Raw genomic sequence first — 288358 nt, forward strand, 5'->3', positions numbered from 1 at the left:
CTCAGGAAATGTTACCCAGGTTTAGGGGAGTGGGATATAGCTCAGTGGTAGAGGGCATGCTTAGCGTGCACGAGGTCCTGGGTTCAATCCCTAGTACCTCCGTTAAAAACAATTAATTTAAAAATAAATAAATAAACCTAATTACCACCCCCACCAAAAAAACAAACAAACAAAAAAGTTACCCAGGTTTTATCAACTTCATATACACAGAAATTCTTTCTATTATAAAGTATTTAAAAGTTGATGTCTTATAATACAGCCCTCAGTGAGGTTTCAGGTGATGGTACTTACGTGAAGGCAAAAATTTGGGTTTTGAGAAAGACAAATAATGTATGATACCACTTATATGTGGAGTCTAAAAAAGGCAAACTCAGAGAAACAGAGTGGTGGTTACCAGGTTATAAACTACCAGTTATGAGGTTAACAAGTCTGGGGATCTAATGTGTAGCATGGTGATTATAGCTAAAAATATTGTCTCATATACTGCTAAGAGAGTAGATCTTAAGTGTTCTCACCACAAAAAAGAAATGGTAACATGTAATGCAATGGAGGTGGCAATCATTTTGCAATTTTTAAATGTATCAAATCAATACATCGTAAACCTTAAACTTATACAATCACATCTCAATAAAGTTGGAGGGAAAAAAAAACCCACAGAAAATAGCTAACGCAAGAGGGAAAAAAAATCTGGGTTTAAAGGGAGCAGGTAATGTTTTAAGACACTGACATGTCAATAATATTAGGTGGCTTTTGTGCTATCACCCTTGTTAAGCAAATCAGATGACTGTTTATGTCCCTGCCAGTGCTTTGATACTGTAATTGCAGTAATTATATGCTCAAAAAAAGTAACAGAGAACAACTGACAGGCAACCATGAGCACATGGATGACCCAGAACAAAGTTGTCAGACTCTGCATGTTAGGTAATAATTACAGGACCGGAGCAGAATTCACCATGATTGGAAGTCTAATTTTGTCTCAGTACCATTACTGGGAAAACTAGAGAAGTAGTTCCAAATCATTACTGCCATGTATTTTATAAGGTCAGGCTAACAATTTATCATACCTACATGGACCGCAGTAATAGCAGATGGTAAATATTTTCTCTTATCTTTAAAATTGCATCATTTTTTCTCCACCAGGAATATATATATACACACACATACGTACAATAGAGCTATACATTTATAAATTTACACACTGTTATTAATTCACTTTTTTAAAGCCTACAAGGATAATACCCACAAACCTGATAATGGTGTCATTTCTGAGGACATTATATTGAGAGAAGAAAAGTTAAGGCCCCACGCAGAAATTTATACTTTACATGTCTCTGTATTTTTTAAAGTTTTTAATAAAAAAAAAATCACAAGTTGTATTAAGGATTAGTCTTGCCAGTTTAAAAACCAAAAACTAAAAACCTCATGAATTGGTAGAGCACAACTTGACACAGACTTGATAGAATTTCCCATGCCCTTAATAGCTCTATCATCATAACACAATTAAATTATAAGCATATTTACATAAAACATTCAGAAATAATTTTAGTGTATTTGGCATTTTATTATATAGATGTAATGTAATTTTATTCATAAGTTTCTCATTTTGTCTCCAACTCTCTAAGACAAATTTTAGAACTTTCTGTTATGGAGTTTTCCAAACACAAACAAAAGTGGAGGGAATATATGTAAGGAACCCTCAAGTACACATAACCCAGCTTCAATGATTATCAATTTTTGGCCCAATTTGTTGGCCTAAAATGAAAACTTTATACTTTCTCTACTCATATAACTTCTTCTCTTTGTAGTCATCTTTATCTAAAGATAAAGAAGAGGTTTTATAAATACCTGGATTCTGATCCACTCACTATTCTCAAGAACTTTAATTAGCCTTTCAAATCATCCTTCATTAATAACAAAGTCATTTATCAGAGTTTCACAACTGCCTGGGCAAACTTATTTAAAATCTAGATCCCTAAGATTTTCTCCACCCTTAGGACAAAAATAAAATAAAAAATTATAAAAATCCTGTACAAAGAACTACAATGATAATTATGTATATAAAGCTATCAGTGTGCAATGACAGACAGTTAAAAAGTTGAGTAAAATAGAGGGATCGGAAGAGAAAATAACTTGGAAGATCTAAGAGTTGTACCCACACTTAACATTTTCTTTCAATCCATAGTCTTTGGTTTTAAATATCTTTTGATCAAATGAAAATAAACTCAGGTGGCAGATGGAGGCCAAGTTCACTATTTCAGTGTCTCCACATAGCATCCTCCCGGAGGTGCTTTGTGACTTAAAATAGTGTTCATGCCCAATGCTTGGCAGTGTACAACTCAGAGGCCAAGACCTTGAACCAGGCTGGAGAGCAAGATAAATGGAGTATAGGCAGATCAAAGAACACCATGGTGTTTCAGCAGAGTGTTGATTCAGGACCATGGACAGTGATGTGTGTGTACCCTCACCTTCTGTATCCCTCTACTTTGGGTGGTTTGCTTTTACAGAAAAACATACTGTGTATAAAAAGCGGCGGGGGTGAAAGTACAGACACAGTGCAGAAGCCAATTGCAAAGGCAAATCTGGCAACAACAGAGTCCAGGCAGAGACAAGGCAAAGGTCTTAATATCCAAAAACAGACATCCAGGAGTCAAAGTAAAGGAAGTCAAATCTGAGGACAAAAGGAAGGATTGAGGCTGAATAAAATAGAAAAGGGAAGGCATTCAGACTTGAGAAATAGAAACAGCACTTTCAAGTGAAGAAGCAAGCAAGCAGATGCCAACAACAGTACACGTAGAATAAGGTCTTCCTTCCTTTTAATCTGATTCAATTCAATTCAAGTGGATGCAAATCCACAAGTACTCAAAGCATGCCAATAATAGTGAAATGGTGGTTTTGAACAATAATGCTCTGTGGACAGATAAGAGCTAACAGATTTGCATTGCTCACAGGTGTGAACAGCATTAACTGGAGGCCATTGATTACACCTGTGACCTAGGTCCTCTGGAGCCCTCATGGTCTGGACATTTTAGAAGCAGATACCATAATTCACTACTGATTGTTTTGCTCTAACTCAGAGAAGATTTAAAAAACAAAGCAAAAACAGAATGAAATAAGGAGTGAGGTAGTTGGGGAAGGGAAAATTGATGAGTACTGACATAATTATCCCCATTCTTATGTGAGATATTTCATTTTAGCATTTTTTTAATCTCTCATGACAAAAAATGACTTTATGAACCTGCTTTAGGAAGAAAACCACAGGCATGTGTGTGTGTGTGTGTGTGTGTGTGTGTGTGTGTGTGTACATATGCATGTAAGTTGAGAAGCCCTTTTGTTTTGATTTTATCCAAAATAGAAAAAGGGGTGCCAACACAATTGGGAAAAATAGACAAGTAAGCAGAGTATATAGAGAAAAGTCTTTTCCATTCAAGAAGTAAATCACCTCTTACTTAAAGTACACATAAGGTACCTTACACTTAACATGTAAGAACAGAATCCTTATAATCTCTTCTTACATATTTTAAATAAAGGGAAGTCTTACTAGAAGAAACAAATCAAGAGTACGGAGGTAAGATTCTTAACATCAGAGACTTCCTTCTCAGAGATTGACAATGCTGACCAACTTAGTGGGAAGAAACTGTTAACAGAAGTTCAAGAGTTTGTCAAATAGGCAAGCAGAAGTAGTAAAAAACAATATACCTACTTTATTTTGCTACATCAACAGCATAATTATCATGCATGCAAATGTAATCTGGCATTAACATAAGTTTGCTGAGCTCTACAATGGATTTGGTATGATATGACTGACTTCCGGGATGTCCTCAAATTTCTTCAATGCTCCATGTGTACTTATCCCAAATTTGCACTTTGCTGGTTATAGAATAACTTTCTAGATAAGAGACTCATTCTCTGGTCAGAGGTAAACAGGAAACTATATTTCTGCCTAAGATATTCAGGTCTTGCCTAACAACTAGGAACACCAAGGGTCATGCCTGGACCATAACAATTTTTATTCTGGACATGCTATGATTAGGGCCTCTGAGCCAACTCCTAGAATAGGAGACAAATGTTTCTATAAAGGGCCAGATAGTAAATATTTTTAGGCCTTTGAGGGCCACATATTCTTCTCCATCACACAAACTTCATTTAAAAAAATTTTAAACAACTCAAAAATATTTTTAAAAATTTCTTAAACAGACCACAAACCAGATTTGACCCATAGGACATAGTTTGCCAACTCTTGCAAGAAAAAAAGGTGAGTAGATCAGAATTACTTGCCTAAAGAAAGTAGTGGGATGAGGGCATATCAATGAAACCAGGGAAATACAAATAACTTTCTAAAGAAGATATACTAATCTCTTTTCCAAAGCAATGATATGGCCATGCTATGTATGTTTTGGGTTTTTTGATAGCTAACATGAGTTTGTCCCTTGGAAAAGGATACGATGTGCCCATTCTATATGAGTAGTGATGTTTATGAGAGCAAATTAGTAAGAAAGACTGCTGACAAACTCAAGTGGAGTATTCACTATCCTCCTTGATTTTCTTCCTCAAAGCAGAGTTGTGTAAGCAACAATTTGATTGAAGAAAACTTTCCTTCTAAATTATGTGGAGAAAATCTGTATGTGTGTAGGTGTGTGTATTTATACATAGGAAATAGATAAGATGCATATTATTTATACATATATAATAATGAATATGGTGGGAGGAAAATAGCTCAGTGGTCGAGTGCATGCTTAGCATGCATGAGGTCCTGGGTTCAATCCCCAGTACCTCCATTAAAAATAACAATAATAATGACTATATAAAATATGTGTACATATAATAAATATATAAACACATATTTACATGTTTTCTCTAGTTCACAGTTCCTGCTCTTGTAGAACACAGTTTTCATATTTAATTTCAAAAGATAGAGGAGCTAATAGAGTATGTTTGGATGAGTAGAATGGTCATTGCATGGCCATCTACTTAACTAGTTTTGTCCAATCATTGCCTCCCACCCCTACAAGGTACTGGACATACCCACTCATGCAGCAAAGAGGTCTCCAGTGTCACATTATAGAGCAGTGTTCATGTCTGGAGTGAAGAGTTCTGGGCTTGCCTGATAACCATTGCCAAGGTACACCTTACCTGTTTCCAATTAATCAATCTGCTGCTCCTCTCAGGAGAGGAAGTTTTTCATAAATGTGTGTATTTAGATCAAACTTATTGTCAAGGAGGTGACACTGCCTGCTACAAATGGACCCCATATGTGCTAATTACCTTACAGAACACAGAAGCTATGGAAAGATTAGGGTAATGACTTGGATGGCTGAACAAATAGGTCAGCATGAGATGAGTGAACTGATTTGTCTAATATTAGAACCAAGCCTTACAAACCCCCTGCCTGAACTAAATCATTCAACTGCTTCTGCAGCTTTAGAACTTAGAGTACGGTTTTAAACCTTCAGTTTTTGATTTTCATGTATTTGCAGGTCTTCTGCCTCTGGAGAATTATAGGAGGTGTAAAAATACACTATCTAACACAACTACATTCCTAGAGGTTAATAGTTTGTCAGAAGATTCTCTACCATTCTGTAAGGTTTTCATAATCTCCCTAATACCCATCAGAAAATCCTCAGGAACTGCATGGGATGTACGAACAAATATCAAAATATAACAGAAAGATGATCCTCTATAACATGTATCAGTAGACTGGACTTCATGATTTGAGTAGATAATATAAGGCGATAAGTGAAGCAGCCAACACAGACTTGGCTGCTGTTCTAAGAGTCAAGAGACACAGACTCTTAGTTCATTTCTGCCTTAAGGGGCTTTGTGAAGTTAAGATATTTAATCCCTCAGTGCCTTTTTTTTTTTTTAATGAAGCTGATTTCATGTGCTAGGATCTATACCTCAGTTAATGCTAAAGTTATCTGAAAGAAGGAAAAGGTGAGGGTTCTTTATTTTGCACTTTTCCCTGCCTTTCAAATGCACCCCCTCAATTTTTATCCCACATTAATAAAAATACTGGATTCGCTGATAAGATGAGAAGGAGCATTGGTTAAAAAAAACAAAGCTAAGCTATAGCTAAGGTTTTGGGCAATATGATTTGATTTAACACTTGTTTTAATTTCCTTAGGCAACCAAAGACCATCTCCATATGTGCTGCTCAGACATCTCACCTCTATGGTAAGAATCAGGTCAGGGAGTTTAAATAAGACCAGTTTTTAACCACCATAGGAAAAGCTGAAGGTTACTCACATGATTGGATGTAGTGGGGCCCTAGAGAGCCAAACCAGCATGTAGACATGTCTGGACCAGACTTTTATCTTGTTTTCCGATTTTTCTCCCCTGCCATCTCCCACACCTGCACACTCCCCTCAACCACGCACCTGAGGCCAGAGATGATCTGTGTCTTGGATACTCGCCCCCTAGCTGTCTTTCATTTATTCCTATTGGAACCCTCCAGAAAGAGGGTTATAAAAAATTACAAGGAATTTTTATATGGCACTCTAGGAGCTAAGGGAACACAGCTTGATATAAGTGAGGAAGTGGCTATTCTCCACCTGTCTTTTCACAGCACAGCATGACTTGGCAACACCAACAGTAGCTTCAGAAAATGCAAGGCTGCGTCAGCACCTCCCAGTTTGGTAGCTCTGAAAGCAATGAAAGATGGCACCTTCAATAAATTCAATATTATATTGGACATGGGCAACAAAGCCAGCACCAATTCCAGGGGCTTTCTATTCTTGGGCAGCACATTAACCAGGTGACTAGAATTCCAAAGCACGTGAGAGGGCTTCCTAAGCTGATGGGAAAGATGCCCTAAAGACTTAGAGGGACCTTGGAAGTCCTGTAATAGTAGGTGAGGATGGGAATGTGAAATCTGATTGATCACTTATTTAACTCCATTTGTACCCAACAGGCTGGTGAAGACTAAGGAATTCAGCATATGTGGATTTTCTCGTAAGATCCAGATTTCAAATAAGCCATGGAAATACGTAAACTTCATCTTTAAATTATATGTCCCATTTTGGGGCAGAAATGAAGTTACTATACTCATATGTTGTAGTCCGAGAGGTGTTGGGAAGAACTCTTGCCAAAAGAAAAATCATTTCCATTGATTCCTGAAATTCCACGACAAATAATGTATTCCTTTTTATTAATAAGCACTGATCTCTGAGTGCAGATCTGTTTATTTATCAGACGAAAAAAGGGAAAAGGAGTTAAGAGGCTAGGAAAGAAGTGAAAATGAGAGGAAACAATGAAGAAAATATTTGGTGCCTCAAAGTCTTCCTCTGGCTGGAAGGCAGAAGGAAAGGGGCCTTTCAGTCTCTGCTTCAGTCTCCCCCTCCCCAGTGTGTCTCTGAGCAGTTTCTAGTTATGCTGGTGAGAAGAATGGCATGGTTTGGTGAAAGGATCACCGGACTTAGAACAGGACACCTGGTTTTAGACCTGTATCTCTAACTAGCTAACAAGAGGTGCTTAAAATAGGGAGTGGTGGGAGATGAGTGGTCACGATTTGCCGTACTTGGCAACTTCCGTGATGTGAATGTTCCCACCACGACCTATTTCAGGGCTACCAGCATGATGTCAGTGAAGGTGGAGTTATGAAGAGATGCCAAGTGGCAGAACATCATATAGTACTGCCACCATACAGGTACAATAGGTGTAACTAGTAACCCCAAGGACATAGACGACGATAGAAAGTAGCACCCTAATTAGGAAATGATGAGTTCTGAGTGTGTCTTACCTGTGTGTGTGTTCATAATAGCTAAATTTTATCGAGTTACTACTGTGGATCAGAGTTTGTTTTCTTTTAACTGAGGTATATTTAGTATAAAATAAACAGCACATTTAAATTGTACAATTTGATAACTTTTGATATGTGTATACACCCATGAAACTATCAACAAAATATCCATCACCCCCAAAAGTTCCCTTCTACACTTTTGTAATCCCTTCCCTTTGCTCCTCCCACTCTCACTCTATTCCCTAGGTAACCACTGCTCTGCTTTCTGTCACTATAATTATATAAATAGAATCATACAGTGTGTACCCTTTTGTTATCTTGCTTCTCCCACAGACTAATTAATTTGAGATTCACCCATGTTGTATATATCAATAATTTATCCTTTCTATTGCTGACCTATATTCCACTGTATAAATATACATTTGTTCATCCATCTACCTACTGACAGATGTTTGGATTGTTTCTATCTCAAAGTTTAGCGATGCTCATTTCATTAAAAAGATTATTTTTACTCTTTGGGTTTTATTGTAAACAGTTTCTACTGCTATGTATTCAAGTTCACCAATCTTCTGCAATCAGCTATTAATCCAATCTAGCGTATCTTTCAATCTCCGACTTTGTAGATTTCATCTCTAGAAGTTTTATATAGGTCTTTATTTTTTCTATCCTCTGTGTTTCTATTTAAATGTTGAGCACATGGACTATAGCTAAAATAAGTAACTTTTTCTAAGTGAAGTAAGCCAGAAAGAGAGAGAAAAATACCATATGAGATCGCTCATATGTGGAATCTAAAAAACAAAAACAAAAACAAACAAACAAAAAAGCATAAATACAAAACAGAAATAGACTCATAGACATAGAATACAAACTTGTGGTTGCCAAGGGGGCGGAGGGTGGGAAAGGATAGACGGGATTTCAAAATTGTAGAATAGATAAACAAGATTATACTGTATAGCACAGGGAAATATACACAAGATCTTATGGTAGCCCATGGAGAAAAAAATGTGACGATGAATATGTGCATGTATAACTAAAAATTGTGCTGAACACTGGAATTTGACACAACATTGTAAAATAATTATAAATCAATAAAAAATGCTAAAAAAAAAAGTAACTTTTACTGTTTTCCTGCTAATGATGGTCTATCTCCTCTGAGTTGGTTTTAATTGATTAGTTTTTTTATGGCTCCTATTTTCCTGCTTCTTTGCATTTCCTGCAATCTTGGATGAGAAATTGTGAATTTCACTTTGTTGAGTGTTGCCTATTTGTGTATTCCTCTAAATTTTCTTTAGCTTTTTCTGATATAGTTAAGTTACTTGAAAACAGTTCATCCCTTTTGGGTCTCAATTTTCAGGTTTTTCAAGGGGAGGCCAGAGCAGTATTTGGTCTAGAGAGAGTTGTTCCCCACTACTGGGGCCAGACCTTTCTGAGTATTTTATCCAAATTATGAGTTTTTCCAGCTGGTGGGAACAGGCACTATTTCAGATCAGGTGTGAGCACAGAATACTCTTTTCCTGTAATCCTTCCAGGTAATCATTTAGCCAGGATCAAGTGATTTCCTTATATGCATGTGCTGATTAGTACCCTACGGAATATTCCAGAGGGATCCTTTCAGAGCTCTGAGATGCTCTTGCCCTGCAGCTGTCTCCTCCGGCAGTTCGTCCTGAGGACTGCAGCCGCCTTGGTCTCCCAGGACTCACAGCTCTGTTTCCTCAGCTCAGGGATTCTGGGCTCTGCCTGCGAGCTCCCTCTCTGCTCCGTGGCCTGGAACCTTTCTTAAGGCAGTAAGCTGGGGCCACTTGCAGGCTTCTTTTCGTTTGTTTCTCATCTCTCAGGGATCATTGTATTTTGTTACCAGATGTCCAGTGTCTAGAAAACTGTGGTTTCATGTATTTTGTCTAAGTTAAAAAAATAGTTTTCAGGTGGATAAGCCAATCCATTTCCTTAATCTCGGCTGGAAGCAGAAGTGATTTCCCCTATTTTTAGTATAATTTATTTCATTGTAAGTTTATACACTTTAATTTTTAATAATGGCCGTGTAAATCACCTGGCTCACAAAATTTCTGAAAATTTAGCAATTGGCTCTCACAAGCCAGTATAAGCTGCCCCCAGCATACCCCTCCATACTTTCTTCATCCACTGGACAAAGAGATCATTTTATGCAATTTAAGATTACTTCTAGTTTATCAAGTCTAAATTTCATGGTCTTAAGAAGAATGCTACGGTCAAAGTTATTCAATAATTTTTAAATGAAACAAAATAAAACTAGTAAGTTCTTCAAAATTCAGACTCAAGACTACTCTCTTCTCTTTATTCAGCAGGGTCTCCTGTCTCTTTGCAGGCCAAGGCACATTTCTAGCTCAAGTCTTTGTCATCTCTAGATTAAGAAATTTCTACAACTGGTATTTCTGCTCTTAGTTATGTTCCTTTTCAATTCTCCCCTCCGAGGCATCAGGAGAACCAGCATTCTCAAATCACAGACTTGATCAGGTCTTTTCCCATCACCTGCAGGATGAAGTCCAAGCTCCTCAGGATGGCATACAAGGCCCTTGCAATAAAAAAAATATAACAAAATAAATCACTGCCAAATCATGTTCTCCTCGATAGTATTATACATCCACATCCATGTCATGGCTCCATGGAGGCACAGAGTGCTCTCTGGCCCTTCAACTTTGGACTTGGCCATGTGACTGCTTTGACCAATGGTATGTTAGGAATGTGACATGAACAGAGGCTGGCAGAAGCATGCATGGGTGGGCTTGTGCTTCTGCCATCACTAAAGGAAGAACAGACCCTGATAGCCTTTGTCCCTGTAGCCTGAGCCCAGCATAAGATATGTGAGCTGGACCCACAACCTGAAGCAGAGCTTTCCAGCCAACCGCAGCCTAGATGTGCTGATCGGTAGCTGACCTGCAGACCAATGAGCATGAAAATAAATGCTAATTATTGTAGGCACAAAAATTTTTGTGGTTGTTTATTATTCAGCAAAAATGATGGGTACAATAACTAACAGCTTAGTCCTTATTCAATGCTAGGAATTCACATTTATTCCTCATTTAACTTTCCCAATAACCTATGAAACAGTCTTTCTTGCACTGCATGGATAGGAGAACTGATATTTAGTGAGCTTATGTTACTTGCTAAAGTTTATAGGCTAAGTAAGTGTGGTGGATATTGGATCTGAACTCAGATTTGTCTTTCCCCACCACACACCTTCACTTTTCACTGCTCTCTCAATTTCTTCTATTTTCTGCCTTAGCAATAGCATACTCTAAAATATCACTTATATCCAGCCCTTGCACATGCTGTACCCCATTAGACACCTACTATATGGTAGCTACTCAATACTTACTGAATGGCTAATGAATAAATGGTTGCCTAGAATGCCTCTTTTCTGTCGCCTAGATAATTCATAAATAACCTTCAAAACCTGGTTTAGAAATCACTCCTATGTGAAGTGTTTCCATCTCTCCAATCATTTCCTCCATGGTGCTTTTCAATCTCTACTGCAGTCAAATGGTCTACCTACTATACTGAACTGCAATTATTTCATGACATGTGTGTTTTCCTTACCTTAAAATTTCTCAGCGGTTAAGGGTCACAATAATTCATTTTGTATCCCTAAGACTAGTCTGGGCACATGCCCAGTAAAGTATATTTTTATTCTAAGTGGTCTTTGTGATCACCAAAATAGCACTAGATCTAAGATTCCAGGAAATTCCAATGAATTTAAGCATCATGACCATACAGCAATGCTATACACATTCATAAGCAGACATTGAAGAAAAACTTTAAACTAGTAAATTTCAAGAGGTTTAGGAAACTCCTTACCCATATCCTAGGACTTCCCACCTCTCTTCCATGCCCCTCCTGAAAATCATTGCATGTAGTAGGATGTTATGGTGGGAAAGCACTGCACCTGTGAAGGGGTCAGCATACTTGCAGGGGGAAAAGGGTTTAAAAATCCTGTGTTTAATTTCAAGATCTCAGAATGATTTTTCTTAACCAATAGTTTTTATAGTTTTATAAGGAGAAATAAAATTACCTAAGTTTTGAAGAAGGTACTTTTAAAATCACTTATTATGATAGAACCCACAGAAAAGCCTCCCCAGATAACACTTTATCAAAGAACAGCAACAACCACTAGCTGCCAGCACTTATGACCTGCAATCCTGCCAAGGGTTCTGACGTTGGTTTCATTCTTCCTTTTATTTTTCAGATTATGATTTAAGATAAAATATGAAAACATATGAAATGTTTGCTTGAAATACAGAAAATAACACATATAGAAAATAATGGGGTAAATTCAATTACGGTGACAATTCTTAAAATAGGGATAGAAATCTCACTTTAAGTGACCGTTTTGCAAGCCCCGGAGGTTCATGAACCGGCACTTTGCCAAAACAGGACTAGGACAAAATCCCACGTGCAAGGATTCTCCACAGGCAATAGCTATCACCTCAAGAACCAAATAAATGAACTTTGAATCTATGCATTTGGGATTTTCTTCTGGTCGTGAGAGCATTATGTTCTTCACAAAAGAAACACACTAGTTACGGTCCTGCCCGAGTGATCTTCATGTTGCTTCCCAACAACTGTCTCCAGTCTCTCTTTTTAGATGTAAGCCATGGAATCACTAAGTTCCCTAGTGTACCTCTTCTGAAGCATAGTCAACAAAACAAATCAAAATCAGTGTACTGACAGGCTGCTTCAAATATGAAAGTTGTTTGTTTGTTTGTTTTTTCCTAGAACATAAAAAAATCCCTCTTAGGCTGCTTCTGTACAGCAAAACAAAGTAAGATGTACCGAGAGAAAGAAGCATGGTAAAGGTGCGCCCACTGGGCGGGGTCTGGGAGTCTGCGGCTGAAAGTAATGCAGGTCTAATTAGCTGCTTAATGAACCATTATTAAGCTGTCTGGGGTTGAGTGAGGAATGCACACACTTGGCTCAGCTGACTGGCATCCTTTTGCTCAGAGTCTGAAATGAAACAATAGAATTTGTTAGGCCATTAGATATTTTCAGAGGTAGCTTCAGAGATCTCATCCATAAATAATGTTCCGTAATACCTGAGGCTAATTAAATCGCCCCTGTCTCTTGCACCACCTGAACTTAGTTTTACGAAAATGAAAATGTTTTTTTTTCCTTATTTAAAAACAAACACATGGTAAAATCGCAACGCAGAATTAACTTTTCTACTGAGCAGGCTTTATGATGGAGAAGTAAAATAAGGCACTAATCTCGCTTTCCATTTTCCCCAACTTCACATTTTTGTTTCCTTGCTCTGAGAATTTTGGCCCCGACTATTAAAAATTATTATTACACATTAAGATTTTCTTTCAGTGATTATATAATTTATATTCTGCTTTCTAACTGTAGCTACTAGAATTATTTAAACTTAATTCTGTGTTTAAGTGGGTTCAGCGTGTATCAATAGTTCTTTCCTACACAACTTGATCATATATTTTTATTTACATTTTAAAGATGAAGAAAAAACATTTAAGTGCTCTTTGCTTGTTTTAGTAAAGACTATATGGAGGGCTAGGGATAGAATTAAGGTTATCTGGCACTGTCTTTTCTTGTTTCGTAGAGTCCATGTTTTCTTTAATCTCCTTGAGAACCAAAGAAATTATGTGAAGTTTTGTTCTTCCGAAGTGTGCTCTACATCTATCATTTACATCCTCTAGTCCATTCTGGTTTTGTTCTAGCATTTCTGCACAGGTTTCATGGGGGTGTTTCTTGCTATTTGCCAAAAAATAGTGTGGTAGAATCACCTAATGCCCTTCCTTATTCATTTGGGAACACTTTGAATCCTTACCTTAGAATATGGGGTGGTTTCATCTTGATGCTTTTTATTTTATCAGCCTCCTAGTTGCCTCCTAAGGGTGGGTCCGAGGGTTAAAAGCCTGGGGCTGACAGAAGCCATAACATTAGGGCTTTATTAAAAACTCCACCACTGTCTAGTTATGCCAAATTATGAAAAGTATTTTTTATCTTTCTTATTCAGTGGGATGTCCTTGGGTGTTGGTTTATTCTCTAGTTTAAGGATAAATCGAAAGAATTTGGTTAAAAAATCAGTCGTGTGACATCCCATGATTTGTTAACCATTTTTTTCTTTTTTCTTTCTTTTTTTTACTTAAACCGTTTTATTTTTATTTATGAGGGGGAGGTAATTAGGTTTACCTATTTATTTAAATGGAGGTACTGGGGATTGAACTCAGGACCTCGTGCATGCTAAGCATGCACTCTACCACTTAGCTACATACTCCCCTACTCTTTTTTCTTTTTTTGGGGGGGTGTGAGTCAACTTATCCTTTCCATCCAATCATTTTTGTTCCTCTGCAGCAAATTTGGTTGCTAATATAGAATACCTTCTCTCTTACCCTTCAGAGCCTTCTCGCCCTGATTAAGAAGCTAGATTAGAGAATTTTTTAAACGGTAGCTAGGGGCCACTAGTTACCGTTTAAAAAAATCACCACTGACCATTGGACTGGGGGAATGGGCTCCAGGCAGCTTGGTCTCTGCTATTCTCGTCGCCTCTCATGCATCCTCAAAATGGGGGTACAGTAGCCACCTTATTAACTTGACTTACTTCTGATAATACTATAAATGAGCTCAAGTAAGGGAATGTTGTGTTGATGCTATGGAAAAGTATATACCAAACTCTTAACTCAGAGAATTCTACTTCTTACATTATGTACTCTATCATGTACTAATTTTTTCAATAAACTTGTTTCATTTCAATAGTTGTAAGATTAAAGTTTAAAAAAGATCAGCTTTAATATTGCAGCAAATAAAATTTTAGTACTGTAAATTTAAATGTGGAATGGTTATATGTGAATAATAAGAAAATACTTTGTAGGAAAAATGGGTAGAATTATGATTAAAGTAGTAATAATAAAATTTTTTTTCCAAATGAAGATAAATACACTAGAAGAAGTATACGGTCTGAGAAAGGGCACTGATCTTATTGAAATGCAATGAAAATTGCATTCAATATAATCTAAATATCAATTTGAAGAAAATACTGAAGGAAAAGGGGTCTAGAGCCTCTTATTGAATTAACCAACTTCAGAAATGCTCAGATCTTTGAGGATGCTGGAACTGCTTTTGAATTTACAGATATGCTCAAACTGATTTTCCTAATTATCATGAAAACTATTCCTGTTCAACAGACCACAGATATCAATCATAAACCCTTGCAACAACCTCCCAGGTGTTTCTCTGAGATGGATTACATTTCAGATGCTCATACACACAGATATTATAACTTGAACCAGACAATTCCCTCATATTACACTAATTACTACCCATACCCCTTCCAAGCCACCTGTTCAGCTAAGCAGGGCTCCCTGTGTTCCAAGCCCTTAGGGAACTCTGCAGAAACCCGAAAGTCTCAGGAATTTGAGCATCTCCCCACCACTCTGACCCCACAGGTTTATTTTGAAGACAGGAGCATCACCACAGCAAAGCAAGCTGTTAGATGGAAAAAACACTGTTCTGTGAATCAATATCATAGACAGTATTTTAGTCCCAGTTCTGCTCCTTAATAATTGTGTGAAACACAGCCCCAGTTGTCTCATATTCATACTTCCTATTATTGTCCGAACAGCCCTTGGAATAATCATATCATCCTCTACACCTCTGCCCACTGTGGTTCTGGGAGGCAATGAGAATTGGCTTAAGCCTCTACTTCCTTTCAGGACTGGGACTTCCAAGTCCGTTCCTTTGACTAGCCCACACAGCTCATGCTCTTCTTTGGTAAACATTTCACGATTCTCTCTTCCTTGGCAGTGCTTCCTGGGCTACCATTTTCACGGTTATTCTGAAGTGGGCACACTTCTCTCCACCTCCAGCCATAATGGGCTCCTGGTCTTCGTTGTAATGTCCCCACAGTGGAAGACAGAGAGGTGATAAAGTGTTCTTTCTAAATGATATCCTTTGGGCCTCCAAACACAACTCTTACAATGAAACAATTCCTCATTCTACTGAAGAGCCCCCTCTGTGAGGGAAGTCACCAACTCTCTCCTGTTCATTTCCATATCTCCAGGACACTTCCTGGCACGTAGTAAGTGCTCAATAATATTTGTTCAATAAATGCTCCAATCCCTCAAGGACTGGCTAGAGAATACTTAAATGAAAACATTGCCTTGTGAGATAGACTTTCCGATAGGCTTTTGGTTCAGACATCATGGTACTACAGATTTGTCTGTCTAAGTACAACTATAAACTCTGGAAATAACAAAAGAGGCAACTACAGAGGACTCTGAAAGGTGAAAAGGAAAAGGCAGCCTGGCTAGGGACCAAAGACTGGAGGAACAACACAGTAACTGAGTATCTTATGATGCACCCCACCCAGCAATAGAAGGGAATCCACAACCCCATGTCTCCCAAACCCCAACCGAGTGGCAGAAGACGGCCCAGGCTCATTCCTTCCCTGGATCAAACAGCAGGCAGGCATTGGCAAGGGGGACAGAGCGGAAGTGCCTCTGAAAACAAGTGACCCAGGGAAAACTCGTCACCCCTGTGGGTTGAAGACTTCCTTTTCTCACCTACAGACCAGGTGGCTTGGACTGGGGAAGTGTCTTTCATCCCCACAGGTGGCAACAGCAGGGATCAGTGGGAACCCTAGCGGCACTAGAGGAGTCAAGCAGACCAAAATAGCACAGCAAACACTCTGAAAATTAAATTGTCATTGAAACCACAGGCTACATGTAGACGAGGTCCTGCAAGCTAAACCTGAACAGAGTGACTGCTTGTTAAAATAGAAGATTTAAATAGGACCTATGTTTTCCTAAGACAACAGCCCAAATGTCCAGGATACAACAGAAAATCACTTGTTGTACTAAGAGCCAGGAAAACCACAACTTGAAAGAGAAAAGACAAAGTGAAACAACACCAACACTGAGATGAATCAGTTGTTGAAATTATGTGACATGGATTGTAGGGAAGTCAACATAAAAACGCTTCAACAAGCAATTACGATTTCTCCTGAAACAAATGAAAATACAGAAAATTGCAGCAAAGAAACAGAAGTTAAAAAAGAGGAACCAAGTGGAAAATAGAAAACTGAAAAATACATTGACCGATATTAAAAAAAAAATCACTGGATGGGCTTACTAGTAGAGTGATGACAGAAGTAGTGAACTTGAGGACAGACAAGTGAAATTCACTGAATCTGAACAACAGAAAAAAAAATAGATTGAAAAGAATATCCTTTTCCTGATGATCAACAAGAACCTCTCTTTTGCTACGTGGTGACTTATTTCCCTTCCTGATGTATTAATCCCAACCCCCATCCTTCACAGAGGCTGGGTAGATTTCACCTCCCCCTTTTCCTGGTTTCATTGTCACAGGGACCTAGCTATCAGGCTCAAAGCTTTCTCCAAGGGCTCCTGTGCTTCTAAGCAAAAAAGGAAATTCTGTAACCTGCTTTGAGGTTCGTGTTGGGTAGATTAATAATCAACGTTACTTTCTGTAAACTTCCATCTCCCATCCATCAGATACTTCTTACGACTCCCCATATAAGATAGCACTGGGCTGCCCCACTAGGATTCAGAAGCACACACAGTCTTAGCTGGAATTTGTTTATGACAATCCTTTGAGCTTCAGAAATACGCTTTGTAAACTTGAGAAGTAAATGTTTAATGTAAACGCAAACTTTTATTAACAGAATAGTACAAATTAGTTAGCTATTCATTATACAATATAGAAAAAATATACAAAGAATGATATAAAAGCAATATATCTCTAGACACAAGGCACATTCGTTTCAGAGTAAGTCTTAATTTGTATCTCTGACCGTTTGATCAAACAAAGGTTTCCTTGCACTTTCAAGAAAAATAGAAATCTTCCACTTCTGGTATTTTGGACCTGTTCACAATTATGCTGGCTGCTTCAATTTGTATGTTCTACTTTGGGAACAAGAAAAAAGCCTTACTGTAGCTGTTTCAGCTGCTTTGCAACATTATGTTGTCAATGCTTAGGCTGAAAGTCTGTTGTTAACTACTTAGCTCTGGCTAATTACCTGCATATTCTAATTGCCTTAGCTATCTACAACCGAATCCACCATAATCTCTGGGACCTGATTTCTCGGCACTTCCCTCACTTGTCAGATTTGGCTTCCGTCTGTTCTAAATCTTGCCTGCTAAACCCTCTCCTTGCCGTCTCTCTCTTCAAACCGGGAGCAAAACAGAGGGAAACACGGGCTCAAATCACCAATGACAAAATGTGATTCCTGCCACTTCCTTCCCCCAAACTCACATTAAGCTCATCATGGTTATTTACACACAAAAAATTCAACAAGAGTTTATAGTGTTCTAGGTGAGGTGCTGGTCTGTTGAGAAAAACAATCACACTTAGGCATCTTCAAGTTAAGTCTCTCTTCCCAACTACCTACTGAGTTTTTTGTTCACAATACTTTGCGTATTATTTTTCCTGAGTTTAAATCTTAGGTTAGAGACCTATTATTCCATGTGTTCATGAGCAAACTATTTAACACCTACCCCCCCAACTAAGTCTCAGTTTATCTGTTCATAAAATAAGAATAAGATAATTCTTATTTTTTTATTGGCTACTAAAGGTGATTCTGTGGTAAGGATCAACTGTTATGATCACTTGGAATATAGTAAGCACATGATAAATGTTGGCTGTTGTCACTCACATTGTCATAATATTTCTATTATGGAAATAAGGTGTTCCATCTCCTTTATTTGCGAAATTATAAATTCTGTGATTGCAGGATAGTCTTATTCATCTTCATATAAAACCATTTAGAAACCATTGACCCTGTTTTACAGTTGCTAGTGCCACCAATACCAATACCATCACCATTGCCACAGACTGTCACACTCTTCCAACCAGAACTCTTTGCTACATGGCTACAATATACACACATATATATATCCTCAATACGTCTTAATACAAATGTACTAATACCCACACCCAACTTAAAACTGTCATCTAGAAACATGGTTAGGGGCTACTTCCTGCCTGTTACCACCCTCTGGGCTTGACAATTGAAGCAGTGGTTCTGTTAGGCAGTTAGATACAACTGAGCATCAGGCAAGGGGAGAGAAAGGGAGAGGGAGCAACCCAGAAAGTAACAGTACACCTGCACTCAGGACAAGAGGCTCCAAAACTTTCATTTTCTCTAAATGAAGGTCAGCAAAGAAGCCAGCTAGAATTGAATGCTGCAGTTGCACAGTAGAGAGGATCCAGCTTAACTTGACCCAATGCTCATTATAACGTAATTAACATTACAGTTTGAGCCCCCTTCCATAGGTTTCTCTGTGCGCATCTTGGGTAAGAACAGGTGCAAAAGAGATGGGCGTGCCTGAGCACCAGGAAGGTGAGCTGTCAGACAACCTGAGCACAAGGAATATGAGCTGTCAATCACTCAATCACAAAAAAACACCCCCTAAGCCAGGATATGAAAACAAGAAAAACAAAAGAGCGGCCATTTTTCCTCTTTTGGATTGGCCCGCCCCCAGTTCTCTGGGGTGTACTATATTTTACTACCTTTTCACTTCGCTAATAAAATCTTTATATCATGCTCTCTGCCCCCCATAGAAAATTCACTTTTGGGGGTGACTAAGAACCAAGGTAACTTTTATTCCCCTCCTCCCGCTAACAGTTCCAGGTAAGTGGGTCATTCCAGGGTCTAGACAGTGAGAAGTATTAGAAAGCTTGATTGGTTGTTGATCTAAGCCCTAGTTTTCAATCTAGCTTTTTTTCTTTTAATCTCCATCTGTCTTGCTTCTTTGTATATAGCTTAATTGGTTCAGAACTGGGGAAGGAGAATGGAGTATTATTTAATGCCTCATCAAGTCAGCAGAAACTAGTGCCAAACTCAAGGCATAGCAAGGGAAGAAGAAAAATCCGTGTACAATAAAAAAAAAAAAAAAGAAAGAAAAACTGAAATAAAGAAAGCAAAATAAAAAGAAAAGAAAGATATATTTTGAAAATAACTACCAGTAATAATGGCACCAAATATTGCTTTCGATGCTATTTCTGACAGTCAATTGAGGAAGAGACCAGGTAGGTACTAAAGTCTTTAGAATGCTGATCTCTTTCCTTTCTACTATGCTGTCTTTATTTGCAGATTAAAAAAATTAGTAATTGATCATTTACAACACAGAAGTGTAATTAAAGATACAGATACTGGTCACTAAGGAATTTTATCATGAACAGTGGTAGATTGACTGAGGACTTTATGATGCACCCACCAAAAGATAAAACTTTCACATATTTCATACATTTTATATAATTTAGTTCATTGGTTTTCCTGAAAATGTTCCAGAAATTATGATTCAGGGGAATTTGATTTGAGTCCAGGAATTTAAACTTCTATGAAGCTCTCTAGATGATTTTGGTGTAGGTGATCTCTGGATCATCCTTTGAGAAACATGAACTGAGTAGTTGCAGAATCCTCCTCTGTAAAGGGAGAAGATTGTGCTTCCTTCACAGGTTTCTTATGAGATATGAATGAGATAATGCATATAAATGCTTAGAACAGAGTCTGGCACTTAGTAAGGATCCAACACATGTTAATTCTTCATCCACACCCCTTCCTTTCTATTTTAGAAGTTATTTTCTACTATACAGAAAAGAAAAAATGGTGAATTACAATATAATTGCCCCCTATGCAATCAGCTCACAATAAATACATTCTGGTGTTCTGCTTGGTGTCATTCTGAATAGCTTCACTGACTGCTTAACACTAGGCTACCACCTGCCTCAGGTTAACATCCATTATGCTGTGTTTCTAATAAATGAAAATCAAGATGGCTAGAAGAATATTTTAATTCTGTCCCATAGGTTGAGCTAACCTGTCCATGCCTACCTTAAATACCAAATACAATTTGTACTTTGCCACTATCTTCCCACAGCTTGATCTGCAGGGCTGAAAGCACTGCAATTCCAGTTACTAAGGTAAGACTAATGGAGGGAATGACCCTGGTTCAATGGATCATCAGCTGATAACTCTTCACTCATCAACTCTACAATGATTTTTAAAAATCAGGTGTTTAATATAATCTATGTTAAAACTAAATAATGAGACAGGCTGTAGACAAATCTGCAAAGTTTTAAGGAGTCTTTCCTTTTTGGTCTTTGACATTTCAAAATACCTTGCAATGGAATAAATCCAATGTCTTTCTTTCCTCCATAGATCTATTCTTATGGACAATCCTTGACCCCTCTGTGAATACTTCCTGTGGGAGAATCTAGAATCTAAAACTTGAAAATGGGCTCTGAAAGTTAGTAGAAATGTCTTCTCTGTGTCTATCACCACCTACAATCCTGAGGGGTACTCCTAGTTTAAAAAAAAAAAGAGAGAAAGAAAGAAAAACAAGTGGAGGGTATAGCTCAAGTGGTAGAGCACATGCTTAGCATGCACAAAGTCCTAGATTCAATCCCCAGTACCTCCTCTAAAAATAAATAAACCTAATTACCTCCCTCCCCTCCTCCACCAAACTAAGAGTGATAATTAAATAATACAATAATAAATAAAATAAGAAAACCATTTAAAAGTTTTTTAAAATACATAGTTTTACGTGTTGTACTTCTTTTTTTTAAAAAATATGACTTTTCTTTTTTCTTTTTGGGGGAAGGTAATTAGGTTTATGTATTTGTTTATTTTTAATGGAGATCCTGGGGGTTGAGCCCACAACCTTGTGCATGCTAAGCATGCTCTCTACCACTAAGCTGTACCCTCCCCCTCATATGTTGTGCTTCTGACAACACTAAAAGCAGATGACTCCAGACACTCTTTTCTGCATTAAACAATGATTACACAACAGAACCTTGAATTATACTGCCTTAATACCTCTTATAACTTATATTTAGAAAAAGTTCTGAGTATCATTACTGAAGGAAAAACTGTAGAAAGATGGAAGTTCCTGAATTTATTTTTATTTGTATGCCATTCTTTAGCCTTTTTATTCACTGGCTAGTGAGTCAGTAATTATTTCATGTAAAAAAGATGGACATGATTTGAAGATTAACAGTGTTTTCCATCTATGATCCCCAAATACCACTTCCTATTCTCCCCACCCTGCAAACAACTCAGAACAAATATGCCTATTCTGGAAATCCTTCTGCAAGGGTCCTGGTTAGAAAGCCAAGATGGGAAAAATTGTGTGAGAATCCTGATAAAAAATACTAACCTATGATTGCATGTGCACAAAGAGTTTATTTACCAGGTTAGTTCTCACCAGAGAGAAGATGGGTCTGGATAAAAACGGAAGGGTAACAAAGAGGCCATGGGAAAATGCCCTGACACACTTCTCCAGAAGATAGGAATGGGTTGCCATACACTGGACAGAAGCTGGAAATGGTTCTAGGGGTCAGAATCCATACTAATTAACTTTAACAGTGTAACAACTACCCAAAAATGTAGTGGCTAAAACTTCAAACACTTATTATTTCTCATATATCTTCGGGTTGGCTGGGTGACTCTTCTGGCCTGGACTGGCTTGACTTGTGGCAGGATGGCCTTACTCACTTGAGTGGCAGTTGGCCTGATGGTTGATCTAGAGGGGACCTCACTTGGAAACTTCATCTTTGCTTCCCACGTTCTCTTCTCCTCCAAAGGTCCGAACTTCTTCCCATTGTGGTCTTGGTTCCAAAGAGCAGCAGGAGAGCAAGCCCCAGTGCATGAGGGCTTTTCAAGCCTGTGTTTGGATCTCGTCTGTTCCACTGTTCAAAACAAGTCACAGACAAGCTGAGAGTCAGCGTGCGAGTAGGCTTCCCAAGAACACAGACACGGGGAGAGGAGTTATTGCGGCCAGCTTTGCAAAGAGTCTATCACAGAATTGGAAGATGCATTCTTTACACTTTTATCTAGGGCGGGCTCCCATGACCAGCTTTGCCACATTTTGTACTTTATTCCTTCAAACTTCAACTTCTATTAAAGTTCCATCTAAGATCACTGAAAAGTTGGTTTCTCTTAGAAGTATTTCAATTTTTGATATTCCTGTTAATTTCAGAAATAGAAATCTTACCATTTTTTCTTAAATCTAAGATCTATTAATAAAGACTGCAAATATTTCAGGTAGACATCACTAATAAACATACTGACACTACCAACTGCCATATTGAATACTGCATAAGTATTCATTTATTGAATCTATTCTACAACTGTTTATTGTGTACCTACTTCAAAGAATAAAAGCAAGCAAACACATCCATACTCATGTAGCTAGATTATTACTACATTGTAAGAGGAAAATGATGCTAGTGATGCACCATCATTAAATCCTGGATCTTAGTTTTCCAGAAGTAAGGAAATGGGGATAAATTTCCTATTAATCTGTATTTTTTCTGTTTTCATTGTGCCCTTAAGCAATAGCAGAGCAGGATTAGGACTGTGCACTGTCCCTGGCATCCAGCATGGATGCTCCAATTCAGTTGTCTCCAAGTGGAATAAGCACAGAAGACAAACCAATGAGAAATGGGAAATACACAATTACAATTTGATTTTTATCTCATTATCTTAAAGTTCTACTTTGTATATGTTTTACAATGTACATAATGTATTAATACACAAGTGTATGCATATAATCTATAAGTAAATAAATGTACATATATTGGAGGTGTGTGCTCATTGATGAGGCACAACATAAAATTTTTTACCCCATGGCTCTAACAATTTACAAATTTAAAATATAAATTTTTAAAATTTAAAAAGAACTATAATGATTCTTTCAGAAGTTGGAGCTAGGTGAGGAAGTTTGATTTTTAAAAGTTAGGGTCTATAGTTTTATGTATGACTATGATACTTACTGTTGGCAAGGCTGTGGGCTACATACAGTATGATATTGTAATAATAAGTAGACTTTCTGCTGAGCTTCCTTGTCTCCTGGCTGGCTTACTTGACCAGACTATCCATTCCAAGGACGCTTTACGGATTATTTCTAGCCAACTGCCTTAAAATGTTGAATTATGTAGACTCCCCCAAAGCCATGCATTTTCAACATTAACAATTTTTAAGTGACACCTAATTTCTCAAACTTTGTAGAAATTTATCCAATTTTTAGATAACTCATGAGACTTTATAAATTCTAACGATGGAGAGAACAGAAAGGGGAGGGATAAATTAGGAGTTTGGGATACGCAGATCCAAACTACTATATATGAAACAGATAAACAACAAGATCCTAATGTATAGCACAGGAACCTACATTCAATATCTTGTAATAATGTATAATGAAAAAGATTATGAAAAAGAATATATACATAACTGAATCACTATGCTGTATACCAGAAACTAACACAACATTGTAAATCAACTATACTTCAATAAAAATTTTTAAATTTTTCAAAAAGAGAACGTTAGAAATATGAGAATGTTTAAACACATAAAATTAAAGAGACTAGTATGAACCACCATATACCTATACCAAGATTTAAGTTATTAAGATTTTGCCACATTTGCTTCATTGAACCATTCTTTCATTTTTTGAGTTCTTTTTAAAAACTGAGTTTTCAAAAAACAGGTTTTAAAGAGTGTTCTCCACAGCATTAATAAACTTCTCATACTTTACACTTTAACCAAATTTTTTTCAAATAAGTAATACACTCACATGGTTCAAATATCAAAACTATGTAATAAGCATATACTAAGTCTTGCTCCCACCACTAGTCCATCCACTGTCATCTCACTATCTGTCCCCAATAGGCAAACGTTTCATGTCTTAATGTAACTTTCTAGTGTTTCCATATGCAAATAACACATATAAATAGTACATTCCTATTATCTCCTCCCTTTCTCACAGAAAAGGCAGCATATGTGGTGTCTCTGGCATGCAGCTTTTTATATTCAACTATGTATCCTGGAGTCCTTTCCACATAAGTATATAGAGATTTTCCTTCTGTTGTATCAGTGTACCATTGCTTCGTATTTACTCAGCCCCTGTTGATGGATACAGGTTATTTCCATTCTTTTGCTATGATAAAAATGTTCAATCCACATACACACATAATTTGCGGTGTGTGCACTTGTATCTGTAGGATAATTTCCCAGAAGAGGTATTGGTAGGTCATAGAGTATACTTACAATTTTAATAGATTTCACCAAATTGCCCTCTCTAAATGTTGTGCGACTTCTGCACTCCCACAACAGTGTATGAAAGTAGTGGTTTACCCACAGACTTGCCACAGAGTGTGCTGTTAAACTAGGACTTTTGCCAGTTCTATAGGAAGCACAAGTGTGTTATAACTTTTATGAATGTTAAGATTTCTGCCCATTTAAGTTTTCTCTTCTATATGTGAGTGAGGTTTCAATAGATACCTTATAATTTGGGCAATAGTGCTTCCTTTATCAACTTTTAATTTTGAAAATGAGATAAATTATGCTTGTGATTGGCATATAGAAGTCTAAAACAAGCATTTGTTACTGGAGTTATTTTTCTTTTTACCATAATAAATGGGGGGGAAAACCCTAAGTTGATCTAGTCAGTTTTCTGCAGAAAGATGATATTTTTTCAATGAAGAAGCAAAATCATCTAGTTCTAACAATGAAATGTCAGGTTGAATTGTGCCCTCTCCAAAAGATGTTGAAGTCCTAACCTCCAGTACCTGTGAATGTGACTTTATTTGTAAATAGAGTCTTTGCAGATGATCAAGTTAAAATGAGGTTATTACCGTGGGATCCAGCAAGCAAATACAATACTAGTCCTTCCTTATTCTTAAACTCTAATTTAAACAATGTTTTGGAGCAGGAGAATAAAGATGTAAAGAGGCTAGTTTTTCAATATTTCAACACTCAATATTTGTAATTCATAAGTAAAATGATACACTATCTGAGATTTACTTTTATAAACTACAGTCATTAAAAAAAGGGGAGGGTGAGATATAACACACTGCATTCTGTTTTCTAAATGTCTGGTTAATTATTTGCTTGAAAATGTAATTGGGGTGCATTCTCATGCACTAATTAAAAAATGACATGTCTTTCAAATCCACTATGTGCCAGGCATTGTTGCAGGCATTGGGGGTATTAAAAAGAGTAAGACAGAGCTTGTGCTCTCAGGGAGTGATGCTCAGATGTAATTTTAAGAGTAAAGTAAACTACCATCATAGCATCAGGTAAAAAGATAACATTTTTATAAAGTAATTGCCAAGAGCCACACATAAATGAGAAATTCAGTTGTATTTAACTTTTTCTTATGGCTTTTCATCCATTTCTCATCGTGCTAAAATATTCTTTAGTAAGTGCTTAGTCTATCAAAGTTCATTATCTCCCCTTCCTGGCATCTGATATGAAATAATAAATAAAGTATTATAATGTCCCATTTTTCACTTTTGTGATAGCAGCATGATGCTATGATGATAATTAGTTTGAAATCAAAAAGAAAGATGACCTCATGATTGTTCGGAATACTAACTTAGGTTATATTTCAATGTTTTAGTTTTTGTTTTCTGATTACAATTCTCAGGACTATAAATATACTTAAAGTCTTATAAAGCACCTAAAAGACAGAGTACTGGGAAAAAATAACTAGTTAATTCTGTAAGTGTATTATTTGTAAGCTCCACTCATAAATTGAAAATTACTATAATGCTTTTAAGTCAAAGCGTATCATATTTCAGATGGTGATATATAATTAATTGCTATTTTTATTTCTAGTGATCAATGTCTGCATCCTTTTCTACTAAATTATATTTGAAATAATTATGTAAAGTATGTAGCATTATAACAAATCAATTGCAATTGACTGATACAATAGTTTTAATTGAGAATTGTATCTAAAAGAATCCTCAGTACTACCCAATGAGTGACGTGAAGTACTTGCAAATGAAAAGGCATCTTTAAAGTCAGTCACATTCTACACATGCTCAATGGAAAGTTGGACTGCCTTTTAGGAAATGTGTCAAAGGTAGCCAATCTGGAAACTTCTTACAGAGTCAAATGGGATTTTGCTTCTGATCAGTATGTCTGCATTAATCACAACCCCAGGTCGGAAGTGTTTTTTCTAGACCGTGGTTATCCCTGACCGATGAACCGGTTTCCTGACCCTAATCCAGAAACTGGAAGGGAGAATATGATTAACATTACATAGCAATGGTTTAGATGCCTTTCAGTCATCCAGCTAACTGGCCTTTACTAGTCATGTTCAAAGTTTTCCACTTTTAATAATTTGCGCTCTAACACATCTGATTTTTGGTTTGCTGAAATATTTAATGCCTTTCATCAGTTCCACAAAATAGTCTGTATTTGATCAGATCAATCAATTCACAGATCACAAGGCTGTGTTCAGTTTTGCAGCTGGTCAGACAATGACTGACCAAGACTACATATTTGGTTCTGAGAAAACAAAGGGAAACTCCGAGTGACAAGAAGACACTACGAAGTTGTTAGAAAATAATAGGGGGAAAGGCAGTGGTATTTAGGAATTCACTAACTCCTAGTACCTCCTGAGCGTTTGTTAGTTAAGGAGCAGACACCGGGACTGAGGATACGATTTGGTACCTTCTTACAGTGTGGCTCCCGCCTCCCTCCGGGCACAACCCTGGCACCGCCTGCTGAGGCTCCTCCAGGATCCGTGCAGCGCGCGGCGGCACCGGAGTGACAGGCCCCGACGCTAACAGCAGCCAAGAGAACAGCCCGCGGCGACGGCGACCGTGCGCGCCCACAGACCGCACGGGGACGCGCCTTCGGGTCGGGGCAGGAGGCGCGGGTCCCCGGGAGCCCGCGAGGAAAAGCTCCGCCGCCGCCGCCGCGCGCGCCCGTCCGGCCCAAGAATGAATGGAAAGTTCAATCTCGCGCGCTTGGCGCGGGCAGCCAATGGTGCGGCCCCGAGCGGCGGCGGGCAGGTGTGCGCGTGCCGCCGCCTGACGCAGGGCTCGAGTCGAGCAGCCTGGTGTCGCCGCCGCCGCCGCGCCCCGCAGCCCCCCCACCCCGGCCCGGCCCCCTCCTCCCCGCCGGGCTGTGGCGGCGGAGCGGCGGCGACAGCGGATTCCGCGTCCGGCAGCCGAGCGCCGCCCTCGCTCCCCGGCCCCTGTGCGCCGCGTCCCCTCGCCGGCTCACAATGTGCTGACCCGCCCAGCCCGGCCGGCGCATCCCGGGTCTCCGGCCACCGCGCTCCCTCAGGAAGTGACAGACTCCAGGCCCCTTCCTCTGCCCCGTCCCCCCGACTGAACGCCACACACGTACTCACACCCTCTCCCCCGCTCACACCCGGGCGAACGACGCGACCATGAGGCCCCGGAGGTAAGCAGTGCGCCCCGCGGCCCGGCGAGCGCGAGTGTGGCCGGGTGTGCGCGCGGGTGCGGACGCCGCTCGCGGCCCCGGGTCTGGCACGTGAGCAACGTCGAGGGGAGCTCCGTGGCGCGGAGCAGGAAGAAAGGAGGAGGCGCGAGCGCCAGGGAGGGGGAAGGACGGGGCCAGGTGGGGAAGTGACAGGTCTCGCAGCAAGTTGCCGCTCGGGAGCCGGAGCGGCGCCCTGCCTTCGCCGGCCCTGATTTATTGCCCCCGTGTTCCTACCGAGATGCGGACGGGCGATGTACTTCCGGGTTCACACCTTTCTCTCCCCGCGCCGCGCCGCTGGGTCGGCGCTCCGTGCGGGCGCGGCGTTGCCAGCGCGGCCGCCGGGTCTCGCCGCGGCGGTTCCCGGCCGGCCGCCGAGCAGGCGGAGAGCAGGACAGCCGGACGGGGACGGGCGCGGACGACTTGGGCGCGATGGTGCGACGCGGGCTGGGGTCTCGGCTGCGGGTCCGCGCGGCCAGGGTGGGCGCCTCGGGCCAGCGGGGCTGCGCCGCCAGGGGGCGTCCGCTCCTGCCCTTCGCGCACTCCGCCGCGGAGCTGCTTTGTAGCCGGCAGGCGTCGGGGATCCTTTTTGCTTCGGGATTGGTAATGTAAATTCGTGAATTAAAATTAAAGATTTGAGGAGAACGGAGAAAAACGCACTTGGATTTAGGTTGCTTTTGAAAAGAGAAAAACCAAAGAAGAATCGATACCTTCTCAGAAGCAGTAACTGACTACTGACTGGAACACTGAATGCGGGTGCCTTAACGAGGATTTGTACTCCAAAAACTTTTTTTTTTTAATTACACGTTGGTAAATATTGAGTGTTTTCGAGTAACATCTTACAGTATGTATTTAGTGTCCTCATTGCGGAAATTTCTTAAATGTAAGTAATAGTCCGCCATTTTGAATTGTTTCATGTAACAGACTGAAATCTTAGGTTCCTGTGTTTCCTTGAGTTCCTTTCTGTGGATTTTTTTTCATCCATAGGATTTTGAGGTTACCAGGTATTATTACTGTTTATAGAACTAAAATCTTCACTGAGGATTTTTATACTTAACAGTTCTTAATGCGTGGGAAAATATTCTGGTGTTGTAATTTTTATTTCTTGGTCAAAATATTGTGGAAGTTAAAATTACACATGACAACTGGTATTGGAATGAATTTAAAACATTTTACAACATCCTTGGAAAAGTATGACTTAAAATGATTTTTACTCATATCAAAAAAATCCTCGTTTCATTTTTTGTGCATATTATTACCATGTTTAGCTAGGTGATAATGCAATAATGCTTTTTAAAAAATGCATCTGTTAGTAAAACAGATTTTTTAAAGTCCAACAATAAGTTATGGAACATCACAATTTAATTTTATAAGGATTTCAGGGAAGCTTTAAAATTTTAAATTGAACTGTTGGGAATTTATGCCGGTTTATGTGATTTTCAAAATATAAATTGAATTTGTTATGAAATATATGCCATTTTTTTCTGCTATGGATATGCACAGATGTAATAGAGGAATCATATTATAAATTAACCATACAATATCTAATAGTTAGTGGTCCATTAGGATAATGATTAGACCCTTGTCCATTTTGGGCACAACTCTTGTTTCTCATATTCTTTATCTCTACATGTATGAAAGAGGACAATCCAGTGTCCCTAAATTTCCTAAAGAGCTTTAGTAATTAAACTGACATAGGCCTCTTTCTAGTGCTTGGTGGGGAGGGGAAGGTACTACAGATGAATAAAATGCTTTATTTGACTTTTTCCATTTTACAAATAGGATCAGCTTGATAGTAAAATGTCAAAAGAATGTAAGGATCTGCGTCAATTTGTAGTACATATTGGTTATTAGAACTGTTTATAGGTGCTTCTCAATAGATCTAGAACCAAATGATTCAACGATCAATTATCATTAATCCTTGTCAAATTGTGGAGTGTCTTATATGTCTGTGCCTGATTTCTTTCAGAAACAGTGAAAAATTTGTTGTGAAATTAATCAGGATTTAAATTAAAAATTGACTGTATGATGGGGAAAAATGCAGTTAACTGTACCTCTTTGTAAGTGAAGCAGATTGAGCTTTAATATGGTAGTGCTCAAAGTTAGTTTTTAGGATGACTTATTTTAGAGTATGTTGTCCATGTAAATTTAAAAGAACCACAAGAATTTTAGTAAATATAGTGGATTTAAGGGGGTTTTTTCCTGTGTATTCTGAACAAAGAAGATTAAACAGATCTTAACCTAACAGTTTGATGTTTGGTATCTGATCATGTAACTTTTTTTTATAACATATTGCTAACATAATGACACAAAATGACACAAATCATGATTAAGAGAAAAATAAGTTATTAAATAAAACATATATACATGTTTTTCGATAACAGTCTTTAAGTATAGGACTGTTGTCTCTTTAAAATAACTGAAGTACTCTTCCAAACTACCAAATTTGGGGACTATGTTAGAAAGCTCAGGTAAGGAAATTATCTGTAAACATACATCTTAATCTCTAGTGGAGCTGACTGAAAAAAAAGGAAAATAGAGATGCAGAGATTAATCAGTTCAGAAGTAATTAAAGCTATTGATTATGAAAGGGACTTTACAAAATTTTGATCAGCTTAAGAGTTTTCTTATGTGGTAATTTTTAGTAGAATATTATTTTCTTTTAAAATTCTGTAGTCTATAAGTGCCCCAAAGTGCTTATGTTTAATTGCTTTAGAACCTGTGCTTGATTTTCTTCCCTTTTAAAGGGATTGTATTTTCTTTACGATTAAGTACCTTTTTTGATGATCCAGAAGGTAAAGAATTTCTAGTTTGCTAAGCAGAATAATGAAAATTCTTTACATTGCAAAACTTAAAATTGATTTATATGAAAATATCTACAAATATATGAAGTGCAGAATCACATCGGTTTGAGAAACTTGCCCAATATGTACATGTACACTGTGTTAGATTTCTCTGACACAATGACGAGCTATGAAGTCGCTGACCATAGTGCTGAACCAAGACAGCCATATTGGTCACTGTTAAATCTGACTGAAAATTGTACACAGAAACTGTAGATGTTCAAGTAGCATCATCACTGTAGGAAATGTATACATATATTTCATATATACTTTTTATGTATCCTTTTTATCCAAATGTATTGAAGTCAACCAAAAATTGTGATAGAGAAATTTTATCTGTGAAGTATATTAATATAACATTGATTTTGAGTAATGTCAGTAAAATCAATGGGATCAATGCTAGAGGTTTTCTCTCTTTTTGAAAGCTGCCACTTGCAGATGAAGACAAAATTTTTAAACCAATTTAAGCAACTAACGAGTTCTCTTAAAAACTGTACAATTTTAGGTGATACCACTATAAGCTTGAGTGTGAACTTGATGTTTGCAATTTTTGATTCAGGTTTATATCACTGTCAGACTGGCACTGTCAAAACCAACATCAAAACATGTGGTTATCAAAAATAAAACTAATTCATGAAATAAATTCCACTTAGAAGCAATAGTAAGATAGTTGTTTTCTTAATAAAGAGAAAAGTATAAATTTTTAAATTATAATGATCTTAACTTAGCACTTTAGGGAAATTTTCTATTGTTTGAAGCAGGACAAACACCAGGCTATCACTCCTAACAATACTATTGTATTCTGCATTGTATGAAATGAACACTGGTATGAAACTATTATAGAAATTACCTGAAAAGGAATGTTGTAATATGTTTAATATTTCAGTAAAAAGTACTATTTTAGGCATAGAAGTTTGACATTATTTTCCTAAAAATAGAATGGGTTGACATAAAGGATCATCAAATTAAGGGTCAAAGGTGACAAACCAGGACAAAGGGCATGCAGCTCATTTTCAAGCAATCAGTTTCTAGTTTTTTCATGGCTGAACAAAAGCTTAATTATATAGAAAAAAGGACTTAGTATTGAATGACTAGTTCTAATGGTGGAAAACATGTTTTAAATTTTTTAGATATTTTCAAATCAGTATTTCTTATTTGGGAATGGAAGATCCAAAAGCTTTTATATTTTTCAAACAATTCTTTTACATAACATTTTTTTCAGACTCTACAAAAATGTTTCAGTTAAAATATTCTGTACTGTATTGGTTAAAAACAGACTTTACTTTTTTATAGATATAAAATTTTAGGGAAAAATCTGCAAATTATGTTTTATCTTTTTTTCATTAATTTCTTGGTTAAAATCTTGATTTTTTAAAAAAAATTTATTACACCATTAGATCACTGGTAGTCATGTAAAAGTGAGCAGCCTCTAAAATATCTCGATCTTTATAAAATGTTTATTGAAACTATTTCATATGCACTAAAAGTTCTCATTTAGTTGTTAATCTCTTGTGATATCAATGTTAGCCATTAATATTGTATATTAAAACTTAGAGTGTATATTAATATATTTTTTTGTTAACATTGTGAATATATAGTAATATTCGGGCTAAATTAGAATTAGTTTTGTTTATCATACCAAGAAGATACTTTAAACTTTTGAAGTTATAGTGGGCCTTCAAAGTATATATGATTAGGTTCTTTAAAACAGGACTTTTGCCATTATTTTGACTCTTTTTAATCTAGAACTGCTATTGTTTTTTTCTTTTCCTTCTATTCAATATGACCTCACCAATGAGTCAGGTATGAGCTTTATTATATAAAATTGTTGTTTAATATGGTGGAAAATACAAACTATTTGCATTAGCAAAACCAACTGTGCCATGACTCAATTGTGTTACAACATTCACGTTGAAGCTAAAGAATTGTGCTTAACAATTAACATTGTTGCCTTTAAACAACCTTGACAATATGCCAGTTGACTTAAATTATTTTTCATTGAAATTTTTTATTATCTGGAATAAATTATCTTTTGCTACAGCATGTGAAGAGAATGCTAAAGCTGCCCATATCTTCTATGAAACCAATAAAATTTCAATTTGTAAAATGAGGAAGTTAAAGTCATCTCTGTGATTCAGTATTACAAATACTAGCCTCCAATTTAAGGTTAACTGTTTACATGATATAAACAATAATTTTTGTTTCATAAATATAAAAAACAATGTAATTTTGAAATGTTTTCCCTCAATAATACAAATTTTTCCATTCTCCAAAGATAATGTTCGAAATATTTCAGTGAAGTTTCCTGTTTTAACACTGCATTTTAACACCTGCGTGAAAATCACATGTAACTATTTGTCTTAACTTTAAAGTAGATTATTTTCTTTCATTTTCTGTATCTGTATATAATTGAAGTTACAGCATTTTCAATTTTATATAAAATTACAGTAGGATGTTCAGTTAAATTACATAGTAATTTATCCTGGTTTTGCTTAGGCAACACTAGAATTTAGTCTATTGACTGATTTGCAAAAAAATAATTAAAATGAAGATTTTTACTACATATTAAACATTCCTTTAGGGGACAGTGAAAAAAACCATTTTCATAAAGCAACTTCAATACTGAGCTTCCACATCTGATGTTTTATTTCATCTGTATATATGTTATCTTTATAGTAAATGTAAATAAATACTGTGCTTTAGGTTTTACTCTGGTGTTTGTAGTATGTTTGCTCTATAATTTTAAGTAGAATCAGTTAAAAACTTTTCCCTCAACTATTCTTCTAAGAAAGGAAAGTGACGTTACTGCCTACTTTGCTTTCCAAAAAATATATTTAATTCAATTATGGCTGAAACATTGTAAACAGACTAATTTTTGTTACAAACCGTAAAATGAATATTTAGTAAACTATAATGTGCTTTACACTTACATTATTTTAGATAATACTGATAACAAGAGAAACAAAAATCTGTTACCTTAAACATTTTTTAAATGTTGAGAAATTGTTTTGGTGAGAATACATAATGAAATAATTTTCCTTTTATTACGGTGAATATTTTTGATTGCCAGATCATTTTTGCCAACCTAAAGTAACTTTTGCACTTTATTAATATTAGAACTAAAAGCTAACACGATGTAAATTGAATTGAAATAAAGTTCTCAGTAATATGTTATGTAGTAGTATTTTATTTTTATTTATTACTACTCAATTCTCTGGGTTGACAGCTTGGCAGTTTTTAAATAAATTACAATGTTTAATGCATAGTAGTAATCATTTTCCTTTATATGGAATTGTTACAGTAGTGGATTAACAGTATGTAATGTACTTGAGAAGAATATTGTTACATATTTTGATAGGAGGAAATATGAAATTAAGTGTTTAAGTTAGGCAGTTATATAACAGTAAGTCTACCTTATATTTAAAATAAAATTATTGAAGTCACTTTATATGTACATATTTTACATTTACAATGATCAAATGATTAATTGCTTATCACACTCTCTTTTGGTGAAATGATGATTTTTAGGAAAAATTTGTATACAAATCCATTTAATTCACAAAAGGTATCCTAGAGATATTTAACCCAGGTTCTGAAATTCAGTAAGTCACTGATTCATTAAAAAAATGTGTATTGAACTCAAAAGAATGCTAAGATTACAATGACGAGATAAATATACATACTTCCTCCCACCACAGAGCATAGAATCAAGTTGGGAGAGAACATCTTCATGGGTTATTACAGTCAATTACAGTACAGTATTACATGGTAGAGGCATTGTACTCAGTATGAAACAATAAGAAAAAGATCTAAGTGGAGACTTAAATGATGATCTTGTGAAGGGGCCAATAAATGAATTTTAGGATATCACAGTTGTGATTAAATGTTTGTTTTTTTAACATTTACAAAAAGTATAATACTTAATAAAAATATCTGTGAATAAATTTACAAATAGCTGTTTTTTGGAGTATTCATGTATTTAAAGAATTATTTTCATTCTTTATTGTTACTATTTCATTTCAAAAAATAGTCACCTATAGTAAGAACGTGAATATTTAATATTGTGAATATTTTATTTAACAGCTTGTCTCATTCCTATCATAGTTCAGTAAACATTGGATGGATGGATTTTAATATCTGTACTTAAACCTAATTCTATTTTCTCTTCCAACTCTTTTGTTTTTGAAATTTTTAAAATCTTTACTTAACATCTGTGAAATATATTAATGTCTGTAAAATAACTCCACCTTACTTTTCTTTTGAAAAGGATGATAATACTAAAACTATCAATGACCAAAAAACATCATGTGTAAGTTTGGATAGTGAAAAATCTGAACATTTTTATCATTCAAATCGACTGGCTTTCTTTAAACTCAGAAAGCTCATAGTTACAGCTCTTCAAATTAAATAATGTTATTTAGCTAACTTCCTTACACCATTTGATTTTCACTTTATTAAATCACCATTCATACTATTTGTAATAATTTACCTGAATTATTTGAAAAAAATTTTGCAGACACTTTCGAGTTTTTTTTTCCCCCACATCTTTAGAATATGTTGTTTGGAACTTTTCTATAAATATAAGCAGATAAGATTAAGCCTGGATTGTGGGCTGTTAAAATAGAAAAACATGAGCTAGTTTTTGCTGCACTTTATGAGTAATATTTAAATACACCCTCACATAAACCAAATGTGCAAAATAAGACTTAGGCTCAATGTAAAGTAAAACTATTTCAATAAATTTTAATAATGAATTTCGTTAACATTAGGGTCTATCATTATCTTCTGCCTTTTGGTTGTAAACACAGGGTAACTGAAGGATTTAATGTACAGAGGTTCACGTGCCTTTTGTTCACATTCTTCCTCTATTCTTTTCAAATCTTATTCAGTGGGATTGTCATCCTTTGTAAGAAGAATCTTGGGTTAACATTCAGTAGAACTCTGCACAGAAAAGCCTCCATTTCGTTTTGAGAAGAAAATTAGGGTTGCAACTTAAGGAATTTACACATAATAGTTCGGTTTTTTGTGAGTTGACATAGTAGATATAGTTTGTAAAACTTAGTTAAGGAAGGAAGGAACCCTGTGTGATAGCAGGTGAGTGGATGCATGTGCAAACCAGTCCATTTTCCAAACCCTAATAACTCTGACCTGAGGATAAAAATTATAATTCAGTGGTCATCAGGCGCTTCTCTTCCAATTGCTCTACTTCATGACTGGGTGACCTCTTCATTGCAAGTTATATTGTGTTGTGACATCTGTCAGTGGATGTATTAGAAACATCAGTACTTACTCACTTCATCAAGAAACACAATATTGTAGGTTAGGTTCATTTTTAACTGTGGTTTAAAAAAATGAATGGGATTCTTAAATTACAATGTAAAATTAAATATTAAAAAATTTAAAACTGCATTTTGAAATCTGAATCTTTTGATGGCATCTTAATAGTCTTTAAGATGTTTTCTTAAACTACTGTCCTTTAGTTAGAATGAAGGCAAGTTTATGCCAACTGGTTATCTAATTTTGCTAGGTGAGTCTAAAATTGTAAAAAAAAGTTTACAGGTCACTTCACAGAGTCAAAACCTAAGCATTTTATTGCTTTCTAATGAGCCATTAAGCTGAAGAAGAGGCAATTAAATAAGCAATTAATGTAGTACTGACTTGAGCTCTCTGATTTTAGGTTCTTCAGAAGACAATGAGGTCATTCAACCAGGTTTCATCAGCCCCAGGTTAGTCTTTTTTAATTAAATATTTTACTTATCTGATATTTATTTAAAAAGATCACTGTAGGCATATGAGAAAACTTGACAGCCCTCAGGAATTCTCCACTTTGGCAAAATGGGTACCATATCCCACTGTGCTCCAGATTACTTCATGTATAAACTGATACTCCTACCAGAATTGCATGGATGAAATCTTCTAATTAACTCCTTTTCCTCTTGATTTTAGTAGTATTGGATTTTGTGATTCCCTTTTCCATAACTCATGCAAGATACATAATAGGTATTTAAATATTTATGGAGCTAAATAAAAAGTATTTGTGGTTTGTATATTTTTATAAAACCTGTAGCAAAATAGGCACTCACAAATATTTGTTGAATTAATTCAAAGATAGAGACTTGGCTACTGTTTTCGAATAATTTACTATAACATAAGTAGCACAACATATTAGACATTTTCCAGGAAACTATATAATTTTCCTAATCTAGGGAAGCTCCATTTAGTTTGCTTTTCATGAACATGTATCAGATTTGTTCCTTATACTGCAAAAATGAGTCATGTGAACTTATAATATCTTAAACCTACACTTTAAAAAAATATATATCCTTTTATTTATTTAGGTATATTGTAAAACCTAGACTTTTGTGTATAAATATTTTCTTATATTACTGAAATTAACTGAAAACTGACAACACTTTTCAGTAACAGTTTTATTTAGTAATAATGTGTTACTTTGGCTTCTGGTCATGAATTTGAAGTCTTGGCTCTTGACTACTACTTTTAAAACACACTTAAGAGCTATGAGATGAGAAAATTTATGAGCATTTATAAGTACAAGTAAAAAGATGTTATTTTCTTGTTAAGCTTATCAAATACAGGATTGTAGACAGCAAGAGGAAAGCAGTAGGGATCAAAAGGTGTAATGAGGAAACCACTGATAGGCATTGCCTTTTGACAAATACTTGACTTTTTCCTAGAGTGAATCCTTTGACATAGAGATGATGCTCTAGAGAATGTCATGAAAAAGAGGATTCTGAATAGTTACTACAATATTTTAATGTAGCAGCTAGTTTCCCCTTACTATTGATTGTGGTTTTTCTCTGGGTGCAAATTGGAGGCGGTCCAGAGGCCCTTTTCTTTTCTGTTGGGAAATAATGTTAACACCAATGTGTTAAGTGACTGCAATAAAGTTTCATGTTCGTGTTTCCTTGTTGATTAAAAAGGGGTTGGTCCGGAGAGATTCCACTTTCACCAAAAGAAAGGCTGGTTCCAGAGATGACATTTACACTACAGACATGAACATCTAATGCTCCAGTCTCCTCATTTTGCAGATGAGGAAACTCAAGGCCCAGAGAAGCTTATTGATCTGAGGTCACAAGGTCGCTAAATGGGACCAGAACTCTGGGCTCCAGTTTCTAGCTGGATACTTTTTCTCCACGGATCTGCCTTCCACACAGACATCTTTTAAAGCCTAAAAATTTCTTCTCATTTGCCTCCTCTTTTACTCCTGTGCTGTTTTTTCCCTTCCCATTTTCCATCAACCTGTCCTCTTCCCTCAAATGAACCCAAAGTGAAAATATTAAAGGAAATACCTGGGAAACAGTCCAGACTCTTATTTTAGTTATCTGTTTTAATAAGATTAAGATTTAAAGAATAAACTTTGATTCATTGCTTTGAGAGAGGGGGAAAATTGTATGTTAACATTATTTAGTGTAATTTCTACACTCAGAATATTTATTCCAAAAAGAACTTTAAATGATGAGGCATACGTGTTCAAGTAGTACAGGTGAAAAATATGGATTCATTTTTCAAATAAAACACTAAGAATCTTGCTTTTGTGCTATTCTGGGCAAGTCATGTAATGCGTATTAAATGATTTCTCTAAACCTATTGTTATAATTAAAGTCACTTAGGAAAGTATTTGTTAATCCTAGTTCAGAAAATATTTGAGAGGAGTAATAATAAAAATTTTATTTTTCCTTTTAATTGAAGAAGTATGTTAATAGAGTAGGATTTTTTGCTATTCCAGTTTTTAAAAAATAAGCTTTCTACAAAATGGTGGTATTAAAATAATGCCCCTCTTGTGAATTAATTTTGTTGCTCTACTTTGCTGAAACTTAACAGACCAAGATGAAGGACACATTTGCAAATGCTTGTTTTTTGAAATATAAAGGCATTTTGTCTGGCAAACTTTAATTTATGCTAATCGGTTCCTATATTTCCATAATTTATTTAATTACACCTGGGGAAATGTGTTAAGATATTTAAGGAAAAATTTCAAGAGATTTTTACAGCCATGCAAAAATTTTCAAATTGAATCAGTTGTGCTCAGGGAGAGCATTTTGCTTCCAGACAAGAAAATTAACTGAGAACGGAATTTTGCTCTTTGGAAACAAAAATCAATAGTCCCCATATTTTGCAGTGCCTCTCCTATAAGACCAACACACCCAGCTGAGTACTCCTTTCATTTAACTCAGTATTGTAAAAATTTCAAGGAAGTTATTTGCCAGGGAAGAAGTTTAATGAAACGCAGTGGGAGGGATCAGCAGTTTGCCCGACGTGAGGGTCCGCCGCTTTGGGGCGGGAAACCTCACGCCGCGGCCGGAGAGGGGGTTCCTTAAAATCGCCTCCCAGCCGCCCCCACCCCCCACCCGCTTCCCCGCCGACGGCTTTTCCTGATTCTCCAAAGGCGCGCGGCGGCATTTTCGCGGCTTCCCGAAAGGACGGCGCCAGGGGTCTGTCTGAAGACAGCTCCATTTTAGGCATGGCCTGGGGAAGGGGGAGTGTGTGGACATTTTCTCGGGTTCTCCTGCTCCCCCCTTCCCCTTGACTTGACTTTTCTGATTGCAGAGACTCTGACATCTCACAGATAAAGGGGTCAGATTATAAATAATAGATTATCTGGAAATGCAGTAGAAGTAGTAGATTGTGCCAAGTGTTGCCTTCATCCTGGTGAAGGCAGAGGTTTCTTTTGTTTGGTGTTCTTCGGGACAAAATGACAAACGTGAAAGTCCCCTAATTAGTGAGAAATCATCAACCTTCTTTGGACTGGCTGGACTTCTAGGGAGGAGGTGGTGATGTGAATAGAGGGAAAGGTGACTGGAGAGAGAAAGGGGAATGGAAGTGGTAGGGGCGGGCGGTGGAGGGAAAGGGCAAATCCGCTGGCCGGGGGTCTCGGCGACCCCGGGGCCAGAGCTGCGCGTGAAGGTCCGCGGTCACGAGAGCGGCGCGGGGCTGCAGACCCCGGCCTTATTTGCCAGGAGGAGAGCACGGGTGGAGTCGCTCGGCGCAGCCCCTCCTCCTAGTTTTAAGAAGAACCGAAGCATTGTTTCTGCTTTAGTACAAGTCACTCATTGCTTATAGTTGAAAACAACGACGGTGTGCTCTGGCACCTCTTTCGACTCCTTGCATTGTACTGTTGGAATTAAAACAAAAAAAAAGGAGGGAAGATAGAGAAAGAAAATGTGCACTTCGTTTTTTAAATGTAGAAACCTTAGATTGTGATAACCAGTGGGCGTATGATAGGTTATTTCCTTGATCCCCCCACCCCCGCCCTAGTGGTTTGACGATTCTTTGTACCTACTTGAACTCATTTTAAAGACATTTTTAAAGAAGTATGATAAATGAAGCTACTGAAACATTTGGCTTCCACAAGTACAAAACATGCGTTTTGAGTCAAGCATGGGTCTTTCTGGCACTAAAAACAAGTAGGAAATGAGAAAAAAATTAAAACCAGAAGACTTCAGGAAGGTGACAAATTGGAAAACGTTCTAGGAAATTCATGGGACCATTTTAAGTGAAAGAAGCACTCTATGAGCTTAAAGAGATTATGGTCAGTTTTATAAAAGGATCTTAGGCTCAAAAGATTGAGGGGGGGGAGCAGAAAAGACGAATCTATTTTAAAAAAAACTGTGCCATATCCCTGAAATGGGGACTGATATTTTCTGTCACTTCACTTTTCTTCCCTCTTTTCCCAGTTCGCTTCCCTGTTTCTCCCACCCTCTTCTCTTCCCTACTGTTACCCTTTTTTTCCCCTCCCCCCTTCCCCCAGGTATGTAAATGCATTTGCCTTAAATTCTTTGTGAATGAATGTTAGAGGATTTCTCAAAGTTCCCAGTTGGAAAAAGCCTTCTACCTGACTTGAAAGGCCGATGTCCCTCTCAGGAAATGAATGAGTCGATAACCTCTGACACCAGTGACCAGTCCAGTGAACCCTACCTTAATTCCACTAATACTGGAGGCCCCCAATCAGGCAAGACGAATCTCATAACCATACCATTCAATGTGGTTCACTTATAGTATTTCACACTTTTCCTCTGTGTATTTATAGGTTGGAATTTAATCACATTTAAGGAAGACAGATTCAGAAACCACCTACACATCTCTGATTTTTATGGTTAAACAATTTTCTAATTAAAAATAAACAGATAAAATATTGTTTACCATGAATGTGTCAATAACAAAAATAGATTATACTGGCCTGTGAATTTTATGATAATTTTACATAAATAGTAACATTTCCCTCAATTTGCATGAATACTTTTTCAGATTATTTTTCCATTACAAGATGATTTTAAAAGTAATTCTTTCATTTAAAATAAGAAAACATACACAAGTTATTAAAAGTCATTTTTCTGTTTCATATTATTCAAAATATTTAACCTAGAATACCATCATTCGTTACTTCATTAAGGTCGGTGTAATCAGTTGATTTCTGCTCTTAAAATAATGCCTAATAAATATTTTGTTAGCAAATAAATTTTTGAGAGCTTCAAGCTTTTGGGACTCTAGCAAAATTATTTGGATTTTTAGTTTTTCTTTCCTCTGTACCAGTTGGCACATGGTTATCCCTCCCCCTGCAAATAAATAAAATGAGAAGGCTTTGCCCTCTTTCTTGAGAAACAACAAAAGAAATAAACAGATTAAATATCTTTCCAATTCATCAATCTCGATTGACGCCTTTTACCACAAACAGTTGAAAATAACATTTATATAAATGCATTTATTTCAGATCTGAACATAAATTTACATTTCGTTTTTAATATGGAGAGGAGGTGCAAAGGAGTGCATTATGTGGGTTTTCAAAAGCTTTTCCATTCAAAATCCCTGTGTTTTAGTTTGTGTGAAACAATGTTAAGAGTTAGGAGTGTGTACATGTTTGGCGAGACCGGGAGGGGGATTGCGGGTATGGTGGGGGAGGGTCAACTTGGTAGCTTTGCTGAAGGGAAGTGGTATCTGTACAGTTTCTACGTAAACTGCTTGTTTAAGAAAGTGGGGGGTGGGGTGGGGGAAGAGTGGTGGTGCGTTTTACTGTTTCAAAAATAGGTGGTATTTCATATTCTAAAGGAAATCAAGCATTTCGGGTGGTATTTCATATTCTAAAGGAAATCAAGCATTTCTAGTTGACCTATAGTATTTACTGTAATAGTCGATGAGGGAGGCAATATTGGTGTCAGCATCTAGTAATCAACAATCGTTTGAACCAATTTTAAAGGTAGAGGGTAAGCATTTTCAAACTGGGGGCGGGCCGGGTAAGGGAAGGTGGGAGCCTAATCTATTATTAAATTTTCGTTTATATGACTCTTCCATCCCCTGGTAGTGGACTTTTTAAATGTCAGAGTCCAGTCTATACGATAGGAAGTTACCCTTTTTCTCCCACTTGCCCCTCTTTTACACCCTCTCCCCCTGCCCGCGCCTGCCGTTTTCTCCCCCACCTCTTTCTCCGGCTTTGCAGCCGCCAGTGCTGGCGGCTCCTCTTCACCTCCCCTGCCTGGCGCTCCCCTCCCCCTCCCTGCCCTACGTCGCCTTGCTCTTGGGGAACAATCGCCACTGATTGAGGTTCACTCTATGTTAGGCTGGAAAACTGGGCTGTTATTTAGGAAGTCATTAATCACATCTCCTCCCCCGGAAAGAGATGGCGGAGAAACCTGTGAAGTACAATTCCTTACCAACCCCCTCCAAAATGTTCCGAAATGGTAAACCTAAACACAATTTGACTACATGAAGGTGATAAGCGATTTTTCCGGTAGGATTTTATTTTAAAGTTGAAAAAAATTTCAGAGCACAGTCAGGTAATTTTGTGCTTTTGTCTTATTGTAGCTATAGGTTACCATTATCTAAAGTTTCATGAATATGTAATTAAGTTTAATTAGATCTTTTGTAAATTATGTATTTCCTATAAGAATTGAATTAAATATGAAATTTGCGTCCCAAGCAGGTTTACTGTTACCGAGCAGCTGAATTCTTAGAGGAAAAAAAGCGTAACATCGGTTGCTTTATTTAATGGCTTTTTCCCCCTAAATGAGATTATTTAGACAGGCTTGTGTGTAAGGCACGCGTGTGCACATATATGACTGCCGTTTTTCTAAATCGACGATTCACAAGGGCTCTCCATTGTGTTTAAGTAAAAGCACGAAATCAGCATTCTGATTTATCGTAAAGAAGCGTCCCAAATTGTCTTAAAGATAACATGTTTGAGGTTTTCGTGTTCATTCATAAATTATTTTGATGTCAGCATAGATGAAATGGCGATTGGTTATCTCTTCCTCTTGCCAGCCCCTTAAGGATCCGAGGTGAAATTAGTAGCAAGAAAGCATGTAATTGACAAAGTCACGTGTGCTCAGGGGGCCAGAAACTGGAGAGAGAAGAGAAAAAAATCAAAAGAGGGAAAGCACATTAGACCATGCGAGCTAAATTTGTGATCGCACAAAATCAAGATGTTAGATTGATGCAGAAGATCACTCCGTTCCAAAGGGAAAGTTTTCATCTCACGAGTTTGGAGCAGAGGGCCCGTGGGGCAACATGGCCGAAGGTTAATTTTCTTTTCTATTGTTTTACTGTGATTTTCTCTCTTGCTTTCTCCCCCCATCCCCCTCTCCCACCCTTCTTTGCCCGTCCCTCTCTTCCCCTTTTACCCCAATACTGGGCAATACCCCCACCCCCCATCGCGCAGTGGGGCTTTCTGCAACCTATTGTTATAGATCTCCAAAAATGTTTTGTACCGCCCACACTGATTCACAACTTGAAAAGCTTTCAGGGGGCTATTGTTTGAATTGTTTGAGTGTGATTAAGCGCAGTTTCAGTTAGTGAGCCCAAGAAAACTTTTGTACACCTGCCCCCTCCCCCATTCCACCCCAACTTTAATTGAAAGTTATTGGGGGGGAGGGGAATGCACATTGCAAATAACCCTGGATTCACTGCAGCCGCATGTGCATTAACTCGTTCTAACCATCTTCACGGTTTCTTTCCTCCTCGTGCCCGCGGGAGAGTACTTTCGCTGAAAATTTTTTCTTTGTAAATGGGATCAGTGTTAAATCAGCAATATGCAAGTAAAGTATTGCATGCTGTACTGTAATATGTGGCTGAAAAACGGAGTTAAATGAAAAAGTACACGTATGTACAGAAACGTGGAAGTTGTAATCGATAGAACAGTGTGGCTCCCTCCCTCCCCCACTTCCCCTTTAACCCTTTCATTTTAAATATTTTCTGCAGGAAAAAAGAAGGAATCAACCATTTAATAGCTTTTTTCCCATTTCCCATCCCCTACCCTCATCCCAAGCTGTTTTTTCCCCCCCTTTCAGTGAACAGTGCGGGAATACAGACTAACTGACTTTTTTTGTCCTGTTCTACTCAGGCGGGGCAACCAAAGGTGGTGGAGAAGAGCCCGGGAAGCTGCCGGAGCAGGCAGAGGAGGAATCCCAGGTTTTGCACGGAACCGGCCACTGTAAATGGTTCAATGTGCGGATGGGATTTGGATTCATCTCCATGGTAAACCGAGAGGGAAGCCCCTTGGATATTCCTGTCGATGTATTTGTACACCAAGTAAGCCAAACTTTTCATTTGTTCCGTCTTCACCTTTCTCCATCTGGAGGAGTTGATTGGTAGTTTTGCCAGTGGACTTATGATAAGGTGCCCTTCAAAATCTTCCTTACAGTCACGAGTGAATCCAGTTCTTAGCGTATGTGCATGGGCTCCTTCCTGGGTGTCTTCTCCTGAACAGAAAATGAATTCTTTGAAATTTCACTGCTGGGTGCTGGCTGACTTTAGCAAGTTCCCCTCTTCATTCGACAGAGAAATTGCCGTGGTGTAGCTTCCGGTGTTATTGGTTACAATACATTCTCTGGTGTATGCCTGGGCAGTGAGGGAGAGATGAATGAAGAAACAGTGATCATTTTAAGTTAAAAGAAAAAGCCAAATTGCTGTTATAAGTAACCTACATGTCCCCTTAATTTAGGCACCTCTAATCACAGTAGCTTCCCCTATTATTTCATCACTGCCTGCCTGGTAGTCATTTGTAGATTCAAATTAAAATAATTTGATTTCACAGTAAAATAACGTAGAACATTGTTGGCCTAGTAGGGACTTGAAATGCAAGAGAGGATTCTTGCTAATCAAACGTTTTAGAAATGTGCTCCCTGTAGGGCATAGGTCCAAGGACACTGTCTCTTTAAGAGACTGCACTCAAAAAAACATGTGGCCAGAGGCGGCTCTAGTTTGTGTGTTTAAAATGTGCTAGTCGGCTACTTGGGGTAAATTTCCACCACTGCTTATAGTGTGCTGTAATTTTTTAAGATACTTAAATACCAAATTGAATGTCATTGCTTCTCATTTTTGAAATTTTGCCCAGAAACAAGTAAATTAATACCTCTCCCCTTTCACTTCTCTCTCGCTTAATCTCTTCTTACTGAAAAAGGTATTTACAGTTTGCAAACTTGATTATTTCATCAAAAGAAGTTAAATAAATATAAAATAACTGTAATGAATTTTTAAATAGGAGTAAAAGGATTTAGGACTAAAGAGGTTTATTTTAGCTTGACATCTAAAGTAAAAAGAATTGAATGAATGGATATCGGTACTACTGGTTGCCTGACGTAGATACATGCAGGAAATACTTGGTATATTTGCATGAAAATTATGTGTTTTGTTTGATAGTGTGTTGCATGTTCCCAGCAATAATTTACAACCTCCTTTCCCCCATAAGGAATATCATCTTCAAATTAAGTATATAAACAATAGAAACATATGAAACCATTCTGTTTTGATCTGTTGTCCTGTGTACTTGGTAGCTTCCTGACCTTGCTGTGTGGTGTGTGTTTTCCTTTCCTAAAGGCCTGGCCATCATTATTGGTTGTTTACATGTGGTAGGATCAGCATAATCTGTGAATTGAAACAGGGTTTAAATACATAAATAGAGGTCCACAGACAGGCTACTGGATTTTATGCCTCCTACTTTATAGGGCAAAATGAAGCCACATTTTCTGCTTTTTTCCCTCCCTAACCTGAATGGCTGAAATCATTGACAAATCCATTTTCTCTCAGCCTCTGGCTTTCCCTCCTTTGAACCTTCTTTGGGTTGTTAAATTGTTTTTTACAGTCTCATAAATTTGTTTTATAGATGAATGAAAAAAATAGCCCTTTTCTTCTTTGAGTTCACCTTGTTATAATTTGATTTTCTCTGTTTACCTTTTAATATATTCAAATATTAGACATTTTACTAACTGACTTTAATGATTAGAAGCATGAGACATCCAAATTTAAGCTATTTAATGGTTACATGTTGATGAAACATTCCTATATCGTCTGAATTAAATGCTATATTGCTGGAAAATTTTTCTTTGTATAGATAGGGAACAGTTTCTAGAGAACAAACAGTGATTATTTGTATTAGATTTACTTAAACATGATGTATTTACTAATAGAACAATATTAAAATCATGTATGTGATAAAAATTCTCTCAAAATATGTATATTTGTATTGTTCATAAGAATATACCTGGATACATCATTAGGAAGAAGTATGTAAAAAGTCAGTAAAACTTAGGTATTAGCAATTTTGTGATTAAAAAACTACTGCAGTAATAATCTTTAAATTTAAAATTAGAAAGTGGCATTCTAGGACATTTTTTTTTTGATGATTACAGTATTTGTTTTTTGAAATGTATTTCAGTTTTTTCCTAGGGAAAATTGTTTAGAATCAGTTGCTTTGTGTTTGTTTGTTTTTTTCCTTCTCGACTTTGATGCCTAGGTGAAAGGGTTTCTGGAAACTTATCTAAGTTACATATAAATCATAAGAATAATTGTTTTGAAGAAGGCAGGATCCTACTAACTTTAGCCAAATAACTACAAGTAACAGTTAGATGGCCATCATTGATGTGTGCGGGTATCATGTGAGCATCACTTACCACCATCAGGTTGCAATTCAGGACCATTTTATGAAAGTTTTTAAAACATTTTAAAAGTTACTATGTTAGCTGCCATATCTACTGTATGAACGTTTCTGAAAGTATAGTAGGTTTTATGTATAATTATAAATTAGATTTTTTCTCCATTATGTGTCTATGCTATTTTGTTATGAAAGAATAGGCATCATAGATAATTAGAAATTTTAAATTTATTTAAAAAAATTATGAAATGTTCAACTGGAACAGTATCTAGTCATTATTTTAAATATATGAAATAGTCTTTTTTGGCTGTTTAAAAGTACATGTGTCTGGATTTTTAAAAAGTGTTTTGAAACATGTTTTTAATAATATGTATTTGGGGAAATTAAAAAATGATTTTAGTTTCTTTAAGGTAATATTTAAAAATTCATGCCAGGGTACTGAGGATGTCTTTTCCTCCTTTAAAAATTTTGACTGCAAAAAGCTGCACATCAGAAACAATTCTGTTGCTATGAAATGAAGAGTTTATGTGTGAGTGCATTCTTAAAATAGAGCTGTACATTTACAGTTACGTAATTCTATTTAAAATTTGTTGGCAGTAGTACAATCAAACTTTCTTTCAGTTTCTGTGATGTTGCCAACTCCTCAAAAATAAACGCAAGACCTAGGTGCTGTACTTTCTCTATCTTCAGACTTGTTGGTAAATGTAGTGAGGCTCTGCTATTTGAGGATGGTGTGGGACCACTGGTTTAAAATGACAGTCTCCACTGGGCTTCCTAATGTTCACTTGTGATTTAAATGATCGTATTTTTATGGATTTGTAATGAAGAGATGTATTATTACACATTTTAATACTGAAACATTGATAGCATTCAATATTTTAAAGCAAGTTAACAAAAGGTATAAATAACATTTGTGAATTTTGTCACAGCTCACTGTTTTTGAAGTGTTCCTCAAAATTTTTAATATTTAAAATTTTTCATGATGATTTAGTTTGTAAATAAATTTGTAGGAATTTCTTACTTAAACATCTAATGCAAAACAGTTTTGTTTCTCAATTGAAGTAAGAATATGCATGATTAATACAGATTTGTAAGTCTTAAGTTCTTACTAAGGTGATTTCATCAATTAGAATTAATTATTTTGTAAGTGCTAATAATTAATACTCATCAGTTTATTGTTATTAGTAAGTTTTTAAAAATTTGCATCCACTGTTATTTTCAAAGTCATTATCTTAACTAATTAGATAAAACGATCATTTGAACTTTATTTGTTCATGGGAGGGCTGGAATCCATTCTCCTTATTACCCTCTCTTTAGCTCATTTATATAATAGTATTTTCTTGTTGGGTTATATATTTGAGATTCTTTGCCATCAAATATGGTACAAAGTATTTTTGACATAAATATACTTCATTTATTTCACAGTTTATGTAATAATTTTTTTCCAAAGAGAAAGAGTAATTTCAAAATGACTGCAATTTAGTTACCATTACTCAGTAAGCTTAAATATTTATTTTAATTTGGTTTTGAATTCTTCATTTACTTTTCAAGTATTGATGTTTTCTTCTTATGCTCTTTATTTCCGGTTTATATCTTGGTTTTTATAGAGAATACAAATCTCTATTACAAAGATTTTATATATTTTATGTTTCTTTGATTACTTTGCTCAGAAAACATTTCAAAGAGTAATGGAAATAGAAGAAATAAGAATTATTGTAAATGAGATAAGTTGAAAGCATTTTTTACTGACTGTATAGGATATGAAAATATTTAGCGATGACTAATATTTAAATATTTGAAAGTTGAAGTATTTTACATAGTTCAATTAGTGTGACATAGAGTTCATGTCTCAGTGTTTTGAACACTAATTGGTTACACAGTTATGAAAATAAATTTACTCCAATATGCTCATGCTTATGTTTTTTTTCAATATGTTCATGTTTAAGGGCTTTTCATAATTATTTAATTACCATTTTGTTAGCTACCTTTTGTCATAGTTTAACATGAAAACACTTTTCACATGCAGACTAGATGTGATTTTTATTATTCTTGGGACCGTTGAAAATGTCAGTATCAAAAATATATTTAGATACAGAAATCTTGGGAATTAAAAAAATTTGATCATATAACAGTTACAGCTCATTTGTTAGTGAGTTTAATATTTTGAAAATGTTTCCTAAAGCTACCACATTTTCAAGATTATTTGCTCTGTTGACAGTTCAGGAGAATCCCAAATGAAATGCTCTAAAGCTATTTAATCATCAAATCACATTTAAAAGCATTTAAGTAAAAATTTTATAAGACTTTAATTGTCTTAAAAGATACTGGGTACTTTCCTTCTGATTTTCAAATGTTGGTCCATTTTCAAGACCTTTTTTGTATACTTCTAAAAAGATATTCTCATTCATTTTAAATATGAAATGTGAATTGGGTGAATAATTAAGACATAGTCTTCCCACTTCATTTTAAAGATTATCGATGTAACTCTTAAATATTTTCCTCTTATTTTTGATTCTTCTTTTTTAAAGACCATTCATAGCAAATGAAGGCAGTTGATCCAAGAATTGTTCTTTAAACAAATATGTAAGTGGCAAGTATTTAGCATAATATCTTTAACTTATCTTTAACTCATCTCAGAGTTCTTGGGTTTTTAAAAGTTAAAAACCTAGGTTACCTACACTCAACATTTTAGTCCTTTGTTATGAATTTTGTTGCTTTTGGGCAGCAAGAAATCTTTATTATTTGAATTTGGTTGAATTCTTATTCCTGTTCAGAAATTACATAAATATTACAGATAGTTTTGTTTATCTTAACTGAGCAGTTTTGTTGGTATTGTAAATGAGATAGGTTTAAACTTATTTGTGGTAAATATAAAAGTTACTAGTTACAAATATGGTTACTTTATTTTTATTTCTAAACCAAGTATAACTTAAACAAATATTTCTGTTTAATTAAACTGGAAATTTATTACTTTCAATATGATGTTCTATAGACTTGATTTGGAACTAAATATTGAGATATTTCCCACTGAATTTTAAGTAACTGAAAGTTCAGCTTGTTCAATATGTAGTTGCTAAAGGTTATGGCATTTTAACATATATTGTCCATAAGAAACTTAAGTGATTTATATTCTTCTCTAAAATAATTTCATTATAACATCTGCTAATACCAGAAAAAAACTGATAATAGTGATATATCCAAGAAAATACACTGTAGGTCAGTGGGGTACATTTAGAAATAATCTTTTAAGGAGTACTTTTATCAAATGATTAACCAGAGTGTTTGTTATATTGCATTTAGATACATCAGGATTAATCTTCTATCTAGCAACAAGTTGGAAGATTATCTGATGATTGACCTCCCATATCTAAATATTTGACAATTTGGAAATACTGCCTCAAATAAGATTTACATATAGTTGATAGCTTTAGTCTTTTTTCTGTCTATAATCAGCTGCAAACTGGAATAACAATACCTAACTTCAGTTGTTATGAAGAGAAGAGATACTGTTATACAAATAGCCTAGCAAGTATGTGTTGAATAAATGTAAACTAGTCTTTGCCACAGTAGAATCATGGATAAGTTATGTTTAGTGGCATATATTCATAGGGAAAAATTAAATTGGTATCTTCTTTTATATAGTATCTTTAAAATTGGGCAAAATGTGTTCCATAATATTAATAGCGTAATTTCTGTTACAGGGAACTGCAAGCCTTTTTATTATAATTTTATGGTAAACTGTTGTTTAAAACATCACGATATAAACTGAGGCTTGGAAATAATTTTGTTATGCAGATATTTTTGTTTTAATAATTTGTTGTGTTGTGAGATTTTACTTGTGTATTCAGGTATACGTATCCATATATATGTGTATTCTTCAGTATAGCCTAAGGAAAAAAATGTTGTCTTAGACAGACCGGCTGTGATAATTTAATACCTGTTGCTCTATTAATATTTAATCCTTGTGGGATACCATACAATGGTATAGAGTCTGGTCAAATAGATCAGGGTTGAAATCCCAGTTTGTTATATGTCTGTAGGAGAAGTTACCTTGTTGGTGTATGAGTATGTTACAAAGGAAGTGACCAAAAAAAGTAACCACTTTGTACAGGGTTATTATGAGGATTAAATGTTATTACACATGTAAAGCATTTAACACAGAGTTTGGCAGATAGTAAGATCTCAGCAATGTTTGTCCATAGTTATTACTACAAAGGAGATGTCATGTGGTAGAGTGAGGTGAGAATGTACCAGAAATGAAGGTTTGAATCTGACTGTACCACTTAGTGGGTTTCTTACTTTTGGCTAGTCATTTCTGAGGAGCTTCAGTGTTACCAACGTTAAAATGTGGTCAGTAATATCTTATGGACAATTGAAGCATATGTGAAAATAATTTAAGAATTGCAACCATCCCAGGTTTAGTTTTAATCTTTATGTCAAGGACTGTATTTTTATTAATACTCTCACTATATAAATCATTGTCAGAATTTTTAGAAGATTGTAAGCTCGTATCATTTTTTTTGCCCTGTCAACTTAATTGAGGTATAATTTACATAGAATAAAATTCACCAAATTTAAGATACAATGAGATGAGTTTGACAAATTGTGTAACCACCACCACAATCATGATACAGAACATTTCATCACCCCAAAAATGTTCCCTTGTGCCCATTTGTAGTCACCTTTGAAAGAGAGGCTCAGTTGTCCTAGTCAATATTGATATGTCATATTAACTGCTTAACTAACCTGGTTCCATTTAACTTTGCCTCTTTTGATATAAGCTACAATTCAGTATCCCTTATCAAGAACAATCCACACTTCTTTTCTTTTTTTTCTTTTTTTGTTTCTCTTTATTTCTGCTTGGCAATGATCTTTTTACGAGTAGTTTCTGTGTTTGTGAAAGTGAGATTAATTAGCATACATTTAACTAAACTTCAATTTTATTTCATTTATCCTTATGGTATTTTTTCATACAATATAAATTCACTTAAGGGCATAATTAGGGTTATTGATACTCATATTTCTTGTTAGAAACTTAGTGAACTTCTGTGTCACCTGAGTTTTGTACAAGTATTCATAGAGGTGTAACCCAGCAAGATGGCTTATTGTTATATAAAAGTATTTAGAAAAATTTCTGATTGAATAATTTATCTAGTCAATTACTCTTATTGATCACATACTAAGTATAAAGCACTGTTCAATGATAGATTTAAGAATTCTTCCCTCCAGATTGCTATGTGTTCTTTCTGGTTTCTTCCTTTTAGCAAACTTTTAAATAAGATTTTTCCAATTCTCATTCTTTTCATACAAGGTATGAAGCAAAGGCTCATTTTTCCCGTGTACTATTTACTTTCTTTTTACAAAGTTTAATTATGCATCCTCCAGCCATCATTTGGGGATTATTATAATGAAACAATAAATGTTTTTAAACTTTTGAGCTAAATACAGTGATTTTTCATCAGTCATAAAATATACAGTTTTCAGATTTTGTGCATAGAAAGTATGTTTACTATTGCTGAGAATTATTTTATGATGCTATTAAAAATATACTTAATTTTTACCAGCTGCTCTAACTTTTTGTTATAAGACATGTTTTAAAATCAAACCCTACTGAAATGTATTACTTTTGTTAAAGTTAGCTTCTGTTTCAAAATATTGTAAGTTTAATTTGCTAATAACTGTAAGATTTTTGTTCAGTTTTATTCTACATTATATAAAAACTCTGTGTAAATTTCAAAATAATTTTACTTTGGCCATGATTTGTTCATGATCATTTCTTAAGCTTTATAAGCAATTACCTAAGCCATTACTGCTAGTAGCTAGAATGTTCCTAGATTCTATAATTCCTAAATTCTTTTAACATGTTTTCATTCAAATGAATTATCTTTATCCTTATTTCAGTCTGTAACAGAAATCTGCCAACACCAGTTATATCTATCACTTTAAATACTTAATAGATCATTGATGTGTTTTAAAACTTGGAATGAATTAATTCTATCAACTTTTTTCCTCAGCTAGGATTTTAATAATACATCATTTTGCTTACAGTATGGAAACACTGGTGCTTGGAAACTAATTCCACTTTTCAGCAACTCCTTTAAATAGATTAAAAGATACTAGAGACACATACCTAACACAGTTCAGCATAAGCCAAACATTTAAAATGATAAATGAATGAATCTTTTTTCAAATCTAACAAGAAGAGACAAAAAGCTTCTCTTTATAGGACTGGTTAAACTGTGAGTCAGAAATTTAATCACAGTTTTGACCTCATTTTTTTTTTTTTAGCTCACTAATTACAAATTTTAGCTGAATACTAAATCTAAGGACAGTTGGATTTGCATGTTTGCCCCTTTCACTGTTTCCTCCCCCATGCCATTGAAGAATTTTGAATGGTGAGGAATTTGCGCCCTTTGGCTCAGGTTGCAGACCCACTTGATCAAACCAGAGAAACTGGGGTCAGAACTATTCATCGCTTATCTTTTCCTTGGGCCACTTGTAAATCCTGCCTTTCTGCTTTGCAAAAAAATCTCTTTATAGTAGACTAATAATAAAGCCTGGAGAATAAAAATGGGCATAATAGTTGATGCTTGATTGTGACTCCACATGGGTTAATTTCACTATTTGTAGAAGTTTTTCATGGCATTGCCGCTTATTTGATGTAAGTAATTTTGTTTAAATACATATTTCATCAGATATTAGAAAAACATCCTTTTGGTAGTGAAAGTGTGGCAATATGATATTCTGTCTCGGGTTGAGATTTCACACCTTAGAAATGTCGTGATTACTTTTAAGTAAATTGAATTAGTTAATTTGAATCAGATCAATAAAAGTGCCAAAGTACTTTGGTTTTATGTGCTTAATTTCTAGCATTTATGCCAACACTTAAAATTTGCCTGAATCAATTATAGCACAAGTTTATGAACTGTATCAATAATGGTGTAAAGACTTTAAATATAGACCCAGGTTTAAACAAACACAAAACACTTTGTTCTTATCTCAGCATCCCTTAAAAGTATACAGCTCTGGTTCAGGACCTCAGGACCACCCATCACCCTGGACATTGGATACTCCTATTTATTCAAGAAGCTTGTGAAGTATCTGTGTGCCAGTGGGGGATGGTGTGTGTATCTGTGTAGCGAATCACAGTTAGGTGATTTTACCCCCAACAAGAGCAGCAATAGTGTTTATAAACTGAATTATGTCCCTGTAGAATTTTCTAGTTGTAAAACCTAATTTACATTAAATGCTTGTTATTTCTTGCCAGCGCTGGTTGCATTTTTCACATTTTTGATGCTTCCAGAAGGTTAACGGGCCCCCATTAAGATTAACCTCAATCCATTTCAGCTTTTTGGCTTGCAGGCCCCACCCATTGGCCTTGGATAGCTAATACCCAGCTTTTGTTTCTTCCTGTAGAAAGGAAAGGAAAGAAAACTGTTCTTTCTCTTTCATTTGTAAGTCATGTGACTTCCCTTTGAGTTAGTTACGATGGGGTTGAAGTGAATCTCAAAATACATAAGATATCAAAGTTTTACATTTACATGAAATATGTATTCTAGTGTGCCTCTTATTTAATTTATGTGTTTTATGCATTACAATATTTGTTTTGAACAACTACACCTTATTTTACACCCATGCAGTTTTTTAGGAAGCCAAAAAAGGTTACTAAATTAGGCTTAAAAAACAGTACTGATCTTTTTATCTGCACCATGTGTACTTATTTTTCTCTCAGTTATCTTGTAGCATCATTTGAGGTTTCTAAACTGAAGCGTATTTCTCAGAACTCAGTTTAGAGAAAGTAGGGGTGGTGTTTGGGATGATTTTATCAAGGAAAAAAATTGCTGAGATGAAAAAAAGAAATATGTTCCAGAATTCATGTAAATATGAAAAGGAACTAGTTAGATATATATGTTTTTTTCTCCTCTTTTGCCTCCTCTCTCTGTAATAATAAGCAGTGTAACTAGCTGGTAGGGAGAAAATGCACTCCACCTCTTAGAATATTTACATCAGACTAATATTTTACTGTGAAGTTAGATAACATGAGGATAAATGTTGATGTTTAGTCCCAGTTCGGTGATTTAGTCATGATGTTATAATTTACCATTAAATACTTAAAAGTTATTTTGATTTGTTGTTAATCTACTTTTCCAAGCATTTAAGTTCTATTTTAGTAAACAGTATAGCTGTCTAAAATATTTTTTAAAACAGTAGTTCTAAAAGAAGTGTCCTCTTAGTGATTTTTAAAATATAACGTTCTCTGACACATGATATTTTCATGGAAGTACTTTCAATGGACTTTTAAGAAGAATCCTATAGTATTTTACAATCCTGTATGCATTTTTATTCAAAACGTTGTGTTGTAATAAAATGTTAGACTATTTTTAGAGAAAAAAAAATTGTTCCTTACATTTTCATAGTCTTGTAGATCTTAAAAGGCAATAATAATCTGATTTTTACTATTATCCAAGATAAATTGGTTAGTAAACATTTTTTAATATGAAAAATTTGTTGAGATATAAAGAAAAGCTGCTTAAGTTTAACAACACTGGGTTATCAGTTTCTCAAAAACTGGGATCTGATATAACTTCTGTATTGTGCTGGTCCATGCTTTCATTGACATTGAAATGTATAGTAAATGATTTACTTTGCATGTGCTTTACAGGTGAATATTTGAACTTCAGTTTATTTCATTTATTAACTTTTAAATATTTATTGATTTTTTTTTTTAACTTTTAAATTGTCAGTAGTAGTTGCTTTGGGGAAAGTTTAGGATACTGACTCTTTCAAATCTGTGATACTCCTTCATTTATTATGTGAATAGCAAAGTATTCATAAAACACCCACTATCTATTAAGTATTCAAATTAGTACCGATATTTTTTGTTGAAATAAGCCAGTTAGTATCTTAGTGTCACTGTGAGTTTAAAATAAAAGGATTAAGAAACAAAGTCTAATTTTAAAAAATTACTACTAGGTTTTTTTGTATGCCACATGCTTTTTTTTACCCCCTAACAAAGTGTGACGTTAGAAACTGTAAAGTTGAGTGCTTTCCCCTTTATAACTTTATAACTCTGTTTTCCTCCTGCAAAAGTTTTCTTTAACTTGTGTGGAGAAAAGTAGTTTTTAAAATGAGTTCAAATGGCTTGAAGTGCCTTCATGTTTAATCAGAAGTACTAGGCTCATGTACTTGTGGGGCTATTGCTGCTTGTTTTCATGGGGGTTATTGTAAATACATGGTTGATGAATGATTTGCTTTCTGGGTTTTCTTTCTCCTAAAATAAACTTTCTAATAAATGGGAAATAATTTTTCAAATTGTTGAAATATGTGAAAGGCCAAGTAAATAAGGACATTTGTTTCAGTACATATTCTTTAGTTTAGGGTTGGGTATTTAGTTTTTAAAAGATACTCTAAAATTTAAAAATCTTAACAAATAACGTTTGGGAAATTGTCTTAGGTATAAACTACTTTTCCACATTTTCTGCCTTTACTTTTTAAAGTATCTGGTCACTATTAAATTATTAATATCCCTAGAGGTAATCTAGAATTGTCTATGAGATTTAGCATTCAACATGTATTCAATTACCCGAATTTACAAAATCCAAAGGATTTTTGGAAAATCTCATAAGACATGGGATAATGTTTTCAGAGTAAGATTTTAATAGGATAAAATTCATCATTTTGATATATAAACATACATACACATATATATTTCAATTTTTAGCTATAAGTTGAGAAAAGAAATTATCTAATTATTAAAGCATTACGTTGTCCCCAAATTATTCCCTGCCCTAACATTGTTTGGTTGCCACCAGGAATTATTAAGGCCCTAAGTGGTCTCTCTTTAGTGTCCTTCTCTCCTCTTTCCCCTCCCCCACTCCCCTTCGGGAAGGAAGCCTGGGGCCCTAGCTCTAGAGATACCAGGAAAAAGCAATCACTCAGCAGAAAGTGTCTGTCTTTAGCAGAAGTATCATCCCTTGGAGAAGAGTGTAGTTGAGAAGAGGTTAATAACAGATATTAGAGTTTATCTAATATATTTTAAATTAATTTAGAATTTATTTTTGGTAGAGCTGGATATTGTGGTGTTATGTAAAAAAAGAAGTCTACTTTGTCTGTTTTAGGCATTAGCAAAGTCAGATCTAGTCCATCACCACTTTTCTCTCTTAGCTTTGGTTAAACCTTTTATACTTTTTCTAAAGGCTGTTGCCAGTGATTTTCCTAACATTGAAGGGAAGAATTGAGTTCTGAACAAATCAATGGATGATTAGATAATTTTAACATTTCTAAACACTTTGTAATATTTTCCTAAATTTCCAAAGAAAGTATATATGAAATGTTTTACTCTGTGTCATTTGTCATCTAAAGATAGTGTTTGTGTATCTAGCACATTTTTGCCTAGAGAGTTTTTTTTAAACCATGAACTGACTCATAAAATACAGGCTAACAATGAAAATAAATTGATATTGATAGATCTGGAAATGTTGTAATTCTTTGCTTCCTTAGAGAGATTGTTCATGAATTCCTTTTTTTGTTGTTTCAAGGTGAGCAAGAAAATGCAGGTTCAGGAATGTAAACATTATAAACTGTAGTGTAAGATTGCTGAAGGGCCCACTTTTTTTTTTATTGTGCTGTAGGTATTTCTGCTAGTATTTCTTCATCTTAAAGGGCAATCCTTTTATGTGGCTCCAGTGTGCATGTAAGTCTCTCGTACTTGTTGATCCTAGTTTGACAAAAGTAAGCAGAAAGGTCATGGAATCTCACAATTAGCTTAAAGAGGATTTTAGAAGATATTATTTATACCTGAAAGATAAAAGTGAATATTGCATAAAACTTATCTTTTATGGAATGAACCAAAGATACTTTGAAACTTTCAAATGGTATTTACTAAAAGGACAAATACAAAACTATAACATAATTGCAAGCATACCGAAGGTAATATAAAAATGGTAAGTATAAGCAATCTTTTGATAGAATATCCTTAAAAATGCAGCTAGATATAATCATGTACTCCTTTCCATTAGTCTAGCCCCTCTCCAGATCAGCAAACATTTGTTTGTTTTGTTTTAACTACTGGCTAATACTAAGTTCTTACTACGACCATTCCCTGGGAGTAGACCCCAGTTTGCCATCATTTGATCTTGTCTCCCGATCATCCAGAGAGTCTGGTGTAACTCCCCTCAATCAAGGTTTCTGTTCTGCCAGCACAACAGAACCCTTCAGCTACAGCCAATCAGTACTGTAGCAATGATAGTGATCGTGGCATCAGTAACAATAACAGAATGATAAGGATAGTATCCTGTAAGTTTTATGGAGTGTATGTGCAAAGTATTATGCTAAGCGTTTACCAGCCATTAAATTTCACAACTCTAAAAGATAATTACTATTATTGTCTCATTTTTATGGATGAAAAAAAATGATCTTAGACTGGCTAGTTTCCTAATTTCACACAATTGAGCCAGCAGTGTGACTCCAGAGCAGTGCTCTTGAATCTCTGGGTTCCAGCCACATTTTCAGCTGTTTTAATTTTGTATTAACGTGCTTATCTTATGCTCAGTGCTGGAGATTCAATTGTGAGCTGAAAGCGGGGAGGGATTCTGACATCATGGAGTTTATAGAACATAGGAGAGACAGACAATCAGATCACACAAATGAAAGTAAAATAAAAACCACTATGAGTGCTATGAAGAAAAGGTACCTGATGCTGTGAGTACATAACCGTGAGGGTCCTGACCTAGTCTCCAGATCAGGAAGGCTTCTCTGGGGCAGTAAATTTGTGATGAGGGTTGAAAAATGAGTAGCAAAGAACAAGGAAAAGAATATTCCAACAGAGCAAAGTAGGGGTGTACGGAGGCAGGAGGGAGAATGAGCATTAGCTTTACAATGTATTAGGATTACAAATATCAGTAATATCCAGTCCTAGTCTTTAAGAAGCTTGCAGTTTGGGGGGTGTGAATATGTGACCAGCAGTTAGCACAGAGTGATAAGTGCTAGGATAAGAGCATTCAGGTAGGAATTGCCCGTGCTTTTAGTACTGAGGAAGGCATTACAAAGGAAGAGACCATTTGAGGTGGGCCTTAGAAATACCTAGGTACTTGGCAGCCCCAGAGGGCATTCCATATTGTAATTCTGCAAAGATGAGGAAAGATGAAAGAGCCAGTGCATAGGTAGGATGCCAGGTGCTTTATGGGTGGAAGGAGCTGGCAAAGGGCATGGTAGAAGGTGAAACTCAAACCAAGCCAGGGCCAGCTTAAGATCTGATAGGTTTATCCTTTGGTCCTCACCATGAACATTGTTATTTGTAAATTCTTTAAAGTATTCACTCCCAGAAAAGCTTTGTTGGCTATTTGCTTTCAAACAGGATTTAGACTTTTTAGCCAGGCATCCCAGCTCTTCAGGATCTGATTGAATCTACGTTTCCAGTCTTCCTTCTCATACTTAAATTGTTTGCTTTGTCAAGTCACTTTGTAAATGAACGCTACATTTCTTTGCTCTTCCTCTTTGCACAAATAATACTTTGTCTTTCCCCTAAATTCCTTCCTACATTCACTTTTGGAAATCACTGCCATTTTATAGAATCCAGCCCCAAATTCAGGTCCTTCTTTCCTTGAGGCCTGTCCTCATCATTCTAGCTAGACTTGCTTGCTTATGAACTCCAAAACTCTATCATAGTTACTTGCCTTCTGTTAACATTTTGTTTCCTTTCATCTCCTATTAAATTATAAACTCTAAGTAGAATTGTTTTGACCAAAATTTGCAATATATAGGTGCATGCTTTTCATAATTTCTACTCAAAAACATTTCTTGAGTATTAAAAAAAATTGGGAATATTTCCCCCTGTCTTCTATTGGATAAAAAGCTACAGATATTATCCAAGAGAGCATATCTAAACTCTTCTTGTTTAAGAAACAGTGTTCAACTTAGGTTCAATTCCCTTTTATGTGTTTGCTAGATATTGAGCTATACATGGTAAATACTGCTTTTTTGAGCCCAGAACATGTTGGGGCTTCTGCCCTTTCTTTCTTTTTTTTTTTTTTTCTTTTTTTAGCAGAAAAGCTCATGGCTTCTTTGCTTTTTTATTGCTATAATCTGTTGATAAGTCTAAAGTGTCCGCAGTTTATTGGAGGAGAAGGATCTATATGTCTAATTCTCTTTTAAATCCAGAGAACTTGACATGGATGTTTAATAAATGTTTTAAGTGGCAATATCATTAGAGAAGTGAGGTGATATTAAATATAAATAGAAATTAAATATAAATAGAGATGTTGGAGTGAGAAAGCCCTGGGTGTGAATTCTAGCTCTAGTGCTTACTAGTTTGAATTTTGCCACACTACCTTTCCTCACCTCAGATTTCCCATCTTTAGAAATCAGATAACAATGTTAATTTTATAAGGCTGTGAAGATTCAAGTTAATGTATTTTGTGTCTAGCCTAGTGCCTAAAGGGGGAATAAAGGGTATTCTGTCTGTCCTTCTCTTTTTGTTTCTCTTTTTAAATTAAAAAAAAATGTAGATATGCTACAACTGACATAATACAGAGAAGGATATCTGGTATGAGATATGACAGGACCAAGACTTAGAAGATAAATGAGTCTAACCACAGAATGTGAAACTTAATGGAGAAAATATAAATATTAGCATCTCAGTTAAATACAAAAGTAAAGAGCATGATAGATGGATGTCAGTTCCACAAGTACAGGAGGGAGCTAGTCTGTCTTGATATCTGCTTGTGTGAAAATGAGCTAAGGTTTTAATATTGAACAATATTGGTTGCATGCCCAGCATCCAGTTCTTCCTGTCTTTCTTCTGATCAAAAGGATCAGTTCTTTTGTTCATGTATCCACCTCCGTCTCCCTATGTCCCTGGGAAAGTTGACTTCACCTCCAACATATGGGATAGCTCCTGTCAGTCTAAGCACATAGCATTCTCCTGGCAACCCTTGTAAATCCAGGAGCAGGGATGAGACTTAAATTGGCTTATTCGGTTTTGAGGGAGCGGTTGTTTACATTTTACTCTTAACAGACTTAACAGACTTCTACTTCTGTGATTTTTACCTTCTCTCTGCTTTATTCTAGTTTCTTGGGTAGAAATTCTAACAGTAACAATTCCTTTCAAATATACTGTTTTCCAGTCTGGAGGACATGCCTCTCACTTATATCAAGTTTTCCACCAAATTGGTTTACTCACATATGAAAAGTTAGTGTCATTTCTGACTCATGACTCTTCATTATCCCTCATGTTCAATCAGTAAGTAAGTTGTTGTTGTTTTTATAATCTCAAAATGCCACACAACTTCTGTCATCTGTACTTGAGATCTTAGTGATCAGAACAGAGTCCTGATTAGCTGCTTGGGGTCCATACCTAAAAGAACGAGGACCTGAAAGTCAGACAAACCAGATAAAGAAGCTTTGGCATTAAAGGCAGGTGTATGATATGTATGATTTGGTGTTGGGATCTTCCTGTGGTGAACTTCTGTGGGTAGATCACTTTCCAGTGGGAATCTGGTGATACGCGATCTCTGTCAGGACTTAGCTCAATCAGTTCAGTCAACAAATAATTATTGGATACCTAATATGAGGTATAGCAATGAACAAAAAGAAAATGAGTGAAAATACGTGCCTCATGCACTAACTCCCATTCCACCATCTTTTTTAAATCTTAGACCTCCACTATAAAAAAATAAGAACATAGACTAACAAAATTCAGTACAAACTATAGCATCTTGAATTTTTAAAAAATCTCATAGTAATATTTGAAATCAGGAAATCAGTATCAGGAGAACTGGCACATATGCATAAAAAAAGAAAGCATTTTATTTTGAGGAAAAGGAAAAAATGAGAATAATATTATGAGATGATGACTGTAAGTCCGAATTCTAGAGCATCCTAAAATTTTCTAAATTCATTTTAAAAATTGAGATACATACAGTAGTAGTGTTATTAAAGAGAAGTAGAGGTTAATGATTCACAGCAGAATTTCTCAATCTCAGTACTTTGGGTCAGGTTGGAGCTTTGGAGCCAGATAATTCTTTGTTGTGAGGGGCCATACTGTGCTTTGTAGAAAATGTAGCAGTATCTCTGACCTCTACCCACTAGATGCCAGGAGCTCACCTCTCCAGTTGTGAAAACTAAAAATATCCCCCAACATTACTGAATGTCCCCTGGAAGACAAAATTGCCCCTATTTGAGACCCTCTGATTTAATGACTTTGGTAAGTGATTTACCAAATATATAATGCTTCATAATTAATACCTATAATCTTTTGTTTTGACAGAAATACAGTCTAAAATGATTTTAGAGGGCCTGAAAATTTGGGATAAGAAACAAGTTCATATTTAAGTAACAATATGGACTAAAAGCTAACTATGAAACATTTTAACATTTTTATTTTCAGAATGTTATATATTGTATTATTCTGATGGTAAATATAGTACATGTTGATTATGGGAAATTTAGACAGAGTATAAATACAGTAAAAAAAAAATCACCCATTGTCTCGCCATCCAGAGTTAACTCCTGCTTACCTTTTAGTGTATTTTTTATTTACTCTTTTTCTCATGTTTATAATTTAAAAACAAATGCTATGTTTGAATCATTTACTTTTTCATATTATTTGCCTAAAAGTTTTTTGTTTTACAAATGGGGAAAATAACTTTCAATTCCCTTTGTCAAATTACTGCTGATTATAAATTAGAGAAGTTTAGAGCTTATTAAATTATAATAGGAGAAATGGGTTCATAAATTAATTTGGAAAATTTTGTCATCTGGGAAAATTTGTGGGAAAAACCAACAATTATATTAATATGTCTTTATTTTTCAGATGTTAAATATAGGAGGGATTTGTATGTTGCATTTATTTTATATAAAAATTTAGGAGGTCATCACTAAATCTTTGGCTAGTTTTCAGTTTTAGGCAAGTTAATATTTTTTTCTGCTAGCTGTTGTGGAATTTAATTCTGCCGACAATATTTAGATATGACCTTCCCTTCTAAAATATATCATTTAAAATTCTATAATACAGTTTTCTTAAATTTAATGAAATGCTATGAAATAATTGTTACTAAATTTTATTGGTTTACTCAAGTGTTGATGAATCAGTATATATAACCAAAGCATGATGAGTACCTTGTTGGTATTATTTGCAATTGAGAGAAAGTTAATTTTTATTTCTTTGAGAAAGGAAGAGGTTTGACCACAGAATAGAGTAAAAGCATTCTGGGCAGGGAAAATGATGCAGATATTTATTAAAAGGTAGAAACAGTCCTTCTTTTGAGTGTGAAAATTTTATATGACATAGGGAGTTCCCAAGAGCCCCTCTCAACTTGAAATTCCCAAATCGGTTTCAGAGATACACAAAAAATAAATATTCCTTTTTATGCCCAGAAGATTATATGCTGACCTAATTTTAAGTGGTGAATATACTTCAAGTGAATATACTTCAGGTCTGTCTTGCATTATAGGAATTAAAAGCCTATGTTAAAGGAACAATTTTTATTTGCTGTGAAAGGAAACAGCCTTTATTATACCCTCTTTAAGTGTTCCTTTCTCAGGAGTGATTGATTTATTATCTGTTCATCCACATATTTATTAGCTGTCACTCATGTATCTTCTTTAAACACTGAGATTCCCCCTCTACACTCAAACTGAATTAACCTTTTCATATGATATCTACTTAAATTGTTGGCCATCCTACTCATTTTCTCAGCCACTAGGAACAGACTGTCCCTAATCTAATGTTACTAATTTTATTCCTACCATATATTAAAAGGTATGCCTATTGCTGTCATTTTCTGCTATATATATCATGCTATAAATTTTCTCTTGTCTCCTGGGTACTTGGCCCATTCTTAAGATAATGCTAAACAAAATTGTAGTTGGACACCACCAGAGGTTCCAGAACATCTTATTTTAGCTAGCAAAAATAAAGCATCACAAAGGATGCAGGACATATTCTTCCACATTATAAATTTGCCTTAGCCTTTGTTGCCTTTGTGCTGTTATTTTCCCATCTTTCCTAAAACACTGCAATTTTAAAATCTTTTACTCATTTTTGCTCCTTTTACCACTTTGTGTGTGTATGAGTGTGTGTGTTTTTCTCTTCTTTCTCAGCTTCCACCCCCACTCCCTCTTCCTGGTGCAGAGAGCTTCTGTAGGAAATTGATAATCCGTGTCTTTCTGCTTCAAAGTCTTTTAACACATGGAGCTGGCTGCTAAGAGAAATTGACCAGGTTCCTGTGATCCTTGTCAGTTTCTCTGATTAATCAATTTTTCTTTACCCGTGAAGCTGCTTTTAACAAAAGAAAACTAGCTTGAAATTTCAATCATTTGCCCATTTCTGCCTAGCTTGTATCTGCTCTTCTTCTGTTCCTATAACTTTACCTTTTTATTATAAACTTTTAATTCTTGGCTTTCAGTTACCTCATTTGAACTGGAGAGTGAGGAACCAATTTCATTTAGTTCAAATAACCTCCATGATTACAGCTAATTCTTATACTTGCACATTTAATTTATAAAGCTGCTTCCTATTCAGAAGGGAATGACTGCAAATTAAAATAAACACATCTTTCCTAATACTTGTTGACTTTCCTACAAAAACGAAGGCAAAGCAGTTCCAAAGCACTTCAAAGGAAACCATGCTATCTTAGAAACTAATGCAATGAGATCAAGAAAAAACAGGGAGAGTTATTGTATTGCTATTTTTTTATAGGGATACTTCTTTAAACATGTCAAGTACTGTTATTCTTAGATACAGAGTTAAAAGAATTTGTCTCTAGATCATGGACAAGTTTGAATAGTCTGTTAGTCTGATAATAAGGTTATAAGATCTGAAGATAAAATTTACAAAATGACCAAACTATATTTGGAATATTCCTTAGGCATTATATAAAGGTGTTTGCACACAGTGATACTGAATATAGACAGGATTATTATGGAAGAAGTGGATTTAGATGGCCTTAGGCTCAGTGGTGAGATTGAATGATGGCCAGTCTCTGAAGCATGTTTTGCATACAAGTTGTTCTGTGGTATTTTAGTAAGCGTTCCCTGAAAGGGAAAAAAAAAAGTCCTATTCAGTAAGTTTGGGAAATTCTTGTTTGCACAAAGTTCAGTCTCTTTCTTCATTTAATGTATGATTTCTCAACGCCTTATTGTACTAAAGTATGCTATCAGTCTCCAAGATAAAGATGTAGAATATGGTATTTTCCATACTTATTGAACATTAACACATTGGTACTGCTTTTTTTCGTAAGAATTGTCTCATGGTACATGGCTCCATGGGAACAAACACTGGAAATTCTTGGGTGACAGCCAAGAATTAATCAATATTAATTAACCAATTAATTATTATAAAATTATTATTGTGTAATGATACGGTTTCAATCAATATTAACATCTTAACCCTTTAGCTCATAATTTGTCCTTAAGTTAAAAGAAATTAAAGGCCATTTAAACATCTAAACATTTTTAGTGGTATACTTTTGTTTTATAAAACCAGAGACAGTATTCAAGAAATCCAGAAAAGTTGGGAGAAAGGGGCGGTTCATTATATACAGACTAATAGATGAACTAAAATCAGATAAGTATTTAGAAAACTCAACCATGCATCTGGGCATTTAAAGGAGAGCAAAGATAGCTCAAGTTTGGTAAATGGTGGTGATGGTATAGGGAAGCTGAAATTTGTTTGGCCTGGGTGGTTTCTATGTCAGGTGGAGTAAAAAGAAAAACAGTAAGTGATACACTTTCATCCTTCACTAGCTGCTTCTGGGAATGGCCTCTAGCCTGTGACACCTGGCTGCCTTGTTTTTGTTTTTGTTTTTGTTTCACTTTTTTAACTGAGATATAGTTGATGTGAAATATATAAATTACAGGTGTTCCACCTAGTGATTCATAATTTTTAAAGATTAGACTCCATTTCTAGCTATTATAAAATATTGGCTATATTCCCTTGGTTGTACAATAAATCTTTGGTAAGTCATTTATTTTATACATAATAGTTTGTACCTCTTAATTCCCTACCCCTGTCTTGCCTGGCCCTCATCCCTTCCTGCTCCCCATAGTAACTACTAGTTAGTTTTCTATATCTGTGAGTCTTTTTCCTTTTTGTTATATTCACTAGTTTGTTTTCTTTTTTAGATTCTACATATAAGTGATATCATACAGTATTTCTCGTTCTCTGTCTGACTTACTACATTTAGCATAACACCCTCCAAGTCCATCTGCGTTGCTGCAAAGGGCAAAATTTTATTTTACTTTTTTATGGCTAGTTGCCTTTTTTGAGAAGCAGCAGGGTTTGCTTGAAGGCAGCTACCCCAGTTACTCAACAGGACAATATCAACTGCACTGTCCTGGCAAACTTTGGTATCTTACAGCAGTGATTCCAGATTTTTAAAAAATTTTTAAAATTTCTGATCTCTGGCAGACCAAATACTTTTGTACGAATGCTTTTCTCAGTTTGTATACTTGTCATGGTCCAGTAACGAATAGTTTCCTTACCAGCACGTATCCTCAGACCACACCTGCAAGTTACTAGATTATCTATCGCTAGTTTAACCCTGCTCTCAACTAGAAAAACATCTCACCACATACAACTGTACAGATACAAGAGGTATAAATAACCTCACCATAAAGGTAATAGTAAAATGTAATAAAATATTAGAAAGTCAGAACTTTTGAATCTTTTTTAATATAATTAATTTTATCTTTATAATTTAATTTTTATTAATGGCTGTATTTAACAACTATCTCATGGAATTCCTGCAAATTTAACAATCAGCTGTCTTAAAAAGCTGGTACATGCCAGTTCCAGCATGCTGCTGCATTGCCTGTTTCCTGTTTTGCCATGTCAGGACATTTGTAATTATTGTCATTTCATGAGAGGGATGTCATCTCTGAATAAAGGGAAGATCCTCAGAAAGACAACTTGCAAGGGTAAATATTGTTCTTATGTTTTACATTTTTGCAGTGGAGTATTTTAAATGTCTTCTGAGTTCCTACACAGCTAATGAGACCCACTGTCCTGGAGAGTGTAGTAACATTCAAATGAAGCAAATTTTTATTTAAGTCTAGTGAATACGTACCAATGATCACCCAGATGCTTTTTTGTTTTGGTAGAGATAGTGAGTTACTGTTGGTTTTAAGAACTTCGTAATCTGAGTGGGTGGAGAGAGGTACTCGTAGATAAGAAAGAATGTGGAGAACAAACGCCAGTGACTTAACATTCTGTGTAGGCTTTTATTTGTTTTTAGCCTTCCACATTGCATTGGTAGGTAGATGCTACGTAAGAGATGTTATCACCCTGGGACTATTCTTTTTGAGCTGTAGGATAGTCCTTGAGTGCTACTTTGGGCACTACTTCCTACAGTTTATGACCTATACATTTTTTTACCCTTCTCTTCCCCCTCTTTTCCTTCCTCCCACTTCGATCCTGAATTAGCTTTCTATTACCACAAACCTTGTGACTTAAAACAATACTCATGTTCTGTAGGTCCGAAGTCTGGCACAGTGTGGCTGGGTTCCCTGGTGCTGGGTGCTCAGAATATCACAAGGCTGAAATCAAGGTGTCAGCCAGCTTGTTGTCATCTCTAGTTCAGGGCTCTCTCTCTAGCTCACTCCTGTTGTTGGTACAAATCAGTTCCTTGTGATTATAGAACTGAAGTCTCCATTTTCTCATCAGCCATCAGACAGGTTCCACTCTCAGCTCCTGGAGGCCATATTTACACCCTCGCCTCCTCCATCTTCATGTCAGCATTGGTGGGTCACATTCTTCTCCTGCTTCCGATCTCTCAGACTTCTGCTTCTGTCACCAGCCAGAGAAAACTTTCTGCTTTTTAAACACTCATGTGATTATATGGAGCCCAAGACACACCCCCTAATCTCCCTTTTGATTAATTCAGTTGGTTGTTAACTGTGATTGTATGTGATATGTAACATAATCACAAGAGTGACAGCCCATCAACTTTATAAAGGGGGGAGTTATATAAGGGTTGGGGGTAGTTAGGAGTGATAGAATCCTGCCTACCACAAAGACTAAATATATCTCATTTAAACATAATGATGGCTATGTTAAAACTTTCTATATAGTGATAAAACTTTAGAAATTATATCTGAGCCCAATAGCTAGCTATTTCCTTAAGAATAGAAATTAATTTTTAGTTTACATAAAAATTTAATTTCTTGAATTAGCAACTTAAAATAATGGGGTGAAGATATTAACATTTAGAGAATAGTGAAATAAAATAGTGAAGACAAGATTGTGTTGCATTTAATTTTAAGTTTATGTAGTGATTATTTACTTAAAATACATTAATTTAAGAGACAACTTATTTTGAACATTTTTTAAATATTTGTTCAGAAAAATCAGTTTAAAGATATCTGAACATTATCTAAAAATGAAATACCTAATACGAATGTATAAAATACAGAGCTTGGGCCCGAACAGTAGTCCAACTAATATCCTTACTCAAGTAGAGGGAGTTTCACCAAGGTAGAGGGAAAAATGTTGAGATTCAATAGTAAATAAAAATTATTCTTTATTGAAAAACCTGGCTTATAAAGAAATAGTTAAGCAAAGATTTATGACAAAATTTATTGCATTCTTGATAATAATGCAAATATTGGCATGAAGAAAGATGTACAAAAATCAGCCTGTGATTGAATTATTATGTTATGTCCATATAATGGAAAAACTTTAAACTAGTCATTCATCAAATATTTACTGAACACTTACTATGTGCCAAACATTTTAGTTAACTCTAAAATATTATATTAGCCATCAAAAATAATTTGAAGAATACCTATTGACTGAAAATATGTTCATTATGTAACGTTAAGTGCTATAAAGCTAAATTTATTAAATACAGTCCTAGTTCCATTATTGAAATGTATAGAAAAAATAGAAAATAAATGCATTTTAACAAGATAAATTTTGATTGGTCCTTCCTTTTTATTTTTTTCTTAATCGTGATTATAAAGAAGTTGAACACCTTTCTTTTTTAGGTTTGTCCAACATTGCACTCTTTACAACATTTCTGAGTTCATATAACAGCTATATTAATGTCTGCTATGATTTTTTGGCATATAAATTACTTTGACAAAATTTTTTAATGTGATAAACTGCTGTATATTAAAACTGTGTAATTTATAGCATGGAATACTCTTCTGATGCCACAGTGCTTAATATTATGTTTTTTCTAAGTTATTCAGAAAGCAAATCTCGGAATTAAAAAAATGAAGAAAAGTAAGAGAAATGGCATGGTTTGGTTATAGCGGAGAGAGCAAAAGCCTTCTATTCAGGTGGAAGGAGAAAGGGAGGGAGTGGGAAAGGCAAATCCCATTTAGGAAGTTTCTAATAAGGGTCAGACACTATATCATGCAAGTTAATTTCATTTCATTTAATCTTGGTATTCATCTCAGATATTATTTCATTTTAAAATGAGAAGATTGAAGCTCAGAAGTTTGAATAAACTTGACTGAAGTCATAGAATCAGTAAGTGCTAGAGCCAGTATTCTCATCTGTGACAACAGAACCTTTCCTATTATATTTCCAATATATTAATTGTATGTTTTCAGTAGTTATATGGTTTCAGTGGAGATTTTAGATGTGAAAGGACCTAGAATAATACATAAAATGTCTTTTCTTATAACCAAAGCACTTTTCCATCCAACATCTGAGGTTTTATTTAATGATGAGAGTTAAAAAGCAAAGAATGTTATAAATTAATATAGCCTAATTATTAAAGAAAATCAATTTATTAAGATATCAAAACTAGATATTTTAGACTATGCATTGCATACCTATTCTTCTAGGTTATGTTTCTACGAAGGAAATATTTAGGGTTCTGCTGTCCAATGTGATAATCACTTATGAGAGATAGCTCTTTACATTTAACTTTATTTATTTATTAAAAATTTTTTTTAAATTGAGGTATAGTCAATTCACAATATTGTGTCAATTTCTGGTGTACAGCACAATTCTTCAGTCATACATGAATATACATATATTCATTTTCATATTCTTTTTCACTGTAAGCTACTACAAGATATTGAATATATTTCCCTGTGCTATACCGTATAAACTTGTTTATCTGTTTTATATATACCAGTCAGTATCTGCAAATCTCGAACTCCCAGTTTATCCATTCCCATCCCCCTCCCCCAACTGTAATAAAGTTGCAAATTTAGTTTCTCTGTTGCAGCAGCTACATTTCAAGCACTCAGTAGCTATATGTGACCAGTAGCTGTTGTATTGCACAGTACAAATGTGGAACATTTCCATCTTAGCAAGTTCTGTGGGATGGTGCTGACTTAGATTCTTCATTTTTATCTTATAGAAAATAATTTGTTTAGTAGTTGTCAGCTTAATTTTTAATTTTAAGAATTATTTGCCTACCTGTCTAATAAAGGTAATCATACCATAGTTTTCCCACTTATGTTTCTTTGGGATTAGAAGAAAATTAGAAATTAATTAAGTCATTATTTATTTTTTTTACTATTTTAAAATTGGTTTCTTATGCTTAGTATTTTAAGACTTATTATATATATAGCTGTAGTTAATCCATACTTATATATGGATATTCATATACTCATAATTGATGTTATGGTATTTTCTTATTGATTATATCATAATTATTCTATTATCATTATTATTAATTGATTTTTAGATGTTTTTGCTATTATAAACAAATAGATTAAGAAATGCTAACTTGAGGAATTTCCATACTGTTTTCCATAATGGCCACACCAAATTACATTCCCACCAATAGTGTAGGAGGGTTCTCTTTTCTCCACACTCTCTCCAGCATTTATCATATGTGAACTTTTTAATGATGGCCATTCTAACTGATGTGAGATGATACCTCATTGTAGTTTTGATTTGCATTTCTCTGATAATTAGTGATATTGAGCATTTTTTCATGTGCCTATTGGCCATTTGTGTATCTTCATTGGAGAATTACTTGTTTAGGTTTTCTGCCCATTTTTGGATTGGGTTGTTTGCTTTTTTACTATTAAGTTGTATGAGCTGTTTATATATTCTGGCTAAAAATAGACTTACCATATGATCCAGCAATCCCACTCCTGGGCATATATCCAGAGGGAACCTTAATTCAAAAAGATACGCACACCTCAGTGTTCGTAGCAGCACTATTTGCAACAGCCAAGACATGTCCATCAACACATGACTAGATAAAGAAGCTGTGGTATATTTACACAATGGAATACTACTCAGCCATGAAAAAGAATTAAATACTGACACCAGCAGCAAAATGGATGGACCTGGAGATTGTCATTTTAAGTGAAGTAAGCCAGAAAGAGAAAGAAAAATACCATATGATATCACTTATATGTGGAATCTAAAAAAAGAGAGAGAGAGAGACAAACTCATTTAGAAAACCGAAACAGGCTCACAGACATAGAAAACAAACTTATGGTTACTCGGTGGGAGGAAGTGGGTGGGAAGGGATAAATTGGGAGTTTGAGATTTGCAGATACTAACCAATATATATAAAATAGGTAAACAAGTTTATACTTTATAGCACAGGGAACTATATTCAATATCTTGTAGTAACTTAAGGTGAAAAAGAATATGAAAATGAAAACATGTATGTTCAAAAAAGCCCTTATTTGGGCTATATGTAATACACTATTAAATAAATTTATCAAGTTTTTAATTAAAAAAAGAAATGCTAAATTGTTTTCTACTGTGGTTATAACAATTTCAACTCTGAGATAAAGTTGTTTTCCTTTGTTTTGTTTTTAAAGCTTTAAAATAGTTTCTTTCACATTTAAGTGCCTGATTTTGTGTTTGTATTAATTAGCATTATTAAGATTATTTTTACTATTGAATGAATAGCCATCATTTAATTTGTTCATTTCAAGATTTAAAAGGTAGGATCTTAAATCTTGTTTATTTTTTTGAGCATCAATATAAGTAGCAATTCTGAAAGCAATAAACTGATCATCTGGTAAAGTTTCTTTTTCTTTTAGCGTTTTGCAAAAAAGTTATTCATTTCTAAAGATGTCATTAAAGAACACCAGTGCATGATAGAACATCCTTTAATTTAACCTTACTCTTAAGATTAATGCAAAAAAATATTTTGTCTTCTGCTATGAATTAGCAAGTCAGTTATTTAACTTACTTAGTTCTGTTTTGTGCCAGGCATTGTGTTAAATATTCAGGATACAAAGATGAATTTAGTCATGTCCTGGGCTTTGTCTTCAGGAAGCTTGCAATTCAGAATAGGAGAAAAAGCTAACAATATAGAAGTGCACAGAAGTGATGCAAATGCTGTTTGGAATTCAAAAGAGGAATATATGCTTGATTTGCCAGAGTGTTAAAATATTTTTTGTGAGGTGATTATTAAGCTGAGTCTTGTAAGAGGAGAGTATCTGTCAGTCAGACATTTAAGGCAGTGAGTCTCAGCAGCGGGTGCTTATACCCAAAGCCTTGCATTTTTAGGACACTTCAAATAGTTGAGTGTCGCCGTAGGGTGAGGGTCAGTGTGAAAGAGTCAATTGAAGATGTGGGAGAGGTGGAAGGTTTGGCCTTTCACTTAATGACACTAGGGAATCATTGAAGGATTTTAAGCAGAGAACTAATTTGAACAGGTTTTCAGGCTAGATGGTTTCTGTGCAGTATTATATTGAGGATGGATTTGAGGGAGGTAAGAGAACTCTAGGGAAGGTAGTTTAAGGGGGAGGGTGGTGAGGACCTTAACTAAGGTAGTTAACACTGGATAAAAACAGGAAAAAAATAGATGTTAAGGAAAACATCAAAAATACATCAAAAAGATTTCGTAAACTGTTGGTTTTGAAGGAAGTATATGAATTACTACTAGATTTTTGACTTGAGTGATTGAGTGAACAGGAGAGACACAGGTTTGGGGGGGCCACATGCTGAGTTCTGTGGAGCGTTTTAAATGATCAACTTAGAATATAGTTCAGGTAGACTCCTAAATTGAGTTATGGTGTGATGAAATGAGTATCTGTGGATGATACAACTGCTTTTAAAATTATTAAATATCTAAACATAATTTTAATGAACATTTTATCTTACCTATACCTTATACTAACTCTATTTTTCTTAAAAATTCTTGTCCATATCCTTTCTTACATTATTGTGATTTAATATTCTGATAACAAAAAGGTTTTCTCAGTGTGCCATTATACACGTTATTCAGTGTTTTTGCCTAGTTTGAATAAGTTCATTCAGGTAGTTGTATGTGAAGCTATCAGTTTTCTCAGAAGGGGAAAGACAGTAGAAGCAGTGAAATAAAGGAAATGGCAAACATTTTGGAGGAAGAATTAACAAGCCCCTATTACTGATCAATGGAGTAAAGGAAGAGAAGAGTAAAAATTCTGGACCCTTGACAGTGACAAAATTGAACTATGCCTATGTACATAGTTTCTTTGTTGGATAATAGAGGAGCAACAAAAGTATGTGACACCCACCAACACTATTTTTATATGATACTATGAAAGTTGAAAGGTATTCCTGATTATTAGAATGATAATGTGTTTTTAGGTTGAAAGTTTTGACATTTGGTGACAATGGTAGAAAACAGAAACGGCAGTAGAACTTGCTAGTGGTAAGAAGTTCATACTTATACTGAACTCAGAATTTATAATCTGCATATTACTGGGTTCACTTCCCATACAAATTAGCCTGAGAGCATTAGTGACACTTCTGGGGTTAGCTGCCTGGCATCCCCATTAGTGTTGGTGGTAGTCATCGGAAGCAGCACTAACCTTTCATCCTTAATTTATTCCCTGGTGCCTTTTTGATAGGTTGTCTTTTCTAGAAGCCTTTGAAAAAAAACTCTTATTTCTACACAGTAATAAACTGAGGGGAGAAAGATTCCATTATTGGATAAGTCTGATTGTTCAAAGATTGTATTAAACATTTTTATACTGTAAAACATAACTACTTGTTATCCATCTAATTTGTTTTAATCATATATAGAGTAGTTTTAGATACAATGTGTAATGCAAATCAAACCATATTATAAGAGAATATTAAAGTTAACATGCCTAATTCCTGGCCCGCTTAAGAAATGTTTCATGTTGTAAAACTTCATAAAGAAAAAATTTAGAAATGATTGAAGTTCATTGCAGTAGAATTTGACCTATCATATAATTCAAGTCCTGGGTCTACATTTGATTCATAAAGCTAAAGTTCAAGAAAGGATGTAAAAGTAATTAATATTTTATTTTATTTATATTTTTTCACTGTTACACTTTAACAAGAAATGTATTTAACAATGAATGTACCCTAAAATAATTTAGGATTAGGTGATTTACTTCATCTAATTTTATTCTTGGTAAAATAGTTTAATTTATTGTTAAAATATAGACAATAATAATCAAGTAAGTATTTGTGATTTAAAACTTTTTTGACCTTTACCATTTATACTTAACTGCTTTTTTCTCTCCAGATGTGCCAGCTGTGTCATGTTACAACTACATGTATGAAAAATTCATTTCTTCTTGCTCATTCATTTCCTCTTAGGGTCTGATATCATTAATCATTCACTGACATTGACACTTAAAGTCAATTTTATATTTAGATGATCTATTGTTTATGAAAGTAACAATGGCTGTTTATTTAATGAGTGAAATCTTTTATTTCAAATAAATTTTAATTTCATAAAGCACAGTTTAGTTATACATTGGAGTCTTTTACGCTTAAGTAAAGTGAGTAAATTATGTATAAAATTAATATGTATGTATCTGAAGGGTAGGGTAATCCAGATTTATTTTATATTGTGCTTGACCATGGGTCTTTTTCATGTTAACTCTATTTTTATTTTTTAATTAGATTTAAATACCTTATAGAAACTTGTTAGGAAATTAAAAGGCAAATTAGAAAGTAAGAAAATACAATGCAGAGGCGCAAAGGGTTAATATCTTTGCAGTATAAAGAAGCCTTGTGACTTAGAAAAGACAAGCAGCCTTGTAGAAAATGAGCAAAGGACAGAAATATAGAAATCATAAACCTATAAATAGAAAGGAAAGAAATGTAAGTTTAAAATAGCATTTAATAGATTAAAGTTTGGTTATTATTCTTTTAATGATCATACTGGTGTTAGTAAAGTTGCAGAGAAATGGTCAGTCTCATATACCTCTGGCAAAGATATATACCAATACAAGTTTCCAGAGTATAATTTGGAAGTGCATGTCAAAATCCTGTGAATAAGAATAGATGTACACAAAGGTTTTTATCATGGTATTTTTCATAATAAATAATTGAAAGCAAGTAAATGTTTATCATTAGATGATTAGTTACATTGTGAACATCCATGTAGTGTAATACTGTGTAACCAATTTTTTAAATGATGTTTTAAAACTTAGATTGTTAAACTATTCAGAAGTGCCCTTGATTTCCTTGGAGGAAGTTGGAGGACCCTGGGAGAGGGGGAAGCTGAGCCCAACTTCATTCTGCTTCAACCAGAGGAGCTTTGTTTCTATTTGTTTTTGTTTTGTTTTTATTAAAGTATAATTGACTTACAATATTGTATTTGTTTCAGGTGTACAACATAGTGATGTGATATTTTTATACACTATAAAATAATCACCTTAATAAGTCTAGTAACCATCTATTCCCAAAGTTATTACAGTATTGTTAACTGTTTTCCCTGTATTGTACATTATATCCCATGGCTTATTTATTTTATAACTGAAAGTTTATACCTCTTTATCTTCCTCTTTTATTTCACTCATCCCCCTACCTCACTCCCTTCTGACAACCATCAGTTTGTTCTCTGTATTTATGAGTCTGTTGCTGTTTTGTTATCTTTGTTTTATTTTTTAGGTTCTACATATAAGTGTGATGATACTGTATTTGTCTTTCAGTGTCTGACTTACTTCATCAAGCATAAGAATTCTAGGTCTACTTATGTTGTCACAAATGGCAAGATTTTTTTATGGTTGAGTAATATTCCGTGTGTGTGTGTGTGTGTGTGTGTACACCACATTTTCTTTATCCACTCATCTGTTAATGGACACTTAGGTTGCTTCCATATCTTGGCAATTGTAAATAATGCTGCAGTGAATATAGGGGTGCATATATCTTTACAAATTAGTGTTTTTATTTTCTTAGGAAAAATATCCTAAAGTGAAATCTCTGGGTCATATGATTGTCTTTTTGTTTTTTTATACAGAAGTTTCAAATAAGAGTCTGCCTGGAAAAAGGGTGCACTTGCACCCTTAAATGTTTCAGTGCAATGGAAAGTTCCTCATTACTTTGCTAAATGAAAAATATTAGAGTATAAAACATTGGGTATCATAAGATCTCAATGTTTTAAAAAAAGACCTCTATCTGTCAATGCATATGAAAAAAATGGAAGTTTAATGTTAATAGGGGTAACAGATGATTTAAAAAATGGTAATGGTAGTATGATGGGATTTCAGGTAATTTTTACCCTCTGTTTTTCTTATCTGTGGATTTTATATTTTATAATTTTATAAAATTAGCAGGAAATATTTGTGATAAGAAAAAAAAACAAGTGATTACTTATAAATACCTTAAAAATGTTACCAAATTTACATACAAAATCCCCTTTTATTTTTAAATTTTTCTTTGTTTGTTTGTTTGTAGGGGAGGTAATTAGGTTATTTATTTACTTATTTATTTTAATGGAGATACTGGGGATTGAACCCAGGACCTTGTGCATGCTAAGCATGTGCTATACCACTGAGCTATACCCTCCCTGCTCAAATCCCATTTTAATGCAGACGTGGTCAGAACTAGTTTTGGCCTTATTGGCTAACTGTTGAAGAGACCTTTGTTTATATAATAGAAGGTATGTTGTAACTGAGTTTCTATTGCACTCATATTTTTAATTTAACTGGTAAAATCACTTAAGTTTAAAATAATATGTAAAGAAAAAAGCAGAACTTGGGATTTAAAATATTTATTAAATTTAAAAAGAATAGAAAAGGCTTCTTTACCCTAGAATAATAACAGCTAACTTTAGGATTTACTACATGCCAGGTACTATTCTAAGCAGTTGAGATACGTTAACTCATCTAATTCTTAGCACAACGCAACTTAGGTACTGTTATTTTCTACAGAGCTTAAGTGATGTGACCAAGGCCGTATTCAGACTACCTGGGTATATCTCCTCTTGTTTTCAAAGAATTCCATTTCCTTAAACCCCAGTTCATATTACGAATTGCCTTAAATTTCAGAAATAGTTCACAGATGGTTGACATGAAAACATAAATAGATTGACATCTTAGTGTATATTTTACTGTATTTTCAGTGTTTTGTCTCATCTTGTTAGAAGCCTTTGACCTGCTGCTGCCATTGCTTCACTCATTGCCACCATCTTATGCAGAAAGGAAACAAGAGGATCTTCTAAGTCAATCAGATGCCCATTGCTATGAAAACATTCTAGACGCCTGTCTGTGGTAGCCTTGGCCCCGAGTTACTATGTTTGTTTTAAAGTAAGCTGAACACCACACTTATGTGGATATGCACAGTGTCTACATGCTGTGCTCTGAAACAAATATAAATCATTTGCCCTTGGAACATACACAAATCACAGTTTTTTTGTGCTTGAAGATGGCATTTCTTTTGGTATTATTTCCTGGTCCAGACTTCCCACTGTCAGCAAGATTTATGCTTGACTTATTTGTGGTAGTAACTGATTGTACTGAGCCATCCACATACTCTCTTATCTCTGATCCTGTGGGCCTTAACAGACCTAGGTAAAAAAACTGGGAGAGGTCTGAGTGCATTTAGAGACCGATAATTTCTGTGAATATGCCTTTTTTTTTCAACAGGAGATAGTTCATTTCCAAAATGCTGTTTAGGTTTTATGAGTTTCAGGGGAAAAAAAATTACCAAGATTCCAAGGGAAAAAGGGACATGTGTTAAGAGAACAGAAGAATTGTTAGCAAGGGCAATGAAATATTCAGAGTGAATGGATAAAGAAGACAGGAGAATGTAAATATAGGGTAAACATGCTAGTGAAAATATCATACAAATTGAAACAGTATTACTGGAAGATGATAAGCTAATAAAAGAAATATTATGATAGAGCTATGAATAAAATGAGCCCTTTTCCAAGATTTTCTTGATATTAAAAAAAATATCCAGGAGGGTTGAGGGGTATGTATAGCTCAGTGGCAGAATCCACGCTTGACTTGCATGAGGCCCTGGGTTCAATCCCCAGTTCCTCTGTTGGGGTTAAAGAAAGAGAGAGAGAGACTTAAAAAAAAAATCCATATGCCTAGCTGAAAGTTAGTGTTTTTTAGCAAGTATTTAAACATTAGAGAAAGGGGAGGAGGGATAAAATACATAGAATAGTCATAAATTAATGAAGCCCTTGCTTAAAATTACATCGTTTTCTTTTCTGTCTGGTTCTTTGGGACAATTTGTAATAATACAGAAATTGTGATGTGGCATAGCGGAGACATTGCCTTACATGTATCCAGTGATTTATCCAGTGAAAGAATTAGAGCAGAGTTGTGGAACTTGTTTCATGCCTGGAAAGATCCCCTGGGGCTTTGTGACCCTTCTGTGATCACTGGAGCAGGCTGGCCACTTGAAGAGATCCTCTGGTTTTTTTAGGGGATGAGGGTTTGTTCATTTTTTTGCCCAACCTTGCATCAGCCATAAAGATTTTCTCCATTGACACATAATATCCTGCTCTCTGATGCATAGGTGGAAAAATGAATGTGGTCAGGTGGTCATGCAGTTAATTAAAAAATTTCAGAATAACGTATCTCATGGTCATTACCTATGTTAATTCCTTTACATTAATAGGACTGAATAGTATAGAGATGTGATCCATTTTCAAGCTTCCTTTGCAAAGTACCTCTCAGATCTCTATGACGTAACTCTAAAACCACACCATCCAAGACGGTAGTCACTAGCCTGAATGGCTATTTAAATGTAAGTTAATAAAAATTGTGAAATATTAGGTACCCTAGGTGTACTAACCGTATGTCAAGTGCTCAGTAGCCACATGTGGCTGGTTAGCAGCTACCATCTTGGACAGCTCAAATGCAGAGCATTTCTATCATTGGCATAAAACTCTATGGGTCAGCACTCCTCTGGAGGATATAGCTTTTGAGGCAGTCATTGATTTTCCCTTATCCATAGCTTTTAAAGTGTAGGTTTATTGAAGAGAAATCATTGTTTTTTTCAGGTTGGACAGATGTTGTGACTTTGACAGCATATTATAATGACAGTAGATTGTGGGGTTAGCTAACTTCACTGTGAGGGAGTTTCATTCAAGTTAATCAGTAATAGAGATATACTGTGTTAAGCTGTAAAATACTATAAAGTTGGGCTTGTGGGAAACAGCATTATGTAGGTAGCGAAAAAGAACACTAACTCCAAAGACAGGAAACGTGATCTTGTCCCAGCTTTGCCACTAACTAGTTATAAGACTTTAGGCTTTTAATTTTTCCAAAGTTAATTTGAGATTTAACTTCTTTATCTCTAAATTGTAGCTTTAAATAAAATATTTTTAAAAGTCTCTTCCGTTACAACATTTCATTCTGGGCACTTTGTTCCCTCAGATACAACTGTTATAAAAGACCTGTGGTTCTGAATGGAAGAGGTTGTACAGAGAGAATGAGAAAGTGCCAGTGAGGCTGCCAAGGGAGCCCTGCCCTTACTCAGAGTCATTCTAAGATAACCAGTTAGCTGTAGCTAAACCACTGCCCAGGAATAGAAGGACTCTGTTGGTCTTAAATTGTAGCAGCTTATCCGAAAGTGTTGCTTTCATTGTGTTCACTCCTTCTGCCTAAAAACCTTCATTAGCTTTGGACTTTTGCAGGTGTGGATTTAAGTAGCATTTCCCCTGATCACTAGCTGTGGGACCTTGAGCAAATTGCATAACCTGCTCGTCTCCATTTCCTGTGGGATGGGTGAAATGAATTGATACCAATATCTCTTGGAGTTTACAGTCAGTTCGGAGGAAAGACACATAGATGGGAAAGTCTGTCATAGAAGTGTTCCAGGTGTTACAAAAACAGAAAGGTCTCTACCTGAGACCAAGGTAGACAAGAAGAGTGTAGTGGAAGGATAGACCAGGCAGAGTGAGTGGTGTGTGCACAGACACTGGGACATGAAATAAATAGGTAAAGGATTGAGAAGAAATAGTAGAGTATGGTAAGCGTTAAGCCTGGAAGATGAGCAGAGGCCAGAAAATAAAGGACTAACAGGTTTAAACTTCATGCTGAACAGTGCAGGGATACACTGCAAAGTTGTAAGCCTGTATATATGAGCAGAGTAGCGTGAAGGTATGGAGAGAGATGGAGCAAACCTGTGCCTTGGGATGTTCACTCCAGAAGCAGCAGGGAGAATGGGTTAAAAGCAAAGAGAAGCTATTATTCCAGTTAAAATGAGATATGATGAAGACTTGCAGTAGGAAAATGTGAGGAAGGGGGTAAAGGGGTGACGTAAAATCAGTATGAATTGAACTTGGTGACCCGTTGATGTGGGGGTGAGGGAGATGGAGGTTTCTGTCTAAAGCAACTAGATGGATGATGGTCACTTTTCATTGGGTAAGGAAACCATTGCCTTGACGGGTGACGTAATATAGTGTGTATCTAAGAGGCTATACCTTGGAGCTAGACTGCCTGGTCTAAAACCCTAGCTTTGCCATTTATTAACTTTGTGGTCCTGGGCTTGTTACTTTAGTGTCTTTGTGCCTTCGTTTCCTTCATTAGATTCGTTTACACATGCGTTAATGTGTGTAAAATGCTTAGAATAGTTCCTGGCAAGTAAGCACTATGTGTGTTTGCTGTTATTATTAGTGGAGGATATGAGTTAGTTACGTTTTAGGCATAAAAAGGGAGAGTCATGTGGAAATACATAGTAAGCAGTTGGGTATTTGAAGCTGGAGCTCAGTCGAGTAGTCTGTGCTAGGGATACTGAAATGGAAGTTATTATCTAAGTAGCAGTTGAGATTAAGGGAATACAGAAAGTATCCCACGGAAACCAGATACAGTGGTTAGAAGGCCAAGATGGAATTCGAGGAACAATGATAACTTAGAAGTCAAGGAAGATGGGCTTCTGGATGTTACTAAGGGAGAGTGACCAGAGGCATAAGGAAGAAAATTAGGCCTTATGGTCTTGGATACCAAGGGCAGTGAGGGAATGATTCATGCCAAATGCTATAAAGCTGACAAATATGATAAAAACTGAAGATTGAAAAGTCCACTGGATTTGCAGTGAGAGCATTTCTGTAGAGTTTGGGGCAGAGGTCACTTTACCAAGGACTGGAGAATGGAGGAGGAGGCATTGGACTTGGGAGTTAAGATCTTTCTTTCTCCCCCACTTTATCATTGATTTTTAAGAAATTTAACTTTATCAAAATAATAGTTAAAAACCAATTAGTTAGAAAAATCAAATAGTTCTATAAGGCTTGGAAGGAAAAAAGGAAAAGCACTTTCTTTTTTTATGGAGGAAATAAAAATAAAATTGTCTAGCTGTTTCTTCTGGAATTTACTGCCATGTTTCATACTGCTATTTCTTTTTCTCTCCAGATATTATCTGTAGACTTCCTATTGCAGAATATGAACTTTTAGCTTTTTTACCTCCCACATTCTTCTAAAAAAGAAAAAGAATTTGGTACAATTTTTGACTAAAGAAATATTTAGTATTAATTTATTATAGCTACATTAAAGTTACTCACAGAGGATCATAGTATATTGTGATTTTTTTCTCTTTTTAAACTTTTTAGAGTTAATAATTGCTTTTTTTGCTTAATTTTCTATATATGTATCACTACCATGTCTACAAAATCTTCAACAGAACTGGAAACCTACCCTATAGCTTCATACATCTCAGGTCATCTGCCAGTATCATTTTTTTTCCTTGGAGCATCTGCTCTTGAATTTACCTTCAATCTAAAAACTGTTGCTCTGTTCAGGCCTGCTGGATAGCTGTTGTCCCCATGTTTTTGCTGGTGGATTTTTTTTTTTTTAACTCTCATCTTGGGAATTTCTTTTGCCTCTTTACTATTTCTGGATCTCATGTCTTCATCTTTCTTAGTTTTATCCCATGACTGGATAGAACAAATATTTAAACTGTTTCCTAAGAAAGAGTACTAAGGAGGTGGAGTTTTCAAGACTCCATGTGTCTGATAGTTTGGCTAGGTATAGAATTCATATGGAACTACTTTTCCCTCATATTTGCAAATATTCTATTATCATCTAGTGTCTGTGTTGCTGCTGAAAATCAGATGCCATTCTGATTCTTACTCCTTTTTTATAATACTCCACCTTCTTTATCTTTCTCCCTAGAAACTTTTAGGTCCCTTGCTTCCTGCCACTCTGGGTTATTCTGAGATTTCACAGTGATATGCTGGGTTTTTTAATTCATCTTTTTCATGAATTGATCCTTTCAATATGAAAACTCATTTTTGTTCTTGGAACTATTCTCGAAGTCCTCAGCTTTCTTAGTTCTGTTTTTCTGTAACTCCCATGGGTGGATGCAGATTTTAAGCTTTCCACTCTTACTGTTCATCATTTTTATCTTTGTTCCCTTTTGGGGTATTTAATCAATTTTCTAATACTTCTGTTGAACTTTTAGTGTCTCTAATGATATATTCAATTTTATAAGAGCTCTTTCTTGTTTTCAGGAAAATCCTGACTTGTTTTATCATGTTGTATGATCTTTTACCTACCTGAGGATGTTAACTGCAGTGTTTTTTGGCTTTCTTCTCCCTGCTTGTCCTAATTCCTCCAGACTCTTTTTATGCTTGCTTGTGTTGGCTCCTTTCTTCCTTGTTGAAGCGTCTTGTGATTCTTGATCATCCATTTATAAGAGTGACCAAGATGTTCTGTTATGGGACAGTTTTACTAAATGCTTTGACACCACATCACATGGATTGCCATCCAGTATAATTTTCCTTGTCTCCCACTTACCAACCTGTAACATAATTCATGAGGACATATTTTGGGTTTGGGGTATGATCACAACTCACTTAAAAAATTTTTTTTTGTATATATATTTTTTAATTGGAGTATAGTCAGTTTACAATGTTGCATCAATTTCTGGTATACAGCATAGTGTTTTAGTCATCCATACACATACATATATTCCTTTTCATATTCTTTTTCATTATAGATTACTACAAGGTATTGAATATAGTTCCCTGTGCTATACAATAGGAACTTACTGTTTATCTACAATTGGGAGGTTTTAAATGACTAGATCTCTCAGCTAACCTAAACAGTCTTTATTGGTTGAAAATAAATATGTGTATTTTTAAATATATCTTTTTAAAAATTGTAAGTTATTCTATGTTGTCACTTTAAAAATACCTCAAATATGTTAGTACCCTTCAGTCAGTTTAAAATTTCACTCACATTTATTGTATTTGGGGCTTTATGTTCAAACTGTGCTTTAATTTTATTACTGATGTTATCTTTGTAAGCCCAGTAACATTGTAATAATGCATCGCTAAATCAGTAAGTTTTAACTGCTTGGTTTCATTATTTGAAATCCATGTGTGTTTGGACAAGTTTTATTTTCAAAAAGAAGTAACCCCAACATCAAATAATGTTATAATTTGCTTGCCTTTTTTTTTTAAACTTTTTTTATTGAGTAATGGTCGTTTTACAATATTGTATCAAATTCCAGTGTAGAGCACAATTTTTCAGTTACACATGAACATACATATATTCACTGTCACTTTTTTTTTCACTATGAGCTAATTTGCTTGGCTTTGAATGATAATTTTATGGGAAAGTTTTGGGCGCTGTTCACATAGTGAAAACAACTGAACAGTTTGTTGTTGTTAGGATAATGGAAACTGCTTTGCCTAATGTCTAAAGACTAGACACATTTTTTTTTAAATATCCTGCTTTTAGACAAGAAATAGATCATTCTTTTAGCTTTAAAAGTCGTTTATTTTCTTATCATACACATGTTGATATTCAGCTAAGAAGAACTCTTACTGTGGGTATAACAAAGCATGTTATGTGTTCACTTGTTAAAAAATAGCTGACAATCTCATTGTATGTCCAGGTCTTGACACAATTGTGTGTATCCGTGTGTTCTAGTAGTAAGTGCTCTTGCTTGATTTTTCTGTTCTATCATGAGCAAGCCAGAAACTTTAATAAAAGAGCAATACAGAGCTGTACTATTTTAAATCAAGAGCACAAGCTTTTTAATATATGCACTGAAAGATAACAGTAGACACTTCTGAAATATTCACACTCCCCCGCACCCCAAAAATACGTAAACCTAGTGTACCAAGTAACATGTTAGGCATTCCACTGATTTAATTATGAGTATATAATATGATTGTTGTATGTTATAGAACTTAAGATACTTAAAAATATATTGAAAAACAGAAATTCACATTAATTATCAGAAAATCACTGAAGCATTTCTCGAAACTCCAGAGTTTTTTACGTAGCAAGGTTGAAAAAAAAATCACTCTTAAAAATCACTCTTTCCAATAGCCTCAGATGGGGGTGAGTAGAGGTAGTTGTGGAAAGCTGAGTTGATTTTTTTCTGCATTGGATAAAGCCAAAAAGATAAGTTTGGAGTTTTTGTTAATATCTGTGCAGCTTGAGAAGTTTCTAATTCTTTCCTCAGTTCTAAGGGGAAAGTGGAGGCACCTCTCATTGATTCATCTTCTCTGCTACGCATCCCTGTCAACCATCATTGTAATAAAGGGTAAATATCAAACTGTTCTCAAAGCCAAATCAGCTCCATGCAGAGGGCAGAAACTGCCTTGGAGGAAAGGGTCAAGTGTAATTCCCCTCAGAAAGTATGCTCAAAAGGAGAGCAGGGTCTCTATAGTATTGTTCTCTTTAGTTTCAAGATCTTTGCTCTCCTGTGTTGTCTAAATCATCTTCCTGCTGCCTTTCAAATTCATGCATCAGCCCAGCTGCACAGATTGTAGAGTCTGAAAATAATTCTGCGAATTCATTCCAAAGTCCTTATATTCATTTATTCTCAGCTCCATTCATGTTTATATTCATTACTTCTTACTCATCTCTGGCTCTGTATCTCGCTCTACCTCCTCCAGCGTCTCTCCTTTTCCAGTCATACAAATGATACAAAATGTCAGATTGTAAGTCACTAGAAGATTTAATTTTCTAAAATTTGTTGGTAATGTCCAGTATAGAGCCATATCCATGTTGGTCTTACTAAATACTTTATAAATATAATAATGATAACTTCAATTTCAACTTAATACCTTTTTAAAAATTTAATTATGCCAACATACCTCTCACTCATGGAGTATCTCTTTATCAAAGGTGTATTTTTACAATATTTTTAAGTGAGAATTTGATACGTAGAAAGAAACTGAATTTTAACAGTGAATCATTTTTTTAATTTTGTATTTTTTCATTAATAGACTTTTTTTTTAGAGCAGTTTCAGGTTCAGAGCAGAATTGAGCAGAAAATAAAGAGTTTGCACATAGCCCTCCCCACCGGCACATATACACTCCTGAACCCTCAACATCCCTCATCAGTGTGGCATATTTGGTACAATCACTGGGCCAACATAGACACATTATTATCAACTAAAGTCCACAGTTTACATTAGGCCAACGGTGAACCATTATATCCATCCTCTAGATTGTATAATTAACATTTTCCTATACTTGGTTTTTCACGTAACTATACATCTATCAACGTGGATCAGTAATCTGTCTTTTTGATGCATTTCAAAAGAAGTTACAAGCATCAGTACACTCCCCCCTAAATCCTTCAGCGTGCATATCATTAAGTAGAGTTCAATATCTTTTTTGAGGTAAAATTGATAAACAGTGAAATGCACAATCTGTAAGTGCACCATTCAATAACTTTGACAAATGACTAGACTTTTGTAGCCTGAACCACTCTGAAGACATTGAACATTATCATCACTCCACAAAGATTTCTCTTGTCCTTCCTAGTCAGGCTTCCTAGTCAGTCACCCATCCATCCACAGGCAACAAGTATTCTAGCTTTTTCCTATCATAGGTTAGTTTTGTTTATCCTAGAAAATTCATACAAATGGAATTGCAATCTGTACTCTTTGTATAAAGCCGCTTTCACTCGGTATTGGTGGGAGACAGTTTTCCCTGGATCTCCCAGTTGGCTGCCCGTTTTGTGCATGAGAAACTGACACTCCTTTATATGTTTATATAACAAACAGCCTTGGAACATAGAGCTAGTGTTTCCTTCTAGAGTACAGGATGGTGCTTACTGCCCATTATAAAAATTCAGGTTCCCTAAACTCAGTGTTCCTCTCTTATAATCCAAACCACTGTATGTAAGTTGTATTTGACTTTTCCTTGTGGGACTAGGGGCTTGTAGAACCAGCATAAAAGTGCTGATACTCTGGTTACTGCTATTGCTCCGAATAACAAACTTTTCTTTATCTCTGAATCTGTGCCTTCAACCAGCATCTGTGAAATTCTAGCAGGCTAATTTTTTGACTTGTGTTTGAGGTAAAATCAGAGACCCTTTATAGTTTTTTATAGTTCAGAGTAGTTCATTTGTTACAATTGTTGAACCTACAGCAATGCATCATAATCACCCGAGGTCCATAATTTATGTTAGGATTCACTCTTGGTATTGTACATTCTGTGAGTTTGGTCAAATGAATAATGATATATATCCATTGTTAAAGTATCATGCAGAATATTTTCACTCCCCTAAAAATCCCTATGCTCTACCTATTCATCCCTCTTCTTCCCTAGACCCTTGGAAACCACTCATCTTTTTACTGTCTTCATAGTATGCTTTTTCCACAAAGTCATATAATTGGAATCATACAGTATGTAACCTTTTCATATTGCCTTCTTTCACTTAGTAATATGCATCAAGGTTTTTCCATATCTCCATGGCTTAAAAGCTCATTTCTTTTCAGTGATAAATAGGATTCCATTGTCTGGATGTACCACAGTTTATTTATCCATTCACCTATTGAAGAACATCTTGATTGCTTCCTAATTTTATCAGTTATGAGTAAAATTGCTATGCATGTTTTTATGTGGACATAAGTTTTCAACTTCTTTGAGTAGATACCAAGGTGTGAATGCAGTTACTGGATTGTATGATAGGAGTATGCTTAGGTTTGTTAAGAAATTGCCAAACTATCTTCCAAAGTCACTGCATCATTTTGTGTTCCCATCAGCAATGAATAAAATTTCCTATTGCTTCATATCTACAACAGCATTTGGTGTTGTCACTGTTCCAGATTTTGGCCATTCTAATAGGTGTATAATCATATCTCATTTTAATTTACATTTCCCCCATGACATATGATGTGGAACATCTTTTCATATGTGTATTTGCCACCTATACATCTTCTTTAGTGAGATGTTTATTGAGATCTTTGGCCCATTTTTAAATCGAGTTGTTCATTTTCTTATTGTTGAGTTTTAAGACTTATTTGTATATTTGAATAACAGTCCTTTATCAGATGTGTCTTTTACAGATATTTTTCTCAGCCTATGACTTATCCACTCATTTTCTTGACTTTATTTTCTGCAGAGCAGAAGTTTTTAATTTTAATGAAGTCCAGGTTATCAATTATTTTCTTCATGGGGTCATGCCTTTGGTGTTGTAGTTGAAAAGTCGTCATCATACCCAAGGTTATTAGGTTTTCTTCTATAGTGTCTTCTAGGAGTTTTATAGTTTTGCATTTTCAATTTAAGTCTTTGATTCATGTTGAGTTAATTTTTGTAAAAGTATAAGAGCTATGTAGAATTTTTTTGCATGTGTATATTTATCTGTACTTAATTTAAATATATTATAATATATTATGTATAATTATTCATTAATATGTAAGAGAAATTTATAATTTTTTCAATTTGATGAAACATGAATATCACTGAAGCTTAGATTTGATAGGAATTTTTTGTAATTTCTTTATTTAGCCATCATGTATTAAGTACCTCTTGTTTTCAAAGGGAGGCAATAAAAATAAAATGTCCTACAATAAAAGGACCTAATTCTTACAATTCAATATATCATCTAAGAAGTTTCACAGAAATATTTTAAAAAGTCAAACAAAACAAACAGCAGCTAAAGCTTCAATATTCTAAACCTGATGTTGTGACTGTGGTGTTGAGCGCCAACTGAAACATCCTATAGAATGTTACACTAGGCTTTACAGTATACAAGGGCTTTTGGTGTAAAAGATCTGGCTTTCAGTCCTGACGCTACCATTCCTCAGGTTTGACCTTGGGTCTCTCGTGTCCTCATCTAAAAGAGAAAATCACAGCTACTTTGTCCTTCCTCCCTCCCTGTTGCCTTTACTCCCCACCACCCTGACTCTCCTCCGCTGCCTTGAATATATATTGAGCACCTGCTGTGTTTTAGGGTGGTTTTAGGTGTAGGGATGGAAATGAAAAATTGTGATATTTTCTTTTGGGAAGTTTGTAGCCTTAGAAGAAAACAAGACACATGGCAAGGCAGACTGGTAAGTGTTATAATGGTGATCTATACCACGTATAGTTAAAAAGAAGTACCTGTGTTTGCTCAAGAATGACATGAAAAGGTTTGAAGATGAGATAATGTTTAAACTGAAAGTCAGTAATGTGCAGACATTTGCCAAGTTAGGGTCAGAAGTAAGGGTAGTTTGGATCAAATGAAAGCATTCAGACAGTACTTGTTTTTGAGTAGGTTCTTGAACCTGTTTTGTTTCCTCTCACCTCCCCCATACCTGTGTTAGCAGAGAGAGGAGCAGACTGGATTCTTACAGAAATAGTGTAAGCCGTGTATTGAGCTGCTCTTCAGTCTGCTAAGCATTGTCCTAGGCATTTTACATTAATTTTTTACAATCTAACAATAACTAGTAGATATTTTTTGTTCCTTGAAGATGTTATTTTCCCCAGTTGGATAGATAAGGAAACTGGGGCACAGGCCTTTCTTTGTTTTTTTAACATGTCTCTGGTCATGCAGTTTGAGATTGTAAATAGTAGGATTAGGACTCAAACCAGTATTCAAATCCAGCTTTCATCCCTGCATGCTTTCCGTTGCACCTTTTTAAATACCATTCCAGTAGTGTTGTCAGTTTTAGTGTGTTCTTCTCAGTGTTGAAGTACAGGCCAGATGATGGGATTTGGTTAAGATTGACTTTAACATCAAGAACAGTAGAAATAAAAATCTCGTTATTTTAAATCCTGTTTATGTGAAATTTAGTGATTTGACTGGGGCTAAACTGGATTTTCTCTATTTAGATAAAGCTTGGTAAACATTGGCTTCTACAGTGCCACCAGATTTCCTTTAGCGTCTAGTTTTTTAAGGGATTTTAGTTATGTAAGAACTAAAATCTAGCTCCTCTTTAGTAAATTGGGAAATAATAAGTAAGAATACATAAAGGGAAATTTCAGCGTTGTCAAAAAATAGTTACTCATTCATTTCGATATATGTCTACATAGAGTGAAGTCATAGAATTTAAAAAGTATATTTTAACAAAGGATAGACAGCTGTGTTTTCTAACAGAAAGAAAAGAGGGAGACCCACCCAATGGTATGCAATTTGTCCATGGTTGTGCAACACATTAGTTGCTGGAGCCAAGGCTAGATCCCAGAGCTCCTAATACTTAGTCTAGTGACATTTCTCTTGTGTTCTTGTAGGTACCTCAGGCTTAATGATTCCCAGAGTATCTTGGCATGTATTTCAAAAGCATATAGTCCTTAAGTAATGGCCAAGACTTATGCATATTATATAAAGGTTAATTGCCCTGTACTAATTGTATATTTTTCCACTGATACCTTAGAAAAAAGTCTTTGCCTCATAGAACTATTTAAAAGAAATGAATATATCTGAATTTTTAACTCTTCAGCCTACTAATATTATCTGTTATTCCAGACATCTTTTTTTTCTAGCATACCTTTATCACCCAGCTTTATTGAACTATAATTCTTCTACAACTTAATTTTTATTTAAATTCTTATTATACTGCTTAACAATGAAGTGAATCACTTAAATCTGTTGTTATAATTAGAGAAAGTCAAGAGCTGTCATCTTCCAGCCAATTAGTGTTAGATCTTTTCTGGAGTGAAGCACTTGGAAGAGACTTGCAAAGATGCTTGTATTACTAGTACAACATCACTACCCATTTACCAATAAATTGTCACATGGGGCAAGCAATGTTTTATAGCAGGTAATATGTATGACTTAGAATGTGTTTTGCAAAACCAGTTCCTCCTTCCATTTTTTAGTTTAGTTGTAACCACCTCTTACTAAGACTTCATGATAGTTACCTTGTAACGGGCATCCCTGCCCACACACTCCTCCTGTCTCCAGACATCTAGGGTATTGCCAAACAAATTAGATATTTTTAAAACACAGATTTGATCTTGCTGCTTGTGAAAGCAAAAAAGTATCAATAGGTGTTTATTTTATACAGAAGACAATGCTTAGTGTGTCAATCAAAAATTTCCATTTTCCAGCCTCATTTATGGTCACCCACTAATACACTTAAAGTAAGTTTCTTGCCTTGCCCAAACATGTATTAACTGTCCTGCTCTACAAGCATATGGTTAAACCATTAGCTCAGTTTGAATTAATGTCTTCAACCTCCATTGAAATCTCTTTCTTCATGCGCTCAAAAATGTACCTCATGTGTAAAAGCTTCCATACATAATATATATTCCATTAAATATAGTCCATTCAGTATAGACCTCTCCTTGGTATTCCCTTTAGCTCTGGGAAATTTTCTCACACTATTCATTTCATAATTTATCTTCCTTCATCTTCTGTATTCTCTTTCTCAGGAGCTCTGGTCCAGGTTTTGCTGTTTGTCCTTTTGGATTCATACTCTGTTCTTCTCTTTTCTCTCATATATTTCCTTTTGGGAAGTCTGTTTACCCTGTGTCCCAAGAGGTTTTCTAAACTTTTGTTTCTAACCCACTTAATTTCAATGATCACTATTAACTTTCTGAGAGGATTTTTTAAATTCTCTGGTTGTTTTTGTTTTTGTTTTATTGATGTTATCTCAGATATCTGTAGAGATACTCTAATTAGATTGTGTATAAAGTTTCTTTTGTTCCCTCATTTATCTTGGCCTTTCTTCATTATGCTGCATGTTTTGTGATTCTTGGTTGACCCTTCAGATATATGAATGAGGGGTAAGAACGAAGGGTAGGAATGATTTAAGGCTGAGTGGGTAGGGAAACAGTGCTTGCACTTGCGGGCTCCTAATGGTCAGCATGAGTAGAAGTTTGTGTGCAGGATCCAATATTTCACAAGTTGCCCAGATATTTCCTTCAGTCTCTTAAGAGAAGGGCCTCATGTTATTTGTGTTGGGGTATTGTTTGCCTGTTTTCACATCTATGGAAAATGAGATGGGTATCTAGTCCACATGCAAACTTCCCATTAATCCTTCTGTTTTCAGGCCCACTGCTCTCCCTTGCTTTCATCGCACATGTAGTGTCTCAGCACAGTCTGTGAGTTCTGTTAGGAATGCTGGTTCCTGCTTGTGCTGCAGCTCCTTTTATTAGTTTTGCTAACATATGGCTCCTTCAACTCAGTTAATCAGCCAGCAGTCTCTCTAACTTCCAGAAACTTCTTTAATTCTGCTTCCCAATGATGGCACCCCTCTTATGCTCTTTCTTATTGTGAATCTATTCATTTTAACTATCTTACTATCATTTTGATATCTTTTAAAGAGTATCATGAAACACATTTATTCAGCCTGCCATCTTGAATTGGAAGTCAGCTTCTGCTTCCTAGAGAAGAAAATACACTCTTACTTCTAAGGAGAATCAAGAATAAAACTGTAGGAACACTTTACTGTCTTCTCAGTCCAGCTGGAGAGAAAAAACAGGTGCCAAAGGAGATAAGTGATCCTCTTACTAAGTGCAACCTTGGGTAGAAATACTTGACAAATAAAATATAGTGTTTGAACACTCCTATTTGACTCCATGTACATGTCATTCTTTGAAAGTCATTTTTAAATGACCGGAGGGGAGGAAAGGGAGGTATAGCAAGGAAACTGAGAGCGAGTATTTTTATAATTCTGAAATAAACTTGTGCCAAAATGAATTTTAAAATTTGGAATAAAAGGAAGTGGGTGAAAGGGGAACCTTCTTTGGTTGGAGGAAGAGGAACACAAATTAAAGTGTTAGATAAGTTAACTGAATATGTGCACATTCAAAATTGGCCTGTCCCCTTTGTAAGTGCCTGATATCTCAGCAGGCATGTCAGCAGCTTCTTCTAAATGATTCTTCATTCATTTGTTTATTTAATCACTCAATAACTGTGATTCTGTCCAATAGAAAATAAACGTCTATTTTGTCCAAACAGATGTCACAGATGACAGTGTAAGCCCAAACACCAAAAAGTCTTGCCTTATGCAGGTCTTGCATGTAGATTGAACAAAAATCTACATAAACCTGCATTCTTGGTTCACAGAGGCAGAACATCATTTTGTGAGCCACATCAATGAGAATGATTAGAGAATATGGGAAGAAGGAAGAACAAGAAAAACAGATCCATATTAACTTCTGAATGGAGTCAGAGAACAACCTTATTACCATGAGCCATTATAATACTATCAGCATTTTATTCCAGAGGTACCATGCGCAGTGTCACCTTGACACTAAAGATAAGAGAAGTTATTTTATGTAGCAGCAGTAGGAGCGGGAAGTGTGACTTTGCATGAGCAATTCACTTAACCCCTTAGAATTCAGTCCACCTTTTTTCAAGTGGGAGTTGGACCAAATAACCATTAAGGTTCTTACTGGTGCAAAACCTTGAATTCTTTTAAACACTTACTGAATGATGGTAGTTTGCAGGCATTAGTTTAATCCTTTAGGAAATTCTAAGATATATGTCACAGTGCCTGGCCTTCAGGAGAAGATAAACCCAAAAAAGCAAATAGAAGTAGGGCATGCACAGATGTCTGCATTACACAGGGGTGTACTGTAAAAACTGTGTAGGAGAATCACTTAAATGAACAGGAGAGAATTTCCAACTTGGGCAATTGAGGGTGATTGCATAAAGGGTTATATGAATTATGGCTTGAATCTTCAGTAAGATTTTGATAGACAGCTGTGCCTAAAAGAGAGCATCCCCACCAGCATAAGCTGGAGTGCAGAGATGAGAAAACGTGAAGTGTGTTCAGGGAAGTACAAGTCAGCCAGCCTTATTAGTGGAGGAGTTGTGTTTTAGGGTGTTGGAAAAGGAAGTGGAAAATATGAGTAGAGGTAACATTATGAGTGGGTCTCACCTACAATTTAAGAGAAGTATTGTAGCTTTTTTAGACAGGAGACTAACAGGCAGAGATTTATTCAGAGAAAATACGCAGGTGTGGAAGATGCTATGGAGTAGGGAGGAGACTTGATGCTGAAACAGCAGTGAAGAAACTTATACTCATCCAGGAGGGAGATAGCTGGCACCAGAAGTAGGGCAGTGGCAGTCCAATGAAATGGTTGGAGCAAATGAAAGAGATTATGAAGTAAGAATGCACACACTTCAATACATGGTTTGGGTAAAACTAAGGATTAGAACCAGTGTAACTGGGAAAATGGAGGCACCTTTAATAAAAAATGACAAGGCAAGGGAAGAAGTTGATTTTTGTGAAGAAATAAAATTAGCCAATTCCTCATCTTTCAACAAATCTTTCCCATTTATGTAACAGCAATTTCAGTGTAATAGCAAAGATAGAACAGTCTCTGTGAATTCTTGTCTTTCTTTCAAAGCCACTATAGTTTCTTAGGGATATTACTATTATTTTTTGTCAATTATTATGACTCTGAATTGCCTTATGTACTCATTTGGAGGAGAATGTAGGATAGAATGAAAAAAAAAAAAGTATTCTTTCAGAATATCTTGAAGAATAGCCAAAACTCAGTGGTCCTTAGGAAGAGCAGAATTTTACTTTAGATATGGAGAAACAGCTCACTTATAAATGATACCCATCAACAATTATAATAATAGAAAATGAAATCAAATTATGTATACCCATACACTAAAAGCTATCAGGAAGTAAGTGATAGAATTTTGATTATAGAAAATAACATGAGCATATGATAGCTCTAATTAAAGCTGCTATCCCTTCCTTCTCTTAATTACAGTAGTTGACCTCTGCTCCACTTCATCTGGTTTGATCATCTGCACTTTCTTGAGTGGGAAGTGAGAAAGGAAATGAAAGTAAAAGACTATTTATAATTAGTGAGGGGAAAGCTTGGGAAAAAAAATAGATTTGGAAATATATAAAGCTTTAAAAACTATATTTTTTTAATTTTAAAGAATGTAAGCAGTTGTGTTTTTTCTTTTTTTTTCTGATTTCTACATAGCATCAGAGAGCAGAAAAGTTGCTGCCAAATTACACTTCCACATGAAGTCACAGTGTGAGATAAGCTGCACTAGGAACTGGTTAAAAACCCTGTCTTCATGTGTTGTATTGCTTTCACAAGGAATAGCTTCCTTTTGCATTGAAATTTGAAGTGTTGTTTTTATCTGTTCCATATAACTGTTTGGTTATCTGTAATTATTTAGCTGCCTTCAGAGTCATGGACTTGGGGGGAGTGAAGATTTCCTGGTCCAGCATTTCCAGAAGTATGCTAGTCATCTGTAGTTTAAAGAAAGGGCTCTGGGATCAATTAGATTGGGAAATTGCTGGGTTAAGCACAGTTAAACAAGATTTTTATTTCTGTGGAGGTGGGGGAGGGTATGGAAACTCAGAGACTTTAATATGTTAATGCAAATCAACTAAGGGGAAACTACGTATAGCAATTTACAACCTTATCTGACCCCCAGATCCTTTTTTCATGGAATCTTTTTCAGAACCATTGTTTCTCAGAACACATGGGGGGAAACTCAAATCCCTTAAATTGACAGATAAACAGAAAAGAGAGTAATGGCTCATTCAAAACTGCATAGCTATTTACTTAAAGAACTAGACTTGAACCAAGGTCTCGACCTACCATATTCCGATGTGTTTCCTTTTGCCCCCAAATTCAGAAAAATCTTTAAAAGCTACATGGAACTTAAAATTAGATCTGTAAAATGTACACAGAGGGATTTGAAGAAATAAATAAAATGAATGATTTAGTGATTTTAGTATATTTTTGAATTGGTACATTCACTTTGATGAAAAGAGTTAGATCAAAAGGGCCAATTAATGTTTGTAACCAAAGTTAGATTTTTCCAATCAGGAAACTTTTTTTGGTCATTATTAAGTACCTTTCAAATTATAAAAATCTGTTTCCTTTCAAATTATAAGAAGTTCAAACAATACAATAATGTGTGTATCCAAAAGCCTCCCATTTTCCCTGGAGAAAATGACTATTTATGATATGCTGTCTATTGTTCCAGACTGCATGCCTCTATAAGTAAACGTGTGTCTTTTAAAAACTTATCTACATAGATGATGTTATGATAGACACACTGTTCTTTACTCTTCAGTTTTTTACTCAACCGTATTACGTTTATCTTCCCCATGCTAATACATATAGATCTTTTAATAGCTCAATAATGCTACATTTTATAACTACTATAATTTAATCACTTTCCCATTGATAGACATTAGGGTAGCTGTAATTTTTCTATCAGACAGCAGTGCTGTAGTGAATTTTGATACAGGTTTTGGGTGGGGGTAGGGGGGAAATTGTGTGAGTATGTCCATAGGAGAGTCCTTGAAGTAGAGTTGCTGGATCAAAAAATAAACACATTTAAATTTTTATAAGTGTTGCCAAATTGCCTTAAAATATGTTATTAGTTTATTCTCCCACTGCCACTATTACAACAGGAAACTTTTAAATAGTATGCCTTTTGCTGAACTTAAAAAAAAATTATACTTAGTAAATGAATATGTTTCTATGTTAATCTTAAATCATAGAGATAATTTATAATATATTAATAATGATGATCTTTCTTTCTCTCTCCCTCCCTCCCCTGCTCTTCTCAGAGCAAATTATTCATGGAAGGATTCAGAAGCCTAAAAGAAGGAGAACCAGTGGAATTCACATTTAAAAAATCTTCCAAAGGCCTTGAATCAATACGGGTAACAGGACCTGGTGGGAGCCCCTGTTTAGGAAGTGAAAGAAGACCCAAAGGGAAGACACTACAAAAAAGAAAACCAAAGGGAGACAGGTAATTATTTCACTTTGTTAGTTTTGTGAGTTTATTATATTTGGAAAACATTTCTGAAAGTTTAATGTACATTTTTATTATGTTAGTGGACTTTAGATAGTGTAGCCAAAATAAAATAAAATGCTACTACTAAGTATTTGAATAGAATTAATCAGAAATATAGTCTATCTTGCAATTTGAATTCTCTGCAGAATATACTTAACTGAGCCTTCAGCACTGAGCACTGGAAAGTCCCCGACTACCACTTCCACCGGACAGGTCAGAGACCAAAAATGGGGAGTTGAAGTTCCCAGCAGAGGTGCCCCTCTGTACATCTTAACACCCCTACCTATTTTTCAAATGAAAACACATTTATTGTTTTGTCTGTTTTTAAAAGATGACTCATATACATAAAATTCAAGTATTAAAAAAAAAATCACTGGAAATACTAACTATAAATGGGAATCGTAATATATATGCAAAATTTTTGAAACTTGCACTTTTTTCTCACTTAAGGGTAAATCATGGAATATTTCATGTCCGTCTTTAGCATTGCATAAATTCCCACTGTGGGAATGTACCAAAATTTAAACAAGCTATATTAAATTAACTTAATTGTTAAATTTAGGCTATTTCCAATATTTTAAATTTATCAATAGCACCATGGTAAGAATCCTTACATGTACATTTTTGAAAAATTGAGTATATCCTGAAGGATAAATACCTAATAGTCAAAAGATCTGGTTCAAAAACAATGCACTTTGAAAATTTTGATATCTATTTTTAAATTGCTCTTCAGAAATGATTAGGGCCAATATACAACCCTTTAAAAGTAAAACTGTTTGTTGAAAAATGTCATCTTTTAATCTTTTCCAATTACAGAGGTTAAGAAATGCAGTTCATTTTTTTTTCTTTGCATCCTTTGATTAGAGGTTAAATTTATTTTTATATGTTTTAATTTTAATTTTTTTCTTCTATGAATTGCATGTTTCTTGCCCTTTGCTTATTTTTCTACTGAGATGTTCATTTGCTATTACTGATTTCTAAGTTCTCTCTTTAGAAGAACATCTCAGTTTTCCTCTTTCCTATGCTGGGAAAAACTCAGTTCTGCCATATTATATTTCTTACCTTTGTGTCTCCATTGCTTTTACACAGAGCACTTCATTTCTGGTCACCAAATGTGTGGAGTTTTTTCCCCACACAAAGCAGTTCTCCACAGTGCCAGCTGGGTGTCCTATAATTTAACTCAATTCTGACACTATCTACCTGGAGATAGTGTCTGGTCCTACAGGTTAAGGGCTCAGTCCCACAAGACTGCTCCCACCACACTTTAAATGCCAATTGCAAGTCCCCTGCAACTTCTAAGTTGGCTACAAATCAGTAGTGTCCACAACCCCCTCCTCAGGTTTGCTAGAGTGGCTCACAGAACTCAAGGAAACACTGCACTTACCAGCTTATTAAAGGATATAATAGCCAGATAAAGGATACAGATGAACAGCCAGAGGAAGAGATACATAGGGCAAGGTCTGGGAGGGTCCTGAAACACAGGAGCTTCTGTACTGATGGGAGTGGGGTACTTCACCCTCCCAGGGTGGATGTGTTTGCCAACCTGGAACTCTCTGGACCTCGTACTTCTGGGATTTTAAGGAGGCTTCATCACATAGGCTTGATTTTCAGCCCCTTTCCTTCTCTCTAGAAAATTGGGGGTGGGGCTGATAAATCCAAGCTTCTAATGGCATGGTCTTTTTAGTGACCAGACCTCATGCAGGAGCCATCCAGGAACCCACCCAGAGACACCTCATTAGGACAGAAGACCCTCCTATCACCCAGGAAATTACAAGGGTTTCAGGATCCCTGTCTCAGGAACAGGTCAAAGACCAATGTTAGAGAAAGAGGTGTTCCTAGTGTTCTTATCACTTAGGAAATTACATGGGTTTTAGGAGCTCTGTGCCAGGAACTGGGAGCAGACCAACATATATTCCCTATTACTGCACATTCTCTTTGTATATTTACCATGTTAATCTTTGTCTCAAATAGACGAGAAAGATATTTTTCAGCTTGTGAAGTATATTTTAGCTTTAATTATAGTGAGTTTTAAAAATAGAAGTTTTGAATTTTTATACGGATAAATCTGTTACTCTCTCCTTAATGCTATCTGACTTGACTGCTATCTGCCTTTTCAAACTGCCAAATTAAAAATATACTGTATTCATCTATATTTTTCTTGTATAATTTTTACTAATTTATCTTTTACATTTAACTGTCTCTTCTCTTTGTATGTAATTTATTTTTGAAGAGAGGAATCTAAGGATCGAGCTTTTCTTTCCTCTCCAGATTGTTAAGTAGCTACCTCTGCAGCATTTAATGCTTAGTACATGTTTTAACACTGATTTGACAAGCCAGTAGTAAGAGAATAAATTCAGTTTTCATCTAGATTTTTAAGAGCTCATTTTGTATAAAGGAAAGTCCATGAAAATGTGTGAAAGTATAATGATATTCTTACCTATTAAAGTGATTTTTTTGCTCCCAAAGAGAGAGCATACACACACACACACACACTCAAGTAAAGCAGAGTAAAATAAAAGAAAACAAAACCCTTTATTTTTTCATGTCTTTTATATAAAATCTTTAACTCTAGTTCTGGCATGTTTTACACATGTGCTGTACTAGGCTCAGCAGAGGAAGGGTAGTGGAGGCTGAGAGTAGGAAAGTAAGATAGCAGGACATTCCTTCATGTAGGGTCTTGTCGACCATTGTAAGGACTTTGATTTGGGGAAAAATGGGACGTCATTGGAAAATCTTATATTGAAAAGTAACATGAGCTGATTTATCTCCTTAAAGTATCATTCTGGCAGCTGTGAAGACAACACAAAGTGGAGAGGCAAGGATGGAACCTGAGAGACCGCTAAGGATGCAGTTCCGGTAATGCGGGAAAGAGATTATGGTGGTTCCCATTGGGATGGTAGCAGTAGAGGTGGTGAACAAAAGCCCTGCAGTGTTTTGAAGGTAGAGACAACAGCACTTACTATTGGATCAGATGTAGACTGTAGAAAGTCAAGTGTTCAGGATGACTCCAAGATTTGTTTGGCCTGAGCAACCAGGAAGATGGAGAGACCATTTACCAAGATGAAGAAGACTAGGGAAGGAGCAGAAAATCAGATAGACATCCAAGTGGAAATGTAGCTTAATGGGATAGATGCATGAGTATGGAGTTCTAGGACTGGAGATGAGAATTTGGCAGGATTCAGCAAAAAGATGATATTTACAGCCAGAAGACTGAATGAGATCACCATCAGAGTGAGTATTCATAGAAAGGGCAAGAGGACTGCGCCCTGGGCCATTCCAGCATTTAGGGATCAAAAAGATTAGGAGGATTATAAGAGGCACTACCAAGTAAGGAGGAAATGAGAGGAGAGCCAAGAGTGGGTTTTGTTTCAAAAGTGAAGCAAAGAAGTATTTCAAGAAAGAGAGAATATCCAATGTGTTAAATGGTGCTTGTGGTGAAAATGATCCAGTAACAGGTCTTGACCATTTAGCAACAAGGAAGTTGTTGGTGAGGTTGGCAAGATCAGAATCAGTGCACTGGTGGGGGTAAAAGCCCAAGTGGATTTGTGCTTAACAGAGAAGGAAAAGAGAGGAAGTGCAGATAGTGAGTATAGACAATTTTTTGTTTTCCTATGAATGGAAGCAGAAAAATGAAGCAGTAGCTAAGGGGAAGAAACTACAGCATGTATATGTGTTAACAGGAAAAGTGTAGCAGAAAAAGAAAGATTGAACATGCAGGAAAGGAGGACAATTGCTGGAGTGATTTCTTTGAGTGGGAGAGAGAATTGGGATTTAAAGAGCAACCGAGAGAGCTAGCCGCATGAGTACAGATGGTTCATGCTTCAAAACTGGAGGTAAGGCACAGCATACAGGTACAGATACCGACGGGCAGGTAAATGTGAAGGTGGGATAAGTAAGATTTCTCACCTTTTTATGATGTTTTCTTAGTGAAATTTGAAGCAAGGCCATCAACTGAGTGGTGGTAGAAGAGGAGGCTTGGGGATTTAAAAAGAAAGGAAAAGATATAAAATAGGAAAATAGCAGAGTGAATGCATTAAGGAGGAAAAGGTAGAATTTCAGGCTATCTTAAAAACCCACTTCAGGTTAGTGGGCGAGAATTTAAAGTCAAGTTAGTCAGTATGATTGTGTGTTTTCTCCAGCCTTTGTTGACTTCATGGCTGTAGACAGAAAGATGGATCTAACCTGAGTTAGGGCTTTCCTAGTTGAGAATGACAAAGGGAGAGAAGCAAGAGTACTGAGCATGTATGCAGACATAGCATGTAAACTAGGTAAGGGGTAAAGACATGAATAAGTGGCAGGCTCATGGTGTGTGGGTTGCAAATGCAGTCAAAGAACTGCTGTAGTTGGGGTGGGTACCAGAAGGAATGATCTGATAAGGTAGAAGATAGTGGTGGTGAGTAACTGCTCCAACTGCTTACGTTTGTTGTGTGTCTTTTGTGATAGAAAGCCTTTACACATTTGGTATCTGATTTTCAAGTAAGTTCAGGATGTCTATAATTTTTGTCACTAGGGTTAGCAGTTCCTGTTTTACATATGCCATTTATTTTCATAAAATGAAAGAGACACTGTAATAAAATACTGAAATAAGCATAGAGACACCTGTATAGAAACTGAAACAATGAGAAAACAAGATGTGAGTGTTAACTGATGGCTGAAACAGTTACCAAGGCATTGATTTGCTCCCTAAGTATTTAAAAGGCTTCAGAGATCTTTGGTAACTTCCTGGATTTATTCCATAGTTATTAACCATGTGTACTTCCTGATAGTTTTAAGAATGAAAATAAAATTATACTTTGATCCAGATTTTCATGTTTATTAGCATGATTATATAAAGTAGCCTCAAAATTTTTTTAATACTCTGGATTTTCCAGTTATTTTTCATTGCCAATTTTTTCTTACATTTCTTTTTGATTAGAAATTGTATTGTATTTCAAAGAACCAGCTCTTGGATTTATTTCTGTTGTACTTTTTTTTTTCCTAATGCTTTTTATGATTATGCTTATTAATTCCTTCCATTTTATTTTATTTTATTTTTACTTTTTATTGTGAGAATTTTCAAAATAAAAAAAGTGGGAAAAATAGTATGATCAATACCTGTGTATACTCACATCTTATATTTCAATAATTACAGACATTTTTGTGGAAACTATTTAAAGCTTTAAAGTATATTACAGATGCATAGCACTGTAATATCACCCATACCAAAATAAACAATACTTCCTTATAGGAATCTAATGCTACTCTATGTTAAAGTTTCCACCAGTTTCCTGTGACAACACCCAATCTGTTCTCTGTATATAAGAGCTTGATTTTTGTTTTTGTTTTCAGATTCTACATATAAGGGAGATCATATAGTATTTGTCTTTATTTGTCTGACCTATTTTACTTCTAACGATGCCCTCAAAGTCGATCCATGTTGTAATAAAGGGCTAGATTTCATTCTTTTTTATGGCTGAATAATAGTCTATCATAAATACATGGGACATTTTCTTTATCCATTCATCCATTGATGAACACTTAGGTTGTTTACGTATCTTGGCTGTTGTAAATAATGTTGCAGTGAGCATGGGGGTGCATGTATCTTTTCAAGTTACTGTTTTCATTTTCTTCAAATAAATAACTAGAAGTTAAATTACTGGATAATATGGTGGCCCTATTTTTAATATTTTGAGGAACCTCTATGGTATTTTCCATAGTGGCTGCATCAATTTACTTGTTTACCAAAAATGCACAAGATTTCCCTTTTCTCGACATCATTGCCAACACTTGTTATTTATGGTCTTATTGATAATAGCCATTCTAACAGGTATGAGGTAATCTCTTGCTATGATTTTTGTTTGCGTTTCCTTGATGATTAGTGATGTTGAGCAACGTTTCATGTTTGTGTTGGTGTTTTATATGTCCTCTTTGGAAAAATGCCTACTTAGTTTCTCTGCCCATCTTAAATTATTTTTCCTTTTGTTAAAATTGAGGCATAGTTGATCTACAATATTATTTTCAGGTATGCAATATAGAGATTCAAATTTTTTATAGATTTACTCCACTTAAAGTTATTATAAAATATTGGCTGTATTCCCTGTGCTGTTTATTTTATAAATAGTAATTTGTAACTCTTAATTCCCTACACCTATCTTTTTCCTCCCCCTTCCCTCTCCCCACTGGTAACCACTGGTTAGTTTTCCAGGTCTGTGAATCTATTTCTATTTTGTTATATTTATTCATTTGTTTTAATTTTTTAGATTCCATGTATACATGATAACATACAGTATTTGACTTTCTCTGTCTGAATTATTTCACTAAGCATGATATTCTTCAAGTCTATCCATGTTGCTGCAAATGGCAAACTTTTAATCCTTTTTATGGCTGAGTAGTATTTCATTGTGTATGTGTATGTATTTTTATATATCACACCTTCTTTATCCATTCTTCCATTGGTGAACACTTAGGTTGCTTCCATATCTTAGCTGTTGTAAATAATGCTGCTGTGAACACTGTGGTGCATGTATCTCTTTGAATTAGTGTTTTTGTTTTCTTCAGATACACACCCAGGAGTGAAATTGCTGGATCATATGGTAGTTTTATTTTTAGTTTTTTGAGGCCCCTCCATACTGTTTTCCACAGTGGTGGCAGCAATTTACACTTCTGCCAACAGTGTACAAGGATTCTCTTTTCTCCACATTCTCACCAACATTTGTTATTTATGGTCTTTTTGATGATAGCCATTCTGACAGGTGTGGGGTGGTAACTCGTGGTTTTTATTTGCATATTTCTGAAGATTATCAGTGTTGAGCATCTTTTCATGTGCCTTTTGGTCATCTGTATGTCTTTGGGAAAATGTCTATTCAGGTCTGTTGCCCAGTTTTTGTTTTTGTTTTTTAAATATTGAGTTTTCTGAATTATTTATATATTTTGGATATTAACCCCTATTGTTCATATCATTTGCAAATATTTTTGTCTTGTTCAGTAGATTGTCTTTTTGTTTTGTTGTGGTTTCTCTTATTGTGCAAAAGCTTATAAGTTTAATTAGGTCCCATTTGTTTATTTTTGCTTTTGTTTCCTTTGCCTTAGGAGACAGATCCAGAAATATGTCAAAGAGCGTTCTGCCCATGAAGCTTTGTGGTTTCCAGTCTTACATTTGGATCTTTAATCCATTTGAGTTTACTTTTGTACATGGTGTGAGAAAATGTTCTAATTTCATTTTTTTACGTGTAACTGTCCAGTTTTCCCAGCACCACTTATTGAAGAGATTGTCTTTCCCCTATTTGTATTGTTACGTTCTTTGTCGTAGATTAATTGACCATAAGTGCGTAGGTTTATTCCTGGACTTTCTGTTCTGTTCCATTGATGTATGTGCCTGTTTTGTGCCATTACTATACTATTTTGATTACTCTAGCTTTGTAGTATTGTCTGAGGTCTAGGAAGCATAACTCCAGCTCTGTTCTTCTTTCTCAAGATTGTGTTGAGTAATCAGGGTCTTTGTGTTTCCATACAAAATTTAAAATTATTTGTTCTAGTTCTGTGAAAAATGCCAGTGGTATTTTGGTAGAGATTGCATTGAATTAATCTGTAGATTGCCTTGAATCTGTAGATTGTCTTGGTTAGTGTGATCATTTTAACAATGTTAATTCTTCCAGTTCATGAACAGAGTATATCTTTCCATCTGTTTTTGTCTTCTTCAGTTTCTTTGATTAGTGTCTCACAGTTTTACAAGTGCAGTTCTTTTACCTCTTTAGTTAGATTTATTCCTAGGTACTTCATTCTTTTTGATAAGATTGTAAATGGCCTCTAACCATTTTTTAATTGGATTGTTTATTTGTTTGCTATTGACTGGTATAAGTCCTTTATATACTTTGGATATTAACCCCTTCTCAGATAGATAATTTGTAAATATTTTCTACTCTTCTATAGGTTGCCTTTTCTATTAATGTTTCCTTTTGCTGTGCAGAAGCTTTTTAGTTTGATGTAGTTCCATTTATTTATTTTTGCTCTTGTTGCCTTTGCTTTTGGTGTCAAATCCAAGAAGTCATTGCCAAAACTTTTGTCAAAGAGCTTAAGCCTTATGTTTTCTACTAGGAGTTTTATATTTCAGGTCGATGTTCAAGTTTTCAATCCATTTTGAATTGGTTTTCATGTATGGGGTAAGGCAGTGGTCCAGCCTTATTCTTTTGCATGTGGCTCTCCAGTTTTTGCAACATTATTTATTGAAGAGACTATCCTTTACCCATTGTATATTCTTGGTTCTTTGGTTGTAAAATAATTGACTATCTATGTATGGGTTTATCTCTGAGCACTCTGTTTTAATTCATTGGTCCATATATTTGCTTTTATGCCAAATACCATAGTTGCTTTAGCAATATTAGTTTGTAATGCAGTTTGAAATCAGGGAGTGTGATGCCTCCAGATTTTGTGCTTTCTCAAGATTGGGCTATTCAGGGTATTTTGTGGTTCCATACAAATTTTAGGATTGTTTGTACTGTTTCCGTGAAAAATACTGTTGGAACTTTGATAAGGATTGCATTGAGTCTGTAGCTCACTTTGGGTGATATGGACATTTTAATAGTATTAATTCTTTCAATCCATAAGCACAGAATATCTTTCTATTTATTTGTGTTTTCTTCAATTTCATTTGTCTTATAGTTTTTAGTGTATTGATCTTTAACCTCCTTGGATAAATTTATTCCTAGGTATCTTTATTCTTTTTCATGTAGTTGTAAATGTGGTTGTTTTCTTAATTTTCCTTTCTGATAATTCATTGTTAGTGCATAGAAAACAACTGATTTTTGTATATTGATTTTTTTATCCTGCAAATTTATTGAATTCATTTATTAGTTCTGCATTTTGGTGGGGTCGTTGGAGGTTTCTATGGGTGATATCATGTTATGTGCAGGTAGAGACAATTTTACTTTTTCCTTTCCAACTTGGAATGCTTTTTTTTTTTTTTTTTCTTACTCAACTGCTCCATCTAGGACTTCCAGAATTTTGTGTGAATCAAAATGGCAGGAATGGTGTCTTGTCTTGTTCTTGATCTTAGAGGAAAGCTTTTGGCTTTTCACCATTGTATAATGTTAGCTGTGCTTGTCAGGTATGACCTTTATTATGTTGGGATACATTCCCTCAATGCCTATTTTATTTATTGAGAGTTTTTACCATGAATAGATGTTGAATTCTGTCAGATGCTTTTTCTGCATCTGTTAAGATAATCATATGATTTTTATGCTTTATTTTGTTAATGTGGTATATCACATTGATTTATTCACAGACATTGAACCATTCTTATATTTCTGGAATAAATCCTACTTGATTGTAATGTATCATCCTTTTAATTTCTCATTGAATTTGGTTTTCTAATATTTTGTTGAGGATTTTGCATCTATGTTCATCAAGGATATTGACTTATAATTTTATTTTCATAATAGTATTCCTGTCTGGTTTTGGAATCAAGTTAATGTTGGCCTCATGAGTTTAGAAGTGTTCCCTCTTCTGTTTTTGGGATGAGTTTAAGAAGGATTGGTATTCATTCTTCTATAAGTGTTCGGTAGAATTCACCTGTGAAGCCATGTCGTCCAGGACTTTTTTTCTTGCGATGTCTTTGATTAATGGTTTAGTCTCATTACTAGTAATTGGTGGTGTGCTCTGATTTTCCATTTCTGCATGATTCAGTCTTGGTCGGTTACATGTTTCTAGGAATTTATCTGTTTGGTTTAGATTGTTCAATTTGTTGTTGTGTAGTTGCTCACAGTAGCCTGTTATGATCCTTTGTATTTCTGTTTTATCAGTTGTAATGTCTTCTCTCATTTTCAGTTTAGCTAAAGTTTTATCTATTTTGTTTCTTTTCAAAATACTGGTTCTTAGTTTCATTGATCTTTTCTATTGCCTTATTAGTCTCTATTTCACTTATTTCCACTCTGGTCTTTGTTTTCTTCCTTCTAATTTGGGCTCAGTTTGGTTTTGTTTGTTTTGTTTTGTTTTGTTTTCCCCTTCTGTCCACTTTGCATTTTCCTATTTGTCTTTGGCAAGCGTATTTATTTATTTATTTATTTAAATTTAATGAAAAATTTTTGCTTTTTATTGAAGTGTAGTTGATGTATGATGTTAGTATGAGGTGTACAGCAGAGTGATTCAGTTATATATATATACAGACATAAATTTTTTTCAGATTCTCTTCCATTATATGTTATTACAAGAAATTGAATATATTTCCCTGTGCTATATAGTCGGTTCTAAGCGTATTTAAATGTCCAAAAAAAAAAAATCCTCGAGCTTGAAAGAAGGGGCATGGCTCAGGGGTCTCACCCAAGGGCGGCCGGCAGGGGGCGCCCGGCGGCGGCCCCGCCCCCGCCGCCTCCCCGCCCCCGCCGCCTCCCTGCCCACCTCGTGCTCAGAGGCGCTCGCTGAGAGTTCTCACGGGGTCCCTGACGCCTCAGGCAGAGCCAAGAGCAGGGCGGCGCAGCCGGCTGAGGGCCAAGGGTGAGAGCGGCCTGGGCAGCCTCACAGCAGGTAGGACTGAGGATGGAGCGAGGAGGGCGCAGCCCCGGGGCCCTCCAGACGGCCGGCGCCGACCCTCCGTGGTTGAGGGCTCCGCGCCCCAGAGACCTGGGCCTGGCTGCCCTTGGCCATCATCGTGGGCCGATGGGCGCCGAGCTGGAGACGCCAGAAACAGGTGAGGCCTGCCTGCCCGGAGAAAAGCCGCCTCTGGCCGTTTACCCAAAGGCGCGGAGGTGGTGGCTGGAGGTGGTGGAGGCAGGTGCTGAGCCGCCAGAACCACCATAGCCGGTTCAGACACAAACCTGGAGGGAATTACTGGCCAGCTCAGTGCCCGCCGTCTGTTGAGGGTGTGCCCCTGTTTCCCAAGAAAGAGTGGAGGGGAGCGGACCACACCGCTTACTACTCCCGGGCTCGGTTTGTTTGTAACCTTTTGAAATTGGCTTTTTTCACTCAGCATAATGGCTTTGAAAATTCACCCAAGCTTTTGAGTATATCAATACAGTATTCCTCCCTTATCCACAACTTTGCTTTCTGGGGTATCAGTTACCCATGGTCAACAGCTGTTTGAAGTTATTTAAGGGAAAATTCTAGAAATAAACAATTCATAAGTTTTAAATTGTGCACTGTTCTGAGTAGCTTGATGAAATCTTGCACCATTTACTTTGTCTCACCTGGGAGGTGAATCATGCCTTTGTCCAGCATATACCGCCCATTAGTCACTTAGTAACCACCTGGGTTATCAGATTGACTTTGTGATATCGCAGTGCTTGTGTTGAAATAACCCTTATTTTACTTAATAATGGCCTCAAAGCACAAGAGTAGTGATGCGGCAATTTGGATATGCCAAAGAGTTGCCGCGAAGTGCTTTCTTACAGTGAAAAGGAGAAAGTTCTTGACTTAATAATGAAAGAAAAAAATCATAGGCTGAGGTTGCTAAGATCTGTGATATGAAGGAATCTTCTGTCTGTGAAATTGGGAAGAAGGTAAAAGAAATTCATGGTAGTTCTGCTGTTGCTCCCCAAACTGTATGAAAAGTGCATGGTTAGGATGGACAAGCTATTAAATTTATACAATAAGATATTTTGAGCGACATTCACATAACTTTATTATAGTATATTATTATGTTTCTATTTTATTATTGTTGTTATTAACCTCTTCTTGTGCCTAATTTATAAATTAAACTTTATCATAGGTTTGTATGTATAGGAAAAAAAATGTATTAAGTATATATAGGGTTTGATACAGTCCAGGGTTTCAGGCATTCATTTGGGGTCTTGCAACATATCCTCTACAGATAAGGGGGGACTACAGTAGGTTATTCCTTTTTATTGCTTAGTAGTATTCCATTGTGTGGATACAGCAGTGTTATTTCATTCATCTGTGAAGGGCATTTAGGTAGTTTCCAGTTTGGCAATTATGAAAAGAGCTGCTGCAAGCATCTGTGCACAGGTTTTTTGTGAACATGAGTTTTCATTTATCTAGGAGTTAGATTGCTGGATAATGTGGTTATAGATGTATGTTAACTTTATAAGAGACTGCCAATTTTTTTTTTTTTAGATTTATTGTACTGTTTTGCATTCCCATAAACAACATAGGAGAGTTCTAATTGCTCTGCATCTTGGTCATCATTTGGTATTGTCAATAGTTTTTAAAAAATTTTAAGTATTCTAATCATGCAGTGATATCTCATAATGGTTTTAGTTTCCACTTCCCTAGTAGCTACTGATACTTAGCTGCTTTTTAATGTTTTTATGTCAGCCTCATATCCTCACTGATGATGTGTCTGTTCATACCTTTTGCCCGCTTTTTACTAGATTGTTTTCTTACTGTTGCATTTTAAGAGCTCTTTATATAAATTGTGGGTACAAATCCTGAGATACATGATTTGCAAATATTTTCTCTGACTTTGTGGTTTATCTTTCCAGTCCCTTAAACATATCTCACAGAGCAAAAGTTTTAACTTTTGATTCAGACATTTACCAATCTTCTGTGTCCTGTTTTAAAAAATCTTTGATTAACTCCACATTTGATTAATCACAAAGTTGTTTTCCTCCTTTGTGAGGTGTGTGGTTGAAGTCTAGGTTCACTTTTTTGCCTGTGAATAATATGAGTTGTTCAAACACTGTCTGCTGAAAAGAGTTATCTTTTCTCTTGAAATGTTTTTAAATTAGAAAGCTTAATTTCTGTCATTTCAAGTTAAAAATGTTAAAACTTTAAAGTTTTTGTTACACAGAATTAATATATTTAACAAATTCAAAATTTGGTTTCACCACGTGAGAACTTATTTGTTCTCTCTATATACAAATATGTATATATGGAACCATATTGTGTGAAGATTTATGTTTCTGTGGCAAAATTCTATCTTAAAATTCTGTCTTAATTTTAAGTAAACTATTTATAAAAGAAAGTGGGTTTAGTTTTTCATTTTGTCTTAATTCTGCTGAATTTAGTGTGCAGTTACCAGTGTCCGATTACTCCATAGTAGTCAATATTACCTTATTTTATTTTGAATCCTCCATGTTTAAAATGTTTTCTAAAAATTTTAAATGATATAACTTTTGGTTTTTATTTCCTGTTTACTTTTTTTATGTTTATTCTCAAAAGAGTAAAGGGATTTAATGACCCTTATTAAAAGTTTTCTTTATACTAAAATGAAAGTTGTTGTTAAGAGAAAATTTTAAAACTTTATTCTTATTCTCAAAAACTGGCTTATACTTGATACCTTATTATTTAGAGACACAATATACTCTGAGGAAAAAGAAACAAATTCAAACACAATGAAATTGTGGGGGAAGATAGTAGAATGATGATTTTGTTTGTCACTATTGATTTTTCCTATTTATATGAAATAATCATATCAACCTATAATATAGAGTTAAATATTTTACATAATAAAATTTTGGTTTATATTAATGAATGTGTTACATTAGTAAAAAGGATGTGGACTGAAACAACTAGTCTGGAAATCTTTGTGTAGTTTAAATGATTTTAATTCTGAATAATTACAGGATTAAAATATGGATAATTTTTAAAAACATTTGAAGTATATGTATACATTATAGATATATACAGTGGGTATATACATATCTTTTTTTTTTAATTGTCTATGGTTTTCTTTTTTCCCCGCTTTTTTATTCTAATATTTTTCTAGGCATAGTGACTGTCTTCTTTGTTCTCCTTAACCTTCCACATCTTTTACCCAACCACACAGTCCAAGAAGTGCTATTCATAATAATGCAAGTTCCTTTCAACAATGTTGACTAAAGATTTTTAAAATAACTTAGAAAATAGTACCAATATTCTCTTTCTTTCATTCCATTTCAGGCAATAATTCATTTGCATCACTGCTTTAGCACATGAGTAAGCTTGATTTTCTACATGAGTTGAAGTTTTAATGTATTTTGTTTAGAAAGAAGGTTAATTGTTGTGATGTTCAGTATTACTGCTTTTAGCATGGAAGTGTAGGAAGTTCTTTTCATTTGTTCACATTACAAAGACTTGTTAATTTATTATTTTTAAGATGCTCTTCATTTACCCTTAAAAACTGATTATGAAATCTGTCATTCCTTATAGTCCAGTATTAAAATGGTGTTAGAATGGTACATTGTTATATTTACCATCTATTTTCAGAAAGACCAAGGTGAACATAAATAGAAAGTCATTGTGTCTGTCCAAATTATTCTCAGCTCAGAAGAGCTATCTTACCTTTTTTTCTTTTCAAATTAATTGAAGATATATGATAGAAAAGTTATTTTATAAGGCCATAGTTTTGTGATTTCAAATTCTTCAAATCTTCAGGAAGGTTTTGAAGCCGTAAGATTTTTTTCATTTTGTTTTTATCTATTTAGGCTGTCCTTGTTGACAGACTGTATATTTTTACTTGTTTATTAAAAGAAAAAAAAATTTGTTTAATGCACCGATTCACCTTTAAAGCAAGTGAGCCCAAAATTGACTACTAGGAACCCTCCTCCACCCACCTCCTAACCCACCACTATGGCAGTATAACCTCTTCTGCTCATTATCTCTGTGGTATAATATGAAGTTTTCCAGGTGCTTTATAGTTAGAACTTCTAGTGCTGTGGTTTCTGAAATCCACATAGCATTCCTGAAAATAACAAATCCATACTTAGGTTTATGGTGCCATTTTATTAAGGATATCTGTTTTATATTAAAAGTTCTTTTAATGATTTTATTTTCTTATTTATTATATCCCAGAATCTGCTCCCAAAAGAAAAAGAAAAATGCTCCTTAGGTGCTGGAGATGTTTGAAAAATGTAAATCAAGAAATTCCAATAAATAACTGTTTCACCCTGATACTTGTGTGATTAGATTTAGGAATTTGCTGTTTAGTGGGTTCCTATTGTGGAAGAGAAATCTCTCAGGCATGAATTGATAGTCCAGATCCTTTGAGGTCTGTCTAGTCTGACCTATGACCCCTATTCTTACAGGGTCAACATCTGAGGGCAGGAGATTAAGGCAGTTTAAAGACCGGAATGGTAAATGGAATGGAAAAATTAGCCAGCACATTTTGGGTGCAAAACATCAAAGTCATCAAATAGTTTGCTTATTTTAAACCTGGCTTATGGTTGTAACAAGCTAATTTTACTGTGGTTTTTGGAATCAGAAAAATTTAGTAATCATAATTCACTTCAGGATTCTATTTATACAGTATTAACTGTATAATACAAATTAAGTTCATTAAGCTTAATCTCAAAATATCAGGAAAGGCAAAAATAATTTGTCAGCATTTCAATACATTTTAGTGTTTTCTCCAGTTTAAATGCTTAATTTAAAGTGGGATGATATTTACCTTAGCTTTTACTATGAAATAATTTTAATTTATCAACAATGTTGAATAAGAAAATACATATTTTATTCAACACTGTTGATATAGTATATATATAAGCTGATAATTTGAAGTGACTGAGGATTTGGTTGTAACTATATACTTTTAAGAAAAAAAATCTGTTTTTAAAAGGAAGAGATAGAAAGCAGAAGAAAGTAAATTGGTCAAGCAGAGACAATTTCCTTTTTCCCCCTTTATCTTTCTTAGAGTTGGCTCTTTTATATTTTACCTCTTTCCCTTTTAAAATATTCCTTATGACTTTAATTGTATATTCTTCATTGTAATTTCAAAATACAGACTTTAAATCTTAGTTCCTTTTGTTGTGCATCAGAAACTAACACAGTATTGTAAATTAACTATACTTCAATAAAATAATTTTTTTTAATCTTAGTTGCTAAGTTTTGGTCCCTTGTAAGGAATTCCCCACCACCCTTTATTTTACATTTGTTTGTATCCTGGACAGCTGTGAATTTGCATCTTCTGCTTCCTACTAATGACTGGCAAGGGCTGGAGTTGAATAACTGAACTGTTGCATCCAAGTTTCCATTTATTTATATAGTTACTAAGGACATTAGTAAAATTAGTAGAACACCGAAGTCTCCTTAATTCTCCTGCATTTTTAAAATTCTACCCCAAATTTGTCTTATTATAGACTTAATTTTAGGGTGGTTTTCCAAGCTTTTCTTCTTGTGATTATTTGGCCAGAGATCTCTTAATGAGGCAATTATGGTTGTTTCCTTCATTCACATTATCTTAGCAGATGCTCTCCCTGCTGTGACCTCTGTTCAGACTAGGCAGACAATGTGCCATTCTCATCACCCTCCACAAGACATTGTGTGGGGTGAGCTTCATTTGGCGCTGCATAGGTCTCCCAAGATGCCTGATGAGAATGGTCAGAAGCCAAGTGGCAAATAATCACAGTTTGGGGTTGATTTTCTGATTGCTGTTTTATTCTAAGCAAAATAAATAGTAAAATAATACCTAAAGAAAAAAAATGGTCTAGAAGCAACTCTACTAATATTATAAGTAGAAATTGTGGGTTTAAGAAGTAATTTTACATAGCTTCCTTCCTCTAGACTGTGGTCTTGGTGAAAATGAGATTATTGAAAATGAAAATATTTATTGTATGGTTTTAATACAAAGGATGATAGAAAATGAGTAATGTTTTTAAACTTGGAGGTCCTTTCACAAAAGGAAATAAATTAAGCCTTTAATACTAAGTTTGTATATTTTTAATGAACATATAACCATTCACAGTGTTACTTTTAAACTTTAGAAAACATAAATTCTTAAGTTTATATCTGTTATGAGGTCCAGTCTGTTCCTGTATGAACAGTAAGGGCTGATTAGATAAAGACTGATCAACAGAAAATTTCCATACTTTGCTAAATCCCTCCACTGAGATACTAGTCCTGTGTCTCAAGCCCAGGTAACTATCCAGAGAATTACAAAGTTTTTAGCCTTTCTTCAGTCTCCGCTAATAAGGAGGTACAAGTCAAATTCTGTCCATATGAATTTGAAGAGCCTTTTGCAAAGCTTCTTATAAATTTACATTGGAATTTTTTTTTTTTGAAATTTGGTTCAACAGATTAAAGGGGTGACAACTTGAATTATCCTGATATTATAAAGAGATTGTTCTTTCTGTTGGTGTAAATAGGGTCACCAAATTTTAATAAGTGGATTTTAATCCACTTGCACCTATCTGTAAGAAGTAGTAATTTAGTAAAGCATGTTCCGTTTTTCTAAAATCAGATTCCTAATAAACTTCCATATAAAGTAAAATTTTTAACATATGCATTTTCACATAATGAAGGGCTAACATGTAAAGTGTAGGTCCTTTGGATATATGCAGAGAACAAATATTAAGTTTAGAAAATGTTTTATTAAAAAGGGGTGAATTTTCTCTTAAAAGAAAATCTAGAACAAGTCAAGTAAGAATTCAAGAATTTTGATGTCTAAAAATTTTCTTTAAGCTTTAAATTGTTCTTTAAGTCTTGTCTATTGTATGATTGTTTTAAATATATGGGTAATAAGGATCAAAATCAAATATTTCACTTCCTTTTGGGACAGAGTTACTTGTTTACTCTTATTGACTATAGAAAATGTTCATAATCTCTAGAAGTGCTAAAAATGTACTCATCCATGAAGGCTAAAAATATTATCTATACTTTAAATAATTATTTTTAAAACTCAGTTTTTCAAGAATCTTCTACTAAGGACAACTGAATTTTATAGTTGTCCTCATTAATTGGGAAAGCAGGTGTATGATCATAGTTAGAAGAGCTCAATTGCCTGTGCTAAATTTGAACCAGGGTCTCTTTATACCTAGCTGTCTTCTTCATTACTCATTGTATACTGTCACAAATGAATGCCTCTGGGGACAGTGATTTCTTTTTTTATAGAACCATTGTATGGAACTGCTATTAAGACAGTTCTTTCTTTTTCCTAGTGGCTGACTTGAGATTCTGTTCTCTGATTTAAGCATTTGCTTTTCGTCCTCTCAGCTTTAATACCCCATCTTGAGGGTTCCCTCTTGATTTATTATTGATAGTACTGGGGGTGCTACCAGTGCAATAAGAGAAGAAAACTAAATAAAAGATCTAAGGATTGGAAAAGAAGAAAAACAAATGCTTTGTTATTTGTATCAATATGATTTTATATCCATGGTTATCTACAGATGAATTATTGGAGTAATTGGAATAAACAAAAGAATTTAACATGATTGCTGGTTGCAAGTTCAATACACAAAAGTCAAACTAAGATCAACTGAATATCTGGAATGTAAGGACAGTTCTAAACCCCAGGAACTCACAATTAGAAACTGTAATTTCAAAAAAAGGGGTTTGATCCACATTTGGAACATAAACCATAATATACTGTATCTAGGAATAAATCTAACAAAACTATGAAAGACTTACGTAGAGAAAATGATAAACTTATACTGAGAGATATAAAAGCATACCTAAATAAATGGAGAAAAGTATTTTGTTAATGAATGGTAAGACTCAATATTTTAAAGAGGGTAATTCCCTGTGTATTAATATATAGATTCAATGTAATTTCATTCAGAATTCCAAAAAGGTTGATTTTAAATTGATTCAGAGGTTAATAGGGCCAATAATAACCACACAATTTTGTAGATGAAAAATCACAAAGTGTGAAGGCTCCCCCTACCAGATATCTATATTTATTATACAACCATGTGAGTATATATGATTGAATGAGATGATGGCCCAGTGAAAGACAAGTAGACCATTGGATGAGAATATATACAAATCTTGATATATGGCAGAGGTGCATTTCAGATCTTAGAAAATCATGAAAAAATTATAAATGATTCTGACAATGTATCTGACCATAGAGAAAAAGTAAAATTGGACCCCTACCTCATACTATATTTAAAGACTTAAAAGTATAAAGCAAAACTTTACAGTTCTTAGGTTTGGGAATTTTTTTTTAAACAAGACACAAAAAATACAAACCATAAAGGATAAGAGTAAATTGACTACTTCAGAATTTAAAATTTCTACCTGGCAAATGTTTCACTCAAAAATACAGAACCACTCTAAGTGTTATGAAAATTGGAAATTTAGATCTTATGCAAAATGTGGGAGTTACTGGGGAAGCAAAGAGCCAGTACATTAGAGAAATAGTCACGAACTAGTCTTCAGAAACTCTGGACTAGATAAATAGATCAGAGCCTGCAGGGAAATCCAAAAAGCCAAATATATCTGGTATGGCAGAGGAGCTGGGAAGAGGGAGCCCCTGGGAGGTCTGTGTCACCTCTGCATTGTGACAGCCTCTCTGGGTTTGTAGACAAGGGATAGTGGCGGGCTACTGCTGGTCAGCAAGACCAACACTGGGAAGACAAGCTGGGCACAGAGCACCAGAGAGGACAAGCTGAGACCTGCAGGGCAGATCTGTGTCTGCTCCCATGTCTGACCCCAATGACCCTCCATGAATAATGACTTCTGCTTTATTTTTGCTTTCCATGTCTTGTATAGAAGTTTCTCTTTCAGCTGACTCTGACCCAGAACCAACCAGAAAAAAGATTCTGGGAAACATAGTTACCAGCCATAAGTAAATTGACATAAAATAGTCCAGCACCAATAATATAAACAAAGTAAGAAAATATGGTATAGAGTGGGAAGGGATATTTCCAATGCATGTAGTTGATAAAGAATTAATGTCTATAATATATAAAAGACTGCAAGTCAAAAAAAGTGAAAACTCAGTAGAAAAATGAGCAAATAAACTAACTTATAAAAGAGAAAAATAAATATTCAGTAAACAAATAAAAAGATACTGAGCATTATTAATTTAAATGACATACTATTTCACTCCCATAGAATTAACAGAAATTTTAAAGTCTTAACTATACTAAGTAGTGTAAAGAATGTCACCCAATCCTGATGAGACTCATAATTCATGAATCCACTTGAGAGAGCAATCTGGCAATATCTGGTGCAATGGAAATTGTTCATATCCTTTGACTGCACTTCTAGATGGATTTCCCAGAGCAGTCTTTTTCAAATTGTGGGCTGGGACCTGCTAGTGGCCTTTGATATTCATTTGGTAAATTAAGACAAGTATTATTGCTATTTTTAATGAAAGAATAAAAATCATCAGAGTGCTTTGCATGTAATAAGAGTAACTATTTCATATACTTTTGGGTTGTGCTAGATGTGTGTTTGTGTGTGACTATTGAATCATGATGCAAAATGTTTTCTCTTGAATCACGGTCACATGTACACAAAGATAATTGTGCAAAAATAATGTTTATTGCAGCATTGTTTGTAATAGCAAAAATACAGAAACAACCTAAGTGTCTGTTAACAAGAGGATGGTTAAATTATAATATATTCTCAAAATGATAACGGAGTTAAAGTCAACAGATTAGAGTTACCTTTATCAAACTGGATTACGCTTTTAAAAATCCCACTATAATGTTGATAATAAAGCAAGTTGCAGAATGATCCATGCAGATTTATTCATTTTTATTTAGTTTTTTAAAAACCATCAAATAATATTATGTATTGTCTATGGATACTTATATGTGTGGTAAAAATATAAAAACCTGATAAACCCTAAAGTCATAATAATGCTACTGTGGAGAGGCAGACAAGAGAATGGGATTGCAGGAGTATGTAGGTTATATTGACTCATTTTTTTCAAGTTTTGTGTCCTTTATTAAGTTACTTATATAAATTTCATACCTTTCTTGATTATTCTTAGGTGTTATAATTTTTGATACTATTTTGAATGGTTTTTTTTTTTCTTTTAACTGATTATTGCTACGTTAGAGAAAAACTATGGGTTTGGGGGATAGTTTTGTCTCTTCTCCAATAGTCATACCTACTATTTCTTATGGAATGGACTAGAATTTAGTGAACACTGTTGAAAATGCTGCTGACAGCAGGCACTCCATCTACTGATTTAATAAAAATGGCTTTAATATTTCAAATTTAATGTTACTGTTTTTCAGTAAATAAGCATGATGTTTAATTGCTTCCCTTCTCTTTTGCTGAGTTTTTATTCTGAGTAGCTGTTGAACTATATCAAAAATCTTTTTCAGCATCAATTGACATAATTAATGTAATTTTTTACTACCAGTTATTGATAAAGTGAATTTCATTTTATATATAGATTCTAAATATAGATTAAGATTCTAAGTATAGATTCTAAAAAGTTAAACAATCCTTTTATTCCTAGAGGAAAAAACCCTTCTTAGTCATGATACACTGATATACTCAGTTTCATAATATTTATTGGTCTTCATGAACTTAGACTCTTCAATATGTTTCTCTCATCATGTCTTATTATTAAGGTTATTCTCCTTCATATTTTAGGGAGTTTTCTGTTTGTTTCTATCTTGTGGGATAATATATATCAGAACTAAAGGAGTGGTCTCCAGAGTGGAAAATCTACACTCCAATAGAAAGACAATATAATAGATTCATTTTCTTCATACATGGAAAAAATATCATGATGAGTTTATATTTATTTTATTCTTTTTGTCTTATGATATATACTAGTATACATATAATCTATAAATACAAACAAACATACATATATTGGGATGGATGTTCAAAAATATTTTACTGATAAGTTTGCATAGTCAAAATAATTTGGAACCCAGAGCTTTAAAAGGTGACAGAAGAACTAAGCTACAAAAAACCTAAGCCCTTTTTTTGCCTTTTGTAGTTTAAAAAAATTACTTATCTATTAATTTTTTCTGCTGCCTCTTGGTCAAATTTGGTATATTTTGGTAAATTATATACTTCCTTTGTATTTTCTACTGTATCGACATAAAGTTGCAATAAGATTCTCTTACTGTTTTAGTTTCTTCCATTATGCAATTGGATTTTAAGAATCCCTAGCATTTTACATTTTTATTTTCTCTCTTCCTGTTTAGGCTTCTCATGGATTTACCTTTTCAAATAATTAGCTTTTGTCTTATTTATATTTTTTGCTGCTTTTGTTGGTTTTCTCTATTTCTTTACTTTCAGTTTTTACAGTAAAACATCAACTTTTGTTAATTCTGTTATACTTTTTTGATTTTATAAAGTTGAATACTTAGCTTATTTTCAGGCTTTATTTTTATGAACAGTAAGGATTTCAGACAATAAGTATTCCTTTAAGAAAAGCTTCGGCTATATAGGTTTTAGAATGAATTTCTAATTATTTTCATTATCTTCTCGATAATTTAAAATTTTCATTTTGATCTTCCCTTTGCTTCAAGGGTTATTTAATTTTTTTATCTAATTGGAGCTGTATTGGTCACTAATCTTTGGGATGTAGGTAATATGAGCCAACTCATAATGATTTAAGGCACTCATCCACAGTTGTGGCCCCTGGACTATCATCAGCATCACATAGAATCTTGTTAGAAATGCAAATTCTCGAGCCTCATCAAGACTTACCCCAGGATATGGATCCCAGCCGTCTGTCTTTTGCTCTGTTTTGTTAGGTTATGTTTTATAACCAACCCTCCAGGTAATTTTGAGGCACTGTGCAGTCTGAGAACCACTGGCTTAAGGAGGACAAAAGAAAATTTTTGACTCACATAATTCATAATTCCAAGAATTAGAACAGTTTCAGATACATCTGGATTTGGGTGCTCAATCCACATGCCAAGAGGGACAGAATTACCAACAGTTCTAACAAAAGCCCAGGACTGATTATATTCATCAAACTGGTAATGCTAGACAGGACTCATCTGCCCACCCCTTGAGCTGAGGAGTGAGGTAAGCCCATCCAAACCACAAGAATTTAAAGTAGGGGAAGGAGGACTCTCTAAAAGGAAACCAAGGTGCTGTTATGAAAAGAGATGTTGGGTGAGTGAGGCAAAAACAACTGATATCTATAAAACAGTGCTGTTCAAAGTAGCCAGTCTTCACACTGTTTCCGTTTTTCAATAGCACTAGGAGCTTGTGTCATAATGTGAAACATACTGCTCCCTTCACTGAGAAAGTCTTAGTACAAAACCAGTGTCCTCTGTACGAAATATTCATTTCTTCGTGTATTTAGAAATTTTCTTCTGTAGTTTGTTTGCAGAGTTCTTTCCTTGTTTCCTTTTCTCCTTGTAGGACTCCTTTTATTCAACTGGTTAGTTCCAAAATTGGTCTTCAATGTTTCTTATCTTTTTTCTTAGCATTTCCATCTGCTGTCTTGCTTTTTGTTGTAAGATTGTTCCAGAATGTTGAGTTCTCAGGTGTGACTATCTCCTTTCACTGTTCTTCCCATTTAATTTTAAAATTTCAAATCAGTTTTTTAGTTCCAGAGAGCCTTTTTAACCCTGTCTAAACTAATTGGTTTATGTTACAAGTTTCTTCAGAGAATTTCATTGGGAGCCACATTTTCTAAAAGTGCATCTTTCTTCATTAGACTACGTTGTCCCTGTGAGTTACTGTTTTTTTTTTTTTCTCCAGTTGTGGTTTTTCTTCCCTTAAGAAGAGTACAGAGCTGCATTTCTTGAGCAGAGGTTCTGACTGTGGAAGGTACAGTTCTTGCTCCTCTGAGCTGTCAGTAAACAAACTATCAAACCATGACCCTTCTGCTGAGGGAGATAGGAGTTTGGAGGGATGGAGGGTCGAGGAGAGAAGCTGAAGAATACATTTCATTTACCAAAGGAACAAACATGAAAACACTTAGGAATAAAGCTTAATAAGAGACATGCAGGAACTAAATAGAGAAAATGAAAATTGTACTTTGTTAGCATAAAATAAAATTTGAGTAAATCTAAACACATATACAAAGTCTGTCCTGGGGTATATTATCTTTGTGTGTTTATGTGTGTGTGCATACTATTAAAATTGGCGTTTTTTTACCTTCTTTTTTTATATAATTTTTTTCTAAGTGGAATTGATTTTGTATAATAATTTTGTAACCAGCCACTTTATTAACCTCTTTTTAGTAATTTTAATAATTTTTCAATATATTTATGGCTTTCAAAGTATGAAATATTTTACCTACAAATAATAATTTTGCCTCATCTGTGATCATTTTTGACATATCTAATTTTATGGCTCTTTCATTTGGTGAATTCTTTCATTTGTTTCTGCCTTTGTTGCTTACCCATCCAGCGATCGGATAAATACTGATGGATATTTTTTTCTGGTTTATTTCTTTTAACTCTTAGATCCATCTAAAATTTATTTTGTAACTTTATATAATATAAAAGTTTATTCTAAATTTCCCCATACTCAGTATCTTTTGTTTGAACACTTTACATTAATTTGTGAAGCCTTTGTTATGTAATGATTTCTTCTATATATTACTTCTAATGTGTGTGTTTCAGGACTCTAATTTTGTATTGTCTTGCTTTTTCTTCCACCAGTTGTTTTTAGTTCTGTATATCTGTAATGCCTTTTTCAGTACCTAGAAAGCAGATCTCCCTTTATTACTGTCCTAAAATACTCCTCTAGCTCCTGGGTGAAATTTAAAGTTTGTCAAGTCTTCTCATCACTACCAAGAAAATCCCACTGGTACTTTGGTAGGAGTTCCAGTTATTTAATTCATGAAATTACTGAGGTATAGGAATTCCAGTTTTATAATTGATAAACCTGAGGTATAATCTATAAATAGAAATTTAAATTTCCATAATGAAGCCATAAATCTAATCATAGCTATAGACTATTACTTCATATAGCTTGATCTATTTTTTCATGCTCTAAGAATTGAATTAATAAGTCATTGGAAATTATTTTAATAGCAGCAATTTAATATCTTTATATTTATTAAAAATAATTTACCTCTGACACTTAATACCTACAACTGTGTAATAAGTAAAATTTGGGTCTATGATATAATTAGAAAGTTATTGTTAAAGTAGGGAAAATTATGCTATAGGTATATGTATTATGAATAGTCTAGCAGTTACACTGTTAAGAGTAGTAATAAAAAAAGAGATAAATAATCCTATCACAGACCGAAAATTATAGGAAAACCTGAAGGCATTGTCTGTCTATTCTATGTGTTTTTTATGTAGATAAGCCTGTTTAAATTCTGGGTGACCCTAAATCCACACATCTTAAATTATATTTTATTTACAAATTAAAAAGCTATCATGCCTGCAAACACTTGAACCATGCTAAAATCACTCATTTTTTGGCTCAAGAAGGAAGTCTGATGTCCTGTAGTGCATGGCCAGGCTGCTTTTCAAAGTCCAGTTGTCAGCTCAAATGCTGTCAGTGCTGCGCTGTCAGTGATAGGATTTTCTCAGAAGTAATTCTTCTAAAGGTTTAAAACAAAACAACAACCGGCTGCATAAAGGTAGCATGTTTATGGATTCTGTTCTCTTATATTAACCTGTTTGTCTATCTTAATGCCACTACTGTCCTATCTTGTTTACTGTATGTCAGTTGTGGTTGATTTTGTCCTGGAGGGGACATTTGGCAGTGTCTGGAGACATCTTTGGTTGTTACAATTGAGGAGGGGGGCTGCTACTGGCATTTAGTGGGTAGAGGCTGTGGATACTGATAAAAATCTTATGATGCTTAGGACAGCCCCCACAACAAGAATTATCTGGCCTAATGTCATAGTGCCAAGATTGAAAAACCCTGTCGTGTCTTTACAGTAACTCTTGAAATCAGGTAATATCAGTCCTTCAAACTTGTTTATCTTTTCCAGAACTGTCTTGGACATTCAAGGTCCTTTGTATTTTTATATAAATCACAAATGAACTTGTAAACTGGATATTTGATTGGGATTGCATTTAATCTATAGAATAATTTGGTGAGAATTTACATCTTAACTGTTTTGAGTGTTTTAATTCATTAACCTGATGTATAACCATTTATTTTAAGTTTTCATGTATTTCAGTAATGGTTTATAGTTCTTAGTATTCAAAGACTTCCATATCTTTTGTTAAGTTTATTCTTGAGTATTTTATGTATTTTGATGCTGTTATATATAATCTCTTTAAATTTTATTTACTGTTTATTGCTAGTATATAAAAATACAACTGATTTCTTGACTACTGTATTTATCTACTAATTCTGTTATCTTTTGTAGATTCCTTAGGATTTTATATGTTAATAATCGTGTAGTCTGCAACTGATAATTTTTTTTCCTCCTTTTCTATCTTTATGACTTTTATTTCTTCACTTTTTTGTTTTGCTTTTGTGGGTTTTATCTTGTTTTGTTTTGTTTTCTGTTTTTGTTTTGGCCTTCCTGGAGCAGCTAGGTTCTTTAGTAAATTTTTATTTAGAAGTGATGAGAATGGACATCCTTGCCTTCTCACTATTTGGAGGAAAATATTCAGTATTTCAGTATTTCTCTATTAATTATTATGGTAGTCCTTTGTCAGGTTGAGAAAGTTTTCTTCTATTTCTAATTCCTGAAAAATATTAATCATAAATGAATGTTGGATTTTCTCATGCTTTTCTCTAAAGGTACTGAAATGTCAGATGTTTTTATCTCCTTTAGTCTATTAATATGACTTTTAAGTCAATTAATTGACTTTTGAATGATAGTACCAACAGAAATGTTTTTCTGGAATAAACTCTGATCAGGATACCTAATCTTTTTATATTATTTATATAATTTATGTATTGTTGGACTCTTGCTGATATTTTGCTAATAATTTGTGTATCCATATTCATGAAAGATACTGGTGTATAGTTTTATTTTCTTGTAATGTATTTGTCAGGTTTTGGTATTAGGGTTGACATCTTATAAACAATTTCCCTCCTCATAACAAAAAAGGTTTTGTAAGATTGTGTCATTTATTTGAATTTTTTTCTTTAAATGTTTGCTAGAATTCACCAGTAAAATTATCTGGACTTGGAGCTTTCTTTGCAGAAATTGTTTTTTATTACAAAGTCAATTTCTTTAATAGATAGGAGTAATAGTCAGAGATCTCCAGGGAAACAGAACCAGATTTTTTTTTTAATTAAAAACTGCTTTCTGAAACGTGGTTTTTATCAAACCTGACAATCTCTTCTTTTTAATTGGAGAATTGAGACTATTTGTATTTAATTATTGGTATAATTAGATACAAGTCTACTACTTTGCTGTTTGCTTGCTATTTTTCTTTATGTGTCCCCTGCCTTTTTTTTTTTTTGCTTAATATTGTTTCACGTGCTATAAAATGTAAGTACTTACAAAAGGATAATTTTATTCACCCTGTGTCATCCTTTGTGGTATTGTGTCTTACATTTACTTTGCTGTAACGTATAAATTCCACAATTTAGTGTCATTACTTTTACTTTATATTGATATTTATCTTAGAAATAATTAAGAGTAGTAAATAGATAGCATTTTATGTTTATGTATACATTGCCCATTTCCGGTTCTCTTCATTTCTTTGCATAGGTTGAAGTTTTTATGTTGTAGCATTTCCTTTGAGCCTGAAGAAGTTCCAGCCCCCTCCCTTTTTTTTTTTTTTTTTTTTTTTTGGTAAGCATTTTTTCTTGTGGAAGTCTGCTGGCTACAAGTTCTCTCAGATATTCTTTTTTTTTTTAACATTTTTTATTGAGTTATAGTCATTTTACAATGTTGTGTCAAATTCCAGTGTAGAGCACAGCTTTTCAGTTATACATAAATATACATATATTCATTGTCACATTTTTTTTTGCTGTTTTAAATATCTTTATTTTACTCTCATTTTTGAAGGATATTTTTAATCGATTCAAAATACTCAGTTGAAAGTATTTTTTCTTTGAAGATGTTGTTTGATTGCTACCTGGACTCCATTAGTTCTGAGAAGACATCAAATGTCATTTATTTCTGCATTTCATGGTGTGAAATATGTCTGTTTCCCTTACTCCTTTATTTGGGTTTTTAGTAGTAAGTACCATGTGTCAAGGTGTGATTTTCTTTGTATTTATCATGTGTGGGGTTCTCTGAGCTTTTCTGATCTGTCGATTAAAGATGTTTTTTGTAAAATTTAGGAACCTTTTAGCCTTTATTTCTTCAAGTATTTTTTTCTGCCTCATTTTCTCTTCTTTTTCTGGGACTAACTACATATATAATGCTCTATTTCATATTATACCACATGTCACAGAGGCTCTGTTCATATTTTTCAGTCCTTTATTTTCTCTGAAATCAGTTCATACTATTTCTTTTATAGTCTATCTTTAAATTCACTGGTTCTTTTTCTGCAGTTTCCACAATGCTTCTATCCAGTCGAACTCTTCATTTTAGATATAGCTTTCAGTTCTAGAATTTCCAGTTGGTTTATTTTTTATAGTTTTCTTTCTTTTTCCTGCCAAGTTTCCCCATGTTTTTTATCCAGCATGTCCTTTTCCTGTATGTTGTTGAATATGTTTATCGTAGCTGTTTTGAGCTCTCTTATTTCCACCATTTGGGTCTTTTCAGGGTCTTTTCTATTGTCTGCTTTTTTCCTTGAATGTGAGTTGCTTTCTCCTGCTTCTTTGCATGTCTAGTAATTCTTTTACTGTATGCAGAGTGTTGTTGCTGACAGTTGCAAAGAGTCTATATTTTTATCTTCTTTTTAAGGTGTTGAGTTTTATTGTGGCAGGCAATTGAATTACTGGTAGATTTCTATTCTGCCGGCCTTGTTTTTATTCTAAATTAGTATACATTTGCGTTGGTTTTGTGTTTAGTCCTAAGGTGCAGCCCTTCCTCTGAGGAATTGTCCTTATTTCTAAGGTATGAGTTACTGGGATCTCAACTGAATGCCCAAGCTGCTGGATTAGAGATCCAGTGGTGATCTTGCCACTCTGGCTGGGAAACATTCCTGTATCTCCCAGCACTGTGTGACCTTGCGTCTTTGCTTATCTCTCCACCAAATAATAGCAGCCTCTTTCTTCTGTGCTTAGCAGTCTCACTCTGCGTATGGGTGTAAGGGGGCTCTTTGGCACAGATTTCTTCTCTCCAGTAACCTGTTCCACAATTTCAACTGTTTCCTAAATCTTTAGCTCAAATCTTTAATTCTCTCACTCAGTGACATCACGGTGCTATGCTTGGGTTCCATCTCTTTGAACCTTAGTCCTGAAAGTCGGCTCAGAAAGCGAGGTCACACGTGGTGCTTACTTTGAATGTTTCCCTTCTATAATGCATTCCACTGCCTGTTGTCCCATCCAGTGCCTATAAACTGTTATCTCAGGTATCTTTTCCAGTTTTTTAGTTGTTTAATGGAGGAGAGCAAGTCTAGCGACAGTGAGTCTGTCATGGCCAGCCTACTGAACCTGTATATTCTTAATTTGTTTGTAACACAGGAAGTAAAGAATTACAGGTAGAAATTATTTATTTGGGGGTTGCAAGTTGTTTTTCAGCCCTACTGTGATACTGTCTCCAGAAACAATTTTTCTATAAGCTCTTATATTACTGTTTTGTTTTCTAGTCTATCGGCTATTCCTTGTCACTTATGAAAGAATATGGTTTCCAAGGTCTTTTTATGTAGTTGACACTGAATTTATGTCTCAGCATTTGGTAGGGTTAAAAGATGTATAGTATGTTTTCTGCTGTAGTTCATCACTATCTCTACCATGTTACAACATGGGGAATTGAATACTACACTGATAAATAAGGTCTAGCTCATTTGAAGAGTGTATATTCTCATATTTTAGATATTGATTGTTTTAAAATTTGTCTTGACATGCTATGCTGCTTAAATTAAGGTCATTTCCTTTCTTGTTGTATATAGTTCACTCACACTAATTTTTATTCTACTATGCCCCTGTACCTCTCCTTTTTTATTTTCCTGTACTTGTATGGAATGGGTTATTTATTTATTATAGACAAGTACAAGCACTGACAATTTCATTGTGTCTTCTAGTGTGGTTTTGTTACTGCATTTTTTATTGAAATATGTATTATTTTACTATAAATTACTTTTTTCCCATATTTTATGCTTAAGTTATGTGTATATATACATATATATATATAAATATAAAACATATGCATACCTAATGTGTATATGTAGAATATATTACTTTAAATTTTCTTCAGGATAACAATAGGGGCATTACAAAAATATTTATTATAAAAAGTAGACACGGGCCTGGTAATGTTAAGAACCATTGCTTTAAACATATCAAAATTTGTTTATTTTACAGTCTGAATCTGATCAACCCACTATCTGAAGTCTTTGGGTCTGATTCTACTAGCCCTAGTTCATGGTGCCCCATTTTCTTTTGTTTTTTATGATTGTTTTAATCAGTCGTATTCCTTGGACTTTTATCTGTGTGGGAATTTTTTTGACTCCTGACTTAAAAAATACTTTTTTTTCCCCAGGGATTATTGTGTGTGTGTGTGTGTGTGTGTGTGTGTGTGTGTGTGTGTGCTTTTATCATGTGCCTGGAGACACTTGTACCAACTGTGAACCATGTTATAAGACATGCTCGGTTTATACCACATCCCCACTTGAGCTGCTGCCTGGGTTGTGGTTATCACTTCTCAGCAGAGGTTTGTCTTCTCTTCCTTCCAGCCCCATGTTGGGGGTGGAACAGTTTCCATGCCATCCCCTTTTTCAGGGTAAGTTTATTTTTCATTTATCTTCACATTGTGGGTGCAGGATTTTTGCAGTTGGGGAGAGGGGTGCAGCTCTATGGGACAGAATCTCCTTTGGCACCCTTAGCTTCCGGGCAGATCCTAGACTTTGTTTCCTGACCCTTCTGCTCCAGCATCCCCCTTACAAGCTTAAAGCTTAAGGCTGGCAGTGTTCTGTGGATGCCTCCATGGTGAGAGTCTATTTCAGTGCTCCACTTACTGCCCTGGTTTCCTTCCTCTCACTTCCTTTTTGACTTCTAAGCATTCCTGGCTTTCTTGCCTGATCAGTAATGCATTTCAAATGGTGTTTTAAAAATACTTTGTCCAGTATTTTTAGTCGTTTTCAGTGGTATGATCAGAGTATTTTTATATGCTACTTTGATGGGAAAATAATTAATTGATTTGGGGGGGTATGGTTGATTCAAAACACTATTTTTATTAGTGTCAGTTTTGAAAAGTATTTTGTGTCATTTTTCTTTCTCTTTGTGCATTTCCTGTTCATGTCTTTTTCCTGTTTTTCAATTGGACTCTGGTGATTTTCAAAAGAATATATAGTATACTGCTTTGAAAAGAGATTTTTCTCCACTCCTTGAGGGATTCCTATTTTCTAAGATATGCATGTTTGACTCTGAGGAAGCTCAGTTGGCGCTGGCACTGCAGTTCAGTTGTGGCTCCTTAATTCTTTTGTTTCATTGTATGTTCTGAGGCTTCTTACTGCCTCCTGCTTGCTGAGTCCATCAACTTATTTTAATACCTCATCTAATTTGATCACTATCAGCCACTTTCTCCACTCCAAAACTGTATTTTCTTTTTAACTAGGGAAGCACCTCTTTTCTTGCCTTCCTACTTCTCTGACTGTTGGTTCTCAGACACCTCACTGGTTCTTCCACCTGAAAATTATTAAATAGAAGCATTTCTGAAAGCTTTATCTGCAGTTCTCTTCTCACGCTTCACATTTTGCTGGTTGACCTCTGTCCTATGGCTTTAACTACTGTGTGCCTTTTTAGTAATGTCTCCCAAATCTGTGGGTTCAGCCTCAGCATCTCCTCAAGTTTCAGATTAGCAGTATCTCCAAAGATGCACGTCAACACGCAGTTAACTTTAGTTCTCCCGTTGCTGCTTCTCTGAAAACTCATGTTATAATGATTACTGAAACTTAGTCAAGAGTCTAAAAGATTTGCCAAAAGATGACTAGATAAAGGGAAATTGAGCTGAGTCTGATAGTTTTTGCCCAGGAGATGAGGCTGCTACCACAGGGTTGTAATGATAGCCTAGTGGGTGCCTGTTACTCTGCAATGTTGAGTAGAATACGTACATAACAGTGACATTGGTATAAAAAGTATGCTAGGTGGGAATTCATGCTTTTATTTCTTTCTGACATTAGTCACTCTGTACTTCACCCACTTTAACGATGCTGCCCTTTTGATACTAAATTCTCTCCCACCTTTAGGATCCAACAATTCATAATTATTTTCCATTTTCATTGTTTTTATTCTTTTATTACCTATTAAAAATAATACAGAGTGACTAATTTAATAAATTTTTGTTTGCTTCATTTACATTATATAAGGTGATACTAATATGCTCATCACTGGTTAGTAATTGAGTGGACCAGTGGGTTGATAGATGTACACAGAGTGTCAGTTAGCATGACCAGTCTGTGGCATGGCATAATGACGGGAGGCCAGGAATCTATCCCCAAGTTGATAGGAAATTGAAAAGACTGTTTATAGGCTTAGGAAAGTTGACCCAAGAGTAAGCTTTCTGTCTCCATTTTGCTTTTAAAGGACAAAAATGCTAGTGAAGATTTTAATAATAGCTTTTCCTTTTCTTTGAGATAACCAAATAATGTAGCAATACACACTATGAATGCAGTGATGAATTATGGAAAATTAATCAGTACTGGAAGACATCTGGAAATGAGGGGTCAGAATGGCCTTGAAGAGATGAGTTGAGTTTGAGATTACAGGCAGACATCAAAGTGGGTATAATTTGTGAGCGATCGACATAAAATAGTTTGCTTAAAGGCGAGATTTTTCAGAGGAGAGATGATAGACAAGTGTACGTTTAGCTCTTGGTGAATCCATGAAAATACTGAGAATAAGATAGGAAAATAATGTCAGAAAGTAGAAAAAAAACACAGTGTAATAGAGTATCCTACAAGCTAGATGAAAGAATAGTTTCTAGAATCTAGGAATAATGAGCACATTTCCCATATATAAAACTGTATTATACACAGATTAATGTCTTTACAATTTTCTTCAGCTACAAAATTTTCTGATAGAATTTATTAAAACAAAGTTACTCTAGATTTGATTTTTAGGGACTGCAATATATAAATCAGAAAAATACTGAATACTTTCACAGTTACTTACATACAAGAAAAAATGCTTGACATCTGCAACAAAGCAAATTAATTTACTAGTATCCCATCAAAATGCAGAGTAAGAGATAGTAAAGAAATCCCAGTACACAAGGAATGATAAATGCAAATTACTTATAGAGTATCCATAAAATATGCAAAATATCATTATTAGGCTATTTAGTTTGTTCTCTTTACTATTCTTGAAAAAGGACAGATATTTTAAGCTTTTCCTGTTATTTATTTTTGCTTTCTCCAACCGTAATTTATGAGAACTTTAGTTCTTCTATTATTAGTTATCTTACCACTAGTGGAGTGGAAGTGCTTCAGGAATATAATATCCAAGATTAGGGAAAGAAATTATTTCTACCATTTATATAGAGCTTTGTAGTTTGCAAAGAATTTTAAAATATTTATCTCATTTGAGACCAGCAGTAACCATGTGAAGTAAGTGGGAGTTATTATCTTTGAAAAAGGATTCTTAAACGATGAAACTTATTTATGGATGAGGAAGCCCAGAGAGATTAAGTGATTTATCATGCATCACTGGAGTTACAGGGTGAAATCCTGGGCTCCCCATTATTAGGTCTGTGGTCATGAGGCATGTATGTGTCAACTTTGAAACTCAATTTTTTCAACTATAAGATGAAAGATTTTTAAAGATACTAAATTATAAAGTATGTTTAACATTCAGTTTAGTAATCTGGATTTCCGTTTTCTTTTCCAAGCTAGCCAATTGCTTTCCAAGACATCCTCCAGTTTTCCAAACCTGTCTTCTTATTCATGCCATATATTCACCTGGCAAGAAGACTAGCTTGTTGTAGCCAGGCCAACTCCTTTACAAAACCATTCCTGTTGCTCCCAATACGTGTAATCATGTCTTCTCTTGAAAAGATATAACACTTTCTATCTCTTCCACCATTCATCAAATTCTACATGTTATTAGCCACCAATATACCAGGAAGAACAGCCATCACCTGTTACAATCTGAGTCCAATGGACTCTTGTGAAACCTATTTTAAAAATCCATTTTACAAATAATTTACAGATGTAAAAGTAAAGAGATATTATGAGAAACAACTGGATTGGAAATTAATTAAATTAAGAAATTAAATGTAACAAACCCCAATTTAATCCATATTTTTCTGGTGTGAAGATATACATATCCAAAATGGGCAATATCCTTTGAGCCTGGAACATAACCATCTTATGAATATTGATCCAGATTTCACACATATCTCTAAGAGGTTCTGGCTTTTTATTGCCTCTGGTTTTTCTTGCACTTCTATCATCAAGATGCAATGCTTTGAAAGCTTTCATGGCTCATAATTTTGTTGAATTAAGACTGGTCATTTTCTTCATTCTATAATAACAATATTTTCATTTTTATACATTGATTAGAATGATCAGTTTAGTGAACTTTCTCATTTCTATGCTGTTTATCTCCTTTTAGTCAGTGCCTTCAGTATATGTCCACTTATGAACCATATCAAGTAAATTCCCTAGCACAGACTTGATAAAAGGTGAAAGAATACTGTTACATGTCCTTTAGCAAACATTCCTTGTCAAAAAAATTTTCCATGATGACATCCTCCCTATGGAATGACTAACTGGATAATACATTTCCTTTTTGTCCATAGAAGTATAGTGTTCATTCATTGATTCTTGAGTTTGAGAAAATATATTTCTAGGATATATTATGTGAAGACTCATAATCTGAGATTTAGCTTGTGCAATTAATTTAATCATCATTAGAGTCTGGAGTATTGCTGTCTGTCTTTTTGTGTTTGTGTTCTTATTCATGTAACAATTGTGAAATGTCTTCTGTCAGTTCTCTTTTCTTTGCCATTATGGACAGAAAATTAAAGCGTCTGGGTTCTCAACTGTGTTCAATGAAGGGCTAAACAGAAAAAGACGACAAAAACCCTGTCTCCTGATGTCTTTTATGCTTTCTGGAAAGACCAGGCAGCCCTTTGGGCAGTGCAATGAGAAGGATAATGAAATAGCCGTGATTTAGTTCAACTTTATCATCCTTCTAGATGATGCAGATCATTTTTTGGTTTTCTTTTTTTTCTGTGAGAGCCTTAAATTTAAAATTGTTTTTTGCCAGTTACCCAAAAATTATTTAATTGTATAATTAATACATTATTAGGGAAGCAGATCAAAATAATGTTATATAGATTAAATTCTCTGCCAGTAGTTTTGAACTCTAGGATTGCATTGGGCAATTGAGTGATAATTTATATAATCTTGATTCCAAATCTCTCCACTATCCCCCCTTTTTTCATCCTCTGAATTTCTTCTGGTCTCAGGTGCCTCTCCTCCCAGCTTGGACCAGCTTATTTCAGTAATGCTTCTATGAGCAGACTTGTACCCTTCATCCTTTTGTTGGTTCCCAGCATGCACTTTGCCAACCCCAACTGGGTAAATTTGGGTCTGTTGTACCTGCCATTGCCCACTACTGGGCTGACAAATATTTCTTGGAAAACTCATAAGATCAGGCTAAGTTGTATATTATAAGACTAAGATGATAAATAGTTTAAACTGGGAGACAATCAAGAGAATTAAGAGAATTCAAGTACTAGCGCCATCTTGCAAGTGAGATGAAGAGTTAGTTAATAATAGAGCTAAAACCAAGAGCCAAAGTTTCCTGACCTTTGTTTCAGTGATTTTCCAGCATAGTGAGTTAAGAAGTGGGAAAGTTATATAAAATATGAGAGAAGAGGAAAAGCATTAACAAGTGGGAAAAATTCTAATGTCCCTCCCCACTCCAGTTTTATTGAGGTATAATTGACAGGTAAAATTGTAAGATATTTAAAATGTACATCATGATGATTTGATATATGTATACCTTGTGAAAGAATTCATCCCATCTAATTAATTAATGCATCCATCACTTCACATATTTATCTCTCTTTTTTTTTTGTAAGAACATTTAAGTTCTCTCTTGGCACATTTCGATTATACAATACAGTATTATCATCTGTGTCACTATGTTGTATATTAGATCTTCAGACCTTATTCATCTTACAGCTGAGAGTTTGTATCCTTTTACCAACCTCTCCCTATTTCTCCCACCCCCTAACCCCTGGCAACCACTTTTCTATTTTCTATTTCTATGAGTTTGACTTTGTTTTTTTAATTCCACACAAAAGTAATTGTCTTTCAGTATTTGATTTACTACACTTAGCATAATACCTTCAAGGTTCATCCATATAGTTGCAAATGGCAGGATTCCCTTCTTATGGCTGAATAATACTCTATTGTGTGTATAAAAAAACACATTTTCTTTATCTGTTCATCCATTGATAGACACTTAGGTTGTTGCTGTGTCTTGGCTTTTGTAAATAATGTTACAGTGAACATGAGGGTCAGGTATCTTTTCAAGATAAAGATTTCGTTTCCCTTGGGTCCATACTCAGAAGTGGAATTGCTGGATTCTATGGTAGTTCTATTGTTAATTTTCTGAAGAACCTCCATACTTTTTCCCATAGTGGCTACACCAATTTTCATTCCCATCAGCAGTGCACAAGGGTTCCCTTTTCTCTACAATCTCACCAACACTTGTTATCCCTTTTGGGGCTTTTTGATGACAACAATTCTGACAGCTGTGAGGTGAAATCTCATTGTGGTTTTGATTTACATTTCCTTAATAATTACTGATATTGAACACATTTTTGTCTACCTATTGGCCATTTGTGTGTCTTTGGAAAAGTTTGAATTTTCTTATTATTTTAAACTCCTGAGTGTAATTCTCAGGATCATGAAAGAGCAGAATGTTTCACGGTATAGGAAAAATTAGTTCACTGAGAAGAAACACAAAAACTTAAATTGGGTCCAATAACCCTGAATGTTAAAATTTGTTGTGCATTTATCTTATCTTTTTTCTAGATTCTGTGTGCTTAAAGAACAAGGTCGTCATGATTTCATAATGATCTTTGCATCTCATGCAGTGGCTTCTATGGTATATATTTACTGTATGAGTATTACAGGATAATTTTCAAAAAAGGTAACATAACTCACGAACAGATATAAAATGAGAAATTGTTAAAAATTTTACTCAGTTAAATGAGGGAAACAAGCAGATGTTATAACCTTTTCAAAGGAAAATCCAAAGGAGAGACACATTTGTCGATTAGGAATATTGAAATTAACATGCAAATGGAAGCAACACTAGCTTTTTCCACACGGAAAAGTCAATTGAAACTGACAAGGCAGAATTTGCCGCTCTATGGGCAAGAATAACTTTGCAGTTATTGGCAATTTAAAGAGCTGTAAAATAACTCATATAATCTGAATCAGATGATCCCTAATTGTGAGTGAGTCTAGACAAGGCATGGTTTTCCACTGAAGCACAACTTTTTCCATACACATATTTTGTATTCAATTAAATTATAAAAATAAAACATATGAAGAGAACTTCACACTCAGTGTGATCAATAAATAGCACTTTGCCATTTGCAGCTATCATATTGTAAAATATTTATTAGTTTTCTGAAATACATACATTTCTAGAGTAAAATAGATCAAATATTATCTAAAGAATGTTACTTCCTTTCACTACACCTGCCAAGATATTTTTCAAGGCTTTTTCTGTTAGAGAGACATAGAAGAATTATTCAGAGGCTTTGCTTCTTTTGTCCCACTAAGAGAATAAACCAAATTCTTCATGTAAACTTTACCAACCACATTCAAAGGATGACCAAAAGGAGATGAAAACTCCATTGTTCAAATGCTAAAGGAACTGTCTTCAAGACAAGAATATGCACAAATGAATTTGTAATGTGCAGAATCTAGTTGTAGTGGTTTGCACTTATTTGGACATGGGTCAACAATCCTGGCTTGGCTCTGTCCAAGGACCTGTCTGCTCTTCTCATACCTACCTTCAGCTCTGACCTCCATCCTTGGCTCAACAGCTGTCTCTTTCTGTAACAGTGGCCATGTGTTTGCAGCATCACAGCCTTAAAATGTTCAAATAGGGAAACAAGATTCCTGAAGGGATCAGTGATCAGAGAAGAGATCTGCAGGGATGCCTTGGCAGCTTGACCATCCATCCACCTTTAGTCACATGGGTGACGTGAAGAGCAGCTGCAACCAATAAGGAGGGAAAAAGAAATTGCCATGAGGCCAAGAATACCTTACATGACTTTACCTGAAGCCTTACCCTTTGAGATCAGACCTACACCGAGAAGAGATAACATCACAGTTTATGGAAGTTATCTGAACGTAGTAGCAATTTTCCTTGTTCAGTTTTTACCTACCTCCCTACATGGTGAGCAATTTAAGAACTTCGCATTCTTGGCAAAGAGCAGAATTTAGCTTCACAGGAAGACCAGTTGGGCTGGAGAGGGAAAGGACGGCGGTCATTTACATCTCACCTATGCTTCATCATTTTCCTCAGCAGTAGCTGGTGCTGGAACAGGAGATCAAACTTATTGATCATTAGAAGCCTTTCCTTGGTGATTTCAGCAGAAGAGTTTTAACTCCTTCTGATCCCCGAGTAGCTATAGCGATGGGAGATGGTTTTGGACAGTCTCCTTTTGCATCTTGCATGTGAGTTAACCCTGTGGGTACATTATGGATAGATAACCAAGCAACATGCTCTAGGACAACAGGTTCTCTGTAAATATATTTTAATGCTACTCACATAAACATTGTCAAAATTGAAAGTTTACACACAGTTCTTTCTAATTCAGTAATATAACAACAATTCAGTTTTAATATTAAAAATATTAACTAAGTAGTACAACGATAGGGAGTTGTTTTAACACTGTCTTCATAGAAGCTCAGATACTACCAGCATTATTACTTGTATCAAAAGTAGTAAAGCCATGGTAACTTAGCTTTGAATAACCAATTTGGCTAAATAGCAACCTTGACTCATTTGGCTAAAACCAGGATTGCATCTTTTAATCTAGCCCTCTTTTTGCTTCCAGCTTGGAAATAACCAGCATAAATCTGAAACTGTTACCTAACCTTCTTCTGGGCAGTTCATCAGTCATGCTACTAAAATTGATTCCTGACCTCTATACATCTTTCTTTCCTTAGAAATTTCTCATGCTGTCTCTTCCTTCTGTGTTTTCACAGAGGAACTGTGTGTTATAAAGTATGAGCTTTTAAATTTTGCCATCCTTATTTGAATACCTAAGTTATTTTTTAATACCTGAAGTATTTTTATTATGTGTTTAAATTCTATCATATATTGTTTCGATGTTTCCACCTACTTCTCCAGATAACAAATTATTGTTATTACCTATCAAGTAATCCTTATGAAATTCCTCTTTTAAAATGTCTGTGCTTCTGGCCAAATGTTTAATAATAAAAAAAATTCAATGTAGACAAAGAGAAAGATATCCTTTAGAAGGATTTATGAAATAATGTTAACCATAAAAATGAGGCTGGTTTTCTGAGCCAGAGCCTAAAAAGAAATCGTGTGATGGGCAAGAAAAAAAAACATTTATGAACGCTGACACATATAAAAGTAGTCATGGAATTGTCTTTCTTCAGGCCAAACCCGTGCTTATTTACAGCAGGTGCCACACCTCTGACACTGGTGAATGTGAAATGGTCTGGTGGAAAGCAAGCGGCCCTGGAGGATTTAAGTTTTCACCAAGGCTGCTATCATAACTGACATTTTCAGATTTCTGTAATCAGATTATTATAATCTGATTCTCCCATTTAAGTAAATACCTAATTTTAACCATCTCAAGGTAAGTTAAATGTTGAATTCTTTCCTTCATATTTAATACCAGCACTAATCTTCTAAAACTACTTTATGCCTAGAGGTCAGTGTGACCAAATATAGTGGATAAATTGACCTTGATTCCAACAAGAATGAATTTAAACCTGCAGTTTGGACAGTTGCAGCGCTGCCCCTGCAAAAATACATTTGGCTTTTGTGTGTGTGTGTGTGTGTGTGTGTGTGTGGTCCTAACCTGGACACCCCTCCTTACGTGTAATGGGAGCATGAAAGCCAAGCTGGCAGAGTGCCCACAGCATGTGAGATTGGGTCCTATTTTATAACAAACTGCTTTTACTCCTAAAAAATTGAAAAGCATTAAGTTATCTGTGTATAAGTATGTCCTTCTCCTTGTTCTTTTCAACTTTTCCATTAGCCAGAAGAGATTACCTGTGTGGGATGCTGTTTGTCACCTACAAGAGAGAGAACATTTTTATTTCAATGCAGATTTAACTTATGACCTAGAATTCATGGGTACGCTCCTTCTCAGGTTATGATACAAGGCAGCAAATTCTCAACAAGCTATTATTGTTCTGTGGAATTGCTGCACAACCTACCAAGTGCTTTTAAACATAATGGAATGAAATACAAAGATGCCTGGCTTATAATCATATGTGATAGAAGGGCCCTTACATGAAAAAGGCTCCCTTTGCCCCAGTTTCTCCAGTGAGTTCTTTCCCCTTTCATGTCCTCCTCTATTTAAAAACTGCTGTATGTTTCATCCCTACTTCTCTTGACCCTGCACCACCATTCATCATGTATCTGTGCCCTGCATTTTCCATCTTCTTGTTTTTGTTAGATGATGAAAGGTTTGCGAATAGAGCTATTACTATATTTTAGGTGGTTGTCAAGACACTTGGGTGCATTTTTAGCTGGTGTTATGATACAGATGACAGAGCATGGCATTAATCAGATAGAGTGTCAAAAAACTAATAAACACAAGACAATCCAAAAAGCAATCAGGAGAAGACATCAAACAAGATTTTATTTGTCTACACACACACATGCGTGCGCGCACACACACACACACACAAAACCATCAGCTAACTTCACATGCATCTCATTAGTATCTAGTACAGAGTGATACATACTGTAGATATTCTTAAGTGTTTGTTTTTTTCTGTTTTTCCTTTGAATTTATGAAAACGACTGCATGGGTATTGTAAGCAGTTGAATCCACTAGTAGGCCAGATATCTAGATAACTGCTTTTCATAGAACCAGATGGTAAAAGAGGTTAGAACAGCAGTTGGTAAGTAAAAAAAAAATACCCCTTGAACTCAGTGCAAACTCCAGAACAGTTGAGTACATGGTCTGAACCCTGAGCTCTAGAGGAGACATGGAGTGTTCATTTCCACTGCCAGCAGTTTTGTAGTTTTGAGTTCACATTAGTTCCATTCACAAAAGACTGATCCTGGCTTACTATAACTAAAACTAGGCAATGCAGAGCCATCTAAACATCTACCGTTTATTACCAGAAAGAACTGAATGGCAATTATACTAAGTTTTGCTTTTTAAAAATAATATTAAAAACCTATCCTTAGGATAGTCGAACTAATATAGCAGGTTTTAAACCATCTATTATGCACTTTGTTTTTCCTAAGCTTAGAAAACAGAGTGAGCAGTAGCACCTTCATCGATAGCACTCTTCTAGGTGAAATGTAGTTTAAATATTAAATTAAAAAGTTCTGTGGGTAAAAGACTTTATAAGAAGCAGAGATCTTTTTATTATATCTATATTCACTTTCTATGTAATAGTCAACAGAATTTGGCTATTAGAAATGTTTGCAGGAGTATCTATAGTAAAGAAGTTTATATGCTTTTGAGAATTATTTTAGATGCAGGCAACAGAAGGTGGAGAATTAAAAGGGTTATTATGGGAAATCAATAAATGTTAATTGGTAATGATAGTGAAGTTTAGAGAAAGGGGCAATTGATTCAAGAGCTGTAAATTATCACCCGTTTTGATGACATGGGTGCCTATACATTGAACCCATCCTTGATTGATGAACTAAGAATTGAGTAATGGCCTCAGAAACAGAGAAACTACTTGTGAAACTAAACTCAGTAGGTTTTTGCAATGTTCTCCTTCCAAAATAAGCAGGGATCAGTGATGTTAAAAAGTTGTGGGCTTCTGTGCTATTATGGCCAGAAGTTTCAGGGAATCATTTTTAGTTCGCAGTAAAGAAATTAGACCCATATACACCTTTTTTTTCTCCCTCCCTCCCTTCCTTTTTCCCTTCCTTCCTTCTTCCTTTTGAGACATGGATGAACTATTGAAACAGTGTCTGCAGAGTATTCAGTATCCTGCTTTGAACCACATTCCTTATGGTTGGGATTATGGAGTGCTTTCTTGGTGAGGTTGTCAGTGCTAAACTCAGATTTGTCTGCAGCTGTGGGTATCAAGTAGCTGCTCACTCTCAACTGGGAAGCTTTCTTTAAAAAAAAAAAAAAGTACTGCTGCCTGGGGCTCAAAGATCCTGATTTAATGGTCTGGAGTAGGGCCCAGGCATAAGTATTTTTTGGAAAGCTTCCAAGATGATTCTAGAATTGCTGGTATACAGATTCACTGTCAGTCATCTGACAGTGATAATGAAAGTCAAATTACAAAGTGGAGGTGCAACTTTATTATTGCTCTTCTTTTTTCAATTATACAATATATAAATTTTTTGTTATTTAAGAAAGAAAGTACACAAGAATTTGTAGAGTAAAACTGAACAAACATCCTCCTTCACCTTTACCTCTGTTCTCTCCAGGTGTAACCAGTTAATGTCCTGTTTATCCTTCCAGTGGTTTCCCACATATTTAAAACTGCAAACAATTACTTAGAATCATGTATAGTGTTTTTGAAACATAAATGGGATTATACTGTATTTATGTATTATACCGTGGTTTGCTTTTTTCACTTAATTTGTCTTAGAGATCTTTCCGTGTCAATAATTTTAAAGGTACCTCATTTAAAAAATACATTCTTTTACTTCACTCCTTTTAATGGCTATAGAGTATTTCTCAGTATATGTGGGCTTTAATTTCTTCTTCAGTTTTACATATTGGTAGCTCAGTGGTAAAGAGCAAAGACTGTAGCCAGACTTCTTGGTTTTGATGATAGGTATTACTGTTTTTGGCATTATTTTCATTTAATTTTTCTGTTTTTTACCAATATGGACAACATTCTAGTTAAGTTTTAGTACCCAAAACATTATGCTTTTCAGTGAATATTTCTGTAGGGCAAATTATTAGAGTTGCTGGGTCAGAGAGTATGTATATTAGTATTTTGAAAAATGCTATCAAGTTTCCCTCCAAGAGCAATTTACATTTGCTCCAGCCAACAGAATCTCATTGCAATATTTATTTCAAGACCTAAATAAATTGTTCACATCACAATGTGACTTCATGGGCTAATAATAACTAAGATGACTGGAATTTATTTTCTTTATTTTGACTGGAATTTCATTGAATCAGTTTGATAGCTTTGATTACAGCATGTCAACCTGAAGTTTCGATTTGTAGTCTTAAGCCTACATTTAAGGAGAATGGAAAAGTGATTTACTGATTTTTTAAGACAACAATTTTTAACATATAAAGTACAAGAAGAATGGAAATAAAACTGGGCGTTGGCAGTGAGAAGTCTGGACTGGACTAGTTGCAGCCTTTCATTTTATAGTTGGGATCGCTCACTTCCCCACAGCATAGTGACAGAACAGTAACCCAAATCTCAAGAAAAGTCTATGTGTCTGTGTTTTAAATTCAGGACCCTGTATTTTTTAGACTTACATATAATAAAATGTACATGAATATTATTGTGTATAATGTTTTTATATAATGAAAATGCAAGTGAAATTTATTATTTTCAATTAAAATTTCCTTCCGTGTAAACTCTCTGAGGCTCACATTTTTCTCATCAACACAGTGTTGATATTGTAGAACCTACTTCCCAATATTTTTGAAAACAATATCTTTACCACTATACTTAGGAAAAATATATAAAAATGAACTCTATTAAAATGTTTTATTGTTTAATTGGCTTACAGCCTTAGGAGTTTGGATATAAGACTAACAAAAGAAACAAATTCCCATGAAGAATAGGTTGCTTTGATAGAGAAAATCATTGCACTGCTGCTGTTTACAGCTCTGGTTCATCACCGTGTTCTGACTCTCCTCTTGGTATCTTGGGGCAGACCCTGTGGAGTGAGTAAACTATACCCAGTGTAAATTTAGATGGTTTAAAAGCTCTGAGAACAAAGTGAAGCCTTCAGGAAGGCGGGCGTAAGAATCTGTCTCTTACCCTCAGTAGGTACAGGGTGGGCAGGTTGCTTCCACGAAAAACCACTCTGGACCTTCTGCTTCTCGTCTGCTCTCTTGGGTTCTCTGATGGCATTTCCTCCCGGCACCTCCCTCCCACCTCCAGACTGGGATCCAGCACATCCCAGCACTGGGTCTTGGGATGACTGACACACAACTGAATTAGATGACAAGTGTTTAGACTTAGTAAAATCAAAAACTGTTGACTTGATGAATATCATCAGCATCATTTATGGATTTTAGTTGGACTGTATCAGGGTTAACAGTGATAAACAATCTCTTCTATCAGGGTTAACAGTGATAAACAATCTCTTCAAAGAATCAGTTGTTGTTTCTCCAAATTAGTTTCTCAAATTCTTTCCAATCTGTGATTTTTCTTTACCTCTCTGGCCTCCCATTTGGAAATTTTATTGATCCTTTCATCTGTCTTTCCCGGGGATGTTTACGTACCCTTTCCTGTGTTCATGCCTCCTTCCTGCCCCGTCACCTGCACTTTTCCGACTCTATTCTCTCTCTCTGGCACTGCTTTACTTACTGTTCTTTCATTGTTTCCTTCCTTTTGAGAAGCTTACAGATCACTGTGTCCTCATCCCTAATGCCTCCATCTAACCCCCCAGAATATAGATTTGTTTCCATATATATTCTTACTAGGTTAACACTTTCAAATACTTAGAAGCACTTATGATAAATTTTTTTCCATTGCACTTTTAGTCAAACAGAGCTGGCTCTTTACCTGTGTGTGTCAGCCCAGTTTTTAAAAATTATTTTTGGGACCTGTTTTAATGCTCGCATCACAACATAAAATCATTCAAATTAAAAAAAAGCAAGCTGACTTGGAGAGGTGTGGAGGGTGAACAAAGGAGACTAGTACCATGTAGAGCTCTGTATACAAGGAGTATGTGGTGTGATAATCACTTGTGAGACGAAAGGTAGCTGAATATTTCCATTTTGGTGTCAGTCCCTTGGGAAGGAAGGGGTTTCATAATGGGGTGTGATCTGCACTCTTAGTGACTGGCATTGAATGATTAAATAGAAGAGGAGAATACATACCCCTCCTCCCCTTTTAAGGCTAAACACATTTACACTGAATGCAAATCTTTTCAGTGCAGAACAGTCTGGCCTAATGATAGCATGAATCTGAAAAGCTCAGGAAGTGAATTAACTATGCAGATCAAAATGCAAGGAAACCAAAATTACATAGTATCCTTAACAATAACTTTTAAAAGCCAAATGTAATGGTAAATGCACACACACAGTATGATGGAAGACCCCATTTGTAAAAATGGAATCCTGACATCAGGCCCTTGGTAGATGAGTGGGCAAATGGGTCCCTAAATTGGATACCAAAGTGACTGACGAAATTGACATGTCCGCAGGAGAGCTGCCTCTATTACTCAAGCCTTTAACCTATTTTTCTCTCTCTTCAGAAATGAGCCCTTGAGTGGATGTTATCCTCAAGGAAGTGAATTTAATTCAAAAGAAGATATTTTATAGATGAGCAAATTTAATTTAAGAATTCGTTTATCCATTATAGAAGAGAAATATGTGGGAAAACATTATTATAAGTAATAGGGTTAAATACTTTTTAAAGATGCCATTTTTGAGTGTTTTTAGGGGACCTGAATTTCAAGTATTAATCATAATTTTTATTATTCTTTAATTTTGCATTATCTCTTAGAACACATGGCTGAAACAGTATTGAAACTGCATTGTAATATTGTTTCATTAATTTATTATATTAAGGCGTGTGATTATATAATAGTTTAATCCTGAAAAGAGATTTCGTGATTTTTCACTTTAATTTTTGAAAATCTGATGCTTTCTTTTTTTCCTGACATAAATACTTGTTGATTACTGCAAAGTAAAAAAGCCCATTATTCTTGTGAGTCCATCATTCTAAAATCTGTAAGGTAATATTGATAACTAGAGAAGCAGGCGGTAGTTATCCTAGTTTTTGCCACGTAAGAAAAATTAGCTTATAGTTATCCCAGAAGATAAAATTCTAAGTATCCTGCATATACTTCCCAGTGGGTTACGAGTAGCTTGTCTTTGAAATATATGGTAGTATCTGCTTGCTATATAAGCTTGCTAGTCTCACACACACACACAGATAATTAATATAATTAATTATTTTGTCATGTGGCCTTAAGCTGATTCTCAAGATAGTTACCTATTTTGCTATCATGTTTTAAAAAGTGTCGTGACCTATTGTGTGTATTTCATAGTGAGAATTATGAAGTCATAAGTGTATTTGGAAAATAAATTTAAAATAGGAAACCCTTAAAACATTTCATTTGGAGACAAATCAATAAGCAAAAAAAATCAAGTAGATTAGAATCTTTGTAAATATAAAATTTTATTTCCTCCACTTTATTATATTTTATTGTTTGTTAATATAAAATTTTAAAGGAAAGAAAATCTGATTAAAATTGAGCAAATATATCTTCCGAATAATTTCTCAGCTTTTAGAAGCTAAGTCAAAATTCCTAACATATAGTACAAGCTGTGCCCCAGTGTGCATTCAAATATTAATTAAGGATGGATTTATATTTATTTCAATTTAGAAGAATTTACCGCTAAAGGAAAACTAACTTCTTACAGAAAGAAGTTTTTCCTGTCACCGAACTAGCATCAAATTTTACTAATCCAATCTAAGTATCTAGAAGCTTTCTTTTATAGTATTCTTCTGATTCAGATACTTTCTGTTGTGCTCTAAAATTACTTGGTAATTCCCCATGTATCATTTTCGATAGATGTCTGATTTTCTTATTTATCAGATTTCACTGCACTAATGTGTACGAAGAGAAAAAAACTCTTCCAGTTTACTGGTTTCCACAGCCAAAATAATTAATACCCAAAGAAATGTTAAACTCATAAAATTTAATTTGGTCTGTAATTTTCCCAATTGCTGGTTGAATTGGCATTGCATATTAAGTCAACAGCTGTGTTTTTTAGCTATCTTTTTAAAGCTTGCTGGTGGTTGTGTTTTTGGGGTTTTTTTTTTTTGCTGAACGTGGCTGCCCTCTAGTGGATTAAACGTCCTTTACAATAACCTCACTGTCGAATCATTTCTCTGGAGTGATGAGTCTTTCATGCTTTAGTATTCTTGCTTTTCATTGACTTTACAAGTGTTAGAATTTTGCTGGAGCAGTTTGGTAATGATAATCTTTGAAGCAATATATTTTAAGTAGCATTAATACTTATTAGGAAGGCGTATTAAAATAAGCTGCCCTCATTGACATTTGGTGTATTTTAGGGTTTTTTTTAGTTTAATTATTTTTGCAGTATAGTTGGTTTACAATGTGTTAATTTCTGGGGTACAGCATAGTAATTCAGTTATACATATATATTCCTTTTCATACTCGTTTTCATTATAGGCTATTAGAAGGTATTGAATATAGTTCCCTGTGCTGTACAGTAGGACCTTGCTGTTTATCTTTTTTATATATTGTAATTAGTATCTGCAAATCCTGAACTCCCAATTTATCCCTCCATCCCCCCCTTTCTCCCCTGGTAACCACAAGTTTATTTTCTGTGTCTGAGTCTGTCTCTGTTTTGTAAATTAAGTTCATTTGTCTCATTTTTTTTTTTAGATTTCACATATAAATGATATATGGTATTTTTCTTTTTATTTTCTGCCAAGCATCTTATGATAGTGCCCTCCTCAAGATGTGTTCATTATTCTTGTTGCAGATGCTACAACTGTGGTGGGCTTGATCATCATGCTAAGGAATGTAGTCTACCTCCTCAGCCAAAGAAGTGCCATTGCTGTCAGAGCATCACGCACATGGTGGCGAACTGCCCGCACAAAGGCGTGGCGCAGCTGCCCCCCGGTTCTCAGGGAAGACAGGAGGCGGAGTCCCAGCCGTGCGCCTCGACCTTCCCTCGAGAGCTGGGGGGAGGGCACGGCTGCGCGTCTCCACCGTTTCCGCAGGAGGCAAGGTCCGAGACCTCGGAGTGGGCAGGCAGGTCCCCCCAAGACGCTTCGTCCACCAAGCCACTTGCGGCACCAGAAGAACAAAGCAAAAAGGGGCCTTCCGTTCAAAAGAGGAAAAAGACATAACCCTTCTCCTTAACGCATCCTTTTCTCTCCCCAGTTGGGAAGTCTACCTCATGCAAGTACAGGGGAACAGTATTTCACAAACAGCAGCTGACCTGGGATTTTAACTACTGTTGAGGAACTGTGAATTTCTGTAAACAGACAAATCACTCTAAGCAAATGACCTTTGAGCAGGGTGTCCTGTTTTCACGTTACTCGCAGAAAATGAGATGCTATGAGTATCTGTATGTGCAGGTGTGAGAGGGGGAGAGCCTGAGTGTGTGTGTGTAGGAGGATTTTAGAGAGAATGTAGACACATGTATAAAGAGGGCTTGTCTTTATGTATGTGTGTATAGAGCTATTAAGCACACACCCACACTCACAGAGCTGGACATCCCCAAGAACTGAAAACCCACGTGAAGTATTTTAGATGGTTTTGAAAATACCCCCTGAAGTTTTCTTGAAATACCATTCCCTTTATATTACATTAAGGAAAAAAAATGACTGTTACCTTTTGTGTGAACCAAAGGATACTTCAAATCTCAGAGCTGCCAATCATATGGTACTAAAGATTTTTAAGACACCAGTTCTCCCGAATTTGGGATTGCCTCTTTTTCTTGATATCCGTACAGTGTGTCCACCCCCCCAACCCCTTTGAAGGCAGTACCTTAATTCCATATGCCTCTGACTGCCATAAACTTTTTTGAATCTGGGATACATAACTCCAGAAAAGACAATGAATGTGTAATTTCTGTGCTGATATTTCAATGTTTTTAATTCATGTGTTTTGACTGTAAATTAGATGCCTATTAAGAGAAATGAAGGGGAGGGCAATGTATAAATGTAGTGACTTGATTGTTCTCAATGGTATTTTGATACCAGCTCATTATAATCTTTTACCTGTTGTGAGGTTTTTAAGGGACTGTGGCAACAGCAGCTTCCCTTGACTGAGTCAATCCTTCTGACCATCACTTCGAGCAGGGGCCTCCTTGTTTACTACTGAAGACCTTGGAGGAGAACTCCAATTGTTTGGTGTATATTTTCAGTGGCTGTTTTTACTCCCCCTGGAGAGTTACCTGACTTGTTTCTAAAATACACAAACAACACAGCACAGATATTTGTAAAGTGCCAGGGTTGAGAAGGAAAATGAAGTGAATGCTCACAATTGCCCAATATGTATGACCTTGAATAACATGAAGTGCAGTGTTTGGTGGCAGGCAACTAGCGTGATGAGCCTGGGCCAAGAGGTACCCAGACCTCTCCAACCAGAGAGCTAGAAGTCTTTTATACAATACAGTTGAATCTTCTGGAAATTTCCTTGTGACTCATACTAAAGGGCCCTAGATGGTAGATTCAGGAAGAACATTCAGTGATGGGGCAGAGATAACCTCTCAGGATGGTCCTCCGTCATATTGAAAAAATCTGCCTGGGAGCCAGTCATGGTATTGGTCCCGTTAGGTTTCAGTCATTAAAAAAAAAATCATCTTAGTGTCATCCTGGTTCTAGATGTTAGGGATAAATTTCGGAAACATCTCCAAGAAGGTACCGATCAGTGACAATGCTTATTAACATTGGCAATAAGTATAGTTTTGTATGAGCCTGTTGGTGTAAGCTCAGATAATCAGAAAAAGAAAATAGCATGATTCAAGTGAGACACATTCTGCTGAACAGTTTCTGATCCCTCCCCGATGTGTCCTGCCAGAGGGAGGCTTCTACGGTTGCCACCATTTCTGCAAGCAAGCCACGCATAGGGAGAGCGTGCCTCAGGCTGGGCCGCGGTCCTTCCCAGCTCAGCTTGAGTTGACAGTGTTTGTGAGAATCTCCATGGGATGTACTGAAGTGTCAGTGTGCTGTGATGCAGAGCTTACCTTTGACGATATTGAATGTGATAAATAGCTATAGAGAAGTACTTCCTTGCCTTATGTGAGGATTGTAAGCTTATTTAAATTATGTAGACAAATCAAAGTGGCATTGCTTAATTTTTAGCAGGTGTAATAAGCAGGTTAACAGTAAAAATGCAAAACATAAGACGTCACTTTGAAAATTCAAACCAAAGTTCCTTGGACCTTATTAGAAATAGGAAATTATGGACTTGAGAATTGGACATTCCCTGTTTACATAGGAACAGTTCAGAGCTGAGATCATGGTTTAAAAAAAAAAGGAAGAAAGAAACTGTAACTGGACCTTATGGGTGCAATTTGAAATCATTTTAGGCATCTTACCAGACTGAACTAAGAGCACATACCAAACCTATCTTATGGTTAAAATTTGGGGTTTATTTTTTATATAAGAATATTATCACTATTACATAACATACTCAGGACAAAGAACTTTGCTCAGGGAACATACCATATTAATATTGTTGTCGTTTCTTTACAGAATAGTCTACAGTCCTGCTTACTCAAAACAAACCGAATAACTCAGACCTTTATATAAGTGTTATGTACTGACGATAGTAGTAACTACCTCTGAGTTTTGACATAGATCAAAATTTCCAAATACCAGATATCAGTTCTCCTATTTTTGTTTCACGTGAAAAGTACTCTAAAGGAGACTTCCTGAGCTCCTTGCATATGTGAATGTCACTGATGTAAGCACAGTGTCCATTTACATGGGTGAGATATTACTCTGTTTACAGCAAAAGGCTACCTCATTATTGATGCATAGCACACCTCTATGCTGCTCCAGCCTCACAGTGGCTGATAATTCTCTGGTACAGAACCTTTTAATCTATATTATAGATAGCAACTCACAACTGCATGTTTCTGACAAACACTTGTGAATAATCATGCATCTCATTTAGTGAGCCAAGTCTCCAAGCATTTCCTTAAATGTTGTCATGGATTTAGTTTAAAGACTTATGGGGACTCTTCCACTGAAGCAAAACAGAACATACAAGCAATCTTGGAAATAGCTGCTTTGCCCAGAGGTCGGTAGTGGGAAAAGGTCGGGAAGAGAGGTTGGTGTGTGAGTGTGTGTGTGTGCTGGGCAAAAGTATAAAAGATGCCAATCTGCTTCATTCCTGTCTATGCTGCCCTGAGGCCAAGCGTACCGCAGCGTAATTGCCCCAGGCACATAATTAACTAGCACTGGCTGCCAAGGAGTGAACACGGAGTGAATGTGCAATGCCATTTCTAGCTACTGAGCGGTAGGGTCTGCATGAAGCATCAGTTTACAGGAGTTGCTAAGGGGTTGGGCAAGAGGTCTGTGAATGAGTTGCCCCTTGACCTCACCCCTCAACGTCAACACAAATGTGATTCCTAAGAAAGATGCACTACCGATCTCTTAGCCCTGTGAGCTATTCACTGCTACATGGCGGATTATAGTAGAAACATTTTTGTACTTACATTTCTAGTCTTTACTAGAAGACTTTGGATGTATTTTTACAGTTGAAAGATTTAGAAAGATTTTTACCTGCTTATAACTTGGAAGTTTGGCGTGCAATGTAGGGGAAAAGATCAAGAAACATCATGTTATTAGCATCGGTCCATCTACAGATATAGGATGTTTTTATTGCCGGTATTTTTTTTTTCATATTCTGGCCCAGTTTTATTTTGCACCACTGTGGCCCGCAGTTACTGCTAGCTGTATTTAGTTTGTGAATAGAAGCCCATAAGTGTTAATAGACGTTGTAACATTCACTGTAAGATGAATTATACAGGACATGGGAAATCTCATTAAGTCTTAAAGTTAATTTAAATTAATTTATCTGTTTTCTCTAAGAAATGTTTATCATAAAATATATATGTGTGTTTCCCCTTTGGTTATGGAATTTGGGAAAGTATGTACAAGTGCAGCTGCATGACTTTAATTCTCTAGATGTCTTAATGAGATTTATTTGTTTTAGGGAAGAACAACTTGTTAAAAGCATCAAGTTCTGTCTTACATCGCTGTCAACAGCCTCTTTCGGATGTGGTGGTTCCTGTGATCTGTCTCATAGTTGTTCAGTTAGAGTGAGAGGTTGACCTCTGAATCGCTTTTAAATTGTCTGTTTGGAACAGAGCTGCAATGTCATGGTAAAGTACCGTACTGTGAGAAACTGTTACGACATTTAATGCATCTGTGGCTTCACCCTTGTGAGAGTTAGTTACCAGCTTGAAAATGATGGTGTTGACTACCTCTTGAATTACTTACATCTACCAACCACTGGCACCCACCGCCAGCGGGCTTTAATCAGTCTGTGTTGCTTTTGGGTATTAACAGGTTTAACCATAATAGAGACCAAAGTGAACACTGATTTCTATATGTCTTTAATATGGTGTTTTATCTAGTGTTTTAAAATTATCCTTAGTAGTATTTAGATTACCTCATTGTCCATTTTGGCTCATGTTGTTTACAAGTGAAAATAAAACACTTGAACTGTATGTTTTTAAAGGACAAAAAAGGCGTAGGTGTTCGGGATGGCATTTCACTCTTGTAGAGTCGTCTTGACGGACTAAAAGTACTGTTTGCCTTTCTGCGGACCGTGGATTTTATAATCTCATTTCATGCCTAATGTCTGTCAATTATGGATATTTTGAGGTTTAAAGAAATTACTTGATTAAAAATAAAACATATAACATTGGCATTTATGATGAGTTTTGGAGATTTTTCATGATTTGTTTAAATTATATGTGCTTTGCAACTTTACACTTTTCTCTTAACATCATGCAGTGTTTTGTCATAGCAATAAAAATTGTTCGAGAACAACATTTTTGGTAAGTGCACGTGTGGTTTGAGGAAGTGAGATTCAGTGGGGCAGGAAGGATGGGCGTGGTTGGGGTTGTAAAGAGGAGAATCCAGGACAAGAAACAGCATAAACAAAAGGCCAGAGTTGAAACTAAACAGTGCATGTTCAGTCAATCAGTAAAGAGATTAATTTGGTGGGACAGAGTATGAAAAACAGCTTTTTGAATGTAGTGGAGGGCCGCCAGTGCAGCCAGGAACGTGAGGGACTTCCAGCTCTGCAAAGGGAAAAGCATGAGCGGTGAGAACATTTGCCCCAAGCTTTTACCCTGTGGTCACTTCCTGTTCCCAGAGGTGCCCCAGGGTGGAAGAACCCACCCAGGAAGTGGTGGTCTTACCACCACTGAGGAAACAAATTCAGGGCTGCCAGAGAACAGAAAGTTGAGGGACAAGCCCCAGGGCTCACAAAGAAGGGAGCCCCCAAATCTCCATATAGATTCCTTTCAAGTCATTGACTGAATCTGAAGACTCAACAGAAAACAGCAGCTGAAAGCAGAGCCACAGCCATGGCAAGGCAAAAGAGGTGCTTGGGTGTAAAATTTAAGGAGGTGTTCACTTTCAGAGTGGTGCCTTGCCCTCGACACCATCCTTTCTTCATCCTAGTGTAGCCCCTGACTGGGAGGCTAAGAGGGGTTGCAGATAAATTTCTGTAGCCATCTTTGCTGGAGAGAGATGGAATTTGAAGTCTCAGAGGTAGATGGGCCTTGATAAACACTTGAGCTCTTTGTCTGGGTCCCAGAAGGGCTAAACATAAGAATAAGGGTCTTGCCCATAGACTATAGACTATAGACTAGGAAAAGGACAAAATGAAACAGACCAGCCCTGACAAAGCCTAAAATTAACACTGGATGGGACCAAGGTGACCAGCTGGTACACTACCTACCTACCAAAGGAAAGCTTACCCCTCCTTAGAAGGTGACATCACCCAGATGTTACAGATTTTCATCTACAGTGTTCAGCATCCAATCAAAAAGGATGAAGCATGCTAATAAAGAGGACCAATTGTCTGGGAACACATAAAAACACTCAGGTGACTCAGATATTGAAGTTACCATACAAGGACTTTAAATGGAGAAGACACAGAAGTCAAAAAAATTTTAGAACCAAAAATTATAATAACCGAAAATGAGTTCAACAGGTAAGTTTTAACAGCAGGTGAAAAGCAACAGATTAGTCAATGGGAAGACAGGTCAATAGAAAGTATCCAGATTGATGAACAGGAAAATTCTAATGGTGCGATTTGGGTGAAACCAAATCACAGAGGTTTTTAAAAAAAAAATAAATAGCAGAGTCTGCACCACTTGTTTGGCATGAGAGTGATAGGGAGGATAAACGTTACACAACAACTGGAAAAGGTAAGAGTTAATTTTTCAAGGTGAAAGAAGACTGCTTTTTTGTCTAATGTTTCATTTTATTTCATTACTGGAAAAATAGACAAAATAGCAAAATAATGAATGCAGAAAAGCTACAAATGTTACCAAAGTGATTACAATGATGATAAAGTTGCTTCCTTAACAAAGTTATTGCCATGTTATCTTGCCTCCCAGCTTTCTTGCTAACAAGGTAGCTGGAAGTCCTGTTGAACTTCTACTCTCTGCTTTTCTTCCTGAAGGTGGATATCTTTCCCAATATCTCATTGTGGGTTTGAAACCCAGTGAATCGGACAATAAAACAGGCAGACAAGACAGACCAATCCTAATATCAGGGAGAAGCAACCCTCGGCTTCCATCCCTTTAGTAGCATCTTCTCGTGACCTTGTCATTTACTCTTCAGGGATACTGAGCATGTGTTTGAAGCCAGAGAGAACAGAACCAGTGGAGAGAGAGGTAAGGTTCTAGAAGAGGACCTAAGTATGGGACTACTTTCATGAAGGAGCGTGGGGGAAAGGCTTCTCACCACTCCTTTTGGTTGCTCTGTAAGTGGTCATTCTGGGGGGATACAAGGATAATTGTGGTATTTTAATGGAACTCCCCAGATGATCATTGAAAAGCTGCGGCTTCGGGTGGTCTGAATTTTTAAAAACATTTAGAAATACCCAAGCGCATTGTGCTGGCACACCCACATGCTGGTTTGGAGACACAGTTCACCACATACATCCCCTCCAGAGAGCTACACTGGGGAAAGAAGTTACAGTGTTAAGATGATGGGAGAATTTGACAACTGAAATACAGGCTTGTGTAATTAATGTTTCTTGTCTTTTTCGTAATAGAGAGCAAACATAAGGATATCCATTCAAAAGAACAGGAAGGCCCAGAATCCTAGCTCTCCTTATGTGTCTACAGAGCCCTGTATTTGACCCACCTACCCAAGTCTGCCCCTCTTGTAGAATAAGCTTTTTTTGTCAGAGCCTTTATACAAATATGTTGCTCCAGGCTGCTAAATTAAAAAAAGTTACTTATCTGACAATCTACCATTTTGTGAATAGATCCCACTCCTGTTTTCTTGTTATTTTCATGAAATTGATTTTTTTCCCTTAAAAACTCTTTCTATGGGTTCTCTGCTCTGCTTTGCTTTCTAGAAACAATTGAAACTTAAAAGAAATGCTTTTACTGTTATTCAAGTAAAATTTCACTTTCAATTTAGAAATAAGTGTATGTTACTCTTTGTAATCCTCTCTCTCACACACACACACTCTCTCTTTCTGAAGTGGTCTTAGGGGTCCTGGAAAATGAAAAACGTTTCTGAGGTTGCATATCAGGCACGTTTCTTAGCACAATATTTCCAGTAAAAAGTTTCCCTGTCTTTAGGGCACATGTATGTGTACTTTGTCTCTAAAATTAATCAGAGTTTCTTGAAGATATAAATCGTTTTTCTCAAGGTGAAGGGCCTCAATTTTTAGTTAATTTCTGAGCTGCCTAACACCTGGAGCTATCTGCCGGCTGCAGTTTGTAAAAATCCTTTAAAGTACCAAGTCTAACCTTGGGGGGTTTTGCTGACACCCAAATTACACGGCTCATTCTGCTCTTTTGGCAGAAAATTGGACTCACACCTAACTACTAGAGTAGCAGCAATGTTGCAAAGTCAGAGTATAAGGAAAGCCAATTTCAAACTTAAGACTCAAACTATATTTACATTTGACTTAGTTCAAATACAGGTATTATTGACATGTCCTTTCTTACTGTTTTCCACATTTTCCTCTAGGAGAGTGGCCTCCCTACTGGCACGTCAGATATTTCAAGTCCCATCTATCACTTCTTTCATTTATAGCATCATGTTTCATAGTCAAGCCGCTACAGTTATCTCCACATCAGTTCTTCAAATGCTCTCATTTCTTCATGAAGTTAATTCTGTACAAATAACTTTCATTAGCTAGCCCTGATATTCCTTTACCAGTCCTGTGTTAAACCAGCTTCTGCCACTCATCCAGAGCAATCCATTTAAAACAATAATAATAAAACCTAATTACGACCATAATAAACTTTCTGATGGTAGAAAATTTGAAAAACACAAAGGAGGGGCTGAAGTGTGAGCAGCTGTTGTAGAAGATTCTGGACACCGGCCAGTGCTCAGTCTCTTTCCTTAGGTTTGTGTTTTCCTTTTATTTGTTAACACTGCACAGTGTTAATGGGGAAATGTATCAGATTGCTGGGGAAATTTAACATAGAAGGAAATGGCTGGCATGTCATTTGGCCCAATATTCTGTCTTTAGGATCACGCGGGATCATTCCAGATAGTTATTCCCAAAACCTGCCAAAGATTCCACAAGTCCCATCAGAAACCAATCACAACGTCTGAATGTCCCAACACTATGCCCAACCCCACTCAAAGCCAAAACAAAACAAATAAGCAATAATAAAAAAAAAAAGTGTCAAGTTAAGATTGTACAAGAGATACCATTTGGAGGTGCCATGTTAACAACCTACAGTGCTTCTTTTTAATTAACAAATTATTTCTGAATGGAACACTGTCCCAACGAGAATTTTCTTTAGGGCTTCTGTAAAAGATAACCTAAATAACACAAAACAATTAAAAAGTATGTTATAATGTAGTCCATTGTACAATGAGCCTTTGGAGGTGTAAAAATTCTTTATGAATTTATACTTTTAAGAAACTAACTAGTTTAATCATTCTGGGATTAAAGACAAAGTATGATACATTTCAATTTATGCATGATACCACCAGAGGGCACTCTTCACTCACTCGAAACAATTTTACATCGCCTCCTAGCTATCAGCGCATATTTGAATTTTTGAGTATTTCATATGACTGATAAACTTAGGAAAGTTTCTGCCTGGAAAAAAATGTGTAATTATGATCAATGAGTTTATAGGCTCTCATGCAGAAGAAGGAGGCTGTCAATATGGAGTTCATGATGCTGAAGGGATATTGATAGTGGTAACTTGTCTTGGATAAAATATTTTACCCCAGTATTTTTAGACCTTCTTGTAATAAGAAACTTCAGAACTGCAGACACCCTATATGAATTGAATGCTACATACATTAAATACTCTTAATGCATTACTACCCCATAAATTCCTCATCCACCTTTCAATCTATAAGAAATACGAGACTTTAAAAACTCCCTTTTGGGGTTTGATTACTTAAAACTTTGATGTTGTTCTTCCCATTTAGACATCTGAATAAGTCTGTGCATGCTCCTTTTATCAGAGAAGAAACTATCTTGTTAAAATGCTCACACTATCACACCCAGGTGTTCTGGATTTGAGATTTGAATGTGTGCCCCTAGAAGCAAGGACGAATTAGATACAAGGTCCAAGAGAACTCCCAGGTGTAACTGACTGAAGAGATTTTTTTTTATCTTAAGCTTCCATTTATATTCACTGGTTAATATAATAATAGCTTTCACTTTTCTAGTGCTTTATAGTTCATATAGGCTTTGAAATTTGGTTCTCACAAAACCCTTCCGAGGTAAAGACGACAGATATTACTATTCCTAGATGACAAAGAAACACACAACTGGGCTCAGGGAGATGACATTAACGGCTCAGATCACACAGCCGGGCTTGGAGCTAGAAAAGACACCCCAGAATTCTGATCTAATTTTCCTCTTCCGGCACCCCGGCACTCTTCCAAACATTAGAGCCAGGCAGTAGGCTTCTTCCTGACTCTGTTACTTACGAAGCTCCAGGGAGCCAAGGATAGTCACTAGGAAGTTGAAAGTATTAAAATCACAGACCAGCAGTGGTCAAAAGTACAAACTTCCAGTTATAAAAGAAGTAAGTCGTGGAGCTGTGATGTACCGCACGGTGACTATCGTTAACAATACTGTTTTGCATATTTGAAAGTTGCTAAGAGAGCAGATCTTAAAGCTTTTCATCACAAGAAAATAATATGTGTAACTACGTGTGGTGATGGATGTTGAGGAGACATTTTGGTGATCATTTTGCAATATATACAAATACCAAACCATTATGTTGTACACTTGAAAGTAATATATTGTTATAGGTCAATTATATCTCAATAAAAAGGATAAATGTTCCAAAAGATAAGTATTGATAAACACGGAAAACATCACATACCAACACTGCCTACATTTGCTTTGGTCTAAATGTTTCCACCTATGCCCTAATCTAGCTAATAGCTAATAACTTCTGCTATTTACTCTTCAGACCCCATGCTAACTGTTCTGTTTCATGTTTCCTAAAGCAGGAAGCAAGACCAGGACAGCCTTTGCCTGCAAAGTCCGGACCAGCCCACAGCTACAGCCAAATACGTGGGATGCCTGGACTAGCGAAGGTTTCCAACCTTCCTCCCAACCAGAGCTTCTCTGATTTACTACCTATTTGAATCACCTGGGGAGCTTTTAAGACTCCTGATGCCCGGGTAAATTTCTTCAGAATCTCTGACTCTAATATGCAACCAAGGTTAAGAATCACTGTTCTAGGGGTGTGGAGTTACTGGAGCCAGATTTGAACTGGGCCTAAGTGCCTCCTTCCATTAAAAGTTTGAAACTATTGGCCTAGAGCCAAAAATAAAATAAAACAAAACACAAGTTGCTTTTTCACTGAGAGCCATTGGAGTATGAACGAGGATACTTGGGTACTAGTTTTTCTTGGGCTCAACTTTCCTAGCCAGACCTTCTTTATCTGCTAATAAGGGGATTGGACTCATTAAGGGGACTTCAAAATGAGGTCCCCCTAGTGGTAGCATCAACATTATCTGGGAACTTACTAGAAGTGCAGCTTTACGGTCCTACCCCAGATGGACTGAATCAAATTCTGGGGGTGGGGCCAGCAAGCTAGGGTTTAACAGGAGCCTCCAGGTGATTCTGATGTCCGCCCACATTTGAGAACTTCTGGACAAGTTGAAATGTACCTATCTGCTCTAATATTCTACAGTTCTGCCCCCTCCAAAGGAAAACCTCAATCCACAGCATTCAGGAAGCGCTAGAAGGGGTTTTTCAGCAAGCTAACTGCTTTGAGAAGAACTTTTGAGAAACACTTTAAATGGTATACGAGGAAACAGTGACCACTTGGAAAGACCCAGTGGATTTCTGGGTCTTGATAACGATAAGGACATCACAACATCAAACCAGCGCAGCCTGTGCGAAGGACCGCCCAAGGACGGGAACGCCCTGGTTAGGAAGACAGCAGGTGAGACTCTAATTATCCTCAACCTAAAAATAAAGTTCTGACTCACTTGGACCACGAGGGTCATGTGTCAGCCCTTAAGAAGTCCGCATGTTGGGAATTACAAGCACCAGAACTAGGAGATCCCTCACCTGGTCTGACCTCATTTTACACATAAAACTGAGGCCCCAGGAGATGTGAGCTGCCCAGCATCGTAGCATTCTTTACAATCAAGCCGTGTCAGGAATACACATCTCCTGAGTTTTTGAGTACTTCTTCACCTTACTCTCTGGATTAACTTCTCTCAGTCCTTCTGGCATCAGAATTTACCGATCACGTGCTCCATGTATATGCAGCCCACCTGTGCTTAGCTCTCCCGCGCCCACTGTGGGGAGGTAAACAAGGAGACAGCGTGTTCACAACAGCGTGCTGCCTGTTGACCACAGCTGACCGTGCTCTTCCTTCTCTTGCCTCCTGGAGACTCCTTAACCCCACGCCGGTGTTTTCCAGTCACCATACAGGGGCTGGCCCTGCCTCAGGCTTTGAGGGGCCACTTGTAGAAGTCAGGAGTGGTGCCCCTCTGAGGCTCAGCCAAACCTGTCCAGAGAGACTGCAGCCTGTGAGCTGGGCCCCGGCCTGCAGAGGCTTCTGCCGTCAGCAGGAGGGGCCCTGAAGCTGTCTCTCAGACCTGCTGGCACTGACCCTCTGGATCTTTGCAAGGACTGTGGTTACTGAGATTCCAGAAGCCTTAAGAATCTGACGTGGCCACTAAAGGAAAATGGGAAAGGAAATGAGAACAAACACGTACTTCATGGCAACTACTGCTTGGAAAGGCTGCAGAATATGCGCTAGGACACAGCAGCTTTAAAAGGCATAACAACTTGCCGAAGCTCACGTGGTCAGAGCCAGCGTTCGGAACTGCATCATCTATCTGACCTCTAAGCCACGTCCAAGAACAAGGACTCTGCCTCCTTTTTCAGGTGGGTGCTTCTGGCTAAGAGGGAGATTCGAGGTGGACAACAGGGATAAGAAATCTAGGGCAACATGCAGCTGGGTCCCCACATTTTCATGTGAGCTGACAGATTATTTTAAAGGTCAATATCAAATTTTAATTTTTCTCTGTTCTAAAACGGTCTCTCCCTAAAAAAATACACAACTTTTTGTATTAAAAAATATAAAGGATCATATTTTTCTATTTCAGCATGAAAACTCCTTGATTACCTGAGGCAAAAAGCTGAGAAAAAGACGTGCACCGGAGGCTGCACGCTCACTATCTGAGAGGACTGGAGAAAAGGCTGAGACCCGGGCCCCCTCCGGCCCTTCCACTCGCGGGGCTGTCTTGGCAAAATCTACCTTTCTGAGATTCAGTGCTGTTGTCTCCACCACCTTCCAGGATTTTGGTGAAAATGCGAAAGCATCTATTTGAAATGCCTGTAACCGTCTCCGGTACATAGTAGGCATTCAGTAGACAGCTATTATTCCCACGTCACGTTATGGTGTAGTTCTTCTTACAAGCAAAACATGTCAGTGCTCATAAGGAGAAGAGTTAAAGGAGGTCAAGTGAGAAGAGCAGAAGGAGGGGGAAGCGCACTGCGGAAGCTTAGCAGGGGCTCCAAGTTAACAAACCCTTTGAAGAGAAATGAATTCAGAGCAGCTGGCGATCTGGTGGTTCTTCTTCACGTGCGGCCCAGCCGCCTGGGGGAGGCTGGGGCCTGAGGCTCAGTCCTCCCTGTCTGAGCTCCTTCAAGGGGGTTACGTGCTTCACCTCGGTCCATCTCTGCGACACGTCGCCTAATTATGTGGAACCACCAACAGATGGGAGCAGCTCTGGAAGTTTTCATCATTTGCAGGTAAATGACTACTCATTTTCCCCTCAAGGCCCCTTCCTCTCAGAGCTGGGTGATGGTTGTGGGGCTTCATTTACTGAGGAGTGTGGCGGATTAGCTTCCTTCAGGCCACACTTGGCTCTGCCTCCTGTCACCCCAGACATCAGGGCGTGCAGTCCCCAGGAGCAGGCCCTGTGCTGTGGAGTCCCACCTGCACCAAGCAGCAGGCAGGCGAACGGGTTAGCAAAGCAGAAAGCTTAGCTGCAAGCTGGAGAGACAGGGATTCCCTCACGATGGGGTAATGAAGGAGGCTGGGGGAGCTCGCAGGTCAGTGGGGATGTATCTGCCCCTGGTAAACAGCAAGGAAATATTCATGCCCTGTGTTCACTCATATTCATTCAACACACACACACACACACATATCAGAAGATTTTGTACATACTGGGAAGCTGTCAAGCTCACAGTGCCATCTTCAACTCAGAAATCTGTATCTTCAGCCCAGATCCTACCCCTCCACCAAATTCCAGATCTTTGTGTCCAGCTGCCTACTTGACACCTCTCCACTGTCCCAGAGGCCACTCTAACTCAGCATGAAGAAAACACACTCAGTCTCTTCACTCCAACCTGGTCCTCGCCAGAGAGGGACCAGTGGTAACTCCAGCCAGATCTTTGACACGCCCCGCTCTCTCACCACTGCTTCTACTCCCACAGACCCATAGCCAAGTCCTGTCGATTTTACCCCATAGCGAGCTGTTCCCACCCCTGCCCACAGAACACCTCCAAGTGGACCAAATGGAAACTGTCAGTCTCACTGTCCAGGCTACATACAGGGAAGCTGCCCCAGGCTGGCTCGTCGAGATGTTCAGGGCTCAGGACCAGACGGGCTTGGTGACATGGCTCACTGAGGACAGAATTAATTCCTTTTGTGGGAGTGTAAGATGGCCCTGCCAGTTGGGTTTAGTCTTGGGGCAGATCAGGGCAAGTCTGTAAGGTGTCAAGGACCTACTACCAATGGCCAAGAGACGGGCTGTCTGGTTCCCTTTCCAACACTGAGGACAGGTGATGGAAGAAAATAGGGGTTTCTGCACGATGACTAGGAAGACTGCCTACCAGAGTATAGCCACAGGGGAGGATTTCTGCCTCCTTCATTTGAATCCTTGTATTGCTGGGCTTTGTGAAACTAGAGGGGAAGATTCAAATACAATGGGTTAAAAAAGGTGAGATCTATCTATCCCCACAGTGAAGCTCTGGAGGCTTCTTAATTGCTGCATCTGGTCAACTCTATCCAAGGCCTCGGGGACCCTTCTTTCCATGGCCAAAGGCAGCAAGATGGTAGGCCCTCCAAATGAAGTGGGACTAAGCCGAGAGCATGCTCTCTGCAGGCCTGCTCAGACTACCTAAACCAGAGCATTTCCCGTGGCCTCTGAAGGGTCTTGAACCTCTGGGCACGGCCTTAGAGCCAATCAACTATACGTTAAGAGAAATGAAGTAAAAAATACGCACACTTGCCAAGTAAGAAATTTATTTGCTCAAATGATGATATATGAAGAGATTTTAAACGAGAAAGCTCTGTTCAGACAAAATGTAAGTTTATTATAAAGTAAAATGCTATCCATGTAAATGGCACCTAAAAGCAGGAAGGATGAGTTTCCTATAAATCGTGTCTGTATAAAGCATTCACAAAATCCTTGTGTACTTTAAAACTAGGTTAAGTGTATAACGGAAAAAACTTGTAAATAGTACTTCAAGCAGGTTTCTTAAATTTTACTTACAAGGTGTTGTTACACACAGGTGTTTGAGGGTTCTGTGACGATCAAAGCACGGGCACCAACCGTGAGAAAACGTGTCGTGGGTGCACGGCACCCTCGAGCTCCTGTGCTGTGTCCTGTCTCTTCACATCCTTGAGGTTGAATCGAGTGGGTGGGAATTCCTTATCACTCTAGTTGGGGATAAGCAGGGAAAGAGGTTGGGAACCCAGGGTTGGAAAGAGGGGAGGGAGGAGAAACTGAGGCATAGCAGGGTCAATGGTTTCTGCAGAGCAGCTTTAGAAGTTACCAAGGATTAAATAATGGCAGCAGATCCTTGGAGCTGCCAAGGAGGGGCACCAAGCCCCAGGGTTGGGACTGACTGGGTACCAACCACACACTAGCCTGAAGTCTTCACTGGAGGGCACGGTCATCACTGGGGTGCACTGGGGACAGGGCGGAGTGTGTAGGTTACATCAACTTCCCTATAGATTTTTTCCAGCATCAGCATCCAAGTGACTCTGTCTCTGGGGCCATGATAGGACCTGGGAGGCAGGAATCAGCAGCTTTCAAGTTACGAAATCAGAAAAACTTCAGGCAGAACCAGACACCAAGGAGGTGACATCTCCCAGAGGGCACAGCATACTTTTGGCAGCAAAGCACAAAGATACCCAACGATTAAAGTGAAATAGAACCACAGGGGAAAACGGAAAAGATCCCAGAAAGCCAAGGATGGCAACAGAAAAGAACTATATAGCACCCATTATTACTAATTTAAGATCTATAAACATCATAGTGGGTCTACATAGGATCTGTGCTATTTTTTATAAATATAAGTATGAGGGCTTTCAAAATATTATAAACGACACATTTATAAATGTTACATTCCAGATTCATACAACGGACTTGATGTTACATTCAACATAGTAGATTTGGGGTAATATATAGTAGGGTAATTTTTGCAGACTGTTTTCTGAACCTGGTGACAACCTAGGTGAATGCCAGAAAACACAGAAAGCATCTTATTGGTGACTTTGGCAGCAAACGTGTTTTTATCTGTGCGTTATACAAAGATACACTTGTTCATTTGTAAAGTCATCCATCGACAATCTTTCATCTGCTTCTTTGCTATCAAGTCTAGTGGGGGGGCTTCTCAGTGGCTTTGGCTTCTTTTCTCTGAGTCACCTTGTCGCCCTTAGAGGGATGTATTTAAGAATAGCTTCTTGTTTCCCATTGAGGCTAAGTGACTTTTGGAAGATTCCTATCCTTAAGATTACAATCTTCATGATCAATGGCACACACACACATTTCAATAAAAACAGTAAATGACTTCATATCCCCTAGTTTTAGCAGTGTGCTTTTAAACACGTTTGTTCCCAGCATGACAGAAAACCACCTCCAGACACATGCAGGCTGATCATTAGAGGTGACCCCCCCTGCCGTCTGAGGTTGACAAGTGAGACAAGCCTGAAGGTGGGTCAGGGTAAGGAGACCCCAAGGTTCTGTGGACTCGGAGAACATTAAAAACATGGCTACTGCAGAATCTAAAAGTACTTTCTACTCAGAGAAGGACGTAGTGTCGAATTACTCTGTAGAGTGGTTCTGTAAATTAGTTTCCTGCATGTATAAACTCAGTGGCCTGCATGACCTCTCTCCAGTAGGTAAAGGAAGGAAGGATTAACCCCATGACATTTTCCACGTGATTCAGGCACAGGAGGAGATAGTTCAACCCGCTGCATCTTTACAATTAAAGCCAGATAAAGACATTCACCTTTGTTTCATTCCCCCAAAATAAATTCCTACTTTAGCAAACAGAAGACACCACTATAGCCATAAAGTGCAATCAGCCTTTCTACGGTAATGTTAAAAAGCCAACATTTGATAAATACATTAGGAGCTGGATACCCACTCTGCGGAAATTTTCTCAGTCAGTGACCAAACATGAAAATTTAGCTCAAGAGAAATTACTAAAATAACTGGCTTAAAAAATGAGGAAATGAGGTGACCCTAGAATAGCTTATTTTTATATCGTCTCTAACAGAAATCACCTCTTGGCAAAAGATGCTTCTGGCTCAGCTCTTCTGAAAATAATTTCATTTGGAACTTTTCTTGGCTATTTATAACAGGGGACTGACTCAAAGTCGGTTCCAGCGGATGACACAAAATCAAGGTCAGTGGGGAATGATGTGGGGCTGCCATTCAGTGGGCTTCCCCCCGGCGAGTGGCTTGGCCAGGGGTCACAGCCACATTCACCCTCCCGATGACTGAAGCACATCTTCTCATTTCCCCAGTACCAACCACCCTTCCCTGAAACACGACTCCAGTAGAAAAGAGGGACCTGGAATCTAGGCCCACACAGCACTGTCTAGGTTGGGTGCCCATGGCGGGGCCTGTGGTGACCCATCTGCCCCATAACTGTGTCCACACCCACAGCCCTGGTACTGGTGTCCTGCACAGGTCCTAAGGAGACCTCTGTGGCCCTGGGGAAACAGCCTGAAACGTCAGGATAGTGACTAAAGAAGGCAGTGGCTCTGTCAGTCAGTCACTCTGTGACACCTGATTGGCCTACTTGACTCTCTGGTCCTCCTGACCCCAGGGAACGTGCTCCCCCCAGCAGAGCCTGGGCCGAGCTGAGCGGGCTCAGCCCCAGGCAGACACGCAGCTCATAACTGCTTCCCGCCGTTCTCTCTCTGCTCCAGTTTTCAGCCCTGCTTATAAACAGCACCGTACCCGGGTGGTGTGGGCAGGTCTGAGGGGTCTGTTCGTTAGCAAGTGTCTCCACTCTGCCCACGGACGTGAGGCAGCCTGGGGGAGAGACGCGTCAGGCCTAAGAGAAAAATACACACAAGTCACATCGTGTCTGTCTTTAAAATTTTCCATCCAAAACATCAGCAGAACAAAGCCTGAGATGCCTTGCTTTTTAGTGTTCCCTTAGCCTCAATTTCAAACTTAACACTGGTTGTTAAAACTCTCAAATGGACAACTCCATAGAAGAAAAGCTGTCTCTGAGGACCATGAGCAACAGCTCGGAAAGATGAGTGGAGGCATCTGCAGTGACGGAGCGCTACGATGTTTTTAATTAAGTTCAAGGTAAACACATGTAGAAAGTACTGTGAAAATCTCTCTCTCAAAATAGCACTAGGTTTAGTTGCAGGGCTCAGTAAAACAAAAAGCTGACTAGTAAAACGAGAGCGAAGATAACCTTCGGTTTTGGAATCTCCCTCGCTTTCCCGCCCTCAGACTCTACAGGCTGAAGGTACTAAAGCAGAAAAATCTAAAAGCAATGAAAAACTGCTGGTATTTTTCAGGATCTCTTCAAGATAGTTCCCATCCTGGTAACTTGAATCCTCTCTTGGGAATCAAGGCAACTGACGAACTTTAAATGTATTTGGAGACGCGGGTTCAAAGACCTCGTCGTCATCTTCCACCCCTTCTTCTATTGGTTTCATCTTGGCGGAGGATCGCTGGTGGGGGGATGACACATCTGCCAGAGACACAGAAAGGAAAACTGCTTAACGTACAGCCTGCCCCACTGCTGGTGTGACATATCAATTATAAACTCCAAGTAGAAAATAAAACCCTGGGAATCTACAGCTGGTACTGGGAATGCAGTTTCCCTAAATACTGTATTTTCAATCTAGCATCCCAAGGAAACAGCATTGGGTTAGCAGACGTTGGGTCCTGTCCAAAACATCTGTAGCATATTTGGTCCACACCAAAAGGTCCCTGAAAATGTGGTCCTATGCAAAATGTGCATGAGTATACTGGTCCAAGCCAAAAAATTCTTGAAATATTGTGGTCTTATCTGAAACATTCACAAGTAAGTTTTGGTCCATGCCAAGTTGTTTTGGATAAGACCAAATATAAAGAACCTTTCTGCATGGACCGAATGTCACCATGGATGCTCTGAACAGGAGCAACTAGACCAAATATCAAGGACCCTTTGGCATACCAAATGTCTTTTGGAAATTTTGGGCAGGACTACATGGTCCTACAAGTATCAAGGACCTTGGTCTGGACCAGATGTCTTATGGACCAAATGACTTGCAAGGCAGCCAAGTCAAAAAGCCAATCTCAGAGGTGAGAACAGATGTGGAGGTAATTCCACTGCAGGATGATATGAGCTTCTCAATCACCCGCAGTTCCCAGCAGGTTTCCCCAAAGTCTGTTTAGAACTCAGAACACATGCTCCTACATGAATAGCATATGTGGTGATTCAAGTCCCTCGAAGGCTGATTTAACTCCTAATTTCCCTAAGGAATGGGTCTACTCTAAAACTGTAGAACTTAACACCATCTGGAGCACCACCTAAAACAACATTGCTTGTCACCACCTGTCCAGCCTCTCCCTGGACTGATATGGTAGAGAGAGAAAGGGAGGTAGAGACAGGGTGAGCCCAAGCACACAGGAGGGAAGATCCGGGTGGTGGAAGTACAACCCCAAATAGCAGCAGATCCCCGGGGCCTTTTAGGGTGCCACTATAGCAAAGGAACCAAATAATAACTCATTCATTCTACCCCTCATTCATTCATGCAGTCACCAAATGCTTAGCATCTACTATAATGGACACCATGCTTGGTGTAGAAAAAAAATGGTTGTCAAAACTAAAACAGTTACCATGTAATCCAGCGATCTCACTCCTGGGCATATTTCTGGAGAAAACTCTAATTTGAAAAGATACATGCACCCCAATGTTCACAGCAGCACTATTTACAATAGCCAAGACATGGAAGCAACCTAAATGTCCATCGACAGATAAATAGATAAAGAACATGTGGTGTATATGTATATATGTGTATATACATACATGTATGTATGTGTGTATATATATGTCTATGTGTATATACACACGTACATACATACACATACACCATGGAATATTACTCAGTCGTAGAAAAGAATGAAAAAATGATTTGCAGCAACATGGATGGATCTGGAGATTGTCACTCTAAGTGAAGTAAGCCGGAAAGAAAAGGAAAAATACAATATGATATCACTCATATGTAGAATCTAAAAAAAAAAAAAGACACAAATGTACTTATTTACAAAACAAACAACCTCACAGAAAACAAACATATGGTTACTAAAGGGGAAAGGCAGGGGAGAGAGAAATTAGGAATTTGGGATTAACAGATACACATGACTCTACATAAAACAGATAACCAACAAAGGCCTACTGTATTCAATATCTTGTGGTTCAATATTCATTTTCTTTTAATAATTATATTCAATATCTTATAATAACCTATCATGGAAAAGAATCTGAAAAAAATCGATATATGTGTATCTATAACTGTGAATCTCTTTGCTGTACACCTAAAACTAACACAACACAGTAAATCAACTATACTTCAGTAAAAAGGAAAAGCAAGAGTAGACGTTATTATAAATAGGTGCAAGCCAAAAAAGGCAAAAGACCTAAACAAGCAATTCTCCAAGGAAGAAACACAAATGATCAATAGACACATGAAAAAATGCTCAATATCACTAATTATCAGAGAAATGCAAATCAAAACTACAATGAGGTATCACCTAACACCAGTCAGAATGGCCATCATTCAAAAGTCCACAAACGACAAAAGCTGGAGAGGCTGTGGAGAAAAGGGAACCCTCCTACACTGCTGTGGGAATGCAGTTTGGTGCAGCCACTGTGAAAACAGTGTGGAGATTCCTCAAAAGACTAGGAATAGACTTATCGCATGACCCAGGAATCCCGCTCCTGGGCATATATCCAGAAGGAACCCTATTCAAAATGACACCTGCACCCCAATGTTCATAGCAGCACTATTTACAATAGCCAAGACATGGAAACAGCCTAAATGTCCATCAACGGATGACTGGATAAAGAAGATGTGGTATATTTATACAGTGAAATACTATTCAGCCATAAAAACTGACAACATAACGCCATTTGCAGCAACATGGATGTTCTTGGAGAATGTCATTCTAGGTGAAGTAAGCCAGAAAGAAAAAGAAAAATATATGAAATTACTCATATGTGGAATCTAAAAAAACCCCCATAAATACAAAACAGAAACAGACTCACAGACATAGAATACAAACTTGTGGTTGCCAAGAGGGTGGGAAGTGGGAAGGGACAGACTGGGATTTCAAGATATAGAATAGATAAACAATATTATACTGCATAGCACAGGGAAATATATACAAGATCTTGTGGTAGCTCACAGTGAAAAAAAAGTGACAATATATGTATGTTCATGTATAACTAAAAAAATCATGCTCTACACTGGAATTTGACACAACATTGTAAAGTGACTATAACTCAATTAAAAAATATTTTAAAAAATTAAAGAATAAATAGGTGCAAGCCTTCTCAAGGTGCCCAATGAACAGCTCAGGTGACAGCACACAAACTGCCCTCTGTACAATCCCCACATTCGATGTCAGGCTCCACTTTTTCAGGGTCTCCCCTGGCCCCGCCTACACAAGTGCTGGATTCTTGCTCTGCCCTCCAGCAGGGCGGGGTCAATTAGCAACCAGTCAATCAGCAAATGCTGAACTCAGGTGTAAGGTTGATGATGGAGGAGCACTGAGTGAAATCTGACTCTTCAAATCCTTGCTATACAGCAAAGGACAGTAGCAGGATCCTATTAAGACAGGAAGCAGAACGGCTACAAGAAATGTATGTGTTGTGTAAACTGACTATACTTCAGTTAAAAAAAAAAAGCCAAAAATATATCGAGTAAAGAAATGTATCAGGATCCACTGTTAATCCCTGGCAGGCACAGCAGTCAGCAAGGAAGAGGGGCAGGGCCACTCGCACGGGGGAGGCAGCACACGGTGGTCAAGACCAGAGGCTCAGGAAACAGTTTCAGGTTCAGACCCCTGCCGTGTGACCTGTATTCCATTACTAAACCTCTCCAGGCCTCAGTTTCCCTATCTGTGGAAAGGAGGCATTCCCAGGACCTGCCTCATGGGGCTGCTGGGAGGTTTCAACAAAATAATCATGGAATGTGCTTAGCAGGTGTTGGCTACATAGAAAATGTCATTAACTGTCATGTATTATTTTTTCAAGATACATACTTTATTTCACTTTAATTCATTTGGATAAAAAGTGTATCACATTCCTTATTTTAGAGAGAATTTTGAGATCAAGATAACGATCCTGGGAAAACTGGCTTTGGGGGCCTTGTACGTACACATCTGGGGCTCTGTGTGTTCCTTCCATTCACAGCTTTGGAATCAACGTCACCATTGTTAAGAGGGAATATTAATATCATACTTAGCAAGAAATGATTTGTCTACATATTATTATTTTAATTTAAGACATCTCCTTGGCATATATAACACTGATCACTGTTTTCCAGAGATTCATATAACATCATTACATAAACATTTTTTTAAATGTTTTCAAATTTCATTGACATATAGTTGATGTACAACATTATATGTTACAAGTGTACAATGTAGTGATTCACAATTTTTGAAGGTCATACTCCATTTGTCGTTATGATAAAATATTAGCTATATCCCCTGTATTGTATAATATATCCTTGTAGCTTATTTTATACACAATAGTTTGTGCCTCTTAATAACCTACCCCTGTGTTGCCCCTCCCCTCTTCCCTCTCCTCACTGGTAACCCCTAGTTTGTTCTCTATGAGTCTGCTGCTTTTTACTTATGGTCACTAGTTTGTTGTATTTTTTAGATTCCACATATAAGTGACATCATACAGTCTTTGTCTTTCTCTGTCTGACTTACTTCACTTAGCATAATACCCTCCAAGTCCATCCATGTTGCTGTAAACGGCAGTTTCATTCTTTTTCATGGCTGAGCTGTTTTTGTTTGTTTGAGGGGAGCAACAAGTTATATATAATAACTGTCATTTATTATTAACTCTATAATCATTGCCATATATCTGGGGAGATGCCACAACCCAGAGCCATCCCTCCCGTCATAAAAAGGTCATAATTATGCAGGGCTGCACTTGGGCAGAGCTAATGCGTTTGTTGAATATACATGGAAATTGTTCACTTTCAAACATTTACAGTCAATTAAAACACCGAGTTTCTAGAGAGACAACTACTAACGTAAACTGCAGAAAATCCGCCTCTACTAAAATAGCCCCAGAACACCATTCTGCCTCTGAGCACAGCACGGCAGAACCTCTCAGGCACGCTTCTTTTTATCCTTTTTAACACAGGTGACAGCAGACACCAAATACAACCTCAACTTCACACGTCTACTCAAATGGCAATGGGACCTATCTGTGTGACCTTGGGCAGGTTACTTCACTTCTCTGTGCCTCAGTTTCTCTATCTGTAAAACGGGAATCATAGCAGCTACTTCATATTGCTGTTAAGAGGATTACATGACTCAACGCTTGTAAAGTTCTTACATCTGTGCCTAGGATATCATAATCCCTTTGTAAATGTAAGTCAGTGAAATGAGTTAACTGATATGCTCTTAGGTGGGCAGTGGCCTAAATCATTAGAAAACTTTGTTAAAATTCATCATCACCCACAGGAATGGCAAGGAAATGGGACTTGTGCTCAAAAAGGAGTTTGTGTTTCTCACTCTAAGCCATCCTGAGTGCAGCAAAACTGTCTTCAAAACAAAACAAAATAGCCATGGCTTCCATCATATTTCTAGCCTCAAGTTATGATTGCATTTCATGAAATATTAACTTAGGCTGAGTATCTGCAATCATGATAAAACCCTCAGAACAAATGGGATGGCATGTCTGAGCGCATTAAGCCAAATCAATAATGTCGAGCATTCAGACGTAATTGGGTAACACTCGTAACACAGAAGTGCTGGCGTGGTTTGACTGGCGAAGTGGGGGAACTGCTCTCTGCGTTCTAAGCCCATCTGTCAACCCAGGGGTGACATTCTATGCTAACCCGAGGCTGCTCTCCGCGTCTGGGCCAAAATGCTACGTGCTCCCTCAACCACCTCACCAGTCACTGCCTTCTTCCATTGAAAGGAGGAAGTAAGGACCCAATACAACTGGAAACGACCTCGAGAAACTTTCCAGGAATGTTCAGCTTCTCTGTGAAAGGACTGACTCTGTTCCCGCTCTATTTGCCCGGGAAAGGAAGAGCTATGGTGCTTTCAATATAATGTGAACAAGAGAATAAAGCAACAGTCACCCACAGTCCTCGAGTGACATCCAGGGGTCTCCAAGTCCGGCCTCCTCCCTCCTTGTCCAAGCTCTGCCGAACTCACTGCCCCCCAAATCCAGCCAACCCCGTCCCTCTTCTTCTCTTGCTTTTCTCTCCCTCTCCCCCAGACTGGTGTCTCCACTCTCATCTCTACTCACCAAATTGCAATCCACTCCTCAAGGTGGGGTTCAAGCCCCACCTCCATCTTCCGTAATTCCTTCTGTGGGGAGAGTCTATTGTCCTCTGAGCAGCCCAGCCCTTACCTGTCCTGCAGTATGTTGTGGTCACAAGTACCTGCAGGGCTCCCTTCCTGGAGAACAGCCATCATCACAGCCTCCTCTCTGCTGCAGCCTCTCTGAAGCACCCTGCACGCAGCCGGGTCCCTGATAAGTAGTACAGGAGAAAACACCCTCCTGGGAAGCTCCCCGCGGGGCCTTGGGAAAGCCAGTCCTGAGCACTGGGGCAAACCTCACGGCCCTCACGTGTGCCCTCTGCCGGGTCAAGCCCCCGCCCCACCGGTGCAGCACCGCCAGCCTCCCTCAAGGGCAGGCAGTTTGGGGTTACCGTGCAACCTCCCCATGAAGAGTGGCTGTTATCCCTGTGTGCTGTACCACATGCCCCAAGGGAAACGACTTTCACATAGCTGATGATTCAACAGTGCTCGCAGCACAGGCAGGAGTGCGGTCCCCTCAAGTCAACGGCAGTCAGGTTTGTCCGTGCCGTCACCTGCTGCAAAGTTTTCATCCAGTCAGCAAGAAGAATCCCCAAGTGACTACGAGGTGCTAAAGGCTGGGTTAGATGTTGGGGAGATAAGAACAAACCAAACATGGACTCTATCTCATTCTCAGGAACTCGATTGTACTTTCCGGAGCAATTCATCCTCACCACATTCATATCGTTATTTCCACTTTACACTCAGACGCTATAGCAAAGACAACCTGAAAACTGGCAGAAACAGAGCCAAGGGGATGCTGTGCACCAACACCTGTCCCGCCAGGGAGGGAGCCACTCGGAAGTGTACTGGGCCGGGGTGAACCGGGAGGCCCTGACAGCCCAGCCAGATGCAGTTCTGCTGCTGAGGTTCTTTTCACACGGGAAAGACTAGATTCTTTTTCAGCTTCATGGCTGTGCTTGAGCCCACAAGCCTCCTGCATCCCAGTTCCCACCAGTGCCTGCTGCTCTTTCTCCTTCGGGCAGATGCAGTAGAACAGAAGCTACCCAGTACCAGCGGGTGCTGGACCCCTCGGCAGGAACCAGAGTTGTGGAGCAGGCCCACTCTTTGTCTCAGCCTCATGTGGTCTGGGCTCCTGCGGCACTCTGGCCAAACAGGACATGGCCTGGCCTAGGAATCGGCCACAGTCACGGCCAGGGGAGAGCTCCAAGAAGGAGCTCACTGGTCTTGGACCCGGTGTTCTCCGCTGTCTGCAGGAGACCTGCTGGCTCAGTGCAGAGCCTCAGGGGCCATCACAGTGCTGCTGGAAGTCATTTCTTTGTCCACTAATAAATCCAAACCCAATTTGGAGTGTGAACAAAAAAGACAGAGAGAGAAACAAAGAATATTCTGTTTCAAGGGAATTATCTTATGTTTCACAAGTTGCACATTAATAGATTCTTTCTACAAGTTTGCTTCCTTTTTCATTAATCTGTGCACTGATGCATCATCAGAACTTTGACCAGAAGGCCCGCTACATTCCCGAAGTGTGAAAGCACGAGGAGAGGACAGAGGAAGAAATTAAGCTTATCTTTAGCTAAGTGCTTTTTCAAATTGCTTTTTCCCTGCAAGGACGTTACCCTGAAGTTCATAACCTCTGTGTCACGCTTTCCCTTTCATTTATTCCAAACTCTAGAGGGACAAGAAATTCCATAGCCATGAATTTTCCAGAAAACTGACTTTTATCCTTCTATTAAAACCACATTTACAGTTGGGAGACAGAAGTGGTTAACTATATTCTTTGGTATTTATTATAATCCAGGAAAGATAATTAGGATTATTTTTTGCTATTAGCTATAAACACCTTCCAATTGGCTTTGGCTGCCAATTAATACCGTTTATTATAAAAGGATGTAAAACTAATGTCTCACAGTGGACTTCAATCCAGACTTATCAGGTGTGAAATTGTTCAACAGCTACATCAAGCGTTCCTTTTGCTTGGAGGATGTTTCATAGTATACCCGGTGGCAGAAAAACACATTCTGCCAAGAAGACTTCACACCCCTTCCATAGATACCAGAGCCAGCAGAGTGGAACTGACTCGGAGCTGAGCGCCACTTTTGGGGTGTTCAGGTGGGAAGGAGAATGGGCACCCATCTTGAGGGTAAGAGAAAACTCAAACTCAAAAACACGAGCTCTGAGCAAACACAGAAGACTGAGACTTAGAAGTAAGAGCCTCAGAAGGACTTGGAAGAAGCTCTTAAGAACCAAACAGTGGACACCTCCACTCATGCTTGACCACAGCGGGTGACAACATCGTGAAACCTCAGAGGGATTTAGATCCAGAAAGCAGTGTCTCTCCTCAGCATACCTGTTCAGACAGTGGATCATGCCTGATCCTTGTTGAGAAAAAAAAGAAGCTGGTGATTAAGACCCACTGTGCATCCAGACCCACTGTGCCTGCAGGTGCAAACCAGCCGTGGCCTCCCTGGAGGAGGGGCTCAGTCCGCCCTGCCAGACCTTTTTCCTTCTTCCTAATGTCCTGAGTGAGGAACCACAAGTAGCCTTTATACGCAGACCAGGGAGATCTTACATAACAATCAGTCCAAACTCTGCTCTCCAAGTGGTAAAAAATTTACGTAAGAAATTCTCTTTGACAAAGCTCTGTCCTTAGCTCACTTCTGTTTCCATGTGCCTTTGGTGCTTCTGATTACATGAGGGCCTGAGGGCCTGAGGGCCTGAGGGCCTCTCCTTGCAGGAAAAAGTAAACAGATATATTGGTTATTCTTAATCCAGAGTGAAGGTCACACTTGTTCCAAAGAATGAATAAATGACCTCAAATCTGATCTTCAGGTTAAGTGCAGGACCAGCACAGGAAGTCTGTCCGGTGACTTCTCTCTCTGCTTCACTTTTTATATATATATACATACATATATATATATTTATTTATTTATTTATTGAAGAATAGTCAGTTCACAATGTTATGTCAGTGTCTGGTGTACAGCGTAATGCTTCAGTCATACATGACTCTGCTACACTTTTTAAGAAGGAGCGACCCTTTTGTAAATTATTTGGTATCATGTTGTAAGATTTTTTCCCCCTTTCCTCTGTTAACTTTGATGACATTTTCTTCATTCCTCTCAAAGTGTTCTTGTTTTTATTATGTTTAACCATCTGGCCAACTGCTTTAGCAAGTAATTAAAAACCTTACAGGGGTTTGGAATTTTAATTAGATTATACATTTCTGGATGAATGGGGACAGCGAAGGACTTAATGGCATCTTTGCTGGAAAGGATTATCGTCCCCTTTCCTGTCTTTGCCTATTTATATCATAACACTTTTTCTTTTAATTAAAAAAAGGTTTTTTTAAAATTGAGGTCATAAAATTTTTTTTGAATGGAAGAAACAGTTTTGATCGAAGCTTTCTGAACAATAATGCTGAAGGGTAGGTATGGCCTTTGTACCTAATTTCCCTTAGAGGGACTTACTCAGTAATAGCACTGAGGGATTCAAGCAAAGAAGTATACAAAGTATAGCAAATGGGGAGGATGACCAGGTGAGTGGCTCCAGTGAGGTTTTCTCTGGTGCAGGGAGTCACTCTCAGCTCAATTCCTGACTACTCGGACGGGTGGTCAGGGCCCTAAGCTGCACGGCAACAGGTGTGAGTAGTCAAGGAACAGCCAAGTCCTGCAGCCCCTTCCTGCCCCAAAGAGAAAGCTTTAGGGTTGCAGAGATGGTGGATAAACTCAGGGGAACGCAGATGGCAGTTCCAGGATGGCAGCTGTGCACAGACCCAGGGGATCACTGGCCCAGGGTGAGGGAGGAGGGGGAGAGGCCCTGGGAGGAAGGTCTCCGAGAAAAAGGGAACACAGAATTGATGGCCTGAGAAAAGTGGGGCTGTAAGACCAAAACGGCAAGGATAAGGAAAAAGGCAGCTAGAGATGCCTATCAAAACATAAAGCAGTATGAAAAGGCATGGCTCAAATATGCAACAACTAGTCAGACTTTAAGAAGAAATGAAATGACACAGTAAACAAGGTCCTACTGCAGAGCACAGGGAACTATACTCAATATCTTGTAATAAATCACAGTGGAAAAGAATATGAAAAATATATATATGTATGACTGAATCACAATGCTGTACACTAGAAACAAACACAACATTGTAAATCAACTATACTTCAATTAAAAAAAAAAGAAGAAATGAAATGGGTTCACCTGAAAGAGTAAGAAGCTAGAAGATACTGGGGAAATGATGACCAAGGTGGCCCTAAAAGCAAGGTAATAACTTCAGGGAAAAAAGGAGAGTCAAGGCGTGAAGTAAACTGTAGCACTACTTTTGTTTTCTACAAAAAGAGAATCTATTTGAACGGGATTACGGGAACATTCTCCTTCGGACGAAACAGGAATCATGAGACCGGAACCCAAAGGAAGGAATGTCGTCATTGTGGTCACAGCCCATCATCTGGTTCTGAATAAAGCATAATGTCAAGTCTTTATTTGCTTTCAACTTTATAAAACAACCCATAGACAAAGCAAGGAAGACCTAACTGCAGTTACCAAGGAGAACACAGTATTTAATACCATTGAACTGCACATTTTAAAATGGTTATGATGGTAACTTGTACGTGATGTGTATTTTACCACATTAAAAACAACTTGAAAAATAAAAGAAGGGACAGAATGTATATGTTATCAACCTTAATTGTTTAAAAGTTAAAGAGACCCACAACAGTTTGAAGTAGAAGAGGGAAAGGATACGTGAGGGTGGGGATGCTAATGTCCTCATCTTTAAAAATGTTTCCGAGAGAAAAAGAAATGGAGGTTTAAGTGTATTATTCAGTGCTCCGAGGGTAAACAGTAAAGGAATAAACACTAGTGATACTACCAGACTGAGCAGAAGGGGAAGGGAAGTTAAAAGTGAGCTAAGTTAGGTTAGATGATAAAGGTTAAGAGGACAACAGCATATTATTTAGCATTTTGGACAAAAATTGTTCCAATGTGATGGCTCTTAGGGAGCAATTAGGTTGGAAGGGGTCAGTTCTTTTCACTGAAATTTTTTTTTTACTATTTGATACTGTGTGTGTATATTAACTTGATAATTTTTAAAATTTTGGATTAAAAGAGTAAACGTGTATAACCAAATAAAATCCCTTTACAGGCATTTTATAAATGAGAAAATGCTGCATGAGGACAGAGGTCCTCTAATGGATTGGTGAGGGCAGGGGTTCTGCAGACAGAGAGCACAGCTCCTCCTGGCTGGGGGACCAAGGACCCAGAGGAGATAAATGTCACGTTCCTCAGCCCGAAAAGGGGAAAATGCAACACTTACCCACTGGGAGGCTGTGAAGACTAAATGAGAACACGTATGAAAGTGGTCAGGATGTGTCCGTGGCTACAGCAGGGGCTGAATAGCCCCAAACATCTCACATGTGGTAAGGTCAAAAACAAAGCAAAGCTTTGTGACCAATTCAACACTTCTTTGTCTCAGGGCTGCAGAGTGGCCCGGCCAGGTTATTTAACCTCCCTAAGCTGCACTCCTTTCATTGACCAAGTTGGGGCATTGCTTTTCACTTGTCCTCGTGGGTCTGAGAACCGTTTGTGGGCTCTTCCTCTGGGTACCTGCTGCCAGATCACATCCCCTCTCTACCTCTCCGTGTAATCCCATGTAAAGCTTGTTACTTACAAGCCTGCGGCTGTTCACAGGGAAAATGAGATACAAACTGGGCTGAACAGATTAATTCATGAAACCAGGCTTGACGCTAAGAATGCTGCATTGCCTTTCTGTATCTTTCCAGGTAAATAAATAGATAAAGATTGCTGAGGGAAACTCATGATGTCAGATATGCTGCTGGTCTCAGCAGACAAGAATACTAACCAGATGCAAACTAAGTAAACTTACAGCTATCTGTGCACCCAGTTTAGATGACATCAGTAGACTGTTTAGAGCACCATATTGACATTAAAAACAAACAAAAAATACTTGAAAACGTTTTTTGTCAGTAAGAAATATCTCTACATATTCCTAGTCTCTTTAAGAAATCATAAATTTTAATTTTAATTTCTGAAAAAAAAATACATGGTTTAAACAAAATTTTTCAGAGATGCGTTCTGACTGTATCACCTATACTGCCTCAGGGTTAAAAAAAAAAACCCAAACAATAGATTATTTAACTTCAATATACTAAGGTAAAGTTCTCAACTTTCAAGGAAACATGTCCACCTGTTGCCATGACAACCCTGCGGTCAGCACCATTGATCAGTGATGGAACTGCCAAGTACACACAATCTGTGTATGTGTGTGTGTTTCATACATTACATATGGGGAGCTAAACCTTGTAAGGAAGGGAAGACAAGATGACGACAAGGCACCCTGATGAACAGCTTGGTCCATGAGCACAGAGAAGAAAGCTTAATCCATAAGAAGGCATTAAATCCTCCTCACATGTCCTGGACATCCTATCTCACAATCACACTTCCAAACACACAACTCAAGTAAATGAAGCAATAGGAAAGTGAAAACGAGTTAAATTAACTGGATTGCATGCTACTGAATAAACAGGAAGCAATTTTTCTCAGACTATCTCACTATTTCATTTCTTGCCTTTAAATGATCATTTGTGGTAGAATCCAGACCCTGTGTGGGAAAGAGCAGAGATCTGGCTCTGGGTTGAGCATCCCATGACGTGTGCAAAAGTAGAGGCCAACATAAGAAACAGGATCAGCAGTAATTTCACTGAAATAGTTCACTTAAAGTTTCCTTTCACCTTTTCCTGAACTGCATTTCTGTTTGACAACATTTGCTGTGCCATGCTATGAAATACACTTGTGCCATTAGGTCCCATGCTGTTTAAATTATTTAAAAGCAGAGCTTTCACCAGAATCTACTGGAGCCTCAGGAAATAACACGCAACATCTTAACCACCACCACTGGAATGCATTCAGCCAGATTTCAGAATGTAGGGAACTCCACAGCCTCCTCAAAGTGTGGTTCAGGGATCAGCCGCATTGCTATCACCTTGGTACCTGTTAGGCTCGTGGGCTCCTAGGCCCCACCTGAATCTGCTGCATCAAGACTTTAGTAAGAGCTCCAAGCGATTCATATGCACCGTAATGTTTAAGAATCTCTGCTCTATACGACAAACCAAACAAAATTAAAAAGCAGAAACACACAGAGAAACAGACAGAAATGGAAGTGGAGCCTAGAGGTTCAGAGACTTTTCAACCAAATGCAACGAGCACATCCTGATCCTGATTTAAAAAATAACTGAGAAATGTTGGAATGGATTTTAATGTTTAAATCTACTTCTACATTTGAGTTAACAACTAGAATGTATAATGTCAAAATTGTTCAATTAGGAAAATATATAAAATAGGGGGGTGGGTATAGCTCAGTGGAAGAGTGACTGCTTAGCATGCAGGAGGTCCTGGGTTCAATTTCCGGTACCTCTATCAAAATTTTTTTTAAAACGTAAAGTATATAAAATAAATTTAATTTCAGTAGAGCAGCACTGCTTGTAATTGTATAAGTACACATGAGGCAAAGTGAAAGGCAACCAAAAGCTAACTGATATTTTCACATGTCCCTATGTAGAACCCCCGTACAAAGAATAAGGCCAAAATTTTCTTTGAAATGGAAGTTACCTGGTCTGAGAAAACTTATCTGCAGCACTGCTTGGTCCTAGTGAAGGTATCAGAGCATGGGAGGTTTCCTGAAGGAAGTGGGCTGGAGGGGGGAGAAGTGACTTTGGGCAAACACCACCTTCTCACTGAATGCAGTGGGCTTCACTGCAAAGCAGTGAGTGACAGCTACCGCGTGTGGCTGGCAGGGTCGTCAGGTTCAAGTGTAAGAAAGGGGTGTGAAAGTGACCCATCAAATGTTTCATGTGGTTTTTTTCCTCCTTTTAAACCACAGAGGCAATATGGTCTAAAAGTATGGACTGAGGAATCAGACAGGACATGGAGGTCTGTCTCCCAGCACCTCCCCCTGTGGAGCTGGAATGGTAAGCATCTCATTTCCCCAATTTCCTCCCTGTAGCGTGGAATGACACCCACCACGGTAGAGACTGTGCTATTGACAACGTACCTGCTTTCCCTCCCTCCCCAGGCCCCTTCCTGCATCTCCCCTGTGCAGGGAGATTAAAGATCCACCCACCAATGGTGGTTCTGGCCAAGTGACTTCTCTGGGCCAGGGAACACGAGTGGAAGGGGCATGCGCCACCTCGAAACAGGAGCTTTAAGAGCCATGGGGTGACTCTGCCACCACTGTCTTCCCTCTGCTACAAGTGGCTGTGACCTAAACAGTGGCTGCTCCTTCGGTGTCCCAGGGGGAGGAAGACGTGGCCTGGAGCAGCACCCAGTGTGCATGGGAGGGAGGAAGAAGGCAGCCTCTTCGTCATCATAGCCAGAGATTGGGTTAGTGCTGCATCCAGCAAAAGTAAGGTACCTCTCCGTGCAATGTTACAGTGAAGATTAAATGTGATCATGTATAGAGAGCACCTCAATATTATGCTGGTTCCCGTCTCGCCACTAGCATTTGCCAAGCTGACGCTGTTGCAGAGCGCAGCTGCCACACTGCCACACGTGCATGTCAACAGTCCAGACTAACAAGAGCCTCGGCGCCTGTCGTAGGGACCCAACACTGACTGAGGCCAACCACACATGCTCTGAGGGTGATGAATTCTGTTATTTCGGCCTAACAGTCCTAAGAGACTGGTTTTGTGTTCTGTTTTACAAGGAACTTAATTTGTAATATGGAAAAGTCGATGGCACATTGATGGCCCTGGCAGAAGAAAAACAAAAACAGCCTTCAGTAGTTCCGGGATAAAATCTTGGTGAGAGAAACAGGAGCTAGCCAGTTTTTAATGAATTTCACGTGGTAGAGTGAATTAAATAATTCATATTTAGTATCCATGTTGTGCTCCAATACTAATATTTTTCATTAAACTGCGGGAGTGAAGCCAAGAATGAGGCCTGGTCTGAAGGAAGCAGGTATGAACGTGGATTTGCTGTGTAGTTCTCACGCACGCACGCGCGCGCACACACACACACACACACACACACACTAACACTCAAAAGTATGCACATATATGTGGCATCAGTATGTAAGATCTTGTGTGAAAAACCTGAGGCTAAAATAATTAAACAAACAACGCAAGCAGCTTGTACACATTTTTAGTTCAGCCAAGTACAACTGGACAAGGGAACTGAGACATAAAGCTGTGACCCTGCCCTCCAGGGCTGCACACTTCTTTACAGACATGGAAGCTTCAATTATCCATGCTGGGAACAGCCTTTTGGATTAATTCACGATTCATTATAAGGAAGAGGGAAAGAAACAGACCAGGAGTTGCAACCAGATCCAGGCCTGTGCTGAGACATGACGGCTCATGTCAGATGAGAAAGGCCACATGACTTGCTCCAAGGCACACAGCTTATGATTATTTGAGCATATTATTAGAGGTCTCTATGCACAAAGTATGTGACGCATCCACGGAACACCTGCAGATACAGATCTCTGGAGGCAAGTACAGCACACACGTTAATTCCCCCCCCCTTTTTTTTAGGTGGGGGGAGATAATTAGGTTTATTTATTTATTTAATGGAGGTACTGGGGACTGAACCCATACCAAGCACGCACTCTACCACTGAGCTATACCCTCCCCCAACAAACGTTAGTTTTGAAAACATGTTTTAGTTCTATTTAAACAGCATACTGTAGAGAAGGTTTTTGGTTTTTTTAATGTTATTTTACCCCCCCACCAAAGATTTAGATTACACAATAAAATACTGCAGAAAAACAAAATGGTTTTAAGAGAACGAATGGCTGTACTATATTCTGCTTGTTCTCGGGGCTTCCTAAGCAAGACAGTAGGACTGAAATAAAAATAAGTAACTACAAAAATAAGCTATTATACGGGGAAAATAATTCACATACAATATTTAACTATGATTCTGTTCCAGCTGGCCTTTCCTAGCAATCACTGTACATGTAACTAAGATGGGTCCCTCTGAAAATGCTTACCGACAACCAAACTATTTCCACCAAGCAGGGGATACATTTGACATGCTAGCAGGTTCAGAGTTTGGTCAGCCTCAGTTGTACTTTCACAAAGTTACTCTGGAATAAAACATAGCCACTTCCAGTTTCTCATTTGTGTTGTGCCTGAAGTCTCCGTTAGGTCCACAGCACATTTCTATGCCTAGACTTTGCTTTGGAAGCTTACACCAACTCCCCGGCCTTGTCAATTCCAGCGTCTCCTGACAATGCAGACTGAAAATCCTTAAACCGGTTTATCTAAAGCATCCAAAATTACAAGATCATTTACAGAAACATTTAGGATTGTTGACTGTGTGTCTGGATTTTCTTAAAGGTCACTTTGGATTAACATACAACTGTAAAGATGAGTAACTTTTAGTTAGTGCAGTGGGAGAATTTGTCTCCATTTTTGCTATTTCCCATGAATTCATTCAATGTTCTCACATGATCATTCTTGGAATAATTCTTAAAATAACTTTAAGCATTAATCCCAAGCATTTAGTATTTGGAATAATTTCACTTCCCTCATTTTACTTATCAGTCTTCAACATCCATGTCATTAGTGTTATTTAAAACTAGTGTTATTTAAAATGTTTTAAAACAATCTAAACTATAGAAGAATCTTAGAAGAAAACTTGCCTCCTGGTGGGTATGTAAGTGAGGTGAGTCCCAGGGGTGTTGAGTGGCCTCTTTGATGTTCAGGAAAATTCTACTACCTGATTACTTGTTAACTCCTGGTGCTCACACTGAGATAACCAGCCAGCAATGAAACCTCCAGCTGTTGTTTGGTACCACTTTAAACACAGTGCTGGGCCTAGGCTTTTACTAAAATTACGAAAACAACGAAGCTGGATACCCAGCAAACCATCTGGATCCTTGCACACTATTCCAGGGAACCAGTGTTGAAGCAAAACAGGTGGGCAATTTCTGAGATGGAAATAAGAGCTCTAGGGTTGGATTTTACCTGGTCCACGATATGGGAAAAAAGCTAGGAAACGTTTTATTGTTTGTATTATTACCTTTCGGGGGCCAGTCACTACTTGAAAAGTTACTTTTCTGATCAAAGCTGTCATGTGTCCTTTTCTAGCAACATTCATCAAATCCCAGAGTACTATCAGCGCGGGGATAACTTACGAAGAGAGGACATGCTGGAGGTGCTCCGAAGAAACTGGTGTAAGCCGTCTTCGCTGTCACTGGAGCTGACTATGCTGTTCCTCATTTCCAGCATGGAGAGCTGCGTGCAAAGGCTGAGCTGGTGGTCCAACTTTTTGATGGTCTATAAAGCAAAGTTTTCAGATTTCTGAGCTCTGTGGGACTTAGATCACATATTCCCTGTAAGTGACATTTACTTTTCCTTGAAATAGAAGACTATTGGTATATAGTAAATACCCAATAAATGTTATCTATAATTTTATCGTAAGTTATTACTATAAATACATTATGAAAAGTTAATATACTTGATAGCCTATTTATTAATTTGAAAAGTAGTAAGCACCAACTTAATTTGATAACAGCCTAGACAAGATGCCTTTAAGAGCACACACACTAGTACTTATCATCCCTGGAGAATAGTACTTACTTAGCACGGAAACTGTTTTGCAAGTTCTCTTCTGTAATCATTTTAATTTCCTTCCAAGCAAATGCAGGGAAATGAGGATCAAGTTGCAAATTGTTGATGATTTATACAGTGCTGAAATTCCTAATTGAATTGCCGCAGGCTTCTATCCCATACCTCTCTTGTCACTTAGGGGCTTTTTGGGAGGGGACCTGACCGGGAGGATGTGCAAGACTGGAAGACACAGGGTAAAAGTGCCAACCTCTGGCTGGCTGGGGTTTGTCAGCATTTGTGTCTGCAACCTCCCCACTGCCCCGCCTTCCCCAGCCTCCTACGCCACCCCCCAGTCCCTCCCACTTTCTTGTCACCTTCCTTAGATTGCTTGCAAGACTCTTTATGAAGAGTTTAGCACCTCATCACCACAAATGGAGGTCCCTGACATTCCTAGATGCCCCACTAGGTCATGGCAAATACAATAACTACATGGTATGTCCTCGCTCTTGAGAAATGATTCCCTGAAGGGTCTTTAATTATAAGCATCCCCACCTCACTTAATGCATGACTAATTCATGAAGATTCAGGAAAATATGTATTGCGTAGAGGGTATGCAGTATACCACATTATACACATTTACTTAACAAAATAAACACTCAGAAAAACACTTACTTTATCATTTAGGGTCGGATCATTCAATGAGTAGAGCTTATTTGTAATGTCTTTTCCTATCAGATACCTAAATATTTCATACAGGAAAGGTTCTGATTCCAGAAAGTAAGTTAATCTTTCTCTCGACCAGCATAAAAATCTGCAGTTATCATCTGCAATAATGGTGACCTGCCAAAGAAATAAACAGAGAGAGAAAAACAGTGTATCTATGTTTATGAATTGTGATGTCAGTAACTTGGGGGAAAGGAAGAGTAGAAGAATTTAGTGGATATGATTATAGCAACGATTTGTCTTATTTAGTTAAAGTAAGATCCATGCACACACGCTTCTATAGGTCTGTGTGACATTATGTTTAGACCAAGCAATCCACAGACTAAATGAAAGCAAACTCTCTAAGTCTTGTGGTTGGTCTGTTTTGTGAGGGCTGGTGATTGAAGAGAGGCCACCGTGTCAGCAGCACCTCTACAGCTGGATGCACTACTGTTACTGATGAATATGCCTACTGAGGGTCCTTCTCTGGGTCCTTCCGTCACAGGTATTTCCTGAGTGTGTCCTATCATGGTAGCCCAGGGTAGCCCCCTGGGGACACATGCAGAGAACCCCCGGTCAGCTCAGGACTGGGAAACTGTACCCTCTTCTTCAGTATCGCCACAGAGGAACGTGGGAGAGCACTGTGATGGCTCAGGTAGTCCTTAAATAAGTCCCGTCTGCAGAGCGAGGGGCCACAGCCTCCCTGAACGCTCAGCGTCAGCACGCTGTCCTCCCACGCGGGCCCTTCCCTCAGCGCCCGCGGCACTCCAGTCACTGGACCCAGCTCATCTGTTGTCCACTGTCTCTCCCGAGCACCCTGAAGGCCGGGGCTGTGCCTTTTCATACCTCAACCCCTGGCTTCCAACACCGAGTGGTGCTCAGTGCAGATTTACTGTCTGAGGGAATGCACAAATCAACACAAATACTGTAGCAGGCAAAACCCATTTTTACACCCTCAGCATTAAACCCAGTGCCTGTCCAAGTGGGAGATAAATAAAGGTTTTTCAAACTGAGATGAAGTCACATCTGGGCCTCAGAGCAAATATTTCCAAAGAAGCTCTTTCCTCTTTGTTAGTCAAAAAACGTAAACATATTTCACATGACAAGGGGTACTGATGGCTGCTAAGAGAGGAGACAGAAGACCTAGCTTCTCTCCTAACGTCAGTAACTGAAATCTGACCTTAGTTAAGTAGAGGGCTTGGCTACAACAGGTGGGTCAATGTTCCTAGAAAAGTAAAACTGCACTTATTTATTATATTAAAAGTGGGAATCCCCCAAACCCAACACACTGGGATTTAGGAAATGCATCTGCAGCTCTCTGACTCCATAAAACACTAAATGTCATTTATTCTTTCAGCATACATTGCTACCCTTGCACTTTATACCAGACACTGTTCAAGGCCCTGAGGTTACCATGGTGAACAAGAAAGACTAGATCCTGCTCCTGCGACACCTACATTCTAGGGGAGCAAGCTGATAATAAATAAAAAGATGTGACAGTCTCAGGTGGCAATGACAAATACAGAACGGGGATGACTAGGGAGTGGCAGACACACAGAATACCACTCACTTTTTGTAGGGATTTTAACATTTTTTTTAATTTAACATTTTAAACATTTAAGGTGCTTTTACATCTATCATGTAAGCGGAGCCTTAAAATTGCCTTTAAGGTAAGACAGGTAACATTCTTCCTCATTTTCCAGACGCCAAAGGAGAAGCACCAAAAATCTATTCACGGACACACTTAACTGATGGCGGAGCAAGCCCTTCTGGCTTCCTGCCCAGACATATTTTCCTACCAGGCCAGACGCTACGCCACGTGTCCTGTAATCTCAAGACAGTCGCACAGAAGGCAATTTGGTGAAGTGACCACAAGGTGGGCTCACCATCGAGGACAGCTGAACACAAGGTCATGCAGCCTACAAGTCCAATGGAGGGAGCTGATAAGCAGACATGTGACCAAAAAAAGAAAAAAGATTCATAAGAAGAGAAGTTGGTCACGAGACAACTAAGCCAGTCCTGAGGAGACCCAGAAGCAGCGGGAGACAGGTAAGTGAACACAAGGCAGTGCAATAATACTGTGTGGGAGGAATCAGAGAGACGGGACACTGGGTACTCATGGTGGCCCAGCCAGCACCCAAGTGTTGAAGAAATGGTTAGGAGAGTTGAGGTCCCTTCATTCTGCAAAGATGCCATCCTTGCTTTCGGAAGACGCAATCCATGCACAGTAGGAGGAGAAGTTAAAAGAGGAGTTGGAGATTATCCAGGAAAAGAAAAAGTAATTGTACTGGGTGATGTACCTGCGTTCCGCTTTTCTTCAACCATTTCCATAAGCTCAGGTTTCCACTGAGGCAGTGGTACTTTTAATATGATACTGTAATTGGCTTAGCAACCATTTTTTCTTGATGGTTGAAAACTATGTTAAACCTGTTAGAATTACTCTTAAATTTAAATGTAATAACATATTCAAATAATAAGCTATACCGACAATCTGTAGGAGTCTTACAAGTCTGTGGGAGGAGCTGTTTAGTTGGAAGCCAGTAGTCAGCATATTGACGGAGGTCATTTTCCTTGATAGCTAATGTCTCATTTCTGCCAAATAGTTTTAATGATTTCCTATCTCAACAGTCAAGTGAAACATTTTTAATGAGGAATTTTTATTAAGCAATATAGGAATTTTTAAAAATTTAATTATTTTTTTTTTGGAGGAGGGAGGTAATTAGGTTTTATTTATTATTTATTTATTTGTTTGTTTGTTTATGTTTTTTGATGAAGGTACTGGGGATTGAACCCAGGACCTCGTGCACGCGCTAAGCAAATACACTCTACCACTGAGCTATACCCTCCCCCAGGATAAGAATATAAGCTCCCATAAAATATATTCACTTCTTAGGTTATTAGGGTACCTCAGCAGTGCCAGGCTTGAGCTCTTGTGAAGAATTCCACAGAAGAAATGATAGCAAACTTGATAATGGAAGACACAAGAGAATTTCTTTCAGGTAGAGAATCAGACTGAGCGTTTGGAAGCGGGTTTGCCGTGCTCACCTCCGGCGCCGGATCAGTCCCACACCTCGCCCACGGCGTCACAGGAGGGAAAGGCCTCACACGAGAAGAAGGGGGTCGGAGGAATGGCTGAACGTGCTAGAGTAGGAAATGGTGCTCTGGCAATGTGACTGGTTGGCTGTCCTCAGGGGAGAATTTAGTATTTCCTTCGGGGACTGCACAACACTTCACATGCCAGGAACATGAAAATGTCCCGGAAGTGGTCTATTCAACTAACCGTTACTGACATACAGCAGTCAAGACTGGCAGAATGCATTGCTTTGCAACTTAACCAAAAGATTTACTTCACACTAAGCTAAGGTCTTATTTAAAGGCCAGTTAAAACGTAGTGTTCCTTTATTTCACAGAGCTCGGACATCTGCCTCCGAGATGTTCTTCTTCCCTTAAGGTCAATAAAGGTTTGATTTTCCATAGTACAAGATGTGCTGTCGACCCTGAGAGGGCACCAGCGGGAGATAGAATCCAAGAGAAAAATGGAAACAGCAAAGCTCACTTGATATGAAACAACTGCACAAGGAAGAAGGGACCGAACAAGGAAGGCTGCTTCTACCTTTTGTAGGAATGACACTCACGATCCTCCCAACAGTTTAAGCAGCAGCTTGGGTCTGTAAGTAAAAAACAACACCCAGGGAGCAGCTGGAAGGCCGCAGTCGTTGTCTCAGCTCCGTCACTCTGCGGGTCGTTAACATTACCGCATAAACCTGCACAACATTTACTGTGCAACCTCAAGCGACAAGTCATTCAGTCCACTTGCTTTCTTTCCTCCTTTCACCCTATTGTAGAATATTAGCACCTCAACCAAAGAGTGAATTTAGAGAAAGAAAAATACCAAGGAAGCAGCTCCTTGTCGGAACACGTGTAACTGTTCAGAGTTAGGGGGACATGAGATTAGCAGGTAAAACGGCGTCCAGGTAGAGAAGTCCGGCCGTTGACAATTTCAAGTGTCCTCTGCCACAGGCACAGACCGTGAAAAGTTGGTCCTGGGGGCACGTGGCATTTTTCATTTGGGAACTTGCTTCAGGAAGAGGCATTATACTCCTACACAGATGTGCGGCAGCTATTTTTACTCTTGATCAGCTGCCAATAGGAACATTTGGTAAACAATCAAAACAGAATCTCTCCCGAGGGCTTACTCTGACAGAGTCTGCTCCAACTGTACAGGGCACAGATTTGATGATTCTGGAGTAGTTTTTATCCACTGACCAATCAGGAAATGCCACACCAGACTCCATGCAGGAAAAAGCTGACTGGCATTTGGAAAGACTGAATAAATATCCTTCACCTAGCTATGGTACCTCGAGTCTGGTCATGTTTTTAGAAACATGAGGAACAATCAATCATGAGAAGCATTTTTCAGCATCAAATCCCAATCACCAGTCCCCAAGAAGAAAGAGAATTGTGACCACTGGTAGAAATTCCTTTTTCTGTTAATTTAATTATAAGTATAATTTCAAGTCTGGTGGAAAAGATAGTACCTATTATATCCCAGGGGCTACTTGCTTCTGGAAACAAAGGAGGTTCCTTTCCCACCCTTTCCCCAAATCTCAGTCTCTTCAGGATTATAAGAAACTTGAGTTATTGCATAAAACCACTTGCTACTATAAACAGGAAAATGGATGCAGCAGATAAATGTTGGGCTTTGGAAGAAGAAATTGTAAGGAGGTCAGAGGAAAGAAGGAGAGAGAAAAGAAGTGTGCTGGTTTGTAGACGGTGGTGATGGAAGATACCATAAGAACACAAATCTCAGAGCGTAGCTGATTCTTTAAAATGCAAGGGACAGTGTAAGTCAGAGAAGCCAGGATGCAGCATCTGCTTCCTCCTCCTGTATCCTAAGCTCAGCCAGCTTGGGAGCAGCACTGCAGCCAGGGAGGAAATTTACACAAGACCTTCTAGCAAAACGCACAAATTTAACAAGTTGTGTGGTTACTCAGGCCAGGTCCTCAGGCAGGGTGGGAGCAGGGCAGGCCTGAAACCAATGTAAATAAACTTAACTAAAGTCTGCACATGTGCCCTTTGATCTCCATGTGGCATCCCAGATTGTGTGGCATCTCAAAGAGAGATGTAAAAATAAGATTTAGTTATCCAGAAACACGGGTTTTTCTTTCCTCAGGTGATAACATCCCTTTCTTTCTATTCCATTTCCTATCTAAATAGATTTACCCTCCTGCTCATAAGAAACGCTGTTCTCAGGCTATTTCCTTACTGCTGCTTACCTAGAGGCTGAGACTAAAGGAAATGCTCACCCATTTTCTTGGTTACTTTCCTAACAATAAGAGGGGAATAAAATAGGTGAGCCGGACACTTCCAGGAAGAATCAGAACAAAGCGTCACATTCTAATGGAGCATTTTTTTTGATACAAAAAGAATCACACCAAGCAGTCACGTTCAAATTACTGTAACCATGAACAGCTTCATTCTTTGTCCTCACACATGTTCATTAAATATACAAGAGCACGGTGATGATTTTTTTTTTCATAAAGATTGAGAAAATAAGTTCTCTAGAGCAAAGTCAGTTTTCTGGTTTTCCACAATAAAGGTAACCAATGACATGTGTTAAGAACCCTGATTATTCAGGTCTAGCACAGGATGTCTATGCTCATGACTTCTACTCAACATTGTCCCGGACGTTCTAGCCAGTGCAAAAAGGCAAGAAAGAGAAATAAAGTCCTACAGATTTAAAAGGAAAAAGTAAAACTGTCTCTTTTTGCATATGACATGGTCATTATGAAGAAAATCCTGAAGAATCAACTATAAAGCTACAACATTTAATAAGTGAGTCTACCAAAGCTGCCTCACTTGGAACCTGGAGGGTCCACACAGGCAGATTTGCATTGGATCTGGCTCCTTCCTTCTGGCTCCTTCTCCCCAGCTCACCTGTAGGAGAAGTGGAGGACCCCGCCCAGCTGGGTCACAGTAGGTGGCCTCTAGAAATCCCAATTTTCTCATGCTTTGATGGACATATTCAATAAACAATGTATATAGTAGGAAAAAAAAAGAACCCTTATTATCCATTCCTGACATTTCCCTTTTTTTCTCATAACAAAAGCATTAGATGTTCTCTATGGAAAAATTATAAAAACTGAAATAAGCAAAAAGGAAGGAAAAAGAAGCAATCAAACTCACAACCCAGAAATGATGGTGTTAACACTATGGCTAAATTAGGATATGTCTTCCTAGGGCTCGTCTGGTGCACATAAATGCACCATTTTAAGTTTTACAAACATGGGATCATACTATATATACCATATGGTAATACCTTTTTTTAATAAATCATGACCACTTTTCCTTCCACATCCTTTGGATTTTGAATGAGACATTAACTAGTTTCAAACTTCTTAAAAATCCTGCTAAAACATACCTGGAATTTTTCACCTTTGTGCATCTGGGTTGATCTAAATTCAGGAGAATCTATAAAGGCACAGGGGTAAATGTTATGCAGAAAATGTCCTCGATAGGAGACCTTCATTCTGATAACAGAAATTGGTATTATTAAACACATAATACTTTACAATAAGACAGGCCTTAAAATTGCCATAATCTTACGGGTTTGTATTTTGTAACATTTTAAAGACCCCACCAATGACTGACACAATTAAACAGCACTTCCTGAGGCACAAGTACTTAGTTCATAATAAATTTCACCACCACCAAGGGAAAAAAAAGTGTCCATCTTGAAGCAGACACATGCCTTCCAGTGGTTATCATTGCTGTTATAGCTGGAGTGATCATGTAATTTATGACTCAACCTGGGACATTTTTGAGAGGGAAAGGGGTGCTGTCAATGTTGTGCCAGGATAGCATACACTAGCTCTCCCTCCTGGAGCCTGGTATTCCTAGACATTGTATTTTTGTGATATTCAAAAAAAGAAGCAAGTCACCTCTGAAACACACATAAGCTTCTTAAATGTTAATGCCTAATTTAAACCTACTTCAATTCCGACTCATTAAGTTCAAATAAAACTTCCCAAAAAGGTGAAAACTATTCACAAACAAAAATTTTGACATCAACAAGATTCAGAACAGTAAATTCTACGTAACTTTACCACGTTGCTCTATACGGTTCTAAAATGCAGCTGTCCAAGAACATTCGCCAACAACAAACTCTGTGACCACTTCTGCCACTGGTTGGCAATGGTCCCTTCCATTCATTTCCTACCCAGAGGCCACGAGAAGATTCAAGGCAAAGAAGGCATTTCAGTTTAGAGCACTTACTTTCCCTTCAGGAGAATACTCAGACGGTCGTCAACTGAGGTTTTATCCTCTGCAGCGTAGGCCTGGCCCTTTTTCAACGTTTGGATCATGCAAAACTGTCCGGTTAATCTTCTGAATAAATCTGGAGGCACATGGAGTGGTTCAAACAATCGCTGGTAGATGCCTTTGAGTTCCTTTTCAATCTTTACCTGAAATGCAGCAAGGACCAGATGATACACTAATGCAGCAACGCCGAAACGCGGGCTTCTGTGGGCTGAATGTGGTTTTGAGAATAAACAACTCTGCAGTAAATGCCATTGCCCTGCTGGATCTTGGTCGATGGAATCTTGTACAGAGAGCAAGTGATGAGATAGGTTTAGATGCTAAAAGGGCACTTTTGCAGTTAAACGGAACTCAGAGCATATGGTGACGACGGGCACCATTGATTACACCTCTTCCTATGCGCTATCGAGCAACTGTGGAGGCTCTGAATGTTGTCACAACATTCACCTTCCCCATCTTAGCATTTTCTATAAAGAACACAAAACCTGGTCATTTTTAGAACGCCTTTGTTTCCTGGAAGGAAGTTACATTAATTTTGAAACATAGCAAGAAAATAAGCACATAAAATAGGAATCAACTTGGAAACAAATTCATGCAAATTCATACACTAAGTATTTTATCTCTAGATAGCTGTGATCTAATGCACTAATATAGGAAAACAAACATCCACAGCCACAATTGCTGCTTCTCATTTATTTATTCTGAAGCAAAGTGAAGCGTGTAATAGGGTTTCAACATAGCAGTTTCATCCTGAGCTACGATTTCAGTACAGTTGATAACCCAATGGCAAGTGAAGCTGGCTATTAAAAAAAGAGAAAGCAAAACGGCTCAATCTCCTCTGTTGTCAGACTATCCAGGGTCCCGGTCATGCCCCGTCTTTAGGCCCAGCATTAGTCCAGGAAATCTGTCCTGCAGGTGAATGAACTTTGGGGTTCAAATGATCCTCCATCTCAGTGAAATCTATAGCAGCCACATCGTGAAGCTTACAGACCCAGAAGCCTAGGGGGCTGCTCGGATGTCACTGCAGCCTTTCCAGTGCTCTCACTTGTCCTGCTATCTCCTTTAATGAAGAAATAGTACTTACGTTTTTCAAAAAAGTAAGTTTATAGTCCAAGAAGAAACAAAAGAACAGACACTAAGCGATTTACTTGGTGCTAACATCACATCAGCAACTTCTGAACCTTATGTTCAGAAATTGAGGTTCTAGTAAGCTCTGATATTCAGAAGCTGAAATCATTATTATTATTATCATCATCATCTACCTTTTCCACTCCAGAGCTCTAGTAATGTGTGTTTAAAATAACTTAGTCACAAATATGTCCCACTTCCAGCGTGCATAGTAGCCAAACGGCAATGAGCAGATGAACTTAAAAATTTGTTGACTCATATTCATAGTCTGCTCATCCTACAAGTCTTTGCTCAAGTCCCAATTCCTTCATGAAGCCGTCTTGATTCTTCTCTTTGAAAGCATCCATTCATCAAATGTTTTTCTGAGCAGCTATTAAGTGCCAATCACGGCTGATGGGAACAGGGAATACAACAGTAGGTGTGGTAGATGATGTTATTCCCGGCTATTTGCTGCTCCCACCCTCTGTAAGAGGATCGTAAGTCCCCTTGCTCCATCCTACTCCCACATTATCAGGCTTGGTTGTTCACGTCATTTGCTTTGGCCAATGAAATGGGAACAGAATTGACATGCCCCTTCTGAGCAGGAGTTTTAAGAGCAATTGGATGTTTCTCTTTTGTTCTCTTGTATTTTAGTCTCTGCCATGAGAATGCATGTCCAAATAGATCCTGCTGCTTCAGCAGAGACTGAAATGCAGAAGACACATGGAATAGAATCACAGCTGCCACACAGCTGCCATAGTCCATCTACTAGGTGAGTGAGGGAAAAAAAACCTGTTGCTGTTACATGACACTGAGATTTTCAGATTGTTTATTACACAGCATAACCTAGTGAAAACTGACTAACACAGTAAGCAGAACAGACTGGGTTACAATGTTTGAGGAGGTTACAAACTAGTGGAATGCCTATTACATATATCATCTCTATACTGAAATTGTAATTTCTTGTAAGTTGCCTGTTTTGTAATAGTTTTCGATGTGCATGACTGGCCTTGAAGATAAGATTAGAGCAAGCATTAGATCTTTTACTTTACCAAATATTTGTGTGTGCTTGAGAAGTCAGTAAACATGTATGGTGTGATTTCCAGGAGCCATTCTATTTCCCTCTTCTATTTATACCTGTTTGTTCTTGGTATGACCAAGGAAACACAGCAAGATAAACTGGAGCAGAAAAGAAAATTTAAACACTCGTGTTTTGATAATGACTCACCAAAAATGGTGATTTCCTTAAATAAGTATTTTGGGCATAAGAAAAAAATAGCCATTACATTTAAAAAAATAACATGAAAAAACTGCTGTGAGCTGAGGAGGGTAGAGCTCAGTGGTATAGTGCAGGCTTAGCATGCATAAAGTATTGGGTTCAATCCCCAGTGCCTCCACTAAAACACATAAATAAATAAATAAACAAACCTAATCACCTACCCTCCCTCAAAAATACTGTGAGCTATTTGTAAATTATTACCATGTTCATGGAAGTTGCCTATGAGTATTTACTTTTATAACTGGGCAAAGATTTTCCCAGTGACATTTGAATATCAATAGACAAAAGAAATAATAAAGTTAAATGACTAAAAAGAGAGAATACTGCCATGTTTTCTTATGTCTAAATTGCCCTAATGATTAATAACATTTAAAAAGCTGTTTGTAGAACAAATATCATGGTATTCAAATCTTTCACTTTCAGGGATATATCCCCAGAAAGCCTAATCTTCAGCAAAATTGTATGAAAGGGACCAAAGATGTTCCATGCTCATTCTCAAGTCTGAACAAAGTAACTTAGAAGCTTGTTAGTTTAAACATTTCTTCCTTATTGATTAACTGTTAGTAATTACCGGTCTTTTCTTGTACAAAAGATACGAAAGATGCAAAATGTTGATCCCCAGGAACACAGAGTTCCAGATCATGATATCCAAGGCACATCGGTAGAGAGTGGCCCAGACGATATAAAGGGTACATCCTGTTGAATAATGAAGTGCACATGTTAGATGTCTAGAGTGGCTGCAGCACATAGCTTAATAAATTTGTTTTCTTCTGTGTAAAAAATAAGCCAAACACATCTTAGAAACACCTAAGCCAACCATCACATTAAGTTACATTGTAGTTTTTGTCTGGTTACCAAAACAAACAAATAAAACAAAATCATGCTTTGCTGCAAAAAACTTGTAAAGTATAAAAAATGTTTTTAGAGGGGAAAAAAGCCCCATAATTCTATGACTTGAAGGAAACCATTATTGATATTTAACACTTCCTCAGTCTTTATGCATTCTTACCTGGTGGCAAACCTAATGGATACACAATTTAAAACCCACTCTTCAACTTATTGCAATGATTTCCCATTTCACTAAAACTCTACAGTTTTTAGTGATTGTAATTGATTAAAGCATAATTCATTTTACTATCTCCCTAATGGTGGACAGATGAAATATTTTGGCTATAATTTTTGATAAGTAGCAAAAACAGCTTTATATGTAAAAATGTATCTGTTTTTGTGACTGTTTGCTTAGAGTGGATTACCTGGCAGGTAGCCAAGGGAATGAACTTTATAACTTTGATGACATTTATCAATATCAATTATCAATACAAATGTATCAATGACACATATGCACATAAAAACTAACCTCCCATTTTAAAAAGTTATGCATTTGCAATTTTTTCCTTTCATCAGAATGTTTGGGGGCACCTGAATAATAGCCCAAAATGAAAGTTTTAAATGTTCTTTAGATCATATTACATAGAAAATATTGAAGACATTTAAAATACCATTACTTTAAGGAGGCAGGATAACACAGAGGAAGGACTGGCCAGGAAGCTGGAGGACCTGAATTATAATTCTGGTTTGGCCACTTTTTCCTGGTCTTAATTTTGCACGAGTCATCTAATTTCTCCAGGCCTCAGTTTCTTCATTTATAATGTGTTGGACTAGATGATTTCCCATCTGTTCTACCTCTGAAACCCAGTCCTAAAATTCATAATTAGCCCTTTTTTTTTCTAAGAGAATGTGGTTTTATTTTTTCATCCTCCTGCTGCAATCGCTACCTTACTCAGAGGTGACAGCCACAGAAGTCCTACAAGCTACCTTCTAGCTACCCTTTCAGCATCTTCATTGACCATTTCTTGTCCTTTTTCATATATTCCAGGCACAATGAGCTATTCTTCATTCTCCCTCAACATGTTGAATCTCCCTCTCCTTTGGATACCACATACACTTACACTCAGAGAAATCTTGCTCGTCTTCCAAAAGCCAGCTTAACTGTCCTCTCCTCAGAGGGACCCTGGTCTGCCTTCTGCTGAGGCCGTCACCCTGTCGATTTCTCCCTGGCACTGGGCGCACACATGCATCACAGCATCTGATATGTCAAATGCGACCACCCATCTATCTCTCTCCAGCCCCCAAGAGTCTATTTCTCAAGGATGGAGGCTGCGTTCTTCAATCTCTATCTGACATATTACTGGTGCTCAAAAATGCACCTGAATAAATGAATTATCACACATAGACAAGAATTTATCAAGAATCACTAGATAAAAAAGCAAATTCAATTGTTTTTGTATTTTAATGTGAACTAATTTACCTTGCTTCATCAGGGTTAACGGGGCCCTCCCCCGCCCAAACTGTACTTGAACTATTGTGTCTGGGTAATTGTTTTTGTTTCCAGTGTTGCTGTACTGGCCACAGCAAGTAAACTCCTATTCAAATAATGATACTTTAAAACTACAAAGTAATTACTGTGTGCCAGGCGCTATTATAAGTCAAATATCTCACACACACACACACACACACACACACACACACACACACTCACACACACACACACACACACACACTCACACACTCACACACTCATTTAATTCTCACAATGTCAGGAGGTGGTATTATTTTTACTCTTATTGGACACATGGGGAAACTGAAGTATAGGAAGTTTACTGCCGCAGTCACATAGTTAGCAAGCACTAAAACCAGGGCTAGACTAGCACAATTCAGCTCAAAGTTCACACTCTTACATGCGAATGGATTTTCTGATATCTGGAAAATCTGAACAACATATGAACACAGACGTAATTTATCTAAAGCTCCTAAGGGTGAAAGCGCTTGTTCTAAGTTGTTTCATATACTGATGGTTTGCTAATGAAGACTTTTTTATTTTTGGTATCCTATCGACTGGACAAGGAATACTCTGAAGCCCCCAGGACAAAGCCCATCTGATGCCAGTTACAGAAAAGTTACGTACAATTCCACATAGGTTTCTTACCTATAGTTAACATCCCCCTAAGAAGTATCATATGAAGGTGAAGAGTAGTTGGAATAACCAACCCAACTGCAAAAAAAATATTTGCTATATGAAAAACTAGATGATGTATCTCTCTCCAGTTTTCACAAGAAGTCCCATTGGAAGGCACAGGTATGATACTTTCTAACTCAGGTGTAAAACCTATTGCAGGTGATTCTGCCAATGGACTGGGCTCGGTATAATTCATCTTGAAAACCCCTGTAAAAACAAATAAACAAAAGGACAATCACAAAAATGACAGCTGTATTTTATTACCCCTATAGGTATTAGACTAAAATTATTTCTGTGAATCAAATGTTGGTGAATAGACTTCTCTGGTGCTGATGAATTGGACAGACCCAGGTATAAATCCTGGCTCTGTCACCTAGTAATGTAGCCATTTCCTTATCTGTTAAATGATGATCATACTTCATTTGACTTTATGATGAAATTAAATCCATAAAATACTTAGCATAGGTAGTGTACACCTATTCCCGGATGTATATGTATGCATCTCTATATATCTATATGTTTGTATCTAAACATACTCGGTGGGGGAGAGAGGAATGAGGCAATTAGCCATTCTAAAAGGCAATCACCACTGTTCATAAACCACAGCAATTACAAAGTTACTTAGTATAGCTTTCCAACATATTCCTACTAGTGACACTGATTCCAAACACAGGAAAAATAATAAGGAAAACTGATTTTTTAATACTTTAAAACATTTAGCACCCTATTATTTACTATTTAAAGGCTTAGAATATTGGGAAGTCTCTAATTTTTTTTTTGGAGGTACTGGGGATTGAACCCAGGAACTGGTGCGTGCTAAGCACCCCCTCAAAGGCTCTAACTTTATACTGTTGTTAAATTATTATATCATACATATGTAATCCTACATTATCATATATGCACATAATAAATACAGTACTGTAATCATTTATATATACAGAGATTTAACATTTATTCCTTTTACTGTCTAAAGATTTATTTTGTTTCCCATAAAAATTCTAGTTGGTGGCATCTCACAAATTGCAAAGTACTTATATGGAAGAGGAGCCACGAGTATACATTTCTGTTTAATATTAGAATCTGTAGCAAATACATTTCAAAGAATATACACTTTACACATATTTACATAACCTTAACACGCAGGGGCACTATTTCCTGACTACGGCCTATCATCTGTCTCTGGTACTTATTAACTCTTTCTATGATTAATTACACAAATTGGCCCCTGATTTTAAAAAAAAAATGGAGATTTACAGAATATGTTAATTTTCTGTTTCAGGGAAAGAATTCCAAATGGGGACTCAAAATACCTTTAAATTTAATTTAGAAATATACATTTCTTTCCAAATAAGGTCACACAATAAGCCATACTTTTCCATTTTTTTCCATCACACTAAAGTAAAGGTTTTAGGTGGCAGAATAAATTGGTATCAGGTTGGGCATTTTGAAAGGATGTTAACAGACGAATATGAAAGAATTCCACATCTCTTAAGATGACAAGAATACATACACACCCAAATTTATAAGCTGTGAGTGAAAAAAATCAAATCAATTAAAGATTTCTTCCCATAATTCTAAAGTAGTTCATACATATGAGAAATAGCTTAGTTAGGTACTGTTTTGCTGCAAAAAGGAGAGAAATCATAAAAACCCAACTACTTTGCAAATTTTTAAAAACTGAACTATAGTTGATGTATTCTACGTAAGTTACATGTATACACAATGAGTCACAATTTTTAAAGGTTATACTCCATTTATATTTATTATAAAATACTGTCTATATTCCCTGTGTTATCCAATATATCCTTGTAGCTTATTTATTTTATACATAATAGTTTGCACCTCTTAATTCTCTACTTCCCAAATGTTTGAATCAATAAACATGTAAGTTTATTGGGATGGGGAGGCATCATTATTTTAATAACTCAAGTTATACAAAGTTTGTTTTCAAGGACCAAACCAGGATTAATCTCATAATTTCTTCAGGAGGGAGAATGATAAGTGTCCTCTATCACTCACTATGTCAACATCAGCTTATGCATTAGCATTATGGAAGCTAATAATAACTACCATTTCTACCCCACCTTAGAACATGCTTTCACTCCCATTGCCCTACGCTCTCTATGAGGTAGGGACACTGTCATACTCATCTAGGTCTACCCAAGACCTAGCCTCTGTAAGAGAATGCCAGAGGCAGACGTGAAAGCCATATGGAAAGTACACAAAAATGATGAAAACACTTTTAGAAATTACTTTTCAGTCTCCCCAAAGACAGTAGTAAAGACAGGAGGGTGCCGAGCCTTCCTGAGGTTGAGAAAGTCCAGTTCTATGGCACAAGCCCCAGGGAGTCATAGACGCCAGGCAAAGTCACTTCTGTGTCTTGGGTTGGCTTCTAGCCAACCTGGGCTAGAAAACTCGCTCAAGTTTTAACAGCCTGTGGCTCCAACATATATTTATATAATCAGTTAACTAATACATATTCCCCTTCACATACACCTGATTACACCTGTACTGACAACTGATCTGCTATAATTCAATTTCAGGCTTTTAAAAGTTCTCCAAGTGGCACTAAAAGTATCAATTTCTGATCAAGAGAAATGATAGGAAAACTGTGATCTAATCCAAGAACCAGGGAAACCTATAATATGAATTTTTAAAAGGTAAGATAATCCTAAAACATACTGTGATGCACCACACTTTATTTAAAAAGGGTCCACATATTTAATTTTCTTGTGCATAGTAATTAACATTATATATTACATGTAATTCATTTTACTTGTATGTTTATCTATATGTCTATTATATATCGAGGTATACTTATCTATATGTCTATTTTGAAACGCCAGTGACCTACTGTCAATACTGATCGGATCTTCCCGTTTTCAGCTTTCTTTGACCACTACTTAATGGATTTATGTGGCAAACACTGAACTCTCCTTATACAGAGAATGAATGAGTCTAATGAGGAAGGTTAGGCTGGTAAATTCGTAAAGTTTAGGTTAATTTTGACTAAAGCAAGAGAATTTTTTTTTCTATTAGTTCCTCCGAGTCTAATTTCTTAAATTCCCTGTGCTAGTGAAGTCCTGTTTTTCTGTTGGTTTTCAAATAGGCATGTGCGGGGCGAAATAGCTAAATCGTGAAACTAACCTTAGCCCTTCATCAAATTACAAAAATGAAAAAGATAACAGTCGTGAGCAAAAGTCTTGCTAGAAGACTTGCTCAAATCATTCTGTAATTCTTACTGAACCTTCGCGATATCTTCGGAATGGCAAAGGGCATGACGCTGCTCAGTCTTTTGGCACTTACTCTTGCTTCAAAGCCAGCGAGCACTTTCTGAGAATTGTCTGGTCAAAAACCCGCTTCCCAAAGCCTCAGTAACGAGGGCGTGGGGGAGATCACGGGTTCCCCAGCCACCTGCGCTCCCCAGCCGCCCTGCTCACCTCGCTCCTAAAGACAGAGGGTCAGTGTCAACTGTTCTCCTTGACCCGAAGCTCTCGGGCCACGAGGGGTGTGCAGTGGGCACACCGACCCACCTCGCATTCCCAGCGCCAGGCCTGGGCGGGCGACCCTGTGCTCCCGGCTGAGCGCTGACTCCGCGTGGGACCCGGCGGCCCTACAGAGGGCGAGGAGGTGCCGTAATGTGTTCGCGGGCTGGGAGCCCTGGGAGCCTTGGGAGCCTCGCGGGGAGGGAGAGGCCGAGCTCACCAAGGGCTTGCGGGCGGCAGAGCGCGGGAACCTGTACCCGCGGGGGCCCGAGCGTCCGAGGACGCTGGCGCTGCCTGACCCGAGTGGCGGCAGCCGACATCTGAGGGTCGGTGACCGCGACGCCCAGACCCTGGGTGAAGGGCGGCTTCCAAGGACAATGCTTGGCCCGCAAGGAGAGAACAGGGTTCCCGCGGCCAGGGCGCGGAGAAGAGGCAGCCGCCGCCGGGGCGGGCAAAGTTGCTCCCAGAGGAGCAGGAATCCAACTTTCGCTTCCCAATTTAGCCCCGGGAGCGCGAGGCTGCAAAACAGTCGGGAGCTTCGGGGGAGCTGGGGACAACTGCGCCTCCCGCTCCTTACCTGGCTGGTCCCTGGCGCGGAGCCTGGGTGGCACTGGCCAAAGTTTGGGGCGGCAGCGGCGGGGCGCGGCGGACACGGACGCGGCGGCTCGACGGGCGCCGGACACGAAAGCCTCGGCGGATCGGCGGGTCCGGAGGCTGCTCGGCAGATGCCGGGTCTCCGCGCCCCCGGCGGCTTTGACTAAAATAGGCATCGTGGCGGCGGCGGCCGGGGCTGGGGCCGCACCGCGCACGCGCCCGGCGCCCCGGCGCCCCCCGGCGGGCGGAGTCCGGAGCCTCCGCCCGGACTCCCCGCCCGGTTCCTCCAACTCTGCGGCGGCGTCTGCACAAAGGTGATGCGTTTGAAACACCCGCTGCTTTCTTTCCTCGTTTCCTCTCTACTTAGCGGTTCTGCCCTTGTTTGGGCAGGAGTGGGAGGCGGGCAACGTCTTGGGGCCTGCGTGCCCTTTGGGATAACTTGAACGGTAGGGTCCCAGCAGGGAGAGGAAGCAGGGTAAGAAAAGAGAACCAGAATCTCCGTTTCCCCACAAAGTCCAACGACCCACTCGCGTAACTCCTTTGTGGGACAGTTGCCCGCCTCTCAGCACGAGCGGGAAAGGCGGGGAGAGCGCGCAACTCGGCGTCTGAACCTGGCGGCGGAGGCTGGCGGTTTGGTCCACACGGACGACAGGCAGCGCCCTCGGGGACCCGGCGAAGGGCCGGAGCAAGCCAGCCCTGCTGCTGCGGGGGCCACGCGGGAGCCACGCGGAGAGACCTTCGACACAAGCACTATTTTGTTTCGAAAGAAGGAAGGTACTTATCCGAAATTTGCTTTCCTGTCACGGTGCCGGGCCCTGAACTGTAGGCGGAGCGCCACCTGAATTTGCCACGTGAATTTGGCAGACTTGGGACCATAAATTGAAAAACAAGATACGAAAGTACGCTGCGATCAATTATTGCTGTATAGAGGACGACTCTTTTGGGTAAGAAATGCAGGGCAAATTAAGGAAGAGTCGGTGTGGGGGAGGAGTTGGAGGACAAAAGAGGAAGGTTAGATGAACATTAACAGTTTCCACCTGAAGTGTCCCATTGCGAGGTAGAATTTGTGCCGATTATTAGAGTATGAGGTCGTTCATGTGTGCCAAACATGACCTAAGACCACAGGTACATTGTAAAGTGAGTGCCTGGGAGAGCACACTTGCCAGGTCTCTCTGGTGGACAAGTAATGCAACATGGTCTTCAAGAACATGGTCCATAGTGCTGCACAGACCAGGTTTGAATCCTGCCTCTCCTACCAGCTAGCTGTGTGACTCTGGGGAAGTTACTTAGCTTTTCTGTGCCTCAGTTTCCTCGTTTGTACCTTGGGGTTGATGATGATTGCATCCGTTCCTCAAAGGATTGTTTTGAGGACTAAATGATTTAAAATACACATAAAAGGCTTAGAATGGTATGTGGTACATAGTTATATGTATATGCATGTGTATTTATAGAGCTCCTTCTCTAACATGTTTGAAATTTGCTATAACTTTACAAGATTCATTTTCAACGCTACTTCTTCAGAGGCTGTTTCTTTTTAGATGTTCTACTGTACATTTTGGTAGCTACCACTACATACATTTTAAGAAGTAGGTTTAATAAGAAATATGCACAAAGATTTTGCATGGATATTCATTGGAGAGTGGCTGAAAATAATGAACACTGGAAATAACCTGAATTTTAACCATAGGGGACTAAGTAAATTGTAGGACATCCAAACAATCTTGTTCTAAGCAGCCATTAAAAATAATTTATAGAAAGATGTTCAGAACATAATAATGTCTACTAATTATATAGAACAAAGGACAGCAAACTCTGGCCCAAAGGCCCAGCCCCCACTGTCCCTTTTTGTACAGCTCATGAGCTGAAATGGTTTTCACATTTTTTGATGGTTGAAATCATCAAAAGAAAAAAATATTTCATGACATGTGAAAATTATATGAAATTCAAATTCAGCATCCATAAAGTTTCTTTGGAACCCAGCCACACTCATTCATTTTATGGCTGCTTTTGTGCTACAGAGAAAGCATTGAGGAGTTGTGGCAGAAACTACGTGACCCTGCAAAGCCTAAACTATGTGCTGTCTGGTTCTTTGCTGAAAAAATTTACTGCCCCTTGATATAGAGTGGACTTTGTGCCAGGCAGTGTTCTAAGTGGTTTAGATATATTAAGCCAGTGAATCCTCATGACAGACTCTATGAAGAAGTAGTTACTATTATTATCTCCATTTTGTAGACAAGACACTGAGATAACAGTGAGGTGGAGTGGCCTGCTCAGGGTGTCAGAGGTAGCTTACTGCTACCTACACAGCTTCTATCACTAGCCACACTGCCTCACATAAAAAGCTGTTAAATAGAAAAAGGCATGTTACAAGAGTATGGAGAATATTACAAATCATCCATGATGATAAGCACTGAAATGCTTACATTTCTTACCTTTGATGATGAGGTTGTAAATGACTTTTCTTTTTTTCCCTTCCTTCTGCCCCCTCCTCCTTCTTCCAACTTCTCCTGCTTTTCCTCCTGCTGCTTCTGTTAAATTTTCTGCAATGCTTATATGTTACTTTTATAATAATCTGAACACATACTTACTAACATAGCAGAGCCCAGGTTCTGGCTTTTGCAGACCGTATACCAGACTCCAGCACTGTGGTTATGGAGTCAGCTGTTACAGGATACACTCACTCCTTGCCTAACAGGTTAAGATGTCCATAAGGCGTTCAGATCATATAAAGATTGTGTACTTTTATGAAAAGAATACTGGATTCAATATCATAGGACTTGAGTCTTGGCCTCATATAGAGTCTGTTTTCTCGGAGTCTGTGTGCTACAGAAAAAGGAGACTCTATACCCCATCTAAGGAGTAAAAACATAATTTTATAGTTAAATTTTTATCATGGATATATGAATAGCAGCTCTTAAAATTCAAAATAAGAATTCTAGACACAAAACGTTGAGTTTGGGAGTGCTCTAGGTAACTTGGTTTCCTTCTGCTGGTCATGGAAAGATCTGATTGAAAGATTCTGAAAGCTGTTCGGAACAAGTATGATGCAAGGAGGTAACTTGCACCTAACTGTAGAATGGAAAGAATATGAGGCATAAATAACAAAATACAGGGCCTCCTGTCTCCTCTGCAAAAGCTCTAGCTTTTACTGCTGAGATTGACATAAACAGTGATTTCTTTCTTTATTTCTTTCTGGGCATCCTTGTCTGCTTTTTATCATTTGGACAAAACTTTGATGAGATTTCAAAGTTCAGAGAGAATAAATTTTGTGGAAATAAAACAAGACCCGAGGGAGTCACTGGCTTTAAGAGTATGTGGAGGGGAGGATATAGCTCAAGTGGTAGAGTGCATGCTTAGCATGCACTAAAAAGAAAAAGAAAAGAGTTTTAGCATTATGTTCTCTTCCTTATCTCTCTCTGCCCATGGCTTGCTTCAGTATAGACTTTCTTCCAAATGTTACTCCTAATTGCACAGAGGCCATAGCTGCTTCTGGGATGTCTCAGCAGACAGTTCTGATCAATTAGTAAGCAGTGATTTGATTAGATTCTTTATGTACCTAAATACCTCTCGTTCAATGTTACATTAACTTTTTCGTTGACCTGTTTGACAACCAACCTTATTGACTGTTTTTACATTTCTTTTCCTTTAAAAGAAAATAACGGAGTTGGTTTTGTTGGAGCAGTTTTAGGTTCATAGACAATCGAGCAGTTAGTATAGAAAGCTCCTATATAGCCCCTTTCTCGCCTGCTCACAGTTCCCCTGTTATTAACATCTTGCATCAGTGTGAGACATTTGTCACAATTGAAGAACCCATGTTGTTACATTATTACTAACAAAAATTTACATTACGGTTCATCTTTGTGTTGGATGGTCCCAGTTTTGCCAAGCATATTTGTCATGTACCCACCTGTGACGTAGTAAGAAATATAATTTGGTCTCTTTTCCCAGTTCCTGGCCTAGAGTTCCTAAAACTTTTATAACTTCCTGAGTGACAGGGGTGCTAGGAGCATCTTTTGTTCTAATATTTAGTCTTTGAGCCCCAATTCCTGGCATAGGGCTTCTAAAACCTTCATAATCTCCTGAGTTGTGGGCTATGGGAGACTCTTACACAGAGCTTCCTAAGTCCCTTGGGAATTCCTGGGGGATAGGAGTGTCTTGTTCTAACAGGATAACTCTAGGTGGGCTCCGGAGAGCTTCAAGATGGGTCCTGGTCTCCAGAAAGACCAAGTCATGACTAGACGCTTGGAACTTGCATCCTCGCCCTCCATTCTCTGGGGAGGGAAGAGGGGCTGGGGATTGAGTTAATAATTGATCATGGCAATGTGGTGAAGCCTCCAAAAAAATCTCTAAGGGATTTGAAGACCTTCAGAGTTAGTGAACACACCCATGTGTGGGAGGGTGCACACCCCAACTCCACAGGGACAGAAGTTCCTGCACTCAAGAACCTTCTGGACTTTGCTCTATGTATCTCTTTATCTGGCTGTTCATATGTATCCTTTCTTCTATATTTTATAATATACTGCTAAACTTGTTTCCCTCAGTTCTCTGAGTTGTTACAGCAAATTATCAAACTGGAGGACAAAGTGGTGGGAACCTTGAGTTACAGCCAAGTTGGGCAGAAATGTGAACCTGGGGGCCCATTACTAATGATTGGTGTCCAAAGTCGGGGCAGTCTTGTGGAACGGAGGCCTTAACCTGTGTGGGGTCTACATCAACTCTGGGTAGTTTGTATCAGAACTGAATTGTCAGACACCCATTTGGTGTCGAGAGGGTTGGAGAACTGGTTGGTGTCAGAAAACCCCACACACATTTGGTGTCTGAAGTATTGTAAGCGAAGGAAACAGGGTTTGTTTGTTTGTTTTGTTTTTGTTTATGTAATGCCATGTGCTCACCATCACAGTGTGTACTGAATAGTTTCACTGCCCTCAAAATCCCCCCTCTCCACTTACTCATCCGTCTCCTCCCTAACCTCTGGCAACCACTGATTATTATTATTTCTTTTTTACTGTCTCCATAGTTTTGCCTTTTCCAGAATGTCATACAGTTGTCATCGAACAGAATATTGACCTTTCAAACTGGCTTCTTTCACTAAGTTTGCATTTAAGTTTCCTCCATGTCTTTTTGTCGTCTTGATAACTCATTTTTAAAATCACTGGATATTTCATAGTATGAATGTACCACTGTTTGCTTATCCAGTCACCATTTTTCAAACATCTCGCTTTCTTCCAGTTTGGGGCAGTTATGAATAAAGCTGCTATAAACATCTGTGGGCAGGTTTTTGTGTGGACATGTTTTCAGCTCTTTTGGGTAAATACCAAGGAGTACGATCATTAGATTGTATGGTCAAGACTGTGTTAGCTTTGTAAGAAACTGCCAAACTGTCTTCCAAAGTGGCTGTACCATTTTCCAGTCCCACCAGCAATGAATGAGAGTTCTTGTTGTTCCACATTCTTGCTAGCATTTGGTATACTCAGTTTTTTGAATGTCAGCCATTCTAATAGGTGTGTTTTTTTTTTTCTTTTTAGACTGACTCACTTGGTTATTTTGTTCAAAATAATCAAACAGGTTATGTGCTGAACAGGTGTTTTATATCTTGACCAAGTAAAAACAAACAGCAAAGCAGAGGGGTATAATCTTTCATCTTTTTTGCATCCCAAAGGCCTATACTCTAAAAAATGGTTAAAACAATGTTTAAATATTTCTAATACTAAATTCAGGGAGGAGATCTCTAAAAGTTGGCTTTCATTTGATTCGTTGAACAATGAGCTTTTACCCAAAGGATTCAACCCTTCAAAGAAACAAAACCCAGCTAAAACTCAAAAAAGATACTTGAAGTACTTTAAGAGCATAGTGAATTATAAAGGCAGTTGAAAAAGTGGGGGCTTTGGGATTAGCTAGATTTGAACTATGGTTTTATATTTAATAAACTGGATAAATGCAAATCATTTATTAAACTTTTCTGAGCCTCAATTACTTGTCTGTTAAACTGCAAAAATAATTCTTAGCTGACAAGGTAATTTTGACCTTTAGAAACTATATTTTTTTTAAAAATGCCTGGTGTCCAGCTTTTGGTAGCTTAATTGTACATGTCTTCTACCCTCCACCCCCATATAGTGCTCTGCACATGGTCCACAATCAATAGAAATTATTAGAACTTCCATCCATCATCACAGTTCCCTAGTCTGATGAAACAGTTGAAGTATCCTATGAACACATGGAACAAAGATACAGTTTCATCTGCTATGTATTTGCTGGTTTTAAATAGCTGGAATATAGCATACATGACACTGAGATTTCAAAAAAAAATTACAAATTGCAAGAATCTAGCTCATGTTAAAATGTCCAGTGATTTGGGATTTCCCTGGAGTAGCCAGAAGTGAGATATTAGCTTCAAAAGCAAATTCATAAAATATGCAATAGTATAGATTCTAGAAACGGGGCACTTGACAGAACCAAGTTACAGCAATTCCCCACCTTGGGGTTGGCAGAAATGCGCACACGGTGACTATAATGTCAGAAACTGGAAGCCTGATATTCCCTCTGCCTATTCTTCCTCACATAACTTTCCTTCTGAAACAGAAGAGTTGCATTTGTGAATTATTTATTTTAAATATTAAAATAGCAAACAAAGGCCAGATGAAGCATGTAATAGGATTTCCTAATCTTTCAGAAAGCAATTTCCAAGAGAAGGAATTTATTATAACTAAGTAGAACAGAATCATGATTTTATTTTTTTTAAAAAGTGTGAAAACAGGAGCAGAGCATTTGGCCTGGATCCACACCCAATTCCGAAAGGAGCCTCAAAGCCAGGCCCATGTTGGATCCTCAAAACAAAACTGGATCCCAGGCGCAGGCAGATACACCCAGAAGAGCAGGGTCAAAAGTCTGGCACAAACCACTGTAAAGACCTCTTTTGTGTTTTTTCTTTCCCTTTTGGGAATTTCTAGAAATTCACAGACCCTTGAAGCCTGTCTGCGAATCCCACGTTTAGCGCCTCCACTTTGAGAAGAGAAATGCCATGACCCTGAGGATGACACTTTTAAAGGTACTAGTTTTTTCAGTCTATAAATAATTCCTTTATGTGAATAATTGATGAGAAAGGGTTAGAAAGGTGATTAGAAAGGAAAAGTTGTTAATGATAGAGAAAAAACGTTTGGCAATTCTTAATAGCATATAAATTGGATGTATAGATGAGATTATGATTGAAAGTGAAGCCAGGGAATGACTTTTAATCTATATCTGGTGAGAGCAGAACTTTCAATCATAGAGTTTCTACTGAGCAGTCTCATTCTGTTATGTAATTAATCCTCAATAAAAGGCTGCTTTTGGAGGCCTGATAATAGCCAGCCCAGTAATTGACATTGGCTAGAAACAAAAACCCAAAGCAACGCATTGTAAAGATGGAATAATAAAATAAAGTTGGGAATAATGATGCCGCCATCCGGCATTAATTGATGTGCCAAAGCACTCAGAGTTCCCAGGAGAAAAGAATTATTTAAATGCAAATTTTTATTATTACGACTACTTAAATTGTAATAGATTCATGAAAAGAAGACACCTCACTAACTTAGTGCACATATAAAACCTGATAAAATATTTATGAGCCACATACCGGCAGCTTTATCATTTAGCATAAAAAAGGGTAAACAAGAGGAAACATTTCTTTAGTCCAAGCTCACATATATTTGGTACAATTTAGAACCACATTCAATGATAACAGTGATGTTTGGTTTGGAAACTATGGCGACCCTCACACACTTTTGTAGGAGAAAAGGTCATGATTTGAAAAGATACAGATTTTACAGTCATTGAATCTCTTTTGAGTATAGGAAGAAAAGAACCTTGGTTAGCACATTTTCCAACAGAACACCATTTTGGTTTATATGCCATAAACAAAACTATTCTTAATGAAGTTTAACTGCATACCACAATTTAGGGAATTCTTAATATTTTTTACATCAACTACAGTTATCTGAAGAGAAGTGTAATGAATATAAGCTCAGAAAATGGCAACTAGAAGCAACAGAGCATTCCACCGTGAGTCAGGAAGTCCTCCAGATGACTTCATATGACTGCTTAATGAATTAATGAAACTCTGCATACCTAGAAAACTGATGTTGGATACTAAAGATCTAGTAGGAAATATTACTATTAATGACTGTTGTAAGATGCCATTTAAAATGCTTTGGATTAGTACTTAGTACTTGCATCATTAATGGCTTAACATTGGCATGTGATTCCCACGTGTTTTAAAGTGATATTACAGAAACGGATTCCTCAGAACAGTTTGTCTCTACCTCTATTATGGCTTTTCTTCCTTGCTATCTTTTACATATTTATGTGCAAGTCTTACTTCTCCATCTAGGTTGTAAGTTTCTGGAGGGTAGGAAGTGTGTCTGATTTATCTTTCATGTCTCCACGGTACCTAACATGTGATTCACATATATTTGGGACTCAGTAAATATTAGTTGATGGGATAATCAAGTGCATTTGCTTTCAAGTATTCTTCTCCAGTAGAAAAAATACTAAATATTTTAAAATTGTGTTTTGCAACTTAAATTATTACTAATAGGGCCCATAACAGAAGAAATACACGCCAACATGCCAACAGAAATTGGATTAGAAGAGTGGAGTCATTGTCTTTTTCTTTTTTGTATTCCAGCTTGTTTATGATGTGGTCATATTGTCTTTGTAATAGAAGGAATAAATAACAACAAAATAACACTTAATATTCTACTAGATTACGAATCACTTTAGTAGAATTACGGTGACCTTCCCACTATGACAGTGACACTCCTTTTCCCTGCTCACACTCACACTCCCCACCATCACCTTCCTCTCCCCCCCGTCTAGGTGATTTATGATGGAACAGGAACAAGATAGAAAAGACAATTTTGGAAGGAGTGGGAAGAGGTGATGGTTTAACCCTGAGAGGCTCATTTATTCGTTTAGAAATACCAAATAGTCTGACGGGTGGCAAATGTCTGGGGTCAGGATGCAACACTAGGGAAGAGCGCAGAGACCTCAAGTCAGAGGCAACTGTGGGACACTGGAGGCCACCATCCCAGATGCCCAGAGACCAAGTGGCCAAGCAACACTGCAGTCAATCCAGGGAGGACTCACAGGACAGAGAGAGGCCAAGTCACCTCTCCTGCTCTGCCATGAGGCCTTGTAAACCTGCCCCCACCCACTGGAGCAAGGAGAGAAATACAGAAAGACTAATGGGTTCATTTTAAATGACTGTTTAAACAGGGAGATATTACTTGTATGTGGTCAGATCAAGTGTTTTCTGCCATCACTGGGAAGAAGGTGTGAGAGCAGGATGAAATCAATGACAGGTTAAAAGAAAGATGTGTTTTGCACACGTCTCATCAGTGTCTTCTCAGTTTATACCTGCTATGCATTTTATTCATTTTTTTTCAAAAAATGTAATGGGTACTTGCTGTATACTAAACACTAGACCAGGGGTGAGTTATTTCCAGAAAAATACAATTATAACAGAATTATGGAGATGCTTTAAGAGGTCAGAGGAGCTCCCAAACTATAAATTTTTGAGAAAAATGAAATAAAAAGACCAATTATATTATTTAACTTATCATTTAAACTGGAATTACTTACAGAGAACATGGTAATCTCTTGCATATTATCAACACAAAAGTCTCTAAGCTAAACCAGCTGGCAGGTTTTCAACCCAAAGAATGAGCTTGGAACCTGGAAACTAATAACTGCATTCTGAACAAGTGCTGTTCAACTCACTTTGACAATATCGGGAAGAAAAATGTGGTTGTGAAGATCATTTAAAGAAATAATAGTTCAGCATCATGCATGGAAAAAAATGATGTGCAGAAAAAAATGGCATTATTATAAGTCTTACATTTTATTTCATGATAAAACTGCTGGTGGCATTGCATCATTGAAGTCAAACTGGGAGGGGGACTCAGTGTTAAAATTCAGATAGATTCAAGAACAGATGCAATGACTTTCCTTCTACTCAACAAATATTTACAAAGCAGCTGCCATATGCCAGGCTCTGGTTCCCAAATGGTAAACAACATGTAGACTAGCAGGGGGGTTTGAAAAGAAAATTCCTTTTCTCAGAAAAATAGATACTGTGCTTGTGCATTGGCTAAACTTTTATCTCAGATGAACCAAGTTATATCCCACGTTGGATATACTTCCTGTTCTTCAGAAACCTCTGCTTATATCACATCAAAAAATATCTTCTCTGTCTTCTTGGAGACCTTACTGGCTACTATTTTAAAAAGCTTCAGTTTACAAAGTTTCATTGTACATCAAATTTTATTCCATCTTAGGAAATAGAAAAAGAAACAGCATTACAAAGAGCAGTGGAATTAACTTACCTGTAATATAAGTGGGGGAGGTGGCACCTACAACTTAATGGCCTGAGCTAAGAAAGCGTTCTCGATAAAATTTCTGTGGACATTTCAAATGAGCCATGGGAATGCATGAAATGAAGCTGGCAGATCCAAGATTTAAAGAACTCAGACTGCATCAAAGAAGTTTGGCCATGCTCTCTCATGATATAAACTTACAGCCATTTTAATAGAATTACATTTAATTGCACATTTCACTTGTAAACCACATTTGAGCCCAAGGTAATTGCTCATGTTTTGGAGAAGAAAGGCTCACGTTTGGCTAGTGTTCCCCACACTGTCACTAACAAACTCAGCAGATGTGTAGCTGGCATTTGGCTTTGAGTCTTTTTTCAGTTCAGATTGGGGGCATTTCAGCTCTCTTCAGGTTACTTGGTAGCACCATGGTTGGGGTAGCATGAAAAACGCAAGGACACCGATTTGAAAGAACTGTCTTGAGCTGAGTGTCACCATTTACTGTGATCCACCCTTTCTAATCTTTACCCATAAAATGGAATTCTTCCAGGGAATAAGCAAATAAAATCATGTCTACATACATGCTTTGTAAACTGTAAAGTATTAAATAGATGTAAGATACTGTTTTGTAATTATATAGTTGGGGAGGTAAATTTATATTGAATAGGTGTGGTAATCTTGTTAGATGACTCAAAACATCTGATATTCCTATCAAGTGGAACTAAAAATCCTACTATAAAATAATGTAAAAACAAATATTTTGGGAATCCTGTAAAGTAAAATTACACTTATTAAGATCACCAAAGCTTGAATTAAAAGTCAGTAAAAAGAAAAATTATAGTTTAAGACCCAAATAATCAACTCTAAAGGGGAAAAGAAGTTCCTTGTCCATCTTTAAGAGCTAGCAGGTTTTAAAACTAGTCCAATTTAGCATAATGGTAAAACTCCGTTATGTTGAAACCATGCTAGTATTACATGCAAATGTACAATCCATCATTAAAATGATGGTAATACTCGTAGTGAGATGACTAAGAGCTAAAGTAACTAATATTTCATCCTGGCCACATCTTTTCATTATTGTAAGATTTTTGGTCTTAAAATAATACATAGTTCTATCAAATTAAACCTATATTTTATTACAATACGTCCATATGCTATTGATATTTATTTGTATTTTTATTGATATATGTATGTATTAACTTTTAGAAGAATGAAGAAAAATAATGAAATTAGGCCCATGGATTTCTCTAATTTGTATAAAAACTGTCTTTTTCTAAAAAATAATACTAATTTGGGAACACCATTTCTGAAGATTGATTTCTTCTATAAGCATATGCAATGTAACGGAACATGGAACCCAGTTAGAAAGTGCAGTCCAATGCCACATATTTATGCCCTTGGTCAAACCAGGAGACTCAAGTACGTAACACTGCATAATATATTGCTCTTACAATAATGTATACTGTCTGCCTGGTACTGTATGTTTTTCTTATGGCTCTTGCCAGCTTAGTTGAGGGGTTTCACTTTGTAACTGCTCTGTCAAATCAATTCTGTCCTGGTTCTGTGCAGTGTAACAGTGACATCCAGAGCTTACTCAGATGAGCAGAGAGCTAACGCATTTCCTTCTGCTCCTGTGTTGATGAGGACAGAAAATTCTTCAACCTGTGACTGCTGGGAGAGCATCGTACTATTCTTTATGGTAGATTAATCCCAGCACCGTGAGTTCCTGAGGGTGAGGAGTCCAGGGCAAATCATGCTGGTCCCTTCTGATATTTGCACAGAGGTCAAATCAGGCTCAAAGAACTAGCTCCCCCTGCCCCACCCCACCACATCCCACTCCACCCCAAGGGGATGGGAAGCCTCCAAATATCCAGGTGACATAAAGGCCTGCAGCCTCTGGGAATTTGCCTTGGTGACTAGGGTAGGGGTCTTCATGGGTTCATTTTAAGCCAAACCACTCCCTTTCCCCCTCAGGCTACTTCTCAGAGTCCTTCCTGACCACGAAATGTAGGACAGAAAAATCACAAAGCAATCACCTCCATTCACCTTCAAGTCAGAGGGACCACTCTTATCCAGGGCCAGCTTTGTGGGCCAGCCCCACACTCAGTATAAAGCTCTACTGTCTCCATCTTGAAATTCTTACTACTTTTGGAACAAGAGGTTCCATTTATTTATACACTTACAGATTTTGTGTACAAAGCCATAAAGCCTTTTTAACAACCAGCTTCTCATTTTACTGCACTTGTTACCAACCATAAGTGAATCAAAGGAATTTAGGGCTGGAAACAATTGGGCTGAGATTAAAATGAGCCCCATTTTTAACAGAGATTAAACTGAAGTGCACTGTGGTACTGCACTTCGGGGGCACTCTTCCCAGGAGAGCAGTGCTTCCTTCTTTCCATGCGAGTTGATTAGAGTATTTTGAGATAGTAAAGTGTGGTTTGCTAAGCATTTGAAAGCAAACATATAGCGTACATACATAGAGGTCCCTATGGGGTTGTTGTTGTTGTGTTTTAAATTTTTTTTGAAGTGAGAAAAGCTGGGTGCAAACCAAGGTGTTGAATAATAGCCGATCTGTTAACACCTAGGGGCAGTGCCAGCCCTACACAAAAAGTGTATAGATGGAGAGGATTCACATCATCTCTTAGCATCTCTTTATTCCATTATGTTTGTATTCCTTCCTCCTAATCCTGAAAATGCTTAGATTTCTGGAAAACTTGTATGTAAATGCCTCTTCTCCCTCTGCCACATGACTTGAGCCAAAAGTCTACATCCCATTTCTATGTGGCTTTGTTCCCAGTTGACTTTCTTTGTTCTCAGTTGACTAATTAATCCCTGTTAAAATTTTAGCTGGTACTAACTTACAGTGTGACTACTACTTGGGGTGCCTGGTGTTTTAATATTCAATACCACAAAGTCGTACAGGCTCAAAGAAGTGAATTTCTCCCAGGGCCACTGCGAAGCCAAGTCAGTGGGTGCTTCCTGGAGGCCTTCAGTGGCACCAGGCAGAGAGCTGCCACTGCGTCTGCCTGTAAGAGCTGCCGTGGTGGCCACATGTGCCTGGAGACAGAAGAACCTTCCAACTGTTCATTTAGTTCATGCTTGAATAGCTCAGTAGCTCATCCAGACTAAGGATTCAGACGTTGTCACACTGTCCCACTTAGGCAGATGCTAACATACAAAGTAACGTGCTTTTCTTACGGAATCCCATCCTCCTTGCTAACTTTGCTTCCCAGATCACTGAGAAAATCTAAGTAATCTTGAGAGACGTCTCACAAGCCCCCATCACTTCTCTCATCTGCCAGCACCTGCACTGCTATATACTCTGCCTCCTCTCCTTACCAAAGATGAATTGTCCACGTTCCTGTTAAAAGTCACTGGGTCCCATCGTCACTCATCCGCCCACTCCAGCAATTCACCCTCTCTTCTGGGTCATCCCTATCAGCATATAAATATGCCATTATTTCTCTTACTTTAAACCACCTCTTTCTTGACCCCACTTCCTGCTCAGCCGACCATCCATTTCTGTTTCCCTACATATCAAAAGTTGATAAATATACTTGTTCTTCCAACGTCTTGCCTCTCATTTCCCCTGGGCCTACTTCAGTCAAGTTTCTGTCCCCAGTCTCTCCACTAAACCCGCTCCTGTCAGGTTCACCAGTGACCTCCGTGCTGCACAAGCCATTGGTTTATTCTCAGACGTCCTCTCACCCGAGTGGCAGCCACATTTGAAGCAGTTCATCACTCCCTTCTCCTGGAAACACTTTCTTCCTTTGGCTCCCAGGACCCTCTACTCCTGATTTTCTTTTGATCTCACTAGTTGCTCCTTCTCCATCCTTTGTGACTCCCCATCTCCCTGTCCTCTTAACATTGGAATGCCCCCAAGGAAAGGTCCCTGGACCATTTTTCTTCTGAATTTACACTCACTTCCTTGGCCATGTCATCTCATCTCATGGCTTTAAATATGATCTATGTGTGAAATACTCCCAAATCTTTTTCTCCAGCCCAGACCTTTCTCTTGAACCCGAGACTCCTCCAACTGCTCCCTCTACGTCAGCGTCTAATAAGCAGCCCACGCCTAGTGCTGCTCTCCCCTTCGAAGCCCGCTGCCGTCCCCGCTGCCCCCAGTCTATTCTCAGCAGGCTAGCCAACACGATTCTATTAAAACGTAGGGCAGGTCACATCATTCTTCTATTTAAAATGCTCCAGTGGCTGCTGGTCATTCTCAGAATGAAAGTCAGAGTCCTTAACGTGACTTAATAGGCCCCAGAGTGACCTTTTTGCCGGCCCTCCCTCCAGCCACACTGGCCTTCTGCTGCTCCTGCTTGTGCCTGAAGACCTCCTCATCTGCTCTCATTTGCCCATATTGCTCTCTCCCCAGATACCCACATGGATCATTCCTTTGCCTCTTTCAGATCTTTGTCCAAACGTGGTCTTTCTCACTCGGACCTTCCGTGACCACTATTAAAACTGCAGCGCCGCTTCCTGGCCACCTTTCCTATTTGGCTTTCCCCATGGTGCTCTATCTCTAGGTGTTCCCGATTTATCATTTGTTTCCCTCACCCCCAGAAATGTCAACTCTATGAGGGACAGGACCTCTGTTACCTGACATAGTCCCAGCGCCCCAGGTCAACACCAGAGCCACAGTAGGTGCTCAAGAAATTCTTGTTAAATGTGTGATGCCAAGTCTTGCTGCCAAAGAACGTGGCCTGTGAAAGATCTTCAGAAAACCAGTTTTCCAGATAGGAGTTAGACCTGTGACTGAGGATCTGTCTCTTTAAGCCCATGTTTATTGAGCTGCAGCTTTACAAAGCGGTAGGAGTGGTGGGAAGGCAGAGGCCGCACCTGTGTGGTGGGTGGAGCATTCAGTGTGAGCCCCTCACTGTCCAGTCAAACCACCCCCTTGCCCTTTCAGCCCAACACATGGCATTAAAACACTGTGCAACATTTTTACTATTGGCTCACAGGTATTCTTTTTACTCAGCAGTTCATATGCAGCTTTGTTTTCCATGAAATGGCTCTTTTTAAACATGTTATAGTAATGATTAAGCTGATTTGTGGCAATAAATCGTCTTCGAGATTGGCATACTATTATCCCTCGCATTTATTCTACTTTCTAGTCACATTAAATAACTTCACATTTAAAAGAAAGAATTGCCACCCGCCACAGTAACACATCTTGCTTTCATCAGAGGTTGTAGCAAGGAGTGAATTCTGGAAACACTGATGTGGCTGCCCTCCTGCTGAGTACTCACTGGCTGCTTCCTGAGAAGCACCACCCAACTCCACAGGGCAGAGCAGCAGATGTGAATAAATCTGAGGACGTATTTGAGAATGCAGAATTTCACTCTCCCAGTTCTGGTGCAGAAGAGGACAAATTGCCCATAGTTACTCATCCCCCCCCCCATATATTACAATGAGAAATACAGGAAAACAGTGTCGAATTTATTCACAGTCCACAAGTTGAGATGAATAAAACAGCTGGCAATGGGCATCTTACTTCTGAATTGGATTTATAAAAATATTAGTGAGCTCGATTTTCTGTATTTTGCTATTTCATTTGGGGAATGATGAAGAGAGTCTTTTTTTACAATTATAAAACTTCAGACTTCAATGTTGTTTATCACAATGTTGCCTGGAATTCCGAAAATGCTCTGTCAGGGGTGATCTGGACATTTCTGGAGTTGACATTTGGTAGAAGTTGGGTAACCGAATATCGTAATGGTACCTTTTTCCTATATATATCCTGTCATTCAAGGCATAGAGTTTATCTGCAATGTCACTACGAATTAAGACTGAAAATAGGCGGGAGATGTAACGATGCTGAGCCAAGAGCAAATATAATTTCTTTCTCCTCCAAGACACATAGCGACAATCAGTTTCTGCTGTGAGGGTTACCTGAAAAAACAGAGACCACATATAAATAGAGATTAGGAAGCAAGAAAAGTTCAGCCACATTTTTTTGGCTCCAAATTTTAAATAAATTCCATTTGCTGCTTTTTTACATTAAAAAGCCCACCAACCCACAATATATTGTAAAAATAGAAAAACTACTGTATTTACTACTATATATGTAATTTATAACATGAATAATCACAATGTTGTGCCCATCTCCAGTTTTCTAAGTTCCAGTGTACATAGTCTGCATTTTATTGCAGTGAGAGCTACTTGATTATAAAAAATAATAAAGTTGGCTGTTAGTTCCAAGACAATCCTGAAGACTATGGGCATTTAACACTAATCCACCCTAATTCTGTGGTACTGGATAGAATTTATTTACCTGTTCTGATATGTACATGAATTTGTATTTGTACACATACACGTATGTCACAGGTATTAACCAGAAAACAGGATACTGTAATAGACCCTATGGAGGGGACTGTCTGTCAAAACTACCAGATATGACAACAGAGTCGTGACAGTAAGTTTAGCCTTTTATTGCTAGAAAACAACTGAAATTCATCAGCATTTTGAACTTTAAAAGTTACTTATTTTGTAATAAGAGCAGATTTTTTTGTTCCTGGTATTTTTCTAAACTGTGACAGGTGGCAGTGTTTAGTTCTGAGTCAAATATCAATTAATTATATTTTAATTCCCATATATGCAGCTAATCAAAGGAAAGTTTAAGACTATTTATCACAGACTCCTTTCTGTTATTTGTCATACCCATTCTTCTCCTTGTTGCTGGACCTATAAAGTGACATTAATCAGCAAGACTCAGACAGAACTGAGGAATCGTGCATGCCACAAAGTACATTCCAAAGTTAAATGTAAGCTATTCCTATGTCATCTGCTGTCCTGTTTGCTTGTTTGCCTGTTTTTAACACACTGACCACCCACTGTGGATCGGGTGCCCCCGAGGAAACACAACTGTCACCCAGCTTTGGGTGACATGGTGATCAACACTAAATAGTGTTTATCTGTCTGTAAGAGGCAGTGTTTACCATGTGGTCTACTGATCCCTTACCTGAAAAATGCCTTCCTCTGTGGGTCTCAGTGAGTCCCATTCGGGAGAATCCAGGAACTGGAAGGGGAAAATGTAATGCAGAAATTCGCCGTCAACTGTCACTCTGATCCTACCCAGACACAAAGGACATCAGTTATGAGGGAAGGAGAAAGAGAGCACTAAATTGGGGGTGAAGGGAGGGAGCAGTATTTCAGTTCTCTTATGATTTCTTTGGGTTTTAAAATCTGGAAGGGCAAAATATTAAATTCATACATTACAGTAAGTGAAAAAAATCTCCTGGGAGAGTTATGTACTGCTATTCCACACATAGTTAGGATTCTGCAATACTGCGTGAAATTCATCAGAAAATTCATCAAACTGAATATTTATGATCTGTGTCCATTTATGTGTGTATGTTTCCATAAAAAGTTCCAATGCACTCAGTCAGATTTTAAATTAAGTAGGAGAACATAAAGGATTACCACTGGAAATACCTCTGTAAACTAAATATTTAAACTTTTTAAAAACATGAGTAATCATATTATTGTTTCCTCCTGCAAACTTTGTTTTCAAATTGTGTGTGTGTGTGTGTGTGTGTGTGTGTGGTGCACCTCCCCCCTTCTAGCAAGTAGGCAGTTGTTATAATTTACTGAAAGAAAATTGATCATGATAAAATTTAAATGTTCTCTATTATTTAAAAGAATGCCCTATTAGAATCTATTTAAAATACTTTGCATGCTAATATAAGTATTCTATTAATTCAAGCTGGCATCATCCTTTTCTTGACTCAGAAGACTCTCAGTGATTGGTTTGGAAGCAAATAGCCTACCCAGACAAATCGATTCATACATTTGATTTCTAGGGAGAAATATTAAGACTCTAGATTATATCCTGCTCTAAGTAAATAATACCATGTACTCTAAATGCCTGTGCCCCTGACTCATGTGTCAGGGGCTGTCTCATGCCTCAGGGTGCTGAATGCTGCCTGAGACTATGCTATGTTGAGATGGAAAAATGCATCTGAAAGAAACATAAGCTAGTAACTACCAGAGAGGAAAGCACACGAGCAGCAAGAGTACACACCTTCCTGAAACAAGCAGGGAGAGTTTGTCAATGGAGGTTTTCCCCTGCATGGCATAACAGTGCTCCTTTTCCAAAGTAACCACTTCTGAGCTCATAGCAATAGTTCTGAAGTCAGGCAATGAAGTCCCCAGAGGCTGGAAGAGGGAGCTGTACAACAGCTGAAATTCTCGGGCAAAGGTGATGCTGTGGACTTGATAGGCAATGTGAACAAACCGCATGAAGCAGATGACAAACAATATAAAATTCCAGGAAAATATGTCTGCGGCACAGACATCTACCCAAGCCCAGACAGCAGAACAGAGGAAACCCAACCCCAGCAAACTGAAGACGTAAAGGAGCCCGAAGAATCCACTGCCACCCATGAAACCTACTACAAATAAAATACTGGCAAGCTGATAGATGGCTCCTTCGGCCTCTTGCTTCCAGGTGGTGCAGACTGGGTGTTCATCTATTAGGTTCTTCCATAAACTTGAATTTCTTTCCATGGCTGTACTACCGTCTGGTTCACTTCTCCGCTGATGTTAGAGGCTATCGAAGCAAATAATTAAGTCTTTTGCTTTCCCATCATCAGAGTTTTGCTGAGTCTTCACAAAACCAGAGAAAGCCTAGACGCTGGTGTTGGGCTGATTAAGGATTTGGTGCACATGGATCCTAGAAAACTAAGAATCCCATGTTCGCTCCCTTAAGTTCATCTGGGCTCCTGACTTAGATCACAAATATTCTGTGGTTTCCTGTGTAAGAAAAAAGGAGAGAAAAGATCCTTATTAAACAAGGAGAATTTGGAAAGTATATTTAACGAATCACCAGCATTACTTATTCAAACTGACATCCTATGTTTTATGAAGTTAGAATATTTTAAGCACAAATACTGTCAAGTGTTTAATTTCTAGCATATAAAATGCATACTTTAGAGTTGTGCTTATTAATAATATATTGTTTACAGAAATTTTAGTGTTTGTTAGAATTAGCTACCTACATATTTTTCAAGAAAGTTAAGAGCTATCATCAGCTGGTCTCTCTAACAGTAATTCAGTGCACCTCAGAATCTCTTGGGACAGTGACTAAAAATGCAGATTCACAGACTGTTTTCGGATATACTGAGTCAGAGTCTCTAAGTGTTGGTATTTTGAACGAGTTCCCCACATAATTTTGATACATCAGTCCATGGCCTTCCACGGCCCACCCTTTGAGAGATACTGCTCGACAATATGCCATTCACTCTTTACAGATGAAGAGTTCGAGACTCAGAGAGGCCAAGGAATTTATCTCAGGCCACACAGTGGCTGGTGACAAAGCAGAACTTCAGCACTCGAGTCTGTGTACTGGATCCAATCATGTGGTCTCCCATCGAGATATTTTACATTAGGCCCTGTAAGGAGCCCTGATAGATAAACATAAGAAACACACAATTAGGACTCAGATTTTAAGAGCACATAGTAGACTGTGAAAATATTTAATTAATTAAATTGAAACTATTTGAGGAATATAAATTCAGTTTTACTCTACTGTATTAGAGGCTATTTCAGTTAAAGGTTGCATCCATACACCTAAATAAATACTACAATTCCTGCTACTCACACATTTATTTACCAGATGGTCAAAAATGCTAGACTTGTTCCTCTGCACATATATTCCCCACCCTTTCAGACATATGGTAAAAATGCTAATATGTGATCTGACTCAGGAGAGATTTAACCGTGATGCCAGAGCTGTAGGATATGTATCATTTGTCACCAGGTTTCTCAACAATAAATGGTTTCAATGTGAAGCATTCATCCAGTTTATTTTTTGAAACCCAAATAACATTGAAAAACCTTCAACTGTGCACTCTATGTAGTGTTTTTATTTTTGAGATAGATTTTTTTTCCAGGACACCCGTTAATAACGTATCAGATATCACAGATCTGGTCTCATAGGAACAAATCCACAGACAGAGGTGAAAAATGACTTAGGTAAGAAAGGGAACAGTAGAACTACCCACGAAACTAGAAATGAAAATAAAGAAGCTGCTGCTGCTGAAGGTCCTGGTTTTTCCCCTTGGACAGTGATTCTTTCCTCAGCAAGTAAGGATTTCGAGAACACCAGCAGGTGACTCATTAGAAGAAAGAAATAACACAGACCTAAAACGTACAGTCGTGTTGTTATTTCTGTGTACCCTGCTTTCAAATGCATTTTAAACATTCTGCCTCTCTTTAATTATCACTCCACCCATCCCTCTGTGAGAGATGAGATTCAAGGCAGACTGGCCCCCTGAACCCATTTCACTTCCCCTCTTTAAACAAAACACAAAATTAAATGCTACCGGAGACTCACAACAAAGAAACATTAAAAAAAAAAAAAAACAATAAATGAGAACCGTGAAATACCAAACTGCAAATGTCAGTCTCCCTGTTGGTTTACTTTTGAAACTCGGGTATTTTTAAATCAATCAATTCCTCAGGATGCCAAACACAGCCATGAAAGCCGAAATTAAAAGCACTGCCAGGAGAGCTCTGAACTTGGGTTTGAACTTCCTGAAAAATGTATAATCCTCAACAAATTGTTAAAATCATGCTAATAGAGAAAGGCCACATAAAACGTTTGTGGCAATTTAGAGGGAAGCTAATGGGAATCTTGAACCCTTAAACTCTTGACTTGGGGGCTGTACTGGGCTGCGACATTCCTGGAGCGTGACCCACTGTGATTACAAGAGGAACTGTGTTTCTGGCCCTTTCCGGTTGGCTTCTCTTTCAATAAGCTGCTACCCAACCATCTTCCTATCGCTGATACTGTATCACTCAACAGGGAGTGCTGGCTTGCCCTGATTAAATTACTCCACACCCAGCCTTTCTCCACTTGGTGTGTTTTTATTGAGTCACCAAAACAGATGCACTTTATTAGAAGAAGGAGGACTGACAGGGGCAGGTGATGAGCCCGAGTGTTCCCCTGGCATGAACCAGCCGCACTACACGAATGCTGAACGTGATTCATCCCCCAGCTGCCTGCTTTAACGGCCTCTGGGCCGTAAGTCATGTTTTGGGGTAAATAAATGCTGAACTGCCAAAGCAGCACAATAGATTTCTTACGCAATAAAGCTGGCCTTCCCTGCAAAAGAAGTTAACACGTGGAGATACCAATGATGGAGACAAAATTAAGTGCAAAGAAACACACTATTTCCAAGCTTTGCCCCCTTCCCTTTTTTCTTTAAATCGTAAGCTTCTGAGTTATAAGGAGTATGGAAAGGGAAAGGAAGGCACGAGGCTGCTCAGTGAAATGTGATATAAACTTGGTGGCAAAATGATGAAGTTTAGCTCTGAAATGGCATTTATCGGTTCAGAACTCGGACATTTATTATCCCGTTGCATCACATTTACTGCCGTGAGGGAGGCAGAATCTAAACCATCACGCTCAGCTTACAGATGAGAAAGGTGGGGCATGGGAGAGGTTCAGCCACTTGCTTCAGGTAAAAGGGGCAGTAAGTCCCAGCAGTGGGGTGGAAGTTCAAGTCCTTCTCCGCTCAGCTTCATGCTCTCTCCAGCAGGCAATGCGACTTTCAAGGTTGTGAATCTGATTTGATGCGCTGGGAGACCAGTGGGATATTCTGCCAGGACGGTTTGCCAGGAAAATAATAATCCTAACAGTGGATATTTAAGACCTGCTGTATCCGCTTGCACTGCTGAACCCTTAAGGCTTAGAATACTGCCAGGGGCGTAGACATAGAAAGCCACTCATGAAATAATCTGCTGTATTAATATTCAACATTGACTCACTTCCTATTCCGTTTCTTAAGGGGCAAAGGCAAATGTTTTTGTATTTCTGACCCCCGGCACTCAGTGACTGTGGACTGAACACACTGGTAGAGAAGTACAAGCCCGCTCTGCCTTTTCCATCCCCACGCGCCATCCAATTCAACAGATGCTCTACCATCTTCTGTCACCCAGGGAAGCAGAAGTGGGGGGGGATTTCGACATCCAAGATAGTTCAGGACAAAGACGCCAGCGGGTTGGGACATCACTTATCTAAAATGTCTGGCAGAACTCTAAATTCATAGAAGAACCCTTCTGTCTTCTTACAACCTTGAGTTCCTTAAGAGCAGCTGAATTCCTGATGAGAACAACTCTGGTAGCTTGTGGTATGGTGTTTTGGTTGCTAGGCAACCCAGAAGATCAAAATGCCATCAATACTCTCATTAATTTGAATCATATCCCAACTTTGGTATGTGTTACCTATGGGAAATAATCATTAACTTAAAGTTAGTTTTCTCTACTTATCTTTAAGGAAGTATACTTACTCAGCCACTATGTGCCAGACATATTTGAAAAAATGATCTCATTTAATCTTCACAACAACCCCATGAGGAGGGTACTATTATCTCCACCTCACAGATGGGAAAACTGAAACTCAGAGAAGGCAAGTAGCTCGTTGAAGGTCACCACATGGCTCAGATGTGTTTGTTGGTCAGGAAAGCAGAGGCAGTACTACCTATCCTATCCACTTGAAAGGCTGCTGGAAGATTCAAGTGAGAAAAATCTACGTTAAAAATTCTTGGCAAATTTTCAAATAACATAGAAATGGTATTGCTGTACTTGTTACCTGTTACAGAGCTGAACCATTCAGAGAATATAGTTTTTTAAAGCTTTCTTTCCCTCAGAGGATTACACTTGAAGACAAATACAAACGTCACTTTCGGCTGCTATCCATCCTTAAATTCTAAATTCTAAATGCACTCATTCCTGCAGGAGTGATCTGTTATTCTTCCCTAGTTTGTGTCCTGACCTCCTACTGCTGATAGGGACAGACCCATAACTAACCCATCCTTGAGTCTTCACTTTTCAGTAGCCAAGAAGCCAGTCTCTTGAAGCCAGCAACAACCTTCTACCTTAGATTAGTGTTTTATGCATCCCAGCAGGTGTCCTCAAATCACTTACATCAGAATCACCTGGGTGGCTTGTTAAAATGCCCCTTCCCTGGCCCCATGCCAGAATGACTGAATTAGGAAAGGACCCAGGAAGATGCATTTCTAACAGGCTCTCAGCTGATTCTTACACACACGAAAGTTTGAAGCCATTATTTTATGTTGTTGTTGAATGATCTGAATCATCCTTGCCTGCAGGGCCTCAGCTTGGCCATTCCTAGCTGACCACTTGCTATCCTTCCATGCTGGTTAGTCCACATAACGTTCTCTGAGCCCTAGTTGTCTGTCCATGGCTGTAGTGCTGGCATCCTGTTATCCAGTCTGTGTAGCTGGCATGACTATCTAAGGGAAGGGTCCTGGTCTTAGCTGTGCCTCTAAACAGCTGTGTGATTTGAATCATCCTAGACCTGTTTCCTCATTGATAAAATGAAAGAGCTGGACAAGTAATGTGGGGATCCTTTTAGCTTTAAAGTACCATGACTCTCTATGATATGGAATAGAAGATTATTCCCAGCACAGGTCAAGAGGTAGAGCTGAGGGGCAGAACTGAATTAAGACTGTGGCTCTTGACACCAGCTTTCTGACTGGGGCCCACCTCTAGAGACTGATTACGTAGTTCCTGAAGGCCTGTGGGGCCCAGGCACTGGCATTCTTCTCAAACTTTCCAAGGATTTTGTTGTACAACCAGGGTTAAGAACTATTTCGGGGGTGGGGTGGAAGCAGGTTGACAGACACCAACCAAAACATTCTGTAGAGTAGAGAAGCTAGACTTTAGTCCTTATTTTTAAAGGGCTGGGAAGACATGTTTTTGCCTGTATGTTTTCATTTCCATGCTTTGCTCAGGTGAGGAGGCATCTTCCTTCCCCACAAGGCAGCTCAGGGTTTGTGGATTCCTGTAGCAGCCTTCCCTTAACGTGGTGGCCTGAAGGACACCATCTGGGCTGTGAGTTTTTATGGCCTTCATTATCTGTCTACATGGCTTCCATTATATGTTGTAGTTATTGTATTGGTCATGATATATATTTTCCTTTTGAAAGCATCATAATTTATTCTCAGTTGGGGTACATAGTTAAGTAATTTTTTAAAGAAATGAATGTAGATAGTAGGTGTATTTTTAAAATATTGGCTTTATTGATTGGTCATATATATAAATAAAATAACTGTATATATATATACACATATGTGTGTGTATATATACATATACACATATGCATATGCACACACATACACACATATATATAAAATGATAACAATGTTCAGGTAGAAAAGTAGTCTTTAGAATACAGGTTTGGAAGAAGCAGATTAATAACCCAGGAAGCCCCAGTGAGATATGACCAAGATCTGAATCAGTGGTTTAGGTGTTGGACTAGAAAGAAAGGAAAGCATACATGAGACTATGAGGAAGAAGTGAAAGGAAGACGTGTCGCTACTGGGACAGAGGAGCAGAGAAGGAGGGAAGACACTTTGGCATTATAAGAGATGCTGAAGCTCGGAAAGAAACCAGAGGAAAGGGACTCAGTTTTAGTTGTGTGTAACCTGGATGCACCTGGCTTAGCAGTGGAGGTCAGGGCAGAAGAAGAGGGGCAGGATGGAGGGATATGTAACGGTTACTATTACACAAGGCAACGGAATGGGGACTGGAGCTGGCAAGTTTATCTAGAAAGTGAGTACAAGGAAAGATGAGAGTCAAAGTTAAACGCCCACAATCAGAGGCCTGAGATGGAATTCCAGGGGTGTGCTGTTCCCTGCAGGAGTCATTAGCCACACGTGGCTGCTGGGCACCTGAAATGTGGCTGGTCTGAAGTAAGATGCACCATACGCAGTGGATTTCAAAGACTTATTTAGTACAAAGCTAAAGAGTATACCATTCATAATTTTTATACTGATTACATGTTGAAATGATAATCTTTTGGAAATACTGGGTTAAATTAAACATATTATTAAAGTTAATTTCACCCATCTCTAATTTTTTAATGTTACTACCAGAAAATTTTAAATTACAAACGGGGCTTGCATTGCATTTCTCTTGGACAGTGCTGGTCCAGAGCCTTTCAAGCAACAGAAAGGAAAGGAAAAGACTTGGCAGGATGCTGTGTACACAGTGCATATGTACAGTGTATAAATGATAAATATGGAGGAATTATCTAAGATTAAGAGCAGAGAGTTGATATGAATGTAAATGATACTGGCAACAACATTCATATGCTACAGTCAATCAGATGTTCCAAGGCAGAGCTGTGTCACCATCTGGTTTCTGCCTCTGTAGATGGCCAGCCCCACTACAGCTCTTGGCCTCTTCATCCTACGGAGGCAGGCACTGCTTTTTCCTTCTGCCTTAGGAGAATCCCACTTTCCTAAGCAATTATATTACATGGTTTCGTTTTCTCATTTCATCTTCTGATGATACTTCATGGGATACACTGGAAATCCCAGACAATCTCATCAGTTTTGTGCTGCAGATTGGGTTGTGATCTTCTGAATTCCAGAAGGTCCACACCAGCCTTTGTTTTCATTTAATGCCTGAGTCGCTTCATGCACCTCTAGGCCTGTAGGCTGGAGCATGCCTTTGACCCTCCATACCAATGAAAGCTTGGCTTCTCTTGAGACTTGAGTAAATTAGAGAACATGCCTACAGGCTAGGCTGGGCTTCTCTGATTCTTGTGCCTCAGCTAATGTTACATTTGATTATCTCCAGCCGTGTTTGATTTCTCACTTCATCACATACTAGGGTAGGCAGACTTCTAGGATGGCCCCCAAGATTTCTGCCCTGCTCATGCACACATCCTATAATTCCCTTCCTGTGAGTTCGGGCAGAATCTGTGAATGGGATGGAACAGATGCTCCCTTGATTAGGTAACATTACATGGCAGGTGGTGCTGGAACCGTCACCCCTGTGATTATGTTAAGTTACTTAAGACTCCACTATAGGACTGGGAAAGGACTGGAAATTAGAGACATGTTCTTACTGGCCTAGGAAAAAGGCAAACACCATGCTGTGAACTGCCTATGGGGGCCACAAGGCAAGAAAGTGCAGGCAGCCTGTAAGCTGAAGGACTCCCCAACCAACAGTTACCAGGACCTCAGTCCTACAACCAGAAGGAGCTGAATTCTGCTACCTGGAAAGCTTGGAAGAGGACCCTGGATTCCAAATGAGAAGTGCAGTGTGGCTGACACCTGGATTGCAAGTTTGTGAGGCTCTGAGCAACAGATCCATTTAGCTGTGCCTGGAGTCCTGACCGAAAACTGTGAGATAATAAGTTTGTGTTGTTTTAAGCCACTAAGTTGTGGTAATCTGTTACAAAGCAACAGAAAATGAATACACACATACAGTTATGAATACTCACTATACATGAAGCTTTTCATTTTATGATGGACTTGGAATACAGTCTATGGAAGAAGACATTCAACCCTTGCTAGATTTTAATTAGGAAAATCAGGTGTGAATCGTATCTAGAGAACAAGACAGGATGAGGCCCTGGGAATTACATTTAAATTCACTGTGGTTCCCAGTACCACTTTATAGGTTTTCCTTTCATGGAGTCAGGTGGCCCCAGCACTGTTAACCATTTGGACACATGGGCAACTTCTAGAACACTTACGTCATTCATATACCATTGTCCAAAATTCCCAGAATACCACATTTCCTTGACTGACTTTCAGATCAGTCAGTTCTTTGTAAAATTGAGCCCTATGTATATGGCAAATACTTGATATTTCAGACACACCCAGAGATTAACACACAAAAAAGCAGCTCACAGAAACTCAAAACAAATAGCTCTGTACTTCTTGATTGTGTGACTCCACTAAATTCAGATGAGCTGAGCAATGGGAAATTAATGCAGTATCTATTTGCCATCTTCTTAGTCCTCATATACTACTTACTATTACTACTGTGACCACCACCACCACTAACATTTACCACACCAGCAGCTAACATTTATTGCACACTTTTTACTGTGCACCACGCACATTTCTGAGAACCTTAAAATATCATGTCATTTAAGGGGGGAACTGGATGAAGGGAGTCAAAAGGTAGAAACGCTCAGTTATAAATAAGTACTAAGGATGTAATCTACAACATGATAATATAATTAACCCTGCTGTATGCTACATACGAAAGTTGTTAAGACAGTAAATCCTGAGTGCTCTCATCACAAGGAAAAAATATTTTTTCTATTTCTCTCTTTTTGTATCTCTATGAGATGATTGATGTTCACTAAACTTAGTGTGGTCAGAATTTCATGATGTAAGTCAAATCACTATGACACACATCTTAAAAGTTATACTGCATTGTATGTCAATTATATCTCAATAAAACTAGAAGAGAAAAGCAATTATAATTTTTGGAGCAACAGAAGGATAGGGGGTTGAGTCCTCCATTTGAATCACTCAGTGTCCTATAATTCTTAATTTGAAGAAATGGCAGGAAACCTCTCCTTCTCAAGCTTGTCATTTGATTGCTTTAAATGAACAATCCCCACGGTCTACTTCAAGTTCATCTGACTTCTCCACGTCCAGGAAATGGTTAAAGGCACATGCAGGAAGCCATTCGCTTCTGCTCAGCAACTATCATGTCATGCAGTAAGTCCACCAGACATTCCTGATGAAAGATGCAAGAGAAGCTGGATTCATGGATACTGTAAAACGGTCTTTTCTTGATAGGAACCCAAGGCAGACACCTTCATGTACCTGTGCTCCACGTGAACTACATGTAGCGGATGTACTCACTTTTCCTGTGTTTATTTACTTAAGGTTCTCATGATCCTGGCAAACACGCCTAAGAAGTTCCTGGGTGCTAGCTAATTGGCTATACTAGTTCCTTTGTTATTTTTTCCGAGGAAATGAGCAGGTGGACCACACACCTGGGTCGGGAATGTGTGAAACTGCCAAACCAGCCCCTACTGATGCTAGAAGGAGCACTTCTGCAGGGTATGGCTTGTCCTTTCAAGTGTTCAGATGGACATAGGAGCTGTCTCTTTGACTGCGAGAAAGGTTGTTCACTGTTCAGTCCACAATCCACGTGCTCAACAATCTTTCCATTTCTTTGATTTCTTTCAGCCTCATTGTTAGTGACTTTGCAGTACTTGAGACTATTCCAGCTGTAAACATTTCTTCTACCTTTGCGCATTGCCTGTTATGATCCGCAGTGTGGGTTATTCTCCTACTCCTGCTGCTCAGGAAATACCACATATTCTCTTGATTCTTTCAAAGTGTTTCATTATCGCCAGCTTCTCTTCAGTATTGAAGCGTTCCTTTTGCATGCATTATTTGGCATTTTTTGAATCAAGGTACTTAAGACATTCCTGGGATGCTGAATGAGTGTGTTTTTATCTAGTAAGGTTCACAAGTGCAAAAGAATAGCAAACACAATCTTTCAGGCTACCATGCAGTGAACCAAGGTAGCTGGTAGATGTTCGAGGTCCGTGTGTGTTTGCATGTTGTGTATTCCTGCAGGGCTCAGGTCAGCTGGTTGCAGTTTAATGTGTTCACCTGGTGTTTCTTGCTGAGTAAATCACATATGAGCAACTGCAAAATTTGCATTATGCTCACATTGTTCCTTAATATTTCAACTGCATTGGAATAATGCTGGTTTTGAAAACAAGCATTATAGCATAATTGACTGTATCAACTTTCAAATGGCCAGGAAAATATTACTGACTAACATATGCATTAATTCAATAAATCCCTGTCCTCATGGAGCTTGCATTTTAGTGAAATTCAAATGTTAACACAATTTAAGCCCAGTTTCAAATAACAAGACCTATTTTAGATAGCTAAATATACATCTTACATGCAAATAAACTTAAGCTACTTAAAACTCATTTAAAGTCAGTTGTTGCATACTGAATTTTTAAATAAATGCTACATTTTAAAAGACAGTCTGAAGTCTTAAAAATCAAAATGCAAACAAGTTTGTTTTTTGGAACTTCCATCAAAGACCAAAAACAAACAAACAAATAAACCCCCAAACATTATATGTGTCACTGGAGCAGCACATTACATATTACTGTGTCTGTATCCTTCTGTTCACATAAATGCAAAGAAAGACATGGAATGATCTTCACTTAATGTTAAGGATGGTTATTCCCGAATGGTGGGATACTACTTTACTTTTTTCTTTGTATATACCTTTATTGTTTGCATCCTTTATAATAATTATATAAAACAAAAGGTGATTTTATATTAATTTGAAAATTTTTAAATACAAAAAATTCAGAGAAGAAAAATCCATGAACCCCAAAACCAGAATTAACAAACATCAACATTGTCATATTTTTGGATCTTTTTAAAATTAAAAAAAAATCCCACAAAAAACCCAGGATCACCACAGATTGCTCACTAGTACCATTACATGCCCACCCACTCCCTCTATATAATTATGTTTATCTTTCCTACCCAAATAGAAGAATTTTAAAAACTGCAACTAAAAATGACATGCTAGATTAGAAATGGATCTTATAATGTGGGTTTCCCCTCCGATTTGCCCTTAAATTTTTTTCTGATGAATAATTTTAAACATATTCCAAAACAAAGAAAATACTATATAATAAATCCTCATATACCCATCACCCAGATTTAACAGTTACCAAGATTTTGTCACATGGAGTTTTTGAAATCAAAAGCAAAAACAGTTTGTTTAGTCAATATACAAACATCTACCAAGGAAGATAGGGAGAACTAAGATTAGCTGTGCTCTCACTGTGTGCCAGGCACGGGTCTTGCACACACTGACCTGTTCAGGAGTCACAGCTCTGTAACCTACATCAGCATTGTTCAGAGGGGCAAAAGAGACTCCGAGAGATGATCGTTCTTCCATAGACTCAGTCAGTTGCTCATCTTTCTAGAATGTAAATCCCTCCTCCCTCACCAATTTCAGAGTGCATATGAGAGTTAGTGTTCTGTTGAAAAATGAGAAGGTCTCACTTTGGGTCTGTGTGAAGTGATCCCTGAATTCTCTGGGCTAGAGGGAAGATCCAGCATTGTTAAGGGAACTCTATAAGTCAGTAACTTTTGGTTATTTAACTTACAAAATAACCTGTTGTAACTTTCACTTGAAGACATTTTCCTCTAACTACTCAGATAAAAAAAATACTTCCCCTTTTCCTTAAAAAAAAAAAGAATTAATGATTTAATATACTCTTGTAAATTCTTATCCTCTACAGCTCATAATCCCAGCTGACCAACAGACATAATTACAAAAAAATCCCGATTTCAATGGCAGTTTGTAGGCTTGCAAATCTACGGTGGATACTTTCCAAAGCAGTTTTGAAACTTCCTGCTTGCCTCGTGGTTTATGTGTTGTTATGCTCATACTTGACAGCAAATGCCTCATAACCATTCCTGATCTTGCCTGGGGACTGCTTCAAAATAAGCAAACATGACGGCTCCAGTGTGTCAACCCCATTAGTCAGCCTTGTGCTAAGACGCATGGGATCTGGGTTTCCCATGACACGTTTTTATTTAATAGCATAGAATGTCACCATTTAGAAGCACAGGATACACAATGATTCAGCTACTTTGAGAGAGTGATGAGATTAAAAACTCAACTATCAAATGTCTCCCAGTTTATATGGACAACATTTTAGGACAGATAATGCCTTACTCCAGATTTCACTTAACATTTGTACCCCAAATTCTTCAAAAGATAAACCACATCTCCCAAGGAAGGAAAGAGCTTTAAAGATCATCTGGGTTCAGCCAGACCTCTTACTTCTGCAAATGTAGCAAGAGGTCCAACTTGTGTTTTGTTTATATTTTGTTTCATGCAGTTATTTTTTGGTTTTCTGTTGCGGCAAAGAACAATGCCATGTTCCTGTACTGTCACACCAGGGATGTGTTCATGCAACAGTCCCTAGTAATAAAAATAACGGGAAAGAAAATAGCCACCAAACCTTAGTATGAACAGAGAGCAGTAATTTTTTTTTAAGCTGCCATAAAACTCAATTGCAGTGTGCAAGCTTGCAAATTCAAAATACCTAACCACAAGAGTTAAAAAGTCAGGAAGGTTGTCGTGTCCCAGAAGTTCAGTAAATCAAATTATGTTCAAATGTGGGTTTCTAGATCTGCTTTTCCATTTAGTATTTACCTACAGAACTTTTTCACTTTTGGCAAAATATCTCCTGACTAAAACAAATTTTTTGCCATAGCCCTATTTGATTCTGTGCCTTTAATCTTTTCCTAAAATACAGACCCTCAAAATGTATCATATCTCTGTAACCAACCTTAATGAGGAGGTAATTTAGGGGTTTTCAAATTACTTTCTTTTCTCGTCCCTTTCTTTCCCTCTATTTTTCCCCCCTCAGGGCGATTCCTCAAGTAAACAGGTCAGAGTGACCTTGGATGAGGCCGCTTCCTCGGCCCCCAACTCGGTGTGAAAAACTTGCCCCTGGCCAGACCCTTCGCAGAGCCGCTGCCCGACTTCCCCAAGGCGAACCTAAGGCTGGCAGGGTCCCCTGGACCATCTTTTCTCCCTCGAAAATCTATCCCCGTTTTTGTGCTCCAAGGTGCCCGGGGCAAGAGTGGGAGCAATAGCAGATGTGGGAGGAAGATTCACCTCTATAGGGCGGACGACCCGAGCACGCTGAGACCGCGCGCCAACCCGCAGCGGTGACCCTGTGCCCGCCGAGCTCAGGCGGCGCCGCGCGGACGCCGGGGCACGCAGTTGGCCCGAACCGGCCGGGAACGGGGCGGCGGCGCGGCCAGCGCGGTAGCACATCGGCAAAGCACGGGCGCTGCCGGGGGTCGGCGGCTGCGGGCCCCCTCCCAGGGGCGGAGCCAGGCAGAGGCCGCGCCGTGCAAGGGTGCGGATGGCGGCGGTGGCGGGGCGGGGCGGGGGCGGAAGCGGCGGCCGAGGCGCCCCGGGCTCCCTCCTTACCTGGCCTTCCCGGGCCCCGCGCAGAGCTCCGGCCTCGCGCCCGCGGAAGTTTCCCGGCCGAGCGCGCTGGGCCCCGCCGGCCGGCTCGGATCCCCTGGCGCCCGCCTCGCGCGTTCCCGGGCGTCCCCCGGCCAGTGCCGGTCCCCGTGCCCGGGCGCTCAGTGACCGCAGCCCGTTCCGGAGCGGCGTGGCCGCGCGGGCGGGGGCCAGACACGGGCGCGCGCCCCGGGGCCCGCGGGGAGGGCGGGGGTGGCCGCGGCCGCGTCGGGCCCGGGCCGCCCAGCCTCCCGGGAGTCGCACCCTGCTGACCAACCTAGCGGCCGCGGCGGACCAAAGTTTGCAGACTGGTTTCCCGAAGGGAACACCGCTCCCAGTTACAAAATGAACCTGGTATTCGCTATTATCCTAGGCAGAGAGCGATGGAGTTGACTCCCGGAATGGAAAGTAACTGGACGTCTGCCCTCTCACTACCCCACCCGCTCGTAAACAAAATGAGATAAACGACCAGAGCGGGTTGGGAGTATCTGGGTGTATAGAACAGAGAACGGTTATATTCAAATCGATGAACCTCTCAAAAAAGCAAATGAGTATAAAGCATTGAAGGCAAAAATTTTAAGTAGAAATGATTTTTTAAAAGTTCAATCAGTAATAAGACAATGCATGCAACTTAAGGCAAAAATGAAACGCGTTTTTTCCTCCTATTAAGTTAGTGAAGGTTGGTTTAGTTTTGGTGATCAAACACTACTGTTGGTGAAGGACCAGTGAAAAAGAGACTTAAGGATTTTCTCTTCCCTTCTCTCAGCATCTTCACTTTCGTTTTATATAACCATGTTGGTGACAGTGATTCCAGGAACAAACATTAATGTCTCTTTCAGCCCCCAGAATAACTGCAAAAATCATATAAATGGTAAAATTAACCTTCTTTTAAATGACACTGGAACTGAGGGTCAAAAAATACTCATATTCCTACACCCCATATGTGGCTAGAAACCGCTTGTCTTCCAGGCCTTTGTTCTTACTCTTCATTCTAGTGATTTACTCAGAAATGTTGGAAATCCAGTTTAAACTCAATCTAGTCCTGTCTGTCTGTCTGTCTGTCTATCTATCTATCTATCATCTATCTACATATGTATACATATTTGAAATATGGCTAGGGAATTGAGAAGATCAAGCTTTTTTTTTAATTGAAGTATAGTCAATTACAATGTGTCAGTTTCTGGTATACAGCATATTTCAGTCATCCATATACATACATATATTCCTTTTTATATTCTTTTTCATTATAGGTTACTACAAGATATTGGATATAGTTCCCTGTGTTATACAGAAGAAATTTGTTTTTTAACCTATTTTATATATAGTAGTTAATATTACAAATCTCGAAATCCCAGTTTGTCCCTCCCTGCAACTATAAATTTGTTTGCTATGTCTGTGAGTGTTTCTGTTTTGTAGATAAGTTCATTAGTATCTTCTTTTTTTTTTCTTTTTCTTTTTAGATTCCACATATGAGTGATATCATATGGTATTTTTCTTTCTTTCTGGCTTACTTCACTTAGAATGACGGTCTCCAGTTCCATTCATGCTGCTGCAAATTGCATTATTTTATTATTTTTTTTATGAGTAGTATTCCATTGTATAAATATACCACAACTTCTTTATCCAGTCATCTGTTGATGGACATTTAGGTTGTTTCCATGTCTTGGCTATTGTAAATACTGCTGCTATGAACACTGGGGTGCATGTGTCTTATCAAATTATAGTTCTCTCCAGATTTATGCTCAGGAGTGGGATTGTTGGATCATGTAGTAAGTCTATATTTAGTTTTTTGCACAATCTTCAAACTGTTTTCCATAATGGCTGTATCAAACTGCATTCCCACCAACAGTGTAGGAGAGTTCCCTTTTCTCCACACCCTCTTCAGCATTTATTGTTTGTGGACTTTTGAATGATGGCCATTCTGACTGGTGTGAGGTGATACCTCATGTAGTTTTGATTTGTATTTGTCTGACCATTAGCGATATTGAGCATTTTTTCATGTGCCTATTGGCCATTGTAAGTCTTCATTGGAGTATTGCTTGTTTAGGGTTTCTGCTTGTTTTTGGATTGGGTTGTTTGTTTTTTCTGTTATTAAGTTGTATAAGCTGTTTATATATTCTGGAAATTAAACCTTTGTCAGTCGCATCATTTGCAAATATTTTCTCCCATTCTGTAGGTTGTCGTTTTGTTTTGCTTATGATTTTTGCTGTGCAAAAGCTTATAAGTTTAATTAGGTCCTGTTTGCTTATTTTTGCTCTTATTCCTATTGCCTGGGTAGACTGCCCTAAAAGAACATTGCTAAGATTTATGTCAGATAATGTTTTGCCTATGTTTTCTTCTAGGAGATTTATAGTGTCTTGTGTTATGTTTAAGTCTTTAAGCCATTTTGAGTTTATGTTTGCGTATGGTGTGAGGGAGTGTTCTGACTTCATAGATTTACATGTAGCTGTCTAGTTGAGAAGATCACAAGCTTTGAAGTCAGATGTACTCTGGGTTTAGATTTTACTTCTTATTTAGTGTTGTAAATTACAATTTTTAAAAGAATTATATTCATGGTTGTTTTTCATTAAAAACCTCAGAAGCCACAGAGACATGCTTGTGTGGCCTCATGATTCCCAGTACATTCTGGCATAAATGCCTCTGTGGGATTCCCGGCCCTTGAGTGCATTTAGAACCTGTGACTTTCTTATAAACAATAAATGCAGCACAGATGATGGATGTTATTCCTGTGACTACATTACATTATAAAAGTTTCGGTCTTGCTAGCAGACTCTCTCTAGAGACTGTCCTTTCTGGCTTGATGAAGTAAGTGGCCATGCTGGGGAAGTCCACGTGGCAAGGAGGTGTAGGTGGCCTCTAGGAGCTGAAATTAGCCAACAGTCAACAGCCAGCAAGAAGCCAGGGCCCTTGGGGTTCTACAAGCACAAGGAAGTAAATTCTGTCAACCATCTAAGTGACCTTGGAAATATTCTTCCCCAGTCAGGCCTCCAGATGAGAATGTGGGCCAAAGGGCACCTTAATTTTGGCTTTGTGAAACTCTAAACAGAGGACCTAGTTAAGCCATACCTGGACTCCAGACCCAGCAAAATTATGAGATAATCATTGTGTGTTATTTTAAGCCATGAAGTTTGTAGTAACTAATACAACTTTTATGCGTTGTTCAGATATTCAACATATTAGTGCATTTAGTGTCATCCCTTCTTTGATAAACTTTGTGTTATAACTATTGCAGTCCTGTTGCATTCTGATTTTTCTCTTCCTTATCCCTTCACGTACATATCCTTGCCTCAATCTTCATTGCAGAGTCTCCACGAGACAAAAACTATAATGAAATGGTGCCCCATGGATCAGCCACAGGTCTAGGCTTCATGGGACTTACAGCTGCATTTCTGCTTCATAGACTATGTGTCTGAGATCTGCAGGCTTCATCCCTGCAGGGCCTTTGGGATCTTCTCTTGCCAAAACCTCTGTGGCTGGACAAAGACACAGTCAACTCAGCTTGTATAACTCAAGTTGCAACTGCAGTGTGAGCAATACTTAGGGTAAAGAACTAGGAGCAGTGAAGTATGAAACCAGGTCTCCTTTAATCTACTTGTCTTGGGAGAGCTTTAATTTGAGGCTTCCAGGCTCTTCCTTTTTCTTTTCTCTTGATATCAGCTAGCTCCTCCTCAAGCCTCAACCCTTGAGGTTTATGTACGGGCTTGCTGATTGCCCCTACTTCCAGGTAGGAATCCAGCCTGGCTTGTTAACCACCCCCAACTTCCTTTCTTCCTGCCTTCCTGTTATTCTTTCTTCTTTCCTTCCCTCTTTTTTCTGTGCTTCTTTCATTTTTTTAATCCCTGTATAATTCTCCATAATTCTCTTTTTGTATATCCTTTACTTTCTTTTTATTTATTTATCTAAAATTTTTAATTATACAAGTAATACATTAATATAATATGATATACTAGTGTGTACTGTATGGCATCAAACTACATTTGTCAACTCTTTTTCAGACCAAAAAAATAACTTGGAGCTTGTTTCTTTTTTCATATATATAAAAATATGAATATATAATTACATTTGAAATGCATATGTATATAATCATTCTTTTAAACTACTGCATAATATTGTCATGTTATTAGTATCACAATGTTTTCATCCCCTTAACTATTTATGTTGTTTCTAATATTCTGATATTATAAGCAAATGCTGAATGCATTGTTCCTTTGGACACATAGGTGATGATCTCCCTAAAGTAGATTAGATACTGCAAGTGGAACTCTGAGTATGTCTATTTTGTTTTTTTATTTTACTTTTGTATTGAGGTGTAATTGACATACCACAGTCTCTTAGTTTCAAGTATGCAACATAATGATTTGATATTTGTATATATTGTAAAACAATCACCACAATAAGTCTAGTTAACATCTGTCTCCTTACATAGTTACAGAATTTAGTTTTCTTTTGGTGAGAACTTTTAAGATCTACTCTCTCACCAACTTTCAAACATACAGTACAGTATTATTAACTATAGTTGCCATGCTGAACATTACCACCTATGTCCATTTAAATTTTATTAACGACTGACTAAGTGTTCTCCAAAGTGGCTGTGCTGCATACACTCCTACCAGCTGTGTAGGAGAGAGCTCCTTTCTGCACAGGCCCTACTGACACTCGATATCATGTGAATTTAAAATTTTTCTCTAGCTTTCCTATTTCTTTTCTCCTTTTTCTCATCCTCTTCCTCCTCCTCCTTTTCTCTCCCTCTCTCGTTTTCCCAGCTCTTGTTCTCTCTCTCAGTTTTCTTTGCTCTTTTGTTTCCTCATCCTCTTTTGCTTTTTTATTCATAATTTTTTAATTTTGAAAATTTAATTTATAATATGGTGTATTAAGATCGTGAAAATATCCACCAGCAAATGTACATTTACAAAATCATTGTCAAAGGCTGCAGCATATTCTACATCACTGTCCCACCATACTTTTAAAAATTGAGGTTAAACACCCATAACATAAAATTACTCATTATAAAGTGTATAATTCAGTAGTACATTCACAATGTTATACAGCCACTATCTGTCAAATTCCAAAATATCTTCATAATCACAAAAGAAATGGGTATGGGTACCCTGCACTCATATAGCAATCACTCCCCAGTTCTCCCTTCTCCCAGCCCCCAATGACCACTAATCTGATTTATTCTGTATAGATTTACCTATTCTGGATATTTCATATAAATGAATTCATACACTGTGTAACCTTGTATGTCTAGTTTATTTCACTTTGCATAATGTCTTTGAGGTTAATTCATGGTATGGCATGTATCAGTACTTCATTCCTTTTTATGGCTGAATAATGTTCTATTGAATGGATATACCACACTTTTTTTATCCACTCAGCAGTTGATGAAAATTTAGATAATTTTGACCTCTTGAATATTGTGAATAGTGCTGTGATGAACATTAAGAGTATAAGTTTTTGTTTGAATATCTGTTTTCAGTTCTTTGGGGTCTATACCTAGTAGAGGAATTGCTGGGTCATATGGTAATTCTATGATTAACTTTTTGAGTAAGTACCAAACTGTTTTCTATAGCAGCTGTACCATTTTACATTCCTACCAGCAAAGTATGAGGATTCATGTTTCTCTACATTTTTGACAACAGTGGTTATTTCTTGTTTGTTTTTTTTTAAATTATAGCTATCTTAACAGGTATGATGTGGTATCTTGTTGTTTTGATTTGCATTTCCCAGTGATTAATGATGCTGAACATCTTTTCTTGTGTTTTTTGGCAATTTGTGTATCTTCTTTGGAGAAGTGTCTACAAGTCCTTAACTTATTTTTAAATTGGGTTGTTTGTCTTTTTTCTTGTTGAGTTATAAGGGTTCTTTATATATTCTGGGTATCAGATATATGATTTTCAAAAATTTCTCCCATTTTGTGGGTTGTCTTTTTACTTTTTTGATAATGTTCTTTGATGCACAGAAGTTTTTAATTTTGATGAAATCCAATTTATCTATTTTTTTCCTTTGATGTTTATGCTTTTGGGCAGTATCTAAGAATCCATTGCCAGATCCAAGGTAATAAGGATTTACTCGTGTGTTTTCTTCTCAGAACATTATGGATTTACCTCTTATGTTTACATTGTTGATCCATTTTGAGTAAATTTTTGCATGTATTGTGAGATAGGAGTCCAACTTCATTCTTTTGCATGTAGATATCCAGTTATTCCAGCATTATTCATTGAAGAGTTAATTTTTTTTCCATTGGGTAGTTTTGGCACCTTTGTCAAAATTAGTTGACCATAGATGTATAGGTTTATTTGTGGATTTTAAATTCTATTCCATTGAACTTTACATCGGTACCACACACTGTGTGATTATTAATAACTTTCTCTTCAGGTAAGTTTTGAAATCAGGAAGTGTAAGTCTTCCAGTTTTGTTTTTCCTTTTCAAGATAGTTTTGGCTATTTGGGCTCCACTGAAATTCCATTTGAATTTTCTGATCATCTTTTCCATTTCTACAAAAAAGGTCATTGGGATTTTGATTGTGATTATAATGGAGCTGTACATCACTCTGGGTATTACTGCCATATGAACAAGGTTGAGTCTTTCAATACATGAACATGAAATAGTTTTCATTTATTTAAGTCTTCATGAATTTCTTTCAGCAATGTTTTCTAGTTTTCAGTGTACAAATTTTGTACTTTCTTGGTTAAATGTATTCCTAACTCTTTTGCTCTCACTCTCCAGCTATCCTTTTTCATTTTCCCTTTTTTTCTTATTGTTATTTTGTCTCAGAAGCTGAACATTCCTCCCATTTAAATACCAAATCCATTACACAGCTTTACGTCAAGCACTTCTTCAGAGTTGTCTAAACTCCACCTCCTTACTTTTCCTGAGATTTTCTCATAGAAAGTCTTTGAGCTTCTCTTCTCTGTGCACATGTCAGAATCAAGGCTGTCAGAGCTGCTTTCAGAACTGAAAGTGCCAAAAGAGTGCCAATGTTTTTAGGTGGATAGGATCCCAGCAGGCCTTAGGGCAGCAAGATGGGGGCTGAGGATTTGGCAGAACAGAAAACCTTTTGAGATGCACTCCTGCGGAGTACCTGTCTTGACTAGGTCTCCTTCAGCATTCAGGAAAAACCTCAGTCATCTCTATCGCTGTTTGAAACAAGTGCTGTATCCTGTGTCTAAGTTGTTCTTTAGTTTGTTTTTGGCTTTTTCCCTTTGCTTTCACAAAGCTTTGTGAGCCATCTCCATTTGAACATGCTCCCAGAGTCAGTCCCTTGAGAGATTTGAGAGCTTCCAGCTTTTAGGTGAAGGTCACATCTTAGGGAAGAAGGCTGCACTTCTATCCACCCAGAAGCCCTTAGTCTCTGTTTAACAGCAGGTATACCTGCTTGGAGTAGATTAGGGGATCTCTGAAGCATTAAAAATTCTTACGAGTTTAGTGAACACTGGTTAGGAGAGCCTCTGGTTAGTTTAGAATTTCACTGCTTCTGAGCATACATCTTGAGATATTTCCTGAAAGATGAACCATAGGCTTCTGCCTGTCCCAGTGAGGCCCAGGCAATGGCAAAGTTTTAGTCCTCATCCCACGATATATCCTTATATAGCGTAAAAGGCAAAAGATTTAGGTTAGGATAGAGTATTGAATGTTTTGGCAACAATAATACCTAAATTTTTACATCAGCAAAAATATGGCATCATTGTTTTTATATAAATTTTGTTCTGATCAAGACCTAAACTCAAGAAATTCAGTATGTAGCTACATAACAGTTACTTTTCAAATGGTAAATAAAACTGATTGATATAAAAATCATACTTAGATCTAGATGATATCCTTATGGAGCTGATTAAAGAAAGACAAACACTGATATGGGAACAAATGAGCAAGAACTCAGTGTGAAATACTCCCATTCCACCTAATCAAATAAAAAATTAACTGTAGTCAATTATATCTCAATAAAAAATTAATTATAAAGTAAATTGACATGGGAAATTGACAGTAATCAATATATGAAGTAGACCACAAATGGAGAATAAACAATAATAAAGAAATTTATTTAAATGTTTACTTGCCAAAGATGCAATTCAAATACATTCAAGTGTACAATTAAACTCTTTTTATAATGTAACCTTTCAAAGAGAGTATTCTTCTGTACATCCTATAAAGAGGGTGTTGCGTGAGTGGCTGTAACTGGAACACAAACGTTAATGTCTGGGCCCTGTAAGCAATTGTCCTCTCTCAGGAAATTGGATGGAGAGTTAACTGTTATCTAATGGCTACTTCTCTACTTTGTGTCAGAGAGGCTCCTAGAAAAAATCCGAAGTTTAGCATTTGAGGTCCAAGTCATCATTTGTGAAGAGGCTTCACTCTGCTGCATGACAAAAACTCAACCACAGCCAATCTTTGAGGCCAGGAACTAAATGAGTGTGATGACTCTGCCATTTATGGGACCAGGGAAAGACTGGGGTTTTCTTGGCTTGGTTCATGGTATGGGGCAGAGACCAGAGTTGCCCATTTCTCTCTGGGCTCCTCAAATCACTTCATCAGTTGCAAATTTCATTCATTGAACAAATATCTATAAAATACCACCAGGTGCCAGGCACGGTTCTGGGCACAAATAGGCTTAGTAGAGAATTAGCAGAGAATGGTAAGTTGCTGAAAAATAGAAATATAAATCACCTAAAGTGAAAATAAGAGGATAGAAATGTGACTTTCTCTGTAAGGACTTTACAATTTTTATTGATTATTTTTCAGTATTATACTACATTCTAGATACAATTCTATTAAGAAATTGTAGGTGAAAAGTTTATTGTTTAGATATGCTGGTCTTTTTATTTCTATCTTCATAAAGCATGGTAGAAGTTTTGTGTCAGCATCATCTTAAATGGTTACAAGACTGAAAATTGCAGAACTAAAAAGAGTAGTAGACCTTTACAGAAGGTCGTCAAAATATTAAGTGCGGCTGAAGCACAAACTCTGAACAGTTCTGAAATTAGACTGATAATTCTCCCTCTGGCCTGGTGATCAAGTGTGGTGGGCCACTGTTGAATTTTCAGATTAGCAGAGCCAGAGGGCCCTTAAGAATCTACATGCCTATTATTGATGTTAATTTTTGTAAGTTCTTATTAGGTTTTAATATTAGCCATACCTCTGAGGCTATAAGTAAGATGATAAAGTAATCTAGCTGATTTTGGTGTTCTAGTGTCATTAGATTTTTTTTTTAGTTTTTTTTTTTTTAAGGGAAGAGAAAATATCTGATTCTTTAAGAGTGTCATACTGGATTAGACCTGGAGGAAGTGTCAAATAATTCCTGTCCAGGATTGCTTTCATTAAGCAAGATGGTGCAGATTAAGCCTTTAGCGCGGCATCTGGCACATAAGCGATTTCATCATTATTGTTACTATTATCCATATCACAGACTATTTTATATCTGAGTTTTATAAGGAAAAAATAGTGCATAGCAAATATATAATCTTCTTTATATTATCTTACTTAAAACAATTTTCTGTTTTTTCCTTTTTTTATATTAACTATATTATATGTATAATCAGAAAGGAAGCAATTAAAAGGAAAAGAACCCTTTAGAAAGAACAAGACCACAAGAAAGGATCTGACTTTATTGTGGACCAGCAATTGGTCTGTTTCACAGGTCTGTTTATACAGAGGGAAGGGCTGGTCTGGGGCCACAGGTATAGCGTGGCAGCCTTCAGGAGCATTCCTCTGATTACACCCTAATTACCTCTCTACCCCCTGGGCCCTGTGCACTTCCTCTGGGGGCAGGGGTGGGGGAGGCATGGACACTCTCACTGATGTCCATGGAGCCCTGCATGGGACACTGATATGTCAAGCCAGTGCCTTTGGGGCCATTTGTCTAGCCAAAGTGCTGGTTGAGCTGTCATTTTTCCTGAGAAGTGAGTGTCTGGGCTCATTTCCCCATCATTAAGTAAAAAGACAGTAATGTCTGGTCCCCCTTTAGAGAAGCATTACAGGAATCAGCTGAGCGGTCTCTGTAACTCGCTGTCTTTCTGCATTTATTAGTGCTGTCCAGGGTGGATTCCTAGAACCACAAGATAGAAAGGACTCTCAGGAGGCCCCCATCCAGCCTCCTTCTTCAAGGAGAGCTGCAGCCAAGCCACCCAGACAGCCAGGCTGATTCTTCCTCTGTTTCTAAGCATAACTTCTTCATGGCTCTAAAACCCAGCAGTCAGTAATGTCCTTTTTATCCCTCTTTAAATCTTTCCACTCTTAAACTGCATTTCTCCTGGGACTTCTTTCCAACAGGTCCCTTGGTCTTTGGACTTCCTCCAACATCTCTGCATTCAATTTGAGAAGCTCTAAACTTAACCTTTCCTCTAATAGAGGCTAAGCAGTCTTGCTTGAGCAGAGTAGAGGACAATTTGTATCCTTCAATGTCATAACACAAGTGATTCTAGGCAGAGGGAACATGTAGAGGGAAATTAGGGGCTTTGGTGAATTGAGATCAGAATTCTGCTCCACAGTCCACCTGCTGGTGGCCATGTGCAAGTCAGTGACTTTGCTTGGCCTCAGTCCTCCTCAGGTGAAAAATGAGTACATACTAAATACTTCATAAGTCACCGTGAGGAGTAAATGAGATAGTATATATAAGGTGCTTGGTTTATGTTGTTCATGTTTTTCATACAAAACTAGCTTAAATACAAGCCAGTTTCTTCATCTGATGTTCAGCAGAAGAAATGTGACCTGTTCCACAGCTGGAGGAAGAAGTAACGATAGTGGATTTACTGACAAACAGAACTGTCCTGTGCTCTAAGAGATGTTCAGGTGTCATTTTAACTATGTTTAATTTTTGCCTTAAATGCTGACTTTAATGGAGATTCCTTAAAAACTGAAAATAGACTTACCATATGATCCAGCAGTCCTACTCCTGGGCATGTATCTGGAGAAAATGCTAATTCGAAAAGATTTACACATCTCAGTGTTCTTAGCAGCACTATTTACAATAGCCAAGACATGGAAGCAACCTAAATGTCCATTGACAGATGATTGGATAAGGACAATGTGGTATATATACAATGGAATACTACTCAGTCATAAAAAGTGAAATATTCCATTGCAGCAACATGGGTGGAGATTATCATACTAAGTGAAGTAAGACAGGCAAATATCATATGATATCACTTGTATGTGAAATCTAAAAAAATGACACAAATGAACTTACGTACAAAACAGAAATAGACTCACAGAAATAAAAAACAAACTTACGGTTACCAAAGGGGAAAGGAGGTGGGAGGGATAAATTAGGAGTTTGGGATTAGCAGATACAAACAATACAAAAGAGTATGAAAAAGACTATATACATATGTATGACTGAATCACAATGCTGTACACCAGAAACTAACACAACATTGTACATCAACTATACTTCAATTTTTAAACAATGTTGACTTTAAACTAGGCTCCATGATAAGATCCAATTTCCTTGAGTAAGAGTTCACCTTATAATTTTATAGTTCTTAGCAGTTTATAATGCAGTTCTGATAACCCACTTTTTAAAGCTTAGTGATTTTGGAACTATTGCCACAAAGATAAATAACTTAACACTTTTAGTTCTCACGAAGGAGTAACTTGATTTGGAAATATCTCCTTCAATTCCTGAAAATCCCTATGAAATAGAAAAAAAAACCATATATGAGCAGTGTTTCAAGTAGTCAGTGCGTAAGGGATAAAAGGTACATCCCCTGCTCTGTCGGACAGAGTAAAAATTGTGTTGTAAATGAGGCAACATCCTGCAGACTCAACAACAAATGAAGAAAAACCCCAAACCTTGGCATGTTCCCCGTATGTCCATCAACGTGAATAACAGGTAGCAACTGCTGATAATCGAGAAGGCCCTGCTCTAAGCAGATTGCATGTATTAAGGTATTTAATCCTCCTATGAATTTATGTGCAAATATTGTTTCCATCTTCACTTTCTAAATAAGGGAAGTTCAGGCTCAGGGAGATTAAGTCATTTCCCCAGGGTTTTATAGCTCGTGTGGCAGAGCTGGATTCCAATATTGGCAGTGGGTTCCAAGAGGCCACATGTTTTGCGCATGTACCACCTGTTTCTCTGAGTGTTGCTGGTTGGGAACTCCTGGTACAGCCCTGTCTTTCTCCCTAACTTGAGAAGCAGTTATAGCACAGTAGTTAAATGCACGTATTTTGGTGTCTGAAAGATTCTTCTTTTAATTCGGTGCCACCACTTAGTGGAGAAGCAGGAAGGGAAGGGTTGCCCTTCCCTGTTCCCTCCATCTCAAGCCCTAGTGGGTAAAGAAACTGAGGTCAGTGGGGTGTGGGGTGTAGCTCAGTGGTAGAGTGCATGCTTGGTGTGCTCGAGGTCCTGTGTTCAATCCCCAGTGCCTCCGTGAAGAGAAAAAAAAAAAAAGAAGAAGAAACTGAGGTCTAAAGGATTTAGATATTTAAAATAGAAATCATGTTCTGTATCCAAACACTGAGTTGTTTTGCCACTTCTGAGTCAGCTTGCTGTAGTCAAATCAGTATGCATTTAGAAAGCTTCCTGTACATGAGTCGTCTCAGATGCACTGTGGCATTTTTTTTAAAATATCTACCAAGTATATATGAATAAGGCAGTGTGAATTATGGAGAAAACTAGTATGTTGACACTTTGAGTTAGCACTAATTGAAATAAGAGAAAGTTTTTTTTTAAACCAGTTTCTCTGATTTGGTGCATAATCTTCATTATCACCTAAAGCATAATTATCATATTGAGTTAATAGTTAAGCAGCTATTAAGAATGGTTATCATTTGTTGAGTACTTAACTTTGTGCCTGGCGCTTTACTTAAATGACCTTGTTCAATTTCTCAATGAGGTTGGTAGGTGTCTTTGCCCCTCATTGCTGGTGGGGCATTGACGCACAGAGCAGTCTCCAGCAATTAGCTTCAGTTCCCGTTATAACCTATAGTGATGGAGGCAGTGTTACAACTTTGAATCATTCTGATGCCCTCCTGTGTATATTTACCACAATCCTTTACAGCTTCCTGAAGAACAGATAAAGGCAAGGCTGTGTTTATAGCTTCTGACCTGCCACACTGCAGCTTTAAAGTCAGTATCTGTGGGATATGTATCTAATAACCATTTCCTTAGAAAATTTGCATAGTGAGTGATCGACTCTCTTGAGTACCTGGCATCCCCAAATTAATCTCTAATCTGGCAGATCCCATACTCTGATCCTCACTAAAAAAATCTTCAAACTGAAAAAAAGCAAAAGGCTTATTTCCGGCTATCTCAGAAACTATTATGCAGAAAGGAAGGAAAATCAACTGACACCTTTCTTCACATGTGGATGAAAGATTGGCTCTGAATAACTCAACCTCTGGCTCTGAGTTATTTCACAGTAACAAGGGCAAAAATTCTTGGCTGCTTTAATTACATTTGGATGAAACATCGAGTTTTGTAGAAATTATCCCCACGTCATTGCTTTGTTTCTGGCACATTAATACGAGGTCATCAGCAGAATGAGCCAGCCATTCTTGCAACAGAGCAGAGCTTCCTTTGATGAACAGAGCCACCACAAGCTGTTCTCCGGAATCTGGGAAAGGACTGTATTAGTCTGTGTTATGCATGTTTTGCTTTTGAATTCAGTTGGCCACCAACAGGTATGTGATCATAATAATAGCTGTTTAACACAACAGGAAACCTAGTTACAGGACATCAATTCCAGGTTCTTGCTGGTTTATTTTCAAATTTGCTTTTTCTAAATTACCCAAATAACACACACATTCACACACCGTTTCAGGCCATATGAATTTCCTCATTGTGTGACCTGTTCATTAACCAAAATGGATGATTGAGGGAAGTAAACACAAATGAACCAATCCACAGTGGAAATGGGAATCAAAGCAACTCATCTTAACTTGAGAGGCTCCTAGGGCCCCTCCATCTCAAAGGCACCACACGAATGGGTCAGATCTAGTTGCCGTGTGTATAGACAGTGAGTAGTGATTTTCTACCAGTACTGAGCTGACAAAGGAGACCCAGAGAACAAAGATGGTTGGAAGGGGTGGTAAGAGTGGTGCCCTTCCCTCCAGTTTTTCAAGAAACACTAATTCCCTATTCAACAGCAACAACAATAACAAACCAGAACCTGTCAACATGTATATAGCCCTATGACACGTTCTCTATAAAATATCTCCTATAGCTAGGTAATTTTATAAAACACATATAGTGCATGATTCTTCTGATGAATTGGGCTTATTAGTTTAAAGAATACATTTGATCTTTTGGACTAGGGTGGAGAGGTCCTTTCTGGAAGCTATAATAACATTTCTGAGCTATAAAGATGCATTATTGGTTCCTGTGGCCTCAGGTTGACTAAATTGTACACTTGTGCTCTAAGAAGGTTGGGAGAACTTGGCCAGAGTCACAAGAGGAGGGTGTGGGAAGTGGATCTGGCACAGCTGCGGGAAGGAAAGAAGTGGCCCTAGCGACTTAAATCTATTCACATGTAAAACTGCCTTTCAGCGGGTCCTAGGTATGAAATGCTTGAATTAATCCCTCTTATACCAAGTAGAAAAACACATCTACCAGAAAAAGGAAATGTCAGGAAAATTCCTCTAAATGGCTAAAAAACAATCTGTGTAGGCCACCTCTCAATTGTGGCTTTTCTTACCCACCCATGGTGGCTGGTTATTCAGTATTCAGATCCTTTAGCATGCATTCCAAAAACCTCTTTTGTTTCTTGATCTGCTCAGAGAAATCAATTTACAGTGACAAACTGGCATGTTAAACACCAATCTCAAATTTAACTGAAATTATTTCAAACCCCGATGAAGCATCATCATCCATTATTTTGTTTTATCTTGACTATGGAAAGGGAAAAGGAGCAGAAATTAAAACAAAAACAAACAAACCAATAAAACCGCTCTCCAACTCCTTTTGCTTTGTCAAAAGCCCAGAGAGGAGAGAGGTCGAGTATTTCCATTTAGTGTTTGAGCTACTTGAGAAGATAACTTAAATTGGGTAAGGCCACACAGAAAAAAATCCCCATTATTTTGTGCCCTTTAGACACGATGTGGCTCCCTCCCAAGAGCTCACACCGTGCCCCTTCGGAATTAACTGAAGTGACGGAGTTTATGCCAAAATGTGCTCTGAGCAACGTGCCCCCGCAGGAACAGCCATGGTGGGGCTGGCAGCAAGCCAAGGCTTTGTCCTCCTTTGGCTCTAGCCTCTCCACCCCATGCTGGGGAGGCCCGACTAGTAAGCGAAGAAACACTCCATTGGCTCGTGGCAGTGGAGTGAGCAAGGGAAAGCGTCTCCTCCTCCACTCAGAGAAGCCTCCTTCAAAAGATGAGAACTGCCCGCTTTCTACCTAGGGCAGAGGATCTGGTGCAATTACACGTGCAGTTTAGAAAGCTTTTACTTGCATCGCCTTGAAGGCTTACCGTGAGCCAGTGAGCAAGGCAGGAGCTGCAGTTTGCTGAGTATGACCCACGGGCCGAGCACTCTGCTGGGATCATGCACAGTAAGTAAATATAATGAAGTCCCTGCTCTGAAGGGAGTGACAGGCATTCTCAGGGGATGGCAGGGAAACTGAGACCAGAAATTGAACATGACATTGCTTGTTAGTGTTGGGATCCTAGGAAGAGGCTGTTTTGAACTTAAGGAGAGTGCAGGGGTGAGAGGGCTGTTCGGGGTATTTAATACGAGTGAAATGATTTGCTATATGTTTTAGTAATCAGTATACATACTTTTTTCCCCTTCCTATCCACTTCATTCTAAAAAGTATTTGAGTAGTTTGTATAATAATGGGATTATCTATTCCCCTCTGATTTTTAGCATCCACCCTAAAATCATCTGGCACTTGATTTCTTTCTCTGTCTCTGTCTCTCTCTCTTTGTCTCTATTTCTCTCTCTCTCTGCAGATTTTGAAACACTGATGGATAGAGGGAATGTTTCTCAGTCCATTTTATGAGGCTGGTATAACCTTGATATCAAAACTAGAAAATGATAATACAAATAGGAAAAATTATAGGTCCTTTATAGTCATGAGCATAGATATCAAGATCATAAATAAATAAAATATTGGCAAACCAACACCAATATTCATAACAGCACTCTTCACAAAATCCAAGACATGGAAGCAACTAAATGTCCATTGACAGATGATTGGATAAAGAAGATGTGGAATATGTATACAATAGAATACAATTCAGACATAAAAAAGAATAAAAATAATGCCACTTGCAGCAACATGGATGGACCTTGAGATCGTCATTCTAAGTGAAATAAGCCAGAAGGAAAAAGAAAAATACCATATGCTATCACTTATATGTGGAATCTAAAAAAATGACACAAATGAACTTATTTACAAAACAGAGACAGAATCACAGACATAGAAAACAAACTTGTGGTTACCAGGAGGGAATGGGGAGGGAGGAAGGATAAATTGGGATTTCAGGATTTGTAGATACTAATTACTGTATATCAAATAGATCAACAACAAGGTCTACTGTACAGCACAGGGATCTATTTTATTATCTTGTAATAGCCTATAATGAAAAAGAATTGGAAAAGGAATATATGTATAACTGAATCACTATGCTGTACACCAGAAATGAACACAACATTGTAAACCAACTATACTTCAATTTAAAAAATACATATATTAGCCAAAAATTTTTTTTAAATAAAAAGTATTTGAAGAGTTCCTCCAAGGTGGCAGCAAAGGAAGACCTTGAATTCACCTTCCATGGACACATTGAATCTAAACCCACATTTAGAGCAGTTTCTCCTGGAGAAGAACTGAGAGCTGATTGAACAGCTTCTGCACAACAAATGACACACGGAGACAGGTCGGAGAGACAGAGACACAGTATGGGCGGGACCTGTAGTTGGGAGGGATGTCACTGAGGGGCCCATATGCCCTGGGGAACAGCAAAAAAACCCTCGAAGTTTAAAGGGCACTTAGACTATCCTCGAGGGAAAGCCACTTTAACCCTAGAGAATCTGCAAATGGGAGGGGAACTGCTGGAACTCTCTCCAGGGCAGGAGGTTCCAGAAAACGCCATATTTGGCAATCCCCCTCTACCTCAATAGCGTGGAAGGAAACCTGGTCCAGGCATCGGGCCAGCCTGCTAAGGCCGCCCCACTGCACCCCAAGCCCTTGGCCCGCACCTTCAGCCATCTGCTCAAGGTGGCCCCAGCTTGACACGCCCTGGGCACACCATCCACACCTGCCCTAGGTCCAGCCTTCACACCAAAATGGCCCTGGAGTGGCACCCTCTGGGGTCGCCAGCTCCAGCCTGCCTGCCAAAGCTGCCTGGCACACACAGTCCACACAAGGCCAACCCTTTGAGACCAGGAGAGGTAGCTGCTCCACTTCATTCATGGAAGCAAACGCAGAAAGTCAAACAAAGTGACGCGACAAAGGACTGTGCTCCAAACAAAAGAACAAGGTAAACCCCAGAGGGGGAAAAAAAAGGACCTAATGAAATGGAGATAAGTAACTTATCTGATGGAGTTCAAAGAAGTGGTGATAGAGATGCTTGCTGCACCGGCAAGAAGAATGGGGGACACAGAACTTCAACAGAGATAGAAGCTATAAGAGAGAACCAGTCAGAAGAAGACAATAACAGAAATGGTAACTACACTAGAAGGAATCAACAGCAGATTAGATGATACAGAGGAGTGATCTGGAAGACAGAACAGTGAAAATCATCCAAACAGCACAGCAAGAGAAAAACATTTTTTAAAATGAGGGTGACTTAAGGGACCTCTGGGACAAAATCAAGCATAACTAGCACTCACATTGAAGGGAAAGAAGAGAGAAGAGAGAGATGTACCCTTTGGGTCCTAGCTCTGCTCTCTGTTCAGGTCCTGGGTTCCAACCCCTCTCCCCCAGCCCCAGAAGGCTGTGAGTATTAAAGCTCCGGCCCCCCAGCTCAGCACATGCCCTCAGGTGGAAGCAGCATCGGTGTCCCCTCCTCCCTGCATGCTCCCCTTCAGTTTTTGACCTGAGTGTGCCTTACAGTCTATTCCAGCCAGTTTGTCAATGAATTTAAGAAGATTTTTTTAGAAAAATAAATATTCATCACTTTTCATTCGTTGCAAACATGATCTGCCATACGTCCACCAGTAGAAGCTTATACTGGCATCTTATTCGATTACTGTTGAATTCCTATAGCATGTAGTAAGTAACATGTTCAAGATGGTTAAGGCTTTGTTATTTCTTGAGGCAATCACTAGAAATACTATTAGAGAAAATATTAACATAAAATATATAGAGTGGATGTTCACAAGTATTAACCAGTCATCTAATAAAGAAATACACACTGAAAAGAGAGAAATGATGTATTTTTAAGTTCCATTCAAAGTCCTCAAAAATACAGCCAATAAATCTGAATAATTCTAAAATGATCCCCAAGTTTGCCAAAAAGATACATCGAAGTATTCACAGCAGCATCTTTCCGTCAAAAATTGAAGAAAAAAAAAAAAAGAACCAATAAACACCTATCAGTGGTGGGATAGATAAATAAGTTGTGGAATGCTGTAGAGCAATGAGAACGAACGGACTACAACCCACACGACTATATAACTGAACCTCACAAATGTAGTGCTGATTGAGTGATGCACGATACAATCATATATACATTTGTGTGATTCTGTTTACATGAAGTTCAAAAACAGACAAAACTCATTTGAGTTACAGTTCAAGATGATTGTTACCCTTGAGGGAAAGTTAGTTATAGGAACGGGCACACAGAGACCTTGACCTCTGGGGATCTGGTCACGTTCAAGTCTTTATCTGAAAACTTCTGACACAGCTGTGCTCATTTTGTGAAAATTAGTTAAACTGTACACTTTTCATGTTTGCACTTTCTGTATATATACTTCAATAACATTCTACATTACAAAAAGTTCAAAATGAAAAATAAAGCCTATCAATTAAGAAATGAAATGTCTCTACCTGATGCTGCTCCCAATTTAAAAAAATGTGCTAATGAAGTGTTTAGTGACTTCTTCCCAGAAAGTGGGGGACCTTGATCTTGAGAAGTGGGAATAGGGGAAAAAAGGAGATATTTTTCTTTTAAATGTAGGAAAATACTGTTTCCCCCACTGAGTTGTCCTGCAGAATTGTGAAGCCCTCTCTTTATTAGGACATCAGAGGTCTGAGCCATATGTTAATCTTATCCTTTGACAGTGGTCCTCATTCCTTCATCTGTAGATGGGGAATGCATACCTACCACTCTGTCTGGCACCTGGTAAGGGATCTTTTGATCACTGATAATATTATTAGAGTCTTGTCAAATAGCAAGTTTGGTTCTGCTTGTCTTTGACTTCTGCAGTGACATCATCTGAGTGCAATTCTTTCCCTGAAAACCTCAAACTATTCCTCTGCGTGCAACACAAAGAAAAATCTAAGTGACTTCCGTTCTCTGCCCTGGCCCGCTCTGTAAAATCTTCTTTGCCACCAGTAAAGCATCATCATCTTACTAAGAAATGTAGTGGGTCATTTCATTCTAGATCTCTGGTTTGTCTTGGGCTACAGAAAAATCCCAAGTTCTCTAAGGAAGCATTCCAACTCAGCTTACTTGCCGAGACTTGTCAGTAGATTCTTGGATTCTTTACGAGAGGAATTTTGGTCCTTCATTTGAATTTATGCCCTGACTTTAAACATAGATTATCCTTTATTTTGTTGTTTGTCAGGATTCCTACATTTTTCATTTTAACCTCATTTTCTGCATCGTAGGTTTCCATTCTGAGATGGAGATAAATCATGCTGTCCTGGCCTGTTTGTAGTGTATTAATCACCCAGTTCCCTTCAATGGGCTTTTCATATGGTTGCCCGTTTTGCATCTGGTCATTCCTTTCTCATACAACATGCACAGCCTACTTCTATTTTCTATTTCTTTAAAAAAAATCTGATGTAAAACAGTGTATTTTCCATTGGTTGAAGATGTATGAGAAATTGTTTGACTTAGGGCAACTCCTTAATTCCTACTTACATTTTTTCCTTGCATTTCATGCGATTTCCTCTTCCAGCCCCCTGCAGGAAAGCAGCACCAGCAAAGACCTCTTGACCTGATTCTCTCAAGTCTTCCTCTTAGAGCTTTAGCAGTTCTCAGATTTCTTCAGGGCAGAGATTACCTGTTTCACTTATCAGCTAATCTGTAGGTAAACCTACTGATTCTTTTGTTATGGTAGGATATAGAGAGGAATTTATTTACAAGGCAATAAAAAAACTGAACTAACTTTAATACTCTTAAGACAGGATGTTGGGAGAAACTTATTCTTCAAAAAGATGTATCTTTTCTGGAGACTCAGTTATCCTAGAAGTGAACATAAAGTGTAATTTTTACTTTAAATTAGAGTTAAGATAAAAACTGTTATTAAACTTGTATAGACATTCTGCTACTGCCAATTATATTACTTTAGTCATATGATAGTAACCACGACGTCATTGGTATAACCTAATATTCCTTTGCATTGGGGGTTATGTTTTGACAATGACCTTTATCCATGTATTTGAAAAGGTAGGTAAATGATTGCTGCATTTTTCCGCCTCAGGCAAGCATTTGAAGGCTGTAGTTGGTATATTTCAAGACTAAGTTTTCTGTTCTCATTGAAGTAGACAATGAAATTAGAAAACATACTTGCAAGTACTCCCAAACAGTGTATCTGCATTTCACATGGCTGGGATTTGGGGGAGCTTAATCTTCTCAGCTCTTTCTCTTTCCCTGGTTCTCCAGCTTTCCTCTTAAATGTCAGTGTTCCCAGGTTCCATCCTTGGTCCTCTTCCTTCTCATGTTTCATACTCTCCTTGTGCCTACAATCATCACCACGGCCCACGGCCCTCAACACCCGCATTTCCATCTCCATGTCACTGCTAAGCCCCCCTTTCTCTATACCTAACTGCTGGTTAGCCCTGGGAGATGTTTCCCCTGGGATCTCAGGATCCAGGACTGAGTGGTTCTCTGAAGCCACTGACTTGCTTTTAACTTAGGGTCTCAATGAAACATGTGGCTCATTGTATTTCCCTCTGCTTTGCCACTAGGAAGTTCAGGGCAGATTTGGTGAACTATTTGTTGTTGTTTAGGGTCTGCCTTTTACTTTTTGTGTATTAACCTCACCTCCCTCTTAATTCTCTTCACCTCAGTTTTTTCACCTATTTATTTTTGTCCTGCTATCATGTATGTATTTAATATAGCCTTGTTTTGGAATAGTCAAGGTCTGACTATAAGTATCATCTATATCTATATATATCTATATCCCTTCTGAATATTTCCACCTTGATGGTCCATGTGGGTATAACTTAATTTCAACCTGTTAGAAATATGACCTCCTCCTAACATTCTCTGCCATGAAGTAATCCAACTAGTCTCCCAGACGAGTAGTGATCCTAACTTAGTCTTTGACTCTCCTTTCTCTCTTTCCCACCATCACATTCAATTAGTCACCAAATTCTCCCAGTTTATTGCAGGATCTCCTCTCCATCCCCACTGTCACTGTCCAACTGGGCTATGCGACAGCTTCGTGCCACTCCAGTTTGTTTTGTATTCCGCTTCCGGAACAACCTTCCTAAATATATATCAGATCTTGTTAGTGCCCTATTTAAAACCCTTCACTGACTCACACTGCCCACAAGATAAATACCAAACCACTTTGTATGATGAACAAGGCTCTTCATGACTTGAACAGTGGACTCTTCTCTCTCCACAGTGGGAGCTTATTCTCCCTCCTCGGGGCCCACCAGTCTCTGAGTCACCGTTTGGTCCAGGTTGGATTCCCTTGGGAGCAGACTCTGAGACAGACAGAATGGGAGCGCAGGAGTTTGATCAGGGTATGTTCTTGGGATGACCAAGATAAGAAGGAAAGGAAGCAGAAAGAGGCTGAGAGAGGTTGGGGCTGTGACAAGTCATGTGTTGGAGCCAGCTTGCGTGGAAATTGGCAAATGCTGTAAATCAGGGCTTTCCCTCCTCCTCCAGAGAGCCCGGGTACCAGCTCACCTCTGGCTGTGATGCAATCTTAAACATGGCTTCCGCTGAGCCCGCAAAGTGTTTGAAAGCTGGGATGGCCCTGAGGGTTCTAAATTTGAGATGAGGGAGCCAGGCACCTAGACCCCTGTGTTATCGGTTGCTGGATGTGGACTTTCCCTATTAAAGGACATGATCTTGAGCAAACTCTCTTTAGCTGAGGCAGTTCCAAAAAATGGCTGACAGCTGACGGCTGTCTGTAGGCACCTCCCCAGCAGCAGGGGCAGCAGGTCCTTTCAGGAGAAGCTCGCCGCAAGTTCCATATGGTCTCCCCATTTGCAGCTCCCTGTGCACCACTGGCTCTGCTGGGCTGGGAGCCAAGTGGCAGAGCGAGGCTCGAGTTTCAGATTGGCCTTTGGCTCTCATAGCCTGGCAGCTGTAACAGGTAAAAGGAGTCTTTTGGCAAAATCAAACGGAGTCCCTGGTTTTCTCTCCAACCCTTGAATTAAGGATTTAAGAATAATGGATTGTCGCCCCCTTTTATTAAGCTATCCACCCCTAAAGTCCTTTAAAACATCAGCTCCTTCATGTTCTTTTGTGGCAGTGGTTCTCAGCTGGGGACCGTTTTGCCCCTGAGGGGACATTTCGCAGTCACAGGTATGGGAGAGGGCACTACTGGCATCTGGTGGGTGGAGGCCAGGGAGGGTGCTAACCAGCCTACAGTGCACACCCAGGACAGCCCTTACAACAGAGAGTGATCACGGCCAGAATGTCGGTAGTGCTGAACTTGGGAAACCCTGACCTGTGGCAACAACCACTCAGTGGGCGCCTCATTCCCAACGACCGGGGGCAGTAAGGAAATGAATTGCTTCACCTCTGCAGGTTCCGAGAGGGTCAGAGGTTTCCCTGCCCCCAACCAGCCTTCAAACCTAGCTGGATTTTTATTGCCTTTTACCCCAACCAGGCCAAGTAATCAATCTCAGATTCCACCCTATTTCTCTGGGGTCTTTGGCCTGCAGCCACCCACTTATCCATTATGATGTTGTTGCAAGTAAGATAAACCAACTCACCTTGACTTAAACAGAAAAGAAATTGATTCAGAGACTATGGAGTAACACAGAGAAATACCAAAAGGACTGGATTCTGGTATCTCGGCTGAAATCAGGTAGCCCAATTCATCGAGATCCCAGCCATCCAAGATTGTATCGCAAAGTTGGTCCAGTGAGGACACTGTCACTGGCATCCTGAACGTTGAAATGTAGACCTTGTGCACTGGACAGGGTGCTCCTCCATCCCTGCCGCTGAGCTGCTGCAGCCCCGCAGCGCTAGGTGCTGCTGACACTGCTGCTGCCGCTGAGAAAATCCACTTGTTCCCGCTCCTCTGCATCCCCTGCTTCAAGGTCTGCAGCCTGTATGTCGAACCCTTGAGGACTATGATGTTACCTGCAAATGGTGCTGTCACAGTGAGTATCTAGCAGTTTCAGCTTGGATGGTCGGAGGTGGCCTATACCTGTAACCGAAACTCACAAGGAGGGCAATTTCCCAGACACAAAAAGCGCTTATATGCTGGAGAGGAAAACAGTGACTTTAAGGTGAAAATGTTGTTCATTCCTCCTGACAGCTGCATGTATTTCAGGCCATTTTATAGTAAACATCTCCAACAGCAAAAGCTTGGGTGTGTAGCTCCCTGTGTTTCCTGTGTATGATCTCAGGTTAATTTGTAGGTTTCTGACCCTGTCAGAACTGCTCTTTACTTTATTACACACACACACATAACTTGGTGCCAGAGCCTGTTCACTGCATTTACTTCCTCACTATAAAATAGGCGTATGTCCCCTGAAGATCTTACCTTTATTATTGAAATTCTCTTCAACATATACTAGCAGTGCCAGAATAAACAGTCCTGCTAAGTTTCCTAATGACATAAAGCTAGATAGCGTGACTTTTCATTTCTGTCTTTGATGAATTGTGTGCTTGTCTCCTTTATGAAAGATAAAGCCACAAGTAAAGCTGTATCAAGGCAGAAAAACAGACTCTTCTTAAGAGTTCTTAGCTCTAGTGTGACATTTTTCTTGTCTTTTTTTTTCTTATTGTCATTTGATGGATTTTTTCATTCACGTTTTCTGACACCATCCAAGATGAAAAGTCCTGTGCTTCATAGAGGAGCTGATGATCCCCTGACAGGGCTCTGCAAAACTTTCTGGTGAGCCTGTCTCATGAAATACCAGTATTGTTTGGAAGACTCAGAAATCGCCAGTGCAGTAGGGTGGGTTTTTTAAGTGAATTTAATGAGACATCCTGAAGGAAGGATCCAGAGGAAAGTCCGTTTTGACTTTCACAGAAAGACTAGGGGCAGCCAGTTTGCCTGTCGCTGTTGGAGATGTTTCGACAGGTCGGTGAGAACCCATTTTACAAGTTAACACGCCCAAACATAGGACTGCTTTTTCATTGTTGCTCAAGGTGTCTCTCCATACTGTCATCTATCATTACTCTGGGTTTATAGATGAAGAAACTGACTTGTAGGAAAAGCAGACCACAGACTCAGAATTAAAAGTCAAATATGAGAATAAATAATCAAATAAAAAACCCAATGCTTCTCCAGGGCAGGAAGGAAGGACGGGAATCCTTCGTAGTCAGAGGCTGGCAATCACAACCCCCAGTTTCTGAACTCATCAGAATGGTGGACTTTGTCTTCTTTTAAAATAAACTGTTAATTTTAAAATGGTTTTATATTTACAGAAAAGTTGCAAAAATAGTAGAGGGTTCCTATAAACCCCACACCTAGTTTCCCCTATTGTTCACGTCTTATACTGATATGGTATGTTTGTCACAATTAATGAGCCAATACTGATAAATTATTACTAACTAAAGTCCATGTAGTTTATTCAGATATCCTTAGTTTTTATACTGAATTATAACTGACATACAAGATTATATTAGTTTCAGGTGTACAGTATCAAAACTTTCTCATTGGTTTATTCTTATTGGCTGAGAAATAATAGAGAGATGGGACAAATTTCATAATTTTAATACTTTATAAAATATGCAAATGTATACCTAAATGTGTCTTAAAGGAGTATGGCAGATTGGTGAGTGCTGATTTTTATCTTAGTCTCTTTGGCTAGTTATTATTACAAATAATAACTTATTAAACGGAAGTTCTTTTTCTTACTACAGCTAGGAATTCAAATTACGTGAACAAATTAGGACTAACAAGGGGAAAAAAAGATAGAAAAAGCCTAAGTTACGGTATTTATTATATGAATCTCATAGTAAAAAATAAAGAACAAAAAAAACTGGGCATTTCTGAGAAGTCCTGTAAAACCACAATCTATGCTAGCCGATTCTCTTGCCCCTGTTAACAAGCTGGTCACCTTTTGCACTCAGATGGAGAAAGTCATTATTTTGCTTTGTTGGTTATAATTCTGCTGACGCTGTGTCCTGTTACAGCAATCCTGAACTCAGCTGGCTAGGATTGATTTGCAGACTCTGGGTCTTTATTGATAACCTCTACTGACCTCATAAGATTCACAGATCCTCATTATGGCAAAAGTCCAAAGTGCTTCATGAAACAAAATGTTTGGCACAAGCATATGATTCTGTGAACACTAGACTGAAGAGAGAGAGCTTGTTCTGCAAGGAGAGACCATGCTCCTTAAACCAACAATTTTCCTGGAAAAGCCCAGTGTCCAATACGCACACGTATGTGTTTATTCTCTAGGGCACATCTGGCTCCCTACTCTTGCTTCCTTTGTACTCCAAGGAAATTAAGGCATGACTTGAATTCTGATAATGCCTGAGTGAACACAAAAAACACTAAATCTTATACATATCTGTGTTGACATAGATTGAGATCCTTTCCAGCACTCACAGCAAAATTGAATTCCTGCATAGGAGAATTGTATGCCATCAGATGTAATTTCTTCAGTCATTTACCAATGGTTTCTGAGCATTAAATCTGGAGAAGTATGTTTTGGGAATGTGAATATGTTAGTGGAGAAAATAATGTTATGAAAACCAGAGAAGCAGCTTTTTATTGGTATTCATAAAAACCAAATCCTTATTCCCTGGAAGAGCAAAGCAAATGATGACATTCCCTGCAGTAACTTCATCAGTTAGTTCATAAATTTCCTTGAGTGTCCGCCCACGGTGTAGAGAAGCCTGTTTTATGTGCTCTGGAGCATTAGGAGAGGAAATACTGGAGGAGGTGTTTTGCCCCCAAGTTATGTAAATTTTAATTAGTATCAAATGAGAAACATGTAAGAACACAATGTGCGTGTATGTATACATATACACACAAATCTACATTATCTATCCGTCTGTCTTCTTCCTCCTTATAGTCTATCTTCTCCAGCTAAATACAGAGATTCACTGGGTGGGAGTGGATTGTGTTTAGGGTAAAGGGAAGTAAATGGTTTAGAAAGTGCAATTAACATTATTTTATTTTATTTTTAATTTTTTATTGAAGTACAGTCAGTTACAATGTGTCAGTTTCTGGTGTGCAGCAGAATGTCCCAGTCGTACATATACATACATATATTCATTTTCATTAAAGGTTATTACAAGATATTGAATATAGTTCCCTGTGCTATACAGAAGAAACTTGTTTTTTAAATTTATTTTTAAGTATAGTAGCCAACATTTGCAATTCTCAAATTCCCAGATTTATCCCTTCCTACTCTCTTTCTCCAGTAATCATAAGATTGTTTAGTATGTCTGCAAGTCTGTTTCTGTTTTGTAGATGAGTTCATAGTGTCTTTTTTTCCCTTTCCTTTTCTTTTTTTTAGATTCCACATATGAGAGATATCACATGGTATTTTTCTTTCTCTTTCTGGCTTACTTCACTTAGAATGACAATCTCTAGGTCCATCCATGTTGCTGCAAATGAAATTATTTTATTCTTTTTTATGGCTGAGAAGTAGTCCTTTGTATAAATATACCACAGATTGTTTATCCAGTCATTTATTGGTAGACATTTAGGTTGCTTCCATGTCTTTGCTATTGTAAATAGTGCTGCTATGAACACTGGGGTGCATGTATCTTTTCAAATTAGACCTCCCTCTGGATATATGCCCAGGAGTGGGATCCTGGATCATATGATAAGTCTATTTTTAGTTTTTTGAGGAATCTCCACACTGTTTTCCATAATGGCTGCACCAAACTGCATTCCCACCAACAGTGTAGGAGGGTTCCCTTTTCTCCACAGCCTCTCCAGCCTTTATCATTCGTGGACTTTTGAATGATGGCTATTCTGACTGGTGTGAGGTGATACCTCATTATGGTTTTGGTTTGCATTTCTCTGATAATTAGCAATATTGAGCATTTTTTTCATGTGCCTCCTGGCCATTTGTATGTCTTCACTGGAGAACTGCTTGGTTAGGGCTTCTGCGCATTTTTGGATTGTTTGTTTTTATTGTTATTAAGTTGTATGAGCTGTTTATATATTCTGGAAATTAAGCCGTTGTCAGTTGCATCATTTGCAAATATTTTCTCCCATTCCGTAGGTTGTCGTTTTGTTTTGCTTATGGTTTCCTTTGCTGTGCAAAAGCTTATAAGTTTAATTAGGTCCCATTTGTTAATTTTTCCTCTTATTTCTATTGCCTGGGTAGACTGCCCTAGGAGAACATTGCTAAGATTTATGTCAGAGAATATTTTGCCTATGTTTTCTTCTGGGAGGTTTATCACATCTTGTCTTATATTTAAGTCTGTAAGCCATTTTTAGTTTATCTTTGTGTATGGTGTGAGTGAGTGTTCTAACTTCATTGATTTACATGCAGCTGTCCTGTTCTCCCAACACAACTTGCTGAAGAGACTATCTTTTCTCTATTGTATTTTCTTGCCTCCTTTGTCGAAGATTAATTGACCATAGTCCTGTATGTTTATTTCTGGGCTCTCTATTCTGTTCCATTGATCCATATATCTGTTTTTATGCCAATGCCATGCTGTGGAAAGTGCAATTAACATAATTAAAAAAAACTTCTTCTAGTACTGCCACAATCCTCTACTTCTTTCTCTTTAAGTGAAGGAGAAAAGGCCTTAGTTTGACCATGTATTAGATGCTGAATGGACACAGGTGACTCCTCCCATAACACGAGTATAGGAAGAACTTGCCACATGTGACTCCCAAAGGACTCACTTTGATCTTCAGTGTCTCCCACCAACCTTTTCATTTTAGAGAGAACCATTGTCTGGAGCTGACATTGGCAGATATTTTAGTCTACTTGTTTGTTTTTACCTGAGGACCAAGCTGTTATCCCAAGGAGGATCCTCTGACATCTGGTACTCACCTTCTGTCTTCATAGGGCTGTCTTACAGGCGACTTGGAGCTCTTTGCTGCCTCCTAGCCTCCATCAGGAACACCCCAGGCCATCTGTACAGCTACAGTATTAACCATTGGTGTATGTATTCTTAAATGATATATCTCATGGAAGCACTGAAAATGTCCTTATATAGATGAATGGATAAAGAAAATGTGGTGTAGATGTATACAGTGGACTGCTCAGCCATAAAAAACAATGAAATAATGCCATTTGCAGCAACATGGATGGACCTAAGTGAAGTCAGTCAGTCAGAGAAAGACAAATATGTAATATCATTTATATGTGGAATCTAAAAAAGGATACAAAGGAGCAAGTTGTACTTGTAGAATCAGTAGACTGTTTTGGCTGAACTATGTCAGGTTTATGATGACGGGTTAGAGGAGGGGTGACTCTCGGATGTCTGGGGCACAGATGATAGAAACTCTCCTATCATATGAATCTTTGTGAGAAGAAAGGCCTTTTCTCTCACCATAAAAATCAGAGAGCAGACCTTCTCCCTGCCTGCTTCCATTAGGGGAACACAATATCCCCTTATCTTTCGTGATATTATCAGCCATAGGTAGGTATAAAATAATGGACTCATTTTATAAGAGATTGCAAAATGGTGATATTCTAGTTCTATAATTTCTTCATCGGGCATTAACTTACATAATGCCTTTTTTGGGGCTTCTTCATCCATTTGGTTATCCTACGAGTTAACCATGTTCCCTAGAAACCAAAGTTTGAGGCAAAGTTTACATGCTAAAGTTTTATTGGGAGATGCATTTCAAGCATGAGCGAAGGAAAAAGGGCAGTGAGGCCGGGAAAGAAGAAAAGCAAATGCAAAGTGGCGTGTCACAGAGCTGACATAGCCTCACAAAAACACACAGCTGGTTGTCTGCTCACAGAGGACGTCTTCCAGAGAGCAGTGTGAGACAGTCCATCTTGGAACAGTCCGGAAGGGAGGAAGGGAGGCAGATTGTATCTGCTAATGATTTCCGGTATCCTGTCTCTTGTCCGTAGAAGTTCAAAGTTCACTACTAGAGGTTTTAACTCCTTTAACCTTCCAGGTTGAGCTATCAGATTGCCCAAGACAGCTTTTCTGGAAACCAGATCCCACGTACCAGTGGTTACTGGGTCCAGAAGTAGTGGGAGGAGTCAGCATCCTTGTGCCCATTTGCTCAAGTTGGACCTGAGCACCAGAGCTGCTGCTGCCCCCACGGGTACGACAGTCGTCGTGACTGGAGCCCTGCCCCCACCTCAGGGGGAGGCTGGGCCAGTTAGCAGTGTTAGGAGAGCAGGAGACAGTGGTGGTGGTGCGGATGTCCACTGAAGAAGTGGCCAAGTCTCAGAGGCAGGTGGACTATGCAAATACGGGAGGTGCATAAACTCAGTTTTCTATGCTCTGAGGTTTACTTCATACAAAAAAGGCAGGATAAATGCTTGAATTTTTCCTTTTCCCACTGTTTTTCAGAATAGTGAATTGGTTCCATAGATCCTCCAAGGGTGATGAATAACGGTTTTAAATTTTGTTTTGTTTTCTAAGCAGGTGGCCATATCATTATAAATCTATGGTTTTTTTTAAACATTGAGTTGATTTATTTCAATCCATTGAAATTTGTATTTCACGTAAATTTGTATTTTATAAATGTCCAAATCGTCCCTTCTTTGGCTAGGGGAAGCCATTTCAAATTGCTTTCCGACTTCTGCTGACATGTCTCCAGGGGTCTTTGAAAGCATTCTTGCTTTCTGGTGTGACAAGGTATCTTGCCTGTTTCCTGCCTCAGACTGGAATTGGTCATTTCTGCAGGGAATCCTGTTTCATTTTTGTGGGAATCATATTCAGAGTCACACTCTGGGCACTAGAGGCAAAGGAGCAGAATATTGAAGGTAAATCCAAGGGTTAGCAAAATTTTATTGAATAAAAAGCTTCAAAAAATAGAAAAGTTCTCAACAGGAAAACTGAAATTTTGACAAGTGCATATAATGAAAATGTATGTATATTTCAAATCTAGAGGAAGATTCGAAATTTTACTTCAGTGACTTGGCAGACTCCTATTTAAAGACTCCTTAAAGAAAACCTTCCATTCAATTGATCGACCAACATTGTTTGGGTACTTTGTGTTGCAAATTATCAGGCCCTTTGAGTGCTTATAGGTTTTTAAAAAGTGCACATGAGTCCTGAGAATGGAAGCTTGCAACCAGCCAGGGATCTGTATATATACATTTTACAAAGGAAGCTCTCTTAAGTATAATGGTTAAGGATAAAGGGCCCCAGGGAGAATGTGGTGGCAAAGAAAATTAATTTATTTAGCAAACAGTCATTTATTAACTTTTCTGTGCTGAACTCTGTCATGGGGAATTCAAAGGTGAATTTAAATACAAGGTTTATCCCTCTAGGTATTTCCAGATAATTTGAAAGTAAGAGAAGAAAATAGCTGATTAAAATACTGTGTGTTAACTAGTGACTGGGCCACTAACTTCCACAGACAGAAGAGGGAGAGACCTACAGCAAAGGCAGAGACGGGGGAAGGCTTCTAGGAGAAAGGACCATTAAACCTGGTCTGGAAGAATGACTTCCCCAGGTCGAGAAAGGTTGTGGAAGAAAGAGCAGTCAAGCTAGAGAAGAAAGCACGTGCAAAGCTGAGGAGATGGGAAAGGGAATGGTCCCAGTGGCACGGCGAGATGTTTTTTGTGTTGAAAACAGATGAGTACATGGAGCAGGCCTGTGATGAGGAGAGTGGAGGAGATTGAGTCTGGAGATGCATGTAAGTAGTCAAACTGAGAATGGTGTTTTACGCCACACTAAGCATTTAAGCTGCTGAGATAATTAAACAAGGTTGAGTTTGTGTGAGATGTATCATTTTTTTCCTCTCCTTTTTTATTGAAGTATAGTTGATTTACAATGTTCTGTTAGTTTCTGGTGTACAGCAAAATGATTGAGTTGTATGTACATACACATATTCTTTTTCATATTCTTTTCCATTATGGTTTATTATGAGATATTGAGTATAGTTCCCTGTGCTATACAGTAGGACCTTGTTATTTATCTATTTTATATATAGTAGTGTGTATCTGTAATCCCAAACTCCTAATTTATCCCTCCCTCCACTTTCCCATTTGGTAACCATAGATTTGTTTCCAATGTCTGTGAGTCTGTTTCTATTTTGTAAATAAGTTCACCTGTATCATTTTTTAGATTCCACATATAAGTGATATTATACATTTGTCTTTCTCTGATTGACTTACTTCACTTAGGATGATGATCTCTAGGTCTATGCATGTTGCTGCAAATGGCATTATTTCATTGTTTTTTATGGCTGAGTAGTATTCTATTGTATATATCTACACCACATTTTCTTTATCCATTCATCTGTCGATGGACAATTAGATTCCTTCCATGAGATGTATCATTTAAGAATATAGTTTTGTCATTTCCTTCGTAGATAAGATGTTGACCTTAAAACAAGTTTCGAGCTTAGCTGGACAGGGCAAAGACCACAGCGTTCTGAGCAGGCCACTGGGCATCGGGAGGACGGGGGTTCAGGGTGAGGGTGTGGGGTTGCAGGTGGGAGGTAGCTGCTCCAGACAGCCATGAGGGTCCCGAGAGCTTCCTTACTGTAGCTCTAATTTCATGACTGCAGTTTCTCTCTTGATGTCCAGTCTTGACTCCATCGTGACTTTTCATGAGGAACTCTCTTTCTCAGTTCCTGACTTTGCTGGTGATTTCTGAGTGACTGAATCCTCTGGGACAAAGATCACTAGTTAGCAGTGGGAGCTATCTTCGGGTCCTGAAGTTTCACCTGGAATAAATCTTAAAAATGATAACAGTGCAGGCGCCAGGCAGGGTTTATAAATTGATCTATTTGGGGATAGGACATTCCATGGGAGTTTGAAATAAGGTCTGACAAACGAGACCCTGTGGACAGTGTCACACTACTTGTATCAGGATAGATCTGAGCTTCAGTATTAAAGACACTCGAAAATACCATGATAATAATAACAATAATAATAATCATTAAAAGTTTCTTTCTCTCTCTCACGTAGTAGTTTCAAAGTGAGTGCTGCTGGTCAATGGGATAGCTCTGCTTGAGTGAGGACCTAGGTTACTTCCAAGTCATGGCTCTGCCATCTCTTGGCCAGTATACCTCAAACTTTAATGTGCATATGAATTCCCTGGGAATCTTGTTAAAATGCAGATTTTGTTTAAATAGGTCTAGGGTGGGACATGAGATTCTGCATTTGTAACAGCTCCCAGATGATGCAGTGCTGCTGTTTCCTGACCACTGTGGAGTAGCAAGACCCTAGGGTATTAATCATTGTCTACATGGTCAAAGCCAAGTCATGCCATGGTCAGGGTCTAGCCTACAGGAAAGAGAAAGGCAGGGGGCAGAGGCCCCCTTGATGGCTTGAAGGTGACACACACCACTTCTGCTCACATTCCCTGGGTGAACATGGCCACACCTAATGGCCAGGATGTCTTGGAAATATAACCTTGCTGGCCAGCCCTGTACACAGCTACAATTCTTACTTTTGGAGAGTGGGAGCAGATGTTGGCAGACAACTTGCAGTCCTTGCCACATTATCTGAAGTCCCCTCGTGCACCTCAGAGGCTTCTGGTGATCGCCCAGTAATGTGAGGTGTACCCAGGGAAGTGTCTGTGATGCTTTCCAGACCCGCACTTCACAGCATTCTTTCCTCTAGCACATTCTTAAAATATTCTGCTCCTGGAATTTCCTGGGTACAGAGGTGGCCTATTTTGGAGAAAATGCATGTGTAGACTTTCTACCTTGATGACTTTGGAAGTGAACAAGATGACCAGATTATACCTCTTCAAAATCTCCTTGTTTATTGCTTCCTCTCTTGTGAGAATAAATCAATGCTTTAAACCCAGTATCACATTGTTTCAGCAAAGACAGTGTTGCTGGGCTGGATCAACTGTGCTGCAGGTTTTCCTATCCGATGAGTGAGATAAGATAATAAACAACCCTAGGCCGTTGGCAAGATGCACAGGCAGCCTCAGTGAATCATAACCACAGTATATTTATAATGAAGTCCCAGTTTATAGCAGGCAGACAGCAACATTACATGCTCAAATAGCTCAAGGATACTGAATGAAAAACTTCCTGTTCATAAGTGATAACATTTGCCCTTCCATTTTTATTTACCTGATCAAAAGTGTCTGGCAAGTCACTGAAAGAAATTTTCATTTCCGGATACTCTTCTCAATATTCAAGCAAGTGAAACAGAATTAACTAAAAATGGAATGCTATAATTTGTTTTAGCTGAAAGGCTAGAAGGGCAAAGAATAATTGAGTAAGCACTCCATGGCTGCCTTAATGTGTCTTTAATAAATGAATGTGTAGGAAGAGATACTGGGCTGCTCTCTGAAAAAAAAATTAAATATGTATATTCTCCCCTCGAAGTACAGGCCTAGGGAACAATGAGCCCGTAGTTGAATTTTCTCCCCAGCATGACATTTCTATGTCATCTTTCATTGAAATGAAAAATTTCAAAGTGAGAAAAAAAAACTCTGAACTATTACTTTTGAAATGAAATAAGGCTAAAATATCCTTCCATTCATCCCAACAGTTGCTTCCAATTATTGTGACCAGATTTTCTCACTTGTGCTTTTTAGAGAGACAATATTTGAATTTCAGGAGGAAAGCTGAGAACTGAATCATGTTACACTGATGATTAAAACTGTAGCAGCGGTCTAGAAGAGAAGGAAAAAATTCTCCCTGGATTTAGATATAGATTTAAATCCTAGCCATTTAGTTTTCAAATAATCGTGATAATGATGAAAATCGTGATCTCGATGGTGATGATGATGGTGGTGGTGATGATGATGATGGTGGTGGTGGTGATGTGACAATAGGCAGCATCTGTGGAGTGCTGACTGAGAACACAGCACTGTTCAAATGCTTTCCATGTATTAACTCATTTAATCCCCATAAAAACACTTTGAGGCAGGTAATGTTAAATATAAAGTAGGGATTCCCACATTATAGGTGAGGAGAAAATGAGCACAGAGATGCTAAGGAAATCTCCCGAGGTCATACAGCTAGTGTGGTAGACACCATTCACCTGAGATTTGTTTCTGCTTTCTGGCACATAGCCAGCTGACATTTCCCAGCCTGTTTTGCAGTCTCAGCAGCAATGGATTAAGGACCAACTGATGGAGTGTGAGCGGTGACTGCTATTTCTAGACTAAAGCTTTTTAGAAGCAGGCACGCCCCCTTCGTGCTCTTTCACCATTTGCCTGTTGGGTGAAGACTAAGACTAGGCACTGGGGGATGCAGAACCACATGTGGAAGGAGCCCAAATCATTCCACCAATCAGGAACAGCCTCCTTGGAGTATCCCATAGACGAACAACAGGTCTTTACTCTGTCTGAACCTCTGAAGATGGAGAACACAGCACTGTCCAAATGCTTTCCATGTATTGACTCATTTAATCCTCATAGAAACGCTTTGAGGCAGGTAATATTATAATCTCCACAATATAGCCAGCTCTAGTTAACACCCCAGAAAGTGGTGGAATCTGGATTTGAATCCAGGCAGTCTGGCTGCACAGTCCACCTTGGTTAAATCACTTAACTTACTTCATTTGAAAAATGGGGATGATTGTTACAAGCTGTCTCTCTAGGCTTCTAAGCTGGTATCCTGAGGTCTCCAGAAGACTGAATTCTCTGGAGCTTCCGGGGAAATCTGGGACAGAGTAAGAAGTCCCCTCAGCAAGGTGTTCTGCTTGGGTTTGGTTAATAGTCTGCCCAGGATCAGAGCCTTGCCATAGCTAGGGCCAGGATACGCTCTCTCTGGGGAGCTTAGTTATCATCTGGGCTTCTATCGGCTCCACGAGGCTCTCTCTGACATTCTCCATCTTCAGATGAGATGTCTTCTGGTCCAGGGCAGACCCAGTCCACCCTTTCTCTGTAATATGCGCCATGGCTTTCCCCCTAAGGGGTCTGCTCTCTTAGCAGTGCCAGCCCTCCTAACTCCAGCCCCTCCCACTATAGCTTGTTTTCTGTTTCCCACCTGTCTGCTGCTGAGATCCCAGTGTGACATAAACCAACTTGCCTAACTTTTCACCCTGATAGTATCTGCCCTGCCTCACCTGACAGGGTTATTGTAAAGATGAACTTAGGTGTATAAAATTGTGTTTCAAATGTGTGGTATAAAATATTATTGGGGGGAGAGTATGGCTCAGTGGTAGAGTGCTTGCTTAGCAGGCATGAGGTCCTGGGTTCAATCCCCAGTGCCTTATCAATAAATAAACACATAACGTAATTCCATCCCCACCAAAAAAGTTAGATATTATAAACATGCTTAAAACTTTAACTATCAAGTTAAAGAGGCAATTTTATTTTGTAAAAATAACTATGTTTTACAATATTATATTAGTTTTCAATTTTCTTTATCAATGTTTTATAGTTCTCAATGTATAAGTCTTTCACTTCCTTGGTCAGATTTATTCCTAGGTTTTTTTTTTTTTTGGTGCAATTTTAAATGAATTTTTTTTTTTTTACTTTCTCTTCCTGATATTTCATTGTTAGTGTAAAGAAATGCAATAGATTTCTGTATATTAGTCTTGTATCCTGCTACCTTGCTGAATTTGTTTATCAGTTCTAATAGTTTTTGTGTGGAGTCTTTAGGGTTTTCTATATAGAGTATCATATCATCTGCATATAATGACAATTTTACCTCTTCCCTTCCGAAGGGAATACGTTTTATTTCTTTTTCTTGTCTGTTGGCCGTGGCTAGCACTTCGAATACTGTGCTGAATAGAAGTGGTGAAAGTGGGCATCCTTAAGTTTCAGAATTTAGTGGGAGGGCTTCCAAGTTTTCACCATTGAGTGTTATGTTGGCTGCGGGTTTGCATTAAATGGCTTTTATTATGTTGAGATATGTTCCCTCTATACCCACTTTGGTGAGAGTTTTTATCATGAATGGATATTTAATTTTATCAAATGTTTTTTCTACATCTATTGAGATGATCATGTGGTCTTTGTCCTTTCTCTGGTTGATGTTGTATACCTCACTGATTTGCGTATGTTGAACTATCCTTGCGACCCTGGAATGAATCCAACTTGATCATGGTGTATGATCCTTTTTATGTGTTGTTGGATTTGGTTTGCTAATATTTTGTTGAGGATTTTTGCACCTATTTGCATCAAAGATATTGGCTTATAATTTTCTTTTTTTTGTAGTGTCTATGTCTGGTTTTGGTATAAGTGTAATGGCTTCATAGACTGACTCTGGGAGCGTTCCCTCCTCTTCAGTCTTTTGGAAGAGTTTGAGGAGGATTGTTATAAGTTCTTCTTTGTATGTTTGGTAGAATTCCCCACTGAAGCCATTTCGTCCTGGACTTTTGTTTGCAGGGAGTTTTTTTTTTTAAATTACAGATTCTTTTTAACTTCTAGTGATCAGTCTGTTCAAATTATCTGTTTCTTCTTACATCATTTTTGGTAGGCTGTATATTTCTAGAAACTTGTCCATTTCTTCTAAGTTGGCCATTTTGTTGCCATATAACTGTTCATAGTATTCTCATGATTTTTTTGTATTTCTACAGCATTGGGTGTTATTTTTCCCCTTTCACTTCTTTTTTTATTTATTTGGCTCAGTTAACATCTTTATTACCAATGTTATAAATTCTTCGTCTGGCAAACTGTTTATTTCTGTTTCATTTTTTTTCTGGGTTTTTTTCTCTTACTCTTTCGATTGAGAGTAGTTCCTCTGCCTTTCCATTTTACTTAACTTTCTCTGCTTTTATGAATTTAGGTGAAGCAGTTATTTATTGCAGTCTTAAAGGATTGTTTTATTGCAGGAGTGTCCCTACACAGACTGCATGTACCCAATGCTTTTGGTGGGAGGGCTGGATCTGATGTGGACATCATTCAAATCTTTCCTTAGGATATGCTGGCAGCTATCACCTTGGAATAGTACGGAGCTGGAGGTGGAGGGGCAAGAGTGGCACAGAGTGTGAGGCGGGACTTCCTCTCTGCTCAGTGGCCATCACCACCCTGTCAGGGGTGGGGTCTGTTCTCAAGTTGCTGGGGAAGCCCTGAGGGTTGGGCTTGGGTTGGGTTGGCTCTGTTCCTTTTAAATGTGTGTTTTTTCCCTCTTGCTGCACTGGGACCTTTTCTCCAGGGGCAGGGAATGCTGAGGCAAGTGAGGCCTGTGCACACACAGAGGTCTGGTGCACTGCCTTTCTAGGTGTCTGTGGCTCTGCTCAGATACAGCCCATGACTGAGTTTTTCTCTGGTCATGGCTGCCCCAGATCCGGCGCTGTGCTGTGGCCTGGTCTGAGCGGGGCTAGAGCACTTGCTCGGCTAAGGCTGGGGTGCACTGGGCTGGGGCACACGGTGAGGCAGTTGTGGGAAGCCCAGCAGCTGCTAGAGCAGATCCTTCTCTGCCCTGCCTTGGGGGGAAGACCTCTCTGTCTCTCAGAGCTGCTGACTGTCCTTAGCCTCTGCTATGCCTGCCCTGTTGTGGCACCACTCTGTAGGGGAGGCAGGGCCTGTGAGGTTTCTCTGTGTTTATCGGAGGAGCTGAGCTTGGCGAGTGGCTGCTGTCAGAGCTCCGAGCAGCTTCTGGGGCAGCACTGGCATAAGGGCCAACGATGGCTGCTGTGCCCCACCCACGGGGCGCAGCTCTGCCCAGGTCCTGGTCGCCTCTGTGTGCTGAGGTGCTCTTCCCTGGTCCTGGTGGTCCCAGATCCAGTGCTGTGCTGAGGGGCAGAATGAGCGGGACTGGAGTGTTTGCTCGTCATGGGCTGGGGTGCACAGGGAGGTGGCTGCAGGAAACCTGGTAGCTGCTAGGGCAGACCTCTCTCCGTCCTGCACTGGGGGCAAGTCAGCACCTATATGCACTCCTCACAAGCAGAGTCCAGGCTCCTGCAGCCTTTCTGTCTGTCTCAGTGGTCCTCAAACAGCCAAGGGGGCTTGTCTCCTCTACATAGGACTCTGGGACTGGGATGCCCAGTCTGTGGCTCAACCTGCTCACTCCCTAGGGTGGGTGTCCACCGGTACAATCTCCTTTTTCTTCTGAGTCCCCTCCCAGGGGCACAGGTCCCAGCTAGATCACTTGCCTTCCCTTCCTACCCGATTACATGTGTATCTTTCTGAAAGCCTTGGTTGTACAGGAGTCCTTCTGCCAGTTTCCAGTTGGTTTTCAGTGAGAATTATTCCACATGGAGATGTATTTTTGATACATTTGTGGGGGGAATTTCAGCTCCATGTCCTCTTACTCTGCCATCTTGATCTTTGCCCCTAGTTTTTAAAATTGGATTTTGCAGGTAAAATTGATCCTGATACACTATGTGTTATAAGAGAGTTTTAGAAAGAATTGGAGTGAAAAATGAAGGTGGTGTCAGAGTACAGAAGTAATTACCAAGGATCACAATCGAGAAGTATTAATAGCTGCAAATAACACATTCACTAGCAATTCTTAATGGCAAGGACTGCTGGTTTCTTTGTGGTTTATTTTATGCTGAACTATGGCACTGAAGCAAACTGTTAGTTACAGAAGGCTGAGAGGTAGCCTCCACAAAGCTGACCTATAACTCTTATTTGCTCATCTTTGGCAGATGTTGTCCCAGGGCGTCACAAGCTCTGCCACGGGGCTGCCAGTGTTTCTGTAATAGTCATTGTAGTTATTGAAGAGAAGGCTCTCTTCCAGATCCACTCATCCTCATTGATTTTAAGGAATCAGGTTTCAGCTTCTGGGCAAGGCACATTCAGAATGAATGAAATAGAAACATTGGGATGGAGAAGACACTTTTATTTGCTTGAGTCAGTGCCCAGTACATTATATATACTATATATACATGTGTGTGTATGTATAAAACAATTTTAGATTTATGGAAAATTACAAATAGAGAACAGAGAGTTCTTCCATACTCTTCAGCAGCGTTCCCTTACATAGTCCCAGTATTTTTGTCAAACTAAGAAACTAATGCTGGGATACTGTTAACTCAACTGCAGACTTTATTCAGGTTTCACTAGCTTTCCTCCTCCTATCCTTTTTCTGGTCCAAGATACAACACTGCATGTAGTTGTAATGTCTCCTTAATCTCCTCTGGTCTGTGACATTTCTTAGTCTTTCTTTGCTTTTCATGACTTTGACATGTACTGGATAAGAGTACTGTCAGGTATTATTTACAGGTTATCCCTCCATTTTTGGTTAGTCTGATGTTTTTTTCATTACTAGACTAGGGTTAGGGGCTTGGGGGGTGAATACTGTGGAGGCAAAGTGCCATTCTCATCACATCACTTCAAGGAGTATCTGTGACGCACTTGACTTCTCACAGGTGACGTGAACCTTGATCCCCCCGCCAAAGTAGTGTTTGCTCGGTTCCTCCACTGTAAAGAAACTCTCCTCACGGCCTTACTGTAGTCCATCCTTTGGAAGCAAGTCACTAAATCAAAGAGGAAAAAGAGTTAAGCTCCACCTATTTGAGGATGGAGTATCTGCATAAATTATTTGAAATTATTTATAAGAGAGATTTGTCTCTTTTCCCACATTTATTTCTCCAATCACTTATTTAATATCTGCATGGACTCATGGATATTTATGTAATAACGTGGGTTATAATCCAGTGCTGTGCTGTTTATTTCATTGCTCTAATTGTTCCAGCTCTGCCCATTGGGAGCTCCCTTAGGTTTACTCTTGAGTCCATTGGATCTTCCCTTTTTTACTTTTATTTGTTTATTTTCTGAGCAACTCCTTCCTTTCTGGCACTAAAAGGTTATCCTAGCTTATCTTGTATATTTATTGCCCTACAACTAGCCATTTATTCCAGAAGCTCTGGTTCCTTTTACTGGAGAGTCATACCGTGTATTTAGTACTACTCTGGATGCTTGAGCAGTGTTCTCAGTGGAGAAAACTTTGGCATGAGGTGGGCCAACCTTGGGCCCAGACTGAGAATCAAAGTATAGTACTATCAGGTGGACCCTACAAGGGGTTTCATGGTGTGACCAGAGAATGGGGTCTTGCCTCATGCAGGAAGGAATTCAAGAGTGAGGCATAGTAAAGTGAGAGTAAGTTTATTCAGGGAGATACTTGATAGACAGAGTGTGGTCATCCCACTCAGAAAGGAGAGCAGCCTAGGAGGTACACACTCCACAGACGGAATGTGGGCCATCTCAAAAGGTGAGAGGGAGAGAGACCGAGAGGTATGGGGGTATTTAGTTTAAAGTAAAATAGATACACACTCCACAGACAGAGTGTGGGCCATCTCAGAAGGAAAGAGAGGGAGCCACCATGAGGCATAGGACTGTTAGTTTTTTGGGGCTTGGTAATTTCATATGCTAATGAGTAGGAGGGTTATTCCAACTATCTGGGGGAAGGAGCGGGGATTTCCAGGAGTTGGGCCTCTGCCCACTTTTTGGCCTTTCTGAGGTCAGCCTGGGAACTGTCATGGCACCTGTAGGCATGCCATGAGGCTCAAGGTCTACTGGAAGTCAAGTCTTCTGCCATCTTGGTTCCAACCAGTTTGTCCTGTCCTCAGTTGCTGTGTCCTTCCTTCCATGGTTGTGCCCTGCCCCCTTTCCTCCTGGCTCGAGGGCCTGGATCCAGAAGATCTGATACCATGTGTGAGGTGTCAGGGATGCCTCTTCTTGGCCTTTCAAATTTGATGCCAAGAAATGTGAATCCTTTTGCCCAGTCTCTCCACCAGGGCTGGGATGCCTAAGTCAAATATAGCTACATGCCTTCGTTGTTGTCTGTGATTCTTAGTCTTGCCAGAATGAATCTTAATGCTTCTATCGCCAACAGTTGTTTCAGTTAGAAATCTCCTTTCTCAGGCATAAATTGTCATTGGAAGTTGTTATCTGTGGACGTTATAAACAGAAAACTAGACTGGAGATGTCCTGTGGAGATTATGTATTAGAGGAAGGCTGAGTTATAGTGAATGGTCTTGCAGTAGCCGAGAGATGATACTGAAGAATTGCTGACTGGGATTGAGTAAACGACTTTGGTCAGAATGTTCCTTAACAAAAGTCAAATTTACTACTTTTGTAGCAGGGTAACCTATTGATATACTACTTTTATGCTTCATGCGTACTGTTGTAGATGATTCAAAGAATAAAAGACTCATTCCCACCCACCTTCCCCTGAGACTGTGACATAATAAAAATACATATTTAGTCTTTTTTCCTTAGTTCCTGGCACAGCGCTACTAAAACCCATGGCATTTCCTGAGTGATAGGGGTGAGAACGTCTTTGTTACTTTTATACATAAGCCCCTTTCAACCAGACTTGAGTTTATGCTAGTACGGTGACTCCTAGAGGGTGACAGCTGGTTGTCAGGGGAACCAACCATGCTGTAAGAGAGAACTTTCGGCCCCATCCCCTGACCTCTGGGGAGGAGAGAGGAGCTGGAGATAGCCTTACTCAGCAATGGCCAATTATTTAATCAGTCATGCCTATGTAATGAGGCCTCCATTCAAACCCTACATGCTAGGGCTTGGAGAGCTTGCAGGTCAGTGAACACATCCGTGTGCTGAGAGGCTGACGCAGCCCAGCTTCACAAGGAGGGAGGCTCCTGAGCACCCATGTGCCTCTGGCTGTTCATCTCTGTGTCCTTTATAATAACCCAGTAATAGTAAGCAAAGTGTTTCCTTGAGTTCTTTGAGCCATTATATAAATCATCAAACCCGAGGTGGAGGTTGTGGGAACTCCTGATCTGTAACCCAGTTGGTCAGAAGTACCAGAGGACTAGGACTTGTGACTGGCATCTGAAGTGGGGGCACTCTTGTGGGACTGAGCCCTTAACGTGCAGAGTCTGAAGCTAATTCGAGGTGCTTAGTGTAAGAACTGAATTAAAGTGTAGGACACCCAGTCGGTGTCCAGATAGTTGGAGATCTGGTTGGTGTGGCTAAAACAAAAACAAAGTGCACACATCTGGGATCAGAGTGTTGTGGTAAAGAAGCAGTTTTTCTTTTATCCTTCCTTCTTCTCTCTCTAGTTCCGTAATGCACACACATGCACATGTACACACACACACCCCTCACCCCCATTTAGCAGATATTACATCTTTTTTATTTATTACATCTCTTTGCTCTGGCATCCAGAGCCTCTGGAAGGAATGAAGTTATTAGGGACTGAGGACCAAACTTTGAGGAGCAAGGATTTCATCTAATGGTCTGAAAGGGGAAGGGAGGGTGTTCCCGTCAAGAAAGAAGGAACTGGGGTACAATCTCTAGAAACCATGTTATTCTGGAGCTGTCTGAACTTTGGGACAGGGATGGGGAGGGAGTGGAGTGGAACGTCCATCAGTATCTTGGCTTGTGGATGGCAGGAAGCACACCACTGAGAGGGACACCATCGAAGAGTCTCTGGTCCCAGGAAAAGAAGCAGCAGTGAAGTAGAAAGCAGCAGTGAATTCTTGCAGGGCTCTCCCGTCATTCTAGGGAGAGCAGGGAACCTCAAAAATGACAACTATACTTGCCAGCCTTGGTGAGTGATGGATGTGGACCAGAATTGCTTTAATAAGAGAAGTAAGGAAAAATTGCAGCATCTGAACTGGAAGGATGGCTATCATGACTCACAGGATCCAGCTCATAGCAGTACTCATAACTGTGATTTACTGTAGTGAAAGGATTTCAAGCACAGTCAGCAAAGGGGAAAAGTGCATGGGGGCAAATCCGAGGAGACCAGGTGCAAGCTTCCAACAGTCCTCTCGAGTGGAGCCACATGGCATGTGCTTAATTCTCCCCACAGTGAGATGAGACAGTAAGTGTGAAATGTTGCAAACCAGGGAAGACTCAGGATTCAGGATTTTTAATGGGTATACTTTCTGCCTGGCAGATACCCAAATCCAGACTCCCAGTAGGAAGGTATATGCTCATCATAAGCCACACGGTTCAAATAGTTCAGGTACAGTGAGATACTAACTGCTACTAGCTGATAAAGTTAATGGTGGGAACGCTCCTGAAATCTAACTTCCCAGACACCAGCCAAGGGCCAACTTTGTAACCAGGCTTTCAGAACACAGCATCAGATCTGCTACATGAACTCTTCTGCACAGCGTGGTTTTAGACTCTGCTTGGGCAGGACACATTGATGGAAGAACCTTTGTACTCGTCTTCTTTCAGAACGTCTGGGTGCCATTGGTGGTTCTGATGGGCACCTTTGTTTCAGCTGTACCCTCAGGATGTTTAATTTATGGAAGTCACTGAGTGACAGCACAGAGAGGCTACTGCCATTGAAAGAAGAATTTTTTTTACAGTTCCCAGGAGAAGGGGTGGAGGGGCTTGCTATGCCATACAGGGCCATGTAGAGAAGCACCCAGTCTGGTCAGGAGGCAGAAGGAGTGGAAAGAAAGCATGGTCCAGAGCCTTTATTGTGTTTCCTCCAGAAAAGGCAAGGCAGGATGGGCAAAACAGCTTAGAATTAGCTAGTTTGGATAATGTCAGTGGGCTCTGGGCTGTGGGCTGCTCTCTGGGTTTCTGGTACCTGGTCCTGGGTTGATTTAAGGGAGGGGAAGTATTGGCTTGGTGTATGAGTTAAAGGGGTAGTTGGGGATATGGACTTGGGATTGGTCGGTTTGTGTATGAAAAGCACGTTTGTAGGCGAGTTATTCATTATCTGTAGGAATTAGCTAGTCCTAGGAGGGACATTCTCTCTCAAGCCAGCAAGGGCCCTGAGGTGTCAAAACATCATTAAAAAAAAAAATGATTACTACACCCTTATTCCAAGTTCTTACTTGCACAACTATGTGATCATTTACAGTTAGTAGAAAGAGCTGTAGATCGGGCACCCAGATTTGTGAGTGCTAGTTCTCTGTCTTAACTCCTTGACCTTGGACAAGTCACTTGCCCTTTCTGAATCTCAGTTTCCTAAATTGTCCTTCATTTCCATCCAAAGTAAGGAAGTTATTCACTTTATTTCTATTTTTTAGTAGTTATCCTTAGAAACTTTAATACATACTTGTTAATTTCTTCAAAACTGACCAGTCTCTCCACCTTGGAGGCTGGCACTGTTGATGGCCAACCCAAAGGCTAATCTTTATATCTTCCTTGTCATACAGAGTTTGCCTCCCACTAAGGTGTTGAAAATACCAGAGGCTCACTTTGCTAGCCTATCTTCCATCAAGAACATAAGCATGTGGTAGAATCCTCACCCATGGGGCTGAGGGAACGTGTGCTGGATGGGAAAGGTTTCCTTCCTGGAAACAAGAGATGTGTGAGGAGCAAGGCTGCCGTTCCTCCTCTGTGCTACTCTTCTTCCATCAGATATGCTATGTCTGCAGCAGCCATGAGGAGACAAGCTGAAGAAGCATGTCAGTACCCTGAGTTCCGCAATGCAGATTTCAAATACGACTTCAACACACCCCCATTAAGTCTACTAATCTGCTTCTCTGTGTACCTATGCCCTGCTTCCCCTCTGTTACAGTGGAGGAGCTGTCCTTGCTCTGCTATAAAGACTACCCCTTCCTTTATACATGGATCCCAAATTCTTCTGCTTATTCAAGGACGTCAGTCTCTTTCCTCATTGTCAGTTTCCCCTCCCTTCTCAGTTATTCCCAGCAACATACAAACACAGGGTAGTATCTGCCATTCAGAACAGACCAGAACAGAGCAAAACCAAAACAAAACAGCAATCTGCTTGACTCCATCTCCCAGTACAGTCACTACTCAATTCTCTATTTCTCTATACTTCACATTCTCCATTCACCCTCCTCTCTTGAGCCCACTCCATTCAGGCTTTTGTTTCTGCCACTCTTCAGAGACAGATATCAAAGTCACCAATGACTTCCATGTTACCAAATCCAAGGCCCAATTCTCAATTCACATGTTTTTTCACCCATCAGGACCATTTGATACGACTGCCACTGTCTTTGAAACAGTCTATTCACTTGGCTTTCATTATGCTCTTCTCTTTTGTTTGTCTTCCTTTATGCTGGGGCCCCTCCTCAATCTCCTTTGATGGTTCTTTTCAACTTCCTGGCCACTAAATGTTGGAGGGCCTCAGGGCTGTCTTCAAAATGCTTCTGTCTCTATTTACATCCCCCAAGTGATTTTATTTAATTATATCCCATCACGATCATGAGGTAGCTGAGAAGGACAGCTCCGTCTACCCAGCTGTCTAGTAGACATTTAGGTTTGGTTGTCTAAAGGTCATTTCAAATTTAACATTGTTTAAACCTGTACTCTCTATTTTTCTCCTAAAACTAATTTTTTCATTCTTTTTCCATCTCAGTAAATGGTCTGGCTGAAAAGAGTCACCCTTGATGCTTTTTTCTTTTTTTAATTCTATATCCAATCAATCAGCAAAATGCCTCTTGGTTCCACTTCTACTGCTACCATCTTTGTCCAGTCTACTATCAACGCTCACCCATCTTATTGCAACAGATTTTAAATCAAAGATTAAGCCTAGCTATGAGGAAACTGTTTACAGAAGCCCTCTTTTCTGGGACTAGGATTGTTGAGATAGTAAAGGATACTAAATGCCACAAATAAGTAATGGAATCAACTGGATGTAAGATCTCTTCCCCAGCATGATCACAGCAAGGATTTCCGATTGCTTCTTTTTCCTTACACTGCTGTTCTTCCCCACCTTTGTGAATAAGGAAAAGAAATGCTAAGCCGACTCCTCATTTTTCCAGAAGATCGCTCGTAATTCTTAACCTTGCTTCCCCCGGACAGGGCTGTGACCTCCTGTTTTCCTTCTCACATATACAGTGCTACAAAGGATGCTGCTGAAGAATATCTTGGTCTGACCCCACTATCTCCCACCTTGAATGAACCTCAGGGAAGCTGAAATTGCAGGGAGCAGCAGGCAGCCACAGCCTGACCCTTGCTTGGCCCCACTCAGAGCTGAATACTGTGGCGCTCATTAAATATTCAGCAGTCTATTCCCAGTTTAAAACAAACAGAGGTGATCTTTTCAAACCATCTAGTGGGTCTGCATTACAACTGAAGAATGACTTTCCTGCTTCATTAAATATTTAGGCTATTCCTTGGCTTGGTGCAGCTGCCTGTAATCATGACAGCAGATCAAGTACAGCAGTGTAGGCTCCCTTCTTGATGCAGGAGGACTCCCGTCATCTTCTTCTTAATGATTTTTGGCAAAGACGATGAGAAGGAGGCTGGAAGCACCAGGAAGATAAATAAATCCTCTGATTCCCAGGAAATTGGCACGTGTTCTCAAGAAACAAGTGTTAGCCCTAATCTGTAGGTTGTTTTGACAGTTGCATTATTACCATTTATTTCACTTTTGAAAGGCATTCTCTCTTGCTCTGCAATCTTGATGAAAGCATGAGGGATTTCCAAGAGCTTAGCTAAAACCATTCATACACCTGTGCTAATATTCATAATGATGACCTAAAAGACACTAAAAATTTAAGCTCTTTTGGTTCCTTCAATTTGCTCCCTTGCATTTGGAGCTCTTTGGCCCTCTTAAATTTTACCATCATTACTTAAATTAATATTTTGTCACACAGTTGTTTTAAGAGCCCATCTATGGTTTTGGTTGTCAACTGCTGCTTTTGTAGCGTATATTCATCTTCCACAAGTAAGTGCCAGGTGCACTGGGATTTCAAAGAACCCGTGTTCCCACTGAACTTGAATAATAGTTAAATAATAATGAAAATAGTAACTCCTGTATATTTGTGAAATGCTTTAAAATTGTGCTCATAACTCTTTTAACTTATGAGACAACTTTGCATTTCTTCTTCCACTCCTAAAACCAATGAAAATTTAAAAGATATTAAGCATGAACTCATGTTAAATATAAGGTCTTAAATTATTTTGTTTCTTATTCACTTTCTCTCCCTTCCATCAACTTTTTCTTGCACTACAGCCTCCTCCTCATGATCCCATAGAACCAACTTCAAAAAGTCTTCGTGCACAGATAAGTGCTCCTCTGTTTTTTGCTCAAACACTACCTTGGAGCAGGGTTTTTTTTTTTTAAATTGGTTTTAATGTAGTTTGTTATAGAAAACATTTCATGAGATGACTCGACTTTGGCCTAGTTCTTCTGCTTTCTGCTGATTCTAACGTATCACTTAGTAATGACATTTGCAAGCTTAATCTGATCTCAGAGATTGTCTAATCTAACTGCCTTATTTTATAGATGTGAATCTGCAATCCAGACAGGCGACACGTACTGCTTGAGGATTGTTTCAAGTCCGTCTCAGTTTTCTCAGTCTACTTTCCATCCCATGGGATAAGAGTTTCCTATTTGTCCTCAGCACTTTAAGAAGTCCTACTTTGCTCCAGTTACCATGATTTTTCGAGAGCATGCCTTTCTCGGTTGTACGTATCTTTCTCCTGCTCCGTAGTATCTCTCTAGCTCCATCACTTTGTGTCTGGTGGGGTAGGGTGGAGGTATGGAGATTTGCCCCTTGACAAGAAGATCTTGTCATTTTCTGCCTTAAACAAATTTATGAAACCGAGAAGAAATCATATATAAACAATGCCCCACTTCTTCTGATGGTAGAGTTAAGAATTGTTTTCCAGCGCTTTGTTCTCATTTCATTGAGCTGCCTACAAAGTTTTCTGTCCATCATATCTCCATACCTTGTTGTGACGAGTCACGTGTAACTAACACACAGAATATCGACACAAAGAAATTGCTTAATTTGTTTTGTTCTGCTTCCTGCAGTTAATGCCCTCAGTAGAGTCGTCATTGTGATGTTATCTTTTCTACTTCATTTTTGTGCCACAGATTTTCTTTCATGCTCTTTCTGTTTAAAGTCTCTGGTGAGAATTTTCATTGGCCCAGCTCCTGTGCATCCATCTTCAGTAAAGCCCCTTATCTCCACTTTCTTTCATGGTTTTTCATTTTGCTTTGTTGACTCTTGCTTTACATTCCCTGGGTTATCAGATCCAAGTGGCAAGCCAGGACACCAATTTTTTCATTTGCGTGGAGACATAAAACATCCAGAATCAGCATCCCCTTCCCTGGACAGGGCTGGCTAACCCTCACACGTCGACCCCTTGACTTGCCTTTTCTAGACTGTGGGCTGAACAGCAGTTCCCAAGCGTACTGCTCCTTGCTGTCAGATGATGGTTCAATGGAGTAAAGTACACTGGCCACATTCCAGGCCGAGTTGTACCCTGGTCACCGTGATAGGGCTTTGCCAGCTCCCAGCACATGATATGAAATAGGAGACCTTTGGGTGTTTATTTAAGTGGATCTATTTTAATTCCTGAGTACCCAGCAACATTTTCCCAATGACTGTTTGGGTGGCTTATTCTTAATTTTGCTTGATTTCTTCCATTATGTTTGTTATCTTTCCACTGAACATGTCTTTTCTAGTTCTTAACTCCCTCATCTCCTTTAAAGGATTTATTCCGAGTTTTTTTTTCATCTTTAATTTTGAAAATTATTTTTATTGAATTATAGTGAGTTTACAATGTTAGTTTCAGGTGTAGATTTATTCCAAGTTTATCAAATACAACAATTTCTGGATCTAACATTTAGGAACATCAGTGCTCTCCGGTGCTTCATATTCTCCCTATTTGCTCATACAGTTAATCCTTGCCACTTCTCCTTGTTTGGTTGTGCTCCTGTTTCAGTCACTACTCTCTGTAGACCCCTCTCGGCCTTCCACCTGGATGAAAATTCTGGGCATAAAGAGCATGGTCTCAAGTTTCATGGCACCATAGCAACCTTATCCCTCCCCGGATATGGTTTCCAAAGCACATGTCCTCTCTTAGTCAGCAACTTAGAATGCCACGTAGCACATCAGCAGATTTCGATGCTAGTAGCCATTGTTTTTCCTGGCGCCTGTCTGCCGTCCAGCTTCTAACAAAGCTTGGCGTAGAGAAGTGTCAGGTAGTCTGAGGGCCTTGCGAGCACTTCCACCTCCTCCACTTGATCAGAAGCCAATGGACTGGAACCAGAATAGTTTGTTCTGGGGTGGTTTTATCAGTGGTCATTAGGAGAACTGTTTCATTGAAGTCACTTCTGCATTGGCTGTAAAACAATTTTAAGGGCATTTTCCAGCACGTGACTCAGTGTCACCTAGATGAGATCACATGTGAGAAGTGTCCTTTAAGAGCCCCTGTGAGCACTTCCATAGCATTTTGTTTTCCATTGTTTCACAGCAAGTTATGTAGTTGCTCACCTCCCCTCTCTGTTCCCTCACTGGACAGTAGATCTCTGGCGCACAGCCCCCGAATTACTCATCTCAACAATGCCTACCGCCTTGTGCCTAGGAGTTCAATAAAATGTCTCTATGAGGCATTTCATAAAATATTAAGTAGGACTGTGATTGAGAATGTGCAGAATCTTTTAGGGGTGTTGATGAACTGTCAGGGTAGCAAAAGACCTTTTTGCAGCTGTCTGAGGTCAGAAAAGCTGTTCTAAAGTTCTTCCAGCAAGGGATGCATCATCACCGGAAATAGTACTTAAGGGAAAGGAGGCTGCGTGTTTTGATCCAGCCGTCACGACCAAAGGACAGGAGTTGATGGGGTGAAACCAAAAGCAGAATGCTTGTTTCCCCTTCGACTACTACCCCTTTTCTCTCTGTGTTTTCCCCAAGTTCCCAGTTTAAGCTCATCTTTGTAGGGGAGCTCTTCAGCCCTGCTTAATCAAGAGAAAGGAAATGTGAGGTGAGGAGAGAAAATGTCACTGGAGAGGTGTGGCTTTCTGAAGAAAGTGTGTGTTCTTTGAAAATTTAAAATGCAGATTTGCATTTTCTTTTTTTTTTTTTAATTGAAGTATAGTCAGTTACAGTGTGTCAATTTCTGGTGTACAGCACACTGTCCCAGTCATACATATACATACATACATTCATTTTCATATTCTTTTTCATTAAAAGTTATTACAAGATGTCGAACATGCTTCCCTGCACTATACAGAAGAAATTTGTTTCTTATCTATTTTTATATATAGTAGTTAATATTTGCAAATCTCAAACTCCTAGATTTGCATTATCTGACCAGAAATACCTGGCTTGCCTTGAGGGAGGATTAAGATTGCCACAGCAGGAAGAGTCAATCTCCAGCCTCTGACATTAAGCGTTAAGACCTGTGGGTACGCGGAAAAGCATTCGTTTTGAAAGACAGTCTTTGTAGAGAGGAAATTTCCTTAGCCCCTATCAGGAACCATCCTGTGGCCTCAATCATTAGAAAAGGCAGGGGTAGAGAGAAGTCAGCGTATGATCTGCGGTAAGAGGCATGTGCGAAAGAGGAGGGAGAATAAATGGGGGGTGGGCAGAGGAAGAAGGTAGGGAGACCAGTGTGTCCTAACTACCCCTCTTTGGGCTAATGTCAAGGAGCCACGGTAAACAAGTGGAGACAAAAGCAAAGACAAAACAAAGGGCTTTGTGCCCTGCACCCCTCTGCGTCCCTAGAGGCTGGCAACATCCACTGGTCAGCACATAAACCACGTTGCAGCCCTGAAGGAGAAGTTGGCTTGACCCATGGGCCCAAGGCAGCTCCCAGCTCTCCACGGCTTACAGGAGGTGTGCAGGGAGCCAGACATCCTTAAGTGGCCCACTGAGGAAATTCAGAGATTCTGGGAAGACAGAGGACTATTTGGAGCCTGGGGTCAGGATGAAGAAGCTGCAGAGTAAGCAGAAGTGGCCAGCAAGCTGGAGTCAGAAAGTGGGTGACAGAATGCAGTCCCTAGTAGGCAGATGGATGGTCCTGCTGAACGTCCACAGTCACAGGTGTAGGGCACGAGTGGACATTACTGGGTCACAGAGGCCTGGACCCTAGAAGGAGGCAGGAGAGAGGCCAGCTAGAGGAAGAGGCTGCACTTAGTCAGGGAGGGCATTTGCCCATTGAACCCATGTATATATTATAGCCCTTTGAGGTAAATAGGATTTTTCTTTTGTGGCTCCTGACGTTTAGCGTCATTTACCCCAATCCATCCAGGGCCTGGCAGACTCAGGGCTGAATTCAGCCTTGACTCCAGCAGTTCATCCAAGTGCTCAACATCGCCTTGTCTGCGCCTTTGAAGCTTTTTATGTTTTCTGGTTTCTACTTTTCGATGTCTTGTTCAATTTTGAAAGATGCCCAGAGTTCTCCCAAGATCCAAACCCCAAACAAATGAAATGCAGTGTGGCTTGGCGCTGTGGTAATGACTCAATCAATTACCTTTTAATGAAAGTGCTGCAGTAATCCCAAATGAAAAATTCCACACAGGCTAAAACTGACTAGTGAAGAAATCCCTGATTAATTCTCTCAGTTGATTTTATGACTCACTTATTTGGAGCTTATTGGATTTATATTTTAGACTCCAAAGGAAATAGTTAAACATAGCAAAATATTGAATTTTCAGAAGACATCACCACTTCAGGCATTTTCCATTTTTCTTTGTTTTGCATATGGCCAGAGTTTGTGACAAAGCTCTGTCTCAATACCTACATTTTCCTCATTAATTAACCAAAGCAGAAAATATTACCTGAAGAAACTCCATTCCTTAACCAAGATTTTGTCATAATTTGCATCATTTTCCTTGAGGGATAAAAAATATATACTTTTGTTACAAGAAAAAAACTAAGAAAGGAAGAGGTACAGGAGGAATTAGCATTTGGTGGGGGTGGGGGGTAGGGAGGCACATTCTATGTGGTCCTGACTCAGAGGAGAGAACCTTAGGGAACTAGATGGTTACTGCCCATCACAGGCCAGTATGGACCGACTCCCGGCTCCCCATCTCCTCTCTCTCTGCCAGCATCTCCCCTGTAAGTTTAACTGCAAAACCTTTCCAGAAGTGGAGGGAGTGCATGTTGACTGTTAAAAAAAAAAGTCTGATTAAATGCCATTCCTCTTATTTTGTTGGGAGATAAAATATGTGTTCACATTATATATTTCATTTGACTTAAAGTCTCACTGGTGTAATAAGTATTTTGCTTAAAAATGAGTCTAAGGATGACTGTTGGGACATACATTCCATTAATCAGACATAGGGGTTTTGGAATTTCTCAATCCCTAGAGAAGTATAATAAACTTGACATAAACAATAACTTGCTTGGGTTTTTTGAAATTGCTTAATTTTTATTTACATTTGCAAATCTTTGGAATGACTCAAAAGACATTATTTAGTGTGGAACTGACTGTCTTTCAAACTTCAGGTGCCAAACTGAGACATAGTTGGTACCCGAGGTGCCATGGCCAGGCACACCGGCCAGCCAGAGTTTTAAAATATGAAGACCAGAGCTTAGTAAATGCCTCTGTAGAACATTCACAGTGGTTGGGAGATTTAAAATAGCTTCATATCACAATCCCAAAAGAATTATACCTATAGCGCTAGGGATTTAAGTTTAATGAGTCTTGGGAAATAAAATGATCACTTTCCTAAGAAAGAACAATTATAACATCTTTGTAATATGTGCAAATTCAATAGAAGTTAGAATATGCCAGGGCTTCTTATTTGGCTGATTTTTTATTTAATGGAATCTTAAATAAATTTGGGTGTGTTCAATAATTACGACAGGACTGCAACAGCATTACAGAAAATTAGAAACTAGAGAAAAATTTTCTTGTAGCTCCCGCTAAGAATGAATATCATTTTGGTGCATTTCATCAGTGATTCTTCAGTTGACTGCCCTTCCACTCCCCATCTGGGTCACCTGGGAGACTGGTTACAGTTACAGATCGCAGGTCCCTTCTCTGAGTCGGAATCCCTGTGAATAGAAGCCTGTGGATTTATATTTTTAACAAGCTCCCCAGTGGATTCTGATTTGCAGCTGGGAGATTAACTTGTTCAGCTACACAGGGGATCATTTTATCTGCAGTTCATCCAGAGGGCCCATTCCAGGCTTTGCTACACAAATCATCTCTGCTTAGGGCAGTGGGAAGCCACTAAATGTTCCAAGCTGGAGGTGACCTGATCTTATGTGCTTTTTTTTTTTAATTGAAGTATAGTCAGTTACACTGTGCCAGTTTCTGGTGTACAGCACAATGTCCCAGTCATGTATATACATACATATATTTGTTTTCATATTCTTTTTCATTAAAGGTTATTACCAGATATTGAATACAGTTCCCTGTGCTATACAGAAAAAAAATGTTTCTTAAATCTATTTTCATGTATAATGGCTAACATTTGCAAATCTCAAACTCCCAAATTTACCCCTTCCCACCCCCTTTTCCCTGGTAACCATAAGATTGTTTACTATGTCTGCTACTCTGTTTCTGTTTTGTACATGAGTTCATTATTAAAGCTCACTCTGGAGTTAGTGGGTACATAGAATCTGAGAGGAGCAAGATTTGGAGTCAGGGAGACAAATTATGAAACACGGTGAGAATGGAGAGAAGAGGACACAGCTGAGGCACATTGAGTAGGTGGAATTGGTAGAACCTGTTGCTGACTGGATTTAAGAAGGAAATATCAAGACCTCGTCTAGGTTTAGGAAACAGAAAAGGACTATTCGTTGAGGTAGGACACACAAGAATCTTATTTGTGTATATCTTTTATTAAAATTTGTCTCAAATATTTTCCCACAAAGTGTCAATTTTTTAAATTAAAAATAAATTTTTTAAAGAATGGATTTTGGGGGGGAGGTAATTAAGTTTGTTTATTTTTTAATGGTGGTACTGGGGATTGAACCCAGGACCTCATGGATGCTAAGCACGTACTCTATCACTGAGCTATACTGCTCCCCACTACCAGGTAGCATTTAAATATGTATTTTAAATTAGGTAAAATATAACTATCCTTATAATCTTCAGGAGGGAAAAATGGTTAACTTTACAGTGGAGAAACCAGGCAGATACCACTTTAACCAAGGATCAATTGTTTACCATTGTGATCATTGCTCTCAGCTGGGGCTCTTGATATTGTAGGATTGTGGGGAGTAAATTTTTCCATGACAGGTTAGGCCACGTAACAGCTCTCCTGGGCTGAGACTGGAGAGCGGGACTGAGAGGTAGAGAAACCCTGTCTGCAATGTCTGTTCCCCAAATTCTCTTTTGGAATCATCCCTTCCCAGAACCTCCTACTGTATCCCAACTCTTCTCTCCATCGGCAAATAAACCTGAAACCCACTTCCACCCACATGCGGGCACAGCCTTGCTAGTCACTAGGAAACGACACAATCAGCTCAGAAGTTCAGGTGTTAACAAGTGATGAAGCCCCGCCCAATCACCTTCCCTCTCAAAAGACCCTCCCACGTAACAGCTCTTCTTGGTTGAACTGGAGGGAGCCTTACTCTGTGAAGCAAGGCTGGAGCAGTGGCAGGGCTGGGGAGTTCCTGGTGTTCCTGGAGCATAAGGTATGTGCACCTTCTGGCGACTGAGTTTGTGGGGAACCGGCACTCTGGAAAATGCCATTCACAGGGACAGCACCTGAATGTTCTGCGGGAGGTAACGTGACATTACATGTGTTAAATTCCATCATTTCCCCCAGAATTTGGCGTTGTGTTTGGATGCTGACCTTGTTTTCAGGTTGGCCTCAGTTTGACTCCCTCTTCAAAGTGACTGGAAGCTCTTGCCTTTGATACTTACCAAAGCCTTTGCAACCAGAGGACAGTAATATATTTTCAATGCCAACTAAACATAAATCACTTTCTAAGTCACATATGACCATTCAGATGGGTTGTTTACAATTCCTAGGGTTGGTTGGCATTAATAACTCCCATAATAGCAGCAGAGAGAATGATAAGCTCTCTTAGCGTTCCCCCCGGCGTTAAACGGAGCCTGCGCACCCTTGTGCCTCCTGCCTGCCTTCAGCTGCTGCGGAAATGCGGCTGCAGGTGGCCCTGAGCTCCTGGGGAGTGAATTCAGGGCGTTATTTGCAAGACAAGGTATGAGCAGTCTGATATAGGACCAGACTCGGTAGAGGGGAGAGGGACAGCTGTGTCCTTAGAGGTGAACCTTCCCAAGGACCCTGCTCAAAATAGCCCTTGTCCTCCTTGCCGGAACCTGATGAACAAGCCTTCCTCGCCGTTGCTCCCTGTCACCTGCCTGTCCTGCTCGACACTGCAATACTCCAGGTCGCGCTTCCTGACGGTGCTCATCTAGACCGTCTCTTTTCCTTTTATTTACTACCGGAGTTTATTTTGACAACTTTATTGAAGCATTATTTACATACCATGAAGTTCCAATTTACCCATTTTCAAGTGTGCAGTTTAATGACTTTTTTTTTGTAAGTTTACTGGGTTGTGCAACCATTCCTGTAATCCAGTTTTAGAACATTTTAATCACCTCAGTAAGATCCTTAATGCCTAATTAGATGAGCCCATTTCCACCCCCAAGTCCAGGCAACCTCTTATCTCTGTTCTTCTGTCTTACAGTTTTGCCTTGTTAGGATGTTTCATATAAATGGAATTATACAGGACGCTGTCTTCTGTGTCTGGCTTCTTTTGCTAAGCATAGTGTTTTTGAGGTTCATCCAGGAGTTAGCAGGTCAGAGTTACTTTGTGGTGGTGGGTTCCTGCTGCCCCAACCCCAAACTCCTTAACAGCGCTAAGACCGCCTGTTCTCCATATGGTGCTCCTGCTTCCCTTCACGTCCCCTGTAGCCCGTGTTCTGACCCTGTTTTTCGCTGCTCAGCACCACGAATGGCCTCACCTTGGCTGAACCGTCCTGTCCTCTCCAGTTTGTCCTGCCAGGTTCAGGTTTTTGTACAAATGTTACTTCCTTAAAGTCCTTGATGACCTTCTTGACTGAAATGGCATCCTTTGTCATGGCCTGTTATTCACTTGCCCTGCTCTGTTCTTTCAGTTTATTAATTCCTGAAATATATTTTCTGCTTAGGGTCTTTATTTTTTTAATTGAGATATAATTACCATATAACATTAGTTCACAACATAATGATTCAATATATGTATGAATTGTGACTCGATCACAAGACCAGTTAACATCCATCACCACATTTGATTATAAATTTTTTTCTTACAAGAACTTCTAAGATTTACTCTAAGCAACTTTTGAATATGCAATACAGTATTATTAACTATAGTCACCATGCTGTACCATAAGCCTAGGGCTTATTTACTTTATAACAGGACGTTTGTCCCTTTTGACCACCTTCACCCATTTTGCCCCCTGTTCTCCCTCCTCTTCCAGCTACCTCTGGCTTCCACCAATCTGTTCTCTTATCTATGAGTTAATTTAAAATTTTTTTTTTGGTTTCACATATAAGAGAGATCATACAGTATCTGCCTTTTTCTGATTTATTTTACTTAGCATAATGCCTTCAAGTTCCATCTATGTTCTTGCAAATGGCAAGATTTCCTTCTTTTTTATGGATGAATAATATTCCACTGTGTGTGTGTGTGTGTGTGTGTGTGTATACACACACATATATATATTCCAAATTTTCTTTATTCATCCATCAATGGACTTATGTTGTCCATTATTTTGTCCAGCATTTAGGCTATTGTAAATAATGCTGAAATGAATATGGAGGTACAGAAATCTTTTCAAGTTAATGTTTTCAATTCCTTCAGATAATTATCCAGAAGTGAGACTTTTTGATCATATGGTAGTTCTATTTTTAATTTTTTGAGGAACCTGTATACTATTTTCCGTAGTGGCCACATCAATTTACAAACCCGCCAAGAGTGCACAGGTGTTCCCTCTTCTCCACAACCTCACTAACACTACTTCTTGTCTGTTTGCTAATAGCCATTCTTACAGATGTGAGATATCTAATTGTGGCTTTAATTTGCATTTCCCTGATGGTTAGTGATGTTGAGCACCTTTTCATGTACCTGTTGGCCATCTGTATGTCTTTGGGAAAATGTTTATTCAGATCCTCTGCCCATTATTTAATTGGATTATTTCTTTTTTTGCTATTCAGTTATGAGTTTTTCCATTTATTTTGGATATGAATTCCTTCTCAGATATATGGTTGCAAGTATTTTTTTCTATTTTGGTAGATTGCATTTTCATGTTTTTGATGATTTCCTTTGCTGTGCAGGAGCCTTTTAGTTTGACATAGTTCTGCTTGTTGATTTTTGCTTTTATTGCCTTTGCTTTTGGTGTCAAAACCAAAAAAATCACCCCCAACACCAGTGTCAAGGAGATTACACCTTTGTTTTCTTCTAGGAGTTTTATGGTTTCAGGTTACATATTTGGGTCTTTAATCTGTTCTGAGTTAACTTTTGTAAATGGTGTAAGATAATAATCCACTTTCATTCTTTTGCAGGTGGCTGCCCAATTTTGCCAACACCATTTATTGAAGAGATTATCCTTTCTCCACTGTTTACTGTTGGCTCCTTTCTTGTAAGTTAATTGCCCATATATATGTGGGTTTATTTCTGGACTCTATTCTGCTCTATTGATCTATGAATGTTTTTATGCCAATACTATAATGTTTTTTGATTATTGTAGCTTTATAATGTTTGAAATCAGGGAGCATGATGCCTACAGCTTTGGTCGTCTTTCTCAAGATTGTTTGGCTACTCAGGGTCTGTGTGGTTCCATACAAATTTTACAATGGATGTAATTCATTCCAATGGATGCCATTGGAATTTGGATACGGGTTGCACTGAATCTTGGGGTAGTGGATTCTTTGGGTAGTATGGGCATTTTAACAATATTAATTCTTCCAGTTCCTGAGCACAGAATATTCTTTGTGTTGTCTTCAATTTCTTTTATCAATGTCTTACACTCTTTCACCTCTTAGTTAAACTTATTCCTAGGTAATCTTTTTGATGGAACTGTAAATAGAATTGTTTTCTTCATTTCTTTCTGATAGTTCATTAGTAGTATATAAAAGTGCAACAGACTTTTGTGTATTGATTTTGTGTCCTGCAACTATTGAATTTGATTATTTCTGAGTTTTTTTGGTGGAGACTTTAGGTTTTCTACATATAATATCATGTCATCTCCAAATAGTCACAATTTTACTACTTCCTTTCTGATTTGGATGCTTTTTATTTATTTGTATATTTTTTAATTTTTTGCCTAATTGCTCTGACCAGGACTTTCAATACTATGCTGAATAACAGTGTTAAGAGTGGGCATCCTTGCCTCCTTCCTGATCTTAGAGGAAAAGCTTTCAGCTTTTCACCCTTGAATATGATATTAACTGTGGGTTTGTCCTATATGGCCTTTATTATGTTGAGGTATGTTCCCTTTATGCCCACTTTGCTGAGAGATTTTTTCTTTTAATCACAGATGGGTGTTGAATTTTGTCAAAGGCTTTTTCTGCATGGATTGAGATGATCATTTTTTTTTCTTTAATTTGTTAATGTGTATTACATTGATCGATTTACAGATATTGAAACATCCTTGTATCCTCTGGGGTAAATCCCACTTGATCATGGTGTTTGATACTTTTAATATATTGAATTCAGTGTGCTAATATTTTGTTGAGGGTTTTTGCATCTATGTTCATCACGGATATTGGCCTGTAACTTTCTTTTCTTGTGGCGTCCATCTCTGGTTTTGGTATCAGGGTAATGCTGGTCTGATAAAATGAATTTTGGGGAAGGGTTTGAAAAGGATTGGTATGTATTTAAATGTTTGGTAAAATTACCTACTAATTCATCTGGTCCTGGACTTTTGTTTGTTGGGAAGTTTTTGATTACTGATTCAATTTCCTTACTAGTAATCAACTGTTCAGATCTTGTTTCTCATGACTCATTTTTAGTAGGTTGCATGTTTCTAGGAATTTATCCATTTCTTCTAGGTAGTCCAATTTGTTAGTGTATAATTGTGCATAGTACTCTCTTATGATCCTTTATATGTTTGTGGTATCAGTTGTAAAGTCTTTCATTTCAGATTTTTATTTATCTGGGTCCTCTTTCTTTTTTTTTTTTTTCTTGGTGAATCTAGCTAGAGGTTTGTTTATTTTGTTTCTTTAAAAAAAAAACCACAGCTATTAGTTTCATTGGTCTTTTCTATTATCTCTTAAATCTCTATTTCATTTATTTCCCCTCAGATCTTTTTTTTTTTAACATTTTTTATTGATTTATAATCATTTTACAATGTTGTGTCAAATTCCAGTGTTCAGCACAATTTTTCAGTCATACATGGACATATACACACTCATTGTCACATTTTTTTCTCTGTGAGCTACCATAACGTTTTGTGTATATTTTCCTGTGCTATACAGTATAATCTTGTTTATCTATTCTACAATTTTGAAATCCCAGTCTATCCCTTCCCACCCTTCACCCCCCTGGCAGCCACAAGTCTGTATTCTCTGCCTATGAGTCTATTTCTGTCCTGTATTTACGCTTTGTTTTTGTTTTGTTTTGTAGATTCCACATATGAACGATCTCATATGGTATTTTTCTTTCTCTTTCTGGCTTACTTCACTTAGAATGATATTCTCCAGGAGCATCCATGTTGCTGCAAATGGTGTTATGTTGTCGGTTTTTATGGCTGAGTAGTATTCCATTG

At 38.1% G+C, this 288358-nt stretch overlaps 3 protein-coding genes and 2 long non-coding RNA genes across 10 annotated transcripts; 2 read left to right on the top strand and 3 right to left on the bottom strand.

The window, feature by feature from the left end:
- Positions 1-21906: 21906 nt before the first annotated feature.
- LOC140697855 (uncharacterized) lies at positions 21907-27965 on the bottom strand. The gene is made up of 2 exons (XR_012075228.1): positions 27895-27965; positions 21907-22709 (listed from the first exon to the last, which is right to left on the bottom strand). It is a non-coding gene; the product is annotated as an uncharacterized lncRNA (long non-coding RNA).
- On the top strand, positions 27892-143686 carry LIN28B (lin-28 homolog B). 4 transcript variants are annotated; one of them, XM_072966296.1, is made up of 7 exons: positions 28510-28866; positions 36504-36552; positions 43100-43355; positions 44178-44365; positions 95531-95715; positions 98536-98616; positions 143144-143686. In XM_072966296.1, exons 3-7 carry the CDS (start codon positions 43346-43348, stop codon positions 143511-143513), a joined length of 834 nt encoding a protein of 277 aa, XP_072822397.1. In that variant the 5' UTR covers positions 28510-28866; positions 36504-36552; positions 43100-43345; the 3' UTR covers positions 143514-143686. The 4 variants fall into 4 exon arrangements, with proteins under 4 accessions (XP_072822394.1, XP_072822397.1, XP_072822393.1 ...); XM_072966293.1 differs by lacking the exons at positions 28510-28866; positions 43100-43355 and adding an exon at positions 27892-27947; XM_072966292.1 differs by lacking the exon at positions 43100-43355.
- A 1861-nt stretch (positions 143687-145547) lies between these two features.
- Positions 145548-154045, top strand: LOC140697856 (uncharacterized). Its single transcript, XR_012075229.1, has 3 exons — positions 145548-147505; positions 149827-150040; positions 153822-154045. It is a non-coding gene; the product is annotated as an uncharacterized lncRNA (long non-coding RNA).
- A 4097-nt stretch (positions 154046-158142) lies between these two features.
- On the bottom strand, positions 158143-196905 carry POPDC1 (popeye domain cAMP effector 1). 2 transcript variants are annotated; one of them, XM_031680189.2, is made up of 8 exons: positions 196663-196905; positions 192571-192807; positions 190156-190280; positions 187157-187344; positions 186303-186411; positions 179852-180019; positions 178765-178906; positions 158143-161799 (listed from the first exon to the last, which is right to left on the bottom strand). In XM_031680189.2, the coding sequence occupies exons 1-8, from the start codon at positions 196853-196855 to the stop codon at positions 161675-161677; spliced, it is 1287 nt and encodes a 428-aa protein (XP_031536049.2). In that variant the 5' UTR covers positions 196856-196905; the 3' UTR covers positions 158143-161674. The 2 variants fall into 2 exon arrangements, with proteins under 2 accessions (XP_031536049.2, XP_072821795.1); XM_072965694.1 differs by lacking the exon at positions 158143-161799 and adding an exon at positions 176758-177711.
- Positions 196906-212452: 15547 nt separating this feature from the next.
- POPDC3 (popeye domain cAMP effector 3) lies at positions 212453-229289 on the bottom strand. Of its 2 annotated transcripts, none has more exons than XM_072965695.1 (4): positions 228827-229289; positions 215058-215788; positions 213996-214104; positions 212453-212926 (listed from the first exon to the last, which is right to left on the bottom strand). In XM_072965695.1, exons 2-4 carry the CDS (start codon positions 215540-215542, stop codon positions 212639-212641), a joined length of 882 nt encoding a protein of 293 aa, XP_072821796.1. In that variant the 5' UTR covers positions 215543-215788; positions 228827-229289; the 3' UTR covers positions 212453-212638. The 2 variants fall into 2 exon arrangements, with proteins under 2 accessions (XP_072821796.1, XP_072821797.1); XM_072965696.1 differs by lacking the exon at positions 228827-229289 and adding an exon at positions 219113-219150.
- Positions 229290-288358: the final 59069 nt, after the last annotated feature.

This window comes from Vicugna pacos, chromosome 8 (genome assembly GCF_048564905.1).
Source record: "Vicugna pacos chromosome 8, VicPac4, whole genome shotgun sequence".
NCBI classification, from domain to species: domain Eukaryota; kingdom Metazoa; phylum Chordata; class Mammalia; order Artiodactyla; family Camelidae; genus Vicugna; species Vicugna pacos.

Bases quoted from the DNA above. Each gene is read 5' to 3' on its own strand.
- LIN28B (XM_072966293.1), top strand. From the start codon at position 36,519: ATGAGGTCATTCAACCAGGTTTCATCAGCCCCAG. The intron at 44,366-95,530 runs GTAAGCCAAACT...TGCTCTTCTCAG, and splicing joins TCGATGTATTTGTACACCAA to AGCAAATTATTCATGGAAGG. The intron at 98,617-143,143 runs GTAATGCGGGAA...TTCTTGTTGCAG, and splicing joins CCGCTAAGGATGCAGTTCCG to ATGCTACAACTGTGGTGGGC.
- POPDC1 (XM_031680189.2), bottom strand. From the start codon at position 196,855: ATGCCTATTTTAGTCAAAGCCGCCGGGGGCGCGGAGACCCGGCATCTG. The intron at 178,907-179,851 runs GTAAGTGTTTTT...TTTGCTTTATAG, and splicing joins ATCCGACCCTAAATGATAAA to ACCATCAAAAAGTTGGACCA. The intron at 161,800-178,764 runs GTAAGTTATCCC...TGTCTCTGGCAG, and splicing joins CTCCAGCATGTCCTCTCTTC to ATGTGTCATCCCCCCACCAG.
- POPDC3 (XM_072965695.1), bottom strand. From the start codon at position 215,542: ATGGAAAGAAATTCAAGTTTATGGAAGAACCTAATAGATGAACACCCA. The intron at 214,105-215,057 runs GTGTGTACTCTT...GTGTCTGGGTAG, and splicing joins TCCCTGCTTGTTTCAGGAAG to GATCAGAGTGACAGTTGACG. The intron at 212,927-213,995 runs GTAAGGGATCAG...CTGTTTTTTCAG, and splicing joins CAGAGGAAGGCATTTTTCAG to GTAACCCTCACAGCAGAAAC.